The sequence below is a fragment of the Pongo abelii genome, chromosome X (genome assembly GCF_028885655.2).
Source record: "Pongo abelii isolate AG06213 chromosome X, NHGRI_mPonAbe1-v2.0_pri, whole genome shotgun sequence".
NCBI classification, from domain to species: domain Eukaryota; kingdom Metazoa; phylum Chordata; class Mammalia; order Primates; family Hominidae; genus Pongo; species Pongo abelii.
In genome coordinates this window covers 85809156-86061918 of record NC_072008.2, presented here as the reverse complement: position 1 = coordinate 86061918, position 252763 = coordinate 85809156, and the positions used below count along the sequence as shown (strand labels likewise).

General features: G+C 36.6%; 1 protein-coding gene and 1 pseudogene across 3 annotated transcripts; one reads left to right on the top strand and one right to left on the bottom strand.

The window, feature by feature from the left end:
- The first annotated feature begins 11393 nt into the window (after positions 1–11393).
- Positions 11394–143611, top strand: BRWD3 (bromodomain and WD repeat domain containing 3). 3 transcript variants are annotated; one of them, XM_054544773.1, is made up of 41 exons: positions 11394–11952; positions 12088–12146; positions 12350–12379; positions 12793–12852; positions 27495–27645; positions 29305–29403; positions 71337–71497; positions 72700–72921; positions 80846–80946; positions 81727–81797; positions 82718–82818; positions 83444–83484; positions 86897–87001; positions 88025–88178; positions 91119–91253; positions 92309–92437; positions 93399–93624; positions 96533–96700; positions 99209–99395; positions 100724–100817; positions 105476–105625; positions 107564–107640; positions 110233–110401; positions 111487–111600; positions 115026–115133; positions 118227–118351; positions 119103–119185; positions 122042–122153; positions 122942–123003; positions 123113–123268; positions 123918–124038; positions 125001–125126; positions 125247–125325; positions 126964–127020; positions 128071–128211; positions 129557–129631; positions 130941–131093; positions 132480–132643; positions 133025–133122; positions 133630–133782; positions 137766–143611. In XM_054544773.1, exons 1-41 carry the CDS (start codon positions 11922–11924, stop codon positions 138518–138520), a joined length of 5403 nt encoding a protein of 1800 aa, XP_054400748.1. In that variant the 5' UTR covers positions 11394–11921; the 3' UTR covers positions 138521–143611. The 3 variants fall into 3 exon arrangements, with proteins under 3 accessions (XP_054400748.1, XP_024096659.1, XP_054400749.1); XM_024240891.2 differs by having other exon boundaries at positions 133624–133782; XM_054544774.1 differs by lacking the exons at positions 11394–11952; positions 12088–12146; positions 27495–27645; positions 29305–29403 and having other exon boundaries at positions 133624–133782.
- LOC103889070 (proteasome subunit alpha type-1-like) lies at positions 104661–105422 on the bottom strand (annotated as a pseudogene).
- Positions 143612–252763: the final 109152 nt, after the last annotated feature.

Below are 252763 nucleotides of genomic sequence, written 5' to 3'. Positions count from 1 at the left end.
CCAGCTACTTGGGAGGCTGAGGCAGGAGAATCGCTTGAACTCAGGAGGCGGAGGTTGCAATGAGCCAAGATTATGCCACTGCACTCCAGCCTGGTGACAGAGTGAGACTCCGTCTAAAAAAAAAAAAAAAAAAACCTACAGATTTTTTTTTTCTTACAATATTTTTGTTTGCTTTTGATATCAGGGTAATACTGGCCTTATAGAATAAGTTGGGAAATGTTCACTTCTCTTTCATGTTTTTGAAGAATTTTAAAGAATTGCCATTAATTCTTATTTATTTATCTATTTATTTATTTATTTATTTTGAGACAGAATCTCACTTTTTCACCCAGGCTGGAGTGCAGTGGTGCGGTCATGGCTCACTGCAGCCTTGATCTCTTGGGCTCAAGCGTTCCTTCCACCTCAGCCTCCCTAGTAGCTGGGACTACAGGCATGCACTACCACACCTAGCTAATTTTTGTATTTTGTCTGTGGACATGAGGTTTCACCATGTTGCCCAGGCTGGCCTCGAACTCCTGGGATGAAGCAATACACCCATGTTGGCCTCTCAAAGTGCTGAGATTACAGGCATAAGCCACTATGCCCAGCCTATTAATTCTCCTTTAAATGTTTGCTATAATTCACCAGTGAAGCCATATATGTGTAGGCTTTATGTGTTGAAAGGGTTGTTTTTTTTAAAATTATTAGCTCAATATTTGTATTATAAATATATTTAGAATTTATATTTTTTCCTTGAGTCCATTTTCATAGATTATGTATTTCCAATAATTTGTCCATTTCATTTAGGTTATCTAATTGGTTGGCATACAATTCTTCTCAATATTATGTTATAACCCTCTCTCGTTTCTGTGAGTTTGGCAGTAACATCTCTTTTATTCCTGATTTCAGTAATTTGAGCCTTATCTCTTTTTTTTCCCTTGGTCAGCCTTTATTGTATTCATCTCAAAGTAATTTTCTAATTTCTTTTTTGATTTCTCTTTGACTGATTATTTAGGAATGTGCTATTTAATTTTCTTTCTTTTTTTTTTTTTGTGAGACGGAGTCTCACTCTGTTGTCCAGGCTGAAGTGCAGTGGCATGATCTCAGCTCACTGCAACCTCCGCCCCCTAGGTGCAAGTGATTCTCCTGCCTCAGCCTCCGAGTAGCTGGGATTACAGGCGCCTGCCACTGCACCAAGCTCATTGTTGTATTTTTAGTAGAGACAGTGTTTCACCATCTTGGCCAGTCTGGTCTTGAACTCCTGACCTCCTGATCCACCCGCCCCGGCCTCCCAAAGTGTTGGGATTACAGGCATGAGCCACTGTTCCTGGACTTCTGTTTTTTTTTTGGAGATGGAGTCTCACTCTGTCACCCAGGCTGGAGTGCAGTGGTGCGACCTTGGCTCACTGTAACCTCCGCCTCCCAGGTTCAAGTGATTCTCCTGCTTCAGCCTCCCGAGTAGCTGGCGCTACAGGCAGGCACCACCATGCCCAGCTAATTTTTGTATTTTTAGTAAACACAGGGTTTCACCATGTTGGCCAGGATGATCTCCATCTCTTGACCTCATGATCCGCCCATTTTGGCCTCCCAAAGTGGTAGGATTACAGGCATGAGCCACCGCACCCAGCCTCTTTTCTTTTATACATAGAGATAGGGTCTCACTCTGCCCAGCTTGAAGTGCAGTGGCATGATCACAGCTCACTGTAGCCTCAAACTCCTGAGCTTGAGCTATCCTCCCATTTCAGCCTCACAAGTAGCTAGAATTGCAGGCATGCACCACCACAAACAACTTGTATTATTTCTTTAAAAAAAAAAAAAACTGTTTTGTTTTTCTAGAGATGGAATCTTGCTATGTTGGCCAGGCTGGTCTTGAACTCCTGGGCTCAAGTGTTTCTCCCACTTCAGCCTCCTTGGCTTAATAATTTTTTGTATTACTTTTGTTTTTTTTTTAAATTATTAAGGTTTGTTTTATGGCCTCGCATATGGTATATCCTGGAGAATGTTCCATATGTACTTGAGAAGAATATATACTCTGTTCTCATTGAGTGGAGTGTCTCTTGATGTCTGTTAGGTCCAGTTGTCTCATAGTATGTTCAAGTGTTCTATTTCCTTGTTGATGTTTTGCCTAATTGTTCCATTTATTATTGAAAATAAAGTATTGAAGCCCTCAACTATTGTTGCTGATTTGTCTATTTAAATCTTCCTTTCTATCAGCTTTTGCTTTATGTATTTTAGTACTGTGCTGTTAGGTGTATGTATGTTTATAATCATTATATTGTCCTTGTGTATTGATCCTTCTATCATAATAAAATGTCCCTCTTTATTTTTAATAACTTTTTATTTTAAATTTTATTTTTTCTGATACCAGTATAGCCACTCCAGCTTTCTTGTGCTTGCTGTTTGCATGTTATTAGTTTTTCCATCATTTCAATTTTAACCTATTTGTATCTTTGAATAAAAAGTGTTTCTTCTGGGCCAGGCATGGTGGCTTACATCTGTAATCCCAGCACTTTGGGAGGCCAAGATGGGAGGATCACTTGAGGCCAGGAGTTCGAGACCTGTCTGGTCAACATAGCAAGACCCCATCTCTATTAAAAAATAAAGTGTCTCTTCTGTAGATTGCATATAGTTGAATTATGTTGTTGTTGTTTTTTTTAACCCAGACTGACAATCTGCCTTTTGATTGGATTGTTTAATTCATTTTTTTTTCTAGAGACAGAGTCTCACTCTGTTGCCCAGGCTGGAGTGGAGTACGGTGCACTATCATAGCTCACTGTAACCTCAAATTCCTGGGCTCAAGCTATTCTCCCACCTTAGCCTCCCTAAGTGCTAGGATTACAGGCATGAGCCACCACACCCAGCATAATTCATTGATACTTAATGGTATTATTAATATATTTGAATTTATATCTGCCATGTCACTTTTTGTTTTCTTTATGTGTGGTGCTCTCTTTGTTTCTCTATTCCTTCTATACCACCTTTTTTCGGATTAAGTGAATCTTTTCTAATGCAGGATTTTAATTTCTTTAATGATTTTTTACAATACATTTTTGTTATCTCCTTAGCTACTGATCTAGGACTTACCTTATACATCAGAATCAGCTTCCAACTTATACTAATTTAATTCTGTTGGAAGACATAAATGTTATTTCTGTATTGCTTTACTTCCTTTTTGTTTTGTTATTGTTATTCAGGTTACATATCTATAAATGTTACAAACCAAACAATATATTGTTATAATTATTTACATATATGTATACTTTTAAAGAAGCTAAGAAAAGCTAGTATATATTTATAGCTTTTGTTAAATTATTAATTTTCTTTTTTTTTAGACAGAGTCTCACTGTGTCACCCAGGCTGGAGTGCAGTGGCGCAATGTGATCTTGGCTCACTGCAGCCTCCGCCTCCTGGGTTCAACCCATTCTTCTGCCTGAGCCTCCCGAGTAGCTGGGACTACAGGTGCGTGCCACCATGCCTGGCTAATTTTTTTATTTTTATTTTTAGTAGAGGCAGGGTTTCACCATGTTGGCCAGGCTGTTGTCGAACTCTTGACCTCAGATGAGCTGCCCACCTTGGCCTCCCAAAGTGCTGGGATTACAGGTGTGAACCACCATATCTGGCCTTGTTATGTTAATCCTATTTATCATTTCTTGTTCTCTGCATCTGTTCCTGTGGATTTAAGGTGCCATCTGGAATTACTTCCATACCCCAATACGGCTTTGTTCCAATCCATCTTCTTTTTGCTGTTATTGGCAGATACATAATATTTCTATATGTTACAGGGTGAACCATGCATTACATACACATTGTTTCATAAAATTGTTTTCTAAATAATTTAAGAAAGGAGAATAAATATGCATTTACATTGCTTTTTATAATTACATAACTATCTTTACCATTGCTCTTTGTTTTTCGTGTGGATTTGAATTACTTTCTGGATTCAGTTGCTTTCAGCTTAAATAACTCTCTTTGGTATTTCTTGTAATGTAGGTCTGCTAGAAACAAATTTTTCTCACTTTATCTAGAAAAGTTTATTTTACCTTCAATTTTAAAGTTAGCTTTGCTGAATATATGACTTTTGTTTAATGAATGTTTTCATTGGGCACATTGAGTATGTTATCACACTGCATTCTGGCCTCCATTGTTTCTGGTGAGAAGTCAGCTTTTAATCTTCCTTTGTAGATTTGTAAGTGATGAGTCATTTTTCTCTTGCTGCTTTCAAGATTTTCTCTTTGTCTTCTAGCATTTTTATTATAATATGTCAGCTTGTGGATCTCTGCATTTATCTTACTTGCAGTTCATTGAGCTTTCTGCATGTGTTGATTAATGTTTTTCAATATATTGGGAAGTTTTTAGCCATTATTTCTTTATTTTTTTCTGCTTCCTTCTCATTCTTTCCTTCTAATAGTCCCCTTACACATATGTTGGTGCATATAATGTCCCATAATTCTCTGAGGCCATCTTCATTTTTCTTCATTCTTGTTTTCTCTGCTCTTTAGAGTTAATATGCTCTATTAATCTGTTATCAAGTTTGTTAATTCTTTATTCTCCCAGTTCAAATGGACTCTTGTGCCCTCTAGTGAGTTTTTCATTTCAATTATTGTTCTTTTGAACACCAGAATCTCTATTTCGTTTTTAAAAATATTTCCTCTCTTTTTATTTATATTCTGTTTGATTTGACATTGACATCATACCTTCTTTCATTTCTTTAATAATAGTTTCCTTTAGTCCTTCAAATATATTTATCATGGTTACTTTGAACACTTTGTCTACTAAATCTAACATCTGGTAATTTTCATAGGTAGTTTCTGTTGCCTGCTCTTTTGGTATTGCTGTATAGTGTATAGTTTATACTGTCCTGTTTATTTGCATGCCTCATAATTTTTTGTTAGAAACTAGGTTATTTTAGATAATATATTGTATCAACCTTGGGTACTTGTTCTTCCCACTCCAGGTCTTATTATTTTTGTGTGCTTGTTAACTTCATTTTGTGAAACTGCTGATGTTGTTCCTCAGGGGGTACAGCCTTGGGTAGGCACATAATCACCCTGGGATAACACTGATTTTGGCAGGGCTCCCTTTAACTGCCTCTTTCCCTGACCACAGCCAGCTCTTAAATCACGCTAATTACCTGCTGATTGCTCTTTTGTTTTCGACAACACCCTGGGGCATAAATTGCTTCACAGATTAATCCAATCAAATTTGGGCACCTTAGTAGGAATATTTTCTTAGGTTAGTGTTTAAGACTTGCTCTGACTCTTGGAGGACTTTTTTGCTGCCCTTTGCCTCTGTTTTCTCTCCAGCAAACTGGTTGGCCTACAGTTTAGCCTATAATTTTAATAAGTTTACCAATTTCCCCCAATTTTCTTTTACCATAACCTTCTTTGTTCTTGAGAGCACCCTTAGGCTTGAATTTTTCCACACTCAGTTGCAAATAAAGTCAGTTATTTTAGGGAGAGATTCAGAGCTCTCTCTTCTAAGGCCTACCTTTCCCTTAGGGCAGAATCTCTGAGCCACAATTCTGGTCCTGGAGACTGGAACAATGGCGTAATTCTCTCTGATATCTCTGATTGAGAACTTGAGTGCTTGGTGGAGGAAGGAGACAATAGCCCTTAATCTCTTTAGCTTGCCTTTCTTAGAATGCATCTACTGCTCCTCAATCCAGGGTCAGGGAGATGGATGCCCCAGTATGCTCAGTAGCACCAATGCCCAAGATTTAGCTTTGTCCTATGGTTAGGGGCTGGGTGGAAAAAAGGAGCCACCACCTCTTGGCCACACTAAACCAGAACTTAGCCTCAGCAACAGGTAATTGGGGGAAGCATGATAAATGGTTATGTCCTGCTCCTCCTAGGAAGATAGCCCTCTAACTGAGATCTAGGAGGAATAAGGAGTCTTGTATTTTTGGATGTTTCAGTCTAGAGTAGAGCTCCCCTCTTCACTGGGCTGCAAGGCAGGGTTGGAAGAGTGGGTTTTGGTTCATTTACCACAAACTTTCACTGTTCTTAAAATTTTAGTAGCTTTTTCTTGAATAAATGATTTTTCATTTGTTTTATGTCATCAGAAACATTTCCAGAGACTTTAGATGGTTGTTTATATAATTTTCACCAGTTTCACTGTGAGCTGGTTCACAAAGTTCCTCATGCTGTCATGACAGAAGTGGCATGTATCCATTTACATGTAATGTTAGTATTGATGTAGGTGGAATTATATCTATATAAATTTGGTTTTGATATCTCATGTCTTTTTTGTTCTATTCCTCCTTTCCTGCTTTCTTTTGTACTAAGTAAATATATCTTAGTAAAATTTTTGATGATTTTTTCACATTTTAAAAATTTTCTTAGTGGTTGCTCTATGGTTTGCCATATACTTCTTAGCTTATCAGAATATACTTCATTTTTAAAAATTTAATTTAATTTTTTTTAGAGACAAGGTCTTGCTCTTTTTCCCAGAGGTGGAGTGCAGTGGTGCAATCACAGCTCACTGCAACCTCAAAGTCCTGGGCACAAGTGATCTTCCCACCTCGGCCTCCTGAGTAGCTGGACCTACTGGCGTATGCCACCACACCTCACTGTTTTGTTTTTCTTTGCAGAGACAGGGTTCTCACTATGCTGCTTAGGCTGGTCTCAAACTTCTAGCCTCAAGCGATCCTCCCACCTTGGCCTCCCAAAGCACTGGGATTACAAGTATGAGGCACCATGCTCAGCCTTATACTTCATGTTTATATTATCTCTTTTGAGGTATACAAATGCTATGCTTTTATAGCTCTATCTTGTCTCTTTTTTCCCATTATTATTATTCATATTACATCCATGCAATATGTTAAAATATGTTAATATATTATGATGTATGTAATATATTAAACATAAGAATACATTATTTTAATTATTACTCTATACAATTTTTTAAAGAAGCTGAGATAATAAAAGGAAGCAACTATTTACTTAGTTTGTTATATTAATCTTATTAACACTTCTGCTCTTCCATCTCAGTATTTCCTACCATTTTTCTTTTCTTCTGCCTTCTTAGGGAGAACCATTAAGTTTTTAACATTTATATTCCATTGCAATGTGATTTTTTTCTTTTTTTTAATTTGAGACAGAGTCTCACTCTGTTGCCCAGGATGGAGTGTAGGGGTGCGATCTTGGCTCACTGCAACCTCCACTTCCTGGGTTGAAGCAATTCTTCATTCTCTTTTTTTCTTTCTTTCTTTTTTTTTTTTTTTTTTTTTTGAGACCGAGTCTGGCACTCTTGCCCAGGCTGGAGTGCAGTGGTGCCATCTAGGCTCACTGCAAGCTCCGCCTCCCGGGTTCACGCCATTCTCCTGCCTCAGCCTCCCGAGTAGCTGGGACTACAGGCACCCGCCACCACGCCCGGCTAATTTTTTGTATTTTTAGTCGAGATGGGGTTTCATCGTGTTAACCAGGATGATCTCGATCTCCTGACCTTGTGATCCGCCCGCCTCAGCCTCCCAAAGTGCTGGGATTACAGGCGTGAGCCACCGCGCCCGGCATGCCTCAGCCTCCCGAGTAGCTGGGATTACGGGAGTGCACTACCATATCCGGCTAATTTTTTTTTTTTTTTTTTTTTGAGACGGAGTCTTGCTCTGTCGCCCAGGCTGGAGTGCAGTGGCGCGATCTCACCTCACTGCAAGCTCCGCCTCCCGGGTTCATGCCATTCTCCTGCCTCAGCCTCCTGAGTAGCTGGGACTACAGGCGCCTGCCACCACGCCCGGCTAATTTTTTTGTATTTTGAGTAGAGATGGGGTTTCACCGTGTTAGCCAGGATGTTCTCGATCTCTTGACCTCGTGATCCGCCCGCCTCAGCCTCCCAAAGTGCTGGGATTACAGGCGTGAGTCACCGCGTGAGGCCCAAATTTTTGTATTTTTAGTAGAGATGGGGTTTTGCTATGTTGACCAGACTGGTCGTGAACTCCTGGCCTCAAGTGATCTGCTCGCCTTGGCCTCCCAAAGTGCTGGGATTACATGCATGAGCCACTGAACTTGGCTTAAAATATGCTTTTTAAAGACCAAAGTAAAATAAAAATGTGTTGGTGGACTGAATTGTGTCCTCCCAAAAGATGTCCATGTCCTAACCCCAGTACTCGTGAATATGATCTTACTTAGAAATAATTTGTGGATGTAATTAAGTTAGGGTTCTGGAGATGAGATCATCCCGGCTTAAGGGTGAGCCTGAACTCCAATGACTGGTGTCCTTATAAGAAAAAGGAGAGGAAGATTTGACATATCATGTGAAAGAAGGCCATATGAAGGTAGAAGCGGACATTAGAATTATGCTCTCACAAACCAAGGAATGCCAGGAGCCACCAGAAGCTGGAAGAAGCAAAGGATTCTCCTCTAGAGCATGGCTTTGGCAAACACCTTGATTTTGGACTTCTGGCCTCTAGAACTGTGAGAGAACAAATTTCTGTTGTTTTAAGCCACCCAGTTTGTAATAACTTGTTATGGCAGCCCTAGGAAACTAGTATACCTACCAAGTAAACATTCCAGATTTATTTTCTATGTAGATCAATTTTTGCTTCAGTTTATAAACATTTTCCTCCCTGTCCATTTAAGACTTTGGCCACAGGGTTAAGAGTGGTGATTCTAATTGTTATAAAATACTTCAGAACATTAGTCCTCATTTATTAGTATTGATCTTGAACAACAAATAAACACATTTCATGGAAACACATACATTTCAATAACTTTCCTATTCCCTATCTACGCATTACAATCAAGAAAGTAGCAGGGAAGTTGTGCCAGTTCATCAATTTGTTGCTTATCATCTCCAAATTCACCATTATTGACTGCTCTGTGAAAATGGATCTGATCCATTTAAGTATTTTTCCTTTTGTCAGCTGGCAATGAAGCTTTTCCAGTAGAGGAAACTGGAAAGATGTTGCAGAGAGAAAAGGTTTTGCTCCCTGCTTCTGGCCGGCTTACTGGGTAGGGTGTTCCTGCAGCTTGTGCAGCTCTCTCCAGTGGCTGGCTTCTGTGTTGCAGTTTCAATAGCACCAGGCCGCCTCCCCTGGCACCCTCCCTCTTGTGGTTTTTGTAGTAAAGTTCCTCTGCTGAAACATTTCCCTATGAACATCCTTCTCAGGCACTCTAGCAGGCCAATTCCAGAGGGTGGGTTTCCAGCAAGTTCTAGAATGCAGAGTTCCAGTAATTTCCAGAGGTTGGAGTTTCAGCAAGTTCTGCCTGTAAGGCAATACAGAATTATTTCCTGCCATAGAGTGAGTCTCCACTGGCTGTGTTCTCTCCAAGGTCTGGATCTCAGCTAAGGGCAGACAGTGCTTTACCTCAGTGCCAGGGGTAGTGGCTATCATATCTACTATTATATACCTGCTACATCTGTAGTATTTAGAGTTCTGTTTACTTCTTGCTAGCTAAGCCCTCATTATTCCAATTTCATGTTATCATTAATAATTATTTATCCTAAACTTCCTTTATTCAAATGATCATGGGCTTTTTCCCTCCTGATTGAACTGACTGATATAGAGGTGATCACGGAATAACTGCCACATAAATTTTGAAAGAGTACACAAATACATTTTTACACGAATTTTATAACAATTCCTTGAAGTAGACATGGCAAATACTATTTATTATTCACATTTTACAGGTGAGGAATGAAGTTCACAGGCTGTGAGTGGACCAAACTCATAGTCATTTTTATCATTTGTAAAATGAGAATAACAATTGAACCTATCTCCTAGGGTCATTGTAAAGATTAAATGAGGTAAGCACGTAAAAGTGCTGAGGACATGATAATGGCTTGTTAAGTGTTAACTGTTATATACAGGTCAAACATCCCTAATCTAAAAATCCAAAATTCAAAATGCTCCAAAATCCAAAATTTTTGAGTGCCAACATGATGCCACAAATGGAAAATTCCACATCTGACCTCAAGTGGAGGATCACAGTCAAAAGGCAGTCAAGACTGTTTCATGCACAAAGTTATTAAAATATTATGTAAAATTATCTTCAGCCTATGTGTATAAGGTATAAATGGAACAAATGAAATTCACATTTAGACTTGGGTCCAATAGCTGAAATATCTCATTATGTATATGCAAATATTCCAAAATCTGAAAAAGTCCAAAATCCAAAACATTTCTGGTCCCAAGCACTTTGGATAAGGAATACCCAACCTGTACATTATACTTGAACTACAAAATTATTCAGTCTGGTATTTTGCTAAACTACTTGCAATGAGTTGTCTAGGTCTCATGTATCTTTTTATATCATTTTGTTTTATCAATTATTCATATTTGTTTTGTCAAGTTCCATGGCAATAACAACAAAAGATAAGCCTATCACTTCACAATTACCTCCTGTGGTTACTGCTTTCTGAGGAAAAAAAAAATTACAAGTGAGAGCTAATCAACCTAGGCTAAGTTTATGTCAACTTAGAAATTCAAGGCCCACTGTGGTCAATGGCAGAGCTGAGTGAGGAAACCCAATTCCCAAGAATATAGCCCTAAATTTAGATGAACCTTCAAATTGGAATATTTCAATGTAAATAATACATGCAACTTAAAATGCATTTCTGGTCTCATCGGGTTTAGGTGAGGGAGTAGGGTGGGGACAGGATGTTATGGGAAAGTAGGGAAGAAAAGGAAGCGGTTTACTAATCTGTGTCAATTATCAAACCAACCCCTTTCATCACTGAAGATTTCAGCAACCAAATACTGAAGGTCAGTGCGGTACCAAGGGTTGGGGTTACATATTAAACAGTGTAGTCCCGAACCTGTAGAAAACTATTGATACCTTGCATAGAGATAGGCACTAATACATAAAGATTATTGAAAACTCTTGGTTAAAGTACTTTAGTAGTATTTGAAAACACAATAGGAAATTACCCTGTAGGAATGGGATAGATACGGCATGTTAAACTTTCAGAAGGGGGAACATGCTTCACGGCTGATTGCAAATTTCTCATGCAATATTTGTCAGAATCCGGGAGCATTTTAAGTGGTCTTCTAACAATATAAGCCCCGCACTTTGGACTGGTAAGTACAACATTTTCATTTGGTAAATAATAATAATTTTAAACAGAAACAAGTCACGACCAAATAGCGACTCTTATCCTCCACCAGGCATAAAACACTTTAGCCAGCTAGCCGCCTTTCCACGGGGTAGAGTATAAACAACAAACAAAACCGCTTTGGTGCCGGCAGGAAAAAGGGGAAAGGAGTCGAGTCAAAACACCGTCTCTTAAGTTCCTCAAGATCAACCCAGGGGGAAGGGTCCTCCACCGGAAAGGGCCGGATAGCCTTTACAGGAAGGGAAAGTCACTCCGGAGCTCGCAAACGCGAGTGCCACCACAGAGTTCCAAGGCGGCTGCCAGAGCGTCGGCCGTCAGTTAGCACCTCCCCCTCCTTCCCAGAGCTGTAGCTAAGCAACCATCGGGCTCCGGGAGAGTCCAGGCTCAGCTGCTGTATTAGTGCCTCTAGCGGGGAACTATGAGCGCTGCAAAACCCTATCACCATTTTTACCCTCCCCTCTCTCCACCCCCTTTGCCCCCGCCCACCTCTTCACCACTTCGGCTCCTCCCTCTTCTCGCTCCGTCTATTTCTCTCTCTCTCTCTCCGCCCCCCCACCCCCCGCGTCTCTCTCTCTCTCTCTCTCTCTCTCTCTCTCTCTTTTTCCTCTCTCTCTCTCTCTCTCCTCTCTCTCTCTCTCTCTCTCACTCACTCACTCTCTCCCTCTCCCTCTCCTCTCTCTCCTTCCTCCTCCGCCTCCTCAGCTCTTGGGCTAGAATATCTATGGGTCGAAACGTGATGCGATGAATTCGAGAGAGAGCGAAACTAGGACGAGGAGTGCGGCGGAAGCGGCGGGACTCCCGGGCATGGGGGCTTCACCACAATAGAGGCAGCGCCCCCACCCGCCCCCGCCAGCCCCTCCGGAGCGAAGCCCCCAAACCCCCTCGGGAAAAGGATGGCGGCAGCACCTACCCAGATCGAAGCCGGTGGGTAGCTGTGTCGGGGGGTGGGGGGTGCTAAGGGAATGGGGGCTTAGCGCGAAGGCTGTCAGTTTCTTTTGAAAAAGCTTCTATTTCTCTTCTCTACCTCCCTCTCAACCTCTTTTCCCCCCTCTTCCCCAGAGCTGTATTACCTGATCGCTAGGTTCTTGCAGTCTGGACCCTGCAACAAATCCGCTCAGGTAAGGGGAAGAAAGAGATCTGGGAGTCGTGGTGAATGGTCCCAGTGGGGAAATCGAGGCAGCGGGACGAGCAGTTCCGTTGAGGGTGAGGGAAAGGCCGGCCTTGACTAGTCAAACGGTCAGCGGCTGGGCTTTAAGTGTGGAGGGAGGAATGGGTTGATGGCCCGAGCTGCTCCTCATATCTGTGTTTCCCTTTTGCTCAGGTGCTAGTGCAGGAGCTCGAGGAGCATCAGGTACGGAGCCCCTTCGGGAAGGGTGGGGAGGGTTGAGGTGAGACTGGAGGAAGAGGAGGGCAAGTCAGGGGCGGAAGACGGGCTGGAATAGAGGCTTCGATCTGGGTACCCGTAGCTGTTGTCACCGGGGTGAATTGGCTTCTTCCCTCAAAAGGGGCAGACAACGCTGGGGTCTTAACTCGTCCCCGCTTTATGCTTGTGGGAGGCAGTTTTTCAGGATTTCCTTCTCCTCGACCCCCCTTCCCTCCCCCATATACTCGTCTAGCTCTGAGCCAATAGCTATCAGGCCGAGAGAAATAAAGACGGTAAAGTGTTGAGGACTGGGACACAGGTTGGGTCCAGTTGATGGGGAGCGGAGGCTTTTCCTTCATCATTTGCCTCTGCTTCCCCCTTTCTTTTCGTCCGGCCCCCAGCTGATTCCGCGCCGCTTAGATTGGGAGGGGAAAGAGCACCGAAGAAGCTTCGAGGATCTGGTGAGTAAAGTTTTCATTTCAACTTAACCTAACTCTTTCACCACTCCCTCCCCACCTTGTACCCCCAACCCGTCCCCCACCTCTCAGCCGACGAGGTTCTAGAGCTCGGTGCAGAGCCAAAGAACGACTGCCCCTTCCCCCATCCCTGCTAGTCGGAAAAAGGGTACCTTGCCCTCCCCTTGGCCCTGCTTGTTTCCACCCGAAAACTTTGAAGAATGTGAGTTGATTATCAGAGGTGCCGTGTTGTGGATTATGAATATGTTACAAACATTGGGGAAGGCCCATTGTAGGCGGAAAAGGGAGAGAAACCAAGGGGTTATCTTGGGGCACGTACTAAGGTCTGACGCTGGCCAATGACAGCGTTGGTAACAGCCCGGAGTTCCGGATTAGTGGAAGAAAACTGGTTTCTGGTTGGTCCTGGCCTGAAATACGGGAACTAAGGCCAGGCTTGGTCTTTTTTTGGGGGGGCGGGGGGGCAGGGGGGAGGCGTGGGAGGAAGGGGCTCTGGAGGGGAATTGACGGACCAGGGATTAGGAAAAACGACGTAATTAAAAATAATAAGGAGCGTCAAGCCAATTTCAAATTTTGCCGGTTAGGTAATGGTCTACTGAGTAAAAGCATAATCGTTACGTATCTCTGATTTTATAAGCTCATTCAATCATCAGTTAAGTCGCATTTGCATAGACCCGTTTTCACTAAATAGAAACTGAGTTATCACTTTTTGAGAATTGGTGAAACACGATTTTGGGTTTACAAGGAGACAACAATGGACATATTTAAAAATGGAATATACTTTAGTGAAGGACCAAAGGCATTGGTCTGTGTTGTTTCTCCTGCAAATATACTTCATAGTATAAATGTACCTTGTGTTCAGCATTGACACACAAAAACAGGTGATCCTTTTTATTTTGCGGGGGAGGTTCCCTTGTGTTAGCTGCTGCCACAGTGCATTGGAGGGTAGTGAAAGGAGAAAGGAATGATGTTACTAAAATCTAAATTCAGCTATCTTTCCTTCAAATAAGATCCAAGTGGAGGAAAATCGGACAAAGTTAAAGAAAGTTGGCGGTGTATGGTAGACTCTAAATATAAATGATTTAAAATTTGCTTGCAATAAGACTATATTTAAATTGCTTCAGTGTTCATTTTGTTATTTTTGTTTGTATTATCTTACAACAGTGAGGCCACATTATTATTATCAAGTCTACCGACTGTATAGTTTTCTTATATTTTGCAAATCACAGAAAATGGTATAATTGTGATAAGGGTAAACTTGACCATCTGTATTATTAATAGTAACAATTTCTCAGATGGAGAAAAATTAGTTTTGAAAAACTTCATGTACTGCCAGGTTAATTTGTAGTCAGTCTTTCTGTTGGACTTAAGTCTTTCCCTCCCCCTAAAAGAGGCAAAAACAACAGTGCCTACTAATATGTTTTAACACTTAATGACTGATACAGGTTTTTATATATAGTTTTAATACTGAGGTGTATTGAAAATGTTTTCCTTTCCATTTGTCCCTCTCACAGCCTATATGTGTTATTTTAAGCAAGTGGCAAAGGAGATTAAAAGGAAAAAGCTTTTTTGAAACTAACTTGACAGTGATAAAAAGGAAATGAAAATCAAAGTAATTAAAAAATAGTCTCCTCACCAAAAAAACCCCAACAACCCAGTTTACTAGACTTTTCCTCATATTATAAAGACATACTTTTACATAATTGTGATCAGTGTCCATTTTATGCTTCATATTTTTCTTAACATTTAAAAATGTACTTGTGTATTTGAATAGTCATCATTATTTTAATGGTAAGAAAAAATTCAGTTGTATTTAAGGTACGATATGATTTGAACCAAGCTTCCAGTTGAGCATTTGAGCTACTTCCAGATTTTTGCTAATAACTTTGCATAGTTAGGTGGTCTTTTTCTGCTTTTTACTTTCTCCCCATCCCTTCTGCCCCCAGTTATTTTCCTGGACTTTATTCCCTAAAGTGGAGTTACCAGGTCAAAGGGTCTCATGAGTTTTATAGCTCTTGTCATATATTGTTTGCTGTCCAGAAGATTGTACTAATTTATAATGTCATCATCTAGGTATTTAGAGTGAGTTTTTTAATAGCTTTAAATCATTCGGTTTCTTTAATATTTAATAGATGTCAATTGCTCCTGGTTGACTTAGGTAGCTCTTTGTTTTCATTACTAGTGAGGCTTAACCTTTAAGGAATTAAAAAAAATTGTTAATTGTTACATATACTCAATTTTATCGTATCTTTTAAATATTCTTTTCTGTTTTTATATTTTCGATTTTTTTATGTACACAGAGTCTTCTGTTGTTTGAACATTATAGTTTAGATACTGTGGTTTTCTTTTACATTTCTGTTCTCTACCTATGGACTTCTTTGTAAGAGAAGATGAGCAGGGTTGAGTGATAATTTGAACAGAAGTGTAGTGGCTGAGAAGTGAATGTGCGGTGTTGGTTTGATTGCTAGAATTGTCAGTAATATTGTTGATTGCAATTATTTCACATATGACCTGATTTTGAGTGGCTGCATTGTAGAAGAGATGGGATACTTTTTCTTGGGGTAGGTGTTTTTGTTTTTTTTGTTTTTTTTTGAGACGGAGTCTTGCTCTATTGCCAGGCTGGAGTGCAGTGGCGGGATCTTGGCTCACTGCAACCTCCGCCTCCCAGGTTCAAGCGATTCTCCTGCTTCAGCCTCCCAAGTAGCTGGGACTACAGGCACGCGCCACCACGCCCAGCTAATTTTTGTATTTTTTAGTAGAGACAGGGTTTCGCCATGTTGGCCAGGATGGTCTCGATTTCTTGACCTCGTGATCCGTAAACCTCGGCCTCCCAAAGTGCTGGGATTACAGGCGTGAGCCACCGCGCCCGGCCTGGGGTAGGTATTTTTTAAATTGTCATTGGAATGATGGATTTATAAAGTGTGGTCTTTGATTTAGCTGCATGTTTTGGATTGAAATTTAGGGCAAAGTATTAATAAATAGTATCATCTTGATTTATCTGGAATATTACATTATATAGCAGTATTACAAACTTAAGGTGTATTGGGGTATGAAAAGGAAAGAGTACAAATGTACAACGAAGTGTTAACTAGGATATCAACATAGTAAATAGGGGTTGCATGGCCACGTATACTGCATATATGAGACGAAAATCCTGCCTTTTTGTTCATATGTATACTTTCATTTGAACTGATTGTCATTAATGCTTAATTTATCAATAATATTAAGGTAATGATAAACTGAATTTCTTTAACATTACTACTGTTAGTAGTAGTAATGAAATCCTTCCCTTCTGTTTTCTGAAACGGTCATCTGATTTAGTGTTTAGTGTTTTACTTGTAATTTTGAACACAAGGGAAGGTGCTTTTTTTTTAAAGCTGCTGGCAGTTAAGTATTGACGTATCCTGATCTGAAATGTCATTTAAAAAAGAATCTGTACATGAAGCTTCTTGGTCAGTTTATGTTGAACTGTAAGGTTTTTGAATATGGCATTTAAAATATAACACTCTAAATTTTCCAGAATTTTAAGTAATGATAGAGGGAAAATTTTGAAGTGATTGTTTCTGAATTTTCATCTAGGCACTTTATTTTCTGCTTCCTAGTTGGCTGTTACTGACCACATAATAGAATTAGATTTGCTTCTTGCAATTCATCTTAAGGTAGATAATTTAAATAATACAGATGTCCTTTCATTTGTGGTGACCCTATTGAGTTGTTGGCTAATTTATTGCTTCCTCCTTGGAGCTTTATTGGGGACAACAGAGTAATCAAGGTTGTGTGTGTTTAAATGAACAGTTCTTGTTAATCTATAAGTTTTATATATTGAAATGGTGATTTGGAAACTTTTTAAAAACCACATTTTAAGATTTTTAAATCATTTTTAGGAGTCTCCTATCATAAGACTGAACCAGGGCCCAGTGTGGTGGCTCATGCCTGTAATCCCAGCACTTTGAGAGGCTGAGGCAGGCAGATCACTTGAGGTCAGGAGTTCAAGACCAGCCTGGCCAACATGGCAAAAACCCGTTTCTATTAAAAATACAAACATTAGCTGGGTGTGGTAGCTCATGCCTGTAATTCCAGCTACTCAGGAGGCTGAGGCATGAGAATTGCTTGAGCCCTGGAAGCAGAGGTTGCAGTGAGCTGGAATCGCACCACTGCACTTCAGCCTGGGTGACTGAGACTCTGTCTCAAAAAAAAAAGACTGAACCAAAGTTATAAATATGTTTAGATGTGGTATATAGTTTTACATTTATTTTGCATTTTCATCTATAAAACTGAAAGCACCAGTTAGTGCTTACATTTGGAATGACATAGATTGTATTACCCTCATTTTATATGCAAAATACTAGAAGTAATTTTATGTTTTTTATGAAAAACTTTTATAAAGATTATGTTTGTTATTGTCCTTAAAAATATACATACATCTATGATTATATGTTGTTATAAGAACTTGCATCTGCATATAACACATTCAAGTTTAAAAGTGTTTTCACATTATCTCATTTGATCCTCACCAACTACTTTAAAACACTGTATTTAAATTCCAGACATACCTGTATTCTTTTCTTAACCAGCTGTTGTTCTCCAATTACTAATAATAGCTTAAATTGTCAATTAGAACAGCAGAATGATCTTTGAGTGCTGGTAGCATAGTTATTGCATCTCTAAGTGTGGAAGCAGTTTAAGCATGTTTGATTTATTAACTGCCATGTGGACATAGCCATAGTTAGGAAGAACAGGATGCATCATGGGATATCAAAAAGCATGCTCTGCTCAACCCCAGTGCAGTGTATTGTGCATATAATGCTAACTGATAGGTATTATGACAGAGAGAGGTCAATATCTGGAAATCAGTATTCCTGACTACTCCTGACTACTGACTTGCTTGAGCCACCACGTGCTCTCTGAAATATGTTGGCTTTAGCGATTTGTCTAGATTGATCCTTGGCATTTTTTTCCCCACATATGGGCTCTAAGGAATGTACTTTCAATGATTTAAAATCCTTTTGGAGATTTATCATTAATCTTAGGATAACTGGTATCTCAGTACAAATGAGATATTGTGAAAGTGAAGAGAGCTGGTGTTAGGGACTAATACTTTGGATTCAGTGAATTTGCCTTAATGAAATTTTGTCCTGAGCATCTTTGTCACATTTGAATATTAGTTTTAGTTCCTGTGCTTTAGTTTTTGTTTTACTACTGATGTTGATTACTGATTGATTAATAAACACTTTCCTTTTGGTAGGCAGCAAAATGGTATTCTAAAAAGGTAGTTTAGTGTTTGTGTCATAATTTAGAGATGCCCTTGCTTGACATTTCTTTTTGTTTTCTTTGTTTTTTTTTGAGAGGGAGTCTTGCGCTGTCGCCCAGGCTGGAAGGCAGTGGCGCGATCTCGGCTCACTACAAGCTCCGCCTCCCGGGTTCACGCCATTCTCCTGCCTCAGCCTCCCGAGTAGCTGGGACTACAGGCGCCCGCCACGCCCAGCTAATTTTTTGTATTTTTAGTCGAGATGGGGTTTCTCCGTGTTAGCCAGGATGATCTCGATCTCCTGACCTCGTGATCCGCCTGCCTCGGCCTCTCAAAGTGCTGGGATTACAGGCGTGAGCCACCGCGCCCGGCCTGCTTGACATTTCTTACATGGGATTTTGTGAGTAGTAGAAAATACCCTAATATTTAGTATGGAATATAGCCTTTACTTGTTGAGTGACCCTAGGGAAATTACTTAAGCTCTCAGAGATTGAATTTCCTCAATTATAAAATGAAAATTTCCCATTTGTTGTGGGTAACAAGTGAGTTAAATGAGAAAGAATGCATTTTGTTAATTGTAAAATGCTGTGCAAATGAATTGTTAGCTACATTTTAAAATTAGGATAGAGAGACCGAACAGCCAGCAGGGAAATCTGGAGAACTATGACCCCAGATGTTATATTTTCTTAGTCGATGAGATATCACCCCCATATTTTTAATTTTTTAAAATTTATTTATTTATTTATTTTAAGATGGAGTCTTGCTCTGTCGCCCAGGCTGGAGTGCAGTGGCGAGATCTTGGCTCACTGCAACCTCCGCCTCCCAGGTACAAGTGATTCTCTTTCCTCAGCCTCCCAAGTAGCTGGGATTATAGGCGTGTGCCACCAGTCCTGGGTAATTTTTGTATTTTCAGTAGAGGTGGAGTTTCACTGTGTTGGCCAAGGCTAGTCTTGAACTCCTGACCTCCACTGATCCGCCCACCTCGACCTCCTAAAGTGTTGGGATTACAGGCGTGAGCCACCATTCCTGGCCCTTAATATTTTTATAAAGTAAGGGGCATATAAAACAGTACTATAAAAAAGAATATTTAAAATATTAGTGTCAGAATTGAACTCAGAATGAGTGAGCTGTGTCTGTGTTAACACAAACATGAATGTATGTCAAAAGATATTTAGTGTAATATGCATTTTTTATGAATGCCAGTATAACACTGGTGTAGTATTCACTTTTTTTTTAAACAAATGGGAAGTTTTTATTGTGAGTCTTTCATATGTCTTATTGCAGGGATTCTCAACCCTTCTGGTTGTATCTTGAATTTATTTTCTATATATTATTGAGATTTATTTACTTATTTATTTGAGACACAGTTTTGCTCTGTGGCCCAGGCTGGAGTGAAGTGGTACTCACTGCAACCTCCACTTCCTGGGCTCAAGCCATTCTCCTGCCCTAGCTTCCAGAGTAGCTGGGATTACGGGCCTGCACCACCATGCCCACGTAATTTTTTGTATTTTTAGTAGACGTGGGGTTTCACCATGTTGGTCAGGCTGGTCTTGAATTCCTGACCTCAAGTGATCAGCCCACCTACGCCTCCCAAAGTGTTGGGATTACAGGCGTGAGCCATCACACCTGGCCTAATTTCTCGTATTTTAAGTTACCCTGTTTAAAATGTTTTCTCGTCCGGGCGTGGTTGCTCACGCCTGTAATCCCAGCAGTTTGGGAGGCCTAGGTGGGTGGATCATGAGGTCAGAAGTTCAAGACCAGCCTGGCCAAGATGGTGAAACCCTGTCTCTACTAAAAATACAAAAAATTAGCCAGGCCTGGTGGCAAGTGCCTGTAATCCCAGCTACTCCAGAGGCTGAGGCAGGAGAATCCATTGAATTTGGAGGGCGGAGGTTGCAGTGAGCCAAGATCTCGCCCACTGCCCTCCAGCCTGGGTGACAGTGAGACTCCGTCTCAAAAAAAAAAAAAAAAAAAGATGTTTTCTCATGCCCTTTAGTATCCGCCATTGTGTTTTATAGTTAGCTGGGTCTCAATTATTTGTGGTTTTCTTAACTTTTGTTAGAAGCATGAGCTATATATATATATATGTTTGGTTTATTTTATCTGCTAGTTGGTACTGAGCTCTTTTGTTGGACCTTTCTCTACTGAGCACCTACTAGAATGTGGGTGGGTCCCCTGTCCTTGTCTTAATTTCATCTGCCCTTAGGTTATAGTGCTTTTTAGTGCTTTCTTGAGGCAGTGTAAGCTAGAGAATACTTGACCCTAGGAGGGTCGCTTCTGGTGTCTCTTTCTTGAGGAAATCTTAAAACTAATAAAAAGAAAAAGAAATGCTATGCATAATGATCAGCATTTTCAAAGGTGAGTGATGGAAGTTTTAACATTTTGTAAGTGCAACTAGGCAAAGGCCTGCCTGCTGTTTTTTTTTTTTTCCCCCTGCCTGGTTTTTCACTTCTCTTTCAAATTCAGCAACCATTAAAACACAGCATTTGATTTAGGTTAATGTAGACATCAAAAAGAGAAAACCCAGTTAATTTTTTATGTTTTCTTTTATGTTCAAAGAGAAAAACCAGTTAATTTATGTTTTCTTCCAGTCTTTTTTTTTTTTTTTTGTACAAGTATTTGTATTTGTATTTTTTTTTGAGACAGCATCTCACTCTGTTACCCAGGCTGGAGTGCAGTGGCTCGATCATGGCTCACTGCAGCCTCTACCTCCTGGGCTCAATCAATCCTCCCACCTCAGCCTCTTGAGTAGCTGGTACTACAGGCATGCACCATCATGTCTGGCTAATAATTTTATTTTTTATAAAGATGGGATCTCACTTTTTTTTGCCCAGGCTGGTCTTGATTTCTTGGGCTCAAGCGATCCTCATGGGATTACAGACCTGAGCCACTGTACCCTGGGGTTTTTCATTAAAAAAAAAAAAAAAGCCCTTCTTAATGAGATATTATGCGCTAGTTACCATGCAAAATTTTATTGGGTTGGGGTGCCTTTCTCTTTGCTTGGAATGCCCTCCTTTCCCTTTCTGTCTTGTGAACTTTTCATATATTTTTCAAGGGTGAAACTGGACATAAACCCTTAAACCTCTAGGCAAAATTAGGTGTACCTTACTTCTTTGCTTCCTTAGTTCTCTGTACTGACCTCTGGGTACTTGCAGCTTAATTTGTTTCTATTTACTGTTTTGTTTGCTCCTCTAAGACTATGGGTTCCCTTAGGGCAGCAATTTAATCTTCTTTCCATTGCTTTCCTATGCTTTAAATGGCTGAATGAATGCATGAGTGGATTACTGTCTTTGTCCTAACGAACTTTAGGAGATAGTTATCATTACTGTTTTACAGATGAGGAAGTTCAGGCTCAGAGAGGCTAAGAAACTTTGCCTAAGGTCATATAAGTAGTAACTGGGGATGCTGCAAAGATTCAAATCAGTCTCTCTACTGGATCATACTGCCAAAAAAGAGTAACAGCTAGTAAATTTTAGTTCCAGGCTCTCAGACTTCAAAGTACTCTGTTATCTCTGTAGTACACTTACATTGATATAAAGCTTTGCTGTATTTTTCAAAATCCATTTTGTTTTCTGTCCCTAAAGAGCAAAAGATTACATGACTAACTTTTGTATATGCCTGTTCTGTCCTCTAAATTAATCAGTCAGTCCCAGGCAAAATGTTACATTTTACTTTTTGAGCATGCAATCCCAGTTTGCTTCTTCATTTAACTTCTGTAGCCATGGTCTTGGAAAACAAATAGCGTATTGTCTGCTATATTTGTTTTTTAGAGTTACTTGTCTGATACTATTATTTTTAAAAGCCAGGGTAAACAAATATTTTTGGTGTTTGAAAATTAGTATTTCGAATGTAGCTCCTGGTGCAGTCCTGGCCTCCTGAGATTCGCTACCTTTTACATTTTATTCAGTGCCCAGCTGGATTTCTTTTAACTAATTATGATGAATAGTATCATCTCCGTGAGTTTTCTGGTTTTCTCAGTTGTCATAATGATTCTGAAGTATGGTAATTCAGTTATTAGATTTGCTCTTTAGATCAGCCAGTCTAACTATCAAGAAGGTTTATAATCTAGGGTTAATTTAATGTCTTTCAGTTTATTCAGATTTACAGTTTTCATTGCTTTGCAGCTTTGTGTTAATGATTTCTATCATTATAATTTTTCAGCTGCCTTAAGAGGACAGTAGTAGAAAGAGCAGTGGGCAGAGAAACCCAGATTCCTGTCTTGTTTCATTGTAACAATTGGACAAGGCACTTTACTTCTGGATCTGTTTTCTCTTCTGTAAGGTGTGGGGTTAGGTTGATTATACATAGGGATCCTTACATTTCAGAGATTCTATAATTTAACTTTTAGAGTTGTTTTATAGAATAATATAGAAGTTTGAATTATACTCTTAACAAAAACCTTTTTTGGTAGAGATGGAGGTCTCACTATGTTGCCCAGGATGGTCTTGAACTCCTGGCCTTAAGTGATCCTCCCGCCTCTGTCTCTCAAGTGCTGAGATTACAGACGTGAGCTACCATACCCGGCCTTGTATTATACTCTTTTTTTTTTTTCCGTATTATACACTTAAACTTTGTTTATAGAGAATGTTTTTCTTCTGCAGTCCTCAGAGCACTTAACTGTTCCGAGTCAGCCATTATATTCCAGAGAGATAAATGTAGTTAAATGACTGAAATTAGAATGTTTGAGCTTTAAACAAAAAGAGTGGTTTATAATACTTAAGACATGAATTTTATAGGCTATGATATAACAATATAGATTTATTTAAAAATGTAAAAAAAAAAAAAACTATTCAGGGTAGGTAAGAGTTCTTATTCTGAAAAGATCACCTTTAAAAAGTTCCAGCTTTAATGAAAAGCAAATAGATTCAAGTAAGCAGTTAACTACCCTTATAAGACCTAAAGTTTGATTTAGAAGAAACATTTTAAGAACTACATTGATATAGTTTGGAAGCCTGCTAATGTGGTTTGAAGGAGAAACTAGCATGTTTAAACTCAAAAGATTGTTATTGCCATTATTTTGATCGAATCTGTTTCTCTAGTGTTACAATCATATTTTGTTTATTTATTTATTTAATTTATTTTTTTGAGGTGGAGTCTCGCTCTGTCGCCCAGTCTGGAGTGCAGTAGCATGATCTCGGCTCACTGCAACCTCTGCCTCCTGGGTTCAAGTGATTCTCCTGCCTCAGCCTCCCGAGGAGCTGGGACTACAGGCGCCCACAACCATGCCCAGCTAATTTTTTGTATTTTTAATAGAGACGGGGTTTCATCGTGTTAGCCAGGATGGTCTCGATCTTCTGACCCTGTGATCCACCTGTCTCGGCCTCCCAAAGTGCTGAGATGACAGGCGTGAGCCACTGCACCTGGCCATATAATCAAATTTTTATTGATTTTAGAGCAAAGGACTTTTTCAATGTAACTGCTTAGAAATCGAGCAATTTTCTATTGTATAGAGTGAAAGTCAAACTTGTTTATTGTATAAGTCTTTAAAGGGATAGTTAGGAGTAAGTTGTATTTGCTGAATATATAGACCTCATGATTCTGTATTTTTGAATTATTACTGAGTGATTGATAAAACTTTTTATATAATTAGCTGAAAATCAAACATCATTGTTTCAATAAAATGAAATAGCCAGGGAGCTTAAGATATCAGTTTAAGATGTAACTCCAATAAATTTTCTTTCTATTGGAGGTTAACTCTAAAGATTCTAATTATAGAACTCCCATTTTCTGGATTGTATATGCTAATTATGTTGTATTTCTAGGGTAGTTAAGTGAAGTTTTTATGTAACAACTGAATATCTTGAGTTGGTCCAGAGGATTAAAAAAAATAATTACCAGTAAAGATGTCAACTACTACTCTATGTAAAAGCCCTCTTACAGCATTTACTTGATGAAAAAATAATGGCTGATAACAGAAGCCCAGTTTATCTAAGACAGTTTTGGGAAAGAAGGAATAAGCTGTTATAGTTGTTAATATGCAGCACCTTAAGACTTTTTTTTCCAGATACTTATTTTAAGGGTACTAATTATATTTGCATGTAGTCATATTTAGGAAGTGCCTTAATGTGCAGGATATGAATTATAAACTAGGATTTTAGGGTATCACTCTGTAGATGATAGGAAATGATTTATTCTTATTTTTATTTTTATTTTTTGTAGAGATGAGGGTGGTGCTATGTTTACCAGGCTAGTCTCGAACTCCTAGCTTCAATCAATCCTCCCTCCTCGGCCTCCCAAAGTACTGGGATTACAGGCGTGAGCCACCATTCCCAGCCATGAAGTATTTTTTAGATTGAATCATCAGCTGCATTGACTTTAATATTACCTCTATATTTTTCTGAAACATACCTCTGTATAGTTGTTTGCTTGGAAGAAAAACTAAAGATGTGAGAATTAATGGAAAGAATTTACTTAATCTTAACTCCGTCCTGATGCATAAACTAAACCCTGGAGATACAAATCTGAAATAATCTGATTACCATTCTTCTGGAGTATCATGACAGTTGCACAGGCTTCAATTATTTTGGTAGATTCAAATTGTTTTTTTGAGGGAACTTACCAAAGATATATAGCAGGATATAATTTAAAACAAAAATAATCACAGGTGATTCACTCATGTTACCAGAATGCTGAATACATGTTGGACTGTGGTTCTTTGACCTGTGTTTCCTAGGAAAACAAAAAAGGCAACCTGATAGGAGAATCTGAGATTTTTCCTCCAGGAATTCTTACAACAACATTGATTAGGTCAGGCGCGGTGGCTCACTCCTGTAATCCCAGCATTTTGGGAGGCGAGGCGGGTGGATCACAAGGTCAGGAGTTCGAGACCAGCCTGGCCAACATGGTGAAACCCCGTCTCTACTAAAAATACAGAAATTAGCTGGACATGGTGGCTTGCACCTGTAATCCCAGCTACTCGGGAGGCTGAGGCAGGAGAATCACTTGAACCCAGGTGGCGGAGGTTGCAGTGAGCCGAGATCACACCACTGCATTACAGCCTGGGTGACAGAGCGAGACTCCGACTCAAAAAAACAAAAACAAAAACATTGATTATAGTTAGACTTTACTTTGATTTTTATTCATTTATTCAACTTATATTTATTTAGTCCTGCTTTATGCCCAGCACTTTTTTGGGTGCTAGGAATACAGCACTTAAGAAAACACACAAAATACCTTCTCTCATTGTGATCACCAGAGATGATTTAGAAAATTATTCTTTTGTGTTTTATTGTTGTTCTTTGTTTTTGGAGACAGGGTCACCCAGGGGCTGGAGTGCAGTGACAGGAACACAGTTCACTGCAGACTTGACCTCGTGGGCTCAAGCAATCCTCCCACTGCAGTCTCCCGAGTAGCTGGGACTACAGGCGTGCCACCATGCCCGGCTAATTTTGTTGTTCTTTTTTTTTTTTCACTTATTTTCATTCAGAGCCATAATTTTTACATTTTTTGTAGGGATGAGATCTCGCTATGTTGCCCAGGCTGATCTCGAACTGCAGGGCTCAAGTGATTCTCCTACCTTTGCCTACCAAAGTGCTGGGGTTACAGGCATGAGCCACCGTTCCCAGCCTATTGTTGTTCTTGATTGACCTGGCGGTAATAGTATTGATGTGTGTCCTATTCAATGGCATGTATACACACACACATATATATGTATATGTATACATACATATACATATATACACATACATGTATAGATACACATAGGTATCTATACATATACATATACATGTATATATACATATGTGTATATATCACTGAATATATATACATATATGTGTATGTGTGTATATATACACATATGTGTGTATGTGTATATATATATATACACAATTATAGCACTTATAAAAATTGACATCGTAGCCAGAAGTAGATTTTAGGACCTATCTCAAGATGAGGATGTAGATGTTCACTTTATCTAAAGATTTTTAATATTCTGGTTTTTCTTTTTATTGTTTTAACAAGTATTTATGAAACACCTCAGGGATTTGCACATTAGCTTAGATTAAAAATGCAACACGATTTTTGTTGTTTTATAGTTTCATTCTTATCTATATATGGTATCTAATGTCCAGAATTTTACTTGTTTTTTTAAAAACAAGTTTTTGTTTCAAGGAATTTTGGCTACATAGCTGAGTTATTTAAAGCATAGTATTTATAACATTGTTAGTTTTATACCCTTTTGGAAACAAGTTAACTTTAATAGAAAAACAGTTTTGCTTTATTGGTTGTGGGTTTGGTGCAAGTAATACCTTTCACTTGTATTCTTATCATTTGTATAGAATCTAGGTCTTCTGATTTTGGATCAGTTCGTCACTACTGAATGAATCAAGTAATAGAGAGTTTACTCATCACCTGTGTGCTTTTTTGATTTTGGCATGTTAGTTGCTTTGTAACACTTATTTCATAAGATTAACAGCTAAGCAAATGACTTGATCAAGACATTTAAATGTATATTAGAGTGCCATGCCATGTAAATGTTGTCATATCATTTAAATGTGCTTATTTTGTGACTGTTTATTAAATTTGGTCAATTATTAAATATTTAAAAATTTCTCTTCCTGATTCCATATGTATATGGAATATATATATGGAAAATATATATCTATACACACAGATATATATATATATTTTATTTTTAATTTTTTAAATTTTTTTGAGTCGAAGTCTCTCTCTCTCTCTCCCAGGCTGGAGTGTGGTGGTGCAGTCTCGGCTCACTGCAACCTCTGCTTCTGGGGCTCAAGTGATCCTTTCACCTCAGCCTCCCGAACAGCTGAGACTAGAGGTGCAGCCACCATACCCAGCTAATTTTTGTATTTTTTGTAGAGATGGGGTTTTGTTTGGCCCAGGTTGATATCAAACTCCTGGGCTCAAGCCATCCGCCTGCCTCGGCCTCTAAAAGTGCTGGGATTATCTGCCTGAGCTACTGCACCCAGCTCTGATTCCATATTTTATTTATTTTTATTTTTTTTATTTCTTTTTTTGAGTCAGAGTCTCACTGTGTTGCCCAGACGGGAGTGCAGTGGCACAATCTTGGCTCACTGCAACCTCCACCTCCTGGGTTCAAGTGATTCTCCTGCCTCAGCCTCCTGAGTAACTGGGATTACAGGTGTGCAGCATCACGCCTGGCTAATTTTGTATTTTTAGTAGAGATAGGGTTTCACCATGTTGGCCAGGCTGGTCTCGAATTTCTGACCTCAAGTGATCCACCTGCCTCAGCCTCCCAAAATTTTGGGATTACAGGCGTGAGCCATCGCGCCCAGGCCTGATTCCATATTTTAAAACTGTACTTTGCTCTATAATGGAACAATTTAGTAGTGGAATAGATTTATATTTTTAAACCAAATAAATGTGTTTTTCCTGTGTTTTATTTATACTTTTTTAGGTGGCAGCAAATGCACACATTCCTCCAGACTACCTCCTTAAAATTTGTGAGAGAATTGGTCCTTTACTAGATAAAGAGATCCCTCAGAGTGTTCCTGGGGTACAGACATTATTAGGTGTTGGTCGGCAGTCTCTGCTACGGGATGCCAAAGGTGAGATTTTCAGAATTTAGGACTGTGATATCGGAGGAAGGAGTGGAGAGTTAGCTTATTTTTAGGTTGAGTAAATGTTCCCATGCTTTTCTAAATAATAGTTTTTCTTATCTTGCCAGTGTTGTTTTTGTTTTCTTAGTGTACAAGTAAATTTTTAGAGACCTAAAAAGGAGTCCTTTTGTGTAAAAGTGAATATATATAGGTAAAGAATATAAAATACCTTTGTAATCATGGAATAGAGATCTCAAAGATTGCTGCTTTGATTAATACAGTATAAATACTTACAATATTCTTTCTTTATAATGTTCTTACTCTTTATTAGTTTTGATAATGTCATCCTAATGATGTTGTGCTTTTCATAACAGGTAAATCAAAATTATATGTACAATTTTAATATTTGAACATATTTAAGCAAAAATATCAACCCAGCAGTAATTTTTTTTTTTTGAGACAGAGTCTTGCTCTGTCACCAGGCTGGAGTGCAGTGGTGCGATCTCGGCTCACTGCAACCTCCGCCTCCCAGGTTCAAGCAATTCTCCTGCCTCAGCCTCCTGAGTAGCTGGGACTACAGGCGCACGCCACCTCGCCCAGCTAATTTTTGTATTTTTAGTAGAGACAGGGTTTCACCAAGTTGGCCAGGATGGTCTCAATCCCTTGATCTCGTGATCCGCCTCAGCCTCCCAAAGTGCTGGGATTACAGGTGTAAACCACTGCGCCTGACCTCAGTAATTGTTAAATAAGCTTTTCTACTCAGCTGATTTTCAGTGTTTTACAGATTTTTCCCAAGTTTTACCTGGAACCTCAATATGTCAGACATCTAAAGTGGTATTTGATAAACATAAAAATGTAAAATTAGGCATTAAAGATGCCTATTGGAGTAATAAATACTTAAGGTCTAGCAGCCCATTTATTTCTATGTTTTGTTTAATTAGCATACTATTTTCAAAAATCCTAATTCTCCAAGATAAATAGTTGTGTAATGATACCAGATTTTAAGCATCTCATTTTATAATTTAAGGAAATTCTTAATTGAGTTTATTTGGAAGCTTTCAAGAGAGCTTTTGGCTTTTTGTTTTAAAGCCAAGTTATTAGTAATATTTAATATTTCCTTACATTTTTTGACTTAAACATGAAAGAGAAAAAAACACAGCTATTTATAATCAGTTACCATCTGATATGCAGTGCTGTTATCTGTTATGACACAACTGGCAAGTATTTCATAATATGAACATGTACCAAAGTATAAATATGCCTGAATTTTCCCTGGCATACTTGTGCTATAGTTATATCCTTGCTTATACGGTTTTATATGAATAGACGTGTAAGCCTAAAGATCAAGAAGAACTGATGTAAACTTTAAAGCTTATTAATCTGTGACATATTTATATAAGATTCAAATATGTGCATAAAAAAAGCTTTAGTTCAAGACTAGCTTAGAAATAAAATATCCAGATGATATGTTAAGGTGTTGGGTGTTTACCAGTTATAAATTTAGTTTATAACATGTTCAAATATATGCCTACTATTTTCATTTTGGTTTAATAATTAAAAATGTATTCCAACAAATGAAATTAAAATCAGACATTTGCTTCTGAGACATGGTTAAAAAAAAAAAACAAACTGCTCTATTCCTTAGCAACCTTTGTTCTTTTTATATAGACTGTAAGAGTACACTATGGAATGGGTCTGCTTTTGCGGCTCTGCATAGAGGCAGACCTCCAGAACTACCTGTAAATTATGTGAAACCTCCAAATGTGGGTGAGTAATACACCTGTGTGTTATAAACAGATTGTTGATTCTTTCCTTCCTGAACTCATTAGGAAGACAAAAATAGGTACCAAGATTAAATTTGAAGCATAAACAAACTGTTTACATTCCTGAGGAGTTTCATGGCTAGTCCAGATTTTTTAAACATTTTTACTTAAAGCAAATACAATGTTTTATAAAAGGTGATCTTTGTTTTATTTCATTTCATTTCACTTCTTTCTTAGCAGAAACTTTTTTTAATATAGTATAGACGTTTTTAACCATATGGTTGTCTATTTACATGTCTATGTGCTGAGTTTCCCAAACAAAAGTACATTATTTATATGTGTTGTTTTCCAAAATTATAATGATGTTATACATTTTTATATGTCTGTATTAAGACAAAAAGTCACCTTTCTTGGTTCCAGTTTAATGAAATTCACGTCTCATTCAAATTATTCTTGGGACATCTCTGGCCAGACCATTATGAAGAAATACTAGTAGTGGTTCCCAAAGAGATCTAGATACAAAACTATTTAAATTAAAGTTCGCCCTCACAAAGTATGTGCAAAACCAAGGTGCTGGGTGAGTAAATTGCTCCTCTGCTCCATTACTTTCTCGCTCTTCTAAAAAATTACATTATTTTATATATAGTGCCTACAGAATATGTCTAAAGTTTGAAAGGGATGAATTTCAGATAGAAAAATATGAATACTTTTTTAAAAGGAATACTTCTTATACATTAAGCTTATGTAGTTTATCCTCAGAGGTTAAGTAAATTGAAGCTAGAAATATTTCTTAAGATATATTTGGACAAAATCATTGATTAAACATACATAGGACTTATTCAGGGAAATTGGATACTCTGAAGTATATTGCTAAAAATACTCTTCCATAGCTTGGATGTTACTTGGAAAAGTTGAGTCTCATTGAACATGGTATTGCTAACTTTTTTTTTTTCCTTTCAAGAGTTGTTTGTTTATCCACCAGAATTTTCCAGTGTTCACTTTCCCTTAAAGCTTTAGTCATAATTAATATATTGAATTGAGATAACTTTTGTTATTCATGCATTTACTTATTTTCAAAATACAGTATTTTTAGCTATACTGTCAACATTATTTTGTAGTGTGTTATGCTTCATGGGTCACATGTGAAATGCTGAAGAGCAACCATTACAATATTAGGTTTACAGGCTTTCTTTATCCCTTCTTCCCTTCTCTCGCTCTTTTTTTCTTTTAACTAAGCATATACTTTCAAACTTCTGCTGGTTTTGTAAAATAAACTCTTTACACGGATTTGAATCCGTTTGTCATTCTTTTAGTAATTGCTTAGGAATTGTCATGGCCCTGGCAGTGATGCTTTTAAATTCATTTTAAATCTGGCATGTTATTTAGGGAGGAGCTTTTAGAACAGAGGCAATTCGATCATGATGTATTTTCATGTAGTACCTGGTACTCAAGATGCTTAAGTTTAAGTTATTTAGAATTCAGAGCCTGACAAAAACTCACTAAGATGGATATGAAATCTTCTTTCCAGTTTGTGATTTGAGGCAGTTTTCTCTTTGTGGGTCATAGTTCTCTATAGCTACTTTCAAACCAATCAGTTTTATAGGTTGCCAATCTAAACATAACTTAATCATGAAGGTATATCTTTTTTTTTTCTTTTTGAGACAGAGTCTCACTCTTGTCTCTTGTCACTCAGGCTAGAGTGCAGCGGCACGATCTCTGCCCACTGCAATCTCCCCCCTCCCTCGTTCAAGCGATTCTTCTGCCTCAGCCCCCTGAGTAGCTGGGATTACAGGCATGCACCACCACACCTGACTAATTTTTGTATTTTGTATTTTTAGTAGAGATGGGGCTTCATCATGATGGCCAGGCTGGTCTTGAACTCCTGGCTTCAAGTGATCCACCCGCCTTGGTCTCCCAGAGTGCTGGGATTATGGGTGTGAGCCACCATGCCTGTCTGGTATATCCTCTTGAAAGTTCTGTTGAATCTTAGAACTAAAAAGAATTGACACTGTTTTTCGGAAAAAAAAAAAAAAAAAAAAAAAAAAAGGAGTTCCATGGTCAAGTAAATGTGGCAAACAGCTTTTTAAAAATGGAGAAAAGTTGAATGAATGGCGGACTTTTCATATGTTAAAATGCATTGCTCACCTTATAGGGAGCATTTCCCAAGTAATTTAAGCATGGAAACTCTTTCCAGAATATCTGTTAAGATCCTGGAAACAGATCTAAAGATCCTGTAAGTTCCTGGGAACAGATTTGGGGAACTTGGTTGTAAACCCTTCTGTTTGCAGCAGAGAAACCCAAAGCTCAGAGAAGTTATTTGATTGGCCTAAGTTACATTGCTTGTTTTCTAAATAGACTATCTATCATATTCATGGTCAGATGTCACCGTATTTTCTTGGTGTGACAGATTTATACCTAGAGAGCTCCAAAGATAGAGTATTAGCCATGGTACTTTTTTTAAGTCAACTATATTAGGATATTATTGACATAAAAGGCTGTCTTTTTAAGTGTACCATTCAATAAGTTTTGACAAATTGTATACATTTTTGTGTAACCACCACCACAATAAAAATATGGAACATTTTTATCAGCCTCAGTATCGTTTGCTCAACCCCTGGAAACCACTAATCTTTCTGTGACTGACTATACTTCATGTAATTTAAAATGTCCTCTAAATTAAATCAGGTAGTAAGTAGCCTTTTATATCTGTCTGATTTCACTTAGACCAGTGCTTTTGAAATTCATGCATGTCTTTTCATGTGTCAGTAGTTCATTTCTTTTTATTACCAAGTAGCATTCCATTCTATGAATTTACCATAATCTGTTCAATAATTTTGCCTATTATGGATAAAGCTATTATAAATATTCATGTACAGGTGTTTGCATGAATATCTTTCTTCATTTCTTTGGGTAAATAAATAGGTAGTGCAGTTGTTGGATCATATGTTAAATACAACTTTAACTTTATAAGAAACTGCCGAACTGTTGTGAAAGTAGCTATTATATGTTGTATTCCCATCAGCAATATATGAGATTTCTAGTTGTCCCACATTCTCACCAGCTTCTGATAACTGTCAGTTGGTATCTTTTCATGTGCATATTTGCCAGTCTGTAGATCTTTAGTGAAGTATTCACCCATTTTTTAAATTGAGTTGTTTGCGTTTTTTTATTATTGAGTTTTGAGAGTTCTTTATATATTTTGGGTACAAATCCTTTGTATTTTGCAAATATTTTCTCTCAACATGCAGTTATCTCCTCCCCTCCCCGCCCCCATCTTTTTTATTTGAGATGGGGTCTAGCTTTGTTGCCCAGGCTGGTCTCAAACTCCTGGCCTGAAGCAATCACCTGCCTCGGCCTCCCCCTGGGATTACAAGCATGAGCCACTGTCCCTGGCCCTATTTTATTACCAGTGTCTTTCTTTCTTTCTTTCTCTTTCTTTCTTTCTTTCTTTCTTTCTTTCTTTTTCTTTCTTTCTTTCTTTCTTTCTGTCTTTCTTTCTTTCTTTCTGTCTGTCTTTTCTTTCTGTCTTTCTTTCTTTCTTCCTTTCTGTCTTTCTTGAGACAGAGTCTCGCTCTGTCGCCCAGGCTGGAGTGCAGTGGCGCAGTCTCGGCTCACTGCAAGCTCTGCCTTCCGGGTTCACTCCATTCTCCTGCCTCAGTCTCCTGAGTAGCTGGGACTACAAGCGCCCGCCACCACCCCCGGCTAATTTTTTGTGTTTTTAGTAGAGACGGGGTTTCACCGTGTTAGCCAGGATGATCTCAATCTCCTGACCTCGTGATCTGCCCTCCTCGGCCTCCCAAAGTGCTGGGATTACAGGCGTGAGCCACTGTGCCTGGCCTACCAGTGTCTTTCAAAGAGCAGAAATTTTTGCTGAAGTCTAATTTATCAGTTTTGTCTCTAAGATTGTACTTTTTGTGTTCAAATAAACCTTTGCCTAACTCATGCTCACAGAGATTTCTCTTATATTCTAGAAGTTCTTTAGTTTTGTTGCATATTTAGATTTTTGATCATTTTAATTTTTTTATCAGGTGTGTGGTTTAGATTGAATTCATTTTTTTGTGTGTGTGTGTTTGTATGGGTGTCTTAATTCCAGTATCATTTGTTGAAAAGGCCATCTTTTTCTCCATTGGATTATCATGGCACATTTGTCAAAAATCATTTAACCATGTATATATGAGTCTTTCTGGACTCTATGCTGTCTGAGTCTTCCAACTTTGCTCTCATTTTCAAAAAACTGTTTTGGCTTTTCTGTTCCTTAGCATTTCCACCTAAATTTTAGAATCAGCTTCTCAATTTCCCCAAAAAGAAGGTACTGGGTTTTTGCTTGGGATTGCACTGAATGTATAGAGACATTTTAGAATAACTGACATCTTGACAGCATTGAGCCTTCTAATCCAGGAACGTAGTATAGCTCTCTATTTTTGTAAATCTTTAATTTCTCATAGCAGCGTTTTGTAGTTTTCAGTGTTCAGGTCTTAACACATCTATTGTGAAAATTTTCCCTAAGGATTTTATGGTTTTTATACAGTTTTAAATTGTATTTTTAAGATTTTTGATTTTCAGTTTGTTGCTAGTAGATAGAAATGTTTTTTTCTTTTTGTTTTGTTTCGTTTTTCTGTATATTGACCTCAGTACATTTACTTACTAGATTTAATGACTTTTTTTCCTTGAGATTCTTTGGGATTCTTTACATAGATAACCCTGTTGTCTGCAAATAAAGACAGGTTTACTTTTTCCTTTCTGATTTTGTGTGCCTTCTATTTCTTTTTCCTAAATTATTGAGCTGCTAGTGCCTCTACTACAATGGTGGATTAGGCTGGGCATGGTGGATTAGGCCGGGCGCTGTGGCTTATGCCTGTAATTCCAGCACTTTGGGAGGCTGAGACGGGCACATCAGGTCAGGAGTTTGAGACCAGGTTGGCTAACATGGTGAAACCCCCTCTCTACTAAAAATATAAAAATTAGCTGGGCTTGGTGGTGCATGCCTGTAATCCTAGCTACTTGGGAGGCTGAGGCAGGAGAATCACTTGAACCTCGGAGGTGGAGGTCGCTGTGAGCCAAAATTGCACGACTGACTGCATTCCAGCCTGGGCAACAGAGCAAGACTTCATATATATATGCATATATATATGCAAATTAAAAGGGTGAGAGTATACAGGTTTGCCTTGTTCCTGATCATAGGGTGAAAACAGATCATCTTTCACCATTAAGTATAATGATAAATGCCCTTTTTTCAGTTTGAGGATGTTCCCTTCTCTTGCCACTATGCATAGAATTTGTATAATAAATGGACATGTCCCTCTTTTCATTCTGCCCATTATATTTGGAATTACATCAGTAATTTTTCAGGGCATACTTTAACTGGTATTTTATATAAAACAGTGCTACCCAGTAGAACCTTCTGTGACGATGGAGATGATTGCAACTGCAAAATTAAATATGTATTTTATTTAATTTTAAGTAATTGACATTCAGCAACCACATGTGGCTAGTGGCCACTATATTGGATAGTGTAGATCTAAAATAATATGGGAACAGGTAAGCTACTCTGGATAGGTGCATAATTTGATAATTAATTTACTTATTTTACAAATTTGATTTTCTTTTTTCTTCTTTTGAGACAGAGTCTTGCACTGTCGCCCAGGCTGGAGTGCAGTGGCTCTATCTTGGCTCACTGCAACCCCCGCTTCTGGGTTCAAGTGATTCTCCTGCCTCAACCTCTCAAGTAACTGGGATTACAGGCGCCCGCCACCATGCCTGGCTAACTTTTTTGTGTTTTTAGTAGAGACAGTTTTGCCATGTTGGCTAGGCTGGTCTCAAACTCCAGATCCCAGGTCATCTGCCTGCCTTGGCCTCCCAAAGTGCTAGGATTAGAGGTGTGAACTACTGCGCCTGGCCTGATTTTTAAGTTTCCTATTTTTATCCTTAGAAACTACTTTTAGCTGTTCATATCTTGATTTTAGCGACTCACTTTAAAGATCAAATTGTGCCAGTTCTTTCCTATGAAAGTTTTACAACAGACTTTGGCCAAAAACAATAAAATTCTGACCTTATCTGGACTTTGCACTATGTTGGAGTATTTATTCAAATGTTTCCGTCGTTCTTATAGTTAATCAACAAAGTTATTTAGTAATTTAATGAAATGAAGGTAAGGGAGCATAAGGAAGGAATTTGAGAGTTAATTGCCAGATTCTATTCTCCACACTAACTACTGTAACACTTTAAAATACATGTGTACTTACATTTACCAAGGGTGAATTTCTAGATTTCTTATGGCAAGAGCAAAAATATCTGTGATATTTACATTATTTTAGTTCTAAGTGCCAGTCATGCCATTTCATTAGCTGTATGCTTGACTAATCAAATTGGTTTTGTATTGTACCAAAATTAAATCAGAAGAAGAAAATTGAGCTAAATTCAAAATAGTATTAATACTTAATACCACTCAAGGAAATTCTGAGGCATATGTAATTAATATTTGTGGTATTGTTTGAGGTCTTACACTATCACCTATTATTATTATTTCTTCATCATTTTAAAGATTAATATTCATTTTAGGAACTTTGCCATAGTTACACTAGAATTTGAAGTTAAAATTTCACACAAACAGTTCTGCTGCTGAGGTGGCTTGTGAGTACAGAAGTAGTTTTAAAAGTATGTTTTAGTTCAACCATGGTGGAAGACTGTGTGATGATTCCTCAAGGTTCTAGAACCAGAAATACCATTTGACCCAGCAATCCCATTTCTGGGTATATACCCAAAGGAATATAAATCATTCTATTTTAAAAATACAGGCACACATATGTTTATTGCAGCACTATTCACAATAGCAAAGACATGGAACCAACCCAAATGCCCATCAATGATAGGCAGGGTAAAGAAAAGGTACATATACACCATGGAATACTATGCAGCCATATAAAAGGAATGGGATCACGTCCTTTGCAGGGACATGGATGAAGCTGGAAGCTATCATCCTCAGCAAACTAACACAGGAACAGAAAACCAAACACTGCATGTTCTCACTGATAAGTGGGAGCTGAACAATGAGAACATATGGACACGGGGCGGGGGAACAACACACACCAGGGCCTCTTGTGGGGGTGAGGGAAGGGAAAGCATCAGGAGAAATAGCTAATGCATGTGGGACTCAATACCTAGGTGATGGGTTAAGTGCAGCAAACCACCATGGTACGTATTTACCTATGTAACAAACCTGCACGTTCTGCACATGTATCCCAGAACTTAAAATAAAATTAAAAAAAAAAAGTGTGTTTAATGTTTATTTGAAGAACTAGTATTGTTGATATTATCCATCATGGTAACAATTTTAGGAATTTTCCTAATTATCATAATCTAAACAATTTTTATAAAATTACCTAGAAATGGTAGCAGGATGGCTCATTCATTTGAGACTGATAATCAATTTCTAGTTTTTATGGGTACATAGTAGATGTGTATATTTGTTGGGTATGTGAGATATTTTGTACAGGGATACAATGTGTAATAATCACCTGAAGGTAAATGAGGTGCCCATCACCTCAAGGAGTTAACCTTTCTTTGTGTTATACAGACATTCCAATTATATTTTTAGTTATTTAAAAATGTACAATAAATTATTCTTGACTCTAATCACCCTGTTGTACTATCAAATACTAGATCTTACTCATTCTATCTAACTATATTTTTTTTTTACCCATTAACCATCTGCACTTCCCCTCTCTTTCCCACTATCCTTCCCAGCCTCTGGTAACCATCATTCTGCTATTTCCGTGAGTTTAATTGTTTTAATTTTTAGCTCCTACAAATGAGTGAGAACATGTAAAGTTTGTCTTTCTGTGCTTGGCTCATTTCACTTAATATAACGTTCTCCAGTTCTATCCATGTTGTTATAAATGACAGGATCTCATTCTTTTTTATGTCTGAATAGTACTCCATTGTGTATAAATACCACATTTTCTTTGTCTAGTTGTCTGGTGATGGATACTTGGGTTACTTCAAAATCTTGGCTACTGTGAATAGTACTGCAATAGACATGGGAGTGCAGATATCTCTTCAATATACTGTTTTGCTTTCTTTTGGGTATATACCTAGCAGTAGGATCACTGAATTATATGGTAGTCCTATTTTTAGTTCTTTGAGGAGCTTCCATACTGTTAACCGTAGTGGCTATACTGATTTACATTGCCACCAAGAGTGTACAAGGGTTCCCTTTTCTCCAAAACCACACCAGCATTTATTGTTGCATATCTTTTGGATTTTTTTTTTTTTTTTTTTTTTTTAGACAGGGTCTCACTCTGTCGCCCAGGCTGGAGTGCAGTGGTGCAATCTCATCTCACTGCAACCTCTGCCTCCTGGGTTCAAGTGATTCTTTCACCTCAGCCTCCTAGTAGCTGGGACTACAGGTGTGCACTACCATGCCTAGCTAATTTTTGTATTTTTTGGTAGAGATGGGGTTTCACCATGTTGGCCAGGCTGGTCTTAGATTCCTGACCTCAGGTGATTTGCCTGCCTCTGCCTCCCAAAGTGCTGGAATTACAGGCATGAGCCACTGCACCTGGCCCTCATAGTTTTGATTTGCATTTCTCTGATGATCCATGATGTTGAGCACCTTTTCATATGCCTGTTTGCCATTTGTATATTTTCTTTTGAGAAATGTCTATTCAGATCTTTTGCCCATTTTTAAATTGGATTATTAGATTTTTTTTTTCTATTGAGTTGTTTGAGCTCCTTTTACATTCTGGTTATTTTTATTTATTTATTTTTAAATAGGGTCTTGCCTTATTCTGTCACCGAGGCTGGAGTGCACTGGTTCAACCATAGCTCACTGCAGCCACGAACTCCTAGTGAGCTTCCTGCCTCAGCTTCCTGATTAGCTGGAACTATAGGCATGTACCACCACTTCTGGATAATTAAAATATATATATTTTTGTAGAGATAGGGTCTCACTGTGTTACCCAGTCTGGTTTCAAACTCCTGGCCTCAAGTGATCCTCCCACCTCTGCCTCCCAAAAGTATTGGAATTACAGGCGTGAGTCACTGTGCCCGGCTATATTCTGGTTGTTGATCCTTTGTCAGATGGATAGTTTGTAAATATTTTTTCTCATTCTTTGGGTTGTCTTTTCATTTTGTTGATTGTTTCCTTTGTTGTGCACAAACTTTTTTTGCTGTGGTTGCCTGTGCTTTTGGGGTATTACTCAAGAAATCAGAAATCCTTACCCAGTCCAATGTCCTTGGAGAGTTTCACCGATGTTTTCTTTTAGTGGTTTCATAGGTTGAGGTCTTAAATTTAAGTCTTTAACCCATTTTGATTTGATTCTTGTATATGGCGAGAGATAGGGGATCTCGTTTCATTCTTCTGCATATGGGTATCCAATTTTCCTAGCACCATTTATTGAAGAGATTGTCCTTTTTCCAATATGTGTTCTTGGGACCTTTGTTGAAAATCAGTTCACTTAAGACGTATGGATTTATTTCTCAGTTCTCTAATCTGTCCATTGGTCTATGTTTCTGTTTTTATGCCAGTACCATACTGTTTTTGGTTACAATAGCCCTGTAGTATAATTTGAAGTCAGGTAAGTGATTTCTCCAGTTTTATTATTTTTGCTCAGGATGGTGTCATCTATTCTGGGTCTTTTGTGGTTCCATATACATTTTAGGATTATTTCTTCTATTTCTGTGAAGAATGTCATTGGTATTTTGATCAGGATTGCATTGAATCTGTAGATTTCTTTGAGTAGAATGGACATTTTAACAATATTGATTCTTATAATTCACGAATATGGAATATCTTTCCTTTTTTTGTATCTTCTTCAATTTCTTTCATCAGTGTTTTATAGTTTTAATTGTAGAGATCTTTCACTTCTTTGGTTAAGTTTATTCCTAGGTATTTTATTTTATTTATAGCTATACTAAATGGGATTACTTTCTTGATTTCCTTTTCATATTGTGCTCTGTTGGCATATAGAAATGCTACTGATTTTTGTATACATGCTTATATTTCTAAACTGAGGCAAGGGTATGATGCAATAAGACTGTATTTTTAAACATTTTTTTTCCTGAGGAAATCTCAACTGCACGACCCCTACTATGCCCCAGTTCAGCAGGAAGCAGTTAGAGCAGTCATCGGCCAACCTCCCCAACAGCACTTGGGTTTTCTTGTTGAGAGGGGGGTACTGAGAGACAGTACTAGCTGGATTTCCTAGGCCGACTAAGAATCCCTAAGCCTAACTGGGAAGGTGACCACATCCACCTTTAAACAAGGGGCTTGCAACTTAGCTCACACGCGACCAATCAGGTAGTAAAAAGAACTCACTCAAATCCTAATTAGGCAAAAACAGAAGGTAAAGAAATAGCCAATCATCTATCGCCTGAGAGCACAGGGGGAGGGACAATGATCGGGATATACTCAGGCATTCGAGCCAGCAACGGCAACCCCCTTTGGGTCCCCTCCCATTTTATGGGAGCTCTGTTTTCATTCTATTAAATCTTGCAACTGCAAAAAAAAAAAAAAAATTTTTTTTATCTTTAGTACAATTGGCATATAGCAATATCCTGTAATTTATATAGTAAGCTTGTAATTTACACTGTATATAGCTCAGGACCCTTGCATTAATTCTAAAGCCAAATTAATATTTACATGTTGCTCTAAGCTTTTATTTAGCATTGATTGACTCTTGACTTATTGGCCATTGTGTCGTTATATGTCACTCTTCATGCCAGAATTCACTTGGAGGTGAGGAATCTCTCTCTTGTTTATATGTAAATGTAAATGGAAAGAAAGTAGTCTACTCTAAACTATTTATCTGGCTGAAGTGACTGGGTTTCTGCTAGGAATATTTGTCACCCTCTCTAATTTTATGTAGTTCCTATATCTTGCCTATGTATCATACTTTTGCTAGGTTTTGCTTTTTGTGGCCTGCCTCCCTCTACTTACCACCTTCCTCCTCTTTGTACTCTCATAATTGTGCCTAAAGTGAGTTGCTTCTGAAGCCATTACTTTTATATACCTGGAGAAGATCAAGAGATTCTTGTCACACCTGCAAGTAATTAAACTGGAATATAAACTCAATCTTTTGTATTTTCCACATTGTAAGTGTTCACTAAATATTAAATAGATGGAAGTGCTATGATTGTTGCCACATGGAAACTGAAGTATCCTTTTAAGATGTGTTTATGGTTTTATATAGCCTATATGTGTTTGTAGCCCCTTATATCCATTTCTGAAATCAGTATTGTAGTAATATTAGGATTAATAATTTAGTATCTTTTTAAAAAATCAAACAGATTTTATTATATGAGGGCTTATTTTATTATATAAAGTATAATGAAAAAAGTATTTTCTCCATTTAATCCTAGTATGAACATGTTTTTTCTTTCCTCATTATTATTATTTCTTTAGATTTTTCTTTCAGTATACACCAAAGTATTAATCTTTTGATATTTGTTCTATATGTTTGACTCAGTACTTTATAGAGATAGAACTTTATGCTTCACAAAGGGAAGAGGTAAAACAGTGCCAGGTTTGTTTAGTTGGAGGAAAAGGCAGTCTGAAACTTCTGTGTATATTAACCAAATTAAGTTAAAAAGTTTAGAAGAGGATTAAAAAAAAAATAAAGATTTGGGATGTTTATCATTCCAAATTATATAAGTGAACTTTGCAGAAAGCCTGAAAGGAATTGGAAATAATGTTTCTTTGCCATATTTCACTTAATATTACCCTAGAAAAAAGATGTTCAATGGCCGTGAATATCAATAACCTGTAGAACTTATTAGTGTTATTTAAGTTTTACTGTGGATTGGTGTTATGAGATGTGATTGGCATCGACTTTAGAGACTGTATACTTTTACTTGGTTAAGGTTTTAGAGACATAATTTGATCCATAGAATCAAATCCATGAAAGAAGTAATTCTATACCTTTGTAATTTTACTAGAATTATCACATTTTATTCATATTCATTTTTGTCGCTTTTGTGGCTTCTTTCAAGATTTTAGTCTATATTAATCTGTCTAGTTGTTGGAGCTTTTTTAGGAAACCCCCAACGAAGCTTCACCAAAAACTAGCTGGGACTACAGGCATGCACCGCCATGCCTGGCTAATTTTTTTTTATTTTTTTTGTAGAGACGAGGTTGCCCAGGCTGGTCTCGAACTTCTGGCCTCAAGAGATCTGCTTTGCTTCCCAAAGTGCTGGGATTACAGGCATGAACTGCTGTACCTGGCCACTTTCCAGTGTTTTTGGCAGTATTTTCTTAGTCTATTATTGTCCTCTCTACTTAATAGAAACTAATATGCTTACTACACTTTAACCAATAAGAGGGTTGCATACATTCTATTTTCTTTCTTTTTTTTTTGAGACAGAATTTCGCCCTTGTTGCCCAGGCTGGAGTGCAGTGGCACGATCTCGACTCACTGCAACCTCCAGCTTCCGGGTTCAAGCGATTCTCCTGCCTTAGCCTCCTGAGTGGCTGGGATTACAGGCATGTGCCACCACGCCCAGCTATTTTTTTGTATTTTTAGTAGAGATGGGGTTTCACCATGTTGACCAAGCTGGTCTTGAACTCCTGACCTCAGTTGATTCATCTGCCTCAGCCTCCCAAAGTGCTGGGATTACAGGCATGAGCCACCGTGCCTGACTACGTTCTATTTTCTAATTAAATTGTTTGTTTTTGAGATGGAGTCTTGCTCTGTTGGGAAAACCCTGGCTGGAGTGCAATGGCACCATCTTGGCTGACTGCAAACTCCACCTCCCAGGTTCAAGCAATTCTCATGCCTCAGCCTCCCAAGTAGCTGGGATTACAGGTGTGCGCCACCACACTCAGCTAATTTTTGTGTTTTTAGTAGAGACAGGGTGTCACCATGTTGGCTGGGCTGGTCTCAAACTCCTGACCTCAAGTGATCCGCCTGCCTTGTCCTCCCAAAGTGCTGGAATGACAGGTGTGAGCCACCATGCCTGGCCAAATTTTTTAAAAATAAAACTAATTTTGACCAGGTTATTTTTTTGTAAAAGAGAAAATACGAATCCAAGGTTATTTTAGCTCTGCTTAATTAGGTACAGCTTGTTTTCTGAAAAACTCTTTGTATTTGAAGATGAGGATATTGATGATGATAGGTATGGTACAAGAAGCCTGATCTATGAACAGTAGTCCTTTCTGCCCTATGTCTGTACAGCTTTAAGACTATATTTGGTCAGTAGTTATTGGCTGAGCCTTGTACTATTTTTGATTCAGTCTTAATCTTTTGCTGAAGGCACTCCTCTCCTTGCTTCATCCCCCCACTGCGCCTCCATATTCTTGACTTAAAATTGAGGTAGATGTGCAGCTACTGTTTCTTAGAAGTTTAAAACTTTGTCTTGAAGTTGGTTACAGGATTTTCTTAATCTTAGAAGCATCATATTTGAACATTATTTTGGTAATAATGTTTTCGTCCTATCCCCCAAAAGTCTGGCCTACTACAGTTGGATTGAGATTATTATTCTTTAAAATAGCTAGATTTTGTATTTTCCAGAGACTTGGTAACAAGGCACTTTTCAACTCTTGAGTTTTTTAGAGCTTAAAACACAATAGGATCTTATTTCTTACCTTGTAATAGATGAAATGTGGCTTCTATGTTTATGAAGTTAGCTTGACCTATGGCCAAAATAATTTGGTTTCTCTTTCAATGCCATTTATTGAAAAATTGGAAACAATCTATTTTTATATAATTTATATTAAAATTTAAAACTTAGGCTGTGTGTGATGGCTGAAGCCTGTCATCTAGCACTTTGGGAGGCCCAGGATGGAGGACCCTTTAGCCCAGGAATTTAAGACAAGCCTGGTCAACAAAGTGGGATCCCACCTCTAACCAAAAAATAAAAACTAAAAAAATTAGAAAATTACATAAGGATTTCATATATACTAAGTATAACTTTAATGATTGCAGGTAACAGATAAAATTGCCCAAGAGTTATGTTATTCATTTGTATTAAAAAAATCAGAGGCCGGCCATGGTGGCTCGTGCCTGTAATCCCAACAGTTTGGGAGCCAGTGCTGGAGGATCACTTGAGCCCAGGAGTTCGAGACTAGCCTGGGCAGCGTGGTGAGAGCCTGTCTCTACAAAAATTAAACAATAAAAAATTAGCCAGGTGTGGTGGTGTGTGCCTATAGTCCCAGCTACTTAGGAGTCTGAGGCAGTAGGATCACTTGAGCCCAGGAGGTTGAGGCTGCAGTGAGCTGTGTTCATGCCATTGCACTCCAGTCAGGGTGACAGAGTGAGACCCTGTCTCAAAAATAATAATAATAATAATACCACCAATTTGTATACTTCTAGTTTTATCTGGAACTTGGTGCCAATTTGATGATAAACTCTCTTTCCCAGCAGATACGATAGTTACCTGGCTTTGGTTAAGTCCTATATCTCTTAGCATTATTGATCAGAATATTTCCTGTGATAATAAACATAATTCAGTGAGTTACTCATCTTTCTTGGGAGTAAAATTCTGTTGTGGTTAGTGATTTTCTGGTTTAGGCTCAGGAGGTTTTTTAGGGGAGGTCTTAAGAGTGCTTTTGTTGATAGGAAACTGCTGAATCTGTAGGATAATTCAAAATGCATTTTTTTGTTTAAGCATAATCAACTAAGGACCACTAAATCAGATGTATTTATGTATATAAAATACATAAATACTATGAGAAAATCAGATGTATTTATGTATAGTGAGCGAGTAAACTCCCAAGTAACAATGAAAGGCCTCTGGATAAGAGGGATGAGGGAAGTACTTTTTGTAAAGTTTGGTTTACATTAAAGTATTCTGAGGAGGGTCTGATGGAAGCCAGGATCAGTTCTAGGTTGGTGGCTGTTACTGAGGCAAATTGGAACAAGTGGGAGTTAACTACGGATCGGGTACCGTCATGAAGCAAGGACAGTTTAGGAACTGGGTATCTCCCTCTGGTAATAAGTGAAAATAGCAAAGCGGGTCCGGGGACATTGTTGATAAGAAAGCAGTAATCACTCGAGAGGGAGTCTTCATGATATTTTACAACTGCCACATGACCTTGGGAAAAACAATGTTTCCTGTTAATTTTGCAGCTGGTTTTATCTATGTCTGTCCTCCCAAGCCTGATTAATTGCATGGTTGCTTTTTTCTTTTTTCAGTCCTAGCTGATATTCACTCTTTCAGTCCTGGATAGATTTTGACTCTTTAACATGTAGTCTTATAAATATTTCAAAAGCAGTGGTCAATATATAACATTTTGTTATTAATTTTACTTAAGGACTTTCCTGAATGTTCTTAGTCTGTTGAGTTGAAAATCCTTTATTTTAGCCTAGAAACATTTTTCTGACATCAGTTTGAAGTTTCATGCCTGTGTGAAATAGTTGTAATACAAACATTTTTTTTCTAATGTAAATAATGACTGGACTAGTTAGTGGTCTAACAACTCTGATGTGACCATCGTGGAATACTCTTTGGATCTTGATGAGCTTTTCAGTAGAACCAAATTTAGTTGAAGCCAGAGCCTTTGCTAGTAAGATCGAGGGATATTATGTATAATTTTTGCTGTTAAATTATGTCTTATTGCAGGCTCACAGCAGATTACATTTTGTAAAATGTCATTAAATAGACAACATTGAAAAGTGGGAAGACTATTAAACTAGAATCAGGAGACCTAGATTGAGCCTCTGCTATTTTTTGACTGTGATGTTAGGCAACACACTTAGTTTCTTTGGGCCTTAATTTCCTTATTTACAAAGGGATGAAACTTGCCTTCAAATCTCACAAGACTACTGTGAACTCAAATGAGATGTCTGTGAATACTTTATAAGCTTTAAAACGTTATGAAAATATAATTTGTAATTATGATATTGGATCACAGATGCTGATAATATTGGTAATGATAATAGTGACTCAGATTAAAAATTCAATGTTTGTGTTATCTTTATGAAAAGACTATGTAGCTCATATGCAACGATACTGGGACTCTAATATCCAAACTTAAGTATTAGACCTAAGTGCTTTGACTTCAAATCTAGTGCTCTTTGCATAAAAGTATCCTGCCAAAGTAAAAGGTGTTTTTAGTTGTCATGATAGAACCTCTTGTCAGCTATTTTAAGTGTTCTGCAATCTTTATAATACACATATTTGCTGTCACTTTTCCCAAGTAGTTTCCATCCTCTGATTTGTGTTTAGAATCATAGGTTTGTATGTGTTTTAAATAAGACATGAGATAATATGGTAGGAATTGGTAAAAAGCCATCATTTTATTCAATATACTCTGGGCCCCAATTGTGTCAAGTAAAGCCTCTTGAAAAATAAGTAGTGGTTTTATTAAGAGGAGAATACCCTGTTTGACATAACAAAGGCTTAGAGTTTGTGATGGGAGTTGAGACTGGAAAGGGAGGTAGGGGCCCAATTATTCTACATCCTCTATGCCAGGAGTCTGCAAACTTTTTGTGTAAAGGGCCAGATAGTAAATGTTTTTGGCTTTCTGGAACATTTGGTCTCTGTTGCAATTACTCAACTCTGTTGCTGTAAAAACAGCCATAGATAATATGTAAATAAATGAGCATGGCTGTTTTCCAGTAAAATTGCATGTACAAAAAGATGGTGGGTTACATTTGGTCCATAATCCTTAGTTTGCCAGCCCCTGGTCTACATGAATAATGAGTTTACATTTTATCCTATTGATAATTGAGGAATCATTGGATGTTTTTGAATAGGAAAATCATATGATCAGAATTTTATTTTGAAAAGGTAACACATAAAGTAGAGTATAGGATAAACTGGAGAGGAGAGAAACTGGAGAGGCAGGTAGGGAAACCAGAGGGGAGACTGTTACTATAGATATAGACAGAAAATGAATGTGGAGATGGTAGTGATAGAAATGGAGGTAATTGGATTGATTCAAGCAAGATTTTGGAGGTGGGATTAATAATATAGTTTAGTTGGATACAGGACATAAAAGAGGAAGAATAAAAAATAATCTGTTAGTCCCAAAGTTGAGGAAAGGGAGATTATAGAAAACTTGTGATTGAAGACTAATAAACTTGATTTGGGAAATCTTCCTTTATGATATATCCAGGTAAGATGAAATGGTTGTCCATTAGGTAGTTGAAAATGTAGGCCTGGAGCTAAGGTTGAAAATAGAGGTTACAGATAAAGATTGGCAGTAATTAGTATGTGAGTAGGTAAGATCACTCAGGAACTGTGTGAGGATGGAGAAGAGAGACTTGGATAGAATCTGAAGGAACCTGGAAGAGAATTAGCTGGGCATGGTGGCACGCACCTGTAGTCCCAGCAACTCGGGAGGCTGAGGTAAGATCTCTTGAGCTCAAGAGGATGAGGCTGCGGTGAGCCGACGTGCCTGTACACTGCAGCCTGGGTGACAGAGCAAGACCCTGTCTCAAAAAAAATAAAAAATAAAAAAATAAAAAAAATAAAAAAAATCTGAAGGAACCATCAGCATTTCAATAAAGGTGGGTCAGGATAGAACAAAAATATATACGAGAAACCAAGAAGGCAAGGTATAGAGAGGCAGGGGGAATCAGAAATGATATCTTGTAAGTCATAAGAGAATTACAGAGTTGATTAACATTTTCTATAGAACTTACTCTATGGCATTTATATTTATCAATGGTGTTAGAAGGTTGAATGATAATATTACTTTCTAAAAGTAAGTTTTATTCAATTCAGCAAATACGTGAACACCAAATATATGTAAAGCATTTTCCAAAGTGTTCAGGGCAGTTGTTGCTGTGAAGGAATTTACTCTTTGGAGAAGGTTAGGCAGATGCCAGAATGTGATTGTAGTACAGGACTTAAACTAAGTGATTTAAGGGAAGTACAAAGTGTAATGGGCATTACAAGAAGGAGAGATGTAACGGATTAAGAAAAACATGGGAAGACTTCAAGGAATAAATGACTTTTGAGATAACTTGGAAGGGTTCATTGTAACTTGAGAAATGGAGCATTCCAGGTGAGAAGATACCTGCATAGGACAGAGGAGGAGACCCGTCTATTTCAAGTGGAGAATTTATGCCCTGGAAGAGTAGGAATTATGGTTGGATATTAATACCTGAGTGCCTTTCCAAGGGACTGAGCTAGCTTAGTTAGCTTAGTGCTGATAGTTACACATTAATCCTTATTCTCAAATGCTTAAAATCTTAAATCAGAAATATGTAACTAGTATAAGATATACCATAGTAAGGGCTAGAACTGAAGCAGGAGAGTTCATGTTTAGCTGACGTGATTGAGAAAGATTTCATGAAAAAGCATGCAATTTTAGCCTATGCCTCCAAGAATAAAAAGGATATTGATAGGTTGAAATGACAGAGGTGGGCATAAGGCTAAAGGAATAGCAGAAACGAAGGTGCTGGGGTGGCCCACTGGGAGATGTTTGGCTTAAGACTCAGGAAATTGCTTATGGTCATGTCAGATGTCCTCAGTTTTACTTGTACTCATTTATGTATATATCTATGTTGCATGCTAAGTTCTGTACGCTTTTAGTACTTGCGTATCCACTAACACAGTCAAGATAAAGAAGCTTTGAGTCCACAAGAATTCATCATGTTACTCTTTTATAATCACATCGGCTTCCCTCCTGCATGACTCCCCTACCCTATCTTGTCAATCACTAATCTGTATTACATTTCTATAGTTTCGTCATTTCAAGAAAAGTTCTATCAATGGAATTATACACTATGTAACTTTCTCTTGCTCAGCATAATTTCCTGACCATTCATCTTATTTGTTGCAAGTGTCAGTATTCATTCCTTTTCATTGCTGAGTGATATTCCATGGTATGGATGTCCCAGTTTGTTTGGCCATTCACCAATTGAAGGACATCTGGGATGATTCCAGTTTTTGGCTATTATAAATAAAGCTGCTATGAACATTTATGTAAGGGTTATTTGTGAACACAAACTTTCATTTTTCTGGGATAAATGCCCAAGTTTGTAATTGGGGATCATACGGTAATTGAATGTTTTGCGGCTTTTTTTGTTTCTTAGAGTTTTATTATTAATTTCTGTTCTTAATTACTTCAGGATCATTTATTTATTTTTTTTAAATTATACTTTAAGTTCTAGGGTACATGTGCACAACGTGCAGGTTTGTTACACAGGTATACATGGGCCATGTTGGTTTGCTGCACCCATAAACTCATCATTTACATTAGGTATTTCTCCTAATGTTATCCCTCCCCCTGGCCCCCACCCCACGACAGGCTCCAGGGTGTGATGTTCCCTGCCCTGTGTCCAAGTGTTCTCATTGTTCAATTCCCACCTATGAGTGAGAACATGTGGTGTTCGGTTTTCTGTCCTTATGATAGTTTGCTCAGAATGATGATTTCCAGCTGTATCCATGTCCCTGCGAAAGACATGAACTCATCCTTTTTTATGGCTGCATAGTATTCTATGGTATATATGTGCCACATTTTCTTAATCCGGTCCATCATTGATGGACATTTGGGTTGGTTCCAAGTCTTTGGGGAAGGGATCCAGTTTCAGTTTTCTACACATGGCTAGCCAGTTTTCCCAGCACCATTTATTAAATAGGGACTCGTTTCCCCATTTCTTGTTTTTGTCACGTTTGTCAAAGATCAGATGGTTGTAGATATGTGGCATTATTTCTGAGGGCTCTGTTCTGTTCCGTTGGTCTATATATCTGTTTTGGTACCAGTACTATGCTGTTCTGGTTACTGTAGCCTTGTAGTATAGTTTGAAGTCAGGTAGCGTGATGCCTCCAGCTTTGTTCTTTTTGCTTAGGATTGTCTTGGCATTGCGGGCTCTCTTTTGGTTCCATATGAACTTTAAAGTAGTTTTTTCCAGTTCTGCGAAGAAAGTCATTGGTAGGTTGATGGGGATGGCATTGAATCTATAAATTACCTTGGGCAGTATGGCCATTTTCACAATACTGATTCTTCGTATTCATGAGCTTGGAATGTTCTCATTTGTTTGTGTCCTACTTTATTTTGTTGAGCAGTGGTTTGTAGTTCTCCTGGAAGAGGTGCTTCACATCCCTTATAAATTGGATTCCTAGGTATTTTATTCTCTTTGTAGCAATTGTGAATGGGAGTTCACTCATGATTTGGCTCTGTTTGTCTGTTATTGGTGTATAGGGATGCTTGTGATTTTTGCACATTGATTTTGTATCCTGAGACTTTGCTGAAGTTGCTTATCAGCTTCAGGAGATTTTGGGCTAAGACAGTGGGATTTTCTAAATATACAGTCATGTCATCTGCAAACAGGGACAATTTGACTTCCTCTTTTCCTAATCGAATACCCTTTATTTCTTTCTCTTGCCTGATTGCCCTGGCCAGAACTTCCAACACTATGGTGAATAGGAGTGGTGAGAGAGGGCATCCCTGTCTTGTGCCAGTTTTCAAAGGGAATGCCTCCAGTTTTTGCCCATTCAGTATGATATTTGCTGTGGGTTTGTCATAAGTAGCTTGTATTGTTTTGAAATACTTTCAATCAGTACCTAGTTTATTGAGAGTTTTTAGCATGAAGGGCTGTTGAATTTTGTGGAAGGCCTTTTCTGCATCTATTGAGATAATCATGTGATTTTTGTCTTTGGTTCTGTTTATATGCTGGATTATGTTTATTGATTTGCGTATGCTGAACCAGCCTTGCATCCTAGGGATAAAGCCAACCTTATCGTGGTGTATAAGCTTTTTGAACTGCTGCTGGATTCGGTTTGCCAGTATTTTATTGAGGATTTTCACTTCGATGTTCATCAGATATTGATAAAGACCATTAGACCATTAGATATTGGTCTAAAATTCTCTTTTTTTGTTGTGTCTCTGCCAGGCTTTGGTATCAAGCAGATGTTGGCCTTATAAAATGAGTTGGGGAGGATTCCCTGTTTTTCTATTGATTGGACTAGTTTCAGAAGGAATGGTACCAGTTCCTCTTTGTACCTCTGGTAGAATTTGGCTGTGAATCTGTCTGGTCCTGGACTTTTTTTGGTTGGTAGGCTATTAATTATTGCCTCAATTTTAGAGCCTGTTATTGGTCTATTCAGGGATTCATCTTCTTCCTGGTTTAGTCTTGGGAGGGTGTATGTGTCGAGGAATTTATCCATTTCTTCTAGATTTATCCATTTCTTCTGCATCGATCATGCTGGGAGCTGCAGACCGGAGCTATTCCTATTTGGCCATCTTGGAACAGAATCCACATGTTTTGTGTTTTAAGAGTGGCTGTGGCATTTGATGTTCCCACTAGCGATGCATTAGTGATCTAGTTTCTCTGCATCCTTGCCAGCATTTGGTGTTGTCAAAATTTTTTATTTTAGCTTTTCTTGTGCGTATGTAGTGAAATATCTCATTGTGGTTTTGATTTGTATTTCCTTTCTGGCTCCTGTATAGTCAGGGTACGTCAGAGAAACAGAATCAGTAGGATTGATAGATATATTTATTATAAGGAAGTTGTTTGTGTGATTATGGAGGCTGAGAAGTCCCATGATCTTCCATCTGCAAGCTGAAGACCCAGGAAAGCTGGTGGTATAAGATCCTGTCCAAGTCCAAAAGCCTGAGAATCAGGAAAGCTGATGGTGTAAGTTCCAGTCCAGGTGCAGAAGAGAGAGATGTCTCAGCTTGAAAATAGACAGAGAGAGGTAATCCTCCCTTAACCTGCCTTTTGTTCTATTCAGACCTCCAAGGTATTGAATGAAGCCCACCTGATTCATTGGGGAGGGCAATCTGCTTTACTCTGTCTACCAATTCAAATGTTAATCACATCCAAACACCCAGAATAATGGTTAGCCAAATGTTTGGGCATTCTGTGACCCAGTCTAGTTGACACATTAAAACTATCACAAATTCACCCTTTGTCAACTTGGCATCTATACACATTTCCTTAAATTATCTGTATGTGGAGGAATAAGTATTTAATACTTAAATAAATAAATACTTAATCCTCCACATAAAGATAATTGCAAGGTCATAATTTCACTTGCCATGATATATCTGTTTGCATACAACTGAAATACATTAGACCTCTTCCCCAGGAGAGAAAAGAAAGTCCTTGAGTGGTGTTTACTTTTCTCTGTAGCTTGTAACATAAATACAATGAGGTAAAATTAACATCAATTCATATTATTACATAATATTTAATTAACATTAAATATAAGTTAGTACATCTTATATTACATGATAAAGGAAAGCAAAGAAACTGTTTACACACACAGACACATCATTACAAAATAAGGAGGAATAGTATTTCATAACACTTACAGTACTCAGTTCTATAACTGGTCACATGGTTGTGGTTGGTATGTATAACTACCCTCTTTTACTACCCAGAATAGTAAAGTAAAGTAAAGTGACCCAAACCTTCATTCCTGAAATGTCTGGGCCATTAGTAGTTCTGCCTGGATTGTATTGTTGTTAATCACCAGCCTTGTGTTGACCTTAATCACAGGGCATGGTAATACTATGAGATGCTCTAAAGGAGCTCTTGTATTTCAGACATTCTCTTTCTTACCTCTGTTGTGGAGTAGCAGTCCTGTTTCCTCTCAGTAGTCAGTGTCAATCAATATGGTAACTGCCTTGTTTGCCTGTTGACTCAGAGGCATTGGATACTTGCTTTAAGTGATTGGCTGGGCAGCAGTCTTAACTTCCAGTTTAATAGAATTATTGTTGTGTCTCCTGGTAGAAGCATTCCTCCTTTTGGAACTTAAGACCTCTAGGCCAGCAGAGCAGAAGGTAATTGGAAAAGGAAGCGAAAATTTTGCTAGTGGGTCCACTAAGTAATAGTGGGTGGTGGCACTCTGTTTTTCCACTTAATTCCTAGACCCTTGAATCCTGGCGATGGGAAAAATAGCACCATATATTGTATGCTGATGGCCCAAATTGATATATAAAATTAGCTATCACAGCTACTAATGTTGAACATCTTTTTGTATGCTTATTTACCATATGTATATCCTTTTTGGTGAAGTGTCTATGTCTTTTGCCCATTTTTAATTAGATTATTTTTAATTTCATTGTTGAGCTTTAAGAGTTTTTCATGTATTCTAGACACCAGTTTTTTGTCAGATATATTCTCTGCAAATATTTTCTCCTAGTCTGTCTTTTCATTCTTTTCACATGGGCTTTCAAAGTCTAAGATTTAAAAAATTTGATGACACCCTGTTTACCAATTTTCCCTTTTATGGATCTTGCTTTTGTTGTCAAGTTTAAGAATTCTTCTCCTAAGGCCAGGCGCGGTGGCTCACGCCTATAATCCCAGCACTTTGGGAGGCCAAGGCGGGCAGATCACGAGGTCAGGAGATCGAGACCATCCTGGGCAAACATGGTGAAACCCCATCTCTACTAAAAATACAAAAAAAAAAAAATTATCCGGGCGTGGTGGCAGGTGCCTGTAGTCCCAGCTACTGGGGAGGCAGAGGCAGGAGAATCACTTGAACCCAGGAGGCGGAGCTTGCAGTGAGCCAAGGTTGCGCCACTGCACTCTAGCCTGGGCAACAGAGCGAGACTCCGTCTCTAAAAAAAAAATTCTTTGCCTAGTCCCATATTCTGAAGATTTTCTCCCGTGTCTTTTTTTCTAAACATTTGATAGTTTAATGCCTTAATTTAATTCTATGATTAATTTTGAGTTTAATTCTGTAAGGTGTAAGGTTTAGGTCAAGGTTCATTATTCTTTCACTTCTGTATGTCAAATTGCTTCAGCACCATTTGTTGAAAAGGCTGTTCTTCCTCCACCGAAATTGAGCTGCACCTTTGTTAAAAATCAGTTAAGAAAATTTATGCAAATTTTTTTTGGCCCTTTATTCTGTTCCATTGATTTGTGTGTTTATCTACTCACCAATAGCACGCTGTTTTGATTTCTGTAGCTATGTAGTAAGCCTTAACATTGGGAAGAAGACTCCCTCTCACTTTATTTTTGTAAAGATTGTTTTCTATATTCTAGGGCCTTTCCTTGTGAATTTTAGAATAAGCTCCTTGATGTCTACAAAAGCTTTTTGATAGGAATTGTGTTAAACCTATAAATCATTTGGGGAGAATTGACATGTTACTCTGTCAAACCTTCCAATCCATGAACATAGTATAGTATGTCTCTCCATTTATTGTGGTCTTTGATTTTTTTCTTCACCATTTTGTAATTTCCAGGATAGAGATACTGTGCATATTCTGTTAAATGTATATTTAAGTATCATTTTCTTTGGCGTGATCGTAAATGATATTTTGTTTTTAATTTTGGTTTCTAAATGTTCATTTTTAGTATATAGAAATGCAATTGAGTTTTGTGTGTTGCTCTTGTTTCTTGTGACCTTGCTGGAACTAATCTCTTATTTCTAGTAGTTTTTAAACATCTTCTTAGGGCCTATTCTATCCCACTTTTGTTCCTTTGGCAGATTTATGTTCTAGGTAGGTTTGAGCTAGAATTTAAGATATGGGATAAAATCTGTTGTAGTCATTGGAACATAGTTAGCTGTTGGGGTATATGATGATTTTTTTCATTTTTCTTTCATTTTAAGAAAAACAACTATAAAAGCAGCCATAGCAAAGAGATCAGTCTTTGAAACAAGATTGCCTGGGTTTGAATCTTGACTACCACTTAATAGCTAAGGATCTTAGGAAAGTGAGTTAACCCTTCTATGCCTCAATTTCTACATATTTAAAAAGGAGATAATAGTAGTACTCACTTCATAGGGTTAAATAAGGTAAACATGTAATGTGCTTAGAATAGTGCCTGGCATATAAAAATCATTAAATATTAACTTCTGTAATTTAAAAGGGGATTTAAAAAATACAGACTCTGGGCAGCAAAGTATAGGTAAAATTTTTGCATATATTTTATTTTCTTTATAGTAGCGATCACTATTCATTAGAGTCACCAGGCTAATACCAAACTTTTGCGCGGTATTCCTAACCTACCCCATTCTGAAATGTGAGACTACTGAGACCCCAGAGAGGAAAGGAAAGGGGAAAGGAACTAAGCTTTAGTGAATAAATGCCTACTGTGCTAGACATTCTACAAAATTCAACTCATTTAATTCTTAGATAGGGAATATAACCTGTTTTGTAGATTTTATAGATAAGGAAGAAGCTTTGGCCACTTGTTCTTTTTTTAATACTGTATTGCCTTTTTAATATATCATTCTACCAAGGTAAGGAGAATTGGTAAAGCCAGAGGCGACTCTGCCAGTGCTTAATTGAGCTATTCATCTGGCCTTTTGATTTTCCCACAGGATTGCTTTGTATTATGGCCTTTATCCCTCTCCTTTCCCCACCCCGCCCCAACACATACCCTTTTGGTTTATCTCCTGCTATTAAGTAGGCACTTGGCACCCAGAAATATGAGGAGGAGTTCACTGCTTTAGATCCATTAATATCTTTTATTTGGTGGGAGATAAACATTGCTGATATATTTAAACATGAAGTACTCAGCAGCAGCTGTGGTATATGAAAAAGAACATTTGACCCAAGTTCGTGCCCCTTCTCTGTCACTTATCGCTTTTAGGACTTAGGAAACCTTGCTTCATCAACATGGTCCTTAGTTTTGTTATATGTAAAATGAGAAGTTGCATTAAGAATTTATCTTTAACGTCCATTCAAGGTTTAGCACAATTCTGTAAGAGATTCTAGTTCAAAGAGAGAAAGGCAAAACATGTTTGCTTGTAAACTACTTCCTAGAGCCTCAGAAATGGTGATTAACCCCTCAATCTTAACTATAGAGTTGGTTTGTATCTTTGAGGTTTGCATCTTTTTATTGCCAAAGTCAGCTGTATTTTTTTGTCTCTTGCATTTTTTTATCTTGAGAATTAAAGGACACAAAGCTCAGTTACATTTTAAATGTAAATCCTGATGAAAATTTCATTAGGACACAGAAAATGAGTAGAAATATTGTTTCTGATTGTACCTATGGGCAAATGTGTCTTCATGTGGTTGAGTCATATGCTGATGATTTCTACAAAAATGGGCCTTTCTAATGCGCTTTAAATTTGGATTCTGTTATTGATATCTGTGTCCCAATAAGAAATGATGTGGAGTATAGATTTCATAAAAATACTAATTTTATCTCTAGTATGGAACCGTTTTTTGACAGATTAACAAATAAAGGAAGACTCTTAATTACCTAAGAAATCTAATTCAAATTTATTCTAATTAAATATGTAAAATATTAAACCTTAAGTTTAGTATCAAATGGCACTTGCTTTACACCTGATTACCACTTTTTGACTTTCCTCAGTATTTAACAATTTTTGACTTCTTTGCCTGTTGTATAATTGCTTCAGTGTGTTTCAGCATAGGCTTCTTGTGGGTCTTTTTTTTTTTGGTCTAATAATCTATTTTTCATGCATGAAGATAATAGAAGGAAATGTGCTTTGAGGTATTTTATGCAGAAGCTATGCATTTGCAGTGATCCTTTTATTTCTTCTTATTACTGACCTAGATGACAATATGATTGACTGGATTTAGGAGAACAAACTGGTCTTGAACTGTTACAGGAAGGAATAGGTTGATGCACTAATAAAGTATCATTAGTATAACCACTCTGTAATAATTTCTTGATTTGGATTCATTGTTATTAAGCATCTTTGTTATTGAGTCTTTTTTTTCTCTGGTTTATCACCAGTTAATATTGAGGGTCTAATACTAAGCTACCCAATAGGTTTTAAGATATGGAGTCTCACTCTGTCACCCAAGCTGGAGTTCAGTGACAAGATCATAGTTCACTGCAACCTTCAACTCCTGGGCTCAAGGGATCCTCCCACCTCAGCCTCCCTAGTAGCTGAGATTATAGGTGGGAATTACCACACTCTGGTACTAAGCTTTTAAGTCAGGATAGTAAATTAGTACATCTTGTACCACACTGGCTAAAACACTTTTTTTCTAATAATAACATTTTAGCAGATTACTGGTAATTTTTTTCTAAAATAATGGGTTGCATTGCTAATGGGTAGGATGATGAAGAAAGAAAGTAAGAAAAGAATCACATCCTTATAATAGATTCAAGATGTCACAGAGTAAGGAAAGCAAATCTATTATTGAAGACTATATGAAGAAAACCACAGTCTGGTTTGAACTTTGTTAATTTGGTTTACAATATTTCATATAATAATTTTGAAACAAAGCAATTGAAATAGGTGAAATGTATTAATATTCCAGTGCACATTAGACTATCATACACTTCAAATGGCATTTTCCTGTGCCTTTTTTCAAAGTCCATTCAGTGTTCTTAATTTCTAAAGGTAATTCATTAGCATTTAAAGATATTAGTAGAAAAAATTGACCAATTTCAGGAGAACCTTTATTTGAATTGTATTGTTTTAATTAATTCTTTACTATGTTCTTGATATAATTGGAGGCTTTTATGGGATAACTTTATCCCTGTTACTGTTCATTAGCACTTATAATTGATGTTGAGAAAACACAGAAAATTAAGCCCAGATAAGTTTATTTTGCTGTTTATTAGGGTCAATGGTAAAAATACCCAGTTTAAAAAAATATGATGGATAGCAGGTGTAATAGAAAAGAAATCCACAAAGAAGGAGGTGGTCAGTAATTCACAAGAGAAAACATTAAGGGTTCAGCAGAGTGCTTACAAATATTAGGTATAAAGTAACAAAGTAAACTAGAAGCTTTAACATGAAGAAGTATAGAAACTTGATGCAGGATTAGTGTTTAATATATAGTAAGAGTGGCTATTCTTGGTCTTAAACAAATAGATTTAATTGGAAGGTGAGGAGTAGCAGTGCATGTTAAGTGTATTTAGGAATCTGTAGACCAAAATGTGGTTGTGAAATGTGAAAAGCACTGGATGGGGTTAAAAGGAGTGAGAAGTCTATATGGGATTATACTACAGACTAGACAGTACGGATGATGATTTCTTAATAGGTAAAAAAGCGGGATACCCAGATCAAACTAATGCTCGACACCGCCCTTCCCCTCCACACTCCAATTATAGCTATCATGTTGAGCCATATGAAATCACTGCTTTTGTATGTAGAAAATAATTATTAGCCATTTCATATTGTTTGACCCATATGGAAATGCCCGAAAGGACCATTAAAGTTCTAATTAGCATATGGGGAGGGAACCCATAGATTTTATTTTATGGGAATAATGATATAACATTCATAGCTAAAACGTAAGAGCTGGAGAGAATAATATTTTGCTTTAATTTTCTCTATCAAGGACACTGATATATAAACTGCAAAGGGTAGAGCAAGCATAGTTAGAGAAAAGAAAATGCAAGGTAGATTAGTACCTACCTGCTTTAAGAGGCCCAAATTAATTAAAGCCTGCTATACTGAAATAATTTTTACTGGAAGATATTCTTTGTGAAATCAGAATAGACAGGAGAAATGGAAATGGCCCAGTGGGCAAGTATATACAAAAAGGAAAAAAGAATATATCCTAGAAACTATAGATGGTGAACTCAGCTTTAACCCCAGACAAAATTTTAGACAGGTTTATTCAACAGGTGTTTATGCACTTTCAGAAGATAGTCAAATTAACTTTATTTTCTCTTTCATCTGAGCACTAGATACTATAAGGCAGCATTTTAAGAAAACTAATGTAGTCTTTGCAATCTTAACCTTCATTTGTAGAAGTGTAGTTTCCTGATGAAGGAAAATAATACATTGTACCCTGTGCTGATACAAGACCACTGGAACATTGTGCTCTTACTATTTTAAAAGGCTCAGACATTGATAAACTAGAGACCTCCCAGAAGAAAGTAACCACAATAATATTTATGGTGAAGGAGTGTTTTTCTTGAGGGGATGTTAGGAAAGAGAAGTATCTATAAATTACAGCTGTGAGTAGTGTAGAAGGACTTAACATGTCAAACGAAACCTTAAGGTACAAGTGATAGCTATCTTTATTTCATGGATTGCCATGTAACAAAGGGAATTGACTTTTTTTCTTTTTAGTTTATTTTTTAAAGATGGGATCTTGCTATATTGCCCAGGATGGAGTGCAGTGGCTATTCCCACACAGATCATAGCACATCCTTCTGCCTCAGCCTCTGAGTAGCTGAGACTACAGGCACCACCATATTATATTCTTTTATTAATGTTGCTCCCAAGGGTAGAACCTGGACAACTCTCTGGAAATTACACAGAGAGAGATAAAGTTCAATTAAAGGTAGAGTCTCCCCTAATTAGAGCAGCTGTACATATGAATTGGCCATTCCTGGAAACAAAAAACCTTATCTTTACTAGTGTTTAGGCAGAGGTCGGAATAGCCATCTGCCATTTAGGTTATAGAAAGGATAATTTTGTGAGGAGGTAGTTTGGACTAGAATTGATGGCTTCCAAACTTGGCAGAGATCACCATCACTGCAGAACTTGTTAGAAAAACATTTTAAGAGTTGTATATATTTTTCTAGATCACTTTTTCCCCAGTGAAGTATTTTACTCATTCCTGAAATTGGATAAGTGATACAAGCTTTGCAGAGTAGAATGTAAATGAGGACAGAGACCTCGTTTGACTTTTTTATTTTTTATTTTTTATTTTTATTGAGATGGAGTTTCGCTCTTGTTGCACTGACTGGAGTGCAATGGCGCGATCTCGGCTCACCACAACCTCCGCCTCCCAGGTTCAAGCGATTTTCCTGCCTCAGCCTCCAGAGTAGCTGAGATTACAGGCATGCACCATCACGCCTGGCTAACTTTGTATTTTTAGTAGAGACGGGGTTTCACCATGTTGGTCAGGCTGGTCTCGAACTCCCTACCTCAGGTGATCCACTCCCTTGGCCTCCCAAAGTGCTGGGATTACAGGCGTGAGCCACCGCGCCCGGCCTGTTTGACTTGTTTATAATCAGTAACTCCAGGATCTATCACAGTGCTTTAGCTCCTAGTAAGAGGTAAACCAATGTTATGTTTTAAAGAAAGCAGCTAAGTCCATTGATGGCTGTTTATTGATCTTATGACTTTATAAATTTGTAAAATATATACAGTAAATCTATTATCCTGTCATTATTTGAATATTTAAGAAGTATGGTCTATCATTGAATTAGTTCATTTTGTCTTTTGTTAGAGAACAATTTAGAAGCTTATAGTATGAAATTTTAAATACAAATATCTAAGAGACGTAATGGATTCTGAATAGAATATTTTGTATTCAAATACATTGTATTCAAATCTATATTTGACTAATTTATCTACTAGTGAATTATTCAACATTACTAAAGAAATGTTTTTCTCAAAAGGAAAGTTCTTCAAATATTTTAAGACAATTTACATGTTTATATTACCATTCAAGAAAAAACTATAGTTAGTTGATGGTTGGAAACTGACTGTAATCTCAGCTTTCAAAATATAAAGGAGTCATAAGTATTGTTTTTCATAAGTTTCAAATTCTTAACAACAGTGGGTGAAGAAGCACACATTATGTTTTCCTGACTAAAATTATGTTGATTGATTGCCCTGTTTTAATGAGTTTTTAGAAGTGTATTGCCATTTTACTTTTGTGACATAGTGGAGTTAAATTTTTTAGTAAATAGAGCCTGGGATAACGTTACTTAACTTTTAGGGTGCTTTTGAAATAATTAAGTTACTAATCAAAGTAACTAATTATATATACTAAAACTTATTACATAACCTTGAAGTATTATAGATTTTGAAGTTTAACAGTGGGAATGTAATGATGCCATTATAGTGAATATATCAGGCTAGGAGTATGGGGTTTTTTGATCATTTATTTGTAGTTGTTTCTTACATTTAATACTTCATTCTACTTACAGTGGAAGTTAAATTGCTCATCTCTAAACTTGCATCATGCTTATAATAAAACTAAAAAGAAACAGTTCACTCAGTGACATTTGATAGAGACATTTAGATAGATCACGGTGATAGCCTTGTGTGTGTTTGTGTATGTGTGCAAGTGTGTATGTGTGTGTTCATTTTTTAAACTGTTACTTTAGAGAAAAGGAAAAATGGTTTGGAGCATTCTCCTCCCCCCAAGGAAGTGTGTGATATTCATGCTAGAAGAATGAGATCCAGTTCTTACCAGTAAAATACTCATGAATTGGTCAGAAGTGAACACTTTTTAATTGAATCTGAATAATCAATTATCAACCATTAACATTTGGGGAACATGTTCCTAATAAAGGCTACTGTAGTAAGTAAAGCAAGAATCAGTACTAAAAAATAATGGCTAAATGGAGAATACATGCAAAAGAGAGTGTTGACATTGTTTCTTGTTTTTTTTTTTGAGATGGAGTTTCGCTCTTGTTGCCCAGGCTGGAGTACAGTGGTGCGATCTCGGCTCACCGCTACCTGCACCTCCCGGGTTCAAGCAATTCTCCTGCCTCAGCCTCCAGAGTAGCTGGGATTACAGGCATACACCACCAGGCCCAGCTAATTTTTGTATTTTTAGTAGAGACGGGGTTTCTCCATGTTGTCAGGCTGGTCTTGAACTCCTGACCTCAGGTGATCTGCCCACCTCACCCTCCCAAAGTGCTGGGATTACAGGCGTGAGCCGACGTTATTTCTTAACGTATAGACACTAAGACTTGTTTATATTAACAATCACTGAGAAAAAATATATAGATATCATTTCCAGTGACAGATGAATAAATAAATAAACTGCTGAACTGGGAGAAGGAACATTTAATGATATATGTCATACCTTATGTTAGATTTTTCTTGAATAGCTATTAGTTACTATTGGGAAGAACCTAATAGAAAATGTATGTTTAAGATAAAAATGTATTTTTTTAAGAGTATTAAGTGAAATTTTAAAAATTTCCTCATTCTTTTAACACAAAGCAGTTGGCTTCATTTCTCTTGTTTCTTTATGGTCCTTATCCATACATTAGTGCATAAATTTACATAGTTGATAGTGTACACATAATTTTGTATTTTACATTTTTGCTGTGTAACCCCTAATTTTTCACATTGTTTTTTATATTATTGATTACCATGTAATAGTCTATCAAATATTCCATAATTTAATACTTAACCATTCCCTTGATACTGGACTTGTAGGTTGTTTTTAATTCACTGGCTTTATAAATAGTACTACTTTAAATATTTTATATATGTAACTGTTTTTTGCTAATCAGTTATGTCCCCAGGATAGATGCCCAGAGGTGGAGTAATGGATGTGCATGTTTTCATGGCTCTTCAAGTATATTGCCAAGTTATTTTCCTAAGGGATCATCTCATTGTATGGTGCTTTTAGAAACAGAGGTGTATATCAGTTTCAAGTAGTAATTGCTAACATTAGGTTTTTGAATTTTTAGAAATGCTAATTTATTAGGTGTAAATTTATGCCTCATTTTCATTTAAATTTCTTTGATAACTGGCAAAATAGTTGTATCTCTTCTGTGAGTCAGCATATTATTTATATTTCCTATATTGTACCTTATCTGTTAACTTTTTTTTTTTACCAAATCATCTTTTGGGTGTTGATGGTGTTCTTATAGCTCATTAGTTTTATATGTATTTTAAAATATTAAGATTTTTCCATCTTGTAAATATTTTCACTTTTTTCTTTTCAATCTTTACTTTTTTTTTTGTAAAGGGGTTTTTAAAAGTAAACTAACAGCACAGCTAAAAGATAATATACCAGAGATGCAAAGATGGTTCAACATTTACAAATCTGTAAATGAAATACATCACATAAACAGAATCAAGGAAGAAACCATATAATCATCTCAGTAGATGGCAGAAAAAGCATTTCTTAAAATTCAGTATTCCTTTTTTTTTTTTTTTTTTTTTTTAATTTGAGACGGAGTTTCACTCTGTTGCCCAGGCTGGAGTGCAGTGGCGCCATCTCGGCTTACTGCAACCTCCGCCTTCTGGGTTCAAGCGATTCTCCGGCCTCAGCCTCCTGAGTAGCTGGGATTACAGGTGCATACCACCACATCTGGCTAATTTTTTGTATTTTTAGTAGAGATGGGGTTTCACCATGTTGGCCAGGCTGGTCTCAAACTCCTGACCTCAAGTGATCTGCCTGCCTCAGCCTCTCAAAGTGCTGGGATAATAGGCGTGAGCCACCATGCCCAGCTTCAGCATTCCTTTTTGGTAATAATCCTCAACAAATAGGGCATTGAAGGAACATATCTCAAAATAATAAAGGGCATGTATGATAAACCTACAGCTAGTGTCATATTGAATGAGGGAAAGCTGAAAACATTTCTTCTAAGAACTGGAGCAAGACAAGAGTGCCTGCTTTCACTCCTCGTATTCAACATAGTAATGGAAATCCTAGGGAGCGTGGTCAGATGAGAGAAGAAATAAAAGGCATCCAAATTGGAAAAGAGGAAGTCAAATTGTCTCTGTTTGCTGATGATATGGTCTTATACCTAGGAAATTCTAAAGACTCCTCCAAAGGACTCCTAGATTTGATAAATGAATTCAGTGAAGTTTCAGGTTACAAAATCAAAGTACAAAAATTTGTAGTATTTCTGTACACCAAAAGTGACCAAGCTAAGACAAAATCAAGAAGCCAATAATAGCTACAAAAAAACCCAAAAATCTAGGAATATATTTAACCAAGGAGGTGAAAGATCTCTACATAGAAAACTACAGAACAATTAGGAAATTGTAGATGACACAAACAAGTAGAAAAATAGCCTGTGTTCATGGATTGTAAAAAACAGTATTGTTAAAATGATCATACTGCTGAAAGCAACCTACAGATTCAGTGTAATCTCCATGAAAATACCAATATCATTTTCACAGAAATAAAAAAAATCCTAAAATTCATATGGAACCAAAAAGAGTGCAGATAGCCACAGTAGTCCTGAGCAAAAAGAACAAAGCTGGAGACATCATGTTACCTGATGTAAATTACATTGCAAGGTTCTAGTAACCAAACCAGCATTGTACAGGTATAAAAATAGACAAACAGACCAAAGGAACAGAATAGAGAACCCAGAAATAAATCTACATATTTATAGCCAACTGATCTTTGACAAAGCTGACAAGAACATGCATTGGGAAAAGGACACCCTCTTCTATAAACAGTGCTGGGATAAATGAATGTTCATATGCAGCAGAATAAAACTGGATCCCTATCTCTAACCATATAAAAAATCAACTCAAGATGAATTAAAAACTTAAATGTAATACCCACAACTATAAAAATAATAGGGGAAAACAACAAAAACTCTTTTGGACATTGGTCTAGGCAAAAAATTTATGAGTAAGACCTCAAGGCCGGGTGTGGTGGCTCATGCCTGTTATCCCAGCACTTTGGGAGGTTGAGGTGGGCAGATCACCGGAGGTTGAGGTGGGCAGATCACCTGAGGTCAGGAGTTCAAGACCAGCCTGCCCAACATGGCGAAAGCCTGTCTCTACTTAAAATACAAAAAATTAGCCAGATGTGGTGGCAGCCGCCTGTAATCCCAGCTACTCGGGAAGCTGAGGCAGGAGGATTGGTTGAACCCGGGAGGTAGAGGTTGCAGTGAGCTGAGATCACACCACTGCACTCCAGCCTGGGTGACAAGAGCGAAACTCCATCTTAAAAAAAAAAAAAAAAAAAAAAACCCGAAAAACACAGGCAACAATAACAAAAATAGACAAATGGGACTTACTGAAGTCCTAAAGTACTAAAAAGCTTATGCACAACAAAAGGAGCAACCAGCAGAGTGAAGAGACAATCTGTAGAATGTGTAGAATTGGAGAAAATAATTGCAAATTATCCATCTGATCGGGGACTAATAACCAAAATATACAAGGAACTCAACTCAACAACACAACTCAGAAACAATCCCATTAACAAGTGGTTAAAGACATAAATAGATATTTTTCAAAAGAAGACATGCAAATGGCCAACAGGTATATGAAAAAATGCTCGACCGGGCGTGGTGGTTCACGCCTATAGTCCCAGCACTTTGGGAGGCTGAGGCTGGTGGACCACCTGAGGTCAGGAGTTCGAGACCAGCCTGGCCAATATGACAAAACCCCGTCTCTACTAAAACTACAAAAATTAGCTGGGCATGGTGGCGGGCACCTGTAATCCCAGCTACTCAGGAGGCTAAGGCAGGAGCCTGAACCTGGGAGGTGGAGGTTGCAGTGAGCTGATATGGTGCCACTGCATTCCAGCTTGGGTGACAGAGCAAGACTTCATCTCAAGAAAGAAAGAAAGAAAAAATGCTCAGCGTCACTAATTATCACAGAAATTTAAATTAAAACCACAATGAAATATCATCTTACCTCCGTCAAATTGGCTATTAATAAAAATACATATTTTAAAAAAACATGTTGGTGAGGCTGTGCAGAAAAGAACTCTTAACACACTGTTAGTAGGATTATAAATAAGTACAGCCTCTGTGGTAAATAGTATGGAGACTTGTCAAAGAACTAAAAATAGAATGTCCATTCAATCCAGCAGACCCATTACTGGGTATATACCCCAGAGGAAAATAAATCATTATATCAAAAAGATACTTGCACTAGTATGTTTATAATGACACTATTCACAATAGCAAATATATGAAATCAACTTAAGTGTCCATCAGTGGATGAATGGATAAAGAAAATGCTTGGAAGGCCAACGTGAAAGGATCACTTGAGCCCAGGAATTCAAGACCAGCCTGGGCAACATAGAGAGACCCAATCTCTAAAACAACAGCAAAAAATTAGCTGGGCATGGTGGCACACACCTGTGGTCCCAGCAACTCAGGAGGCTGAGGTGGGAGGATCAGTTGAGCCCAGGAGATCTTGGCTGCAGTGAGCTGTGATAGTGCCACTGCATTCCAGCCTGGGCGACAAAGCAAGATCGTGTTTAAAATAATAATAATAATAATAAAATAAAAATGAATAAATTAAAAAAACAAAAAAAGGAAAATGTGCTATATATACATAGTCAAGTACTATTCAGCCATAAAAAAAAATGAAGTCGTGTTATTTGCAGTAATACGGATGGAACTGGAGGTCATTATCTTAAGTGAAACAAGCCAGGTACAGAAAGTCAAATATCACATGTTCTCATGAACTCATAAGTGGGTGCTACAAAATGTGTACATCTGGATGTAGAGAGTGGAATGGTAGACAGTGGAGACTCAGAAGGGTGAGGCTGTGGGAGGGGAATGGATGTTGAGAAATTACTTAATGAGTACAGTGTATCATATTTGGGTATTGTATGCCCTAAAAACCCTGCCTTGACCACTATGCAATCTTTGCATGTAACAAAATTGCACACATAGCCCATGAATTTGTATGAATAACAAAATAGTTTTAAAAAAACGTATTTTGCTTATGTACTTAGCTGTGTTTCTTTGGCCATTAAGGACCTCAAATATTTGTTAGATGAATGAGTGGATTTTCTTTCTGGTAGTTATTTACTTTTCCCCTCTCTTTCTCTGGCTCTTGCTGTCCTTCTCTTTTTGTTTCATTCATTTATTCATTTTTATTGGCAAATAATTTTGTACATTCAACTTGTACAATGTCATGTTTTGATCTACGTATACATTACAGAAAGATTAAACCAAACTAATTAGCATATCCATCACCTCACCAACATTTTATTGTGGTAAGAACATTACAAATCTATTCTTTTAGCAATTTTGAAATACACATTTTATTATTATTAACTATGGTCACCATGTAGTACAGTAGATCTCAAAACTTATTGCTCCAGTCTAACTGAAACTTTGTGCCCTTTGATCAGCATCTCCCCTTTCCTCACCCCTCTCCTTTCCTTGTATCCTCTGGTAACTACCTTTCTACTCTGTTTTTATGAAATCAACTTTTTTAGCTTCTGCATAAATGATATCAAACAGTATTTGTTTTTCTGTGCTTGGCTTATTTCACTTAGCATAATGTCTTCTAATTTCATCCAAGTTGTTGTGAATGGCATAATTTCCAATTTCTTTCCTTTATAAGACTTAATGATTTTCACGTGCGTGCGTGTGTGTGTGTGTGTATAAAACACATTGATTCATTCATCTGATGGACACTTAGATTGCAACCGTATCTTGGCTATTGTGACTAATGCTGAAACGAACATGAGAGTGCAGACATCTCTTTGACATTGATTTCAATCCCTTTGGATATATATCCAGAAGTAGGATTACTGGATCATATGGTATTTACATTTTCAATTTCTTGAGGAACCTCCATACTGTTTTCCAAAATGTTTCAATTTACATTGCTGCCAACAGTATGCAAGACTTTTCCTTTTCTCTATGTCCTTACCAACACAGATTAGTATTTGTCTTTTTTATAATACCCATTCTAACAGGTATGAAGTGATATATCATTGTTCCTTTAATTTGCATGTCCCTGATGACTGGAGATGTTGAGCATTTTCTCGTATATCCATTGGCCATTTGTATGTCTTCTTTTGAGAAATGTTTGTTCAGATCTTTTGCCCATTTTTAATTATTTTTTTTTTTTTGCTATTGAGTTTCTTATATATTTTAGATATTAACCCCTTATCAGATAGATGGTATGCAGGTATTTTCTCCCAATCTGTGAGTTGTATCATCTGTCTGCTAATCGTTGCCTTTGCTGTACAGAAGCTTTTTAGTTTGATACTATCCCATTTGTCTATTTGTGATTTTGTTGCCTGTGTTTGGAGTCCTACCCAAGAAATCATTGGCCAGAACAATGTTCTGAAGCTTTTCCCTTATGTTTTCTTCTAGTAACCTTACTGTTTGAGATCTTCTGTTTAAATCTTTGATTCATTTTGAGTTGGTTTTTGTACATGTTATGAGAATAGGGTTCAATTTCATTCTTTTGCATGTAGATATCCAGTTTCCCAGCACCACTTATTGAAGAAACTGTCCTTTCCCCATTGTGTGTTCTTGGAATCTGTGTTGAATATTGTTTTATTTTAAATGCTTGGGTTAATTTCTGGACTTTATATCCTCTTCCCTTGGTTGATGTGTCTGTTTCTATGTCAGTATCATGCTGTTTCTATTAAATAAGCTTTATCATACATTTTAAAATCAGGGAGTATGATGCCTCTAGCTTCACTGTTTTTGCACAAGAGTGTTTTAGCTGTTTGGGGTCTTTCCTGGTTTCACTTGAATTTTAGGATTTTTTTTCTATTTATGTGAAAAATGTCATTGAAATTTTCATAGAGATTGCATTAGATCTGTAAATGTCGTTGGGTAGAATGGACATTTTTGACATTGAGCTGCTGAATGGATGAAAAACCATGACCCAATAATATGCTGCCTACAGGAGACTCTCATCATCTCTAAGGACACCCATAGACTGAAAGTGGAGAGATGGAAAATATATTCCATACAAATGGAATCCAAAAGAGAACAGGAGTAGTTTTCTTTATATCAGATATAAGAGACTTTAAAAAGTGAATAGTGACAAAAAACGTCATATGTAATGATAGAGATGTTAGTTCATCAAGAAGTTTGGCAGTTATAAATATATATGCACCCAACATTGGAGCACCTAAATATACAAGGCATTTATAATAAGAACTGAAGGGAAGGAGGGAGGGAGGAAGAGAGAGAGAGACACTGCAACTGCAATACAATAACAAGAGACTTCAATACCTCACTTTCAACATTGGACAGATTATGTAGACAGAAAATCAATAAGGAAACATTGTACTTAAACCACATTTCAGACTAATTGGTCCTAATAGACATTTATAGAACATTTCAGCTCAAGTACATGTGGAATATTCTCCAGGATAGATCATATTTTAGGACACAAAGCAAGTCTTAACAAATTTAAGAAGATTGAAATCATATTAAGCATCTTTTCTAATTACAATGGCATGAGACTAAAAATAACAGGAGTAATCTTGGAAGGCTCACAGATGTATGCAAATTAAGCAACATACTTTTGAAAAACCATGAGTCAAAGAATAAATTAAAAGGGAAATTGAGGCAAATGAAAATGGAAACACAACATACCAAAACTTATGGGATGCAGCAAAAACAGTCCTGAGAGGTAAGTTTATAGCAATAAACATTAAAAAAGATAGAAAATATTAACATTGAACCTCAAGGAACTAGAAAAAGATGAACAAAGTATGCCCAACCTTAGCAGAAGGAAGGAATAAGGAAGATCGGAGCAGAAATAGACAAGATAGAGACTTGAAAAACAACAGAAAAGATTAACAAATCTTAAAGTTGGTTTGTTGAAAAGGTAAACAATATTGACAAATTTTTAGGTAGACTTAGGAAAAAGAAACAAAAGACTCAGAATCAGAGATGAAAGTGGAAACTGAACAGACAAATAACAAGTAATGAGATTGAGTTGGTAATAAAAAGTCTTCCATCAAAGAAAAGCTTAGGACCAAATGGCTTTTCTGTTGAATTCTACCAAACATTTAAAGCAGAACTTTCACTAATGTTTTTCAAACTCTTCCAAAAAATTGAAGAGGAGAGAATACTTTCTAATTCATTTTATGAGGTCAGCATTACCCTGATACCAAATTTAGGCAGTGTTACTGCAGGGAAACTAAAGGCCAATATCCCTTTTGAGAACAGATGCAAAAGGCTGGATGCAGTGGCTCATGCCTGTAATCCCAGCACTGTGGGAGGCCGAGGTGGGCAGATCACCAAACCTGCATGATCATTTCAATAGATGCAGAAATAGTATTTGACAAAATTCAACATGTATTCATGATAAAATCTCAACATAAGAGGTGTAGAAGGAATGTATCTCAGCTGGGCATGGTGGCTCATGCCTGTAATACCAGCACTTTGGGAGGCTGAGGTGGGCGAATCATCTGAGGTCAGGAGTTCGAGACCAGCGTGACTAACATATTGAAACCCCATCTCTAATAAAAAGATGCCCATTCTCGCCACTTGTATTCAGTGTAGTACAGGAAGTCTGAGCCAGTGCATTTAGGCCAGAAAATGAAAGAAACAAATGAAAATGAAAGAAACAAAATGCATCCATATAGTAAAAGAAGGAGTGAAATTTTCTGTTTTCTGATGACATGATCTTATATGTAGAAAACCCTAAAAATTCACCAAAAGAACCCTCTTATAACTGATATACAAATTGAGTAATGTTGCAGATTACAAAATGAACTTGACAATCTACATTGTTTCTATACTCTGACAATGAACTATCCAAAGAACTCTGAAACAATTCCATTTACGATAGGATCTAAGAAAGTACTTTGGAGTAAATTTAAGTATAGGTGAAAGAGCTGTATAGTGAAAACTATAAAACATTGATGAAAGAAATTGAAGATTCAAATAAATGGAAAGATATCCCATGTTCATGGATTTGCTTTCTATCTCCTGCAGCTCGCCTTCTCAAAATTTCTTTTCTGTTTTGTTTTTTTTTCCCTTCTATTGGTAATGATGTTTTTTGCTTTTATACTGCAAGCAGTGATTTTAATCTGGGGCAGTTTCTTACCCTAGACAACATCTAGAGATATTTTTGTTTGTCACAACTTAGTGTAGGGGGGGATCCTACTAGCGTCTAGTGGGGACAGGTGAGGGATGCTGCAAAACACCCTACAATGGAACGTCCCCACAGCAAAGAATCATTCAACGGAGAGTATCAATAGTTTCAAGGTTGAGAAGCCCTGCCTTAAAGTAACCTGTCTCCCCTGCATCTACCTGCAAAGTATGAAGAGACAAAAGCCAAGCAGAAGTAATGGTTGATTGTTTTAAGGAACTCAGAGCAGTAAGAAATGTTTCACTGGAGAAGGAAGATTTCTGAAGTCCCAAATTAGGGTACCAGTCCTTCCTATCTTGGAGTCATGGGATTTTCTTGTAGTTGAGATGGGAACACCTGCCAAAAAGAAATCCTCTTGCCTGATACTGATGCTTATGCAGTTCCTCCCATTATTTACTCAGCATCTTGCAGTATTACATAACTACTCAGGTCTCTTATGTGTTCTAATTGTTTATATTCAACATGTCACTGATTTTGCTATTCATTATTCATTTTTTGTCATTTTGTCAGTTAAAATGGCCAGTGGATCTGCCTTTGCCTGAAAGAAAGACTTCATTGCTCTTAAAATTGTGAGATGTTGAAAGATTTCATATTTTTGATTGTGGCATGGTTCTAATCATACTAATCTAGCTAGAACTCAGTTCTTGCTTTAATCTTGCCCTGCTTGAACATGAAGCTATTTTCATTTTGTACTATATTATTTATGCAGTGTGGTAAAATGTCACTTTGCCTTAAGGTGACCTTTGAAGTTATAGGGAGCCTATGTTTTGATTAAAATATATTGTGTGGGGTGTTAAGCACTTTTAGTGTATAAGGGAAGATGAAGGATTTCACAGGGCAAGTGGGTGGCTGTAAATTTTTACATAGAGATCAAGATTTGTTTTTTAGCTATGAGCAAAATCCATGTGGTATTTGGAGAAGAATTGTGTAGACTTATGCTATATTATGGCATTTTTTTTTTTAAGAAAATGGAGAACAAGGCAAAGCGAACAAGAAAAAAAAAATGAGATAGGACCTAAAATGACTTCATAGGAGATGAAGCCTTTAAAGTTCATTGTTAACTAGAGGGAGAGCCTCTAAATTCAGAAACCAAAAGGAAAGAACCCATAGACAAACCTAGGTTGTTTGCAACATAAAATATTTGTAACATCATAGATTCCTTATCTTTTCACTGTATAGGTTTTTTTTAACTTGTATTACTCTTGAATTTTTAGGGGCAGTCATATATATGGTGGATAGGTGTGAGGAGGTAGGACAAGAATTTATGAAATTCCTGTATAATTTTTTAGAGGAATATACTTAACCAAGTACAGTTTTATTCTAAAATTTCTTCATGTTATAGAAAGATTTACCTATATATTTAAAATGACAGTCTCTTTGACTATAGCATACCAAGAAAGGCAAAAGGAGAATGTGCTTGAGAAACCACAGTAAGCCAAGCAGAATATCAGACCCTTGGGATTTAATGGAAGAGTATTCTTGGTGCTTTCTTGTAGTAAACTGGAGTTCATAAAATCATGAACTATGTAAGGGAATTTAGACTTCTCACAGGGCAGAATTGCTATAATATATGTACTCTGTTTTGTCTCATCTTAATATTTATGACTTAATTTCATGAAATCAGTTTCACTTTTAAGTTTTAAGTTCATTTCTTATTTTTTTCAGTGAATATCACCTCTGCCAGGCAATTAACCGGATGTAGTCGCTTTGGTCATATTTTCCCTTCATCTGCTTACCAGCACATCAAGATGCATAAGAGAATTCTGGGCCACTTGTCATCTGTCTACTGTGTAGCATTTGACCGAAGCGGGCGAAGAATTTTTACAGTGAGTGTAAAATTTATAATATGGTAACATATATAGAATTACAATTGAAGCCAGACTGCATGGCATTGCGTTGTGCTTTGTAAGCAGTTCACTTTTTTTGTATATATGGGTGCAGAAAAAGATGAGTGGAAATTGAAAAACTTTTCTCATTTTATATAAGCAAACGAGTGAACAAAAATGTTTACTATCTTCTTGGAAGTTTAATTTTAAAAAGTTAAATCTTCAGAAGACCTTATATTCTAGAAGTGGTTAATTTATGTGAAACAATTGAACTCAATTTCATTTCATTCAATTTTAACAAACATTTATTAAATTTTTTATATCTTTTTTTGGTTTTAGTACTGGTTATTTTTTAAGCTGAATTTTTATTAAGCAGATAATACTGTATGCTTTTGAGTACAAAATTGTAGTGCACCAGTATTTCCAAAAGAAAGCTTAATCTCATTGCTTTAGTATTAACATAGAAGTGTGGGTAATAGCATAATTTTATTTTTATATTTGTATGGTACAACGAATGAAGTGGAAATCATTCGGGAAGTTATTACACCTTAGAGTTTATTTTGGACTCTTCCATTAATGACTTAATGGCTCTAAATGCGTCACATAAGTATTTGGATGTTAGTGATCATGATGAGGATGACGAATGCTATATTTTAATAAATAGATAATTGTTAAGTAACTTTTCTACCGTAGTAGAGTAGAATTGCTTTTTACTGTTCACTCTTCTGAAATTCTCAAAAGGAAGTTTAATATATTTTTACCAGAAATTATCATTAACGGGTAGCCTCATGTTTACTGAGAAATGCTTGTAGACTTTAGGTTAAATTCTGAATAATTTGTGGAAAAAATATTTAAATAACTTACAAAAAGGCTGTCAGTCCTAAAGAAAGAAATGATGGTAAAAATACTTAATGCCAAATCACTAAAAAGTGAGTTTAAAATATTTTGCGTTGTCAGGATTGGTGGTAATTTTGAAAAGTTCTTCACAAATGCCATTGTCACTTTGGACAATGCTTTGTTATTGCTATCATTTGGACATCATTTATACTTGCTACTGGATCCCTATTATATGTAGAGAGGAGACTAGAAAGTAAAGGCTTAGAAGTAATTTAAAAAAATCTTCTTTTTGGCTATTTTTTGGGTGGGGGTATTGTAGTGAATTTCTGCTTCATTATAAACCTATTGTCCTTCTGTTACTATAGGGTTCAGATGACTGTTTAGTAAAAATTTGGGCTACAGATGATGGACGCCTTCTTGCTACACTTCGTGGACACTCTGCTGAAATTTCTGACATGGCTGTTAACTATGAAAACACTCTTATTGCTGCAGGCAGCTGTGATAAGGTAGTAAGAGTATGGTGTCTTCGAACTTGTGCACCCGTTGCAGTCCTTCAGGGCCATTCAGCTTCTATTACTTCCATACAGGTAAGAAAAGTGATAAAATTTAGCTTGAACATATGTAATAAAGGTGAGAATTCTCTGATTTCATGTTACATTGTATAGATAATAGTCCAAAGAATAACAAGAGAAAAATGCTCCCTTCTGGACTTTGCTCCTACCCTGCAGCAAGGTATTTTTTTAAGTTCCTTTTTCTTATAATTATCTTTTTTAATAAATAAGTAAAAAGATGATTTAAAAAGTTCTATAAATAGAGTGAGATATCTTATTTGTATTTGTTAAGAAGGGAGAAAACCTGTAAATGCCTTAAGAGCACACTCTTTCCTGTTAGGATATAAACGGGTTCTACCATCAGAGAATGCTATAAACACCTCTATGCAAATAAACTAGAAAATCTAGAAGAAATGGATATATTCCTCGACACATACACCCTCCCAAGACTAAACCAGGAAGAACTTGAATCTCTGAATAGACCAATAACAGGCTCTGAAATTGAGGCAATAACTAATAGCTTACCAACTAAAAAAAGTCCAGGACCAGATGGATTCACAGCCGAATTCTACCAGAGGTGCAAGGAGGAGCTGGTACCATTCCTTCTGAAACGATTCCAATCAATAGAAAAAGAGGGAATCCTCCCTAACTCATTTTATGAGGCCAGCATCATCCTGATACCAAAGCCTGGCAGAGACATAACAAAAAAAGAGAATTTTAGACCAATATCCCTGATGAACATCAATGCAAAAATCCTCAATAAAATACTGGCAAACCGAATCCAGCAACACATCAAGAAGCTTATCCACCAAGATCAAGTGGGCTTCATCCCTGGGATGCAAAGCTGGTTCAACATATGCAAATCAATAAACATAATCCAGCATATAAACAGAACCGAAGACAAAAACCATATGATTATCTCAATAGATGCAGAAAAGGCCTTTGACAAAATTCAACAATCCTTCATGCTAAAAACTCTCAATAAATTAGGTATTGATGGGATGTATCTCAAAATAATAAGAGCTATCTATGACAAACCCACAGCCAATATCATACTGAATGGGCAAAAACTGGAAGCATTCCCTTTGAAAAGTGGCACAAGACAGGGATGCCCTCTCTCACCACTCCTGTTCAACATAGTGTTGGAAGTTCTGGCCAGGGCAATCAGGCAGGAGAAGGAAATAAAGGGTATTCAATTAGGAAAAGAGGAAGTCAAATTATCCCTGTTGGCAGATGACATGATTGTATATTTAGAAAACTCCATCGTCTCAGCCCAAAATCTCCTGAAGCTGATAAGCAACTTCAGCAAAGTCGGATACAAAATCAATGTGCAAAAATCACAAGCATTCCTATACACCAATAACAGACAGAGAGCCAAATCATGAGTGAACTCCCATTCACAATTGCTTCAAAGAGAATAAAATACCTAGGAATCCAACTTACAAGGGAGATGAAGGACCTCTTCAAGGAGAACTACAAACCACTGCTCAATGAAATAAAAGAGGATACAAACAAATGGAAGAACATTCCATGTTCATGGGTAGGAAGAATCAGTATCGTGAAAATGGCCATACTGTCCAAGGTAATGTATAGATTTAATGCCATCCCCATCAACCTACCAATAACTTTCTTCACAGCATTGGAAAAAACTACTTTAAAGTTCATATGGAACCAAAAAAGAGCCCGCATTGCCAAGTCAATCCTAAGCCAAAAGAACAAAGCTGGAGGCATCACACTACCTGACTTCAAACTATACTACAAGGCTACAGTAACCAAAACAGCATGGTACTGGTACCAAAACAGAGATATAGACCAATGGAACAGAACAGAGCCCTCAGAAATAATGCCACCATCTGATCTTTGACAAACCTGACAAAAACAAGAAATGGGGAAAGGATTCTCTATTTAATAAATGGTGCTGAGAAAACTGGCTAGCCATATGTAGAAAACTGAAACTGGATCCCTATCTTAAACCTTATAGAAAAATTAATTCAAGATGGATTAAAGACTTAAATGTTAGACCTGAAACCATAAAAACCCTAGAAGAAAACCTAGGCAATACCATTCAGGACATAGGCATGGGCAAGGACTTCATGTCTAAAACACCAAAACCAATGGCAACAAAAGCCAGAATTGACAAATGGGATCTAATTAAACTAAAGAGCTTCTGCACAGCAAAAGAAACTACCATCAGAGTGAATAGGCAACCTACATAATGGGAGAAAATTTTTGCAACCTCCTCATCTGACAAAGGGCTAATATCCAGAATGTACAATGAACTCAAACAAATTTACAAGAAAAAAACAAACAACCCCATCAACAAGTGGGTGAAGGATATGAACAGACACTTCTCAAAAGAAGACATTTATGCTGCTAAAACACACATGAAAAAATGCTCATCATCACTGGCCATCAGAGAAATGCAAATCAAAACCACAATGAGATACCATCTCACACCATTTATAATGGCGAACATTAAAAAGTCAGGAAACAACAGGTGCTGGAGAGGATGTGGAGAAATAGGAAAACTTTTACACTGTTGGTGGGACTGTAAACTATTTCAACCATTGGGGAAGTCAGTGTGGCGATTCCTCAGGCATCTGGAAGTAGAAATACCATTTGACCCAGCAATCCCATTACTGGGTATATACCCAAAGGATTATAAATCATGCTGCTCTAAAGACACATGCACACGTATGTTTATTGCGGTACTATTCACAATAGCAAAGACTTGGAACCAACCCAAATGTCTAGCAATGATAGACTGGATTAAGAAAATGTGTCACATATACACCATGGAATAGTATGCAGCCATAAAAAATGATGAGTTCACGTCCTTTGTAGGGACATGGGTGAAGCTGGAAACCATCATTCTCAGCAAACTATCGCAAGGACAAAAAAATCGAACACCGCATGTTCTCACTCATAGGTGGGAATTGAACAATGAGAACACGTGGACACAGGAAGGGGAACATCACACACCAGAGCCTGTTGTGGGGTGGGGGAGGGGGGAGGGATAGCAGTAGGAGATATACCTAATGTTAAATGACGAGTGAATGGGTGCAGCACACCAACATGGCACATGTATGCATATGTAACTAACCTGCACGTTGTGCACATGTACCCTAAAACTTAAAGTATAATTAAAGAAAAAAGAATATAAACATTTTCTAACTTGAATATTGACATACCTTGTGTTAATATTTAATGCAAGATGTTTGCCAGTCAGATTTAGTATGTGTATGTCTGTGTTTAGGTTAATGTGAAGGACATTTTTATTCTTAGTTTCAGTGATTTTTTATTTCAGTTTGATGTGTTTTGTTTTGTTCTCACCCATGCTGGAGTGCAGTGGTGGGATCTCGGCTCACTGCAGCCTCCACCTCCCAGGTTCAAGTGATTTCCCACCTCCACCTCCTGAGTAGCTGGTACTACCGGCATGCGCCACCACATCCGGCTAAATTTTGTATTTTTTTGTAGAGACAGGGATTCGACATGTTGCCCAGGCTGGTCTCAAACTCCTGGACTCAAACGCAATCCTCTGTCTTTGTCTTCCCAAATTGCTGGGATTACAGGCATGCGAGCCACTGCACTCAGCCTCAATTTGATTTTTAATGTAGAATACGTTGGCTTCTTTTAATACTTGTCCACATAGTGGTTGTAGTGAAAGTCATGGATAACTTAAAATATTTTTTATTTAACAAAACTAATGAAGCTGAACTTTTATCCTCTTCTTTCTGTTAAGAGCAAAACAGAGGAATCTTAAAATTTTTACACTTTGGAGAAAGAGACCACTTTTGGAGGAGATAATTACACCCATTTACTTTTGTTTATTCTTTAGGAAATAAAAAGTATGCCATTTTTTTGTGTTATTTAAATAATATATGATCTTTTCATGGGGAGCTAGCAACAATTAGGTTCAGTGTGTGTTGAATTTGAAAAAATTCATGTCAACATTTTGATTATTTGAAATTATTTCATGCATTTTGATTTGGGAGATTATCAGTTACTTGTGATCTCACTATCATATCTGACTGATTATTTCTGGAATTTGGACATACTGTCATATGCCATTGAAAAAAATCATTCGATTATAGTAGTCCCCCTTATCTGCGGTTTGGCTTTCCAAGGTTTCAATTACCCACCATCAGCCATGGTTTGAAAATAGGTGAATGCAGTGCAATGACATACTTTGGGAAAGACACCACATTCATATAACTTTTATTATAGTATATTGTTATAATTTTATAACATTATTATTAGGTATTATTTGTTAATTTCCTACTGTGCCTAATTTATAAATTAAGCTTATAGGTGTGCAGGCACAGGAAAAAACTTAGGGCTTGGTACTATTCAAGGTTTCCTGCGTCCACTGGAGGTCTTGATATGTGTCCTCTGCAGATAAGGAGGGACTACTAAATAATCAAAAATATTTATGATACTGTTGTTTTTTTCATAGTTTCATTTGCTAGTTTATTTTCTCATTTCTTTTACATATTGTAGTGCCTTAGAGATCTGTAGACCTCTCTATCATACTCTTTCTCTTAGTCATCTCGTGGTTTTGAATTTCATCTGTAAACTGATGATTCTCAAACTTCCATCTCCATTTAGGATCTATCTTTTAGCTCCATACTTGTTTATGCAACTATCTCCTTGGCATCATCACATGGATGTCTACTAGGCATTTCAAACTCATTATATTCATTATTGAACTATTTTTTCTTCCTTAGATCTTCTCCCCAAGCCTTTTCATCCAAACAAATGGCAATACCATGCTTTCAACTGCTCAGAATAGATCATCCCTTTTATCTTTCTCTTATACTTTGTATCTAACTTGTCAGCAAATCATGTTGGTTCTACCGTCAAACTGTATCTAGAATCTGGCAAATTCTCATGACCTCTATTATTGATATCCTGTTTGAGGGATTATCACCTGTGGTCTAGATTATTGAAATAGACTTCTAACCGATTTGCCTGCATCTTCCAGTCCCTTTCCCCTGCCCCAGTTTAGTCTCTCAGTTTAACAGACAAAGTTATTTTAAAATGGCAGTTAAATCATGTCACTGGTGCTCAGGACCGTCAATAGCTTCCAATCTCAGAGTTAAAGCTGAAGTCTTCACAGTGACCCTCAGTGCTCTGTATTCTCAGCCTCCTTGGCGCTCTCCAATCTCATCTACTGCGTGTTTGTTTGCCTTTTTCACTCTGCTTAACTGCTGGCCACTTTGCTTTTCTTGAACATTCTAGGTACATGGCTGCCTTTGCTCTTACTGTTTCCTCTCTCTGGAGTGGTCTTCCCTGGATATTCACATAGTTTGTTTTCTCAGTTTCTATGTGCTTTGTGCACATGTCACCTTCTCAGGGAGACCTTCTCTGACCACCTTATTGCTCTGATTAAAATTGTAAACCACTGCCCGCCCCCACCCCCTCCACTGTATGCACAGCAACTCTGTATCTTCCCTTCTGTTTCATTTTTTTGTCTGTAGTAATAGTCATCTTTTGGTATTCTTTACATGTTTTTTATTATTTGTGTATTGGCTGTATTTATTAACATCAGTGATATATTCTCCCACGTTTTGTATTTTTTTAACAAAATTTAGTTAAAATGGTATGATGCTAATAGTGGTTACCACTGAATGGCAGAATTACATGTTACTTTTTTTCTGTTTTTCCACATTTCCTAAGTTTTGTACAATAGGTATGTATCAAACAATCCGTAACATGATTTCTCATTTAAAACAATTCTATTAAACAATCCGTAACATGATTTTATTAAACAATCCATAACATGATTTTTTTATTAAACAATCCGTAACATGATTTCTCATTTAAAACAATTCTATTAAGGCACATTAATGGGCCAGGTCCCCCTTTGTGATAGATGAAGCAATTTAAATGCAGTGGAGATAAAGGTTTCAATATTTCTTCACTTTATAAAATTATACTATTTCATATTTAATTGTCTAATTCCTGTAGATCTGAGATCAGCAAATATACAGGCCAGATAGTAAATATTTAGGCTTAGCATGTCATACAATCTCTGTCACAACTGCTCACCTCTGTTCCCGTAGTGCAAAAGCAGCCATAGACAGTGTAAGGCGACTGTGTTCCAATAACACTATATTTACAGAAACAGACAACAAGCTGAATTTGGTGTGTTGGCCATAATTTGTGGATTACTGCTGTAGATTTTAGAGTAAGCTTTTGTTGTTGTTGTTGTTGAGACAGAGTCTTGCTGTGTAGCCCAGGCTGGAGCGCGGTGGTACGGTCTCAGCTCACTGCAACCTCTGCCTTCTGGCTTCAAGCAATTCCCATGCCTCAGCCTCCTGAGTAGCTGGGATTACAGGCATGTGCCACCATGCCCAGCTAATTTTTTTATTTTTAATAGAGACGGTGTTTTGCCATATTGGCCAGTCTGGTCTCGAACTCCCGACCTCAGGTGGTCTGCCTGCCTCGGCCTCCCAAAGTGCTGAGATTACAGGTGTGAGCCACCACGCCCAGCCAGATTAAGCTTTTTAATGCAAATTTCTCAATCTCAGAAATGAAAATATAGTTTACCCATTGTATCCGTAGATTCTGCATCTGTGGCTTCAACCAGCTGAGGAACAAAAGTCATTTGAAAAAAATTAACATTCGTTCTGAACATGTATAGATTTTTTTCTTGTCATTATCCCTTAAGTAATATAGTATAACAACAAATTACTACAGCATTTACATTGTATTAGGTATTATCAGTAATCTAGAGATGATTTAAAGTATACAGGAGGATGTACATATGTTATCTGCAAATACCATACCATTTTATATCAGGGACTTGAGCATCTGCTGATTTTAGTATCCATAGGAGGTCCTGGAAGCAATGTCTCAGTGATACCAATGGAGGACTATATAGGCATGAGTCCTGGTTTCTTTACTGCACATCAGTTATTAATGAATAATATTAATGAGTAATTTTTGTTTGAATTCATCTCTGTTGTCTTTAGAAGTTCTGTGCTTCCAAAGAAGCTAAGTAAATTACTTCATATTTCTATAATGATAATTTTCTTTTGATTTGCATTCAAAATGTATTCAAACTCTATATATCTTAATCCTTAGTCATCATCTCAATGGAAATGTTTAATTGTCTTCATTTGGGATTTTAAAAACTCATTGACATACCAGAAACTCTTGTCCAATTTTCAGCTTTTTCCTGTGTCCCAGACATCAGGAGCTCAGTTGTTCTTTTCCCTTTTCTGTGATTCTTTTCTGAGGATATGTAAAATACTGAGAGTAAGAACCTGAGAAGCCCACATGATAAAGGCCTTGATCCTTCTGACATAGTAGTAGTCCTCTATATTGACAACTTAAGTTTTTTTTTTTTAACTTGCTCTCCATTTTCCCACAATGATATGATACGAATAACGATTTGAACTATTTTACATTATTTATGGAAACAAATGGCTTACATCTAAAAAAGACAAAATTATATACTTAATTGAATGGAACTGGATTTTAAAGTGAAATAAATAATAAAACCAAATACTTGGATATTAACTTCCCAAGTGTTTTTAGATTTACTTCTAATCCTCTGCCCATCTGAACTATAAAAATTCCACAGTTGTTTCTATAAGTGTATATATAGCACACTTGTAAAGTTTTAAGTAGTAATGCGCTTGTGAGTTTATTCTCCACTGAAAGTGATTAAAAATCTTAAAGTGTAATGTTAAATAATTTAAAAGTAATTTTTTATAACTAAAACATTTTACCCTAAGTTCAGTTACTTTTCCTATAGTTTTTTTGATATTTTAAATTTTTTATAAAGTATTTATTAATCTAGGAAAGTTAAATAGTCCCTTGAAACAAAAATTTTTAGCTGAATTTATTGAAATTATATTTGTTAAATGATTACAATTTTAAAATACTCTGTGTTTGATGTTAGGCTGAACATGAAAACTTTTTATTTGAATCAGAATTTTTTTTTTTTAAGTTTTGTCCATCAACTAAAGGCACAAACAGATACCTCACTTCTACTGGTGCTGATGGAACAATCTGTTTCTGGCAATGGCATGTAAAAACAATGAAGTTTAGGTAAGTTTAGAAATTTTGTGAAAAATTAAGCATGTTAATTTTTTATCTATTGCCTTGATTCTTAATAGTCCATGTATTTAAATATATATATTTACATATGTGTATGTGTATTTGTGTATACATATCCATACCTACTTCAATAGGTTGTTAAGAGATTTTAGGATAAATTTTTTTTTGAGACAGAGTATCGCTCTGTTGCCCAGGCTGGTGTGCAGTGGCGTGATCTTGGCTCACTGCAAGCTCCGCCTTCCAGGTTCACGCCATTCTCCTGCCTCAGCCTCTTCTGCAGCTGGGACTACAGGCACCCCCCACTATTCCTGGCTAATTTTTTGTATTTTTAGTAGAGACAGGGTTTCACCGTGTTAGCCAGGATGGTCTCGATCTCCTGACCTCGTCCTCCCAAAGTGCTGGGATTACAGGCATGAGCCACTGCGCCCAGCCAAAATTTTTTTGATATTAATGTTGAAGAGACAATTTATATAGAAAATTTTGGTAGAATTTTATTTGTTTCATTTCTTACTTTGGTAAGATTTCTCATAATGGTAGTAGTAAGTAATATGGTTAATAAAACTATAGTAATAATACTGATATCATAAAGTATATTTGCAAGGTTAAATGCATTTTTAACCTAATTGATGAGAATAGTACTTATTGACCACGTTCCTTTTGTTTTTTCTGTAATATTGATGCTAAATTGATCAGTATCCCAGTCGTGTGCTAACATTCTGGCCCATTAGCTAAACATGATGAAACACAAAAACACCTTATTTTTATCTTTAGAGATCGCCCGGTGAAATTTACTGAGAGATCCAGACCTGGAGTCCAGATATCTTGTTCATCTTTCAGTTCTGGTATGTGTAAAACTGGAATGTTTTAAGCATCTAGAATATTAAATGATCCAGTTGTAAAAGTGATTTATGAAGAAAAAAGATACACATTTGAGTGTTAATTGAAGGAGATCAAAAATCTGAACCATGTGTTATGATAGATAAACTCTTTTGGACTCTAAGTAATGTGTAAGGTTGATTTTTTTTCCTTATTCATAATTTAATACATTTTTATATAATAGTGATTTTGCTTGGTAAAAAACAGACCCCCTACTCTAAATACCCACTAACAAAAAAGTTTACTGCCCCCCAATCAACACAAAAATTCTGCCCAGAGTTTACAAAAAAACATGTACTGTTGCTCCATATTGAAAACACTTTTACGGTGCTTTCTCTACTGCTAAGAATCCTACATTATTTAACCTTTTTTTTTTCCCTTTTTTTGAGTGTGGTGAAATATACAGAACTTAAAATTTTATCATTTTAGCCATTTTTAAGTGTACAGTTTGTAACTTTAAGTATATTCACATTGTTCTGCATCTGTCACACCATCCATCTCTAGAACTTTTTCATCATCCCAAAAGCAGTTGACTTTTTACACTCAACCACTGTAGCCACGGTAAAGAGAGTTGTAGATAAGTTGTCTTATAAATAATGTTGGAACATTACGTTTCTAAATAAAGAAGTGCATTCCTTAGGATGTGTTCTTTAATGTTTATGATCATAGGCCTGTATTCAGTGTATATAGTTTGTAGATTTTGTTGGATGAATGATATAGTTTTACGTTTTCTCTAAATCGCTAGTATGTCTCCAATAATTAGAAGACAACCTTGTGTTTCTTTAAGCCTTTTTACTAATGCAAGGTAGCATACAACTAAGGAAGTAATGAGAGGGTTTTTAAGGTTCCTTGGTACTATGTTTTGTTCTGTTTTTTAATCTTCTAGGTGGTATGTTCATTACAACTGGTAGTACTGACCATGTGATTAGAATATATTATTTGGGTTCTGAGGTTCCTGAGAAAATTGCTGAATTAGAGTCACATACGGTAAGAGAAAATCAGAAATGGTTGCTTTATTTTTGAACATCCTTGGAAAGCTTATTTCATTTCTTTTCTGATCTGTACCATAGTAACATATACAAATCACAAATTTTGGCTTACACTTTACTCTTGTCATCACTACTATACATACTATACTTGTAAAAATATGGGTTAATTATTCTAAAAGAAGATTACCTATAGATTGTCAGATGATTCCATTGGAAAATAATTAAATAAATGATGTGGGAAACAGGAAGTGATTGATTTATTTTCAAACATTAATAAAATTACATGTAAAATTTAATGCAACTACTATTAAATTAACTATTTTAAGGTGTTCTCTTACATTAGTGTGCTGTCTTATTATGGAGGACATAATAAACTAATATCTATTCAGAATTATTTGTCTCTTGAGATATGGTTTATGAGGTTTCCCTATGTCTGGTTTGTTTCCTGTTACTGCCAATAGGTATTCCTCAATAGTTAGTACATTGTTTTGGGCCTCATTGAAATTAAAAAAAAAAAAAAAAAACTACTTCATGATGTTTTTGCCTATGAATTTAAGAGAAAGAGCACTTAATTCATTTTACAAATAAGTCCATTTTAACCAAAAATCTGTTTCATGTCTTAGGATAAAGTTGTTGCTGTTCAGTTCTGTAACAATGGAGACAGGTAATTATGTAATACATATTTGTGTAAACAGATGTTTCATATATTTTACTGCCATTCCCTCAGATGCAGCTACTTCTATGATAGATACCTTATTTCTGTCCAGTTATTCAGGTTCAAAGCCCTTGTTTGTCTTTGATGACATCCTTAGCCATCACTTCCACAATCTCATCCAAGTAGTAACCATAGCCTATCAGGTCTTCCTTTCTGAGTGCTTTCTTCTTTGTTTATTTTGCTCTATTTCTGTTAGCACCCACGTTAGTCGAGTGTTCCATTATTTGACCTGTCCATCTCTGCCAGTGTAACATTGTTGTTGTTGTTTTTTTCTTTTTTTTTTTTTTTTTTGGAGACGGAGTCTTGCTCTGTCGCCGAGGCTGGAGTGCAGTGGTGCGATCTCGGCTCACTGCAACCTCCATCTCCTGGGTTCAAGCAATTCTCCTGCCTCAGCCTCCCGAATAGCTGAGATTACATGTGCATGTCACCACACCTGGCTAAGTTTTTATATTTTTAGTAGAGACGGGGTTTCACCAGGATGGTCTTGATCTCCTGACCTTGTCATCTGCCCGCCTTGGCCTCCCAAAGTGCTGGGATTACAGGCATGAGCCACCCTGCCTGGCCAACATTGTTCTTTATAGAAATCTTTAGTGTTTCCTCTTCTCTGTCTATGGAATAGAATTCAAATGTCTTAGCCTGGCATTCAGAGCTTTTTACCACATGACTTAGAGCTACATTCTTTGCTACTATTCTCTATATGAATCCTTAGATCCAGCCTAATTGATGTACCCTGCTTCTGTTCACATCTCATCCATTCCTTTGCTTATGCTTTTCCTCACATCATTTCTACTAAGAAATGTCACTTCCTACCTTCCCCTAACCTCTTTCTGTCTCTCTCCTGCTTTCTTTCTCCTTTCCTCTCTTCTGCCTCTCCTTTCTTTTTTTCCCCCTCTTCTTAACTAGGTCTTATCTTCCTTTTATGGTTCATGCTCTACCTGAAACCTTTCCTGAATGTTCCAGCTTTTAATTGTCTTGACTTTCTCTGAATATCTACATCACTCATTATTCCTATATCCCTAAAGTCAGAAATTATATGCAGATATCCTTGCACTCTCTAAAATGTCTAATCCCTAAAAGATGATGGCCAAAAAGGCTGTAGCCTAAAAGTTTACCTAGCATAAAAGATTTAAAATTTTAAGCACCTAGCATAAATTTGTTTCAAATACAGGTTATTTCCTATCCAAAATGCTTGGTACCGGAAGTGGATATTTTTACAGATTTTGGAATATTTGCATATGTATACTGAGATATGCTGGGAGATGGAACCCAAGTCTAAACACAATTCATTTATGTTTCATATATACCTTATACATGCAGCCTGAAAGTAATTTTATACAATATTTTAAATAATTTTGTGCATGAAACAAAGTTTTGACTATTGGTGACCCATCACAAGAGGCCAGGTGTGGAATTTTTGACTTGTGGCATCATGTTGACACTCAAACTCTTTCAGATTTTAGGATTTTGGATTCAGCTAGCTCAACTTGTATGTCTATAAGGACTTTTTTTTTTTTTTTGAGACGGAGTCTCGCTCTGTCACCCAGGCTGGAGTGCAGTGGTGTGATCTGATCTCGGCTCGCTGCAAGCTCCGCCTCCCAGGTTCACGCCATTCTCCTGCCTCAGCCTCCCGAGTAGCTGGGACTACAGGCCCCTGCCACCACGCCTGGCTAATTTTTTGTATTTTTAGTAGAGACGAGGTTTCACCGTGTTAGCCAGGATGGTCTCAATCTCCTGACCTTGTGATCTGCCCGCCTCAGCCTCCCAAAGTGCTGTGATTACAGGCATGAGCCACTGTGCCTGGCCTATAAGGACTTTATAGGATGATCATGTTTTATTTTGAAATAATTTTTTGACAGCAAATAATTACTGTGATGGAGTTGTTCATTTTTGTCCAATTCGAGAGTAAATAATGATGGTCTACAAAGAGTGATGTCTATATTAGGAATGAAAAAACCACCAAATAAATTTTAAGGTTGACTTGACTGCATTATACTGACTTAGATGCTTGAACATTAGTATAGCTACTGTTCTTTCATGCTAGAAGAACCTAAATTTTTAACTCCCTGTCTTTTTCCATTAAGGAAAAAAATACATTATTGTGGTCTTAATTATTCGTGTGGCCAATAAACACATGAGGAGATGTCCAACTTTACTAATAATCAAAGAAATATAAATTAAAATAACAGTCACTTTTTTTTCTTTCAGAATGACAAGATAATGAAAAATGATAATCCCAATATTGCCAAGGGTTTTGGGAAAATGGACACTTCTACAACTTGTGATGAGATTGTAAATTATTAAAAAAACTTTTCAGGGAAACAATTTGGCAGTATGTATCAAAAGCTTTAAAAATACACCTACTCTGACTCAGCAAAGATATGTATGAGATTGTACAAAGATTATATAGAGATGTTCATCACAGCATTATTTATAATGGTGAAGATTGGAAACAACAGTTGATCATTAAGGGATTAATTAAAAGAATTTTGGTACATTCATATAGTTGAACACCTATTAAAAGTGATAGTAGTTTTGTACTTGTAAACATAGAAATAGATCTACAAAATACAGTTAAGCTAGGGAAAAACATATGTAGTTCAATTCAATTTTTTGTAGTAGAAAATATTGAAGTGTGTATGTCTGTATTTTATAAATTCTGAAAATAGAAACTGAAGTGTTAACAGTGACAGAAGTATGGGTGAATATGTGTTCTTTTTAAATGACATCTTTATTGAGATATAATTTACATAACATAATATTCATTGGTTTTTAGTATATTCATAGGGTTGTGCAACCATCACCACAGTCAATTTTAGAACATTTTCATTGGCCCTGAAAGAAAGCTCATATCCTTTAACTGTCAACCTCCAATTCTCCTATCTCTTCACTCCCAGCTCTTGGTAACCATTAATCTACTTTTTGTCTTTATAGGTTTGCCTATTCAAGATTCATCTATGTTAACTGTGTCTGTCATTCTTTCTTTCTTTTTTTTGCTAAATAATATTTCATTGTATGAATATGCTACATTTTGTTTATCCATTTATCCCATTGATGGACATTTGGGTTGTTTCCACTTTTTGGCTTATTATGAATAATGCTGCCATGAATATTCATGTACACATTTTTATGTGGACTTATGTTTTCATTACTCTTGGATATATACCCGGGAGTAGAATTTCTGGGTCATATGATAACTCTATGTTTAACATTTTGAAGAACTGCCAAGCTGTTTTCCAAAGTGACTGTACCATTTTACATTCCCCTCAGTAGTGTGTGAGGGCTAATGTGTTGCTTATATTATCAAAAAAAAACTGATTTACATTTTTGAGGAAATTAATAAAGTTATTTTAACTCTTTCTAGTTTAAGATTTGTTAGTGGAAGTCGAGATGGAACGGCAAGAATTTGGCAGTATCAGCAACAAGAATGGAAGAGTATAGTGCTAGACATGGCTACTAAAATGACTGGGTAAGAATATATGTTAGATGTTTATGTGGTTCTCATGATATATTTTACATTGAGTTTAATAATGAATATAAAATATCTCTTTACATTAATAAATAGTTTGAAGTTAATTGTAGACATGAAGTTTGCATCTGTACAGCCTCTAAGCAAATCATCATTACTGTTGATTGACAGAGTAGATGACAGGAACATTGCTGATTCATTTCATATTCTGGTCTTTTGTGACTCAAAGATCTCTGTGTTCTACTGATGCCTACAGAGCCATTCTTTGCCTTAGTTTTTTATAGGTCATTAAAAAATATATCTATTTTACTTTTTACCTTGAGAGTTGTCCCTATTAAATGTCATCATATGTTTAACTTTTTCTCTAATTTTCTAAGGATACTTTTATAATATTTTATATTGTTAGCATTCCTACTCAGTAATAAATATCCACTTAATCAGCATTCAGTTTTGTCATCTTCACTGTTGATTGGAAGATACATAATTACCTCTTTGGGACACTACAGCTTCTTTAGGGTATGGCCCTGAAATCAACTATCTTTCCATTAGTTGCAATATAGAAATGACTTTTTCATCATAGCCACCTGTTGATAATGTCATATTTAATTACATAAAAATGGTACTAAATCTGCTTTTTTATAAGACTTATGGGTTCTTAAAAACATTCATATTTAAGATAATAAATTGGCCATTATGTTTTCATATTTTCTGGCAACCAATATAAGTATGAATTTTATTTTTCAAAGTATTTATAGATTTCTTAGTAGTTTTTGGTTCTCAAGGAACTATTTACCAAATTTTTGTCATTTTAGGGTCTTTTTTTCTCCCTGAAATAAGCTAATGGGTATTGCCCTATGCAGATACATTTATTTTTTTCTTTCATGAATACTTAACGGTATAGTTTAGGATTTTTAAATCTAAACAGTTGTATACTCCTGGAGAAATTTTGTCATAATTTGCTATTTAACATGCACTTTTGTCAAAAATTTATAAGATATGAATACTGCAAATTGTTTTGTTTAGCAATAATTTGCCATCTGGAGAAGACAAGATCACTAAACTTAAGGTGACTATGGTTGCCTGGGATCGCTATGATACCACAGTTATTACTGCAGTGAACAATTTTCTTTTGAAAGTGTGGAATTCTATCACAGGACAGCTTCTTCATACATTATCTGTAAGTATTTTATTTTTAGAGTAATTAAAATGGTCAAAAAGCACATTATTTTAAGACACAGGAAATTTAAGTTCCAGGTTCCTTTCTATGATATACTATACTAGTCCTTGGAAAAATGATTTTCTGAGAGGGCTCTGTTGACATATCTGTAAAATAGGGATGACACGCGCTATACCTGCTAAAAGCAAGTATGAAATCTTTTCAAGATCTTTTCTAAGTCTGGTAGTTACTCATCTACTATGTTATTGTATACAATGAGGACATATAAGTTACTTTGTTTTTAGCAGGGGTTGGCATTTTTTCATTGTTACCATTATAGGGGTAGAGTGTACCTTATTTCGACAAGGGTATCCTACATAGTCTACCTTTAGTGATTAGTTTATGCAAGGAATAGGGGTAAGAGGAAGAAGTAGGAAAAGAAAGGTCTTTTTTCCTCTTTCAGAAAGTGTATTTGTCATTGCAAGAGGCTGTAGTATTTGTTATGTAAAAAGTTGAAAGGATTAATAGCAGAAATCACATGGGTAATGTTGATGTTTTTCAGTTTATCATAATACTGATTGACTTCAGATTAAGCTTAATTTAAAAACCTTATTTTTTGTCTGTTTCAACTATCAATTCATAAGCATTTTAAAGAGAGAATGCCAAATGGTTGCCATGTGATTACACGGTAGTAAGTGATAAGAATAGAAACCAATTCTTCTGGCTCAACTCAGTTGTCTTTATGCTATATCATGGTGTTTATGTATCAGAGGGAAAGTTCTTCTATTTTGCAAATGCTGTTTGAGTATCAGCTGTGTGCCAAAAGTGGCTTAGGTGTTAGATATAAATGGTAAATTAGACAGAGTCCTGTCATGCCAGAGTTTAGAAACACTTTTAATCAGATAAGCACTAAGAAAGAAAAATGCAAGATAGAATGCAAACTTCTAACAGGGTAACCAAATTTGATATGGGAGGCTCAGAGAAAACTTCCTTAGGAAGTGTAGTTTGGGTTAAGTTTTGAAAGATAAGTAGGAATTACCCAAATCTCAACTTAAGTGTCAACTCCTTGATTAGGCCTTCCCTGATCAAACAATCCAAGGTAGCCTCCTAGTCTTTGTCTTATTATGTCACCTTGCTTTACTTTTATTAGGTTTATCACTATCTGATATTTTATTGTTATGTTTTCTTGTTTATTCCCTGCCTCTACATGGTAGAGAATCAATAAATATTTGGTAAATCAAATATGTGAGGAGGCTGGGGCATGTTTCTAGAAAGAGGGGATGGCATGTGCAAAGGTCCTGAGGTAGATGAGAGCTGAAAGAAAGCCAATTTAGCTATATCACAGAGAGCAGAAACAGAGTCTCCCCAGATACAATTGGAAAAGTGGACAGGGGCCAGACTAGGATTTTGTAGGATCTATTGTAACACCAATAGGAAATCATTAAAGGGTTTAAAGCAAAGGAATGACATGAGAGTTTTGCTTTTGAAAAATACCTTTTAATTCTGGTCACAGAAGAGGGAATAGATTGGAATGGGCTAAGAGTGACTGCAGATAGATTATAGGAGTCTGATAGTAGCCAGGATGAGCCAGGATGATAATTTAGATTTGTGTGGTGGTGGTGGAAATAAAAGTGTGCTTACTAAATACAAATATGGCATATGATAAATTTTAAGACATTACTGATTCTGACTAGATCTTGTTCCCCATGATCTAGTAACTGTGTACTCTCCTAAGGCATGTGACCCAAAAACAATGAAAATCCCCAGCTTCAAAGTTTTTTTTTTTTTTTTTTCCCTAATGTACATTGACGTAGTCATGTCATTATCATTAGAGTTTAACAAACTAACTTTAGTTTTGCTGGTTAGGAACCTGAGAAAATATTGGCTATATCAAATTGATTCTTTTAGCAAGGGATTTTGTTATAACAAAGAAATAACTTTTTCTGTAGTCACTAGGAAGAATTTTGGTAAACTTTTGAGTTGTGATGGTACTTATCATAAAGGGATTTTTCCTACTAATCTTAACACTACATTTTGAGCCAGTCTAAAGTTATATTTTCTTTCAGTAAGGTGTATTTTTGTCCATAATCATAATATGGTAGGATACTCTATTTTTTTTAATAGCATGATTTGGGATAAAATGCACTTTTGAGATTTGCAGGATATGATCATTTTTTTAGATGCTCCTGATGTATAATGTGATGGTGTGTTCCTAAGATAAGTGCAGCTTCAGGATGTTCTCTATGCTTTTCTAAGGCTTGGAGCCTGTTCTTAATCATATACTCTCTAGTCAGGAGTTAAGTCCAAAGAAAATCAACAGTGATCTTAAAGCAGATGTTTGTAAAATTTTCCTTTATGAGGCATATAAACATATAACATGTAAACATGTTATATAAACATATAACATAAAGCATTGGTTTTCAAGCTTAATTTCTTTTTAGCAGGAAATGTATTTTCCAGATAACATCTTAAATGGAACTCCCAAATGTAAAGTAGATATAGAGCAGAGCCACTGTGCTTTATCCTGTGAATGTATCATGGGACCTACTAAAATACAATTTGAATACCAGTAATAGAGAATAGAGTGCTGGATTGTATTTATCACTGTGTCAGAATTGGGTGTTATTGAAAGATTCTGTTTGTCATACATTCTGTGGCCTTTTAAATAGCCCAGTCCTAAATTCCACTTCAGAGGCCTGGTTAATGAGCTGTAATTGTTTAGACTATCTTTATTTTAAAAACATTTCTGGGTCTTCTGTTTATTGAATACTTGATAAAATCAGCAGTTTATAAGGAACTCTCACTGAGCTATATTGTTCATGTAGTATCCATGTCATAAATGCTGTTAAATTATTCTGCATAAATTCATTTGAACCAGACAGATAGCACACTGAAGACCTTTTTAAAATGAACCAAACATTTTGTGTTGCTTTTCATTGTTAATACTGATTTTTATTATAGGGACATGATGATGAAGTATTCGTTCTGGAAGCCCATCCATTTGATCAAAGGATCATACTTTCAGCAGGTCATGATGGGAACATTTTTATTTGGGACCTTGACCGGGGGACCAAAATTCGGAATTACTTTAACATGGTAAGAGACACCTACCTGTATCTAGTTCACATTAAAACCAACTTCTCTTACATAATAACTTGGTTAATTAAAGTATACCTAGTGCAGAGGAACCTCTTGTCATTTGTGTTTAAATTGGTTAAATATTTCAGAGAATAACTCAAGAATTGAGAATAAGGCCAGTTGAGCCTTTCAAGATGACTATTCTTAGGTGTTAGCATTTTCCAAATTCTGTTCCCCAGTCCTAAATTACAGATCTCAAATGTATTAAGCTTTGGAGTTAACACCTAACCAAAATCACAAAAAGATTGATGTTTAAAATGTAATTCTGATTTATGAATTATAACAGTGACTGTAATACTTGTATCTGCCTCTGGTAAACTTCATATGATTTAGTAATCAGAAAGTTGTTTGGCAAACATGGACTTGGAGATATGGATGTTCTTTAAGATATGTCTCATACAAGCCATGGAAAAATCTGGTGAGCTATCTCTTCTCTCAGAACAACCTTCTGTGGTGATGGGACTACTCATATCCAGCATTCTATGGTGACGGGAATACTAATATCCTCTTAAGAATAATTCTGATTAAACATTTCTAAATTGTTGGTTGCTCTTTGAGTTTACTTTTATATGCTTTATATAGACCCAAAGCAAAGACAGATCCTCTGTCTTTTATTGGTAAAATTGATTGTGTGCTTTAATTTTAGGATGGTTATTTTAAGGCTTCATTGCATTACAACTTAAGATGTGAAGATAGTATCTTGACTTTGCTGAGGTAGTACCTTTGTCATTTTGGTTGCATTTAGTTCTTTTTTAATCTTCACAGTCACTTATTTAGTATTTCATGAGGTATGTCCTTGCTAGCAATGATTGATTTCATCCATTGCAATTTGCCTCTCCCTAATTTCTTTCAGGGATTTACTGTATCAGTAGGGTTCTGGCTGCAGAAGCCAGAGAGAGTACTTTGGAATGTTTGTGCATCACAGAGTCCATGGTATTAGCAAGGAGAAGTTACCGCCTATGTATTATTTGAAAATTACTCTTAAGATGACTTGAGACTCCTCTGAATTTCAGATTGAAGGCCAAGGCCATGGTGCGGTGTTCGATTGTAAATTTTCACCAGATGGAAACCATTTTGCCTGCACAGATTCTCATGGGCATTTGCTGCTTTTTGGTTTTGGATGCAGTAAATACTATGAAAAGGTTAGCATATTTAAATTTTGCTGTAGAGTATAATTTAGGATTGTGTCATTCACAAATTTTGTTTAAAGCCCTCCAGTTAATAAGGGCTGTTATGTGTCAATAGATACAAAATAAAAGAAAGTTGTCTTTCTTAGTAAAGGTTCTTAATTGTGATCTGCACTGCCAGAAACTTAGGTTTGGCTGTGCAGATCACAATTGAGATAAGTTATAGGGTGATGAAGATATAAAAATTCCTTAGGAATTCCTTTTGCTTATATTATACCTGCCTTTCAGGTATAATAGGAGAGTAATTCTAACACATCACATCTTCTACTTCTCATGAATTGGGAATAAACCGCTGGTGACTGAATATGTTTATTTTCTTAGGTGGCTGTTTTACTATTTTACTTATTATTGATCCTGTTAAAATACTTTGGGAGCTAACTTAATTGGTTCTTTATGTTTTATTAGCTGTGAATTTGAGAAAGATTATAGAATCTTAGAGTTGAAAGAGAACTCAAGCATTGAGGTCAGCTCAGTAATTGCATTAATATCAGGTTTGAGTGCCTTTGATGTGATTGATATTTACCCATTTTACCATATGTATTACACTTCATCTATCTTCATTTGAATAAAAATAAGCAAGAAAAACGTAATTATATAGGTTTGTGTAATTTTTACAACTTAAATACAAATGCCCATCTATATCTACTGGGTTGTTGCTTTAGTTCTTCTTATCATAATAGAAGAAATATGATATGTCTAAAAATTAATACAGATTATAGGATTTTGTGGAGAAAAGAGAATTACCATTTAGGTAATTCAATTCTCTTCTACCTAAAGGGAATATAGGGCAACAAAGGACTATAAGAGTATGCAAAAGATTCTCTGATTTAAAAAATGAGTGTGCTCTAGGAATGAAAACAAGTATTTACTTATAAATTCCCTGTGTATGTTAACCCACTAAAAATCTGTCATAAAGATTCCAGATCAGATGTTCTTCCACACGGATTATCGTCCTCTTATTCGTGATGCCAATAACTATGTATTGGATGAACAAACCCAACAAGCTCCTCACCTCATGCCTCCTCCATTTTTGGTGGATGTTGATGGAAATCCTCATCCCACAAAATTCCAACGGTTGGTACCAGGACGGGAAAATTGTAAAGATGAACAGCTTATACCACAGCTGGGATATGTGGCTAATGGTATGTTTTCTCTAAAAGTAAATTTAAAACATTTTGCACAATGTTATACATTACTGCTGTTCTCTCTATGATGTATGCCTCCTGCTAAACTCTGGAGTAGGTTATAATATGTTTCATCTTCTGTTACTGTTAATTTTCAGTTGTTTTTACCTTAGCATAGTACTTTTTCATCGTTTATCTCACCTGGACACAGATAAGTGGGTTAGGACAAACATAAGCATCAAGCAGATAATGTATTGACCTATTTCTTTAGAAAACCTTATATATGTATGAAGCTGTTGTTTTCTGTAGTATTGAGTTGTAGTAAAAGCTTTTATAACTGGTGGAATTCCACTGCTTATCGAATTGGTATTTTAGTTTGAGAGTTCATAGTTAATTAAACTAAGAAGAGGAAACTTTGAAAAACCACAGACTGGCCAGGCGCGGTGGCTCACGCCTGTAATCCCAGCACTTTTGGAGGCCGAGGCGGGTGGATTACTTGAGGTTAGGCATTCAAGACCAGCCTGGCCAACATGGTGAAACCCCGTCTCTACTAAAAAATGCAAAAATTAGCTGGGAGTGTTGGTGCACGGCTGTAATCCCAACTACTCGGGTGGCTGATACACAAGAACCACTTGAACCCAGGAGGCGGAGGTTGCGGTGAGCCAAGATTGCGCCACTGCACTCCAGACTGGGCGACCGAGTGAGACTCTTGTCTCAATAAAAAGAAAACAACCCCTACCCCGCAGCTGGAGGTAGCTATTTACCTATCCTCATGTTTGAAATGCAAAGAGTTATTGGATGTAGGGTAAGAGGATGTGACTATTTAAATAACAGTCTTGGGAGATACTGGAAAAGCAGAGATGAATGTGATATATGATAGGAAGATAGTAGAATAAAACATTGGAATAAGCTATTTTCTATCAAAGCAATTTATTCTCTTCTGGTTAGCATATTTCCATTATTTATACTGCCCTGTACCCCCACTTAAAATGCCTTCATATCTTACTTTGGTACTTGTAGGTTGTCTTCAGGTATGAGCTAGTAAGTTACTGATTTGCAAGTAGAATTTCATATCACTGCTAGGGAATTAAGGCTTAAATGGAATGAAATGCTGCATGTCCTTTTATGTTCTTGCTCATAAAGGTTGTAGAGCAGGGAAATGGTATTACACATGTGCTTGTAGTTACTGTGATGATGTCATATTTATTAGCCAAGGAGAAAAGGTGTGAATATTAATTAAATGGGAGATAAACTTGAAAACAAATAAGAAAGTCTAATTTATCAGACTTTATTTCTTGTATATTTCTTGTAAGATCTGATCACTTGGTTACTCTGTCAAATCTGACTAGGGGACAAGATGAAAACCAGGGCTATGATATACTTAAGAAAGAAAAATATTTAACATTTTCATTCAGAAATAATCATTAAGTTTCAGTGTACTTAAAAAATAATTTTGTACTCATTAAAACACTAAAATGTTATCAAAAGACAATAATAGTTGAAAGATCATCATTTTGACTTCTTTCAAAAAGGAAATTTTCACAAAAGAAGGAAGCAAAGCATTTTAGGTATCTGTGGTTAAACTTGTTTAAACCTTACTCAAAACTCTTATATGGCATAGCTAGTTGTTCTTAGGCAGCAAACCTGTACAGCATGTAACTGCACTGAATACCATAGACAGTTATAAATACAATGGTACATATTTGTATATCTAAGCATATCTAGACAGAAAAGGTACAGAAAAATAATGGTATAAAAGATTAAGAATGGTATACCTGTATAAAGCACTTACCATGGAATGGAGCTTAAAGGACTGGAAATTGCCGTGGGTGATTCAGTGAGTGAGTGAGTGGTTGAATGTGAAGGCCTAGAACATTGCTATACAATACTGTACACTTTATCAACACTGTACACTTAGGCTACACTAAATGTATATAAATAATATTTTTCTTTCTTCAGTAACAAATTAACCTTAGCTAACTGGAAACACTTTTTAGGTTTTTTTGTTTTGTTTTGTTTGTTTGTTTGTTTTTTAACTTTTCGGCTCTTTTGTAATAATACTTAGCTTAAAACACAAATACATTGTACAGCTGTATAAAATATTTTTATATCCTTATGCTATAAGGTTTTTCTATTTTTAAAATTTTTATTGTTTTACTTTTTAAACTTTAAGTTAAGACACAAACATACATTAGCCTAGGTCTACACAGAGTCAAGATTATCAATATCTCTGTCTTCTACCTCCACATCTTGCTTGTCCCACTGGAAGGTCTTCCGGGGCAATATGGAGCTGTCATCTCTTAGGATAACAATGCCTTTTTCTGGAATACCTCCTGGAGGACCTTCTTGAGGCCATTTTACAGTGCAATGTTTTTTTAATAATTAAAAGGAGTACATTTCAAAATGATACGAAGTATGGTATAGTGCATACATAAAACAGTAATATAGTCATTTATTACCAAATATTATGTACTGTGCATAATTATATGTGCTATGCTTTTATATAACTGGCAGTGCAGTAGGTTTGTTTATGCCAACATCACCACAAACATGTGAGTACTGCATTGCACTATGAAGGCTATGATGTCACTAAACAATAAGAGTTTTTCAGCTTCATTATGATCTTATGAGACTACCATTGTATATGTGGTTTATCTTTGACTGAAATGTCGTTATGCAGCACTTGATCGTATTTTTAAAGATGAGAAGGCCCTCATAATAATGTCTAATTTGGGAGCATTGGTTAAGTCAGACACATAAGCTAGTACATCAAAAATATTTACAAATGTTTCCTTTGATATATACTTTATTTTACGTTTAATCCTGTTTTTAATCATTTGTGTAGAAATTTATAGGTTGTTTTTACTATGTTTAAGGTATACTAAAATGTAAGTAATTTTGTGGCTTTGTATCTGGTCTTATTAAGGTGATGGTGAGGTAGTAGAACAGGTAATTGGGCAGCAAACCAATGACCAAGATGAGAGCATTCTTGATGGAATAATCAGGGAGCTGCAGAGAGAACAAGACCTGAGACTAATTAATGAAGGAGATGTTCCACATTTTCCAGTTAATAGAGCATACTCTGTTAATGGTGGTAAGTATTTTTATACTTGTAAAGGGTGTAGTGTATTTACTGTAATTATTTTACTTTTACCAAATAATTACATGGAAAATATTTTACGTTTATAAATAAAAATTTTTTTATTAATTTACAATTTTGATATCAGATACATCGAAGTCTCATAATCTCATCATTTGTGGATAAAATGACTTAAAGTCTCCTGAGAAATACAGATGATGCATTTTAATACACTGTCTTCTTTTTACTCAGTAATTTATCTGTAATCTTTACATTTGTTTTAAGAAGTGAAGTGCTACAGTAAGTCTAGCCCTTTTGTAGGGGAACCAACCTATATAGTTTTCAAAATTAAAACTACCTTAAGTTTAGAAATTACTACCAATTCCTCTTTTGTGGAAAGGAAAGCAGAATACCATGCTCCTCTCTTGAATTAAAAAAAAAAAAAATACACTGAAGACAAGAAGCCCTCTTAGGGAATACAGATGCAGCTTCTGAATTAACTTATATAATAGTTTGATCTTAATACCAGTAGAAGTTATTGTATAATTAATTATCTTAAAATGAATATTCTATCCTTAAATGATATTAAAATGATATTTTATCCTATCTTTTACATTAAACGTGCCAGGGCATCTGAGTTTTATATAAGTTTTAGCTTGTATCAAGAGCTATCAGTTTTATTTTCAAATGTAGTCATCTTATGATTTTTTTTTCAGTTTTATTTCTTTTCATATATTTGTAACTAGAGTCATTTATCTGTGTAACATTGCATTTTAGATTCCATGGAAATGAATAAGGTGATTTAAATTTGTGGTGATTCACAGGGTAGTTTACTCGTTTCCTGATTTCTTCAATATCTCATAAAATTAAAATAGTTCATTTAGGTTACTTGAACACCTAACTCAGATAAGCTTTTCCGAACCTAGAACAAGATGACAAGTGGGCTGATAATCCTATATATCCAGGCCCTTTATTCCTGAGACATAAAACATTCTCAGAGCCCTGATTTAAATATCCATTAATGAAATCAGTATTCTGTTGTACCGTCAATACTAGGTTTCTGTGGACAGATTAGAAATGGCGTTAGTCAGGAGACCCCACTGACTTCTATTTGTAATATTCATTTGTTTTGAAATTTTTCTGACATTTAACAGTTGGATGTTTCAGTTTCCATTTGTGTTTTATTTGTAAATATAAGAAAAATAACATGAACCTTTCTGGAGTATTAAAAAGTAAAACTTCTGTTACTTTGTTTTCTTTCTTTCGTTGCTCATCAATCTTGAAAATCACTGGCCATCAGAGAAATGCAAATCAAAACCACAATGAGATACCATCTCACACCAGTTAGAATGGCAATCATTAAAAAGTCAGGAAACAACAGGTGCTGGAGAGGATGTGGAGAAATAGGAACACTTTTACACTGTTGGTGGGACTGTAAACTAGTTCAACCCTTGTGGAAGTCAGTGTGGCGATTCCTCAGGGATCTAGAACTAGAAATTCCATTTGACCCAGCCATCCCATTACTGGGTATATACCCAAAGGACTATAAATCATGCTGCTATAAAGACACATGTACACGTATGTTTATTGCAGCATTATTCACAATAGCAAAGACTTGGAACCAACCCAAATGTCCAACAATGATAGACTGGATTAAGAAAATGTGGCACATATACACCATGGAATACTATGCAGCCATAAAAAATGATGAGTTCACGTCCTTTGTAGGGACATGGATGAAATTGGAAATCATCATTCTCAGTAAACTATCGCAAGAACAAAAAACCAAACACCGCATATTCTCACTCATAGGTGGGAATTGAACAATGAGAACACATGGACACAGGAAGGGGAACATCACACTTCGGGGACTGTTGTGGGGTGGGGGGAGGGGGGAGGGATAGCATTGGGAGATATACCTAATGCTAGATGGCGAGTTGGTGGGTGCAGCGCACCAGCATGGCACATGTATACATATGTAACTTACCTGCACACATGTACCATAGAGCCTAAAGTATAATAATAATAATAATAATAATAATAATAATAAAGAAAAAAAAGAAAATGAAATTTTGATTTAAAAAAATATTTATTTACACTTTGAATCTTAACATTTTTGAAAGTTTTATTGATGCTTTATCTAGAAACACTGTAATGGAGAGAACAAAGATAGAATTTAGATCAAAACGCTGCTTCCTGAACTAGTACTAATAAACATTTGTAAATCTCCAAATCATGTTGAATACATTTTTTTATATTCAGTGAGCATTTAGTAGATGTCAGATGTGAAACTACTTTGAAAAAAATTAATTATAGAAATTTTAAACATTTCTCAATAAGAGTGCCCGCTTCATTTATAACAATATGAAAAACACAAAGGAGGGTACAGAAAATATAGAACAAAGGGATAGCAATTCTTACAGCAGTACTGTATTTGAATCTACTGTTTTGTTTAGAGCTGTGTTCTGGAAAACGATGGTGCCTTTGCTCAGAAAGTGATAATTTTCCTTGTTTTTGTTTTAGCTCTGAGAAGTCCAAACATGGACATATCTTCTTCCCCAAACATGAGGCTTCGAAGACATAGTAGTCAAATCGAAGGTGTTAGACAAATGCATAACAATGCTCCTCGGAGCCAGATGGCCACTGAAAGAGATCTCATGGCATGGAGCAGAAGAGTGGTGGTCAATGAACTAAATAATGGGGTTAGTAGGTGAGTCAATAAGGTAACATTTAGAAAAAAATTTAAAGCTTTATTCTTAGGAAGTGAATTGAAATGTACTATGTTAGCCTAGTAAATGAGATATTTTAAAATATAGTTTAGTCATGCATTAGTTTTTCCATATTATTCCAATGAGTTCACTCCATAACAAATAATGATTATCTTCAGCTTTGTGCTGAATGCTTTGGGGAATATTGAAAATGCAAAACATTATCTCTGTTCTGAGTTTATAGCCTAGATTAGAAGAAAAGAATACAAATAGTGTTAAGAACTCATGAGGTCTTACGTAATTAATTATGTGAGTGATATATGGACCCTAACATTGGAGCAGCCTGGGAGTACAATTATTTGTTAGATGCTAGTGCTTAGAGTATCTTTAGAAATGTCATTTAGGTAGACTTCATTGGGTGAAAGAATTTCATTAGGATTAATTTCAAACTTATAATCCCTATTCATATTTGTAAACCCTGACATTTGCTGTAATAACAACTTTCAGATACTCCACAGCAACTGGAAATAGATTTAGAAAAGAGAAAGGACATTTACAGAGAATATGTACAATTCCTTTTAATCAAGTATCTTCCTAATCAAGCCTTTTACCAGATCAACCAACAAATAGCAAAATTAATTTGGTTTCTCCTTTTCTTCTGCTTTCTGCTATAAGAAGGCAGCAGTAATAAGAAAAAAAAAAAAAAGACATAATTAATGTCTTTGGAGTAAATGATTATTTACTCAAAACATAGAAAGCAGAATTGAAAGCAGGGACTCAAAGATATTTGTATACCAGTGTTAAATGTGGCATTATTCACAATAACCAAATGGTGGAAACAACTCAATTGTCCACCAACAGATGAATATGTAAACAAATTGTGGTATATGTACAAAATGGCATATCATTCAGCTACAGAAAAGAATGATGTTCTGATACCTGCTACAACGTGGATAAACATGCTAAGCAAAAGAAGCCAGAGACAAAAGGACAAATATCATATGATTCCACTTACATGAAATATCTGGACTAGGCAAATTCATAGAGACATACAATAGATTAGAGGTTTTCAGGGGCTAGGAAGAAGGAGAAAATGGGGAGTTATTGCTTAATGGTCACAGAGTTTATCTTTGAAGTGATGAAAAAGTTTTGGAATTGCTGGTAATGGTTGCACAACTTTCCGAATGTAATTGATGCCACTGAATTATACACTTAAAAATAGTTCAAGTGGCAAATTATATATTTAAAAGTATTTTTGTTATCTGATTCTTAGATGACTGGTTTTCTTTTTGATGATTTTTTGTTACTTTGACCTTTGACTTGTTATTAGGGTACAGGAAGAATGTCGAACTGCAAAAGGTGACATAGAAATCAGTCTTTATACAGTTGAAAAGAAGAAAAAGCCATCTTACACTACTCAAAGGGTAAGTATAGTTTTACAATACTTTGGGATACACTATTTGCAGATATTTGTAGATAATAGGCTTTTGAGAGGCAGCAGTTGTGTATTAAGAGACTATTTTAATAGGTATCTGCATATAGGGAACCTACTTTTTGAGCCACAAATTGAGATATATGATTATTATTAATAAGAACAAAGTTACAAGTCGAGTGTCCCCCCAAATCTAGGACATGTGGTCATTGTAGGTATAAGATATTTGTATTAAAATAACCATTTTTATATGATCAAAGTAGAACCTTAAATACATTACCACATCACTAATTAGAATGTAAAACAAATGATCCAGATATCCTAGGCCAGAGATTGGCAAACTATAGTCCATGGGCCAAATCAGTTCTGCTGTCTATTTCTGTTAATTTTTATTGGAACACAGCCACGTTCACTTATTTATGTCTTGTATATGGTTGCTTTCAGGCTGTAAGACGGAATTGAATAGTTGTAACAGAGATTGTATGCCTTGCAAAGCCAAAAAATGTTTACACTTTGGTCCTTTGCAGAAAAAGTTTGCTGATCCCTACCCTAGACCCATTCCTGGCTTACCAAATCATTTAGGAGCAAAATATGATCTGTATATTGTGATGTACTATAGAAAGAAACTGCTAAGCAGAATACTCTCAGGTACACCAAATGTATAGTTTTGTTCCCAAATTTAACCATAATTTCTGTAGAGTGTGGTAATTTGAAGAGTCTAGGATGATTTTGATGTTGTTAAACAAATCTAGGTAATGGACCCTGAATTTGCATTTTTTTCCATAATTGATAAACAGAAATTTAGGTAAATATCAAATGGATATCTGCAAATATTAGATCATTTTGATGTTTGCTTTCTTAACTTTTATTGTTAAGAAATTAACTTTATTGTTTTGTTAGTTTATTTGCTGTTCTCTGGTAAGTTTTTTTTTTTTTAAGAGATTTTGAATGACTCAGAACAATGATTTTTATTCATGTTTCTTACTAAGCTGATTTTATCAAACATCAGACTTGGCTGAGACTAATGGACAGGGTACTTAGGTCTGTAGATATTTTTACTTAGGTTGAAAATGTGAAACATTTACATACACTTTCAAACTTGTTGGCTCCTAATTACATTCTAGGATTGCAGCTTAGCTAAATGGAATATCAATAGTAATGTTTTATATTTGTAAAGGTTAGAATAAAATAGTTGTCACTTCAAATTTTAATCGTTAAAAATTAATATTTTGACCTGTTTACTAAATGAACATACTGCCAATTCTTGTTATAACTACAAGTAAGTTATCCATAGTTACTCAAATTCTTTTCTTCTATATTGTCCACAAACAGTAGAAATAATCCTCAATGGGATATAAGGGATTAAACATGGCATCAATTTGTGTGTGTCTGTGTGCCTTTGACGAAGAATCAAATTCTAAAATATTTGAAGAGATTTATTCTGAGCCAAAAATGAGTGACCAATGGTCTGTGGCACAGCCCTCAGGAGATCCTGAGACTCTGTGCCTGAGATGGTCAGGCTACAACTTGGTTTTATACATTTTAGGGAGACATAAGACATCAATCGATAGATGTAAAACGTACACTGGTTTGGTGCAGAAAAGCAGGACAACTGGAAGGTGGGTGGTGGGCTTTCAGGTCAATTTCCAATCCAAGATTTTCTGACTGGAAATTGGTCGAAAGAGTTTTTATCTAAAGACCTGGAATGAAGAGAAAGGAATGTCTGGATTAAGATAAGGGTTTGGGTAGCCAGGTGTGGTGGTGCATGTCTGTAATCCCAGCTACTCGGGAGGCTGAGGCAGGAGAATCGCTTGAACCTGGGAGGCCGAGGTTGCAGTGAGCCCATATCACGCCATTGCACTCTAGCCTGCGCAACTAGAGTGAAACTCCGTCTCAAAAAAAAAAAAAAAAAAAAAAGATGAGGGTTTGTGAAGACCAAGATTCTTATTATGCAGATGAAGCCTCCAGGTAGCAAACTTCAGAGAAAATAGGCTGTAAATGTTTGTTATTGGACTTAAAAAGATGCCAGACTCTTAGTTGATTCTACCCTGAAAGGGGGTCCTCTGCACAATGTAGGTTTTCCCCCACAAGAGACAACTTTGCAGGGCTATTTCAAGATATGGCAAAGAAACATTTGGGGTGAAAATATTCTGATTCCCCTCTTTATCTGTCATGTGATGTTATGCCAAAGTCAGGTTGGAAAAGTAAAGCCATGTTACATAGAGTTAAATAAAACCGCTCTGATGGGACTCTATGGTTTGTAAGGCATGACTCCCCAGACCCTTGAGATAGGAATTTGAGCAAGAGAATAACAAAAGAGCAGAGTTTAGATTTCAGTTCCAAAACTTAAATTGTTACTTTTTGTATGTAGATTGTTTTGAGTCCTTTCCCTTCTGTTGTTAGAAGTAATCTAAGACTTATTATTTCATTTTTATTTTAAACAACTCTCTCCTGGACCTAGTTTTGTATTTCAGAGGTGGGGGGTTGGAGATTGGACTAAATTTATTCTAAAGATACTTTTTAGCTCTTAAGAATCTTAAGAATGCTGTTGATGAAAGAGTCAAACTCTATAAAATATTTGAAGAGATTTATTCTGAGCCATACATGAGTGACCAGTGACTGGATGCACAGTCTCAAGAAGTAGTCCTGAGAACATATGCCTAAGATGGCCAGGCTACTGGTTGGATTTATACAATTTAGGGAGACAAGACATCAGTCAGTACATGTAAGACAGTACATTGGTTTGGTACAGAAAGGCAGGACAACTCACGGGGGTGTGACGGAGGAGATTCCAGGTCATAGGTGGATTCAAAAATTTTCTAATTAGCAATTAGTTGAAAGAGTTAAGTTATTGTCTAAAGACCTAGAATCAGTGGAAGGAAATGTCTGGGTTTAGATAAGGCGTTTTAGAGACCGAGATTCTCATTACGCAGAAGAAGCCTCTAGGTAGCTTTTTTCACAAAGAGTAGGTTGCAAATGTTTCTTTTCAGACTTAAATAAAAGTGCCAGACTCTTGGTTGATTCTCTCCTGGATCAGGAAAAAGGCCTGGAAAGAGAAAGGGATTCTCTACAGAATGTTGATTTTAAGACAGCTTTACAGGGCTATTTCAAGATATGACAAAGAAACATATTTGCGGTTAAAATATTTTGATTTCCTTCTTTCTCTGTTGTATGATGTTATGCCAGAGTCATATTGGAAAGTTAAAACACGTTATATAGGGTTAAGTAAAACCCCTCTGATGAGACTTTGTGGTTTGTGAGGCATGGAACCTCCTCTCCCATGCCCACCCCTGCAGAAGGCCTCTTAGATAGAAATTTGGGCAAGAGAAATAAAAGATCAGTGTTTAGCCCTCAGTGTTAATCTAGAATGAACAAAAGTTTAAGATTATTAAATCCACTTATATATCTTAGCACTTTAAAAAAGTTTTCTAGATTTTTGAGCAGAACTAAATAAATACACATTATATATACACAAATATGACTGAAATGTCTTGCTTCATCCTATAATAATTCTGAATAATGTGGCATATGTAAATTATGAATGGACAAATTCTTGCAACCCAGACATTTTTTTTTTTTTCAGGATGCGAAACAATTTTATTTTACAGTTGGCTTTAAAATCACAAAGACGCTTACTTTTTTCATATAAAAACATTAGTACAGATACCTGTACTTTCTAGAAAGTGATTATATAGACATCTCAAAGACAAATGTACCCCATTATATGGTTTTAGCGAGGTTGCTTAGAAAAAACTCACATCTGGACTGATGCCTAAAACATACCATTCCACCACCATTCTACTGGTGATTAGTATCATCAGTATGTCTTCCAGCATTATTACATATTTGATAATACATACATAGGCTGGCTTATCACTTAATGTTCCATTGGTTCATCAGCCTTTTCTGCTGGTTAATCAGCAGGTTGAGCAGGCTGTGCCTTTCTCTCTGTGGCCTTTCTTCAAGACCTTCCAGGATTGGAGATACATCATCATCATCGTTATAGATTGTAAACTCCAAATTTTTACCAGCAATTCCAATGGAAACATTTTTGTAGTTATGTCCTGTTCTGCAGGAATTGTCTCTCTTAAGGCATGCAGACCATGTTTAACCAGTTCATTTAAATTGTATTCCATAAATTTGGACATATGTCTCTCCAAGTAAGTACGAGCTGACTGAGAACGGGCCCCAGTGGACATAGCTCTGTAGTCAAAATAGTCAGCAGATGACCAGGTTTGGAAAATGTGAGGCCCATATCATTATAACCAGCAATAAGTAGCCTAACACCATATGGTTTCCAGCCATATTGTTGTGTTGATATTTGGGTCTTGCTTCCAATTAGAGATACAAGAGAAGACACAGGAAGTGGTCTATCAGAAACAAATCTGGAATCGAAACACTCCTGGTACATAAAATTACATACCAGTCTACCATCATCAGTAAGCCCTGCGATTGAGATACCAATATGGTTGTCAACATGGAGAATTTTTTTCTGATGAGCCGCAAGCTCCGATGGTGCCCTTTTCAATGCAACCAATACTGCATGGGTTTTTGATTTCAGACCAACTGTGGCTGAACCTTGTTTAACAGCTTCCATTGTGTTTACTGAGCTTTTCCTTTTTTAAAATTTATTCTTCTTCTGTTTTACAGAATGATTATGAGCCTAGCTGTGGGCGTTCTTTACGCAGGACACAGCGCAAACGTCAGCATACTTACCAAACACGGTCCAACATAGAGCATAATTCACAAGCATCATGTCAAAACTCAGGTGTACAGGAAGACTCAGACAGCTCCTCAGAGGTTATATATATACTATTATTTATTTGATGTAGTTTTTTGTTTCCCAGTTTGTATCATCCATTTGGGTTTAAGGGTCACTTCTTTAATAGAAAATTATTTTAATTATATTCTTATAAGAGATTTGTTCATTAATAATACATTTAGTAGATATATTTGGGCATATTTAATTCATTTATATGTCTTGGATTTGTAGCTCAGATGCTGTCTTGGTGAGGGTATCAAATATGCCAGCAAGAGTTTGACATTGAGACAGTGACAAAGAGTAAGAGGAAATCAGCCTAGAAATGGAAAGGAGGGAAATATAAAGAGCATTAATAAGTTACACAGTTTCAGAACTGGTTGGCTATCTAATCAACATAATGCACACATTTTTTGTTATTATTGACTTCACCCCTAATAGAGATCATTGAGTGTTGATTTTTCTTAGACCTACCTTTTTCATGGTAATGAATAAAGAGCATAGCTTCTTTTCATCTTGTTCTTCTGTTCTCCAGTCTTTTTGTTCTCTTAACAGCATTCATTGTTAAATGCATAATGAAGGTTTAATCATGCATTGACAATATATGGTACTCATTCTTGTGCCATTCCCAATTCTTTCTTTTTTTTGTTTTGAGATGGAGTCTCACTCTGTCCCCAGGCTGGAGTGCAGTGACACGTACTTGGCTCACTGCAACCTCTGCCTCCCGGGTTCAAGAGATTCTCCTGCCTCGGCCTCCCCAGGAGCTGGGATTACAGGCATGCGCCACCATGCATGGCTAATTTTTGTATTTTTAGTAGAGCCAGGGTTTCACCCTGTTGGCCAGGCCGATCTTGAACTCTTGACCTCAGGTGATCTGCCTGCCTTGGCCTCCCAAAGTGCTAGGATTACAGGAGTGAGCCACTGCACCTGGCCCCATTCACAGTTCTTAAGCTATTATCAAAGATGTCCTACATTCATGCCCCACCCCCACCCATATGAAATCTTGATCTTAAAAGAATGATCACTATTCAGGAACTGATGCTTCCCCCACCCTTTAAAAAAAAAAAAAAAAAAAAAAAAAAAAGACAAGAATCTTGTTCTGTTGCCCAGGCTGGAGTACAGTGGCTCAATCTCAGCTGATTATAGCCTCCACCTCCCAAGTTCAAGCAATTCTCCTGTCTCATCCTCCCAAGTAGCTAGGACTACAGGTGCATGCCACCATGCCTTGCTAATTTTTGTGTTTTTAGTGGAGACAGGGTTTCACCATATTGGTCAGGCTGGTCTCGAACTCCTGACCTCAGGTGATCTGCCTGCCTTGGCCTTCCAAAGTGCTGGGATTACAGGGATGAGCCACTGCGCCTGACCTGATGCTCCCTTTTAAATGTAATGTGATAACAGCATTGCAGTTGTACTTTTAAAACAAATCCTAATCTTAGTAAATATTTATGGTTAAAATGGTTTTTTTGGTCATGATGTGTGCATCAAACTAATGCTAGAGTATAAGGCAGTGGGTGAGGGTATAGATAAAATAGGAAGTGAATTATTACCTAAACTGGAGATTATGTACACGGGTTATCTATTCTCTACTGTATTTAAAATTTTACATAAAAAAGATAATTAAAATTTTAATGGAGAGTAATTATATTAACTTGATAGAGACATATAGGCATTTTGAAAACAATGTTTCTAATATTGTATTTAAGAGGGTTATATTTGGACTTAAGAAATCTATTGAGTCTTTGAAATCACAAAAAGATGTTTTATATCAATAAGATAATGATGCTAGAAATTTAGAAATACCTAGTAGACTTAGTTGTGAGTTACAGATATACTTAGAACAATAATTATGTGCATTTTAAGGAGAATATTTTTTGAGGGCAGAATTCAAAAAAATGCTATAAAACAGGTAGTGGTTTTTTAATTAGAAATACATTAGCTGGTAATATCCATATATCTTAATTGCTGGCTCTTTGTTGTAGGAAGATGAAACTGTTGGCACAAGTGATGCTTCAGTAGAGGATCCTGTTGTTGAATGGCAAAGTGAAAGTTCTTCCAGGTAGTTTTAATGGTTTTAATTTGGTCAAAATTATTGAACAGTTTTATTATGAAATTATGTTCTTGTAGGAAATTGGTAAAACCAGAATTAAAATAGTGTTTTATAGTAGAAAAGGTACTGGCTGGAAGCCGAGAGACCTGATGTGATCCTGGCTCTCCCAATATCTTTCTGATGTCACTTTGGGCCTTTTAGTTTCTTCATCTATAAAATAAGATTCTTTTTAAATCCAAGATTCTACATCTTGGCAATTATGTTCACCCTCTACATAATGATGTTTCAGTCAATGATGGAGTGCATGTGACTATGGTCCCATAATGAAGCTGAAAAATTCCTGTCACCTAGTGACATCATAGCCATTGTAACACTGTAGCACAAAGTGTTATTCATGTGTTTGTGAGGATGCTGGTGTAAATTAACTTGCTGAACTGTCATACAAAAGCTTAGCATATACAATTATCTACAGTATATAGTACTTAATAAACAACTATGTTACTGGTTTATTTACTGTGCTATACTTTTGTACTATTATGTTTTCTTCATTTCATTTTCTATTCTTTTAGAGATGGTGTCTTGCTATGTTGCCCAGGCATGCCTTGAACTCCTGGGCTCAAGCAGTCCTCCCACCTCAGCCTCCTGAGTAGCAGGGTGTACAGGTGCACACCAGTTTGCTCAGTTTATGCTATACTTTTTATTGTTATTTTAGAGTGTACTTCTCCTACTTGTAATAAATTATTAACTGTAAAATAGCCTCTGTCAGGTCCTCAAAGAGATATTCCAGAAGAAGGCATTATTATCATTGGAGATAAAAGCTCCATGTGTTTTTGTCTCTGAATACCTTCCAGTGGAACAGGAAAAGATGTGGAGATAGAAGACGGTGATATTGATGATCCTGACCCTCTGTAGGCTTAGGCTAATGTTTGTGTCTTAGTTTTTAAACAAAGTTTAAAAATAAAAAAAAAATTTAAACCTTAAAAATAGAAAAAACCTTATAGAGTAAGGATATAAAGAAAAAATTTGCTGAGCATGGTGGCTCACTTCTGTAATCTCAGCACTTTTGGAGGCCGAGGTGGAAGGATCCCCTGAGGTCAGGAGTTCGAGACCAGCCTGGCCAACATGGTAAAACCCTGTCTCTACTAAAAATACAAAAATTACCCAGATGTGGTGGCGGAGGCCCGTAACCCCAGCTACTTGGGAGGCTGAGACAGAAGAATTTCTTGAACCCGGAAGGCAGAGATTGCAGTGAGCCAAGATTGCGCCATTGCACTCCAGCCTGTGCGACAAGAGTGAAACTCTGTCTCAAGGAAAAAAAAAATAAAAATACGGCTGTACAATGTGTTTGTGTTTTAAGCTAAGTGTTATTACAAAAAAGTCAAAAAGTTAAAAAAAGCTAAAAAGTATAAAGTAAAAATGTTACAGTAAGCTGATTAATTTCTTGTTGAAGAAAGAAAAATATTTTTTATAAATTTAGTGTAACCTAAGTGTAGTGTTTGTAAAGTCTTCAGTAGTGTACAGTAATGTTCTAGGTCTTCACATTCACTGACCATCACTCACTGACTCACCCACGGCAACTTTCAGTTCTATAAACTCCATTCATGTTAAGTGCCCTATGTAGGTATACATTTTTAAAAATCTTTTACACCATATTTTTACTGTACCTTTTCTATGTGTAGATATACACTTAGCATTGTGTAGATATATACTTAGCATTGTGTTAAAATTGCTAACAGTATTCAGTACAGTCACATGCTGTACAAATTTGTAGCCTTGGAGCATTAGGTTCTACTATATAGAATAGCTGTGTAGTAGGCTATACTGTCTAGGTTTGTGTAAGTATACTCTGTTATGATATTCACACAATGACAAAATCACCTAATGATGCATTTCTCTGAAAGTATCCCCTTTGTTAAGTGACTCATGACTGTATATGACTGTATATGTATTTATTTCAGTTTTAAAACAATCCCATTTCAGCATTTCCAAGAATAAGATGCTTTTTTATTTTAAAGAAGCTTTTTTGATTTTGGACAGGGATTTTAATTCCTGTTATAGGAAACTAAGCATTATAATTATAATCCTTGGATAAAGTATACTTCATCCAAGAAGCATTTCATTAAAATTACTTAGATAATGGTCGAAATTCTATATTGATTTTTCTTTTTTTTTTTTTTTTTTTGAGATGGAGTCTCACTGTGTCACCCAGGCTGGAGAACAATGGTACAGTCTCCGCTCACTGCAACCTCTGCCTCTTGGATTCAAGTGATTTTTCCCTCTCAGCTTCCCGAGTAGCTGGGACTACAGGCGTGTGCCATCACACCCAGCTAATTTTTGTATTTTTAGTAGAGACGGGGTTTTGCCATGTTGGCCAGGCTGGTCTCGAACTCCTGATCTCGTGATCCGCCCATCTTGGCCTCCCAAGGTGCTGGGATTACAGGTGTGAGCCACTGCGCCTGGCCGATATTTTTTCTCTTAAGTTAGAAAAAAATCCAGCCATGTCATTTATAATGCTGTTTGCTTACAGGATGATCTTTCAATTATTAAGTAAAACTACTCCTTTTCTATACTTAGGTATCCATAATTTTGATTTATTTACAGTGATTCATCAAGTGAATATTCTGATTGGACAGCAGATGCTGGAATAAATTTACAGCCCCCAAAAAGACAAACCAGACAGACAACACGTAAAATATGCAGCAGCTCTGATGAGGAAAATTTGAAGTCCCTAGAAGAAAGGCAGAAGAAACCTAAGCAGACTAGAAAGAAGGTTTGTAACTTTAGAAGTTATTTTGTTTTTGTTATTTTTTGTTTTTTGCCTTTGATACTTAAATATTTAATTGTAACATTGACTTTTCTCTGAAAATAACATTTCATCTGAGAAAGTAAGTAAAAGTAGTTTGACTTCAAAATGTAAAGAATTTTTGAAATTTTTCTGTTATCAAAGGTAGAGGCTAGAATGTTTCATTATAATTTGTTATTCAAACATGTTCACAATCATTTGTTAAAATGTAGCAATGTCCTAAAATAAACTACTGTCTTAACGAAATTACCATTCTTGTCACTTTTATCTGACAACATTATTATTCTTGTCATGTGGTATTTTGAGTCCTCATTTTTAACATTTTTAACTTGTAACATGGAAGAGTATGATAAATTGTATAGGACTCTCCCTCCATTCCACTATGTTTTTTGGTCTTTTTTTAAAGAGATGGGGTCTTGTTATGTTGCCCAGTGGAGTGCAGTGGCTATTCACAGGCGTGATCATAACACAATGCAGACTCGAACTGCTAGGCTCAAGCAATATTCCCGCCTCAGCCTCCTGGTTGGCCGGGACTACTGGTGTGTACCATTGTGCCTGACTTACCTTTATGTTTTTATTTCATCCCAATGACAGTTTCTTTTCCCCACTATGAATTCATTTAAATGATTTAAAGACTTGGTTTATGTAGTTATTTTAATTTTAACTTCAAAATTGATTATAGACACATTCTGTAGTCTTTTGCTTTAGTAGACATAATTATTTTCTTGATTATCACTATTTTATTGGCAAAAACTTATGCTTACATTTGAATTCATGTGGTAGTCAAGGGACATATGTAAAAGTTATGGTTTTCAGGTAGTCTATAGTGTCAAGTTATTACCTGTCAGTTAAAATTTAGTAAAGTGATTTTTTATTGGCAGGAAAGTTGTATATAATAAAGCAAAATCGTTCAAATTTATATACTTTAGGTTTCATTGTAACCTGAAATTTTTAATCTTCTCTACCTACTATTTTTCATACTATTGTTCATGTGTTTTATGTATTGGAGAACTGTGGTTTATACATATACTTTTCATGTATTTATGTTTTAGAAAGGAGGACTGGTTTCTATGGCAGGTGAGCCTAATGAAGAATGGTTTGCCCCTCAGTGGATCTTGGATACTATACCCCGACGTTCCCCATTTGTCCCACAAATGGGAGATGAGGTAATTATTACCTGTTATAACCTTTTTCTGTGGAGCCTCAAGAGCACTAACTTTAATCAGTCTTAATATATTTATATTCCTAATTCCATTATAATAATATATACAGTGTCTTATCTGCTCTGCTCAATTACATATTTCTTGTGGAAGGTGACTGAACAGTATTAATCTTTGTATCCTTTGTAGGGCCTGGCACAGTAGCTTCAGTCTGTTAGATGCTCATTGAATATTGAGATAAATTAATCAGCTTGTGAAGTCATGAAAATAATTGGCTTTATTTTCATCCGAATTGCCACTTAGTAGAATTGATTGGTATTTTGAGTCCTCATTCATGTTCCAATATTAAAAAAAAGAAAAAAAAAAACACACATTCAACCTGATAGAAAGTATACAAGAAGGTATTTACTCCTTTAAATGAGTAGGAGAATGTAATTTTGCAAACAGGTCTTTCTGAGTCTATGATTGACGAGTATAACTATATTTATTATTGGCCAGTCAAAAATTAATCAAAATTCTACCTGGTAAAAAATTTTCATTTTATTATGAAAATTATCATAACATTGGAACATTAGAACGCTTTTTGGCTTGATATTACCTGATATACTAATTTTTTTTTATCGATTAAATGTTTTTACACAGTTTTTAATTTAAGAGTGATAGTAGAAATGTAATATTGTCATTGCAGCAGAAGAAGGAGCAAAACCTTGCAAGTAGGCTCTAAACATTTTGGGAACAATAAAAATTTTACCAGACTTTTCTGTAATTGCCTGTTACAGAGATCTTATATCAGAGTAGCTATCAAATAGCCTTACAAATAAATTATTACCTGCTGATTATCTTTAGATATTTTAAAATGTTTCTTTTGATATTTTCTTATAGGTGTTCGACTTCTGAGTAATGCTTGTTTTGCATAGTTATGTTAATAAATATTTTCTGATGAATGCTATACTTAAAAACAGAGAACTTGTAAAATTTTATTGGCATATCTCAAATCACTATTTGTTATAGTTGTTGCCTGTTTTTATTTTCTGGAGGCAGAAGAGGAGTAATGTTTAATTATCTTAGAAAACTTTATAGAACAATATGAGGATCTATACACTCTAAGACCTGATGAGACTCCTGTCTAAGGACCATTTTTCTCCATTCTTTGGTGGAATTCCTTTTCCTCTATGTTGTTAAACTTACTACATCCTTATATGCTTCAAGACTAATGTGTATGAGGTGAAGATAGTTCTTCAGGTAATGAGGAAGATGTATGTAAACCAGACAGTGCATATGTAGCAAATGTTTTTAAAGAAATTATAAAGGCAAACATACACTTTTTATATAATTGATTTCTTAATGGCAACATTACTTTTTACTTCATCTTAATATTAAGCCTTCATTGTCTTGCCTAGATATCACTACATACAGATCATTGCTTCTTAAAATTATCATTTTCAAGGTCTAATTCAAATACTAACTTTTCCAGGATGTTATCCTTGTTTTTCATTGGCCAGTCCCTCTGTCCTCATAAGCTTTTCTACCTAAATTATTTTTCTCTTCTGATATATAATATATTCTACCTTGCATTATAGTTATATATCTACATGAGTTTCCATATCCTAGAGGAAATGTTTTTATGCCTTATCACAGCATCTAGTGCCTATACATAGATGTTCAATGATCAGTATTTGTGAAGTTCACGAATGAATATATAATAAAGGATATCTTAATGACATGTGTATTATTGGTTTTTAACCCTTACAATTATTTTATTTACTAATTTAAAACCTTTTTTATTTTCTGCTCAAATTTTTAGCTATTAGAAATTCTGACTTAGTATTGATTGGTAGAGTATGTTAATGTATTTTAGAAATCTCATAATATGGTATTTTTTGTTACTTTCTTCTATTTACTTATCTCTATCACTACTTTTTTTTTTTTTTTTTTTTTTTTTTTTTTGATTTTTTGATGAGTCTCGCTCTGTTGCCCAGGCTGGAGTGCAGTGGAGCTATCTCGGCTCACTGCAACCTCTACCTCCTGGGTTCAAAGCGATCCTCCTGCCTCAGCCTCTGGAGTAGCTGGGATTACAGGAATGCACCATCATGCCCGGCGAATGTTTGTATTTTTAGTAGAGACGGGGTTTCACCATGTTGGCCAGGCTGGTCTCGAACTCCTGACCTCAGGTGATCCACCCATCTCGGCCTCCCAAAGTGCTAGGATTACAGGTGTGAGCCACTGTGCCTAGCCTCTATCACTGCTTTTAAACTTGAGGAAAAGAAACTTTTTGTAATAAATATAGAAAATGATAGTAAATGGTGACTTAAAGAGCTGAAGAATTAAGTAATTGAATTCATTTTCCTTCCATAATATGCCAGTTCTGACATGAACTCTTGTAACAGGCAACTTTTAATTTGTCTTGAAATTACTCCATTTAGTAACCTGTGATTTATACTGTTTATATGAAATATGTAGACTGAATATTAAAATTTTGATCGTTAGAGTGTCAGTTATAATTTGAAGTATAGTACAGTTGTCCTTCAGTATCCACACAGAATTGGCACTAGGACCCCTTGCAAATAACAGAATCTACAAGGACATTATATAAAAGGCATAGTATTTGCATATAACCTATGTACATCCTCCTATATACTTTAAATTATCTCTGTATTACTTATGATGCCTAATACAATGTAAATGCTAGATTAATTGTTATATGATATTGGTTTTTTATCTGTATTATCATTTATTTATTTATTTATTTATTTTTTGAGAGGGAGTTTTGCTCTTATTCCCCAGGCTGGAGTGCAATGTTGAGATCTCGGCTCACTGCAATCTACGCTTCCCGGGTTCAAGTGATTCTCCTGCGTCAGCCTCCCTAGTAGCTGGGATTACAGGCATGTGTCACCATGCCCAGCTAATTTTTGTATTTTTATTAGAGATGGGATTTTGCCACATTGGTCAGGCTGGTCTCGAACTCCTGACCTCAGGTGATCCACTTGCCTCAACCTTCCAAAGTGCTGGGATTAAAGGCGTGAGCCACCATGCCCGGCCTAATTGTATTGTTAAATATATATATCTCAAATATTTTCAATCTGCAGTTGATTGGATTTGCTGATGCAGAAGCTGTGGATATGGAGGGGCACATATACTTTAAAATATGACCAGTTTTGTGTACATTTTCCATGAATCTGCTTCTTCAGCACACTTATGAAGCTGATTGAAGGGAAAGGACTGTGTTTACTGTGTTTATTGTGGTACTGAGCACAGGGCTACATAGGCATGAATACTGAATTAACATCATTTGAAACCTTTATTGTATAAAGTCTTTCAATATTATAATTATTTCTTTCTGCAAACAGAAGAGGATGTTTGTAGGAATGTATATTGGACATACAGAGTTACATAGGATGCTGCTGTTTAATACCTTATGTTTTCTGTTTTAGCTTATCTATTTTAGGCAAGGACATGAAGCTTATGTTCGGGCTGTAAGGAAATCAAAAATATACAGTGTTAATTTACAAAAACAGCCATGGAACAAAATGGATCTCAGGGTAAGTTTGCCAAATTCATAAGCTATGCAATGGAAGTAGCTTTGGAATTAAATTGCTTACCCATGGTTTTTTTCCTCAGTTTTATGCATATTTCACTGTTGATTGTGTATCCAAGATAAGATGATGTTCTATACTCTTGTAGAACTGAATATTATGGATCACATTTTATATGTTTCTCAAAATTTGTATGCTATTTTCTATTGTCTAGTCTATACTAGTCCTTTATTAGAGCAAAGCAGGAGTTCCCCTTTGTGGATATTTTCCCTAATCAGCAACTTTTTACCTTCTGGAGCCTCCATAAGCTGAGTGTGTAGACTATAAACACTCTCAACGTTCTGACAGCTTTGGTATATTTTAAATATGATAAATCACAAGAAGCCCAGAAACTTTTGGTGTTTTGTAAAATAGCTGTTTTGATATATTACCCTTATAGCTACATATATAATACCCATGTGGCTCCATATTTTATGGAGAATGATTTTGTCAACAAATATTTCATTCATTTGTACCTATATGTGTGTATATATATATGCACACATGCACATACAGACAGACATAGGTATACATACACCACCATTTCTACCTAGGTTTATGTGTGTTTCATTTTGGTTTTCTGAATAAGAGACTAAAGGGCCATTTTATGATAGTTTTCCAGGTAAATGAAGAGTTGTGTGATGATTCTTGACAGGAAGGGATATAAGAGAGAATATGTATATTTATTTATTTATTTTTCATTTATTTTGAGACAGGGTCTCGCTCTGTTGCCCAGGCTGGAGTGCAGTGGCCCTGTCTCAGCTCACTGCAACCTCTGCCTCCTGGGTTCAAGCGATTTTTCTGCCCCAGCCTCCTGAGTAGCTGGGATCACAGGTACACGCCACCATGCCTGGCTAATTTTTCGTATTTTTATTGGAGACAGGGTTTTGCCACATTGACCAGGCTAGTCTTGAAGTCCTGACCTCAGGGTGATCCACCTGCCTTGGCCTCCCAAAGTACTGGGATACAGGCATGAGCCACCATGCCCATGCCCAGCTGAGAATGTGTATATTTATTAAGATAAAGATTTGATTTAGATATTTGTAAAACTTTTTATTAATGTCATCAGGTGTTAAAGTAGCTTATCAAGTGAGCTTTACATAATTATCTTCTGGAAGATAGGGACAGCTGCCATCTATTCTTCATCAAGTAAAAGTTGAATCTTTTTTAGAATCAGAGGATTGAATAAAACATGTGATTTCTTACTCTTTTTTTTTTTTTTTTTTTTTTTTTAAGACAGAGTCTCACTCTGTCACCCGGGCTGGAGTGCAGTAGAGCGATCTCGGCTCACTGCAACCTCCGCCTCCCAGGTTCAAGAAATTCTCCTGCCTCAGCCTCTCGAGTAGCTGGGATTACAGGCACCCACCACCACGCCTGGCTAATTTTTGCCTTTTTAGTAGAGATGGGGTTTCACCATGTTGGCCAGACTGGTCTCGAACTCCTGACCTCAGGTGATCCACCCGACTTGGCCTCCAAAAGTGCTGGGATTACCTCACCCGGCCAAGTTCTTACTTTTTATCCTAACCTTGTTGTCCTAAGAAATTGTAGGAGCAGCTTATATGTGGTAAAAGAGCTTGGGCTTTGGAATAAGACCTGGATTTCAATTCTAGCTTTGCTATATGCTAATATATAACTTTAAGCAGGACCCTATACCTATGAAGATCAATTTTGCCATCTGTTAAATGTCATTAATAATCAGTAAATGTGTATAATTGTTGTAAGATCATATCCAGAATCTATAAGGAACTTCAATCAACAAGCAAAAAAAACAATCTCATTAAAAAATGGCAAAGGACATGAACAGACACTTCTTAAAAGAAAATGTATAAGCGGCCAACAAACATATGAAAAAATGCTAAAACATCACTAATCATTAGAGAAATGCAAATCAAAGCCACAAGATACCATCTCACACCAGTCAGAATGGGTATTATTAAAAAGTCAAAACAAACAGATGCTTGTGAGGTTGTGGAGAAAGGAGAATGTTTATAGACTACTGGTGGGAATGTGAATTAGTTCAGCCACTGCAGAAAGCAATCTGGAGATTTTTCAGGAGACTTAAAGTAGAACTACCCAAATTCCATTACTGGGTATATACCCAAAGGAATATAAATTGTTCTACCATGAAGACACATGCACACGCATGTTCGTCACATCACTGTTCACAATAGCAAAGACATGGAATCAATCTAGATGCCCGTCAGTGGTGGACTGGATAAAGAAAATGTACATGTACATCATGGAATACTGTGTAGCTATAAAAATGGAGATCATGGCCTTTACAACAGCATAGATGGAGCTGGAGGCCATTATCATAAGTAAAACAGCTGAAAAACAGAAAGTCAAATACCACATGCCCTCACTTACAAATGGGTACTAAACAGTTGGTACAATTGGACATGTAGATGGAAATGATAGACATTGGGGACTCCAAAGGAAGGGAGACTAGGAAGGGGACAGAGGTTAAAAACGTAGCTATTTGGTACAGTGGTTACTATTTGGAGGATGGGTACACTAGAAACTCAAACCCCACCATTATGCAATATATCTATGTAACAAACCTGCACGTGTACCCCATGAATCTGAAGTAAAACAAAAACAAAAAAAGATAATGTTGTAGACATTAAAAAATGTAAGTCTTCACCCCAAACATGTACATGTACATATATACCTGTATGCTTACATACTGTATTTTTGCTAGGGGAGTGATTTTTAACCAGAGCATCATACTGCACTCTAGGGAGTTTTTCCAAAATAGATATATTACTGAGCTATACCCCAAATGTAGAATTTGATTCTATAGGTGTAGGATTTCGGAACATTAAATTTGAAGCATTTCCCCAGGTGATGTGGCTGCTCATCCTTGATTTAGAGCCTTGCACTAAACTACAATGTGCTATTAGGAGTTATGAGTCATGTCTTATTACCTTTAACACTTAGTGTAGTGCCTGGCATTTAGAAAATTTTCAGATAATAAATTGTTCAAGTAATAATGAAATATTATGCAAATGTTAAGTAATTATATTGAAAGTAATAATTTGTTGGTATTCTCATGAATAGGAGCAAGAGTTTGTTAAGATTGTAGGAATCAAATATGAGGTTGGCCCACCCACACTGTGCTGCTTGAAGCTTGCATTTCTGGACCCAATTTCAGGCAAAATGACTGGAGAATCTTTTTCCATTAAGTGAGTAGTTATCTCTGGGTCTCTGTTTGAGTGTGTGTATTTTAATACCTATTGTATATTTTACAGAGTACAGTGCTCAATGGGAGAGAAAACACTACAGCATTCTTTACTACAGGGTTTAGAATTACAAAGACCAGAGTTTAATTCCTAGTTTATTTCTCCGTTTTATTTATATTTGTGTGTGTGTGTGTGTGTGTGTGTGTGTGTGTGTGTGTGTATGTATTTTATGTTATGGATAGTTACATAGATAGGTTCATAAGCAAGTTACTTAACCTCTCTGAATTTATGTCTTCATTTGTAAAATGGAAATGCTAATCTCTTCCTAAAGATTGTTGTGAGGAATCAAAGACAAACCTTTATAATTCCCTAATGGAATGTTTGAAACATGGTGGTTGCTTTTATTTCTGTTAATAATAATAGGAATAATAAGTCAGAGGCTCTTTATGTGAAGTTGAGTTTAAAATGTAAGGAGATTAAAGAACATTAATTCATACTCCTTAATATAAAATACCTCATATTAAGGTTTATAAACTTGTATTGGCATCTTTATATTTTTAAATTAATATGACAGTAGGCGGGGCACTCCCAAACAGGTCAGAGAAGGTGATGTTTAAGTAAGGGCATTTCTAGGGACTGTGAGGTTTGCAAAATTTTCTTAATGGGTCTACAATAAACATATATCCTTGGACATTTAGTAACATATATTGTTATATCTCTATATTGATTCATATGTGCTTTATTTTCTGTATAGGTATCATGACATGCCGGATGTCATTGACTTCCTTGTGCTACATCAGTTTTATAATGAAGCCAAAGAAAGGAACTGGCAGATTGGTAAGTATAGAATTGTTGTTTAATAACTATTAAGCTTATGTACAGTAAGTAACTTTTTAATTGTGATTTAACAGAAAGAAACTAGCTTATCACTTAGCTGAAAAAAGCTATCAGAGAAACTAGAAAAGTTAAAATTTCCTTTTAGTTATTTCTTATGCACATTGTATGTGGCATATAATCTCTAAACCTTCTGCAAATACCTACTCTATTAGTATACAAACAGGAATATAAAGAAAATTCTCAAATGTCTGTTGCCCTAAAATAGAGCACTTTACACTTAGGTTCTAAAACAGATGATTACTGATTGTGATTTGTTTCCTTTTTTCCTTCCTCCATCCTTGTTTCCCTCTCTGTCACCTTCCCACCCTCTTTTGCTCTTTTACCCTTCTGTCTTTTCTTTTTTGATTATAAAAATCAGTATAGCAATAATGTAAAGGAAAATATTTTAAAATTTAAATAAATTTGCTTATAGCTCTATTGTATAACAATACAATACAGAACATGAGGATTTTTAAACTATCGACTTTTTTGCACACTTAATTACTTAGGCCTGAATTTTAAAAATCTGATTGTAGCCATATGTATTAGTTCATTTTCACACTGCTATAAAGATAATACCTGAGACTGGGTAATTTATAAATAAAAAATCATTTAATTTATTTCACAGTTCCACATGGCTCGGGAGGCCTTAGGACATTTACAATCATGGCAGAAGGGAAAAGGGAAGCAAGACCTTTTTCGTATGGCTGCAGGAGACAGAGAGTTAGAAGGGGAAGTGCCACACTTTTAAACCATCAGATCTTGTGAAAACTCACCATCACGAGAACAGCATGAGGGAAACTGCCCCCATAATCCAATCAGCTCCCACCAGGTTCCTGCCTGGATGCGAAGGGATTAGAATTCAAGATGAGATTATGGTGGGGACACAGAGCCTAGCCATATCATTCAGCCCCTGGCCCCTCCCAAATCTCATGTTCTCATTTCAAAACCAATCAACAGTCCCCCAAAGTCTTAACTCATTCCAGCATTAACTCAAAAGTCCATGTCCAAAGTATCATCTGAGACAAGGCAAGTCACTTCTGCCTATGAACCTGTAAAATCAAAAGCAAATTCGTTACTTGATAGATACAGTGGGGGTACAGGTATTGGATAAATACTCACATTCCAAATGGGAGAAATTGGCCAAAACAAAGGGACTGAAGGCTCCATGCAAGTCTAAAATCCAGTGGGGCAGTCAAATTTTAAAGCTCCCAAATGATCTCCTTTGACTCCATGTCTCATATCCAGGTCACGCTGATGCAAGAGGTGGGTTCCCATGCTCTTGGGCAGCTCCATCCCTGTGGCTTTGCCGGGTATATCCCCTTTCCCAGCTGCTTTCACAGGCTGGCGTTGAGTGTCTGCAGCTTTTCCAGGCACACGGTGCATGTTGTCGGTGGATCTGCCATTCTGGGGTCTGGAGGACGGTGACTCTCTTCTCACAACTCTACTAGGCAGTGCCCCAGTGGGGGCTCTGTATGGGGGCTTCAACCCCAAATTTCCCTTCTGCACTGCCCTAGCAGAGATTCTCCATGAGGGCTCTGCCCTGGCAGCAGACTTTTGCCTGGATATCCAGGCGTTTCCATACATCCTCTGAAATCTAGGTGGAGGTTCCCAAACCTCAATTCTTGATTTCTATGCATCTGTAGGCCCAACACCACGTGGAAGCCATCAAGGTTTGGGGCTTACACGCTTTGAAAGAATAGCCTGAGCAGTACCTTGGCCCCTTTTAGTCATGGCTGGAGCTGAAGCAGCTGGCAAACAACACCAAGTTCCAAGTGTGCACAGAGCAGGGGGGCAGCCCCAAAAAACCGTTTTTAACTTCTAGGCCCTGGGGCTTGTGATGGGAGGGGCTGCTTTGAAGAGCTCTGACATGCCCTGGAAGACATTTTCCCCATTTTCTTGGTGATTAACATTTGGCTCCTAGTTACTTATGCAAATTTCTGCAGCTGGCTTGAATTTCTCCTCAGAAAATGGGTTTTTCTTTTTTATTGTATCAGTTATCAGGCTGCAAAATTTCTGAACTTTAATGCTCTGCTTCACTTTTAAAGATAAGTTCCAATTCCAGACCACATCTTTCTGAATACATAAAACTGAATGCTTTTAACAGCAGCCAAGTCACACCTTGAATCCTTTGTTGCTTAAAAATGTCTTCTGCCAGATACCCTAAATCATCTCTCTCAAGTTCAAGGTTCCACAGATCTTAGGGCATGGGCAAAATGCTGCCAGTGTCTTTACTATAGCATAGCATAGCATGAGTGACCTTTACTCTAGTTCCCAATAAGTTCCTGATCTCTATCTGAGACCACCTCAGCCTAGACTTCATTGTTCATATGACTATTAGCATTTTGGTCAAAACCATTAAACAAGTCTCTAGGAAGTTCCAAACTTTCCTACATCTTCCTTGATTTACAGCCTGCCTTGAAGATCTGTAATATAAAAACTAGTATGAAGAGATTTTTAAAGAAAGCTAAAAGCAAGATAGAAGAATCAACTGCATTTATGTACATATGTAATACAATAAGAAGTGTGCCTAGTGCTGATGCTAAGTAATTGAAAAAAGTTAAATTATGCTTGGTAGTATTTTTTAAAGATGTGGTCATATGTAATTTATTTCAGAAAGATTTCTACCACTTGGAAATCAAAATACATGAAGAGGTTAAAATGTAAAATAATCACTTATCTCGAAAACCTAGATGGAAGCTTCTGATAATGCTAGATACAATGTTACTTCTGTTGTCAACAAAAAGTAGTAATTTAGAGTGGGAACAGAGCTAATATTCTCGAGAGCATCCTTTTAAGAATTTTAAAACATTATAGGTGATAGATTCCGCAGTATAATAGATGACGCCTGGTGGTTTGGGACTGTGGAGAGTCAGCAGCCTTTTCAACCAGAGTATCCTGATAGTTCTTTCCAGTGTTACAGTGTTCAGTAAGTATGTTTATGATATTTTATGCCTAATATGACATTGTAGTAGTATGTGGACTTTTAATAACCTCCACCAGGAGTAATGCCCTTTTATCTGACTTATCTAGTCTCACAGTACCTGTACCTGTAAAGAAGAAATTTGATGGTAAAATGCTCAGTTCTTCTCTTGTTTTAGTCAAAGCAAAGTTCTTTGTTTTCTTTGACTAAAACAAAGGAATAACTAAACACTTCATTGCTACCTCTTTTGTTGTCTGCATTTTCTATTAACTATTTCTACTTTAGATAAGAATTGCAACTATTTTTTAATGGGAAATATGGAAACTAATTTACTACTTAAAGTAATTGTTATTGCTAGAATATAGCAATGAATATTAGTACTTAGTCTTTTGTTTAGTCATATGAATTCTAGGCAAAGGTGGTTGCATCATGTTTGGAAGTACTATTTGTTTGCGACATTTACTTTAATTCTTCTTGAAAATCCAGAGTTGTAAGATTGCTAATGAATGAATCCTCTCAAGAATGATAGAAGAAATGTTTACTCTCTGAGGACTGACTTTTAGTCTCCATATTGACAAAAAGTAGGCTTTCTGCCCTCTAAGTTTCATAGCAATGGACCATGTTTTCTCTATTAGAAGTTTATTGTTATCTGTATGTGACCAGAGTTGTACTTTCAAGACAACTGTATTGCCCTTTTTCAAATTTCACCCCAAGAAGTCATGTAAAATTGTGGTAGTATATGAAAGGAAGTACTATATGATTAATTTGATTTGCATCTTATTATTTTTTAATAGCTGGGACAATAATGAGAGAGAAAAGATGAGCCCATGGGATATGGAGCCAATTCCAGAAGGAAGTAAATATGCTTTTAAAAATGAATTATAATTCTTTTAAAAGTAAAATGGTAATCACATGATATTGGAAAATAATTTTTTCTAATTTTTTTTTTTTTATCTTATACCTAGCTGCCTTTCCAGATGAAGTTGGTGCTGGTGTTCCTGTCTCCCAGGAAGAATTGACTGCTTTGCTATACAAACCCCAGGAAGGAGAGTGGGGGGCTCATTCCAGAGATGAAGAATGTGAACGGGTTATTCAGGGCATCAACCACCTTCTTTCCCTGGGTATGATGAATGTGAAAAAAATTTAGGAGCATGCAGGAGAGCTAGGAAAATCAGCAGAAGTTTTAAGTTCTACAGAAGGATATGCAGTTTCTCACTGTACACTTCAGTTTTAACTCAAGAAGCACAGTGATTCTAGTTTTAATATTAGCAGTTTTATATGCTTGGCCAAAGTAATAACTGTTAATTTTTTGTTTAGCAATCTGGGGGATAATAGTGAAGGTAACTACATAAGTGTCTTTTTCCTTTTTGAATCACTTTGATTCTCTAGCTATTCCTGAGCCTTACTTTGGATGGGTTTCTTGGTAAGGACAGTGGATGAGTAATGTATTTTACCCACATGAATAGTTAAATTTTCTAAAACATGTCACTTGAGAAGTTTGGCATTTATCTAGGAAAGACAGAAATCCGAAGTTAAACCCAGTGCTCCTCTAATTTTGTTTTACCTGATTTGAACCAGTGTATCATGCATGATTCATAGATGTGATGTCCAAATATAAAGAATAATGTTCTGTTTGTATAATGGAATCCTCGTGGTTTTAGAAATGTAGTATATCACCCTCCCTTCTTGTTTATATATGAATAAATGTTTGTTACCATGAGATGTTAATGTCCTTTATAGCTACCTTATTTGATTTTCATAATTTTGTAGATTTTGCCAGCCCTTTTGCTGTTCCAGTGGATCTCAGTGCCTACCCCTTGTATTGTACTGTAGTTGCTTATCCAACTGACCTCAATACCATCAGGCGGAGACTTGAAAATCGCTTTTACAGGTTTGTTTTTTTTAATCACTTATTATAAAATTTATAGCTTTATGGCTTTTGCTTTCCTTTTTGAGATCTGCATTTCCATAGTATAACATGATCATCCAAAAGACCCACACCAAAATTTCCTTTAAAAATTTAGAACATTAATTTCCCTTTATTTAGTAGATTCTCACTCTTGGGGATAGAGAAGAAAGGCTGAGAGGAAAATATGGGTAGTACAAATGGTGTGTAAAACAAAAACTACATTTAACTTTAGTTTATTAAAGGCAATTTAAGCGGTTTGTGGATTCATCATTATTAAGGTGCTACACATTTGGAGCATGTTTAAATCCTCTGTTGGAGAATTTGGTCAGAGTTAATTAGATTTAGTTACCAGCCCTGAAATATATACAGGAAAGGAGCCAAGTAATTTTTTTCTTTGTTTTGGTTGGGATGGGAGATGATTATGGGAAGGCTGTAGAGGGCATATCTTGGTCCCTCTGTCATCCAAGTCTCCTACTGACAACAGTATTCCATGACTGGTTAATCTGCCTTTGCAATTGAGAACTGGTTGTATTTTTATAATATATTATTTTGATTTAATATTTATATCATAAAAGTAATTAGATAAAAATCTGTCATTTTTGTAATCTGTTTTTTTTTCTTGCTCTTCTTGGCTCTTTCCCTGAAAACTAAACTAAACATTCTTTTGACCTTGTCAAATGACTCTTTACCCATAATGTCCTAGGTCAGTTCTATTTGAAGTTTTGTATATACATTCCAGTGGTTCAGAATCCCTGCTTGTGCTTTAAATACTGTAACTATATCATCTCTTTTTAGTGCTCATCAGTCAAATATATTGAGTTATATGCATATTGGAACACCTTTGACACACTATGTTTAAGTACATATTTGTTCCATATTGTATATTCCTAAAATATACTTTAAATATATCAGCCAAGGCTAACAGAGTATTTTTTCTTTCACAGGAGAATATCAGCATTAATGTGGGAGGTACGCTATATTGAGCATAATGCCAGGACTTTCAATGAGCCAGACAGTCCTATAGTTAAAGCAGCTAAAATTGTAACTGATGTCTTACTTCGATTTATTGGGTAAGAAGCAGTTTTAGCTTCCAGAGAGTCTAACTTAAGGTTTTTAAAAAATTAATTTTAAAAAAATTAATTGAAAAATTGTAAAAATTACTGAAGCTATTGAAATGACTTGTTTCTTAGGGATCAGAGCTGTACTGATATACTGGATACTTATAATAAAATTAAAGCAGAAGAACGAAACAGCACTGATGCAGAGGAGGTAAGAATCACAGCATGATTAGTAGGAATGAGTAACTTTTCTCTTATTTGAAGTACAGTATTATGTGTAAATGTTGTAATTGGCCATGAACAGCAAAACAGATTTTTGAAATCTGGCTGAATACCGGCGTCTTAAAGTGTACTTAGATGGCATATACCAAAAATAAAATAGAGCTACAGGGTTTATTCAGAGACAGGTGGCCAGTCATCATATTTGACACAGTGGGTGTAAGTGACGAGAAATCAACACTTTATTTTCCAACATTTAGAAACAAGACAAGTGCTCAATATTTTAAAAGAATGCTTAGTTGATGGAAATTTCAGTAAGGATTTTATTTTCTATATGCTGTATAGAAAATATTAAAGTATTTTAAAGTTTCAGGTTTGAAAGTCTAAATTTTTGGTAGTTTCATGAAATTGCTACTCGATTTCCTTTCTGAAAATTTATAGAGATAAACCAGTCTCTGCTGAATGAAATGGAAGTAGTACTCAGCAGACCCTCGTATTCCTGATTTCCCCACTCATCTATGTTTCTAATTTACACAAAGCCGTATTTGACTGGAGGTTATGATAGAAACAAAAACCAAAATAGAGGTTGGAACAATATTGGAAAGTGATAATTCACAAATCTTTACTGGAAAACAATTCATCCCAGGGATGAGTGATTCACATATGCTAGACTGTGTTGCAGTGGCATGAGATATTTTGCATGTTTATATTATTTATACTGTTAATATCCAGAATGGTAAATCTCCAATGCTGTTTTTTTAATTTTTTTTCATGAAAATGTGTCTGACTATGAAATATATTATTGCAGTTTAATGTTACTTACATAATAAGGAAAACATGATATACCAATTAGATATTATTATAGTTTCTTAAAACCTAAGAAAAATGTATCACTAATATTTTTTATATTTTCTTATATATTCCTTATATTTTCTCTGACCTTTCACATAAATATATTTTAGCTCGAAATTTGATGTAGCAGGAATTTCATCTCAGAGTAGCACTATTTGGGTTAAAATAGAAAACTTAAGTAAAAATGTAACTCAACAGCTTTATTTTATTAGAAAGGAGTACCAATATCTCATGAGCTACTTTTTATTTTCTACTACATATTACCCAGTGTTTCATCAGCACTAGTGGTGCTTGGGTCTTGACTCTTCATATTAAAAAATTATCCCTTAGAGAGATACTTAACTGAAATAGATCTCTTTCCTATAGGAAAATATAAATGCATATTATATGAGACGTATTTCTTGAAATATCAATGGAGTAATCATGAATAATTAATAATTGTATATTAAATAAGTATGCCATATAGAATAAGGTTTTTAAAAAATACTAACACTTAGATACAATTTTAGCAAATACCAACCACTACACTGTTCCCCTGCTTTCTGATTCTTATTTAAAGAGAAACCTTGTTTAATTCTTCTTCCAGTATATTTTCCAGCTTGTACACTGCATATTGGGAAAGTTTGGCATGAGTCTCCCTCTATCTTTTGTTCTACTTGCTGCTCCAGTGGGGAAAGTTAACTGTGATTTTATTTCCCATTTATTTGTAAATGTCCATCTAATTATATGACTTTGAATGTAACTTAACGTCTTTTCCCACTCTTCCTTTTTAATTTAGGATACAGAAATGGTTGATTTAGATTCAGACGGTCCTGGTACTTCATCTGGAAGAAGGGTGAGTAAATAAGTGAACTGCTGAGGAGATATGTTTTCAGGTTTCCTGTGTCAGTGATCCCTAGGACCAACCCCATATTTGGAGAATTGCTAGAAGGATTCTTGCAACTAAGTATATTAGGTATGCTCATTGATAAGATTTATTAGAGTGATGCAGTAAGGGTACCCAGTTGAGTCATGGGGGAAAAGACACAGGCAGAGTCTGGAGAAATTTATGTACAGGCTTCCTTCCTTATGCTATTATTATCTTTCCCCTGTGAGGGGTCACATATTACACTCTTTTTCCAGCATGTGTGTGATTACAGACTCAGTCCCCAAAGATTTTACTAGGGGCTGGTTATGTAGGTACCCTCTGACTAGCACGTACTAAGATTCCAGATTCCCAGAAGGAAATCAGGTATTCAGCACAAATCACATTGTTTATACTGTCTAGGTGCAGTAAACTGTCTTAATAATTTAGGAAGCCATTCAAATGCCAAGTTCCCAAATGCCAGCCAAGGGCCAACCTTGCAAGCAAGCCCTGGCCTGCTATGTTAACTCTTTTGTGCAGACTTCTGCTCTATAATAATTAGACATGTAGTTATTTTATATAAGGGACAATATATTTTGAAATACTGAAAGAGATTGTAACAAAATCAAATGGTACAGAACAGAGTTTATCATGATCACAAAGGATTTCTGGGAAAAAAAAATCATTCAAGTGTTCTTTTGAGAAAAATATGATGCCATTGTCAAGTATACTTAACTACTAGCAAATATTAAGGCTCTATAACTTGATCTTGTAGAGGAAAGAAGCATTTGTTCCTCTCTACATTATTTGAAGTTCAGATTTGAGTACTAGAATTCTTGCCATTTCCATGAATATAATGTCTAGGTTTTTTTGCTCATTAATTATTTTTGCCAGGGAAAATACTGTCTAATTTAAACTAAGAAACTAAAATAGCAGCTGCCCTATATATATACAGATAGGTATATTAACATTAGGGACTCATGAGAAAATCAATTGAGTTAAGGAAAGATCTTTTAGATATAACTCTATTAAAATCTGTAGGTCAAATGCCGAGGCAGAAGACAGTCTTTAAAGTGTAATCCTGATGCTTGGAAAAAACAATGCAAGGAACTATTGAGCCTCATTTATGAACGTGAAGACTCAGAGCCATTTCGACAGCCAGCCGATCTTCTTTCTTACCCAGTAAGCATACAGTTGTTTAAATAATTGTCAGTATGATAATTTCCCATAAATGTCCATGCTAAAATCTAGATAAGAGCAATTTTCTCACCTCTCCTTTCTTTTTTTCCAGTCTTTTGATTGTGAAAGTAGTAGTGTGATTAGTGTGATTTTTTAAAAAATGCCATTGTGTCTTCAGTGTGTAAATTATACAGTTGTAAAACAAGAATTTGAATCAGAATTCATTTGCTGTTCTTTCCGACTTTTATTTCAGATGTTTATTTAATACATTTTACTAACCTTGAATACACCTCTGTACACTGTAGATGTTTGGTGACATGTCAATCCTATGTAATTTATGCTGAATGTGTTATCAATATGGCCACTTAGAGTAACCAGTATACCAGTATGACTTTTCTTTACTTTTCTTTTTTTTATTTCATATATATATTTTTTATTATACTTTAAGTTATAGGGTACATGTGCACAATGTGCAGGTTTGTTACATATGTATACATATGCCATGTTGGTGTGTTGGTGTGCTGCACCCATTAACTCATCATTTACATTAGGTATATCTCCTAATGCTATCCCTCCCCTCTCCCCCAACCCGCAACAGGCACCGGTGTGTGATGTTCCCCTTCCTGTGTTCAAGTGTTCTCATTGTTTAATTCCCACCTATGAGTGAGAACATGCGGTGTTTGGTTTTTTGTGGGAACATGCGGTGTTTGGTTTTTTGTCCTTGCGATAGTTTGCTGAGAATGATGGTTTCCAGCTTCATCCATGTCCCAACCCAAATGTCCAACAATGATAGACTGGATTAAGAAAATGTGGCACATATACACCATGGAATACTATGCAGCCATAAAAAATGATGAGTTCATGTCCTTTGTAGGGACTTTTCTTTTCAATAAAGGTAAAAGGATGAGAACTTTGATTGTAGGATTTCTTTTCTGGGGGTGTATCTATTCATTGAAGTAGTATAGATAGCAAATCTATTTTAACTTTCTCAGATAAGAGGTACAGCACTATTTTAGAAATACATCGGACCATCCTATGAGCTTACTACACATTGGTCTTCTCTGTATACTGTAGATCTCAGTTGGGAAAAAATGTCATTCAAGTAAGGAACGAGATTGTGTTCAACAGAACTTGTTTGCTTGTAGGGAGTTTGGGTAAAATAAATTAGTCTTGTGTTTTTCATAGCAAAGGAGAATGATGAATGTACAATTCCTTCACCTTAAAGTACAGCCGATAAAAATATGATTACAGTGTATGGATCTTTGAGACTTAAGTCATAATTGTATTACCCGTCTTGATATTTTGTTATAGTTGTCTGGAAACCAGTATATGTTCTTTACCCTAATAGGGTCATCAGGAGCAAGAGGGAGAATCCTCAGAGTCTGTTGTTCCAGAAAGACAACAAGATTCATCTCTTTCTGAGGTAGGCCTGGTAGTCTCTTAAAAGACATACTGATTGTTTTTACTTTCTAAACTCTCCATACTGTACATGAATCTTTTATAGTTTGTAAAGACTGCCTTCTAACTCTGCTCCCTTTTTACCTTTGTTTGATTTTTTGTTCATTTATTTTTTTGTTCCTCTTTCTGAATCAACATGTGTTCTCAAGATTGTTCTTTGTATCCTCCTTGTAAATGTTTACTTTTTTATGTAGATCTGAAGCTACTGCAGCAGAATAGAAAACATCAATTACACAATATAATTGTGTCTGTATTGCAGCTGATTATTCCCACTGGGACTTCATTCAGCGAGCAGGCTGAGTCTTTTAAATTTTGGTCATCATACTACACAAGTTCTAACATAAGCCATACTGTGTTAGAATACACTTCTGTTTTTTTATGATTTAAGAAAACAAGATATGTTTAGAATGTTTGTCATTTCTTCTCATACTTTGAAAAATATTTTCTCTCTTTTTATAATACCATTTATCTGCCCCTTCTGGCTTTTTGGCTTTTTCCTAGGAGGGAAATGTGGAGATTTTACTTCTTGATGATTCTAAATACAATAAGGGATCTAATACTGAGTATGGTTTTCACTCTGAAACTTGTTTTTGAGGCTTGTAGCATATATAGGAATTAAATTTCAGATGTAACTCCATCTGATAACCCTTGGAAAATCTTTACTGGATTTAGGTTAAAATGAAATCTTTCCTCTTCCCTAATCAAAATCAAATGAATTATGGACCTATAAGATGGAAGACCTTCGATGAAGCCAAAGGTATCACCTTGATTTAAAATCAAGAAGGAGAAAGGCACAAACATGACCAATTTGACCTTGACCCCTTAACTAATGACACTTAAGTAGAATGTTCTCATAGCAAGGAATCGTGGAAATAATGTGCCTAATTTGTAGAGTGGAACAATTTAATGATATGTGAATAATCCCATCTTTTATCATTAAACAGTGTGCTGGGGTTTTGGAGGTTGTATCAGCCTTTAAGCAAGACATGGACGCTGTAGAGATGAAGCCAACGGCTATGGATTTTCTATTCTTTACCTTCAGAGTTATTTACGGTTATTACTGTGGTGTGAGGGCTAAGGCTTTCCCACAGACTTCTGCTGTTTTTATGAGCCACCAAAAGATGTTTTGGGGTTGTGGGGAGGTAGTTGGCACATTGAAAAGCAATGTGTTTATTTCATGGTGGATCGTAGTAGGTGATACCAATTTTAGTCCCATTGTATTCCTTAATATTGCTATGCAGTTTGAGTATTTAATAACACATTCTTCTTTGTAGGATTATCAAGATGTTATAGATACTCCTGTGGACTTCAGCACTGTGAAAGAAACTTTGGAAGCAGGAAACTATGGTAGTCCTCTGGAATTTTATAAGGATGTTCGCCAAATATTCAACAACTCCAAAGCTTATACCTCTAATAAAAAGTCAAGGGTATGATTATTAGTTGGGTTAATTATCAGGCAGTTTTCTTTAACCAGTTACTGAAAATTGATCCTCAGTATCTTTTTTGAAACATGGATTGCTTGTTAGGCATGCATAAAGATACATTTAGCAGTCTTTCTGAAATTAACCACCTTTTCCTTTCTCTTACTTGTCTCTTTACTCTTTAGTAATAAATATTTATAGGTACCAGAGAAAAAACAAGGAGAGGAGAAGTAGTAATTTAAGTACATTTTAATATGTCTAATAAGTGACTTAATAAATAGAAAGGTGATTGACAGTGTTGATTTATGTGAAATATTTTTATTAGCTCTGAACATGTATGTTCCATTTATTCTAACAAATAATGAACCATCTTGCAAGTTGTAACTGCTTATTTATACTCACATTTAATATTTTCCCTATATTTTGTCAGAACTTGAAATATATTGAGAATAGAAAAATAGTAATTAAGTTTTTCTTTTGAAATCACTGGTATCTGATTAGCTTTTAATCAATTGCACAGTAAACATATACTTGCCTACTTCCACTTTATGGAAAATGCATTTCCACTAATTTATGCAAACATAATTTGTTTGCACTTGCTTCCCCCCGCCCCCCCATCCTGATTCCTAGAGTAACATTTTCTATAGAAAGTTTGGGAAACATAGAGAAGTATAAAGAAGAAAACAAAAATCACCTGTGAAACCTATCACCTATTTTTACTTACAGTTACTGTTTACGTCCAGGATTTTCTATATTAACACATATATCTACGTATGCTTATAAATTCTTTAAAATAGTAGATTTCATATTTTGAAGCATTTTTTGTTATTTAAGTATTATGAATGTTTTCCTGTATCATCATGACTCTGAAAACAAGGTTTTTAATGGTATTCTGTTGTGTGGTTGTTTTATGTTATACTAACCAGTGTTCTTTGGCTAGGGATATAGGTTGTTTCCAGTTATTCATTTTACATGAATAATGCTATGGGTAATATCTTTAACATTATTGAATATATTTTTATGTATATAATTCTGTGATATTTCCTTAGGACAAATTCCCAGAAGTAAAATTACTAGCCAAAGGGTGTGTGTATCTTTAAGGTTTTTTTGTACAGACTGCATATTGTCCTTTAGAATGCTGTTTCAATTTACATTCTCTTTTGCATTGTATCAGAGTCTTTTTTTCCCTACCCTTTAGAACATTGAATACTATATTTGAAAAACATTTATTTTTAGGTGAAAATGGTATCTTACTTTAGTTATTTGAGAAGAGTTTTTCAAGTGAACAAATATTTTATCTGTAATGATGATGCTTAATATTGGTCTAGGCATGTTTATACCTTTTTTTAAAATATAAAACTAGTTAAGACTATATAATTTCTGCTTTCTCAGATCTATAGCATGATGCTGCGATTATCTGCCTTATTTGAAAGTCATATCAAAAATATCATCTCTGAATATAAGTCAGCAATCCAGAGTCAGAAGAGGAGAAGGCCACGGTACAGAAAACGTCTAAGAAGCAGCAGCAGTTCATTATCTAGTAGTGGAGCACCTAGGTATCATTACATTGATGCAGCAATTTTTGTTCTCAAAGCATTTTGTATGTATTACCTAATTTGTGAAAGTTTATGAATAGTTTGAGGAGATCCCAAGAGGTCTTTTTTGTTTGTTTGTTTCCTAAACTCTTATGCCTATGTAGAGTTAGTAATCAAAAGCACTATTTATGTGGGTTTTACTATCCCAGAAACTTTTTTTAAATTTTAATGATTGAAGTTTCACTGTCAAATTATCTATTTCATGAATTTTAGGGCATTTCCTTTTTGGTCAGCTAATACCTGACCTTGATACCTCTTGATACCTCTTTGTATCATACTGTCTATCATAATATGTTGCTAACAGAAAAAAAAATGCTCGTTGTTACATATTTTTACTTCTAGCCCAAAAGGGAAGCAGAAACAAATGAAGTTGCAGCCTAAAAATGACCAGAATACCTCAGTATCTTATGCCAGGACTAGCTCTCCTTTCTCATCTCCTGGTAAATATGTCTTTTGTTTTTGGTGTTCTGTATCTCGGTTTAATTCTGATATTAAGGATATAGAAGAGGCAGCATGGTTTATAGTGCAAAGAACAATGGATTTAGATTTTTAAAGGTTGTGTTTTATTCCCAGTTCTACTTGCTAGTTTTGTGTCCCCGAGTATGACATTAGGCCATATGATTCATTTTCTTTATTAGACTACATGAAAAGTCTCTTAGTTTTAAAATTTTATGATTAAATGATTAATGTCTATAATGTCTCAGAGCACTTACCTACAATATATTTACCAACATAATATTTGAAAATTTATGATGTGCAATTGGACAAGTTTTTCTGACATTCAACCCTTTGTTCTCAAAATATTCATATTGTTTTCTTAGAGAAACTTATAATTTTGGTGTTAGAATAAAATAACAGAGATATGGTTTCAAAAAGTAGCCTGTTTAACTTTCCTGAAAACATGATAATTATGTTAGTATTAAAATCTTTTAAAATGCAAGTTTCAGATGCTGCTGAAGGGCTTTCACTATATCTACTTGATGATGAGCCAGATGGGCCATTTTCTTCATCGACCTTCGGTGGATATAGCCGAAGTGGAAATAGCCATGACCCAGGGAAAGCCAAATCATTTCGGAATAGAGTTTTGCCAGTTAAACAAGGTAGGAAATAAATATAGGACAAGACATTTATTATTTATTTCTTTATGATAGCAGATAAATCATTTAAAAGCTGACATGTTGACATACTAAAAACTAGTATATCCTTATAGTTAATGAGAATTTTGTCACGTATGAGTCAGCATTTCATATTCATAACTGAGAACAGGCCATTAGCAGATTTCCAATAGCTATTTTCAAATGTATTTTAGTCTTAAAATGTAAAATGGGGCCAGGCATGGTGGCTCACACCTGTAATTCCAGCACTTTAGGAAGCTGAGGTGGGAGGATCACTTGAGGCCAGGAGATGGAGATCAGCCTGGACAACAAAGCAAGACCTAATCTCTACAAAAAAAAAAAAAAAAAAAAAAGGAGCCACATGTGGTGGCACACAACTCGCACCTACTCAGGAAGCTGAGGTGGGAGGAGCGCTTGAGCCAGGAGTAGGAGACTACAGTGAGCTGTGATTGTGCCATTGCACTCCAGCCTGTGTGACAGAGTGAGACTCTGTCTCAAAAATAAATAAATAAAATAAAAGGAATTGGGAGAAAAAAAAGCTAAATGAAGAGTTCTTTCCCCAAGCACATGAAGACACATTTAGGATTTTTCATATTTTTCATATTAATAAGAAAGGAGAGTTTCCAAAGTCATCTTTAAATAGGTCTCATATTTTTGTGGCCCACTACAGTAAAAATATGAGTCTGGGCTGAGAAATGGGCCTTCTTTCAGTCAATAATCGCTTCTACCACCTTCCTTAAGGTTTTCCAGTTATATAAGTCAGATGTCCTCTTCCTTAGGGGCCTGCTATATCACAAAGTAAGTGGTTTTCAGACTGTGCCCTGCCCATTTCTGGGGCATCCACAAAAGTACTTCAGGCATTCTCAGAAGAACCTTCTGCATTTAACCAGACAGTCCTGTTTGTTATTTCATATAAGGAGATGCTATTTTACTTTTTATTAGGAGAAAAATGTTCACTGCTTAAAAAGAAACACTGACCTAATTCATTATGTGCATCTATCTTGGACCATACAAGGGACATCAATTATCATAAATATTTGAAGTTTATTGTTACTCAAACTTTCTTCTTAGACTTAGTCCTATATTAGGGACCTTGAATGTATTCAGAGAAAGTTCTAACATGTTCAGCTATTTGAAGTTTGTGAAGAATGGTTAATACGCTTTTACAAATAATTTTATTGGAATATAGATTTTATTTTATATACATTTTAATGCAGGATTAAGTAGCTTATCCTTTGTTATTTAACCATCAAATAACTTAAAAATAGGCTTTTCTGAAGATATTTTATAGTGGCTATGTAAGAAATATTGAAACATATTTGATTACTTGAAAATAATTAGTGCCTTTGTTTTTCCCAATTTATATCTTTAGTGTCTCCTCTGATCTTGTATACTTATGCCATTGCCTTTTTTCATTTTACCCTTCCTTCCACTGCCAAGATTAACTCATGCTTCCTTCATCTATTTTGTTTTTCCCATCCACAGAGTCGTTTGTCCTTTATAGTACGGTGTCTGTCCCGACCACCCTTCAATAGCTGTTCTCACACTCATTAGTACTCTTCAGTAGCCAACTAGTGTCTTTTTTTAGTTTTTAACTTCTCAATCTCTGTATCATTGCATGTCGTTGACTACCTTCTCTATGAACTCTACTTGTAAGCTTCTATACTCTATTGATTAGCTTATATCTCTTATTTCTGTTTCTTCTTTGACTCTACTGCTCTGTATTTACAGTTTACCACTGTTTTTTGTTTGTTTTTGTCTTCCACAAATAAAGGAATCTAATGACTGCATCTGTCATCTTGATGTGATGACTCTCCAAATGCATATTCAGAGCTTAAATATCTCTTTATTCTATTAGAATAATTTCCAAGTGCTTCCTTAAAAAATAAAAAAATAAAAATCTTCGGTTGCTTATGTTTGCATCTCAAACTTGGTTCTTTTTCGGTGCTCACTATTTTAGTTAATGGCATAACCATCTTTCTTGCCACCCAGCTTAAAATCTCACAGTGTTTTTCGACTCTTCATTTATCGCTCATACCTAGTCAGTTGCCAAGTTTTGTGAATTCCACAACTCTTTAATACCACTTAAATCTTCTATATAGTTTCTACTGCTATCACCTTAGTCTCCAGCCTAAAGTATTAGTCAGCTTGGGTTTCCATAACAAGATACCACAGACTGGGTGGCTTAAACAGCAGACATTCATCTTCTCACAGAGCTGGAGGCTCAGTCCAATGTCAAAGTGCCATATGGGTGGGTACCTGATAAGGGCTTTTTCCCTGGCTTCTATATGTCCACCTTCTTGCTTTGTCCTCACGTGGCCTTGCCTCTACAGAGAGACAGAGGGAAATACCTCTAGTATCTCTTCCTCTTCCTGTAAGAGCATCAGTCCTGTTGAGTTATAGTCCCACCCATATAACCTCATTTAACCTTAATTACCTCCCTAAATGCCCTAATCTCCAACTGCAGTCACTTCGGGGGTTAAGGCTTCCACATATTAATTTTGAAGGGACACAATTCAGTCCATAACACCCAGACTTATTAGATTAATCTCGTAATTATCTACAGCCCTAGTCTTACTTCTTTTCAATTCTTCCAGTCAGTTCTCATTTCCTTCCTACCCCACTGGCTGGTCCTCCATTTTCTTTGTTGGTTCTTCTTTATCTTTAAATGTTTGAACATCTCAGGTCTCTGTCTTCAGCCACCTTGTCTCTCTTTACTTACTCACTCAGTGAGCTCTCCTAGTTCTCATTACCCTAAATATTATCTCTTTACTAAAAATTTCCGCAATTATTCTCCAGCTCCACCCTCTCCCATGAGCTCCAGACTGGTATATCTACCTGCTCTTTATTTCTTTTTATTAAAAAAAAAGTCTTTTCTTGGATCTCTGTCAACATCTAAAATGGAATCTTGAGCCCTGCTCAAACCTGTTGCTCCTTCAGTGTTCTCTACTTTGGCAAAATATCTCTACCATTCACCCAGTTGCTTTGGCCATAAAACCTAGGAGTCAGTCTTCATTCTGTGCTTGACACTTGACATATAGTCTGTCAGCAAGTCCTATCAGTTCAACCTTTGAAATGAAAGGTTTCTCTAGAAGGAAATATTCCAAATATAATCACTTATAATCACATCTATTGACATATCCTTTATCATGTCTTACCTAGAATACTGCAGTGAATGCCCAACTGGTCTCTCCTTCCACTTTCAGTGTTGCCTCCCCTGTGATCTTTTTTATATACAGCAACCGTACTATTTTAAAAGTGTAAATCAGATTCTTTCTCCAGCTTAACTCTCCACTGGCACTCATCTCCTACTACTCACTGTTTTTCTATTCCACTCTGGTTATACTGGCTTGCTTTCTGTTCCCTCCTCTGGAATGTTCTTTCCCTACATCTGACTTCATTCAGTTATTTCTTCTAATACTACCTGTGTAGAGAAGTCTTCCCTATCTAAAATACACTCCCTTCTACACATATACACTCTTTTTTTAATCCTCTTTATAACATGTCTGTGTGAAATTTTATTATTAGTTTATTCACTTTATTATCTTTCAAGGTATTCCCACTAAAATATAAATTCCAAGAGCGAGGACTGTCCCTTTCATTGCCATATTCAAAGCTTCTAGCAATGCCTTGCTAATAGTAGATAATGAATAAAAATTTATTGACCGAATGAATGAAACTATACTAATTAGTGTTCTCAGGTAATTCTTCCTGAAGTAGGCCCTTAAAACTTCTGCCTAAACCTCATTGCCATCATTCCACCCCCATATTCTCCTCCCCCTCCCAAAAAAGCAGACAAAAATAAATACTTTAATATCTTCTATTTTGAAGAAATTTAAGTTCTTACTCTGACACCCTCCATGATTGTATTCCACATATTTTTGGGAACTGTAGACTGTTTTTGAACCTAAATAACCATTTTGTCAATGTCAAAGCTTAACTATTAAAAATCATTCATTTTAATTTAGATCACTCCCTTGATGGACCCATTACAAATGGTGATGGCAGAGAGCCCCGGACAGGAATCAAGAGAAAACTACTTAGTGCATCAGAAGAAGATGAAAACATGGGAGGAGAAGATAAAGAGAAAAAAGAAACAAAAGAGAAATCTCATTTATCCACCTCAGAGAGTGGAGAGTTAGGATCCAGTTTAAGTTCTGAAAGTACCTGTGGTTCTGACTCTGACTCTGAATCAACTTCCAGAACAGATCAAGATTACGTAGATGGAGACCATGATTATAGCAAATTCATACAAACCAGACCTAAAAGAAAACTCAGAAAGCAACATGGCAATGGAAAAAGAAATTGGAAGACCAGAGGCACAGGAGGAAGAGGCAGATGGGGAAGATGGGGTAGATGGAGTAGAGGAGGCAGAGGAAGAGGAGGCAGGGGACGAGGGAGTCGAGGAAGAGGTGGAGGTGGCACTAGGGGGAGGGGAAGAGGGAGAGGAGGAAGAGGTGCTTCTAGAGGAGCTACCAGAGCCAAACGAGCACGTATGGCAGATGATGAATTTGATACCATGTTTTCAGGACGTTTCAGTAGACTGCCTCGAATTAAAACAAGAAACCAAGGCAGGAGGACTGTTTTATATAATGATGATTCTGATAATGACAATTTTGTGTCCACTGAGGATCCTCTGAATCTTGGTACATCCAGATCAGGCAGAGTGCGTAAAATGACAGAAAAAGCCAGGGTTAGCCATCTCATGGGATGGAATTATTAACAGTTAATAAATTTAGAATAACTTAAAAAATTCAATGGCCTTCTACTGCAGGGAATTTACCAGGAAATCTACAAAGCAAGTTGTGTGGGGACTTCTGCTTCCTTTCACATTGGTGCTTTTCCATTTATGCCAGTATACATTTGTTTCAAGACTTTTGATCTCCACACTTCATTTGTTCAAATAAGCCTTACTCATTAGGCCTTAAATTAAAAGAAATTCTGCCCACACACACACACACACACACACACACACACACACACACACACACACACACACACACACACACACGAAACACAACACAGACACTACAGATTTACTACATTAAAGGAGCATTCAGCTTCTTAAGAGTAGCATGACATTTTTATCTCAATAGAATAGCCCTCTTTTGCTTTTGTATCACAGAAGTATAGCACCTTCTTACAGAGTTTTATATAGTTTGTTTTTGCCATTTTGATTCCTATACCCAGTAATAATAACTTTTGCACAATACACCAATCCTAAAGGCAGCTATTAAATGTTTACAGTTTCTATATTGTAAGAGCGATCTGGATTATTTTACTCTTCCCAGGCCAAACTTTCATGACTTGTACTGAACTGAAGTATATATTTATACTACAGTTTTTTTGGGGGTGGGGGGATCTTGATATGCTTTTCATTGATTTGCATAATTCACGTTAAAGGTGAGAAAGGGTTGGTGCCTTGTAAATATGTAGCAGATCTTCGTGGTGTGTTCTGATGTGTGCATTAACTTTATTAAAAAAGAATACTTGAGGTATCAATCTAGACAAGGTGCCAAATGCAAAAGTTTCCCGCATCATTTTTTTTCCTATCACATTTTATTGCATTAATAGAATTTGTGTAGCTTAAATAACTTAAACATTTGAAAAATCCTCATCCACAAAGAACAACTTCTTTGAACAGTAGCTCAGCTACCTCTTAACTACAACTACTGGAAACATTAAGGAAAATAGATGCTGTTATTCCTTACTGACTAAGGAGAAATAGAACAAGCGTAGTAGGAATGAGTACCCATAAGTTATAAGCTGAGAGGTTGTTAATAATTGTATTGGTTCTCAAATTAATAATTGTAATTAACAAAGTTTCATAAGTATAGTATGCTCTACCACCTTAGGCTTTCTTAGAACACATTTGTGTAAGTAGACTTGGGCTACTGCTTATATATTTCTGCTCCACTTACCATTTAACAGCTGTGAGTTTCTGATTTTCATTTGAATCTTAAAATTTAACAAAGCACCTGGTTTGATTTGGAATGTTTTGGCTAGCTAGTATTATGAATCAACTTATAGATTCTGCTCATATCATTCCAAAGGGTTCTTCCGTTCTAGTCTTTCAGGAAAGAACCTTATTGCACTGCACACTCATGTTGTGAATCATTATTTTATAGATAAAAAACATCTTTAAAAACCCTTATTATCTTGTTTACAGCAGTAGAGTGCACATGGTTCCGTAAGTGAGCTTGAATTCTAAGGTCAGTTTTACTCCCCAGATTTAATATTACAGATTTGTTCATTTATTAGATACTTACATTTCTGAGGTAAGAGGGATAATAGCAATTTCTGTTTCTGTAACAGCAAATTTGTTGCACTTAGATCAGACTCATGGGATAAAACAGACTTCTTAGTGTATACCTAGCTATCCCAGGATATTTCTTAAGCTAATGTGTTTGTCTCATGCTTTCAATCATTTCATGCATCTGAAAACCCTTAAGCGCAGAGGAAGGCGTACACACATAAAACTTTGCTTTTTTGGTAGGGTCGGCAGTAGGGTTATTCTTGGACTAACATCTTTAAGCAGTTTTCACTTGCAGTAGAAATGATGTTCAGGCTTTAAGAGAAAGTATTGTTGTGAATTGTTAATGGCACTAACTTCTGTTACTAGACAGCAGACCAAGCTATTTTTTTGTTGTAGTCTGTTTTTCACTAAACCAAAACTACTTCTGGTTGTAACTCAGCTGCCACTTTAAACCATAGTAGAGATTCAAAACGTTCCTATTTGAAACTACATTTGATTTTTGTTAAAATGTGCTGTTTCGGTTATTTATCTCTTGGGCATTTAGACTAAATTGTGCCTGTATTCCTGAAATCAATAATACTTTGGCTTATCCTGATCTAAGTAACATAGTTACTTAAATTCCTGGATATACCCAAATATAGATCACATGTATCGTTTTAGTGTGAAATTTTTTGTTGACATTCTTCTATGAAGAGCTGACCTCTTGAAATGTAGAAGAATTGACATTTGTGTGATTTTGGCTATCTGGAGCTTTATTTATAATTTATTTTGAAAAATAAAAATGCCACATTTATTTCCCAAATGTCAAGATTTTCTAGAATTAGATAATTAGAATAATAAGGCTGAAGACATTTTAAAGCATATTTTATATGTAGTGAAATACTGTGAAAATATTAGTGAACAGCATTTTGCTGTAATGTTTATTTCAGTTATTAAGATTTAAAGTTAGTCATCAGGGTATGTTAGATAAACATAGTTATCATTTATTAAACAAACAGATAATTTTCTGTTTGCATGCAAATTATTTTAATAAGTGTGAAAATAAAAGTTTGGAAGATAGTATTTTTACTTTTATATCTGGACTTTTTTTTCCCCCCAATTTACACTTTGCTTTCTTGTAATACCACCTCCTGTGAATGTGTTGTAATTAGTATCACATTGATTACTTTATCATTTTAATTTCTTTGAGGCCCTTTAATCCTATGTAAAATCTGGGTCCAGCCATAGCAAAGCAAGTACAAAATGAACAAAGAATTTTGAAGAAAAGCCTAAATCTTAAATTGCTAAGAAAAACCACTGTTATATTTAGGCCCATGAGAGCATATACATGTATAAACCTAATCCTATGCTAGATATGAATAGTCAGTGAGCTGTAATATTTCTCATAAATGCTAATAATGTTTAAATTCCCAGCTTTAAGATCTTAGTGTGTGTATATATTTATAAAATCTGAATTGTGTGTTTCTTCTATGGCTTACTGTGTGTTTCTCTTTCAGCAATAGGATGCTCTCTAAAACATTCACTAGCCTACTAGCCTAATTACTAAATTTTTGTATATGTGTGTTTGTGCACTTGTATGTGTGTAAAGTTTTTTCCCCAACTTGACACACCTTATCTCAGACATTCAAAAAAAGAGAACATTTTGTATGGAGGACAGTCTGCCAACTTTTTGCCTCTCTACAGCTCTTAGCCTGTATATTTACTGCTTGATCATCCATTTCATTATACCTTCTAGATAACCAATCCAGGTTTTGTCATATACCTGTGTCCCTCTATTCTTTTTATTTCCCTTTTTAATTTTTTTTCTTCTTTTTTTTCCCTCCCCAGAAATCAGGCTTGTGTTGGAATTCTTCTCTATAATACTTTGTTTCACCCAGATGCAAAGTAACAAAGTAACTGAGTAAAATTATAAATCTCATTCTGCACAACTGTGTGCTCAGATATTTAACTCAGCCTTCTAATACTTTTAAGTACCTTTCTGTTATTTATCTTTTTGTTGTTTTTGTTTTAATCCCATAGATTGTCATCAGACAATAATAGAGTGATTGAAAGAGAAAGATATAAATGCCACTTCTGACTTCTTGATAAAACTTTTTTGAGCATTTTTCAAAAATTTGTATGTTTGTGGTAATGGGGAATTAAACACCTTTTACTAGCTGATGTATGTTGGAAATCATTTTATGTACATTTACCAACTGGTACTTATCTTCAAGTTGGAATTTTCACATCCATAAAAGGGAGACTTGCATCATATATAATTTTCAGTATACTTTGCTGTCCAGCCTTTTAAACAATTACAGTAACATTTTGAGTTCTGAGATGAATAGTTCTAGGGGAAGGGATGGAACTTTTGACATGTAAAGTCCATTGTTTTAAATGCTAACCCCATCCCCAATATTTTTGTGGAACGTGAGGCTTTATGAAAGGTTTATCAGAAATAGAATATTCTAAAGTCACTTTTATGGCTTATTTCAAAAATTAGTGTGAAAGTATTTTCATGCTTTTTTGTTTCTCATCTTTTAGCAAAGCTTCTTTTCCAAGTTTCAATTAAATTGCAATATAAAATTAAGTTTTTTTCACGGTGCTACATTTTGTGGAATATGGGTAGCACTCAGGTTTCTTTCTTTTCTCTTTTCTTTTCTCCTTCCTTCCTTCCTTCTTCCTTCCTTCCTTCATTCCTCCCTCCCTCTCTTCCTTCCCTCCTTCCTTCCTTCCTCACCTCAGCCTCCCAAAGTGCTGGGATTACAGGCGTGAGCCACCGTGCCCGGCCTGTATACCCTTATTCTTGATTATTTCTTTTTTTCATCTTTTCAATCCTGCTTACTTTTATCCTCACTTTTCTTTCTGCCATGAAAACCGCACCTAATTTACCACACTTAAGATTGGCAGTTTTTGATTCATTGATGGGAGAAGTATAGTAGAAAGGCCCTGCAGTTTAGAATTAAGTTGTGTTTGTTTGTTTACATGTGTGTCCATTTCTTCTAAGTTAAATCTAGAATGTGAGACTTTGACATATAAAAGCATGATAAGTATTTTCTTAAAAAATAAAACTATTGATGCATAATGAAACCACCATTGGTAATTGAATTTTAAAATGATATGCAAAAATATTTAGAAATCCAGTTGGGAAATGTGTTTTTGCGTATGTCACCAGATAGATACACATTAGGCAGTACTACAAATGTTAATTCTTAAACAATACTGTGGTGATGGCAATCAGTAATTTATTTCTTTGTCCTGTAACTTATCATTCTTGTCTTTTGTAATCTCTTACACAGTATTAACATAACTGTACCTTTTTTTTTGTTCTTGGTATCCATACATTTTAAGATGGAAAATCAGTTCATAGTTGATATGATATTGTATATGGGCAAAATGTCCGTTAAACTAAAATTCAGTAAAAAAGGTAATCTAAACTGGCTTGATTTATAAAAGATGTTTTGTTTGGCAGTTATCAGTCATTATAAGCAATTATCTTCAAAGACAAAAAAACTGGACTAATTTGTTGCCATTCTTTATGGGATGTTTACAATAAAATTCCAAGTTGTTTGGAATCAATTGCACTCTTGCTGCTTTATGCCTTAATTTATGTACCAGAGAAAAATAATTAACCAGAAGAAAGAAATATGGAGTTACTTATTCAGCTTTAGAGATTGTAACATGTAACTCTTAGGTCTTTCTTGTTTCTTTGTCATAGACTATTTTATCACTATTATTTTTTAATCTGAGAAACTAGGATGCTTCTTCCTATCAAAGAAAAGGTTTTGTTTTTTGTTTTCATCTTAGACATTGCAAATATTCTTTGGGTCACTTTTAGGATAATAAATATGATGTTTACACTTTAAATGTGGGCTGCTTGGTGCATTCAATAACAGCCTGCAAAGCATTTGTCAACATTTTGTTTTGCAGAGCTTTTCAAAATGAATAGATCTCTAATATATTTATGACATAACTTTTAACAGCTGAGTTATATATCCCTGACATTTTAAAATATATAGTCAGATTTACCTACACTGTAAATGGTGCTTTAATTCAGTGTAAGTGTAGGAGAGAGAGAAGTGAGGTGAGATGATCTGAATGTTCTAACAGGAACATTCATAACCTATATAGTTACCCAGAATTTGTCTCCCAGTGGCAAACATTCCACTAGGTTGAAGATAAATAAGCTGGCCAAAGACTGGACTGTATCTTTGATATATATACTGTGTATTTTGTGTATTTAGAATAAAAAAAATGCATTTAGGAAAAAAGTAGCCTGATTTTTTACAATATTCAGAGATTGAAGTGGAGATAAGTTGTTTGGTATTTTTATTTAGTTGCTTAATTGGTTAGAGATAGCCCTCTTTAAGGATATAAAAATCTTACATTAAAAATGTTTGGTTAAGGCTAGGCACAGTGACTCACGTTTATAATCTCAGCATTTTGGGAGGCCATGGTGGGAGGATTATTTGAGCCCAGGAGTTCAAGACCAGCCTGGGCAGCATAGTGAGACACCGTATCCACAAAACAATTTTTTTTTTTAATTAGCTGGGCATGGTTGTGTATGCCTGTAAGTCCCAGGTACTTGGAAGACAGGTGGGAGGATCACTTGAGCCTGGGAGGAGGTCAAGGCTGCAGTGAGCTGTGATCATGCCACTGCACTCCAGCCTGGGGATCCATTTTTTTCCAAGTTGAGAAGGTCAAGAAAAAGGTGCTCTCTATCCTCTCTCAATTATATGTTCTTGACAATTTAAAGCTACTTTACAAAAATGTGCAAAATAAAACCAATATATTGAGCCTGTGAGTTGATCTTTTGAATGGGATTTTTGGTGGGATAGTTAAGCCTATACGCTTACAGTTGCTTTCTCAGGTCATTTATATAGATACTTAAGGGCTTTTTAATGCTACAAGACACAGGTAGACCAAACAATAATATTAAATGAAGTAAACTTTTTGTGGTATCGATTTTTTCCCCAAAGTTCTAGGGAAACATTTTCCTTTCCTTTCTATGTAACTTTAATAGATTTTTCTTTGCCATCTGTGACAATTGCCTTAATGAAGTTCTTATTTACAGATTATAAACATCTAATTATAATTATAAAATCTCATAATTTTAATTATTCTAGATATCTAATTTTAACAGTTATTAATTAACAAATTAATATTTAATTTGATGTTGGAGACTTAAAAGTCTTTCTGATTCTAGTATTAATTTTGAATTAAATTTTGAATTGCCGCCTTGCCTGGTCAGCATCTTTGCAGTTCTCTTCAATTTTATAAGTTTTGTAAGTAAATATATGAAGAAATAAAAACATTTTAAATTCTTTAATTTAGGTGACTAATATTAATTGATGGAGCTTATTCATTTTTAAGGATTTTTGTGGTTGATTTTTGTCATGTTGCAAGTCTAGTTAGAATTTGTATAACAACATGTTAATTTGTATTGGCAATTTTGTATAGTCGGTTAAGTAATTTAAGTCAAGGAAACTGCTAACATGTTCCCTCCTCCCTTGGCTTTTAAAAAAAGCTTACAATATGTTTAAATGAAATTTGCATAACAAATTGTGTAATAGATCATTTGAAAAGTACTGTTTTGTTACCCTTGAGTATTATTCATCTAAAATATTAATAATGAAGTGCTGGTAGTTCTGAATTATTTCCGTATATTAAATTTTAATTTATAAATTAGATTCAATATTGTTTATAAAACAAGTGTTTTTGTCTAGTCTGACCCTATAGAGCAAAAAATATGCCCATGATATCTCATAGTCATGAAATTACCAAGTAATCCTTTTACTTTTGTAGATTTGTGTTCACTTTTATTCTAAATGTGGTTAGTCTTTTTCATAAGAAAAAGAAGTTACTAAAACAAAACAGTAGTTGAAGGTTGTGGTACATACATTTTTGCTTTCCAGTTTTCTCAAAAATTTAAGACTGCTGAATACAACGACAATTTTTTAACACTAAAAATACCTTTTATAACTTTGCTTATAAGTATTCAAGCAGAAATTCTCAGAGAATTATCTGAGATAATGAGCCACATTCTTTCTCTAAACATGTGTTGGTATCTCCTTCAAAAAAGATGTTCACCAGTGGGCAGTTGTAGCCTGTTCTCTTCATATTAGTGATAAGAAATGGCTTAAAAAAAAAAAAAGACTAGACTGTTGCTATCTAGATTTGTTCACTTTTTTATTCATTCATTCAGCATTTACTGAGTGTCTTCTATGTGCCAAGCACTATAATTTTATAAAGAGCTTTACAGTTCACAAAGTCCATAATCTCAATAATCAGAATGACATCAGTTAATTTCATTTTTCAGATAAGAAAGATGAGTTTTGGTGAAATCAAGTAATTTGCCTAAGCCTACATGGCTAGTAACTAGAAAAGCCTTGATTCGTCCAGCATATCTGCTTCCAGGTTTCTAGTCTTAACTTTTATATCTTACTAATAAGATGTTTTGTTCTTTCTTCCCAATCTCTATGAAATGGAGACTTCTAAGTCATGCCTGTGTATCTTGAAAATAACATTTCTTTTTGCTTCTGGCTCAGATCTTTAATAAAGAGGACCTTGAGATATGGATCTTCAAACATCTTAGTGCTTTGGAATTTTTAAAACTACCAGGTTTGGAAGTAGAAAAATGATTGAAGCTCAAATGATTGAATTGTATATCTTACACACTCTTACAAAAAGGTAAATGCCCAAGAAAAGTGTAGAGAATTTACTCCTATCTTATTTTGAAGATTAATTGTGCTAATGTACACAAATGTGCTTTGCAATGTGTGACTTTGAAGAATGATCTGTTTTTCAGTCTTCCCTACTCTATGCTTCCTTGCCAGTGCAAAACCTTGAACTTTGAGTTCAAACGGGTTTCAGGTACAGTTCTGAGAGAATGCAACAGGGTTCCTGACTTAATCCCTAAGTTTAATTTAGGGCTTTTGTTTTGGGGTGTTCTTACTTTACATCCTTTGAACTGTCTCTCAGTTTTACTCGTTATTTAATGTGTCACTCCTCTTCTCTTCTCTTTTTGAGACGGAGTTTCGCTCTTGTCACCCAGGCTGGAGTGCAATGACGTGATCTCGGCTCACTGCAACCTCCGCCTCCTGTGTTCAAGCGATTCTTCTGCCTTCAGCCTCCCAAGTAGCTGGGATTACAAGTGTGTGCCACCACACCCAGCTAATTTTTGTATTTTTAGTAGAGATGGGGTTTCACCACATTGGCCAGGCTGGTCTCAAACTCCTGACCTCAGGTGATCTGCCCTCCTCGGCCTCCCAAAGTGTGAAATTACAGGCATGAGCCACCGCGACAGTCCAGTGTCACTCTTTCTTTACACCAATACATATACCAGTCCTTTGGAAACATTTTAATTATTTGTGGGTTTTTTTTTTTCTAATTAATATTTTGGGACAGGAGTGTTGGTCGGCAGAGGTTGAGTGGCCCTATAAATACAGTAAAGTGAACTTGAACCACTGCTGATTTAAATTTTTTTATAACTATTCTGTCACAGTATATGTGGTTATTAGGGGTTTTTAGGGGGAAACGTTTCAAGTAGCTTACAGACTCGTGCATTTGCTCTCTTTATTCTCAAGAAATGGGGTTTTGCAGTGGTCCTTGAGAAGACATTAGGCCTGCTCAAGTTGCCTTTGGTTCATAGCATTTATGTTAGTGTCATTCATATTTCACAATGCCATCTTTTCTCCTCTCCTAAACAACTTCCGCTTGGTCTGATCGTCATCCAAGGAAAAGTGTTGGCTTTCAGCAGATAGACTATTGAATTACGTCAACAAAGATCTCTGTAAAAATCAAACAGGGAATAGAAAATCAAGTATATTAATTGGATTTGTTTTTCTAGCTAGATAAAGCACAGCAGGTTTGACTAGCTGATTATACCTACACTAATCTTTGCTTGTATTAGGAGAACATAAGCTAGAAATCTAGGTCAGAGCTTTGTTCTGTGGTTAGGTACTGTCATGCAGCCTTGCTTATATTCCTCACAATGTGTATTTCAATGGAAGTAGCCTGACCTGGAGTCAGGTACTGTGGTTATTATGAGAGTGAAGGGGATAAGGGAAGCCTTTGAGATCTTTCTAGGAACCATGTTAACTAGAGGAGAGAAGAGAATAGGGTTTGAAGGATTAATGAGGAATGAAATTCCGTAGTGTTCAGGGTTTGGATGTCAGTGCCTTCAATGAGCACGGCAGCCTCAGATCACTGGAAACAGGTTTGAGGAAGGCCTCACATAAGTTTTGGGGTTTTTTATTGTTGTGTTGTTTTTTGTTTGTTTGTTTTGTTTTGTTTTTTGGTAGAGGTGCAGGTGCGTGAAGGGAGAATTTGCAGAAGGATTCTTGGTGGGGATAGGGACATGTTAATGTTATAATTATTGCATTAATAATAATAGTTATGTTTCTTGAGGTCTCAAACCTATTAGGTATTATTGTTAACGCTTTTTTACAGACGAGGAAACTGGGGTTTAGAAAGGCAATGGAATTGACCAGAGATCACATTGCTGTTATAATGGCAGGATTTATACTCAGATATGTTTCCAAAACCTGTTTGCTTAACTGTTATATATGCCACTTCTCATCGGGCTAGTTTTAGTACTAGCTGTTGGAGACTTGCTGAGTGGCTTTAGCCAAGTTCCTTGTTCTCCTTGGTTTCAGTTATCTTTAGTTGTATAAGGCTGAAGTTGATCACTAAATGATTTCCAAAGTCTTTATTTCTATTCTTTAAAATTTCTAGCTTATCCTTTCTTTATGCACCTTCCTAGTCTAACATACTTCCATTGGAGGTTCGATTTTCTTATAATCTTTATAAGCTCTGTATCCTACTTGTTAAAGTTATTTATTTGAAGGCAAATATCCCATATGAACTGCTTTAGATTTCTGTTTTCATAAGAAAGGCTTATTAAATTCAATTTAGGAAGTGTAAAAGTCATTGGAAAGATTGACTTCTGTCATGACCGTGAAGAACTCCAATGACTCACTCCTCAGTGAAACTTGTGGAAACTATGTTTTAAGAAACACAAGCCTCTGGAGATGGTCCACAGGGCAAGCAACAAGAGAATCTGTGAAAATTTAGTAAGAAAGGTGAGAATCTGTGGCATTTGAACCAAGACTACTCTCTTTATTTTCATCGCATCTCAGACTTCACTCTAAACTGCTTCAGCCAAGAACACAAGGTATACTCTGTCCCCGGAAGCTTGCCATTGCCCCCATAACCAGCTCCAGAACCCTGGCTCAGACATTTTGTCTGGGGGGAGAAGCAGACCATAAAACATACAGCTTCTAATCTCTTTCCAAAGGAATTGACTTTAGTCACAACAGGACTTAAGAGCGCTCTTTAAGAGCAATGGAGATTGTGGAGAAAGGCAAGTGAAGAGATTCAACCCACAGACTATGTATGTAGACAAGCTAGTTTGCCGGAAAGAACCAAGGAATAAGACAGTTGGGAGGAGTCCTCCTAGGGTCAGAACAATATCAAACACTGACCAAAAACTATTCCTTCAAAAGAACAAGCATTTAATTGGATTTGTTTAGAGCATTTTATGCCACAGGGCATTATTGAAAACAATTAAGTAATCAGTTTGTAACTAGTGGATTCTAACATCTGGGTGTGGGCATGGAAAGAGAGGAAGAGACCCCTACCCAAGCCACTGTCATCCCAGTTGGGCATACCGGAAGATGAGCCTCCCTGAGGAGCAACGTTACACTCTTAACACCTGGGAAGATAAAGAGACTTCAATAAAATAATCCAGCCTTTTACTAAACACATAAGCAAATAAAAATACCAAGCATGGAGGGTTAGGGGTGTCAGTACCAAGAGTCACTAAAATACATTATCTAAAAATCCAATTTCCCACAAAATAGTCATAAGATGTAGAAAATGAAAAGTGAAAATGGCAGAAGTAAATCCAGCTATATAAATAATGAAATGTGAATGGATTAAATGATCTAATCAAAAGGCAGATTTTAATGAAACATTTTTTTAAAAAAAAAACTCATTTACAGGAGACATTTTAGATTTAAATATACAAATAAGTGAAAAGTAAAAGAATGGCAAAGAAACATACAATGCAAGCAGCAATCACAAGAAAGGTAGAATATGGTAAATACAAGCAGTAGACTTTAAAACAAAAACTTAGAAAGAATTCCATTTATAATAAAAGGTTCAGTCACTCAGGGAGAAAAAAACAACTATGAATATATGTACCTAACAGCAGAGCTCCCAAAAAGTGGACAGAATTGAAGGAGAAATAGATAGTTCAGCAATAATATTTGGGAACTCAATACCCCACTTTTAATAATGTATAGAATAGGAAGAAAATTAACAAGGATATAAAAGGCTTTAACGACACTATAATCCAACTATACCTAACAGGCATGGAACACTCCACCCAAGAACAGCAGAATACACATTCTGAAGTGCATGTGGTATATTCTTTGGAATATACTGTACGCAAGACCATAAAACAAGCTTTGATAGATTTAAAAGGATCAGAATTATACGAAGTATATTCTACCACAGTGCAATAAAATTAGAAACTAATAACAGGAGGAACTTGGGAAATTTAAAAATAATGTGGAAGTTAAACAACACACTCCAACAGATCAAAGAAAAACCGTAAGGGAAATCAGAAAATACCATAGTCCACCAATATCTGTGATTTTGCTTTCCTCAGTTACCCATAGTCAACTGTGATCTGAAAATATTAAATGGAAGATTCCAGAAATAAATAACTCATAAGTTTTACATTGCATGCCCTTCTGAGTAGTGTGACAAAATCTTACACATCCCACTCTGTCCTGCCCAGGATGCGAATCATTTATTTGTTCAGCATATCCATGTTGTATATGATACCCACCCATAGTCACTTCGTAGCTGTTATCAGATACTATGTATCTATCTATCTATCTATCTATCTATCTATCTATCTATCTATCTATCTATCTATATGGTTTGGTACTCTCTGGTTTCAGGCATCCACTTGGGGTTCTGGAATGTATCCCCTGTGAATAAGAGAGGATTACTGTACATTGAGAGAAACAAAAATACATATACCAAGACTTAGGGGATCAGCAAAAACAGGGCTGAGAGGGAAATTTATAGTAGCAAGTACCTATATATAAAAGGAAGAAAGTTGTGAAATCAATAACCTACCTTTCCAGCTTAGAAAATTAGAAAAAAATGGAGAAAACTAAACCTAAAGCAAGCAGAAAGAAGGAAATAAGAGCAGAAATAAAAGAATGAAATAGAGAACAGAAAGCAGTAAGGAATGTTACACAAAGAGACTCAAATTATTAAAATCGGAAATGTAGGACAGAACATCACTACTTACCTCACAGAAAGTAAAAGGCTTATTAGAGAATACTGAGAACAATGGTATATTAGTCTGGTAGGGCTGACATAACAAGATACTGTAGACTGGGTGGCTTAAACAGCAGGCATTTATTTTGTCACATTCTGGAGGCTTGAAGTCCAAAGTGCTGACAGGGTTGGTTTCTCCTGAGGCCTCTCCCTATGACATGCAGATAGCCACTTTCTTACTGTATTCTTACATGACATTTTCTCTGTGTGCATGTGCACACACACACACAAGTCTGGTGTCTCTTCCTCCTCTTATAAAGACACTAGTCATTGGGGTAGGGCCACAGCCTTATGACCTCATTTAACCTTAATTACCTCATAAAAGTTTTTATCTTCAAACACAGTCATATTGGGGGTTAGGACTTCAACATGTGAATTTATGTAGAACACAATTCAGTCTATAACAGCATGCCAACAAATTCGATAACGGAAAAAAAATAGATAAATTCCTAGAAAGAAACAAACTGTTAAAACTGACTAAAAATAAAATAGAAAGTCTGAATAGACCTATACCAAGTAAAGACACTGAATTAATCATTTTAAAACTCCAAAAAAAAAAAAACCCCAGTCCTAGATGGCTTTGCTGGCGAATTCTACCAAGTGTTTTTTTTTTTTTCTTTTTTAAACACCAATTCTTCACAACTATCGCAGAAAATATAAGAGAAAGGAATGTTTTCCAACTAATTACATGACACCAGTATTGTGCTGATACCAAATCTAACAAAGACATTACAAGAAAATTACAGGCCAATAGTCTTTTGACTATAGACACAAAAGTCATCAAAAATACTAGCAAACAAAATCCAGTAACATATAAAAAGTATGTATACTATGACCAAGTGGGATTATACTAGAAAGACAGATTGGTTTAAAATATGAAAATCAATCAATGTAATATACCATACTAAAATAAAATCAAAATCACATAATCATATCATTAGAATCAAAAAAAGCACTTGATAAAGTTCAACAGTGTTCATGATAAACACTTGCAGCAAACTAGGAATAGAAGGAAACTTCCTCAAAAGATAAAGAGCACCTATGAAAAATTCATAGCAAGTAACATACTTAATAGTGAAATACTGAATACTTTCCTTTTAAGATCAAGGGATCTCCTTAAGACAGGATTTCTGGTCTCACTACTTATATTCAATAGTGTCTGAGGTTCTAACATCAGCAATTAAAAAAAGAAATAGTAGGCAGAATGGAAAGGAAGTAAAACTATTTGCAGGTGACGTGATCTTATATAGTGGAAAATCTTAAAGAATGCATGAAAAATGTTTTAGAACAAATGAACAAGTATGCCAAGCTTGCATGATACATGAGCAAGATGCAAAAATCAGTTATTTATTTGCTTCAGCAGTGAAGAATCCAAAAATGAAATCAAGAAAGCCATTCCCTTTACAATAGCATGAAAAAGGGTACAATACTTAGAAATAAGCTTAGCAAAATAAGTGCAAGACCTGTAGACTGAGAATTACAAAACATTGTTGAATGAAATTAAAGAATACCTAAATAAATGGAAAGTCATTCCATGTTTATGGTTTGGAAGACATGATATTGTTAAGATGGTGATGCCCCACATTGACCTATAGATTCAACACAATCTCTAGCCAAATTCTAGCTGGCTGTTTTTGCAAAACCTGCAGAAATTGATATGGAAATGCAAGGAACTCAGAATAGCCAAAACAATCCTGAAAAGAAAAACAGAGTTGGAAGACTCACACTCCCCAAGTTCAATCCTTACTAAAATCTACTATAAGGAACACTATGTGGTACTGATATAAAGATGGACATATAGATCAATGGGACAAAACTGAGAATCAGAAAATAGCCCACACATCTATGATTAATTGATTTTTGATAGTGGCACTGACAATTCAATGGGGGAAATGAATAGTCCTTTCAACAAATTTTGTTGTGACAACTGGATAACCAGATGCAAAATAAAAGAAAATAAAATAAGTTGGACCACTACATCACACCACATATAAAAATTAACTGAAAATAGATCAAAGACCTAAAGGTAAGAGCTAAAACTGTAAAACGCTTTGAAGAAAACCCTGGTATAAATACTTGTTATCTTAGATTAGGCAATGGTTTCTTAGGTGTGACACCTAAGACACAACCAAAGGAAAAAAATATAAATTGGACTCCATCAAAATTAATGACTTTTGTGCATCAAAGAACGCTATCAGGAAAGTGAAAACCCAAAAATGGGAGAAGATGCAAATCATATATCTGATAAGGGTCTAGTTTCCAGAATATATGTGAAGAACTTAAATCTCAACCACAAAAAGATAACCCAATTTACAAATGGGCAAATAATTTGAATAAACATTTTTCCAAAGAACATAAACAAATGGCCAATAGTTACATGAAAAGTTGCTTAGTATTATTAATCATTAGGGAAATGCAAATCAAAACCACAATGAGATACCACTTTTCATCCAGTAGGATGGCTACAATAAAAAAGACAATGACAAATATTGATGAGGATATGGAGTAGTTGGGACCCTCATACCTTGCTGATGAGAAGGTAAAATCGTGCAGCCACTTTGGAAAACAGTTTGGCAGCTCCTGAAAAAGTTAAACTGAGTTACCATATACCCAAGAGAACTATAAACATAAGTCCGCACAAAAAGTTGTACACAAGATGGGCATTGTGGCACATGCCTGTAGTCCCAGTTACTTGGGAGGCTGAGGTGGAAGGATTGCTTAAGCCCGGGAGATTGAGGCTGCAGTGAGCCATAATCGCGCCACTGCACTCCAGCCTGAGCAACAGAGCAGGACCCTGTCACACACACATACACACACACACACACAGCTGTACACAAAAGTTCACAGCAATATTATTCATAATAACCAAAAAATACAAACAACTCAATGTCCATGAACTGGTGAGTAAACAAAATGTGGTATACTCATACAAGGGAATATTATTTATCCTAAAAAAGATTGAAGTACTGATACATGCTACAACATGGATGAACCTTGAAAATATTATGCTAAGTGAAATAAGCCAGTCACAAAAGGCCACATATTGTATGATTTCACTTACAGTTGTCCCTTGGTGTACATGGGGGATTGGTTCCAGGACTGCCTGAGTAGAGCCAAATCCGCACATAATCAAGTCCTAGAGTTGGCCCTCAGGAAGCTGCATATATGAAAAGTTGACCCTCTATATATGTGGGTTTTGCATTCTGTGAATACTGCATTTTTGATCCATGTTTGGTTGAAAAAAAAATCCGCATATAAGTGGACCGGAGCAGTTCAAACCCGTGTTATTCAAGGGTCAACTGTATAGTAAATGTACAGAATAGACAAAGGTATATATAGAGAAAGTAGATTAGTGGTTGCCAAGAGCTGGGGTGGAGGGGATGGGGATGTGCTAATAGGCTTTGTGTTTCTTTTGGGGGTCATTAAAATGTTCTATAATTAGATTATGGTAATGGTTGTACAACTGTAAATATAATGAAAATCATTGAATTGTACATATTAGAGCAATTAACTTTATGTTATATAAGTTATATCTCAATAAAGATGTTAAAAATGTAAAGAGCCTCGAATAATGACAGACTAATCAGATTTCCTTTAAAATTAAATAAAAAGATTTTTGATTAAGTTTGAATCATGGTTCTGGCATCTTTTAAAATATTTTTCCTCTCCCACATGTAATTGAAATACTCAAAATAAAAGTGACAGCTTAGAGGGATGCCCTTTTCTGCTGATAATTTGTCACCATCACCCCTCTTCTACACCTTCCACCTGATGTGAGTCAACCACCAACATAGTGTGAAAGAAATAGGAATGATATTCTGAAATAGGTGTGTGGAAAAGAGTAATAGGTATTTGGCTACTGCAAATAATTTAGTGAAAGATACTTGCCGCCGCGTATTCCAATTATTTGGTTGCAAGATGGAGGCTATCCTAGTCTGTTTTCTGTTGCTCATAACAGAATACCTGAAGCTAAGTAATTTATAAAGAAAAGGAATTTATTTTTCACAGTCACAGGCTAAGAAATCTAATGTCGAGGAGTTACATCTGATGAAAGCCTTCTTGCTGATTGATAGGGGCTCTGAAGAGTCCCAAGATGGCATAGAACATCACTTGGTGAGGGGGCTGCTAATGTGCTACCTAAAGTTTCTCTTCCTCTTCTTAAAAAGCCACCAGTTCGCCTCCCATGATAACCCATTAATCCATTAACCGATTAATCCATGAATGGAACCCTCATGACCCAATCACCTCTTAAAGGCCCTACCTCTCAATACTGCCATATCGAGGATTCACTTTCAACTTGAGTTTTGGAGCCGACAATAAAACCGTAGATAACAGAGATCTAGTCCCATGACTGGAAGGTTACCCAGAGCTGTGGCAAGAGCTGAGTGATTTTCATCTCTAGCTTCCTGGGGAGTACAGCAGGGTAGTCACCAGCAGTAATACCAAGGCTCTTTTAGATGAGTTACTCCCACAGCCCAGACTTCAAAAATATTGGGGAAAAGGGTGTTCCTTATTCATTATGTAATATGGTGATGTGAGATTGTTAATGAGCCTTATCAAAGAGATGAAATGGCAGTTTTTCAAGTTCTGCCCACCTCCATTATTCCTCTATTAGATATTAGAAACTAACCCTTTTTTTAAAATTATACTTTAAGTTCTAGGGTACATGTGCACAATGTGCAGGTTTGTTACATATGTATACATATGCCATGTTGGTGTGCGGCACCCATTAACTCGTCATTTACATTAGGTGTATCTCTTAATGCTATCCCCCCCTCCCCCCACCCCACAACAGGCCCCGGTGTGTGATGTTCCCCACCCTGTGTCCAAGTGTTGTCATTGTTCAATTTCCACCTATGAGTGAGAACATGCGGTGTTTGGTTTTCTGTCCTTGCGATAGTTTGCTGAGAATGATGGTTTCCAGCTTCATCCATGTCCCTACAAAGGACGTGAACTCATCCTTTTTTATGGCTGCATAGTATTCCATGGTGTATATGTGCCACATTTTCTTAATCCAGTCTATGATTGTTGGACATTTGGGTTGGTTCCAAGTCTTTGCTATTGTGAATAATGCTGCAATAAACATACGTGTACATGTGTCTTTATAGCAGCATGATTTATAGTCCTTTGGGTATATACCCAGTGATGGGATGGCTGGGTCGAATGGAATTTCTAGTTCTAAATCCCTGAGGAATTGCCACACTGACTTCCACAAGGGTTGAACTAGTTTACAGTCCCACCAACAGTGTAAAAGTGTTCCTATTTCTCCACATCCTCTCCAGCACCTGTTGTTTCCTGACTTTTTAATGATTGCCATTCTAACTGGTGTGAGATGGTATCTCATTGTGGTTTTGATTTGCATTTCTCTGATGGCCAGTGATGATGAGCATTTTTTCATGTGTTTTTTGGCTGCATAAATGTCTTCTTTTGAGAAGTGTCTGTTCATGTCCTTCGCCCACTTTTTGATGGGGTTGTTTGTTTTTTTCTTGTAAATTTGTTGGAGTTCATTGTAGATTCTGGATATTAGCCCTTTGTCAGATGAGTAGGTTGCGAAAATTTTCTCCCATTTTGTAGGTTGCCTGTTCACTCTGATGGTAGTTTCCTTTGCTGTGCAGAAGCTCTTTAGTTTAATTAGATCCCATTTGTCAATTTTGGCTTTTGTTGCCATTGCTTTTGGTGTTTTAGACATGAAGTCCTTGCCCATGCCTATGTCCTGAATGGTAATGCCTAGGTTTTCTTCTAGGGTTTTTATGGTTTTAGGTCTAACATTTAAGTCTTTAATCCATCTTGAATTGATTTTTGTATAAGGTGTAAGGAAGGGATCCAGTTTCAGCTTTCTACATATGGCAAGCCAGTTTTGCCAGCACCATTTATTAAATAGGGAATCGTTTTTCCATTTCTTGTTTTTGTCAGGTTTGTCAAAGATCAGATAGTTGTAGATGTGTGGCATTATTTCTCATGGCTCTGTTCTGTTCCATTGATCTATATCTCTGTTTTGGTACCAGTACCATGCTGTTTTGGTTACTGTAGCCTTGTAGTATAGTTTGAAGTCAGGTAGTGTGATGCCTCCAGCTTTGTTCCTTTGGCTTAGGATTGACTTGGCGATGTGGGCTATTTTTTGGTTCCATATGAACTTTAAAGTAGTTTTTTCCAATTCTGTGAAGAAAGTCATTGGTAACTTGATGGGGATGGCATTGAATCTGTAAATTACCTTGGGAAGGATGGCCATTTTCATGATATTGATTCTTCCTACCCATGAGCATGGAATGTTCTTCCATTTGTTTGTATCCTCTTTTATTTCCTTGAGCAGTGGTTTGTAGTTCTCCTTGAAGAGGTCCTTCACATCCCTTGTAAGTTGGATTCCTAGGTGTTTTATTCTCTTTGAAGCAATTGTGAATGGGAGTTCACTCATGATTTGGCTCTCTGTTTGTCTGTTATTGATGTATAAGAATGCTTGTGATTTTTGTACATTGATTTTGTATCCTGAGACTTTGCTGAAGTTGCTTATCAGCTTAAGGAGATTTTGGGCTGAGACAATGGGGTTTTCTAGATATACTATCATGTCATCTGCAAACAGGGACAATTTGACTTCCTCTTTTCCTAATTGAATACCCTTGATTTCCTTCTCCTGCCTAATTGCCTTGACCAGAACTTCCAACACTGTGTTGAATAGAAGTGGTGAGAGAGGGCATCCCTGTCTTGTGCCAGTTTTCAAAGGGAATGCTTCCAGTTTTTGCCCATTCAGTATGATATTGGCTGTGGGTTTGTCATAAATAGCTCTTATTATTTTGAGATACGTCACATCAATACCTAATTTATTGAGAGTTTTTAGCATGAAGTGTTGTTGAATTTTGTCAAAGGCCTTTTCTGCATCTATTGAGATAACCATGTGGTTTTTGTCTTTGGTTCTGTTTATATGCTGGATTACATTTATTGATTTGCGTATATTGAACCAGCCTTGCATCCCAGGGATGAAGCCCACTTGATCATGGTGGATAAGCTTTTTGATGTGCTGCTGGACTCTGTTTGCCAGTATTTTATTGAGGACTTTTGCATCAATGTTCGTCAAGGATATTGGTCTAAAATTCTCTTTTTTGGTTGTGTCTCTGCCAGGCTTTGGTATCAGGATGATGCTGGCCTCATAAAATGAGTTAGGGAGGATTCCCTCTTTTTCTATTGATTGGAATAGTTTCAGAAGGAATGGTACCAGCTCCTCCTTGTAACTCTGGTAGAATTCGGCTGTGAACCCATCTGGTCCTGGACTTTTTTTGGTTGGTAAGCTATTGATTATTGCCATAATTTCAGCTCCTGTTATTGGTCTATTCAGAGATTCAACTTCTTCCTGGTTTAGTCTTGGGAGGGTGTATGTGTTGAGGAATTTATCCATTTCTTCTAGATTTTCTAGTTTATTTGCGTAGAGGTGTTTGTAATATTCTCTGATGGTAGTTTGTATTTCTGTGGGATCGGTGGTGATATCCCCTTTATCATTTTTTATTGCATCTATTGGATTCTTCTCTCTTTTTTTCTTTATTAATCTTGCTAGCGGTCTATCAATTTTGTTGATCCTTTCAAAAAACCAGCTCCTGGATTCATTGATTTTTTGAAGGGTTTTCTGTGTCTCTATTTCCTTCAGTTCTTCTCTGATTTTAGTTATTTCTTGCCTTCTGCTAGCTTTTGAATGTGTTTGCTCTTGCTTTTCTAGTTCTTTTAATTGTGATGTTAGGATGTCAATTTTGGATCTTTCCTGCTTTCTCTTGTGGGCATTTAGTGAGGGAAGTTTAGAGAAAAAAGAATAAAAAGAAATGAGCAAAGACTCCAAGAAATGTGGGACTATGTGAAAAGACCAAATCTACGTCTGATTGGTGTACCTGAAAGTGACGGGGAGAATGGAAACAAGTTGGAAAACACTCTGCAGGATATTATCCAGGAGAACTTCCCCAATCTAGCAAGGCAGGCCAACATTCAGATTCAGGAAATACAGAGAACGCCACAAATATACTCCTCGAGAAGAGCAACTGCAAGACACATAATTGTCAGATTCACCAAAGTTGAAATGAGGGAAAAAATGTTAAGGGCAGCCAGAGAGAAAGGTCGGGTTACCATCAAAGGGAAGCCCATCAGACTAACAGCGGATCTCTCGGCAGAAACCCTACAAGCCAGAAGAGAGTGGGGGCCAATATTCAACATTCTTAAAGAAAAGAATTTTCAACCCAGAATTTCATATCCTGCCAAACTAAGCTTCATAAGTGAAGGAGAAATAAAATACTTTACAGACAAGCAAATGCTGAGAGATTTTGTCACCACCAGGCCTGCCCTAAAAGAGCTCCTGAAGGAAGCGCTAAACATGGAAAGGCACAACCAGTACCAGCCACTGCAAAATCATGCTGAAATGTAAAGACCATCGAGACTAGGAAGAGACTGCATCAACGAACGAGCAAAATAACCAGCTAATATCTTAATGACAGGATCAAATTCACACATAACAATATTAACTTTAAATGTAAATGGGCTAAATGCTCCAATTAAAAGACACAGACTGGCAAATTGGATAAAGACTCAAGACCCATCAGTGTGCTGTATTCAGGAAACCCATCTCACGTGCAGAGACACACATAGGCTCAAAATAAAAGGATGGAGGAAGATCTACCAAGCAAATGGAAAACAAAAAAAGGCAGGGGTTGCAATCCTAGTCTCTGATAAAACAGACTTTAAACCAACAAAGATCAAAAGAGACAAAGAAGGCCATTACATAATGGTAAAGGGATTAATTCAACAAGAAGAGCTAACTATCCTAAATATATATGCACCCAATACAGGAGCACCCAGATTCATAAAGCAAGTCCTGAGTGACCTACAAAGAGACTTAGACTCCCACACATTAATATTGGGAGACTTTAACACCCCACTGTCAACATTAGACAGATCAACGAGACAGAAAGTCGACAAGGATACCCAGGATTTGAACTCAGCTCTGCACCAAGCAGACCTAATAGACATCTACAGAACTCTCCACCCCAAATCAACAGAATATACATTTTTTTCAGCACCACACCACACCTATTCCAAAATTGACCATATACTTGGAAGTAAAGCTCTCCTCAATAAATGTAAAAGAACAGAAATTATAACAAACTATCTCTCAGATCACAGTGCAATCAAGCTAGAACTCAGGATTAAGAATCTCACTCAAAACCGCTCAACTACATGGAAACTGAACAACCTGCTCCTGAATGACTACTGGGTACATAACGAAATGAAGGCAGAAATAAAGATGTTCTTTGAAACCAACGAGAACCAAGACACAACATACCAGAATCTCTGGGATGCATTCAAAGCAGTGTGTAGAGGGAACTTGAGAACTTAACACTGAGGTGGGGCAGTTAATTTTTCAAAAGTAACTCCAAGAAAATAGTGTGATAAACAAATTTTATTCTTTCACCTTTTGGAGGCAAATTTGCTTAAATAAATGCCAGGAGTGCTATTAGATTAAAGTCTTGTCAAAATAAATTGTAGAATGTAGACAAAAAGGAAAAGATTCCCAAGAACTGTGCCTTCATAGTCAAAATGGGACTTCTAGATCTTAGCATCAACTGTCGCCAAAAACTTCAATGCCTTGTAACTTTATATGTAGAGCAAAATAATCTTCAGTATAAGCAGGGTAAAACATCATAAGGTGTTCTTGATTAAAGACAACAAAGTTCTGTGAAAAAAACTTTTTAAAGTAGATGGGAAATATTTTTGGTAGTGGCAAATGCATTATATGCAAATATATTGTACAAATTTATAATGCAATCCTTTTAAAAAGACATATTTTTTTTTACTATAAGTTCTAGGGTACATGTGCACAACGTGCAGGTTTGTTACATATGTATACATGTGCCATGTTGGTGTGCTGCACCCAGTAACTCGTCATTTAACATTAGGTATATCTCCAAATGCTATGCCTCACCCATCCCCCCACCCCACAACGGGCCCCAGGGTGTGATGTTCCCCTTCCTGTGTCCAAGTGTTCTCATTGTTCAATTCCCACCTATGAGTGAGAACATGCAGTGTTTGGTTTTTTGTCCTTGCGATAGTTTGCTGAGAATGATGGTTTCCAGCTTCATCCATGTCCCTACAAAGGACATGAACTCATCATTTTTTATGACTGCATAGTATTCCATGGTGTATATGTGCCACATTTTCTTAATCCAGTCTATCATTGTTGGACACTTGGGTTAGTTCCAAGTCTTTGAGTAGTGCCACAATAAACATATGTGTGCATGTGTCTTTATAGCAGCATGATTTATAGTCCTTTGTGTACATACCCAGTAATGAGATGGCTGGGTCAAATGGTATTTCTAGTTCTAGATCCCAGAGGAATCACCACACTGTCTTCCACAATGGTTGAACTAGTTTACAGTCCCACCAACAGTGTAAAAGTGTTCCTATTTCTCCACATCCTCTCCAGCACCTGTTGTTTCCTGACTTTTTAATGTTCGCCATTCTAACTGGTGTGAGATGATATCTCATTGTGGTTTTGATTTGCATTTCTCTGATGGCCAGTGATGATGAGCATTTTTTCATGTGTTTTTTGGCTGCATAAATGTCTTCTTTTGAGAAGTGTCTGCTCATATCCTTCGCCCACTTGTTGGTGGGGTTGTTTTTTTTTTTTTTCTTGTTAATTTGTTTGAGTTCTTTGTAGATTCTGGATATTAGCCCTTTGTCAGATGAGTAGATTGCAGACATTTTCTCCCATTCTCTAGGTTGCCTGTTCACTCTGATGGTGGTTTCTTTTGCTGTGCAGAAGCTCTTGAGTTTAATTAGATCCCATTTGTCAATTTTGGCTTTTGCTGCCATTGCTTTTGGTGTTTTAGACATGAAGTCCTTGCCCATGCCTATGTCCTGAATGGTATTGCCTAGGTTTTCTTCTAGGGTTTTTATGGTTTTAGGTCTAACGTTTAAGTCTTTAATCCATCTTGAATGAATTTTTGTATAAGGTGTAAGGAAGGGATCCAGTTTCAGCTTTCAACATATAGCTAGCCAGTTTGCCTGGCACCATTTATTAAATAGGGAATCCTTTCCCCATTTCTACTTTTTGTCAGGTTTGTCAAAGATCAGATAGTTGTAGATGTGTGGTATTATTTCTGAGGGCTCTGTTCTGTTCCATTGGTCTATATCTCTGTTTTGGTACCAGTACCATGCTGTTTTGGTTACTGTAGCCTTGTAGTATAGTTTGAAGTCAGGTAGCGTGATGACTCCAGCTTTGTTCCTTTGGCTTAGGATTGACTTGGCAATGCGGGCTCTTTTTTGGTTCCATATGAACTTTAAAGTAGTTTTTTCCAATTCTGTGAAGAAAGTCATTGGTAGCTTGATGGGGATGGCATTGAATCTATAAATTACCTTGGGCAGTATGGCCATTTTCACGATATTGATTCTTCCTACCCATGAACATGGAATGTTCTTCCATTTGTGTCCTCTTTTATTTCTTTGAGCAGTGTTTTGTAGTTCTCCTTGAAGATATCCTTCACATCCCTTGTAAGTTGGATTCCTAGGTATTTTATTCTCTTTGTAGCAATGGTGAATGGGAGTTCACTCATGATTTGGCTCTCTGTTTGTCTGTTATTGGTGTATAAGAATGCTTGTGATTTTTGCACATTGATTTTGTATCCTGAGACTTTGCCAAAGTTGCTTATCAGCTTAAGGATATTTTGGGCTGAGATGATGGAGTTTTCTAAATATACAATCATGTCATCTGCAAACAGGGACAATTTGACTTCCTCTTTTCTTAATTGAATACCCTTTATTTCTTTCTGCTGCCTGATTGCCCTGGCCAGAACTTCCAACACTATGTTGAGTAGGAGTGGTGACAGAGGACATCCCTGTCTTTTGCCAGTTTTCAAAGGGAATGCTTCCATTTTTTGCCCATTCAGTATGATATTGCCTGTGGATTTGTCATAAATAGCTCTTATTATTTTGAGGTACGTCCCAGCAATACCTAATTTATTGAGAGTTTTTAGCATGAAGGGCTGTTGAATTTTGTGGAAGGCCTTTTCTGCATATATTGAGATAATCATGTGGTTTTTGTCTTTGGTTCTGTTTATATGCTGGATTACGTTTATTGATTTGCGTATGTTGAACCAGCCTGGCATCCCAGGGATGAAGCCCACTTGATCATGGTGGATAAGCTTTTTGATGTGCTGCTGGATTCAGTTTGCCAGTATTTTATTGAGGATTTTTGCATCGATGTTCATCAGGGATATTGGTCTAAAATTCTTTTTGTTGTGTCTCTGTCAGGCTTTGGTATCAGGATGATGCTGGCCTCATAAAATGAATTAGGGAGGATTCCTTCTTTTTCTATTGATTGGAGTAGTTTCAGTAGGAATGGTACCAGCTCCTACTTATACCTCTGGTAGAATTTGTCTGTAAATCCATCTGTTCCTGGACTTTTTTTGGTTGATAAGCTATTAATTATTGCCTCAATTTCAGAGCCTGTTATTGGTCTATTCAGAGATTCAAGTTCTTCCTGGTTTAGTCTTCGGCGGGTGTATGTGTCGAGGAATTTATCCATTTCTTCTAGATTTTCTAGTTTATTTGTGTAGAGATGTTCATAGTATTCTCTGATGGTAGCTTGTATTTCTGTGGGATCGGTGGCGATATCCCCTTTGTCATTTTTTATTGCGTCTATTTGATTTTTCTCTCTTTTCTTCTTTATTAGTGTTGCTAGTGGTCTATCAATTTTGTTGATCTTTTCAAAAAACCAGCTCCTGGATTCATTGATTTTTTGGAGTGTTTTTTGTGTCTCTATCTCCTTCAGTTCTGCTCTGATCTTAGTTATTTCTTGCCTTCTGCTAGCTTTTGAATGTGTTTGCTCTTGCTTCTCTAGTTCTTTTAATTGTGATGTTAGGGAGTCAATTTGAGATCTTTCCTGCTTTCTCTTGTGGGGATTTAGTGCTATAAATTTCCCTCCACACACTGCTTTAAATGTGTCCCAGAGATTCTGGTATGTTGTATCTGTTCTTGTTGGTTTCAAAGAACATCTTTATTTCTGCCTTCATTTCGTTATGTACCCAGTAGTCATTCAGGAGCAGGTTGTTCAGTTTCCATGTAGTTGAGCAGTTTTGAGTGAGTTTCTTACTCCTGAGTTCTAATTTGATTGCACTGTGGTCTGAGAGACAGTTTGTTATAATTTCTGTTCATTTGGATTTGCTGAGGAGTGCTTTACTTCCAACTATGTGATCAATTTTGGAATAGTTGTGGTGTGGTGCTGAAAAAAATGTATATTTTGTTGATTTGTGGTGGAGAGTTCTGTAGATGTCTATTAGATCCGCTTGGTGCAGAGCTGAGTTCAATTCCTGGATATCCTTGTTAACTTTCTGTCTCGTTGATCTGTCTAATGTTGACAGTGGGGTGTTAAAGTCTCCCATTATTATTGTGTGGAAGTCTAAGTCTCTTTGTAGGTCACTCAGGACTTGCTTTATGAATCTGGGTGCTCCTGTATTGGGTGCATATATATTTTGGATAGTTAGCTCTTCTTGTTGAATTGATCCCTTTACCATTATGTAATGGCCTTCTTTGTCTCTTTTGATCTTTGTTGGTTTAAAGTCTGTTTTATCAGAGACTAGGATTGCAACCCCTGCCTTTTTTTGTTTTCCATTTGCTTGGTAGATCTTCCTCCATCCTTTTATTTTGAGCCTATGTGTATCTGTGCCCGTGAGATGGGTTTCCTGAATACAGCACACTGATGGGTCTTGAGTCTTTATCCAATTTGCTAGTCTGTGTCTTTTAATTGGAGCATTTAGCCCATTTACATTTAAAGTTAATATTGTTATGTGTGAATTTGATCCTGTCATTATGATGTTAGCTAGTTAGTTTGCTCGTTAGTTGATGCAGTTTCTTCCTAGTCTCGGTGGTCTTTACATTTTGGCATGATTTTGCAGTGGCTGGTACCGGTTGTGCCTTTCCATGTTTAGCGCTTCCTTCAGGAGCTCTTTTAGGGCAGGCCTGGTGGTGACAAAATCTCTCAGCATTTGCTTGTCTGTAAAGTATTTTATTTCTCCTTCACTTATGAAGCTTAGTTTGGCCGGATATGAAATTCTGGGTTGAAAATTCATTTCTTTAAGAATGTTGAATATTGGCCCCCACTCTCTTCTGGCTTGTAGAGTTTCTGCCAAGACATCAGCTGTTAGTCTGATGGGCTTCCCTTTGATGGTAACCCGACCTTTCTCTCTGGCTGCCCTTAACATTTTTTCCTTCATTTCATCTTTGGTGAATCTGATAATTATGTGTCTTGGAGTTGCTCTTTTCGAGGAATATCTTTGTGGTGTTCTCTGTATTTCCTGAATTTGAATGTTGGCCTGCCTTGCTAGGTTGGGGAAGTTCTCCTGGATAATATCCTGCAGAGTGTTTTCCAACTTTGTTCCATTCTGCCTCTCACTTTCAGGTACACCAATCAGAGGTAGATTTGGTCTTTTCACATAGTCCCATATTTCTTGGAGGCTTTGTTCATTTCTTTTTATTCTTTTTTCTGTAAACTTCTCTTCTTGCTTCATTTGATTTATTTGATCTTCAATCACTGATACCCTTTCTTCCAGTTGATCAAATCAGCTACTGAAGCTTGTGCATTCATCACGTATTTCTTGTGCCATGGTTTTCAGCTCCATCAGGTCCTTTAAGGACTTCTCTGCATTGGTTATTCTAGTTAGCCATTAGTCTAATCTTTTTTCAAGGTTTTTAACTTCTTTTCCATGGGTTCAAAGTTCCTCCTTTAGCTCGGAGTAATTTGATCATCTGAAGCCTTCTTCTCTCAACTTGTGGAAGTCATTCTCCATCCAGCTTTGTTCCATTGCTGGTGAGGAGCTGCGTTCTTTTGGAGGAGGAGAGGTGCTCTGATTTTTAGAGTTTTCAGTTTTTCTGTTCTGTTTTTTCCCCATCTTTGTGGTTTTATCTACCTTTGGTCTTTGATGATGGTGATGTACAGATGGGGTTTTGGTGTGGATGTCCTTTCTGTTTGTTAGTTTTCCTTCTAACAGTCAGGACCCTCAGCTGCAGGTCTGTTGGAGTTTGCTGGACGTCCACTCCAGACCTTGTTTGCCTGGGTATCAGCAGTGGAGGCTTCAGAACAGTGAATATTGCTTAACAGCAAAAGTTGCTGTCTGTTCATTCCTCTGGAGGTTTCGTCTCAGATGGGTACCTGGCCATGTGAGGTGTCAGTCTGCCTCTACTGGGGGGTGCCTCTCAGTTAGGCTATGTGGGGATCAGGGACTCACTTGAGGAGGCACTCTGTCTGTTCTCAGATCTCAAACTCCGTGCTGGGAGAACCACTGCTCCCTTCAAAGCTGTCAGATAGGGACATTTAAGTCCTCAGAGGCTTCTGCTGCCTTTTGCTTGGCTATGCCCTGCCCCCAGAGTTGAAGTCTACAGAGGCAGGCAAGCCTCCTTGGGGTGCGGTGGGTTCCACCCAGTTCGAGCTTCCTGGCCGCTTTGCTTACCTACTCAAGCCTCAGCAATGACGGGCACCCCTCCCCCAGCCTCGCTGCCACTTTGCAGTTTGATCTCAGACTGCTGTGTTAGCAGTGAGCGAGGCTCCATGGGCATGGGTCCCTCTGAGCCAGGCACAAGATATAATCTCCTGGTGTGCCATTTGCTAAGACCATCAGAAAAGTGCAATATTAGGGTGGGAGTGACTCAATTTTCCAGGTGCCATCTGTCACAGCTTTGCTTGGCTAGCAAAGGGAATTTCCTGACCCCTTGCGCTTCCTGGGTGAGGTGATGCCTCGCCCTGCTTCAGCTCACACTCAGTGTGCTGCACCCACTGTCCTGCACCCACTGTCCCACAAGCCCCAGTGAGATGAACCCGGTACCTCAGTTGGAAATCACCCGTCTTCTGTGTTGCTCATGCTGGGAGCTGTAGACTGGAGCTGTTCCTATTCGGCCACTTTGGAACTGGACTCCTTTGTCTTAAAAAGCCTTCTTCATTATAGAAAGCAGTTTGATAGTTTCTCAAAAAGTTAAGTATAAAAATATCATATGATCCATCAATTCGATTCTGAGGTATAAAAGAATTGAAAGCAGGGACTCAAATGAATATTTGTTTGCCAACTTTTGCAGCAGAATTATTCGTGATAAGCAAAAGGTGTAACAACCTATATGTCCATGAATGGATAAACAATACATGATATATGTTCCATACAATGGAATATTATTCAGCCTTAAAAGGGAAGGAAATTCTGATGCATGTTACAACATGGATGAACCTCAAAAAGACATTATTTTAGTGAAATAAACCAGTCACAAAAGGCCAAATATTTTATGATTCCCCTTATATGAGGTAACTAGAGAATTCAAATTCATAGAGAGTATTTGGTGTTTGTCCGGGTTTAGTAGAGGGGAGAATTGGCAATTATTTTTAATTATTATTTTTCAACAGTTTTTGGGGGTACAGGTTGTTTTTGGTTACATGGATTAGTTAAGTGGTAAATTCTGAATGTTTAGTGTGCCCATCAGCTGAGCAGTGTGCATTGTACCCAATACATAGTCTTTTATCCGTCACTTACTTCCCATCCTTTCCCCTACATGAGTTCCCAAAGTCCATTATATCACTGTATACTTCTTTGTGTCCTCATAGTTTAGCTCCCACTTATAAGTGAGAACATACAGTATTTGGTTTTCCATTCCTGAGTTACTTCAATTAGAATAATGGCCTCCAACTCCATCCAAGTTGCTGCAAAAGACTTTATTTGGTTTCTTTTTATGGCTGGGTAGTATTCCCTGGTATATATATACCACATTTTGTTTATCCACTCATTGGCCGATGGACACTTAGGTTTGTTTCATATCTTTGCAATTGCAAATTGTGCTGCTATAAACATGTGTGTGCATGTGTCTTTTTCATATAATGACTTCTTTTCCTCTGAGTGTAGTTGCTGGATCGAAGAGTAAATTTACTTTTAGTTCTTTAAGGAATCTCCATATTGTTTTCCATAGTGGTTATACTAATTTACATTCCCTCTAGCAATGTAGAAGTGGTTCCTTTTAACCACATTCTCACCAACATCTATTGTTTTTTGACTTGTATTATGGCTAAAAAAATTATTGTTTAATGGGTATGTAGTTTCTGTTTAAGATAATGAAAAAGTTCTGGAAATAGATAGTGGTGATGGTTACACAACATTGTAAATGTACTTAATGACACTAAGTTGTATACTTTGAATGGTTAAAATGGTAAAATTAATATTATGTATATTTTACCACAATTTTTAAAAATACCTTGTTTTCTTGCCTATTTATTTGTTTTAACTATCTGGATTTAATTTCTTTCATTATAACCAACTCCATTGTCTGAGAAGCCAGCTTGAGCCTCGGAATCAGGCAGACCTGGGTTCCAGTCCTTACTCTGCTACTTGATAACTGTGTGACCTTTTACTCATGACATAACCTTTCTGAACTTCGATTTTCTCAGCTATAAAATGGATTTTCAACTTTTAAGGAGTGAAATCTTGGCTCTGGACAAAACTATATGCAGGAAAAAAATTATATAGAACCCTAAAAGATAGAACATATAAAAGTAGTAAAACAATGCTCTTAGATATAGGAGGTGTGTGTCTATTGTGAGGTGGGGACAGGGGATGCTGATGAAGTATCATTAGCATTATCCCTCCCTACAAGTCACCTCCCTGGAATCCTCCAGGACAGAAAGTAGCATGGTTTAAAGATGAATTCCCATCTAAGTCTATTTGCTAGGAAGGGCAATTAACATTTCTGAAATACTGATACATTTACTTAAATATTTTCAAAGATTGTTAACATGTATACTTGAGACGAAGATTGAACAAAAACTTATTGACAAAGCAGAGTATTTATTGAAGGGAAATGTTTTTACTGACTTAAGGTTTTAATTCATGCTTTAATTCATGTTTTTAATTCATGACTTAAGGTTTAAATTTCATGGGATTAATTTACCCGAAAACTTTAATAGGTATTAGCTATATATATACACACACACACTAAATAAAAAAATAAAAACCACTTGGCTAGCTGTGCTCTAATAGCTTTTCCACATCTGACATGCTATGATTATTTTCTTTAGAAAATTTGTAGTTGTTGGATCATTGAAAAGCCACTGTTAGAAACAATCTTCTGAGATTATAAGAGTGTAAAAGCACTTTGTAAACTGCAAAGACCTTCACAGCTGGGAGCTACAGTTGTTATTACTATGGCATATTTGATCCTAAGTGTCATGAAATAGAAAGAACATTGAACAGAAAAATCAGAATATCCAGATCCCTTCCTGAAGTGGCATTTAGGAATACAGAGAGATACCAGTTAATGCTAAAAAGCAAATGCAGACAGCACAGCCACTAGATGGCAGCAGCAGAAATAGGTTAAAAAGTAGAAACAAGAACATTAGATGCTTCGGTCCACCCTTCCTCTCCTTCCTTAAGATACAAATTCTCATCTTGTTTTCATTAAAAACAAAAACAAACAAACAAAAAAACTCATTGTCAAAAATTCATTATGTTAACTTTTAGATCTAAAAATGTTAATATTTAAGTAACACTAATCTAACAATCCATCTTCATTTTGTAATCAGAAGAAACAAATAAAAGTAGAAACTTAAAGATAGGTCCAGAACTCCTTAAGTAAATAGTTGCCAAGATTCTCCTACTTCCATTGCTGATAAAGGCTTAATAAGGTATGGTCCATATCTGATAGAGTATGAAGTTAATTGAACACTCTGTAACTAATTGAAGAGCAGCAATGGGCTGAGATTAGCATATACTACACTCATACATGCATTAAGGTTAGATGTGGAATTGATAGTTGGCCAAAGGGCTTAAAGCACTTGTACATTCATTTTGCTCTTTCTCAATACAGTTTGCAACAGTATGTTACAAATAAAGCTAAGGTAGCAGGCTAGTTTTCTTCCATTTTCTTTTGCAAACGTTTGTTGAATGCCTCATATGTTTAGGTGCTGTGATAAATGAGGCATAGACCATCCTTAAGACACAGTCTAATGAAGAAGACAGAAGGTATTTACAGTGCAATAAGCCAAACACAAACTAAAGGTAAATTCAGGATATTAAGAGAACACCTCACACAACTACTAAAGACAACAAGTAAGGGGATTAGAGAGAGAGGGAAGAGTAAGTACAGAGGCACTTCTGTTTGATAAAGCATATTTGGAAAACTGGAAGTAACTCAGTATTCCTTCAAGTATTGTGACAGCCATGGAAGGGGAATGTAGTATGACAGAGATGTGAAGCTGGATGATAGACAGAGGCCAGATCTCAAAGGATCTTGGGAAAAGCATCTGAATTTTATCCTGTAATCAATCACTAGTTGTTATTTTAAGCAAAATAGTAACATGATTATATTTTAGAAAACTTATTCACTATAGTATGGAGGCAGTATTGGGTGGTGGGAAGGAGAGGGTTCAAGAGGACAGGCAGAGAAAACAGTTAAGAGGCTGTCACTATACTCCAACAAGAGATGAAAGTGACTTTACTAGGGCAATGGCATTGAAGCTGGAGAAAAGTAGATGGCTCCAGAGATATAGAATAGTCAGACTTGGTGGTTTACTGAATGTGAAAACTTTAAGAGAAGAAAACATTATGAATGATGGACTGTTTTCTGGCTTGTGCAGTATGAATAGAGAACACAGGAGAAGGAAGGAGTTGGTAGTATGATAGCAAGATGATAAATTTTGTATTGAACATGTTGAATATAAAGGAACTATGGAACATTCAAGTACTGAAGGCAGTTGAATAGATTGGTTTGTTTGGGATGAAGACAGTGTTGGGATTTATCAATATATAGATGGTAGCCAGAACCAGAAGAATAAATCAGATTGATTATAGAAAGTGTGTGGGTTTAAAAGGAAAGGGTTAAGATTAAAATCCCAAAGAACATAAACATTTAAGGGATGGATGATATTACAATTTACAAAGGAAACTGAGATAGTCAAGGGTAGATAGAAGGTCAAGTGCTGACAAGGACAGAAACTTCTCTTAGATTTAGTACTGTGAAGCTCTTAGGTGATCTTTGTAATGGCAGTTTCTGATAAAAGGTGAGAGAAAAAAATCCAGATGCCAGTTAATTGAAGCAAGAGTGGGAAGAGAATGTCTGGTTGTATAGTGGACTAGATATGTTGAGGAACTTTCTCACAATGCATCAAATACATTCTCAATAAAACAGATGTTTAATGTATTGCTGGGCTCAAAAAGTAAGAGAAAGTTTCTAGGCACATTCTCTGCTAGCCAAAAAGTGGGTAAGCTGAAACAGTGCAGCTAGCAACAAGTAAGCAGAAAGATGGCTTAGATATGAGGGTAAATATTATTATTAGCGCTGACATGGATAAGGACACAAATATTGAACTGGCAGAAATCAAGGGAGCTGAATTTGAGCCTGTGGGCATTAGGCCAAGATCCACCCCTGCAAAAGAGCTACAGTGATCTCAGGTTTGTAATGTACCCTGGCACACGCAGAGGCAAAAGCAGATCTTCTCTGGAGGAAAACATCTTGAATCTAAATCCCTTGCAGTCTCACAGATAAATATTAATTAACTGTGATCTCAGTATAAAATATTACCAAACACACAAGGACATTAGATGCTTCAGTCATTATGAGTGAATGCAAACAAATAAAAAACAAACAATAGGCTTAGATTCCAACAGACTTCCTTTAGTTATTTGAATAATCACCTACAGATTATAAAACAACTGTGCATGAACTGCGCTATAGTTTGGATATGGTTTGTTTGTCCCCATGAAAACTCATGTTGAAATTTGATTCCCAAAGGTACAGAGCTGAGAGGTAGAACCTAGAGAGAAGTGTTTGAGTCATGGGAGCAGATCCCTCATGAATGGCTTCATGCTGTTCTTGAGTAGTGAGTGTGTTTTAACTCTTGGAAGACTATATTGGCTCTCATGGGAATGAATTAGTTCTTGCAAGCGTCGGTTGTTATAAACTCAGGATGCCCCTCAGGTTTTTCCCTTATTGGATGGTTCTGGTTTTCCTTTGATCTTCTCCACCATGTTGTGACATGGCATGAATGTCATTGCCAGAAGCCAGAGCCATGTCCTTCATTTTCCAGCCTATAGGAATATGAATTAAAATAATCCTATTTTCTTTGTAAATAACCAAGTTTCAGTTATTCATTTATAGCAACACAAAACAGACTAGGACAAACTATTTTGTGAAATGCATGCCAACATCTAAAAATAAGTAGGCAACAAAACATATATATATATTACATATATATCCAAATGAAACTTAAAACACTGAAAACAGTCATTAAAAAATCAACATATGTGCTAAACAGCATATTAGACAGTGTTAAGAAAATATTAGCAAACTGGAAGATACATCTGAGGAAACTATACATAATGCAACAGAGAAGGAAAAATGGAAACTATGAAGGAGGAGTTTATGAGGCAGAGGATGAGAAATTTTAATATATGTCACATAAAACAATAAGGAGAATGGAAAAAAATGTAATATTTGAAAAGATAATGACTAAGAATTTTCCAAACCTCATAAAAGACATGTATCCACAGATATTGGAAGCAAAAAATATACAAAGCAGGATAAATAAAAAGAAATTCTTGTCCAGACATTTGGTGACATACCCCAAACAAAGAGAAACTTTTAAAAGAAGCTAGAGGGAAAAATAGATGATGCATAATGGAAAGCAATTAAACTAACAGCCAACATCTTAAAGCAAAAATGAAAGACAGAAGAAAAATTATGTATTCAAGGTGCTGAAAGAATGTAAATTTCAATGTAGAATTATGTAGTCAACAAATTATCTTTTAAGAACAAGTGTGAAAGGGAGGAGGTAGAGCGAGATGGCAGAATGGAAGCCTCCCGATAATGTCCCATCCCACAGGAACACCAACTTGAGCAACTATCCACACAAAAATGCACCTTCATAAGAGCCAAAAATCAGATGAGTGTTCATAGTACCTGCTTTTAACTTCATATTACTGAAAGAGGGCCTGAAGAGAGTAGGAAATAAAGTCTTTAATTTTTGACCCCACCCCACCCGCATACCCCTAGCAGGGGCTGCATGGCGTAGAAAGAGAATCTATGCACTTGGGGGAGGGAGAGCTCAGTGATTGTGAGACTTTGCATTGGAACGCAGTGCTGCCCTGTCAGAAGGCAACACTGGACAGAACTCAGATGGTGTCCATGGAGGGAGCATCTAGATCAGTCCTAGCCAGAGGGGAATCACCCATCCCAGTGGTCAGAACCTGAGTTCCAACAAGCCTTGCCACTATGGACTAAAGGGCTCTGGGGTACTAAATAAACTTGAAAGGCTCTCAAAGCCACAAGTACTGCAATTCTTGGGAAAGTCCTGCTGCCATGCTGGGCTCAGAGCCAGTGGACTTGGGATAACATGACTCAGTGAGACATCAGCTGGGTCATCGAAAAGAGTGCTTGTGCCACCCCTTCCCCAACCCTAGGTAGCACCGCCCCAAGAGAGATTCTTTCTTTCTACTTGAGAAGAGGAGAGGAAAGATTAAAGAGGACTTTGTTTTTTTGTTTTTGTTTTAATTTTTAATTTTTTTATTTCAATAGATTTTTGGGGAACAGGTGGTGTTTGGTTACATGAATAAGTTCTTTAGAGGTGATTTCTGAGATTTTGGTGCACCCATCATCCAAGCAGTGTACACTGTACCTAATGAGTGGTCTTTTATCCCTCACCACCACCCTCCATTTCCCCTGAGTCCCCATAGTCCAATGTATCATTCTTATGCCTTTCCGTCCTCTTAGCTTAGCTCCCACATATGCATGAGAAATTATGATCTTTGTTTTTTCCATTCGTGAGTTACTTCACTTAGAATGATTGTCTCTAATTCCATCCAGGTTACTGCAAATGCCATTATTTCATTCCTTTTTATGGCTGAGTAGTATTCATATATATATATATATATACACACATATATATACACACATATATATATACACACATATATATGTATATATACATGTACACACACACACACACACACACATATATATATATATATGGCACATTTTCTTTATCCACTTGTTGACTAATGGGCATTTGAGCTGGTTCCATATGTTTGCAATTGCAAATCGTGTTGCTATAAACATGTGTGTGCAAGTATCTTTTTCATATAATGACTTCTTTTCCTTTGGGTAGATACCTAGTAATGGGATTGCTGGATTAAATGGTGTATCTACTTTTAGTTCTTTAAGGAATTTCCACACTGTTTTCCACAGTGGTTGTATTAGTTTACATTCCCACCAACAGTGTAAGTGTTCCCTTTTCACTGCATCCATGCCAACATCGATTATTTTTTGATTTTCTGATTATGGCTATACTTGCAGGAGTGAGGTGGTATTGCATTTTAGTTTTGATTTTCATTTCCCTGATATTTAGTGATGTTTGGCATTTTTACATATGCTTGTTGGCCATTTGTATATCTTATTTTGAGAATTGTCTATTCATATCCTTAGCCCAGTTTTTGATGGGATTGTTTGTTCCTTTCTTGCTGATTTGTTTGGGTTCTTTGTAGATTCTGGATATTAGGCCTTTGTTGGATGTATAGATTATGAAGATTTTCTCCCACTCTGTGGGTTTTCTATTAATTCTGCCAATTATCTCTTTTGCTGTGTAGAAGCTTTTTAGTTTAATTAAGTCTCATTTATTTATCTTTGTTTTTTTTTGTTTGTTTGTTTGTTTTTGCATTTGCTTTTGGGTCCCTGGTAATGACATCTTAGCCTAAGCCAATGACCAGAAGTATTTTTCCAATGTTATCTTCTAGAATCTTTATGGTTTCATGTCTTAGATTTAAGTCTGATTCATCTTGAGATGACTTTTATATAAGGTGAGAGATGACGATCCAGTTTCATTCTCCTACATGTGGCTTGCCAATTATTGCAGCACCATTTGTTGAATAGGGTGTCCTTTCCCCACTTTATGTTTTTATTTGCATTGTCGAAGATCATTGGCTGTAACTATTTGGCTTTATTTCTGGGTTGTCTATTCTGTTCCATTGGTCTACATGCCTGTTTTTATACCAGTACCATGCTGTTTTCGTGACTATGGCCTTATAGTATAATTTGAAGTCAGGTAATGAAATATCACCAGATTTATTTTTATTGCTTAGACTTGCTTTGGCTATGCAGGCTCTTTTTTGGTTCCATATAAATTTTAGGATAATTTTTTCTAGTTCTGTGAAGAATGATGGTGGCATTTTGATGGGAATTGCATTGAATTTATAGATTGCTTTTGGCAGTATGGTCATTTTCACAATATTGATTCTACCCATCCATGAGCATTGGATTTGTTTCCCTTTGTTTGTGTTATCTATTCCTTCTTTCAGCAGTGTTTTGTCATTTTCCTTGTAGAGGCCTTTCATATCCTTGGTTAGGTATATTCCTAAGTATTTTATGTTTTTTGCAGCTATTGTGAAAGAAGTTGAGTTCTTGATTTGATTCTCAGCTTGGTTGCTGTTTGTGGATAGCAGAGCTACTGATTTGTGTACATTAATTTTGTATCCTAAGTTTGCTGAATTTATCTATCAGTTCTAGGAGCTTTTTGAATGAGTCTTGGGGTTTTCTAGGTATACAATCATATCATCAGTGAATGTGACAGTTTGACTTCCTCTTTATCTATTAGGATGCCCTTTATTTCTTTCTCTTGTTTGATTGCTCTGTCTGGGACTTCCAGCACAATGTTGAATAGAAGTGGTAAAAGTGGACATCCTTGTCTTGTTCCAGTTCTCAGTGGGAATGATTCCAACTTTTCCCCTTTTATTAGAATGTTGGCTGTGAGTTTGTAATGGATGGCTTTTACTACCTTAAAGTATGTCCCTTCCATGCCAATTTTGCTGAAGGTTTTAACCATAAAGAGATGTTGGATTTTGCCAAATGCTTTTTCTGAGTCTATTGAGATGATCACATGATTTTTGTTTTAAATTTTGTTGAAGATTTTTGCATCTATGTTAATCAGGGATATTGGTCTGTAGTTTTTTGTTGTTGTTATGTCATTCCACAGTTTTGATATTAGCATGATACTGGCTTCACAGAATGATTTAAGAAGGACTCCCTTTTTCTCTATCTTTGGAATAGTGTCAACAGAATTGGTACCAATTTTTCTTTGAATATCTGATAGAATTGATCTGTGACTTGGTCTGGTCCTGAACGATTTTTTTTTGTTGGCAATTTTTACTATTTCAGTCTCACTGCTTGTTATTGGTCTGTTCAGAGATTCTATATCTTCCTGGTTTAGTCTAGAAGGGTTATATATTTCCGGGAATTTATCTGTCTCCTCTAGGTTTTCTAGTGTTTATAGTAGCCTTGAAAAATGTTTTGTATTTCTGTGGTATCAGTTGTAATATCTCTCGTTTCATTTCTAATTGAGCTTATTTGAATCTTCTTTTCTTGGTTAATCTTGCTAATGGTCTATCAATTTTATTTATTTTTTCAAAGAACCAGCTTTTTGATTCATTTGTCTTTTGTATTGTTTTTGTTTGTATGTTTCAATTTCATTTAGTTCTTCTCTGATCTTTGTTACTTATTTTTTTCTGCTAGATTTGGGTTTGGATTGTTCTTGCTTTATTCAGTTCTGTGAGGTGTGACCTTAAATTGTCTATTTGTGCTCTTTCAGACTTTTTGATATGGACATTTAATGCTATGAACTTTCTTCTTAGCACCACTTTGCTGTATCCCAGAGGTTTTGATAGCTTGTGTCACTATTATTGTTGAGTTCAAATAATTTTTAAATTTCCACCTTGATTTCATTGTTGACCCAATGATCATTCAGGAACAGGTTATTTAATTTTCATGTATTTGCATGGTTTTGAGGGTTCCTTTTGGAGTTTGTTTTCCAATTTTATTCCACTGTAGTCTGAGAGAGTACTTGATACAATTTTGGTTTTGTTAAATTTACTAAGACTTTTTTAGTGGCCTACTATATGGTCTACCTTGGAGAATGTTTCATATGCTGATGAATAGAATGTATATTCTGCAATTGTTGGGTAGAATGTTCTGTAAATATATGTTAAGTCCATTTGTTGTAGGGTATAGTTAAATTCCATTGTTTTTTCTTTGACTTCTTGTCTTGATGAACTGTCTAGTGCTTTAAGTGGAGTATTGAAGTCCCCCACTATTATTGTGTTGCCATCTATCTCATTTCTTAGGTCTAGTAGTAATTGTTTTATAAATTTGTGAGTGCCAGTATTAGGTGCATATATATTTATAACTCTGATAATTATCTGTTTGACTAGTCCTCTTATCATTATATAACGTCCCTCTTTGTCTTTTTTAACTGCTGTTGCTTTAGTTTGTTCTGTCTAAGAATAGCTACTCCTGCTTGCTTTTGGTGTCCATTTGCATGGAATGTCTTCTTCCACCACTTTACCTTAAGTTTGTGTGAGTCCTTACACATTAGGTGAGACTCTTGAAGACAGCAGAAACTTGGTTGGAGAATACTTATCCATTCTGCCATTCTGTATCTTTTAAGTGGAACATTTGGGCCATTTACATTCAATGTTAATATTGAGATGTGAGGTACTATTATACTCATCATGCTATTTGTTGCCTGAACACCTTGTTTTTTTTTCATTGTGTTATTGTTATATAGGTTCTGTGAGATTTATGCTTTAAAGAGGTTCTATTTTGGTGTATTTTGAGGATTTGTTTCAAGACTTAGAGCTCCTTTTAACAGTTATTGTAGTGCTAGCTTGGTAGTGATAAATTCTCTCTGCATTTGTTTGTCTGGAAAAGAATGTATCATCTTTCCTTCATTCATGAAGCTTAGTTTGGCTGGACACACAATTCTTGGATGATAATTGCTTTGTTTAAGGAGGCTAAAAATAGGACCCCAATCCTTTCTAGCTTGTAGGGTTTCTGCTGAGAAATCTGCTGTTAATCTTATAGGTTTTCCTTTATAGGTCACATGATCCTTTTGCCTCACAGCTCTTAAGATTCTTTTCATCTGGACATGATGGATTATGCCTGTGCATGATGGATTATGCCTGGGCATGATGGATGCCAGCACTTTGGGAGGCCAAGGCAGGTGGATCACTTTAGATAACAAATTCAAGATCAGCCCAGCCAACATGGCGAAACCCTGTCTCTACTAAAAACACAAAAATTAGCCAGACATGGTGGTGTGCACCTGTAATTTCAGCTACTTGAGAGGCTGAAGCATAAGAATCACTTGAACTTGGGAGGTGAAGATTGCAGTGAGCTGAAATTGTGTCATTGCACTCCAGTCTGGTTGGTTGATGGAGTAAGACTCTGTCAAAAAAAAAAAAAAAAAAAAAAAGCAAAGATATTTTCTTTCCTTCATCTTGACTGTAGATAACCTGATGACTATGTAGCTAGGCAATGACGTTTTTGTGATGAACTTCCTTTCAAAGGTGTTCTTTGAACTTCTTGTATTTGGATGTCTAAATCTCTAGCAAGGCCAGGGAAGTTTTCCTTGATTATCCCCTCAAAAATGTTTTCACAACTTTTGGATTGCTCTTTTTCTCTGGGAACAGCAACTATTCTTAAGTTTGGGCATTTAACATAGTCCCAAACTTCTTGGAGGCTTTATTCATTTTTAAAAAATTCTTTGTCTTTGACAAATAGGGTTAATTTGAAAGCCTTGCCTTTCAGCTCTGAATTTCTTTCTTCTGCTTGTTCTCTTCTATTACTGAAAGTTTCCAGTGGATTTTGCATTTCTCTAAATGTGTCCTTGATTTCCAGAAGTGATTGTTTTGTATTTCTATTATCTGTTTCACTGAAGAATTTTCCTTTCATATCCTGTATCATGTTTTTATTCCTTTAAGTTGGACTTCACCTTTCTCTGGTAGCTCCTTGATTAGCTTAGTTGACTTTCTGAATTCTTTTTCTGGCATTTCAGAGATTTTGTCTTGGTTTGGATCTACTGCTCATGAGCTAGTATGATCTTTTGGGGGTGTTAAAGAACCTAGTTTTGTCATGTTACCAGAATTGTTTCTCTGGTTCCTTCTCATTTGGGTAGACTATGTCAGAGTGAAGATCTGGGACTCAAGTGCTGCTGTTCAGATTCTTTTGTCCCACAGCATGCTCCCTCAATGTGTTGTTCTCCCCCTTCCCCTAGGAATGGGGCTCCCTGAGAGCCAAACTGTAGTGATTGTTATTTCTCTTCTGGGTCTAGCCACCCAGCAGAGCTATTGGGCTCTGGGCTGGTACTGGGGAGTGTCTGAAAGAGTCTTGTGATGTGATCCATCTTCAGGTCTTGCAGCCATGGATACCAGCACCTGCTCTAGTGGAGGTAGCAGGAGAGTGAAGTGGATTTTTTGAGGGTCTTTCGTTGCGTTTTTATTTAGTGCACTGGTTTTGTGTTGGTTGGCCTCCAGCCAGGAGGTGGCACTTTCAAGAGTGTATCAGCTGTGGTCAGTTTTTCAGCATCTCAGGGAGCCTGTAGCAGTGATCCAGTTCCCTCAAAGGGTCTGTGGATTCTCTTGGCTTTCCTGGTATTTTCCTGCAGTAGTTCTTGAAGCAAAAGTTCATGATGTGAATCTCCACATGCTGCTCTGTGCATTCGAGTGGGAGCTGCAAGCTAGTCCAGACTCCTATTCGTCATCTTCCACTGTAAAGAGGACTTTGTCTTGCAACTTGGATACCAGCTCAGCCACAGTAGGATAAGGTACCAGGCAGAGCCCTGAGACTCACATTCTAGGCTCTAGCTCCCAGATGACATTTACAGACACACCCTGGGCCAGAAGAGAACCTGCTGCCTTGAAAGAATTACTCAGTCCTGGCACAATTCATCACCTGCTGACTAAAGAGGCCTTGGGCCCTAAATAATTAGCAGTGGTACCCAGGCAGTACTTACTGTGGGCTTTGAGTGAGACTCAGAGACATGCTGGCTCCAGATGTGACCTAGCACATTCCCAGCTCTAGTGGCTACAGCAGCAGGGATGATTTCTGCTTGAGAAAAGGACAAGGATGAGTAAAAAGGGACTTTGTCTCGTAGCTTAGGTACCAGTTCAGCCACAGTGGGGTAGAATATCAAGCAGCCATTTGGAGTCCCCAGTTCCAGGTGTTGGCTCTTGGACAGCATTTCTGGAGCTTCCCTGGGCCAGAAGGGAGCCCAGGCCTGGCAGCATTCACCATAAGCTGACTGAAGAGACCTTAGTCCTTGAATGAACATCAGTGGTACCCAGGCAGTATTTGCCATGGGCCTGGGTTGGTGGTGGCCATGGGGAGAGACACTTCTGCTTGTGGAAAGGACCAGAAAGAGAGCAAAGGTCCTTGTCTTGTGGCTTGGGTGCCAGCTCAGCCACAGTAGAATGCAACACCAGGTAGATTCCAAAGGTTTTAAACTCTAGGCCCTGGGTCCTGGACAGCCTCTCTGGACTCACCCTAGACCAGGGGGACTCACCACCCTGTAGGGAAGGACACAAGCCTGGTTGGCTTTGCCACTTGCTGACTGTAGAGCCATAGGGCCTTGAGCAAACATTTGCTGTAGCCAAGCAGGGGTTATGATAGAATTTGTGCAAGACACAGTGCTCTGCTAGATTCATGTCTGACTCAGCACAGTCTCAGTGGTGCACACAAGAGTGCTTGTGTCACTTCTACCCCAGCTCCAGACAGCGTAGCACAGAAAGAGGGACTCTGATTATTTGAGAGAAAGTAAAGTAAAAGAACAAGAGACTCTTCCTGGTAATGCAGAAAATTCTTTTGGATGTTATTCAAGACCACCAAGGTTGTACCTCTATGAGTCTATAAGAGCCACAGTGTTACTGAGCCTGGGATTCCTCTTAATGGAGATATGGCTGCAGTGACCAAAAATTTAGATAACCACATTCAACCTTCAACCCCTATTTTGAGACAGGGTCTCCTCTGTCACCCAGGCTGGAGTGCAGTGGTGTGATCCCAGCTCACTGTAACCTCCACCTCCTGAGCTCAAGTGATCCTCCCAACTCAGTCTCCCAAGTAGCTGGGGCTACAGGCATGCACCACTATGCCTGGCTACTTTTTTTGTATTTTGTAGAGACAGGGTTTTACCATGTTGTCTATGCTAGTCTCAATCTACTGGATTCAAGCAATCCACCCACTTCTGCCTCCTAAAGTGCTGGGATTACAGGTGTGAGCCACCACTCATGGCCTCAAGGCCCTTAGAATATCTGGAAAGCCTTCCCAAAAAGATAGGTACAAACAAGCCTAAACTGTGAAAACTAGAATAAATACCTAATTATTTAATGTCTAGACACCAGTGAACATTAACAAGCATCAAGACCATTCAGGAAAACATGCCCTCACTAAATGAACTAAATATGGCACCAGGGACAAATCTTGGGGAGACAAAGATGTGTGACATTTCAGACAGATAATTCAAAATAGCTGTATTGAGGTAATTCAAATAAATTCAAGATAACACAAAGGAGGAATTCAGAATTCTATCTGATACATTTAACAAAAATATTATAATAATTAAAAAGAATCAAGAATAAATTATGGAGCTGAAAATGCAATTGGCATACTGAAGAATGCATCAGAGTCTTTTAATAGCAGACTTGATCAAGCAGAAGAAAGAATTAGTGAGCTTAAAGACAGACTATTTGAAAATACACAGAGGAGACAAGAGAAAAAGAATAAAAAGCAATGAAGCATGCCTACTGGATCTAAAAAATAGCCTCAAAAAGGCAAATCTAAGAATTATTGGCCTTTAAGTGGAGGTAGAGAAAGAGGTAGGTGTGGCAAGTTTATTCAAAGGGATAGTAATAGAGAACTTTTCAAATCTAGAGAAAGCTATCAAGATCCAAGTACAAGAAGTCTATGAAACACCAAGCGGACTTAACACAAAAAACACTACCTCAAGGCATTTAATATTCAAACTTCCAAAGGTCAAAGATAAAGAAAGAATCCTAAAAGCAGCAAGAGAAAAGAAACAACATGCAAATAAACTCCAGTTAAGCCTGGCATCAGACTTCTCAATGCAAACTTTATAGGACAGAAAGAGGGGCATGACATTATTTAAGTGCTGAAAGAAAAAAACTTTTAGTCTAGAATAGTAAATCCAACAAAATTATTCTTCAAACATAAAGGAGAAATATTTTCCCAGACAAAAGCTGAGGAATTTCATCAACACCAGACCTGTGCCACAAGCAATGCTAAAGAAAGTTCTTTAATCTGAAAGAAAATAATGTTAATGAGCAAAAAGAAATCAGCTGAAATTACAAAACTCACTGTTAATAGTAAATACACAGAAAAACACAGAATATTATAACACTGTAATTGTGTTGTATAAACTATTCATATGTTGAGTAGAAAGACTAAAAAATGAACTTACTAAATATAAAAACTACAATATCATTTAAAGTCAGAGTACAATAAGATAGAAACAACAAAAAGTTAAAAGTGTGAGTACTAAGATAAAGTGTAGAGTTTTTATTAGTTTTCTCTTTGCTTGTTTGTTTATGCAAACAAGCATAACAAAACTGTGTTTTTATCAGTTGAAAATAATCAGTTATATTTGCAAGATTCACGGTAACCTCAAATCAAAAAACATACAACAGATACACAAAAAATAAAAAGTAAGAAATTAAAGGATACCATCAAAGAAAATTACCTCCACTAAAAGTAAGTCAAGAAGGAAAAGAAGAAAGAGAAGACCACAAAACAACCACTAAACAAATAACAAAATGGCAGGAATAAGTACTTACTATTAATAATAACATTGAATGTAAATGGGCTAAATTATCCAATCAAAAGATACAGCATGGCCCAATACATTTTTTAAAAAAGACCTAATGATCTTTTGCCTACAAGAAACATATGTCACCTATAAAGACACATGCTGAAAAACAAGGGATGGAAAAAGACATTCTATGCAAATGGAAACCAAAAAAGAGCAGGTGTCAGTATACTTATATCAGACAAAAGAGATTTTAAAACTAAAACTATAAAAAGAGACAAAGGAGGTCATTATATAATAATAAGGTGATCAATCCAGCAAGAAGATATCATAATTGTAAATATATATGCACCCAATATTGGAGCACCCAAATACATAAAGCAAATATTATTTGACCTATAGAGACAGATCCTAATACAATAATAGCTGGAGACTTCAACACCCCACTTCCAGCATTAGACAGATCAACCAGACAGAAAGTCAATAAAGAATTATCAGACTTAACCTGCACTATAGACCAAAGAGACCTAATAGATATTTAAGTAATATTTCATCCAATGGCTGCAAAATACACATTATTCTCCTCAGCACATGGATTATTCCCAAGGATAAACCACCTTTTAGGCCAGAAAACAAGTCTTAAAATATTCAAGAGAATTGAAATTATATCAATCATCTTTTCTGACCACAATGAAATACAACTAAAAATCAGTAATAAGAGGAATATTGGAAACTATACAAATACATGCAAATTAAACAATGCTTTGAATGGCTAGTGAGTCAATGAAGTAATTAAGAATGAAATTAAAACATTTCTTAAAACAAATGATAATAGAAATACAACATACCAAAGGCTATGGAATACACCAAAAGCAGTACTAAGAGGAAAGTGTATAGCTGTAAGTGCCTACATAAAATATAGGAAAACATAAAATAAAAATAATGATGCATCTTAAAGAACTAGAAAAGCAAGAGCAAAACAAGCCTAGTATTAGAAGGAAAGAAAGAATACAGATCAGAGCAGAAATGAATGAAATTGAAATGAAGAATACAATATTAAATATCAACAAAATGAAAAGTTGGCTTTTTCAAAAGATAAACAAAATTGATGAACATTTATCCAGACTAAGATAAAAAGAGAAGACCCACATAAAGAAAATCAGAGACGAAAAAGGAGACATTACAACTGATATTACAGAAAGTCAAAGGATAATTAAAGGCTTCGGTGAGCAACTATATGCCAATAAACTGGAAATCCTAGAAAAACTGATAGATCCCTAGACACATACAAGCTACCAATATTTAACCATAAAGAAATCCAAAAGCTGAGTAGACAAATAACAACAAATGATTTCAAAGACATAATACAAAGTCTTGAAGAAAACAAAATGTGGGGATCTGATGGCTTCACTGCTGAAGTTTTTCAAACATTTTAAGAAAAAAAAAGATGCCAATCCTACTCAAATTATTCTAAAAAGCAGAGGAAGAGGTAATACTTCCAAACTCATTCTATGAGGCCAGCATTACCCTGATACCAAAACAAGACAAAAACACATCAAAAAAAGAGAAAAACTACAGACCAACATCTTCGATGAACATCGATGCAAAAATCCTCAACAAAATACTAGCCAACTGAATTCCACAATATATTAAAAATATGATTAAATATGACCAAGTGGGATTTATCCCAGAGATAAATGGATGGTTCAAGATGTGCAAGTCAAGCAGTGTGATACATCATATCAACAGAATGAAGGACAAAAACCATATTACCATTTCAATTAATGCTGAAAAAGCATGTGATAAAATTCAGCATCCTTTCATAATAAAATACCTCAAAAAACTTGGTATAGAAGGAACAGCCTCAACATAATAAAAGTACGACAAACCACAGCTAGTATTATAATGAATGGGGAAAACTGAAAGCCTTTCTTCTAAGGTATGCAACAAGAAAAGTATATCCACTTTCACCAGTTATTCAATATAGTACTGAAAGTTATAGATAGAGCAATCAAATGAGAGAAAGAAATAAAGGGCATCCAAGTTCAAAAAGAAGCAGCCAAATCATCCTTGTTTGCAGATATAATGTTTTATTTGGAAAAACCTAAAGACTCAAACAAAAAACTATTTAGAACAGGTAAACAAGTTTAGTAAATTTGCGGGGTACAATATGAACATATAAAATCAGTAGCATTTCTGTATGCTGACAGCGAACAACCTAAAAAAGAAAATCAAGATATTAATCCCATATACAATAGCTACAAATAAAATATCTAAGAATTAACCACAGATGTGAAAGATTTCTACAATAAAAACTATAAAATACTGTTGCAAGAAATTGAAGAGGGTCCAACAAAATGAAAATATATTTCATATTCATGTATTGGAAGAATCAACACTGTTAAAATGTCTTAATACCCAAAGCAATGTACATATTCAATGTAAGCCCTATCAAAATGCCAATTAAATTCTTTACAGAAATACAAAAAATACTCCGAAAAGTATATGGAACCACAAAAGACCCACAATAGCCAAAGCTATCCTGAGCAAAAAGAACAAAACTAGAGAAATCACATTACCTGACTTCAAATTATACTACAGAGCTATAGTAACCAAAACAGCATGGTACTCGCATAAAAACAGGCACATAGTGAATGAAATAGAATAGAGAACCCAGAAACAAATTTATATATTTACAGTGAACTCATTTTTGACAAAAGTGCCAAGAATACATTGGGGAAAGGACAGTCTTTTCAATAAAGAGTGCTGGGAAAACTGGTTATTTATATGTAGAAAAGTGAAACTAGACCTCTATATTTTTCCATATACTGGAATCAAATAAAAGTGAATTAAATACTTAAATCTAAGACCTCTAAGTATGAAACCACTTAAAGAAAACACTGGGGAAACTTTCCAGGACATTGGACTTGGTTTTTTGAGTAATACTCTACAAGCACAGCCAACCAAAGCAAAAATGGACAAATTGGATCACATCAAGTTAAAAAGCTTCTGCAAAATAGAAGAAACAATCAACAAAGTGATCAGACAACCCACAGAATGGGAGAAAATATTTGCAAACTATCAATCTGACAACCCTATAGGAAAAAATATTTAATCAGATCAAAAAATGGACAAAATATTTGAATAGGCATTTCTCAACAGAAGATATACAAATTTTAAACAGGCATATGAAAAGGTGCTCAGTATCATTGATCATCAGAAATGCAAATAAAAACTACAATAAAATATTATCTCCCCCTGGTAAAAATGGCTTTTTTCGATAAGACAGGCAATAACAAATGCTGGCAAGGATATAGGAAAAAGGTGGGAATGTAAATTATTACAACCACTATGGAGAACAGTTTGGAGGCTCTGCAAAAAACTAAAAATAGGACTACCACATGATCCAGAAATCCCACTGCTAGGTATATGCCCAAAAGGAAGGAAATTAGTATATTGAAGACATATCTGCACTCACTTGTTTATTGCAGCACTATTCACAATAGCCAAGATTTGGAAGCAACCTAAATGTTCATCAACAGAAGTATTAAGAAAGAAAATTTGGTAATATACACAATGGAGTACTATTCGGCCATAAAAAGAATGAGATCTTGTCATTTGTAACAACATAGATTGAATTGGCAGTCGTTATGTTAAGTGAAATATGCCAGACAGAGAAAGACGAACTTCACATGTTCTCACTTATTTGTAGAAACTAAAAATTCAAACCATTGAACTCGTAGAGATAGAGAGTAGAATGATGGCTACCAGAGGCTGGGAAGTGTAGTGGGGTGGGAGGGAGTGAGGATGGTTAATTGGTACAAAATATTATATAGTTAGATAGACTAAATGAGATATAGTAGTTGATAGTACAACAGTTACTACAGTCAACAATAATTTATTGTACATTAAAAATAACAAAAAGAGTATAATTGCATTATTTGTAACACAAAGAAAAGATAAGTTCTTGAGGTGATTGACACCCCATTTACCCTGATATGATTATTACACATTATATGACTATGAAAATATCTCATGTACCCCATAAACATATACACATACTATATACCTACAAAAATAAAAATTAAAAAATGGGAAAAACAAGTGTGAAATAAACACCTCTGAATAATTTACCCCTGATAGACCTTTATTAAAGGAACTTCTAAAGAATATAGTCCGGTATATCCTTTAGAATGAAAGTAATCCAAGAAGGAAAGTCAGTGATGCAAGAAGGAATGATGATCAAGAAATTTGGTAAATAATTAGATAAGTATAAATAAGCAGTTTGAAAAATTAAAAATAATGTCTAATTTGTGGCATTTTAAAATGACAGAAAATCAATAATTTAGAAAGCATGCAATTAGAGTAAACATATTTTAAAGTTTATTTCTTATTCAAGTAGGCGGTTAAAATTTTTTTTTACTATATTTTCTTTATCTAATTCACCAATAACTGCAATTTTTAGAACGTAATGACTACTTTGGAACATCTGGGTAGCCATTTATGGCTTGATTTCGCTTCCCTACAAACAGCTGAGTAAATAGAATGTTTGGACCACTGCGTCCTCCTACACAGTTAAGCTGCAGGTGGAATAAGATTGCAGAGTTCTGCCGACCACCTTCGCGTCAATGCACTAAGTCCCCTAACTGGAGAGGGATATGCTTACATTCTAAGCATTCTCTGAGATTCACCTAGCTTCCTTTGTGGTCCCATTTGAAGCAATGATTCTCAAATCTGACCGTACTTTAATCACCTGAAAAATGTTGAAAACTACAGGTGACTGGGCCCTTCTCCAGATCAATTAAATCAGAATCTGATGGTGGAACAGGAAGGAGTTGTTATCCTCAGACTTAACCTTTGAAAAGATAGTGAAATTGTCTATCTCCCCTTTCCATCTCCTTCTTGAGGAGTCAAGGCTCCATTATCCACCTGGGACTGCCTTTCTTCCATAGCTGCTACTATCTGAACCTGTCACTGTCCCATCAAAGCCTACCTATCTGTCATCCTATTCCCTCAATTCTAACAAATAACGAATTTTTTTTTTTTTTGACAGAGTCTCACTCTGTGGCCCAGGCCGGAGTACAGTGGTGCCATCTCGATCTTGGCTCACTGTAACAAGCGATTCTCGATTCTCGTGCCTCAGCCACCCGAGTAGCTGGGATTACAGGTAGGCGCCACCATGCCAGCCTAATTTTTGTATTTTTAGTAGAGAAAGGGTTTTGTCTTGATGGCCAGGCTGGTCTCTAACTCCTGGCCTCAAGTGATCTGTCCGCCTCGGCCTCCCAAAGTGCTGGGATTACAGGCATGAGCCACCGCGCTGGGCCCATAACTGACTAATCTGAAGTACTGTGTCACAACAAGGTATTAGTGGCTGGAAATGGTTTAGCAGTTACTTTGAAGAGAGAAGAGGAAGTTGTAGTTTAACAGGGGATATTCAATAACAGAAAATTTAAACTCAACGGAGTGAATCTGTAAGAGAGAAATTTTAGGCATTTTGTCAAGAGATGCATGAGAGATAACTGAGTTAGGCACACTAGCTAGAACATCTTCACTAGTATGGGGCCCATTAGCAACCATTCATTATCTTTCACTTTTTTTCATCTTTCCTCTCTCACTCATTCCATTCCATTAAATAACGGCTTTTCTATATTTTCAAGTGAAGAAGGTCATAGTCACAGCTTAAATTATACACAAGCAGAAAAGGTAATTTCCTCCAGGTAAGTGAGGGGCTTTGGTCAATAACAGAAAATTTAAACTCAAAGGAGTGAATCTTTAAGGGAGTAATTTCAGGCATTTTGTCAAGAGATGTATAAGAGATAACTGAGTACAAAATTAATACCAAAACCCCTCAACATATGATTTTTTTTTCTTATTAAGTAGAGAACTTTCATTTTTTCACTTAAAGGAAATACTTTGAAGCTTCTCTTTGTCATATTCAAATAGCCAGCATCACTACTCTTGCAACTTGTGGCCATTATTTAGTAAAACTTGGGTTACTTGAACATAAGCACTGTGATATTTAGACAGTTAATCCAATAACTGACAGGGCTACTAAGTAACTAATAGGTGGGTAGGATATAAAGTGTGGATTTTTATCATGCTAACTGGATACCGACCTATGACTACAGACAAAAATAAACTCAAAGTGGATTATAGGCTTAAATGTAAGATTCAAAACTGTGAAGCTACTAGCAGAAAACATAGGGAAAGTACTTCATGACATTGGACTGGACAATGATATTTTGGGTAAGACCTCAAAAGCACAGGCAACAGAGGCAAAAATAGACAAATGTGATTATATAAAACTTAAAAGCTTCTACACCACAGAGGAAACAATCAGCAAGGTGAAAACAACCTACCACATGGGGGAAAATATTTGCAAACTATACATCTGAAAAAAAGGTTAATATCCAGAATATATGAGGAACTCAAACAACTCAATAGCAAACAAACAAAAAATCCCCAAATAATTGGATTTAAAAACAGGCAAAAGGCCTTAATAAACATTTTTCAAATTAAGACATAAAAATGGCCAAGAGGTATGCCTTAGTCTATTTTGTGTTGCTGTAACACAATGCCTGAGACTGGGTAAATATATATAGGAAAAGAGGTTTATTCAGCTCACAGTTCTGCATGCTGGGAAGTTCAAGGTCATGGTCCCGGCTTTTGGTGAGAGCCTTCATGCTGTGTCATAACATGGCAAAGAAGGTCTAAGGAAAAGTGGACACATGCAAAGAAGCAAAATTCAAGGAGTGTCCTGGCTTTAAAGCAACCCACTCTTGTGGGAACATTCCTGTAAAAACCAATCCAGTCTCAAGAGAGCAAGAACTCATTAGTATGAAAACAGCAGCAAGACATTCATGAGAAATCTACCCTCATGACCCAAACAATTCCTATTAGGCACTGCCTCCAAACACTGCCACACTGGGGATCAAATTTTAATGTGAGTTTTGGTGGCGACAAACTCAAACCATAGTAAAGTATATAAAAAATTCTCAACATCACTAATCATCAGAGAATTACAAATTAAAACCACAATGTCATATCACCTCATTCCAATTAGAACTGCTAATATAAAAAAGACAACAGATAACAAGTGTTGGCAAGAATATGAAGAAATGGGAACTATTACACACTTCTTTGGAAATGTAAATTAGTACAGCCATTTGAGGAACACTATGGAAGTTCCTCAAAAAACTAAAAATAGAACTATCGTATGGTCCAATAATCTCACTACTGGGTATATATCCAAAGGAAATGCAATCAGTATGTTGAAGAGATATCTGCCCTGCCATATTTACTGCAGTACTATTCACAATAGCCACGATATGGAATCAAGCTAAGTGCTCAACAATGAATGAATGGACAAGAAAATGTGGTATATATAAACAATGGAATACTATTTAGCCATAAAGAAGAATAAAATTCTGTCATTTGTGGCAACATGGATGAGCTTGGAGGACATTACATTAAATAAAAGAAACCAGACACAGAAAGACAAATATCACATATTTTCAATCATAGGAATAATGTTTAAAAGTTGATTTCATAGAAGTAGTAAATAGAATAGTAGCTACTAGAAACTGGGGAGGAGAAGGGAGATGAGGAGAGTAAGTCCTTTTGGTACAAAGTTGCAATTAGAAAGGAAAAAGAATTTCTGGTGTCTTATTGCATAGTGGGGTGACTATGGTCAATAATATGGTATTGCATACCTCCAAATAGATAGATGAGAGGAATTTTTATGTTCCCACCACAAAGAAATGATAAATGTTTGAGGTGATGGATATAGTAATTACTCAATTTAATAATTACACAATGTATACATATATTGAAACATCACATTGTACCTCATAAATATGTAAAATTATTATGTGTCAATTAAAAACATTAAATAAAAATAAAATTATAACTTAAAAACTTATGGATTGCTTATTTCTGAAATATTCCATTTAATATTTTCAGACAGTGGTTGGTCTTGGGTAACTGAAACCATGAAAAGTGTAACCACGGATGAAGGGGGACTACTGTACTTGCAAACCACAGTTGATTCACAATTTTTCTCCAATTGAACCTTTGTTTCAGAGTGGTTAAGATTAAAAGGTATCTTTTCCTGGTGTTTTGCTTACTCTTACTGACCTGCCAGGTTTTGATAGAGGCTTATCAGGCAGCTGCCCAAAGTTAGGTAACAACAGGCTGAAGAATGACTGGAAGGCTCAAGTCCTTCTGAGATGGACTTCATAATGAAAACCTTAACTAAAACATCTTTGCTAAAGTTTGAAACCAAAAGAAAGAATAAAGGGCAAATCTATTCCTAAACAATCAAAGTGATTGTTGTCATGCACTGTTTAAGAAGTGTGGAATATCACACCTCTAATTTACTGAAAGAGCTTTTGAGTTGAGTCATGGCTAGTGTCAGCTTGGAAGTTAAGCAAGGGCTGATTGTGAATATGACATACTCTTTATTTTTTTCCCGCTGACATGAAGAGAACTCCAAAATTGTTTTTGTGTCATTAACACTTTTGGACACCTCTGTTATGGGTTCATGAACAAATGCAACCTAGGGCTTCCACTACGCTAGTTTATTTGTCTTATTTCTGAAAGATCTGACTGATTCAACTCATACCTTAGGTGAAAGATTAATGGCTTAGTTTGATAAAATAAGAAGAGTAGTTCTTTGGAATTCCTAGGTTAGAGTGAATCTTATTTATATATTGTTTTGATTCAATTACATTGCAAGGGTAGGGGGAAGGTGGAGTTTGAAGGAATTTTCTGGATTCATAGATAAGAAAAAATGTGCATAACTTGGTTGAAACACAAATTTTAAAGATAACAAGAACTATTAATCTGAGCAGCTTTTTGGAATATCTGGGTCTATAACTTGGTTATGTTTTGTTTTACTTTAATCATGTGGCAGAATTTTTTCTTTTTTTGCAGGAGTTGTGAACACAAATTAGCAACAACGTGAACATATGTATGTATTATTAAGACTGTGAAAGGATACATAATAATAAAAGTCAAAAATTGTTTCAAAAAATATATATTTCAGTCAAATAATAAACATAAACATTAAAAAACATTATAAAAAAGAAGGAAAGACAATGTGAAGAATAAAAAAGGAAGAAATGAGCAGAATGTAATTTATTTCATTCCAGTGGGACTGCAGAATATAAAATAATGATAGCTATCATTTATTGACTTTTTAAAAATGTTATGGCTACAGTTCTAAGTAATTTAAATATGCTAGCTCACATAATCTTCAAAGAGGTAAGTATGCTTATTATCCCCACTATATAGGTGAGGAGTAAGCAAAATGAGACACAGCAATGTTAGGTAAATTTGCCAAGATCACGCAACCAGGACATTGAAAAGTTTAGAATCTAACGTAAGCAATCTGACTCCAGAGCTCAAGTTCTTAATGACTGCAATATAATGTGAGAAACCAACTTCCTACTCATACTACTAAGAGCCTCTTTTAGTACCTACTTTTAAAGTTATGCTAGTGACACTTGAGGAAAAAAAAAGATGAATATTTTTGGTAAACCAATTTTTAAAAACTCTGACCAAGTAACTATTTGGCTCAAATAATAGGCAAGTGATCGTACTTGTACCCTTGCATAGAGACATAAATATGAAACGCAAGATAGTAAGGTGCAATGGTTATTTACTAATGTTATATGTCCAGATGTAGACATTTTCATTTAGCCACTATCACAGTCACTTCTTGGACTTTGTTATCATCTGGATAGTTAAATGTAACATATATAGAGGAAAATTTGAATTAAACTAGCAGAAGAAAAAATCAGTAGAAGCCAAGGACCTCCACCTCTGGCTATAATGATGCAATTTGTATCATATTAACTTTCTCACTGAAAACACTTGTAAACACTGGATGAAAACCAACCAGTCCAAACCAAACCAAAATTCTTACTTGCTTGAAGGCATCAGAGAGCGATCAGGCATCTAGGACGTGGGAGACTGAAATCACAGAGAGAGGGGAAACACTGAGGTGAGCCAAACCATACCTGATGCTTTTGTTATTTGGGGGTATTTGCTCATACTTATGTGGGACATGTAAGTTAAAAATAAATTCATAATACAAAGTGTTCAGCAGTCTTAACAAAAACCAGACTTAATATCTTAACATATTAAGAGAGACAAAAACCAGAATTAATATATTAAGAATAAAAGTGAACTACAGAGAAGGAAGCAGAACTAATAGTACTGTCAAAAAACAAAATAAATAACAATTAAAATTTAGGGCTTGCCAAGGAAGAGGAGCCCAGGAAAATCCTCAGGATTTTAGTTGAGATAATTAAAGGGCAAACCAGAAATAGACCAGCTGTCAAAATGCCTGATGACAAGCCTAAAACCGTCTCAGTTCCTGATTGAATCAAGGTGTTTTGTCCTTATAACTACAGGAGGGGCAAATTCTACCTAGAATAAGATAGCATCCAGATTATCACCAAGTTTTTATATACACTATCCAGCATGCAATCTAAAATTAGTCATCTTTGAACAATGTAGGACCAAATGAGATAAAACCAAGAGATAAAAATACACAATAGAAGCACACCAAGTGATTTATATATTGGAATTTCCAGACACTTTAAATTAACTTTGATTATGCCTGCCCCATGAGCCTATGTATTTACTCAAAATAAATCAGTGTATATATAGCAAAATACATAAATAACAAAGTTCATTGCAGCTTTATTCATAACTAAAAGTAGAAACAAACCATATATCCATAAGCAGTTGGGATTAGTTTACTTTGTATATTTAATGTATGAATGTTACATTTTAATAAAAAAGCAGGGCTAATAAAATAATTATGATTAATGTATTCAAAATATGAAAACAAAAAAAGCAGTAGAAAACTGGAATCTATATTACAAATTAAGATTAAAGAACCAAACAATAAAATATTTGAAAGGGGGTGGGGCCAAGATGGCCAACTAGAAGCAGCAGCAGTTGGAGGCTCCCACTGAGAAGAACCAAAACGCATGTGAATCCTGCACCGGCAACTGAAGTACGCAGGTTCTATCATCAGGACTGACTAGATAGTTGGTGTGACTCTCAAAGAGCAAGGAAAACAGTGTGGTGTGTTGGCCCACCTGAGAGCCACAGGAGGCAGGGGAGCCCCCACTCCCCAGCCAAAACAGGGAGTGAGTGAGCATGCTACTCAGCTTGGGGAACCATGCTTTTTCTATGGAACTGTGCAACCCAAAGATCTGAAGATCCTACTTGTGAGCCCCTGCCACCAGAGCCTTGGGCCCCAACCACAGGGCCATGAAAATTCTCAACAGCCACTCAGCTGAAATCTGCCTAAGATCACTGAGATCCAGGGGTAGAAGCAGCTGCTACCTGCTGCTTAAGATGTCTGAGCTCCCTGGGCAGGTGGGTGACAGTCATCACTGTGGCTGCTCCTTAAAATGCTGAACTCCTTGTGGGGGAAGAGTGGCAGCCAGCACTGAATTTTTCCCCTGCTGGAGCTGGGGAGACTGGATGGCTTGGTTTCAAGAGGTATTCCCCACAATGCAGCAAACTGGCTGTGGCAGAGAGTGGCAAGATTGCCTCTTTAGGCCAGACTCTGACCCATCCCTTCTCACTTGGTTGGGCCTCCATGCAGGAACTCCAGCAACTCCAGCCAGGGTCCCAGGGACAGAACTCTGACCTCCCTTGGCCTGAGACCCTAAGGAGAGGGTTGGCCATAGTCTCCACAGACCAGCAGATTTAGTCTTTCCCCCGCTAGTTCTGAGGAATCCAGGCAGCTGAGACAAGTGGGTTTCCCCTCAGCACAGCACAAACCCTCCACAAAAAAACAGTCAAAGTGCTTTGTTAAATGGGTTCTGGTTCCCCTGCTCCCCAACTAGGTGAGGCTTCCCCACAAGAGGGGTCACCAGAAACCTTATACAGGAGCATTCTTATTGGCATTAGGTCAGTGCCCCTCAAGGTCAGCGATCCCAGGGGAAGTAGCAGGTACAAATCTTTGCTGTTCTCCAGCCTCCTCAGGTGACATCCCTAGGTACAGGAGCACCCCAGATGAATAGGGCCTGAAGTGAACTCCCAGCAAACTGCAGCAGCCCTGTAGAACAGGGACCTGACTATTGAAAGAAAAACAAACAGCAACAACAACAGAATCAACAAAAAAGTCCCCACAAAAGCCTCCTCCGAGGGTCAGCAGCCTCAAAGATCAAAACTAGATGAACTCATGAAGATGATGAAGAATCAATAAAAAAAATCTGAAAACTCAAAAGGCCAGAATGTCTTTTCTCCTCCAAATGATCACAACATATCTCCAGCAAAGGCACAGAACTGGAAGGAGGATGAGATGGACAAACTGAAAGAAGTAGGCTTTAGAAGGTGGCTAATAACAAACTTCACTAAAGTAAAGAAGCATGTTCTTACCCAATGCAAAGAATCTAAGAACCATGATAAAAAGTTACAGGAGCTGCTAACTAGAATAACTGTTTAAAGAGGAATATAAATGACCCGATAGAGCTGAAAAACAGCACGAGAACTTATGATACATATACAAGTATCAATAGCTGAATCGATCAAACAGAAGAAAGAATATCAGAGGTTGAAGACTATCTCACTGAAATAAGGCAGGCAGACAAGATTAGAGAACATAAAAATAAAAAGGAATGAACAAAACATCCGACAACTATGGGACTATGTAAAAAGACCAAAACTATGACTGTTTGGAGTACCTGAAAGAGACAAAGAGAATGGAACCAAGTTGGAAAACACACTTCAGGATATCATCCAGGAGAACTTCCCCAGCCTAGCAAGACAGGCCAACATTGAAATTCAGGAAATACAGAGAACCCCAGTAAGATACACAACGAGAAGATCAACTACAACACACATAATTATCAGATTCTCCAAGGTTGAAATGAAGGAAAAAAATGTTGAGGGCAGCCAGCGAGAAAGGCCAGGTCACCTACAAAGGGAAGCCCATCAGACTGATAACAGACATCTTGGCAGAAACCCTACAAGCCACAAGAGAGTAGGGTTCAATATTCAACATTTTTTAAAAACAAGAATTTTCAACCCAGAATTTCATACCTGGCCAAAATAAGCTTCATAAGCAAAGCAGAAATAAAATCTTTTTTAGGCAAGCAAATGCTGAGAGAATTTGTCATCACCAGGCCTGCCTTGCAAAAGCTCCTGAAGGAAGCACTAAATATGGAAACAAAAAACCAGTACCAGCCTTTGCGGAAGTGCACTGAAATGCAAAGACCAATGACACAATGAAGAAACTGCATCAACTGGCGTGAAAAATAACCAGCTGGCATCATGATGACAGGATCAAATTCACACACAACAATATTAACCTTAAATGTAACTGGGCTAAATGCCCCAATTAAAAGACAAAATTGGTTAGAGTCAAGACCCATCAGTGTGCTGTATTCAAGATACCCATCTCATGTGCAAAGACACACATATCCATAAAATAAAAGGATGGAAGAAAATTTACCAAGCAAATGGAAAGCAGAAAAAAAGCAGGGATTGCAATTCTAGTTTCTGACAAAATAGACTTTAAACCAACAAGAATAAAAAAGACAAAGAAGGGCATTACATAATGCCCAAAATTCAACAAAAACAGCTGACTATCCTATATGTATATGCACCCAATACAGGAGCACCCAGATTCATAAAACAAGTTCTTAGAGACCTACAAAAAGAGACTTAGACTCCCAAACAATAATAGTGGGAGACTTTAACACCCCACTGTCAATATTAGACAGATCATCAAGGCAGAAATTTAATAAGGATATTCAGGACTTTAACTGAGCTCTGGATCAAGTGGACCTGATATGTATCTACAGAACTCTGCACCCCAAAGCAACAGGATATATATTCTTCTCAGTGCCACAGGGCACTTACTTTAGAATCGATCAAATAATTTGAAGTAAAACACTCCTCAGCAAATGCAAAACATTGAAATAATAACAAACAGTCTCTCAGACCACAGTGCAATTAAATTAGAACTGAGGATTAAGAAACTCCCTCAAAACCACACAACTACATGGAAATTGAACAACCTGCTCCTGAATGACTTCTGGGTAAACAATGAAATTAAGGAAGAAATTAAAAAGTTATTTGAAACCAATGAGAACAAAGAGACAACATACGAGAATCTCTGGGATGCAGCTAAAGCAGTGTTAAGAGGGAAATTTTAGCCCTAAATGACCACATCAGAAAGCTAAAAAGATCTCAGATCAATACCTTAACATCACAACTAAAAGAACTAGAGAAGCAAGAACAAACAACCCAAAAGCTAGCAGAAGACAAGAACTATCTAAGATCAGAGTGGAACTGAAAGAGATAGAGACACAAAAAATAATTCAAATAATCAATGGCTTCTGGAGCTGGCTTTTTGAAAAAAAAAATAAATAAATAAAATAAACTGGCCAAGGAGGGTGGATCACTTGAGGTTAGGAGTTCGTGACCAGCCTGGCCAACATGGTGAAACCCCATCTCTACTAAAAATATAAAAGTTAGCCAGGTCTGGCAATGTGTGGCTGTAATCCCAGCTACTCGTGAAGCTGAGGCAGGAGAGTTGCTTGAATCTGGGAGGTGGAGGTCACAGTGAGCTGAGATTGTGCCACTGCATTCCAGCCTGGGCAACAGAGGGAGAGCCCATCTCAAAAAAAACAAAAACAAAAACAAAAAAAACAACAAACAAACAAAAAAAACTGCTAGCTAGATGAATAAAGAAGAAAAGAGAGAAGAATCAAATAGACACAATAAAAAATGATAAAGGCTGTTATCACCACTGACCCAAAAGAAATACAAACTACCATCAGAGAATACTATAAACATCTCTATGTGAATAAACTAGAAAATCTAGAAGAAATGGATAAATTCCTGGACACATATACCCTCCCAGGACGAAATCAGGAAAAAGTCAAATCCTTGAATAGACCAATAAAAAGTTCTGAAATTGAGGCACCAATTAATAACCTACCAACCAAAGAATCTCAGGACAAGACTAATTCACGGCTAAATTATACCAGAGGTGCAAAGAGGAGCTGGTACCATTCCTTTTGAAACTATTCCAAACAAATGAAAAGGAGGAACTTCTCCCTAACTCATTTTATGAGGCCAGCATCATCCTGATACCAAAACCTGGCAGAGACACAACCAAAAAAGAAAACTTCAGGCCAATATCCCTGATGAACATCGATGCAAAAATCCTCAATTAAATATTGGCAAACCAAATCCAGCATTACATCAAAAAGCTTATACACCACAACCAAGTCAGCTTCATCCCTGGGATGCAAGGCTGGTTCAACACACCAAATCAATAAACATAATCACATAAACAGAACCAATGACAAAAACAACTTGAGTATCTTGATAGGTGCAGAAAAGGTCTTCAATAAAAATTCACATCCCTTTATGTTAAAAACTCTCAGTAAACTAGGTATTGATGGAACATATGTCAAAATAATAAGAGCCATTTATGACAAACCCACAGCCAATATCATATTGAATTGGCAAAAGCTGGAAGCATTCCCTTTGAAAACCAGTACAAGACAAGGATGCCCCTGTCACCATTCCTATTCAACATAGTATTGGAAGTTTTGGCCAGGACAATCAGGCAAGAGAAAGAAATAAAGCGTATTCAAATAGAAAGAGAGGAAGTCAAATTGTCTTTGTTTGCAGGTGACTTGATTCTATATCTATTAAATCCCATTGTCTAAGCCCAAAAGCTTCTTAAGCTAATAAGCAACTTTAGCAAAGTCTTGGGATACAAAATCAATGTGCAAAAATCACAAGCATTCCTATACACCAACAATAGACAAGCAGAGAGCCAAATCATGAATAAACTTCCATTCACAATTGCTACAAGGAGAATAAAATACCTAGGAATACATCTAACAAGGGATGTGAATGATCTTTTCAAGGAAAACTAAAAATCACTGCTCAAGGAAATCAGAGAGGACAAAAACAAATAGAAAAACATTCCATCCTCGTGGATAGAAAGAAAATGGCCATACTGCCCAAAGTAATTTATAGATTTGATGCTCTTCTCATCAAACTGCCATTGACATTCATTGCAGAATTAGAAAAATACTACTTTAAAATATATATGGAACCAAAAAAGAGCCCGTATAGCCAAGACAATCTTAAGCAAAAAGAACAAAGCTGGAGGCATTATGTTACCTGACTTCAAACTATACTACAAGGCTACAGTAACCAAAACAGCATGGTAGTGGTACAAGAACAGAAACATAGACCAATGGAACAGAATAAAGATCTCAGAAATAACACCTCACATCTACAACCATCTGATCTTCGACAAACCTGACAAAACAAGCAATGGAGAAAGGATTCTCTTTTTAATAAATGGTGCTGGAAAAACTGCCTAGCCATATGAAGAAAACTGAAACTGGACCATTTCCTTACACCTTATACAAAAATTAACTCAAGATGGATTAAAGACTTAAATGTAAAATCTCAAAATACAAAAACCCTAGAAAAAAATGTAGGCAATATGATTCAGGAAATATGCATGGGCAAAGATTTTATGATAAAATCCCCAAAAGCAATTGCAAAAAAAGCTAAAATTGACAAATGGCATTTAATTAAACTAAAGAGCTTCTGCGCAGCAAAAGAAACTATCTTCAGAGTGAACAGACAACCTACAGAATGAGAGAAAATTTTTGCAATCTACCCATCTGACAAAAGTCTAATACCCAGACTTTACAAAGAACTTAAACAAATGTACAAGAAAAAAACAAATAACCCCATTAAAAAGTGGGCAAAGGACACGAACAGACACTTTTCAAAAGAAGACATTTATGTAGCCAACAAACATGAAAAAATGCTAAACGTCACTGATTATTAGTGAAATGCAAATCAAAACCACAATAAGATACCATTTCAAGTCAGTCAGAATGGCGATTATTAAAAAGTCAAGAAACAACAGATGCTGGCGAGGCCGCAGATAAATAGAAATGCTTTTACACTGTTGGTGGTAATGTAAATTAGTTCAACCACTGTGGAAGACAGTGTGGTGATTCCTCAAGGATCTAGAACCAGAAATACCATTTGACCCAGCAATCCTATTACTGGGTATATACCCAAAGGAATACAAATCATTTTATTATAAAGATACATGCACATATATGTTTATTGCTATTATTCACAATAGCAAAGACTTGGAACTAACCCAAATGCCCATCAATGATAGACTGGATAAAGAAAATGTGGTACATATACACCATAGAATACTATGCATCAATAAAAGGGAATGAGATTATGTCCTTTGCAGGAACAGGGATAAAGCTAGAAGCCATTATCCTCAGCGAACTAACACAAGAACAGAATACCAAACACAGTATGTTCTCACTCATAAGTGAGAGCTGAACAATGAAAACACATGGACACAGGGAGGTAAACAACACATACTATGGCCTGTCAGGGGGACAGAGGGAGGGAGAACATCAGGACAAATAGCTAATGCATGCAGGGCTTAATACCTAGGTGATGGGTTGACAGGCACAGCAAACCACCATGGCACACATTTACTTATGTAACAAATCTGCATGTTCTGCATATGTATCCTGTAACCTAAAATAAAATAAAATTAACAAAAAATATTTGAAATCAGTATCTCAATCAGATGGTTTCAAAAGCACATTAGACACAACAGAAGAGAAGATTAGTAAAGCAGAAGACAGGCCCGTTAAATGAGAAAATGGAGGGAAAATAGGATGAATATATATATAAAAGAGCATGGAACTTGTGATATAGTAAAAAGATCTAGCATGTGTGTAATTGGAATCTGACAAGGAGGAGAAAGAGAACAGGACAGAAAAAAAATGTTTTAAGAGATCTGGCTACCTTTTTCCAGAACTGATGAAAGTCAGGAAGTTACAGAATCATGAAACTCTATGAATGCCAAGCAGGGCAAATTCTAAGAATGCCACCTAGGGATATTCTAGTAAAACAAATAAAAATGAAAGACAAAGAGATACATTTTTAAAGCAGCAAGAAAGAAGACACATTAGCAATTAACCTACAAAATAGCAACAACATGCCTCACAATTTAATGACATATTTTAAGTGTTAAAACAAGTACCAAACTAGAATTTATTCCCCCAAAAATGAAGGTTACTCTTACTTCTGCTTCTATTCATGAGTGTAATTTCTTCTATCAATGAGGGAGTAAGTCCAGAATAACATTTTTTCGCTGTAAAAAACTAGAAAACTGGAGAAAATATAGAAAATAACTATTTTCAACCCAAATAGAGCACAAACAAGTAATCACTTAGAAAACAGAAACATATGATGTGAACCCTAAAGTCACCTAAGCTTGCTACTGGGAAGTAACCCCAAGATTACTACATAAGGAGGGACAACGAAAACAAAACTTTGGGATCTCTTTGAGTTGAGGAGACAAAAAAAAAAAAAAAAAAAAAAAAAAAAAAAAAAGACAGTTCAGGGAGGCAATAAATTTCAGGGTAGAGTGCTTGAGAGAAGGGAACTACACAGAGAAAAAGTTCCATAAATCAGGATAGGCATTTCCTTGAGTCTTTGGCTGAATACCAATCTCTGTATGCATATGAAAAAAACCAACATGCCTGGAAAAATCAATTTCTAAAGAAAATCAATTTTCAAGGAACTGTCAGACAAAAAAAACTTACAGCTCTCAGAAGGCCGAGAATTATTCAACTTACCTCCTGACAAAGGGCAAAGACCTAAAGGGCTAAACCTAAAAAATGAAAAAAAATATTGGCCCCAGAATAAAGACAACTCTATGGCTGATGTAAATAATTTACAAATAAACACTAAAATTATCAAGTTAATTTCCAAATTACTTAACTGCCTGCCAAAAAAGTACAACAGGCTTAGAAAGAAGACAACAAAATCCAGAATTCAACAACATAAAATTTACAATGACTAGCATCCAATCAAGATTTTCTAGCTATATAAGGAAACAAGAAAAATATGGCCCATAACCAGGGATAAACCCATCAATAGAAACAGACTCAGACATGACAGAGAAGATGAAATAACAATAAGAATACTAAAACAGCTATTGTAAATATGCTCTGATGAAATGTGAAATACACTGAATGAGATTCACAGCAGATTAGACATTTTAGAAAAAATTGTGAACTTGAAGAAGTAGCAGAAGTAATGCAAAATGAGGCATAGAAGTAAGAAAGACCGAAACACACAGGGAGGAGAACAACACATACCGGGGCCTGTCAGGGGGACGAGGGAGGGAGAACAACAGAACAAATAGCTAATGCATGCAGGGCTTAATACGTACGTAATGGGTTGATAGGTACAGCAAACCACCATGGCACACGTTTACCTATTTAAAAAACCTGCACATTCTGCATTTGTATCCTGGAACCTAAAATAAAATAAACATAAAAATATTTGAAATCATTATCTCAATCAGATAGTTTTAAAAGCACATTAGATATAACAGAAGAGAAGATTAGTAAAGCAGAAGATAGGTCAGTTGAATAAGAAAATGGAGGGAAAATAGGATGGATATATAATATATATATATGAGCATGAGACATGTGTTATAGTAAAAAGATCTAGCATGTGCGTAATTGTTATCTGAAAGGGGAGAGAAAGAGAACAGGAGAGAAAAAATGTCCTGAAAAAAGATTGAGAAAGCAAACAGAACATTAGTGAACTGTGGGACAATATCAAACTATTCAATATATATGTAATTGGAGTCCCAGAAGGAGTATTTGATGAAAAATTAACATGAATAAATAATGACCAATCTTTTTCCCCAAATTTGGAGAAAACTATAAACCCAAAAATGAAAAAAACTAAACAAAGCTTTAGCTTTAGACAAAAGAAACATTAAGAAAACCATAAAAAAGCACGATAAATGAAACAAAAGCAATAAAGGACTTCTTAAATGTATTCCAATGTTTTTATTTTAAAATAGTTTCAAATTTACAGAAAAGTAGCAAGAAAAATTCAGAGAGTTCTTATGTACCTTTCACAAAGATTTGTCATTTTTTAACAGTTTACCATATTGCTTTATTGTTCTCTCCCTCTCTCAGATATATATTATGATTTGTTTTTTTCCGAAGCCTTTGAAAATAGGTTGCACGCATCATACCAACATATCTTTGAATACTTCCATATATATTTTCTAAGAACAAAAATATTCACCTAACACAACCATAATACAGTTATCAAGTTCAGAACTTTAACATTAAAAGAATAGTTTTATAAAATATATGGACTACATTATAATATAGATATATATATTTTCTCATAATATCTCATATAACATTTTCCCTTCCTGTACAAGGTAATCAAGGATCATGTGTTGCAGGAACTTGTCATGTTTCTGTATTCTCCTATCATCTGGAGCAGTTTCTTGGCCAATGACACATATATATATATATAATTTGCTTTCCAATTTTTATTGTCCCCCAGGTAAGGAGCATGATGCCTAATAGGTAAATTTTTATTCTACATCTTCCTCCCAACCTCACCCTCAAGTAGACCCTGGTGTCTCTAGTTATCTCTTTGTGTCCTTGTGTAGTCAATATTTAGCTCCCACTTATAAGTGAGAACATGCAATATTTGGTTTGCTGTTCATGCATTAATTCACTTAGGATAATGGCCTCCAGCTCCAAAATATTGCTGCAAAGGACATAATTTTATTTTTTTATGACTGCATATTATTTCATGTTGTATATGTACCACATTGTATTTATCCAGCTCACCATTGATGGGTACCTGGGTTGATCTCATGTCTTTGCTATTGTGAATAGCACAGCAATGAATATGCCTATGCATGTGTCTTTATGGCAGAATAATTTCTATTCCTTTGGGTATATATCCAGTAATGGGATTGCTGGGTTGAGTGGCGTAAGTTCTTTGAGAAACCTCCAAACTGCATTCCACAGTGTTTGTTCATGTCCTTTGTTCATTTTTTAATGGGGTTGTTTGTTTTTGCTTGTTGATTTAAGTTTTTTAAAGATTCAGAATATTAGACCTTTATTGGATGCACAGTTTGCAAATATTTCCTCTCATTCTGGAGGTTGTCTGTTTACTCTGTTGATAGTTTCTTTTGCTGTTCAGAAGCTCCTTAGTTTAATTAGGTCCCACCTTTTTATTTTTGTTTTTGTTGCAATTGCTTTTGGGGTCTTTGTCATAAAATGTTTGCCAGGGCTGATGTTCAGAATGGTATTTCTTAGGTCTTTGCCTAAGGTAATTATTATAGTTTTCAGTTTTATATTTATACTACGTTTAGTTAATTGTTGTACATAGTAAAAGGAAGAGTCCAGTTTCAATCTTCTGCATATAGCTAGCCAGTTACCCTAGCACCATTTATTGAATGGGGAGTCATTTCCCCATTGCTTGTCATTATTAACTTTGTTGAAGATCAGATGGTTGTAGGTGTGTGAATTTATTTCTGGGCTGGTAACATGTTCCGTTGGTATATATTTCTGTTTTTATACTGAAATTATGCTGTTTTGGTTACTGTAGCCTTGTAGTATAGCTTGAAGTAGGTAGTGTAATGCCTCCAGCCTCATTGTTTTTGCTTAGGATCGTTTTGGCTATTCAGACTTTTTTGTTCTACATAAATTTTAGAATAATTCCTTCTAATTCTGTGAACAATGTCATTGATAGTTTGATAAGAATAGCACTAATCTATGCTTTGAGCAGTATGGCCATTTTAACAATATTGATTTTTTTTTCTATCCATGAGCGTGGAATGTTTTTCCATTTGTGTGTGTTGTCTCTGATTTCTTTCTTCAATGTTTTGCAATTCTCATTGTAGGGGTCTTTCACCTCCCTGGTTAGCTGTATTCCTAGGTATTTTACTCTTTCTGTGGCTATTGTGAATTGGATTGTGTTCTTGACTTGGCTTTAAAAGCTTGGACATCATTGGTATGCAGAAATGCTACTGATTTTTGTACATTAATTTTGTATCCTGAAACTTTACTAAAGTTGTTTATCAAGATCTAGGAGTCTTTGGACAGAGACTATAGAGTTTTCTAGGTATAAAATTATATAATCTGTAAAGAGAGAGTGTTTGACTTTATCTCATCCTGTTTAGATGCGTTTTCTTTCTTTCTATTGCCTGATTGCTCTGTCTAGGACTTCCAGTACTATTGACTGAGGGTAGTGAGTTTGAGCCCTGTTGTCTTGTTTTGGTTCTCAAGAGGAATGCTTCCAGCATTTGCCCATTTGGTATAATGTTGGCTGTGGGTTTGTCATAGAATCCTCTTATTATTTTGTGGTATGTTCCTTCGATGCCTAGTTTCCTGAGGGTTTTTAACATAAAGCAATGTTAAATTTTATTGAAAGCCTTTTGGGCATCTATTGAGATGATCACGTGGTTTTGTTTTGAGTTCTTTTTATGTAATGAATGACATGTATTGATTTGTGTGCATTGAACCAACTTTGCATCCCAAGAATAAAGCCTATTTGATTTTGTTGTATTAGCTTTTTAATGTGCTGCTAGATTGGTTTGCTAGTAGTTTGTTAATAACTTTTGCATCTATTTTTATTAAGTACATTGGCCTAGAGTTTTCTTTTTTGTTATGTCTCTGGCAGGTTTTGATGTCAGAATGAGTTAAAGACGAGTCCCTCCTTTTCAAATTTTTGGAGTAGTTTCAGTAAGATTGGCACCTACTGTTTTTTATTTTTTACTTTTTGAGGCAGGGTCTTGCTTTGTTTCCCAGGCCAAAGTGTGGTGGCACAAACACAGCTCATTGCAGCCTCGACCTCCTGGGCTGGAGCAATCCTTCTGCCTCAGCCCCACGAGTAGCTTGGACTACAGGCACTTGCCATCACACCTGGGTAATTTTTGTATTTTTTGTAGAGATGGGGTTTCGCCATGTTGTTTGGGCTGGTCTCAAACAACTGAACTCAAGTGATCTACCTGCCTTGGTCTCCCAAAGTCCAACTTTTCTTTATACATCTTGGCTGTCAATCTATGTTGTCCAGGGTTTGTTTTGGGGGTTTTTTTTTGAAGGTTTTTATTATTGATTCAATTTCAGAACTTGTTCTGTTGAGGATTTCAATTTCTTTCTGGTTCAGTCTTGAGAGGTTGTATGTTTCTAGAAATTTATCCACTTCTTGTATATTTTACCATTTGTATGAATAGAGGTGTTTATAATTGTCTCTGGCATTATTTTGTGTTTCTGTTGGGTTGGCAGTAATGTCCCCTTTGTCATTTATGATTGTATTTATTTTGATCTTCTCTCTTTTTTTCTTTATTACTTTAGCTAGTGGTATATCAGCCTTATTTATTCTTTCAAAGAACAAGCTTTTGGTTTTGTTAATCTTCTGTATGGTTTTTCTCATCTCCACATTAATTATTTTAGCTCAGATTTTTGTTATTTTCATCTTCTAGATTTTGGGTTGGTTTGTTCTTGTTTTTCCAGTTCCTCTAAGTATGATGTTAGTTTGTTAATTTGAGATCATTATTACTTTTCTTGATGTGGGAATTTAGTGCTATTAACTTTCATCTTAACACTGCTGTAGCTGTGCCCCAGAGATTCTGGTACATTGTATCTTTGCTTTTATTAGTTTCAAATAATTTCTTGATTTCTGCCTTAATTTCATTTTTTTTTTACCCAAAAGTCATTCAGGAGCAGGTTGTTTAATTTCCATGTAATTGTATGGTTTTGAGAGATCTTCTTGGTATTAATTTCTATTTTTATTGCACTGTGATTGAGAGTGTAGTTTGTATAATTTTGTTTTTTTAAAAAAATATGTTGAAAATTGAGTTGTGGTAGAGTGTGTTGTTGATTTTAGACTATGTATTATGTGCAGATAAGAAGAACGTATATTTTGTTTTTGCTGCGTGGAGTATTCTGTGGGTGTCTCTTAGGTCCATTTAGTCAAGTATAGAGTTTAGTTCTCACATATTTTTGTTAGTTTTCTGCCTCAGTGATCTGTCTAATGCTGTTAGTGAAGTCAATACTTCACTAACACTTATTATTAGTCACTCTTATTGTGTGGTTATTTAAGCCTCTCAATGATCTCTAGGAACTTGTTCTGTGAATCTGGATGCTCCAGTGTTGGGTGCATATATATTTAGGATAGTTAAGTCTTCTTGTTGCATTGAACCTCTTATTATAATGTAATGCCCTTTTTCCTATTCAATCACTGTTGATATAAAGTCTGTTTTGTCTAAAATAAGAATAGCAGTCCCTGCTTTTTTTGTTGTTGTTTTCCATTTGCTTGATATCAAATTCCTATACTTTGAGTCCATGGGTGTCCTTGGTCTCTTGAAGACAGCATATAGGTGAATCTTAATTATTTATCCAACTACCCATTGTGTGCCTTTTATGTGGGGCATTTAACCTATTTATGTTCAATATTATAATGATGTGTGCAGATTTGATCCTGTTATTGTGTTGTTAATTGGTTGTTATGTAGGTTTGATTGTGTAGTTTTTTTTTTTTAAGTAGTGTCTATGTACTTAAGTGTGTGTTTTTTTTTTTTTTGGTGGCCAGTAATAATTTTTGGTTTTCATGTTTAGCACTCCCTGAAAAACCTCTTATAAGGATAAGGAAGGTGGGTGGTAACACATTCCCTTAACATTTGGTTGTCTGGAAAGAATTTTATTTCATCTTTGCTTATGAAGCTTAGTTTGCCTGGATATAAAATTCTTGGTTGGAATTTCTTTTATTTAAGAATGCTGAATATAGTCCCTAAATATTTTCCGACTTGTAAGGTTTCTGCTGTTAGCATGATGGGGGTCCTTTGTCTGTGACCTTCCCCTTCTCTATAGCTGTCTTGAATTTTTTTTCATTTTGACTTTGGAGAATCTGATGAATATGTGTCATCTTATATAGTATCTTGCAAGGGTTCTCTGAATTTCCTGAATTTGCATGTGAACCTTTCTATTGAGGTTGCAGAAATTTTCATTGACAATATCCTCAAACATGTTTTGCAAGTTGCTTGCTTTCTCTCCTTCTCGTTTAGGAACACAGATGAGTCATGGGATTGGTCTCTTTACACAATCTCATATTTCTTGAAGGTTTTGTTTATTTAAAATTTTTATTTTTTATTTTTGTCTGATTGAGTTTATTTGAAGAACTGGTCTTCAAGCACTGAGATTCTTTCCTCAACCTGGTCTATTCTGTTGTAAATAATTGCAATTCTATTATGAAATTCTTGTAGTGAGTTTTTCAGCTCTATCAGGTCAGTGTGTTTCTTTCTTAAAATGGCTATTTTATCTTTCATCTCTTCAATTATTTTACTGGATTCCTTATATTCCTTGAATTGGGTTTCAACTTTTCCCTGAATTGCAATAATCTTTGTTGCCATCCAGATTCTGAGTTCTATATCTGTAATTTCAGCCATCGTATTCTGGTTAAAAACCATTGATGGGGAACTAGTGTGATTCTTTAGAGATAATAAGACACCCTAGCTTTGAGAGTTGCTAGAGTGCTTGCACTGCTTCTTTCTCATCTGTGTGGGTTGATTTTTTTTAACTCTGGTGTAATTTCAATATAGTCAGTTGGCTTCATTTTTGGATGTTTTCAGAGGGCTTGGTCTATGTTCAGGTTCTTTGTGGATAAATTCTTGCCCTTGGTTTCACAGTAGGGTATATTAGCAAAGTATACTTGGTGTTTCAGTTTGGGCTGTAATCCAGTAGATGGCGCTTAAATGTAATGGCTGATAGATAAGCCCTTACTCAGCTGCTCAGCATCTCTCTATTTTCTTGAGTTTGCCGTCATGCTCCCTCTCACTGCTCTGAAAGTGCAGACTCCTTTCCCACTCAAATGCTGTCTACAGATTTTGGCTTGGCATTCCCTGGTGAGTTCAGATTTTTTGTTTTCTCCCCAGCTTTGGAGGAGCATGGGTGGAAACCTTGGCAGTAGCAATGGCAGAGAGACCATCACCTTTCTCTGGGAGCTCCATCCTTTCTCTTCTTCTCTGTAGGGCACCTGTGGTGTGGTAGATATGCAAGTAACACACTCAGGCTGTTTTTTAATTCCCTAGCTTGATGTCAGCAAGGCCAGGTACCCGTGAAGTGGCAGTGGCAGAGAGGCTGTCAGTTGTCTCTAAGAACTTCATGTCAGAGAAACACAAAACTGCTGCCAATGGGAATGTTTAGCTGGAGGCAGGGTGTCTGTACCACAGGCCCAAGCTGGCAGCCTTGCCTGGTGAAAAGCAGGGGGTCAGGAGCTCACAGGGAAGAGAGACTTGTATCTTTGCACGGTGGCTGTGGTGTGCTGGAGTTGTGAGCAAAGTAATCAGGGTCTTTGTTCATTCCCCAGCTCAAAGGCAGCAAGGGCAAGTACCACTTCAAGTACCACTTAACAGAGAGCCTGTTGGTTGTCTCTGAGAATTTCACCCCATATAAATACAAAGATGCCACTGACTGAAGTGTTCAGGCATGGGTAGTGTGGCTCTGCTGGGAGTTCAGGCCAGGAGGCCTTGCCCAGTGAGAAGTAGAAGGGGCAGGGACCCACATGGAAAACAGCCTAGTTGCTTTTCTTTATGGAAGCTTCAGTGTGCTGGAGGCCCATGACAGTTCTTGGGCTCTTTGCTCTCTCCCCAACAAGGGGAGTAGGAGTGGAGAGTGCAGCAGTGGCAAAGGCTGTGGGCCTATCAAGTACCTCTGGGGGCCCTATCCCAGAGAAATGCAGAGCTGTGACTGGCCCAAGTGCTCAAACAGAGGTAGGGTGGCTGCACTGGAGTCCTTGGCCAGGGCTCTTTGCCTGGTGAGGTGCAATGGAGGTGAGACCTGCAGTCCATCCATTCCTTAGCATCATGGATGTATCCCCTATTCTGGTAGTGTATAAGAGAACCTGGTTTCTTTTCTTGGCAGAGCTACAGCAGCTGACACCATGGGGCTCAGGGATCCAAGGCACTTGGGGCTTCACATGGACCCAAGCAGCAGCTCTGTCCACACTTCATGCAGTTTTCTGTTTCAGTCTGGTGATCTCAGAGTGGAGGCATCAAAGAGTATCTCCTGTCCCCCGGATTGCAAAGGTCCATGGCAGAAGTGGGTCCCTGGAAGCTTTTGCTCACTCACCCTTTCCCCATGGTGGGGAGCCTCTCTTAGCTCCATGCCAATCCCAAGTGGGTGGCTGTACTTCCTCCCTCTACTCTGCTCTCTGTGGGTCAAAATTTCTTCCTTGTTGAATTTCAACATGGCCTCTGGGATGATCCAGTTGAGAAGCTAATGTTTATTTACCATTCTGTCTCCTCTCTGTGAGAGCAGTGCACACTAGTTGCTTCTAGTCAGCCATCTTGGCACCTCCCCACCAATATAAAAATCTTAAAAGCAGCCAGAACAAAAGAAATATGAAGGGAACAAAACAAAAATGGCAGCTGTCTTTCATCAGAAACTATGCAAGCCAGAAGACAGTGGAGTTACATCTTTAAAACACTGAAAATAAAAATCAATCTGGAGTATTAGATCCAGTAAAAAAATCTTTTTTTGTTTGTTTTCAATCAGAGAATGAAACAGCAAAATTTATTTTAAAAATGAAAGTGAAATAAAGATATTTTTGACAAACAAAGGCTAAAAGAATTAATTATCATCAGACATGCATTATGAAAAATATAAAACAAGTTACTCAGGGAGAAGAAAAAGGATTTCAGGTGGCAATTTGGATCTATACAAAGAAATAAGAAAAGCCAAAAATGGTAAATATGTTAATGAATAATATATTTGTCAGGTGATGAATATGTTAATTAACTTGATTTAATCATTCAACAATGTATACATTTATTAAAACATCATGTTGAACACCAAAAACATAGAGGGTTTGTCATTTAAAAAATAAAATTAAATAAATAAAACATTATGAATCATCTGAAAATCTTTTAAAAAGATGTTTGAATGGCTAAATGTTTATTCACTGAATAAGCTATGAAAGTATAATTTTCAAAAACATAAAATCATTACTTTTATAAAAAATATAATATGAACACATGTGAAAGGTTTTATTCAACTCACCAATTAATGAGGGAACCAGAAATATGGTAAAAACATGTTTGAGAAGCTAATTATGTATAGACCACTTTATAAAAAACTGTTAGAATTGTCAGATTAGATAGAAAGCTGGTTAATTATTACAAGACATAAACTGTAAACTTTGGGATTAACTGTTCTAACCGGCAGAAATTATTTGTATCTCCTCTACACGAATAATCTATAAATTAGCATGTACCTTCGGTAAGTCTGTGGCTTTTAATCAATAACAAGGAGTTAAACTAGGTTAATTATTCTAAATAATCCTTGAATGGTCCTTGCCCCTGTATGACATTAAAAGACATGCTGCATACATTTACCTTATTTTCAAGTTTTGGATACTATTTCATAGTAGAATAAATGGATAAATAAAATTCCCTTCTTAGTACAAAAGTTGATTTTTAAATATCACAGTGGAACTTGGATTGGTGGACTAAAAAAGGGGGAAAAAGGAAAACCACTAGACCACTGAGCAAAGAACATTAGCTTTACAGGCAACATTCAGCTTCAAATTCTAGTTCTCCTACTTTCTAACCATATGGCCCCAAAAATAATTTGCCCTATTTGAGCTGAGTGACCCAATTTGTGAAATGGGAATGATAATGATAATAATAACAGTCTCTTCACATGTCTCATAATGTTGTATTAAATTACACGACATGAAGTTTGTGAAAATATACTCACAATACAAATGGCTCTACAAATTAACAGAATTGTTAATAATAAGAATAACATGGCCAATTGAAGCTGTAGGTAAATTTAATTACAACCTTAGTTTCCATGTGAATAAATGCTTCTTAAGAAATCTTCAGCTTTAAAAATGTAAAGTAGAAAAGTCTTAGATTCAGTTTCCTCTCATAAACTCTCAATATTCTTTCTTAGCATAGCCACCTCCCTCAGGCCATACCAATCTCTCCATTATCTGAACACTTATTACACAAAGAATCCAAAGACTACAGTTACTTCATGTAGTTTTTTGCATAATCATATACAGTATCATCCTGTGTGTTTTTTGATCTAGGTGTGTTCTCCTGATTTCTGCAGCTAGATTGTAACCTCCAATAATCTAACAGAAATATCAAACACTTGGATTTTTAAATGCCTCCTGGTGCCTCATGCACAGATCTGGGCACAGAGTTGTTAATTAATATTTTGAACAGATAGTAAAATAACTAAGATATGGCCAATCAGTATTAAAAAGTAAAACTTCTACCCAGGCTACATGGTATATGAAGACATACTGAGACAGTATTGTGCAGTGGTTAAAGATACAGCTTGAGTATTCCTTATCTGAAACGTTTGGGACCAGTAGTGTTTTGGATTTCAGAATATTTGCATATACATAATATAATATTTTAGGAATGGGACCCAAGTCTAAACATGAATTCATTTATGTTTCATATGTACCTTATACACCATGCTGAGGTAATTTTATACAATATTTTAAACAATTTTGTGCATGAAAAATGTTTGTGTACACTGAACCATCAGGAAACTAAGATGCACAGCCAGCCATATGCACAATCTGTGGTTGTTGGCATTACCATTATTCCTGACTCTGAATATATATGCTGCCAATATATAGTCATTTTCTTACACTTATTCACACGTAAGTACTTAACAATAAAAAATATGACTGTGGCCTCTCACATGAGGTCAGGTGTGGAATTTTCCACTTGTGGCCTTATACTCAAAAAGTTTCACATTTTGGAACATTTTAAATTTTGGATTTTTTGATTAGGGCTGTTGAGCTTGTACATGCTTTAGACTCAGAGTGCCAAGATTTAAATCCTAGATTTTTTACTTTTTAGCTGTGCGCTGTTTGGCAAGTGACTCTTTGTGTTTTGATTTCTTCATCAATAGAATAGATAATATAATAAACCTACTTCAAAGGTGTATATTAAAATTAAATAAAATAATATCTGTAAGTTAATTTTAGAATTATGTGTCTGGCATATAGTAAATGCTTAAACATGTAAACTATTATGTTATTCATATCTACTTCCTACCCAATACTTTCAGATATGGAATCAAGTTTATGCTCTAAAGATGGTTTTAAAATAAATAAAATAAATGGATAACATTTGTGACTTAAACTCTTTAGAGTATTCTAAATACATTATTTTGACCTAGGGAGCATGGAAGACGAGGGAATGGAAGTCAGAGGGAATTTGAGAGAAGTTTCAGTATTAGTGAGGTTGGCGATTGTCAGTGAAAGTTGAAGAATGGAAGTTTCTAGGATCAGACAACCTTCATAAAAATTTGGTTTTAGGTTAAAATTCTAAATATGACAAGCAATTGTTTCTCACTCCTCTTCTTCTGTCTTTATATTTCCAAACCGTTGTTTCTAAAGTGTTGGCTTTTTCTGTCAACACACACCCATTAAACTCTGGTTAAATTGTTTACATTGTAGCTGATATTTGACATTTTATCGGCATTTCAAGTTTGGTCTCTGTGAACAACAGGTACACAGTGGAACTGAGCTGAATTTAATTTTCAGTAATTTAGAATATACTGGAAAAACCGGTGCCACTTTGTAGCTAGGAATTTACTCATTTGGCACCCTTAGAAGTTGGGAAAGGACATGCTCTTGCTTGCAGGGCAGAAAGTAGTTGAATGGTGGGTGCTCTTGTTCAATCAGCCAAAGACTATTGGGGACAACCTTGTAGTCTGACAAAATCAGGTTTATTGACCTGTTGTAATGAAGGAGAGCCTTACACCGGAAGAATCATGGGGTATTTCACAAAACCAAGGGAAAAAATAAAATTACTCTAGGATTTGAGAGAAGGGTGGAGTTTATGTGAAATTTAAATGAAGCAATGTTTTCATAGACAAAACAGGGCTGTTTGTAAAGGGATCAACATCTGGTCTGAACTTCAAAGTGGACTCATAATCCTGTTTTTTTTTTTTTGGAAAAAATAATTGTAACGTATGTGTGGAATATTATATCCAGAAATGCCTTATCTGAATCTCTTGTACCTTGGTTGGAACTCAAGACTGCTTCTCTGGGTCAAAGTGATTTAATTCTCCGAGCAGACAAGGGATATTTTATTCTTTCTGATAGAGTTTCAGACAACAATGTCTTTGATAGTGTATGATTTCAGAGAAAGCAGTAGTCACTCAAAAAAAGGGATTGTTATGACATTTTACAGCTGCAATGTATCTTTGGGAAATACATTGTTTCCTGTTAACATTTAAATGGCTTTATCTTTGTCTATTATTTTAGTCAAATGAATAGCAACCGAAGGCTTTTATAGTCCAAACTAATTTTTACTTTCTCAAAAACCATTTGGAGAGTTTCATTCCACAAGTTGGGTTCTTAATGTTCAAAGAGTGCTTGATTTTCTAAGGTTCTTTTAGTCGACTGAATTTTCCAATTTTTACCATAGTCTCTATCCCTTTCCCCTCTACCCAGAATAATAAACTCCTGTAATTTTGTCTGGATTGGTATCTAGAGTATAGGGTCATCAAACAAATATACACATGCATGACTTTTAAGAGGAGATCAATATGCTGAGGAATAGCAAGAGTGAGTCAGACTTGTTTATGAGTTAAGTGGGGCCCCAAGTAGTAACTAGTAATAGCCGTAGTAAGTAAGTGGAAGGGAGAGGTTGTGCTTACCTATCTGCCCTGAGGTTTGCAATAGATAAGGTTGTTCACTTGGAAACTGCTTTTGGGGGCCATGGGTGTGTACATTCTGAGAGACCGTGCAAATTTATAGCAGAAAAAAATATTTACAACAGTAATTAGGAGAGTACTTGTGCATCAGAATCACCTGGAGAACTTTTTTTTACCTACCTGTCACTGCCCATTTCTCTTCTTTTTTTTTTTTTTTATTTTTTTTCTTTTATTATTATTATTATTATTATTATTATACTTTAGGTTTTATGGTACATGTGCGCAATGTGCAGGTAAGTTACATATGTATACATGTGCCATGCTGGTGCGCTGCACCCACCAACTCGTCATCTCGCATTAGGTATATCTCCCAATGCTATCCCTCCCCCCTCCCCCCACCCCACAACAGTCCCCAGAGTGTGATGTTCCCCTTCCTGTGTCCATGTGTTCTCATTGTTCAATTCCCACCTATGAGTGAGAATATGCGGTGTTTGGTTTTTTGTTCTTGCGATAGTTTACTGAGAATGATGATTTCCAATTTCATCCATGTCCCTACAAAGGACATGAACTCATCATTTTTTATGGCTGCATAGTATTCCATGGTGTATATGTGCCACATTTTCTTAATCCAGTCTATCATTGTTGGACATTTGGGTTGGTTCCAAGTCTTTGCTATTGTGAATAATGCCACAATAAACATACGTGTGCATGTGTCTTTATAGCAGCATGATTTATAGTCCTTTGGGTATATACCCAGTAATGGGATTGCTGGGTCGAATGGAATTTCTAGTTCTACATCCCTGAGGAATTGCCACACTGACTTCCACAAGGGTTGAACTAGTTTACAGTCCCACCAACAGTGTAAAAGTGTTCCCATTTCTCCACATCCTCTCCAGCACCTGTTGTTTCCTGACTTTTTAATGATTGCCATTCTAACTGGTGTGAGATGGTATCTCATTGTGGTTTTGATTTGCATTTCTCTGATGGCCAGTGATGGTGAGCATTTTTTCATGTGTTTTTTGGCTGCATAAATGTCTTCTTTTGAGAAGTGTCTGTTCATGTCCTTCGCCCACTTTTTGATGGGGTTTTTTGTTTTTTTCTTGTAAATTTGTTGGAGTTCATTGTAGATTCTGGATATTAGCCCTTTGTCAGATGAGGAGGTTGCAAAAATTTTCTCCCATTTTGTAGGCTGCCTGTTCACTCTGATGGTAGTTTCTTTTGCTGTGCAGAAGCTCTTGAGTTTAATTAGATCCCATTTGTCAATTTTGGCTTTTGTTGCCATTGCTTTTGGTGTTTTAGACATGAAGTCCTTGCCCATGCCTATGTCCTGAATGGTAATGCCTAGGTTTTCTTCTAGGGTTTTTATGGTTTTAGGTCTAACATTTAAGTCTTTAATCCATCTTGAATTGATTTTTGTATAAGGTGTAAGGAAGGGATCCAGTTTCAGCTTTCTACATATGGCTAGCCAGTTTTCCCAGCACCATTTATTAAATAGGGAATCCTTTCCCCATTGCTTGTTTTTGTCAAGTTTGTCAAAGATCAGATACTTGTAGATATGTGGCATTATTTCTGACGGCTCTGTTCTGTTCCATTGATCTATATCTCTGTTTTGGTACCAGTACCATGCTGTTTTGGTTACTGTAGCCTTGTAGTATAGTTTGAAGTCAGGTAGTGTGATGCCTCCAGCTTTGTTCTTTTGGCTTAGGATTGACTTGGCGATGCGGGCTCTTTTTTGGTTCCATATGAACTTTAGAGTAGTTTTTTCCAATTCTGTGAAGAAAGTCATTGGTAGCTTGATGGGGATGGCATTGAATCTGTAAATTACCTTGGGAAGGATGGCCATTTTCATGATATTGATTCTTCCTACCCATGAGCATGGAATGTTCTTCCATTTGTTTGTATCCTCTTTTATTTCCTTGAGCAGTGGTTTGTAGTTCTCCTTGAAGAGGTCTTTGACATCCCTTGTAAGTTGGATTCCTAGGTATTTTATTCTCTTTGAAGCAATTGTGAATGGGAGTTCACTCATGATTTGGCTCTCTGTTTGTCTGTTATTGATGTATAAGAATGCTTGTGATTTTTGCACATTGATTTTGTATCCTGAGACTTTGCTGAAGTTGCTTATCAGCTTAAGGAGATTTTGGGCTGAGACAATGGGGTTTTCTAGATATACTATCATGTCATCTGCAAACAGGGACAATTTGACTTCCTCTTTTCCTAATTGAATACCCTTTATTTCCTTCTCCTGCCTAATTGCCCTGGCCAGAACTTCCAACACTATGTTGAATAGAAGTGGTGAGAGAGGGCATCCCTGTCTTGTGCCAGTTTTCAAAGGGAATGCTTCCAGTTTTTGCCCATTCAGTATGATATTGGCTGTGGGTTTGTCATAAATAGCTCTTATTATTTTGAGATATGTCCCATCAATTCCTAATTTATTGAGAGTTTTTAGCATGAAGGGTTGTTGAATTTTGTCAAAGGCCTTTTCTGCATCTATTGAGATAATCATGTGGTTTTTGTCTTTGGTTCTGTTTATATGCTGGATTACATTTATTGATTTGCGTATATTGAACCAGCCTTGCATCCCAGGGATGAAGCCTACTTGATCATGGTGGATAAGCTTTTTGATGTGCTGCTGGATTCTGTTTGCCAGTATTTTATTGAGGATTTTTGCATCAATGTTCATCAAGGATATTGGTCTAAAATTCTCTTTTTTTGTTGTGTCTCTGCCAGGCTTTGGTATCAGGATGATGCTGGCCTCATAAAATGAGTTAGGGAGGATTCCCTCTTTTTCTATTGATTGGAATAGTTTCAGAAGGAATGGTACCAGCTCCTCCTTGTACCTCTGGTAGAATTCGGCTGTGAACCCATCTGGTCCTGGACTTTTTTGGTTGGTAAGCTATTGATTATTGCCACAATTTCAGCTACGTGGAAACTGAACAACCTGCTCCTGAATGACTACTGGGTACATAACGAAATGAAGGCAGAAATAAAGATGTTCTTTGAAGCCAACAAGAACCAAGACACAACATACCAGAATCTCTGGGATGCATTCAAAGCAGTGTGTAGAGGGAAATTTATAGCACTAAATGCCCACAAGAGAAAGCAGGAAAGATCCAAAATTGACACCCTAACATCATAATTAAAAGACTAGAAAAGCAAGAGCAAACACATTCAAAAGCTAGCAGAAGGCAAGAAATAACTAAAATCAGAGAAGAACTGAAGGAAATAGAGACACAAAAAACCCTTCAAAAAATAAATGAATCCAGGAGCTGGTTTTTTGAAAGGATCAACAAAATTGACCGCTAGCAAGATTAATAAAGAAAAAAAGAGAGAAGAATCAAATAGATGCAATAAAAAATGATAAAGGGGATATCACCACCGATCCCACAGAAATACAAACTACCATCAGAGAATATTACAAACACCTCTATGCAAATAAACTAGAAAATCTGGAAGAAATGGATAAATTCCTCAACACATACACCCTCCCAAGACTAAACCAGGAAGAAGTCGAATCTCTGAATAGCCCATTTCTCTTCTATCTTGTCCTGGGGGCATGCCTCTGATTGAGGAAAACAGATTGAGAGAAAATGATGAATAATTTCAGAATTGCAAATGTGACTAAAATAGTGTAATTTTCTGTGTGCTTGATTTTAAATTTTAGAATACTGCAATATTGAATTTATAAACCGATTGTATTTTCCAAAAAGTTTAGTTTCAAGTAGCATTCTAAAAATGTTTGGAATGCATTTTTTAATAGCAATAGTTTTCTAAGTGATGATGAGTTCTTTTTTCTTCTGTTAGCCCATGAAACTGGTTTATCACATTAAGTACCTGAAATAATGTGTATTTACAATGAAAAGTAGTATAAATCAAAATTCCAAAAATGTACACAAGAAATAAAGGACACCCCCACACCCAGAAAAATGCAAGTTCTTTATTTTGAGCTTTGATGCCTGAGGAAATGCAGATTTAATTAGATCATAAATGAGGCCTGAAATAGTATTGTAAAGATTTTGTAGGGGTCCCTTTGTTATCTGCGGAGGGCATTCAGGTTCTTGGCATCTTGAACAAAGAATTAGACAAAATGTACAAACAAAGCAAGGAAAAAATAAAGCAACAAAAGCAGAGATTTATTGAAAACAAAAGTAGACTCCACAGTGTGGGAGGGGGATCAAGCACAGGGGCTCAAGATCCCCATTACAGAATTTGTTTTGGGTTTAAATACCCTCTAAATGTTTCCACTGGTTACTTGGTATATGCCCTATGTAAATGAGGAGGATGAAATAAAGTTACAAAGTCATTTACTTGGGGTATGCTCTATGTAAATGGGGAGGATATTTTCTGTCATAGCTAAAGTGTCTCCATTTGGTTTAGTTCTAGGAAGTCCTTAGGTTCCCTGCCTCCAGGTCTTATTCTTCTGCCTCATTTTCCCCCTGAGAGATGTGATCCCCATAAATCTTTATGGGAGGTGGAGGGACTGATGATCTTTCTTCTGTAACTACTTCATCACTGGCTTGGGGTGTAGTTCCTACCTATTGGGGATCACAGAACTCTCACCCCGCTCTGTCTAGTGGAGGCAGGGTAGCTCCTTGGTGGCCAGGGGTGGTGTCTTTACCTGTAAATTGCTGGAACATTTGTTGCATAATCATCTGAAGCTTGATGGTCTCTAGGTGAGAGGAAATAAATTTGGTTAAAAGATTTAATGGGAACTTTATGGGGTGGATACCTAAGCTGTCAGGAATGTTTGTTATGGGATTTTTAGGAGAAAAGTGAAACCTGGTCTGTGGTCTGTTCTAGGACCTATGTGTTTCTTTAAAGTGTTCTAGGACCTATGTGTTTCTTCTTAGCATGAGCGACTCCATTTTGGTTTGATTTGGTCTGTTGGGGCCTAGCACATGAGCTCAGTCCAAAACAATGGCCTCCCATAATTTTGTTTAAAAACATTCCCATTTTTGGTCAGGTTCTCATTTAGATGAGAGTTTACCAAAACTTAGCACCTTAGTGCCACTCTCAGTTACCATCATTTTGGGTTTCTGGTCTCAGCAGATCATTCATAGGTTACAGTGCCCTCATGGTTGCACATTTCTTTTGACTCTTGTCATTCCAGTTGAAGAGAGACCATCTGTCATTCTAAAGATGGCTGCATGCAAACATTTAAAACCTTTGAGACAATGTTCTTTACCCAGGATCCTCATAAACTAAACTTTCTAAAATCAAATAGATCAAATAATGAGCTAAAGAGTCTACTAATTTAACTAAGCAGTCTCTTTGTTAATCCACCACAACTGAATATAATACTTGATGTTTTTTTCCATAGGCCACGAGGGCCATCAGCTGCACAGATACTTCTCTGTTCAGCCAATACTTTTTTTTTTTTTTTTGACAGAGTCTTGCTCTGTCATCTAGGCTGGAGTGCAGTAGCATGATCTAGGCTCACTGCAACCTCCACCTCCTGGGTTCAAGCAATTCTCCTGCCTTTGCCTCCCGAATAACTAGAATTACAGGCAAGTGCCACTATGCCCGGCTAATTTTATATTTTCAGTAGAGACAGAATTTCACCATGTTGACCAGGCTGGTCTCGAACTCCCGACCTCAAGTGATCCACCTGCCTTAGCCTCCCAAAGTGCTGGGATTACGGGCATGAGCCACCACACCTGGCCTGTTCAGCCAATTATATTATGACCTTCACAAGAGAATTTAAAGTCTGTTGTGTAACTGTAGCCTTCACAGCAGAATTTGCTATAGAACCTATCAGGAGGCATACATTTCTAATTATTGCTTCTTTTACTCCAAACCATGGAACAAGGACCTAACAAATGATGCCCTTCTAGAAGAATAAAGGCCTCCTGGCAATGTTCTCTTTAACACATGATGTGGGTTAAGAGAAGTGAACCAATGTTCTGTCTCTGACTGATAATGGGGCAACATATGTATCAATAAAGTTTTTCACCTACATTGTACCTTAATCTTTTCTCTATCAAAGTATAAGATTATCTATGTATAAGACTGGCTGCAAACTCTTTTACAAATAAAAGTATACCCCATAAGTGCACATAACAGACCCCCTTTTCACTTCTATTGTTCATAGAGGACTAACCAAGAAAAAATATTCAAAGATAAGAGTCTCATGATAGCAGAAGTCTTAATCTGTGATCTTGGGAAAAGCTATTCACATCAAGGATGCCATCTTCTTCTGGGAAGAAATTTCCCTGGTTAGCTTTACCTTAAGGGTTCTAACAGGTGAACAGTCCCAAGAGTGTGAAGGGATCTTTCTCAGTTGAGAGATTATGAACCCAAAGTTCAAGGTCCCGAAGTTTTGCTGCAGTGTGGATGGTAAGAACAGTCTTTCTCTGATGTTCTCAGAAGATCCAAATTGTAAAAAGTTTTTTTACCTGGTGAAAATACACTTTACCATAATAATATACTGTTATAACTTCAGTCTTCTTGCATGGAAAAGCTTTTATACAACCAGAAAACATGCATTGAAAATAACAATTTGATGAAATCCCTTTATAAGATGTTTAAATGGCCCATCAAGTGCAGATGTAGTTGAAGTTTTGATTGTTTCCTAAGGAATATGAGACCAAACATTGGTTATAAACTATTTTTTGCAGTTTATAAGTCACCACACCAATATATTAAATTTGGATCATTTTATCTTTTCCATGATGAGACATGGAATGCAGGAGTTTTAACAATGAAAGCTTTAAGGACACAGGAAACACAAGGCGAACATCCTGGTTCTCCATGAGTTCATACTTAATTAACATTAGGTTTATATCCTCTTGAATACCCAGTTGTTTCTCCAAATTAGAGGCATAGCACTGATAACTGATGAGTTATAAGTAATTTGACTTAGACCATGGGGTTCATTGAAATTGTACCTCTAAACAATTTCAGTATCAGCTGGTTTAACACGAAAATTTGACAAAGTATTTTCTTGGTATTCAATTAATTTTTGTTCTACTTGGGTTCCTTTATACAAGGATATTTGGTTATTTCTTTGGTTTACAATAACTTAACATAGTAACCATAATTATGATTGATAGCATATACTCAGACATATTAGGATTTTAGAAATCCCATACAATTTTGAAACATATCTTAATATTTCACACACAGAATTTATTACAAGATTAATTTTTGGCTGGGTGTGGTGGCTCATGTCTGTTATCCCAGCACTTTGAGAGGCCAAGGCTGGTGGATTACCTGAGGTCAGGAGTTCAAGGTCAGCCTGGCCAACATGGTGAAACCCTGTCTCTACTAAAAATAAAAAAAGTTAGCTGGGCGTGGTGGTGGGCACCTGTAATCTCAGCTATTCAGGAGGCTGAGGCAGGAGAATCGCTTGAACCCAGGAGGTGAAGGTTGCAGTGAGTGGAGATTGGCCATCGCTCTCCAGCCTGGGCAACAAGAGTGAAACTCCATCTCAAAAAAAAATTAATATTTTACAAACCTTCTACAACTTACTCAAACCTTTAGCTTCATCCTAACTTAAAACAATCCTTTAATCCTTTAGGAAAAAAAAAAAATTCACAATCCCATGCCTTCTTATGATCTTTTACTAAAAACACATTTCCTTTTTTTTACATACCTTGCATGTGAAACTGTTTCCTTAGCAGTCTCAATTACATGTTACAATGTTAATTCTTAGCAACTTTTAATTTTGGTGAAAACCTTGCTAAGTTCAGAATTTTAATTACGTACTAGGTGTGGAGCCTAGGACCCAGACAAAAGTGCAGATATGTTTTGACTCTTTCCAGGATCTAACTCCATGTGGCCCAGGCCTTACCTATCTGTAAAGCAGGCAAGTTGTACAGTTAAGAGTCATAGTGGCATCTTATGAAGCATTTAGGAGGCTTAATTACCTTTAAATTGTACAACGTTTCTTGCATAAATTCTCTTTCACAAATTATTTCATGACTTGCACAGACTATATATAACATGTTTGGATATTCTGACTTTTCCGAAACATCCCTCTTTTAAACAACCAGTTGTTTTACTTCAGGACAAAAATTTACCGTACAAGATCCTTTCTTATATAAAATATATTTTCTTTATAACTTTCTTTGCATAGCTAGAGGGCATGGCTAATTTCACATGTCCCCAGGCCTTATTTAGAATCTAATGCTCCAAAATAAATTGACCAATTTTTAAAAGCCAAAGAAGCAGTTTATGACCTAAAGCATTTAGCAGACCTAATATCTCACCTGCCTAATTTAAACCAAATGTTTACATTTTGAAGATATTTTTAAGTCACATGAACTAAATAAAAGACATTATACTTTTTAATTTTCTGACAAAATATTTGATAAGCTATTATTATTAAAATAAGCTCTTATTAAACCAACTAAATAAAGCTTTTAAAAATATTATATGTGCAATACATATAAATACACAGACAGACAGAAGATAAAGGACTCATTCCTTAAGCCAGGAATTGAACCCTAAACCTGGGCTGCCATTGTGAAAAGAGAAAGCACAGGCACATGGTTACAAAGTCAAGCTCTCAAGGACATGACTGACCAGTTTGCTGGGCCATCTTAAATAGAGGACATATGGGGGTCCTAGGCATGCATTTTATCCTAAGGTACCCCTCTTTGTGACCAAACAATACAGATAGACACACAAGGCACACTAGATTCACTACAGCTTAAGACCAGCCTCAGAATTCTTTTTTTGTATTAATCAAAACTTCACAGAGGAGATAAACAGTGACTTTTACCATTCATTTAACCAGTTTGCAAAGAGAAAGAGAGGTCAAAGTGTGACTGGTAAGAAATTGTTACCCTTTTCCTGGTGTTCCAGGTTTCTTGTTTGTATTTCCCTGAGTGACCCCAGCAATCCTGCTCAACTGTATGTGAATTTACAATATTTACAAATAGTTCACAGATTTTTGAAAAATTAGGCAGAGAGAGAAATATGACTCAAATTCTGTTTATGAAACTATACTCAACACACTTAAAGTATCAGGAAGCCTAAAATCCGAAAAGTTAAAGTTTAAAAAGCTGCTGTGCTCCATTAATTCCTGCAGGTCTGATAAAGGTAGCCCAGGAATTCCAGATAAATGGAACAAATGATTACTTACTAAAAATGCATAGGGAACAAAATAACTATTCACATAACCAAATAAAATCCTTCCCCTAAAAACTAAAAAAAATCACGGTTTTATTTATATGCATACACAAGCAAGGCCTAGAGGAGGATACACAGCAAATGAATAAAAATTAGAAGCCAAAACAAACAAACAAACAGAAAACCAACCATAAATTTTGAGGCTACAGTGCTACCCAGAGCCTCCCAAAACCCACATAATTAATATTTTATTCCTGATACATAGTTCAATATCCTTAGGTCCACCAATATCACTATACATTCTATGCGATCAAGAAATTCACTCTAGGCACATGACCAATAAGTACTCTAGGGCCAGCACTGCCCAAGCAAAACAGTAAACATAGTGTCAAGCATGCAAGCATGTACGTGAAATTTAGCTCCACACTAAATCTGGCTTCATGCCTAACTATATTAAAAAATAATAATTGCCAAACTGCCAATGCATTTTTTTACAATATTTTTTATTCAACTTTAATCAAGACTAAGAGCTTTAACTATGAAAATGTTAATTAGTCAAATGTCTCCGATTCTCTATCAGGTTATAAAGAGCATTTTATTATGTAAACTTTTATCACTTCTTTCTCCCCTACTTACTGGTCCTTACTACATTGTTTCATAAATAACCTTTTCAAATCTGTAATTTGAACTAACTTTTAGATAACTTACAAATTAGATGAGATTATCGTTTTTCTCACTAATAGCAGAACCATTTCTGGTACATTTTTTATACAGAATTATGTGTTAACTAGAACTCTTATCCTTAGTAACCTAAAACTTAAGCGAAATCTTAAAAAGCAAGAAATCCTGAACCATCAGATATAGGCATTTATAGATAAGTATAATTCTACAATTTTTAGAAACACATTTCCCCATATCACAAACTTTTTAAATTGGAAATGACTCAGATATTCAATGAGCATCAAAAATAATTTTAATATTTTAATTTACACAAAAAGTTTACCTAAAACATTTATCCCATTCACTGTACTCAATTCTTTCACTTTTTTTTTTTTGTTTCTTTTCTTGAGATGAAGTCTCACTTTGTCACTCAGGCTGGAATGCAGTGGTGTGATCTTGGCTCACTGCAACCTCCACCTCCTGGGTTTGAGCAATTCTCTTTCCTCAGCCACCTGAGTAGCTGGGATTACAGGCACACACCACCATGCCTGGCTAATTTTTGTCTTTTTAGTAGAGACGAGGATTCACCATGTTGTCCAGGCAGGTCAACAACTCCTGACCTCAAGTAATCTTCCCACCTCAGCCTCCCATAGCGCTGGGATTACAGGCGTCAGCCACCATGATAGACCAATTATTTCACTTTTAACAGCGTATCTAGACTACTTCTGTTTAAAGTTAGTTATTTCCTTGTTAACCATGTTTTTAAAGTTAGTTATTTCATTTAAAGTTAGTTATTTCATTGTTAATCATGTTTCTTTTTATTATTATTATTATTATTATTATTATTACACTTTAGGTTTTATGGTACATGTGCGCAAAGTGCAGGTAAGTTACATATGTATACATGTGCCATGCTGGTGCGCTGCACCCACCAACTCGTCATCTAGCATTAGGTATATCTCCCAATGCTATCCCTCCCCCCTCCCCCCACCCCACAACAGTCCCCGAAGTGTGATGTTCCCCTTCCCGTGTCCATGTGTTCTCATTGTTCAATTCCCACCTATGAGTGAGAATATGCGGTGTTTGGTTTTTTGTTCTTGCGATAGTTTACTGAGAATAATGATTTCCAATTTCATCCATGTCCCTACAAAGGACATGGACTCATCCTTTTTTATGGCTGCATAGTATTCCATGGTGTATATGTGCCATATTTTCTTAATCCAGTCTATGATTGTTGGACATTTGGGTTGGTTCCAAGTCTTTGCTATTGTGAATAATCCGCAATAAACATATGTGTGCATGTGTCTTTATAGCAGCATGATTTATAGTCCTTTGGGTATATACCCAGTAATGGGATGGCTGGGTCGAATGGAATTTCTAGTTCTAGATCCTTGAGGAATCGCCACACTGACTTCCACAATGGTTGAACTAGTTTACAGTCCCACCAACAGTGTAAAAGTGTTCCCATTTCTCCACATCCTCTCCAGCACCTGTTGTTTCCTGACTTTTTAATGATTGCCATTCTAACTGGTGTGAGATGGTATCTCATTGTGGTTTTGATTTGCATTTCTCTGATGGCCAGTGATGGTGAGCATTTTTTCATGTGTTTTTTGGTTGCATATATGTCTTCTTTTGAGAAGTGTCTGTTCATGTCCTTCGCCCACTTTTTGATGGGGTTGTTTGTTTTTTTCTTGTAAATTTGTTGGAGTTCATTGTAGATTCTGGATATTAGCCCTTTGTCAGATGAGTAGGTTGCAAAAATTTTCTCCCATTTTGTAGGTTACCTGTTCACTCTGATGGTAGTTTCCTTTGCTGTACAGAAGCTCTTCAGTTTAATTAGATCCCATTTGTCAATTTTGGCTTTTGTTGCCATTGCTTTTGGTGTTTTAGACATGAAGTCCTTGCCCATGCCTATGTCCTGAATGGTAAATGCCTAGGTTTTCTTCTAGAGTTTTTATGGTTTTAGGTCTAACATTTAAGTCTTTAATCCATCTTGAATTGATTTTTGTATAAGGTGTAAGGAAGGGATCCAGTTTCAGCTTTCTACATATGGCTAGCCAGTTTTCCCAGCACCATTTATTAAATAGGGAATCCTTTCCCCATTGCTTGTTTTTGTCAGGTTTGTCAAAGATCAGATAGTTGTAGATATGTGGCATTACTTATGATGGCTCTGTTCTGTTCCATTGATCTATATCTCTGTTTTGGTACCAGTACCATGCTGTTTTGGTTACTGTAACCTTGTAGTATAGTTTGAAGTCAGGTAGTGTGATGCCTCCAGCTTTGTTCTTTTGGCTTAGGATTGACTTGGCGATGTGGGCTCTTTTTTGGTTCCATATGAACTTTAAGTACTTTTTTCCAATTCTGTGAAGAAAGTCATTGGTAGCTTGATGGGGATGGCATTGAATCTGTAAATTACCTTGGGAAGGATGGCCATTTTCACTATATTGATTCTTCCTACCCATGAGCATGGAATGTTCTTCCATTTGTTTGTATCCTCTTTTATTTCCTTGAGCAGTGGTTTGTAGTTCTCCTTGAAGAGGTCCTTCACATCCCTTGTAAGTTGGATTCCCAGGTATTTTATTCTCTTTGTAGCAATTGTGAATGGGAGTTCACTCATGATTTGGCTCTTTGTTTGTCTGTTATTGATGTATAAGAATGCTTGTGATTTTTGTACATTGATTTTGTATCCTGAGACTTTGCTGAAGTTGCTTATCAGCTTAAGGAGATTTTGGGCTGAGACAATGGGGTTTTCTAGATATACAATCATGTCATCTGCAAACAGGGACAATTTGACTTCCTCTTTTCCTAATTGAATACCCTTTATTTCCTTCTCCTGCCTAATTGCCCTGGTCAGAACTTCCAACACTATGTTGAATAGAAGTGGTGAGAGAGGGCATCCTTGTCTTCTGCCAGTTTTCAGAGGGAATGCTTCCAGTTTTTGCCCATTCAGTATGATATTGGCTGTGGGTTTGTCATAGATAGCTCTTATTATTTTGAGATACATCCCGACAATACCTAATTTATTGAGAGTTTTTAGCATGAAGGGTTGTTGAATTTTGTCAAAGGCCTTTTCTGCATCTATTGAGATAATCATGTGATTTTTGTCTTTGGTTCTGTTTATATGCTGGATTATGTTTATTGATTTTCATAGGTTGAACCAGCCTTGCATCCCAGGGATGAAGCCCACTTGATCATGGTGGATACGCTTTTTGATGTGCTGCTGGATTCTGTTTACCAGTATTTTATTGAGGATTTTTGCATCAATGTTCATCAAGGATATTGGCCTAAAATTCTCTTTTTTTGTTGTGTCTCTGCCAGGCTTTGGTATCAGGATGATGCTGGCCTCATAAAATGAGTTAGGGAGGATTCCCTCTTTTTCTATTGATTGGAATAGTTTCAGAAGGAATGGCACCAGTTCCTCCTTGTACCTCTGGTAGAATTCAGCTGTGAACCCATCTGGTCCTGGACTTTTTTTGGTTGGTAAGCTATTGATTATTGCCACAATTTCAGCTCCCGTTATTGGTCTATTCAGAGATTCAATTTCTTCCTGGTTTAGTCTTGGGAGGGTGTATGTGTTGAGGAATTTATCCATTTCTTCTAGATTTTCTAGTTTATTTGCGTAGAGGTGTTTGTAATATTCTCTGATGGTAGTTTGTATTTCTTTGGGATTGGTGGTGATATCCCCTTTATCTTTTTTTATTGCATCTATTTGATTCTTCTCTCTTTTTTTCTTTATTAATCTTGCTAGCAGTCTATCAATTTTGTTGATCCTTTCGAAAAACCAGCTCCTGGATTCATTAATTTTTTGAAGGGTTTTTTGTGTCTCTATTTCCTTCAGTTCTGCTCTGATTTTAGTTATTTCTTGCCTTCTGCTAGCTTTTGAATGTGTTTGCTCTTGCTTTTCTAGTTCTTTTAATTGTGATGTTAGGGTGTCAATTTTGGATCTTTCCTGCTTTCTCTTGTGGGCATTTAGTGCTATAAATTTCCCTCTACACACTGCATTGAATGCATCCCAGAGATTCTGGTATGTTGTGTCTTTGTTCTCATTGGTTTCAAAGAACATCTTTATTTCTGCCTTCATTTCGTTATGTACCCAGTAGTCATTCAGGAACAGGTTGTTCAGTTTCCATGTAGTTGAGCGGTTTTGAGTGAGATTCTTAATCCTGAGTTCTAGCTTGATTGCACTGTGATCTGAGAGATAGTTTGTTATAATTTCTGTTCTTTTACATTTATTGAGGAGAGCTTTACTTCCAAGTATGTTTTCAATTTTGGAATACGTGTGGTGTGGTGCTGAAAAAAATGTATATTCTGTTGATTTGGGGTGGAGAGTTCTGTAGATGTCTATTAGGTCCGCTTGGTGCAGAGCTGAGTTCAATTCCTGGGTATTCTTGTTGACTTTCTGTCTCGTTGATCTGTCTAATGTTGACAGTGGGGTGTTAAAGTCTCCCATTATTAATGTGTGGGAGTCTAAGTCTCTTTGTAGGTCACTCAGGGCTTGCTTTATGAATCTGGGTGCTCCTGTATTGGGTGCATATATATTTAGGATAGTTAGCTCTTCTTGTTGAATTAATCCCTTTACCATTATGTAATGGCCTTCTTTGTCTCTTTTGATCTTTGTTGGTTTAAAGTCTGTTTTATCAGAGACTAGGATGGCAACCCCTGCCTTTTTTTGTTTTCCATTTGCTTGGTAGATCTTCCTCCATCCTTTTATTTTGAGCCTATGTGTGTCTGTGCACATGAGATGGGTTTCCTGAATACAGCACACTGATGGGTCTTGAGTCTTCATCCAATTTGCCAGTGTGTGTCTTTTAATTGGAGCATTTAGTCCATTTACATTTAAAGTTAATATTGTTATGTGTGAATTTGATCCTGTCATTATGATGTTAGCTGGTTATTTTGCTCGTTAGTTGATGCAGTCTCTTCCTAGTCTCGATGGTCTTTACATTTTGGCATGATTTTTCAGTGGCTGGTACTGGTTGTGCCTTTCCATGTTTAGCGCTTCCTTCCTTCAGGTTGTGCCTTTCCATGTTTTAGCTCTTTTAGGCCTGGTGGTGACAAAATCTCTCAGCATTTGCTTGTCTGTAAAGTATTTTATTTCTCCTTCACTTAGGAAGCTTAGTTTGGCTGGATATGAAATTCTGGGTTGAAAATTCTTTTCTTTAAGAATGTTGAATATTGGCCCCCACTCTCTTCTGGCTTGTAGAGATTCTGCTGAGAGATCCGCTGTTAGTCTGATGGGCTTCCCTTTGATGGTAACCCCACCTTTCTCTCTGGCTGCCCTTAACATTTTTTCCTTCATTTCAACTTTGGTGAATCTGACAATTATGTGTCTTGGAGTTGCTCTTCTCGAGGAGTATCTTTGTGGCATTCTCTGTATTTCCTGAATCTGAATGTTGGCCTGCCTTGCTAGATTGGGGAAGTTCTCCTGGATAATATCCTGCAGAGTGTTTTCCAACTTGTTTCCATTCTCCCCGTCAATTTCAGGTACACCAATCAGACATAGATTTGGTCTTTTCACATAGTCCCACATTTCTTGGAGGCTTTGCTCGTTTCTTTTTATTCTTTTTTCTCTAAACTTCCCTTCTCGCTTCATTTTATTCATTTCATCTTCCAGGGCTGACACCCTTTCTTCCATTTGATCGCATCAGCTCCTGAGGCTTCTGCATTCTTCACGTAGTTCTTGAGCCTTGGTTTTCAGCTCCATCAGCTCCTTTAAGCATTTCTCTGTATTGGTTATTCTAGTTACACATCCTTCTAAATTTTTTTCAAAGTTTTCAACTTCTTTGCCTTTGGTTTGAATATCCTCCCATAGCTCAGAGTAATTTGATTGTCTAAAGCCTTCTTCTCTCAGCTTGTCAAAGTCATTCTCCATCCAGCTTTGTTCCGTTGCTGGTGAGGAACTGCGTTCCTTTGGAGGAGGAGAGGTACTCTGCTTTTTAGAGTTTCCAGTTTTTCTGCTCTGTTTTTTCCCCATCTTTGTGGTTTTATCTACTTTTGGTCTTTGATGATGGTGATGTACAGATGGGTTTTTGGTGTGGATGTCCTTTCTGTTAGTTTTCCTTCTAACAGACAGGACCCTCAGCTGCAGGTCTGCTGGAGTACCTGGCCGGCCGTATGAGGTGTCAGTCTGCCCCTGCTGGGGGGTGCCTCCCAGTTAGGCTGCTCGGGGGTCAGGGGTCAGGGACCCACTTGAGGAGGCAGTCTGCCCATTCTCAGATCTCCAGCTGCGTGCTGGGAGAACCACTGCTCTCCTCAAAGCTGTCAGACAGGGACATTTAAGTCTGCAGAGGTTACTGCTGTCTTTTTGTTTGTCTGTGCCCTGCCCCCAGAGGTGGAGCCTACAGAGGCAGGCAGGCCTCCTTGAGCTGTGGTGGGCTCCACCCAGTTCAAGCTTCCAGGCTGCTTTGTTTACCTAAGCAAGCCTGGGCAATGGCGGGCCCCCCTCCCCCAGCCTCGCTGCTGCCTTGCTGTTTGATCTCAGACTGCTGTGCTAGCAATCAGCGAGACTCCGTGGGCGTAGGACCCTCTGAGGCAGGTATGGGCTATAATCTCCTGGGGCACCGTTTTCTAAGCCCATCGGAATAGCACAGTATTCGGGTGGGAGTGGCCCGATTTTCCAGGTGCCGTCTGTCACCCCGGAAAGGGAACTCCCTGACCCCTTGCGCTTCCCGAGTGAGGCAATGCCTCGCCCCTGCTTTGGCTGGCGCACGGTGCACTCACCCACTGACCTGCGCCCACTGTCTGGCACTCCCTTGTGAGATGAACACAGTACCTCAGATGGAAATGCAGAAATCACCCGTCTTCTGCGTCGCTCACGCTGGGATCTGTAGACCGGAGCTGTTCCTATTCAGCCATCTTGGCTCCTCCATCTGTTAATCATGTTTCTAATAGCCACTGAACATCAGGTGTTCACCTAAACCTAAGTAAGAGCCACAAATTTAATTACATAGGTATTTTTGCCAATAACTCAGAAAATTAAGCTAACATTAAATTATTCTCATTTGTCAAGAAAAAAAGGCAGACAAACCGAGATCATTTTGTTTTGTCTGGGTTCATCATTTCTATGCCAAGCACTGACATCTCAAAATATCTAGCAAAGACAAACATAAAATCCAGACAAATATATGCTGACAATTCTGAAGGCATTTCTATTTTTATTTTACCAATAATTTTAAAGCCAGCTTGTTTAGTAAAGTTATACTTAAGTCACATGAACTTGAAAATTGTCTCAACTTATTTACTTAATTTATGAGCTCTCTTTTACTTATGAAAATGTGCATAGAGCTTGGAGGTATGACTGACAATTTACCAAGTGAAAATGTCTTCACTTTTCTTGGGGGTGAATCACATTTTTAAGGTGTTATTATCACACGCATCCGTGTGACGACAGTCCACCAAACAGGCTTTGCGTGAGCAACAAGGCTGTTTATTTCACCTGGGTGCAGGTGGGCTGAGTCCAAAAAAGGAGCCAGCAAAGGGTGGCGGGATTATCATTAGTTCTTATACGTTTGGGATAGGAGTACAAAATACATTCGTTAGGGCGGGGGAGAATATTACACAGTATCTTCTTACGGGCAGGGGAGAATATATCATATCAATTAGGGTGGGGCAGGAACAAATCACAGTGGTGGAATGTCATCAGTTAAGGCTATTTTCACTTCCTTTGTGGATCTTCAGTTGCTTCAGGCCATCTGGATGTATAAATGCAGGTCACGGGGGATATGATGGCTTAGCTTGGGCTCAGAGGCCTGACAGTTATGAGGTATTGGCCGTTTCACAGAACATAGTTTAATAGTTTTAATTGAGAGAAATATAATGATAGATTTCATGTGCTTGCTTGGAGGACATAGAGTTACTAGTAGATTCCCTAGAAAATGAGGAAGTGCTAGTGAGTAAATAACTGTCAAGTTTCATTTTTGATTATGTTTACTTCTACTCCAAGTTATTAGGTAATTCTGGAAGTTTGTGGATAAAGAAATATTAATAACAAATTTTGAACAATTGCACTAGCTCTATTTCTTTCTCTGACATTGCTGGGTGTCTAAGAAGTTTGTCTTTACAACTCTCTTTTTTAATGCACTGTTAGACTGAGCTTTCCTTCACCTGCCACTACCAACCTGAAAAGGAGAAAGATGGTGTGTCATGTGACAATTTTGAACTTTATTTGAGCCTTGTGCTCCTGGAAAGCAGGGACAGTTGAAAATCCCTCACCCCCAAATACCCTTTTGTGTTCTGAACAGCTAACCACAAAGGACCACCTTGCCATGGCGTATTCTGAGAACTAACTGCTCCTGTCCTTCAGATAAGACTCACTGTGCACATTTTCTCATGGCAGATAAATGGATAAACAAAATGTGGCATATATGCAATGGACTATTATTCAGAATTAAGAAGGAATAAAATTCTGATACATGCTACAACAGGGATAAGCCTTGAAAACATTATGCTAAGTGAAGTCTTACACAAAAGGACGAATATTATATGATTCCACTTGTATAAAGTACCAAGGATAAGCTACTTCTTAGAGATGAAAAGAAGAATAGAGGTTACCAGCAGCTGAAGGGGATAGAATGGGGAGTTCTTGTTTAACAGGTATGGAGATTCTATTTGGGATGATGAAAATGGATAGTGGCAATGATTGCACAATGTTGTGAATGTCACTTAATTGTAGGCTTAATATTATTAAAATGGTAGATTTCATGTTATGTATATTTTATCACAATAAAAAATTAAAAGTTTAATACGAGATTCTTTATAAACATTTCCAGCAAAGCAAACTTTTAAAAAGCCTATATGGTAAATTACCATTCTTTTTGCATCTATCTAAATAGTCAAATTATTGATACCAGCCTTATTTCATGGTCAAAAATAATTTTTCTTTGAGATTCACATTGATCAAAAACGGGGCCACTACAGAGATAAATTTTGTGTTTCAATAGAAAACTGAGCATAATCTATAGCACACCATTTGGAGTTATCAATTCTAGCATTGTTATTTTATCTTTGAGTTATTTGCACATTTTTATAATTGAGGGTTACTAATGGTTATGCAAACTCTGACTTGCCTGGTAAAGATTTAATTGAATTGCTTAAAGGCTCCCTTTTAGCCACCCCCCGCCCAAATATAGTTTTGGTACCTAACAGTAAATTGGACTAGATTTTAGGTATCCCTTTTTTAAAGATGCCTATGCGTTAGGACCCTAAAAAACTGACCTTTGCCACATCCTTTCAATAGATGATTCAACCAGTTTTCCAGGAAGAATGCCAACAAAAGTCATTGAGAGACTATTTCATGGAACCTGGTAAAGCAGGCTTTAAATTACTTCTGAGTTGTTCAGTGACAAACTTAATTTGTCTCCAACAAAAGGGGAAATGACAATGTTAAACTTTATCTGAGACCTGTGCTCTGGGAAATCAACTCAAAACTTTTCTCAAACTGTTTTTTTCCTTTGCTTGTGTATTTTGAGAACTGACTGAGGCAGAAGAATGTGGAGAATGAGGCAGGAGAATAGCAAGGGAATTAAAAGTTGGATAAAGGGTGGAATGAGTAAAAGTATTGAGCAGAAGCCAGGTGAAGGGGTGGGTAATCAAGAACCAAGATAGGAAGTAGAAATTAAGTAGCCAAAACAAAAAATAAGATAAAGAAGCAAGCAAGGACCCCAAAGCCAGCAGAATCCGGACCAAACTAGTAAGGGGCAATGCTTCAGGGATAGGCATGCGCATTAAAGAGAAGAAGTATCCTTAAAATGAATCTGTATGATAATCAGCTCATTTAAGCTCATGCATATGGACTGCATATCTTTCATGTAGTTAAAATTATGGGATAGAGGCACGTGAAAGCACACACCGGCCAAAGTAACTAAGCAACACACCTATCAGTCAAAAGGCAGACACTGGCTAGAGATTAAGCAGCCTTGGGAAGAGAAGGAAAAAAAACACATAAAAGACACAAAGTACACCAAAGTAATGCTGATCACATCTTGAAGAGGTCAGTTCATTCTCCTTCTCTGAGAGTGTAATGCCATGCTTAATAAACTTTTGCTGCTTGCTTTGCTATCTGTGTGTGTCTCATTCAATTCTTTGTTCGGGACATCAAGTGCCTAGAAATGCATGGGGGCATCCAGTAACAACCACCTCCACCCTTTAAATAAGACTTATCTACCCTTCCTCAAGACTTCTCTGTCTAACCATCTTTATAAAACTTCAGGCCCCTTTCATTTTCTTAATTAATAAGTTGATTCTTTGTTGATAAACTTCGTATGTATGACAATAGCCTGAATAAAATAATCTCCTTCAATTGTCTGCTGCATTTTTGACTTTTATACAAGAGAATAAGAATAACCCCTGGGAAAATGTGCAGGTTGTGAAGTTTGTTTTTGGGTCTCACACCTTCCCTTTCAGAACTCAATTAAAGTGGACTCAATAATGCTTACTGAAAATGTACTAGTATGTGTACTGATGAATGTATGAATTTTTCTTCCTCTCCTAAATTTGCTCTTCTTTTTCTAATCCTTAGCATCCACTTTTTAACTTCAATTTTTGGTAATTTTTGCTACAAATAGACTGACAAGGAATTTGTTCTGCTCTGAGTCACACTTTCATTTTGATAGATTTGGCAAAAGATAAATCTGAGATCCAAAGAATGAAATAGAAGGCCTTTGGCCATAGTAATGGTGAAGAGAAAGGTTTGGGAGCTGGGTATTCTGTTCCTTAAAGTCTCAAAGTCCTCCACAGTGGAGGCTTTTTATTCCACTTATCCTTGAAAATATATCCATATGTAGAAATAATGGCTAGAGAAAGAAAGGGAGTTTGAGTGGAAATGTATGATTCCTATTCATCGGGATGACTCCAGGACAATTGCCTCTCCAGCCCCAGGACATGTATCTTCATTAGGTGCTCTCCATGATAAAACAGTAAAATTATTCAAAGCCTTAGGATGGCCGTTTTTAAGCATTTCTGTGTGACAATCTTTTTATTTTATTTTATTTTACTTTAAGTTCTGGGAGACATGTGGAGAACGTGCAGGTTTGTCACATAGGTATACATGTGCCATGGTGGTTTGCTGCAAATATCAACCAGTCATCTAGGTTTTAAGCCCTGCATGCATTAGGTATTTGTCCCAATGCTCTCCCTCCCCTTGCCTCACACCCCCTGAAGGATCCTAGTGTGTCATGTTCCCCTCCCTGTGTCCATGTGTTCTTAGTGTTTAACTCCCACTTATGAGTGAGAACATGCAGTGTTTGGTTTTCTGACAATCTTATAAAATAATTTTGATAAACTTTTCTCTCCATTACATATTTTTAGTTTGATATCAAACATTCATTATAAGTTTAAATAGTTGTAGGGGATGCAATTTCTAGTGTATTGCAAATATTGAGATTTTTAATAAAAGTTTTACATCATAAATGTAACAAGTGATATCTAACTACCATAGTAATTTGATACGCACCATCATCAACTTAGAAAATAAATAAATGAGCTCCTCCTTAACAGTCAGAAAGTTTTTATTGTTCATTTTTCTCTTCGAATTGTATATTTGTTCTATTTTCCGCACATAACTTTAGGCTAATTTAATACATTTATATGCTTGAAGGTCTGTTATTTATAATAGTTATTGATATGCAATAAATTAAAATATAACTGTGTTATAAAACTTTTAACACTTATATTTTAATTTCAGGTGTACATATACAGGTTGGTTATATAGGTAAACTCTTGCTATAGGAGTTCATTGTACAGATTATTTCATTGCCCATGTATTAATCCTAGTACCCATCGGTTATTTTTCCTGATCCTCTCCTTCCTCCCACACTCCTCCCTCTGATAGGACCAAGTGTGTGTTGTTCCTCTCTATGTATCTATGTGTTCTCATTTAGATTCCACTCTCACTTACAAGTGAGAAAATGCTGTATTTGTTTCACTGTTTCTGCATAAGTTTGCTAAGAATAATGGTCTCCAGCTTCATCCATCTTCCAGCAAAGGACATGATATCTTTCTTTTTGTGGCTTTGTAGTATTCTATGGTGTATATACACCGTATTTAATGTATCCAGTCTACCACTGATGGGTATTTAGGTTGATTCCATGTCTTTACAATTGTGAATACTGCTGCAATGTACATATATGTGCATGTGTCTTTATGATAGAATAATTTATATTCTTTTGAGATAGGACTTGAAAAAAAATGGCGGGAGGATTCTAGCCAAGATGGCCAAATAGGAACAGCTCCAGTCTACAGCTCCCAGCGTGAGCGACGAAGAAGACAAATGATTTCTGCATTTCCAACTGAGGTACTGGGTTCATCTCACCAGGGATTGTAAGAGAGTGGGTGCAGTGCACCGAGAGTGAGCTGAAGCAGGGTGAGGCGTTGCCTCACCTGGGAAGTGCAAAGGGTCAGGGAATTCCCTTTCATAGCCAAGGAAAGGGGTTACAGACAGTACCAGGAAAATTGGGTCACTCCCACCCTAATACTGCTCTTTTCTGATGGTCTTAGCAAACGGCACACCAGGAGATTATATCCCGTGCCTGGCTCAGAGGATTCTACACCCATGGTGCCTCACTCATTGCTAGCACAGCAGCCTGAGATCAAACTGCAAGGTGGCAGCGAGGCTGGGGGAGGTATACCCACCATTGCTGAGGCTTGAGTAGGTAAACAAAGAGGCTAGGAAGCTCGAACTGGGTGGAGCCCACTGCAGCTCAAGGAGGCCTGCCTGCCTCTTGTAGACTCCACCTCTGGGGGCAGGGCATAGCCAAGCAAAAGGCAGCAGAAGCCTCTGAAGACTCAAATGTCCCTGTCTGACAGCTTTGAAGAGAGTAGTAGTTCTCCCAGCACATAGCTTGAGATCTGAGAATGGACAGACTGCCTCCTCAAGTGGGTCCCTGATCCCCGAGTAGCCTAACTGGTAGGCACCCCCAGTAGGGAAAGACTGACACTTCACACGGCCAGGTACTCCTCTGAGACAAAACTTCCAGAGGAACGATCAGGCAGCTACATTTGCTGTTCACCAATATTTGTTGTTCTGCAGCCTCCACTGCTGATACCTAGGCAAACAGGATCAGGAGTGGACCTCCAGCAAACTCCAACAGACCTGCAGCTGAGGGTCCTGACTGTTAGAAGGAAAACTAACAAACGGAAAGGACATCCACACCAAAACCCCATCTGTTCATCACCATCATCAAAGACCAAAGGTAGATAAAACCACACAGATAGGGAAAAAACAGAGCAGAAAAACTGAAAATTCTAAAAATCAGAGTGCCTTTCCTCCTCCAAAGGAATGCAGCTCCTCACCAGCAATGGAACAAAGATGGATGGACAATGACTTTGACGAGTTGAGAGAAGAAGGCTTCAGATGGTCATACTACTCCGAGCTAAAGGAGGAAGTTTGAACCCATGGCAAAGAAGTTAAAAACCTTGAAAAAAGATTAGACGAATGGCTAACTGGAATAACCAATGCAGAGAAGTCCTTAAAGGACCTGTTGGAGCTGAAAACCACAGCATAAGAACTACATGACGAATGCGCAAGCCTCAGTAGCCGATTCTATGAACTGGAAGAAAGGGTAACAGTGATGGAAGATCAAATGAATCAAATGAAATGAGAAGAGAAGTTTAGAGAAAAGAGAATGAAAAGAAATGAACAAACCCTCCAAGAAATATGGGACTACGTGAAAAGACCAAATCTACGTCTGATTGGTGTACCTGAAAGTGACGGAGAGAATGGAACCAACTTGGAAAGCACTCTGCAGGATATTATCCAGGAGAACTTCCCCAATCTAGCAAGGCAGGCCAACATTCAAATTCAGGAAATACAGAGAATGCCACAAAGATATTCCTCAAGAAGAGCAACTCCAAGACACATAATTGTTAGATTCACGAAAGTTGAAATAGAGGAAAAAATGTTAAGGGCAGCCAGAGAGAAAGGTTGGGGGAAGCCCATCAGACTAACAGCTGATGTCTCGGCAGAAACTCTACAAGCCAGAACAGGGTGGGGGCCAATATTCAACATTCTTAAAGAAAAGAATTTTCAACCCAGAATTTCATATCCAGCCAAACTAAGCTTCATAAGTGAAGGAGAAATAAAATCCTTTACAGACAAGAAAATGCTGAGAGATTTTGTCACCACCAGGCCTGCTCTACAAGAGCTCCTGAAGGAAGCACTAAACATGGACAGCTACAACCAGTACCAGCCACTGCAAAAGCATGTGTAATTGTAAAGACCATCGAGGCTAGGAAGAAACTGCATCAACTAATGAGCAAAATAATCAGCTAACATCATAATGACAGGATCAAATTCAAATGACAACAGTATTAACCTTAAATGTAAATGAGCTAACTGCTCCAATTAAAAGACACAGACTGGCAAATAGGATTAAGAGTCCAGACCCATCAGTGTGCTGTATTCAGGAAACCCATCTCACATGCACAGACACACATAGGCTCAAAATAAAGGGATGGAGGAAGATATAATAAGCAAATGGAAAGCAAAACATGGCAGGGGTTGCAATCCTAGTATCTGATAAAGCAGACTTTAAGCCAACAAAGATCAAAAGAGACAAAGAAGGCCATTACATAATGGTAAAGGGATCAATTCAACAAGAAGAGCTAACTACCCTAAATATATATGCACCCAATACAGGAGAACCCACATTCATAAAGCAAGTCCTTACACACCTAGAAAGAGACTTAGACTCCCACATAATAATAATGGGAGATTTTAACACCCCACTGTCAACATTAGACAGATCCATGAGACAGAAAGTTAACAAGGATATCCAGGAATTGAATTCAGCTCTGCACCAAGCGGACCTAATAGACATCTACAGAACCCTCCACCCCAAATCAACAGAATATACATTCTTTTCAGCACCACACCATACCTATTTCAAAATTGACCACATAGTTGGAAGTAAAGCACTCCTCAGCAAATGTAAAAGAGCAGAAATTATAACAAATGTCCCTCAGACCACAGTGCAATCAAACTACAACTCAAGATTAAGAAACTCACTCAAAAATGCTCGAATACATGGAAACTGAACAACCTGCTACTGAATGACTACTGGGTACATAACAAAATGAAGGTACAAATAAAGATGTTCTTTGAAACCAACGAGAACAAACACAACATACCAGAATCTCTGGGACACATTTAAAGCAGTGTGTAGAGGGAACTTTATAGCAATAAATGCCCACAAGAGAAAGCAGGAAAGATCTCAAATTGACACCCTAACATCACAATTAAAAGGACTAGAGAAGCAAGAGCAAACACCTTCAAAAGCTAGCAGAAAGCAAGAAATAACTAAGATCAGAGCAGACCTGAAGGAGATAGAGACACAAAAAACCCTTCAAAAAATTAACGAATCCAGGAGCTGGTTTTTTGAAAAGATCAACAAAATTGATAGACTGCTAGTAAGACTAATAAAGAAGAAAAGAGAGAAGAATCAAATAGACGCAATAAAAAATGAAAGGGGAATCACCATCGATCCCACAGAAATACAAACTACCATCAGAGAATACTATAAACACCTTTATGCAAATAAACTAGAAAATCTAGAAGAAATGGATCAATTCCTGGAGACATACACCTTCCCAAGACTAAACAAGGAAGAAGTTGAATCTCTGAATATACCAATAACAGGCTCTGAAATTGAGGCAATAATTAATAGCTTACCAACCAAAAAAAAGTCCAGGACCAGACGGATTCACAGCTGAATTCTACCAGGGGTACAAGGCGGAGCTGGTACCATTCCTTCTGAAACTATTCCAATCAATAGAAAAAGAGGGAATCCTCCCTAACTCATTTTATGAGGCCAACATCATCCTGATCCCAAAGCCTCACAGAGACACAACAAAAAAAGAGAATTTTAGACCAATATCCCTGATGAACATCAGTGCAAAAATTCTCAATAAAATACTGGCAAAACGAATCCAGCAGCACATCAAAAAGCTTACCCATCATGATCAAGTGGGCTTCATCCCTGGGATGCAAGGCTGGTTCAACAAACGAAAATCAATAAACGAAATCGAGCATATAAACAGAACCAAAGAAAAAACGACATGATTATCTCAATAGATGCAGAAAAGGCTTTGAAAAAATTCAACAAACATTCATGCTAAAAACTCTCAATAAATTAGGTATTGGTGGGACATATTTCAAAACAATAAGAGCTATCTATGATAAACCCACAGCCAATATCATGCTGAATGGACAAAACCTGGAAACATTCCCTTTGAAAACTGGCACAAGACAGGGATGCCCTCTCTCACTATTCCTATTCAACATAGTGGTGGAAGTTCTGGCCAGGGCAATCAGGCAGGAGAAGGAAATAAAGGGCATTCAATTAGGAAAAGAGGAAGTCAAATTGTCCCTGCTTGCAGATGACATGATTGTATATTTAGAAAACCCCATCGTCTCAGCACAAAATCTCCTTAAGCTGATAAGCAACTTCAGCAAAGTCTCAGGATACAAAATCAATGTACCAAAATCACAAGCATTCTTATACTGCAATAACAGAGAAACAGAAAGCCAAATCATGAGTGAACTCCCATTCACAATTGCTTCAAAGAGAATAAAATACCTAGGAATCCAACTTACAAGGGATGTGAAGGACCTCTTCAAGGAGAACTACAAATGACTGCTCAATGAAATAAAAGAGGATACAAACAAATGGAAGAACATTCCATGCTCATGGGTCGGAAGAATCAATATTGTGAAAATGGCCACACTGCCCAAGGTAATTTATAGATTCAATGCCATCCCCATCAAGCTACCAATGACTTTCTTCACAGAATAGGAAAAAACTACTTTAAAATTCATACGGAACCAAAAAAGAGCCCGCATTGCCAAGTCAATCCTAAGCCAAAAGAACAAAGCTGGAGGCATCATGCTACCTGACTTCAAACTATACTACAAGGCTACAGTAACCAAAACAGCATGGTACTGGTACCAAAACAGAGACACAGACCAATGGAACAGAACAGAGCCGTCAGAAATAATGCCAGATATCTACAAATATCTGATCTTTGACAAACCTGACAAAATCAAGAAATGGGGAAAGGATTCCTTATTTAATATTTAAATTAAACAGTGCTGGGAAAACTGGCTAGCCATATGTACAAAGCTGAAACAGGGTCTCTTCCTTAGACCTTATACAAAAATTAATTCAAGATGCATTAAGGACTTACATGTTAGACCTAAAACCATAAAAACACTAGAAGAAAACCTAGGCAATACCATTCAGGACATAGGCATGGGCAAGGACTTTATGTCTAAAACACCAAAAGCAATGGCAACAAAAGCCAAAATTGACAAATGGGATCTAATTAAACTAAAGAGTTTCTGCACAACAAAAGAAACTACTATCAGAGTGATCAGGAAACCTACAGAATGGGAGAAAATTTTTGCAACCTACTCATCTGACAAAGGGCTAATATCCAGAATCTACAAAGCACTCAAACAAATTTACAAGAAAAAAAAAAAAAACCCCATCAACAAGTGGGCAAAGGATATGAGCAGACACTTCTCAAAAGAAGACATTTATGCAGACAACAGACACATGAACAAATGCTCATCATCACTGGCCATCAGAGAAATGCAAACCAAAACCACAATGAGATACCATCTCACACCAGTTAGAATGGCAATCATTAAAAAGTGAGGAAACAAGAGGTGCTGGAGAGTATGTGGAGAAATAGGAACACTTTTACACTGTTGGTGGGACTGTAAACTAGTTCTTTTTAAAAAAAATTTATTTTATTATTATTATACTTTAAGTTTTAGGGTTCATGTGCACAACGTGCAGGATTGTTACATATGTATACATGTGCCATGTTGGTGTGCTACACCCATGAACTCGTCATTTAGCATTAGGCATATCTCCTAATGCTATCCCTCCCGCCTCCCTCCACCCCACAACCATCCCCAGTGTGTTATGTTCCACTTCCTGTGTCCATGTGTTCTCATTTTTCAATTCCCCCCAATGAGTGAGAACATGCGGTGTTTGGTTTATTGTCCTTGCAATAGTTTCCTGAGAATGATGGTTTCCAGCTTCATCCATGTCCCTACAAGTGACATGAACTCATCATTTTTTATGGCTGCATTGTATTCCATGGTGTATATGTGCCACATTTTCTTAATCCAGTCTATCATTGTTGGACATTTGGGTTGGTTCCAAGTCTTTGCTATTGTGAACAGTGCTGCAATAAATATACGTGTGCATGTGTCTTTATAGCAGCATGATTTATAATCCTTTGGGTATATACCCAGTAATGGGGTGGCTGGGTCAAATGGTATTTCTAGTTCTAGATCCCTGAGGAATCACCACACTGACTTACACAATGGTTGAACGAGTTTACACTCCCACCAACAGTGTATAAGTATTCCTATTTCTCCACATTCTCTCCAGCACCTGTTGTTTCCAGACTTTTTAATGATCACCACTTTAACTGGTGTGAGATGGTATCTCATTGTGGTTTTGATTTGCATTTCTCTGATGGCCAGTGATGATGAACATTTTTTCATGTGGTTTTTGGCTGCATAAATGTCTTCTTTTGAGAAGTGTCTGCTCATGTCATTCACCCATTTGTTGGTGGGGTTGTTTGTTTTTTTCTTGTAAATTTGTTTGAGTTCATTGTAGATTCTGGATATTAGCCCTTTGTCAGATGAGTATGTTGCAAAAATGTTCTCCCATTCTGTAGGTTGCCTGTTGGCTCTGATGGTAGTTTCTTTTGCTGTTCAGAAGCTCTTTAGTTTAATTAGATCCCATTTGTCAATTTTGGCTTTTGTTGCCATTGCTTTTCGTGTTTTAAACATGAAGTCCTTGCTCATGCCTATGTCCTGAATGGTAATGCCTAGGATTTCTTCTAGGGTTTTTATGGTTTTAGGTCTAACATGTAAGTCTTTAATCCATCTTGGATTAATTTTTGTATAATGTGTAGGGAAGGGATCCAGTTTCAGCTTTCTACATATAGCTAGCCAGTTTTCCCAGCACCATTTATTTTTTATTTATTTATTATTATTATTATTATTATACTTTAAGTTTTAGGGTACATGTGCACAATGTGCAGGTTAGTTACATAAGTATACATGTGCCATGCTGGTGTGCTGCACCCATTAACTCGCCATTTAGCATTAGGTATATCTCCTAAAGTTATCCCTCCCCCCTCCCCCCCACCCCACAAGAGTCCCCGAAGTGTGATGTTCCCCTTCCTATGTCCATGTGTTCTCATTGTTCAATTCCCACCTATGACGGAGAACATGTGGTGTTTGGTTTTTTGTCCTTGCGATAGTTTACTGAGAATGATGATTTCCAATTTCCTCCATGTCCCTACAAATGCCATGAACTCATCATTTTTTATGGCTGCATAGTATTCCATGGTGTATATGTGTCACATTTTCTTAATCCAGTCTATCATTGTTGGACATTTGGGTTGGTTCCAAGTCTTTGCTATTGTGAATAATGCCACAATAAACATATGTGTGCATGTGTCTTTATAGCAGCATGGTTTATAATCCTTTGGGTATATACCCAGTAATGGGATGGCTGGGTCAAATGGAATTTCTAGTTCTAGATCCCTGAGGAATCGCCACACTGACTTCCACAAGGGTTGAACTAGTTTACAGTCCCACCAACAGTGTAAAAGTGTTCCTATTTCTCCACATCCTCTCCAGCACCTCTTGTTTCCTGATTTTTTAATGATTGCCATTCTAACTGGTGTGAGATGGTATCTCATTGTGGTTTTGATTTGCATTTCTCTGATGGCCAGTGATGGTGAGCATTTTTTCATGTGTATTTTGGCTGCATAAATGTCTTCTTTTGAGAAGTGTCTCTTCATATCCTTTGCCCACTTGTTGATGGGGTTGTTTGTTTTTTGCTTGTAAATTTGTTGGAATTCATTGTAGATTCTGATGTCATCCCCATCAAGCTACCAATGACTTTCTTCACAGAATTGGAAAAAACTACTTTAAAGTTCATATGGAACCGAAAAAGAGCCCGCATCACCAAGTCAATCCTAAGCCAAAAGAACAAGGCTGGAGGCATCGTTCTACCTGACTTCAAACTATACTACAAGGCTACAGTAACCAAAACAACATCATACTGGTACTAAAACAGAGATATAGTTCAATGGAACAGAACAGAGCCCTCAGAAATAATGCCACATATCTACAACTATCAGATCTTTGACAAACCTGAGAAAAGCAAGCAATGGGGAAAGGATTCCCTATTTAATAAATGGTGCCTGGAAAGCTGGCTAGCCATATATAGAAAGCTGAAACTGGATCCCTTCCTTACACCTTATACAAAAATTAATTCAAGATGGATTAAAGACTTAAACGTTAGACCAAAAACCATAAAAACCCTTGAAGAAAACCTAGGCATTACCATTCAGGACATAGGCATGGGCAAGGACTTCATGTCTAAAACACCAAAAATAATGGCAACAAAAGCCAAAATTGACAAATGGGATCTAATTAAACTAAAGAGCTTCTGTGCAGCAAAGGAAACTACCATGAGAGTGAATAGGCAACCTACAAAATGGGAGAAAATTTTTGCACCATTTATTAAATAGGGAATCCTTTCCCCATTTCTTGTTTTTGACAGGTTTGTCAAAGACCAGATGGTTGTAGATATGTGGCATTATTTCTGATGGCTGTGTTCTGTTCCATTGGTCTATATCTCTGTTTTGGTACCAGTACCATGCTGTTTTGGTTACTGTAGCCTTGTAGTATAGTTTGAAGTCAGGTAGTGTGATGCCTCCAGCTTTGTTCTTTTGGCTTAGGATTGACTTGGCGATGCAGGCTCTTTTTTGGTTCCATATGAACTTTCAAGTAGTTTTTTCCAATTCTGTGAAGAAAGTCATTGGTAGCTTGATGCGGATGGCATTGAATCTATAAATTACCTTGGGCAGTATGGCCATTTTCATTATATTGATTCTTCCTACCCATGAGCATGGAATGTTCCTCCATTTGTTTGTATCCTGATTTATTTCATTGAGCAGTGGTTTGTAGTTCTCCTTGAAGAGGTCCTTCACATCCCTTGTAAGTTGGATTCCCAGGTATTTTATTCTCTTTGAAGCCATTGTGAATGGGAGTTCACTCATGATTTGGCTCTCTGTTTGTCTGTTATTGGTGTATAAGAATGCTTGTGATTTTTGCACATTGACTTTGTATCCTGAGACTTTGCTGAAGTTCCTTATCAGCTTAAGGAGATTTTGTGCTGAGATGATGGGGTTTTCTAGATATACAATCGTGTCATCTGCAAACAGGGACAATTTGACCTCCTCTTTTCCTAATTGAATGCCCTTTATTTCCTTCTCCTGCCTGATTGCCCTGGCCAGAACTTCCACCACTATGTTGAATAGGAGTGGTGAGAGAGGGCATCCCTGTCTTGTGCCAGTTTTCAAGGGAATGCTTCCAGGTTTTGTCCATTCAGCATGATATTGGCTGTGGGTTTGTCATAGATAGCTCTTATTATTTTGAGCTACGTCCCATCAATACCTAATTTATTGAGAGTTTTTACCATGGAGGGCTGTTGAATTTTGTCAAAGGCCTTTTCTGCATCTATTGAGATAATCATGTGTTTTTTGTCTTTGGTTCTGTTTATATGCTGGATTATGTTTATTGATTTTCGTATGTGGAACCAGCCTTTCATCCCAGGGATGAAGCCCACTTGATCATGGTAGATAAGCTTTTTGATGTGCTGCTGGATTTGGTTTTCCAGTATTTTATTGAGGATTTTTGCATCAATGTTCATCAAGGATATTGGTCTAAAATTCTCTTTTTCTGTTGTGTCTCTGTGAGGCTTTGGTATCAGGATGATGCTGGCCTCATAAAATGAGTTAGGGAGGATTCCTTCTTTTTCTATTGATTGGAATAGTTTCAGAAGGAATGGTACCAGGTCCTCCTTGTACCTCTGGTAGAATTTGGCTGTGAATCCATCTGGTCCTGGACTTTTTTTGGTTGGTAAGATATTCATTATTGCCTCAATTTCAGAGCCTGTTATTTTTCTATTAAGAGATTCAACTTCTTCCTGGCTTAGTCTTGGGAGGGTGTATGTGTCGAGGAATTGATTCATTTCTTCTAGATTTTCTAGTTTATTTGCATAAAGGTGTTTATAGTATTCTCTGATGGTAGTTTGTATTTCTGTGGGATCGGTGGTGATATCCCCTTTGTCCTTTTTTATTGCATCTATTTCATTCTTCTTTCTTCTCTTCTTTATTAGTCTTACTAGTGGTCTATCAATTTTGTTGATCCTTTCAAAAAACAAGCTCCTGGATTCATCGATTTTTTGAAGTGTTTTTTGTGTCTCTATCTCCTTCAGGTCTGCTCTAATCTTAGTTATTTCTTGCCTTCTTCTAACTTTTGAATGTGTTTGCTGTTGCTTCTCTATTTCTTTTAATTGTGATGTTAGTGTGTCAATTTGAAATCTTTCCTGCTTTCTCTTGTGGGCATTTAGTGCTATAAATTTCCCTCTACACACTGCTTTAAATGTGTCCCAGTGATTCTGGTATGTTGTGTTTGTTCTCGTTGGTTTCAAAGAACATCTTTATTTCTGCCTTAATTGTGGAAGTCATTGTGGTGATTCCTCAGGAATCTAGAACTGGAAATACCATTTGACCCAGCCATCCCGTTACTGGGTATATACCCAAAGGATGATAAATCATGCTGCTTGAAAGACACATGCACACGTATGTTTATTGTGGCACTACTCACAATAGCAAAGACTTGGAACCAACCCAAATGTCCAACAATGATAGACTGGATTAAGAAAATGTGGCATACATACATCATGGAATACTATGCAGCCATAAAAAATGATGAGTTCATGTCCTGTTTAGGGACATGGATGAAGCTAGAAACCATCATTCTCAGCAAACCATCACAAGGACAATAAACCAAACACCACATATTTTCACTCATAGGTGGGAATTGAACAATGAGAAGACATGGACACAGAAAGGGAACATCACACACCAGGGCCTGTTGTGGGGTGGGGGGAGGTGGGAGGGATAGCATTAGGAGATATACCTAATGTTAAATGACAAGTTAATGGGTGCAGCACAGCAATATGACACATGTATACATATGTAACAAACCTGCATGTTGTGCACATGTTCCCTAAAACTTAAAGGATAATTAAAAAAAAGGAAAGAAAGAAAAGAAAAAAATGGCAAACAGGAGGCATGAGTCGATTGCATCCCCCACTCAGACAGACAAAGCAGTGTGTGGAGACTTGCATTGTGAGCTTTTGTTTCAGAACTACTGCAGGAATAAACCAGGAAAGCCAAGAAAACCCACACAGACTCTCTGAAGGAAGCAGATTGCTCTTGCAGGACCTGCAAGATAGCCCAAATATTTTCCTGGTATTCATGGCTGACAGACCTGAAGAAAATTCACATCTCAGGGCTCTGTGCAGACAACTCCCAATACCATCCTGGAGCCTCTTAGACCTGCTGCATGGCTGGATCCAGAAGAGAGATAACAATTACTACACCTTGACTCTCAGGAATCCATATGCCTAGGAAAAGGGGGAGAGAACTAAGTCAAAGGAGCACACCGTGGTACAAAATAATATAAAAAGCAGCCATGAGCCCTAGTTCTTCCCTCTGACTTAGGCTACCCAAATGAGAAGGAACCTGAAAAGTGATTCTGGAAATATGATATAAGAAGGTTCTTTAACATCCCCCCCAAAAATCACACTAGCTCACCAGCAATAGGTCAAAATCAAGAAGAAATCCCTGATTTACCCAAAAGAGAATTCAGAAGGTCAGTTATTAAGCTAATCAAGGAGGGAACAGAGAAAGGTGAAGTTCAATTTAAAGAAATCAAATAAATCATACAAGAAATGAGGGGAGAAATCTTCAGTGAAATAGATAGCATAAATAATAAAACAGTCACAATTTCAGGAAGTAAAGGACACACTTAGAGTAATACAAAATGTTCTGAAATGTCTCAGCAATAGAATCAAACAAGCAGAAAAAATAACTTCGGAACTCAAAGACAAGGTTACCGAATTAACCCAATTCAACAAAGACAAAGAAAAAAATAAGAAAAATGAATAAATCCTCCAATAAGTTTCAAATTATTTTAAGTCATGAAACCTAAGAATAGTTGGCATTTCTGACAAAGAAGAAAAATCTAAAAGTCTGGAAAACATATTTGGGGAAATAATTGAGAAAAACTTTTCCAGCCTTGCTGGAGAGTTAGACATTCAAATACAAGAAGCTCAAAGAACACCTGGGAAATTCATCCCCAAAAAGATTATTACCTAGGCCCATTATCATCAGGTTATCTAAAGTCAAGATGAAGAAAGGAATATTAAGAGCTGTGAGGCAAAAGTACCAGGTAACCTATAAAGGAAATCCTATGAGATTAACAGCAGATTTCTCAGCAGAAACCCCACAAGCTAGAGGGAATTGAAACCCTATCTTCAGCCTCCTTAAACAAAACAATTATCAGCCAAGAATTTTGTGTTCAGCAAAACTAAGGTTCATAAATGAAGGAAAGATACAGTATTTTTCAGACAAACAATTGCAGAGAGAATTTACAACTACCAAACCAGCACTACAAGAGCTACTAAAAGGAGCTCTGAATCTTGAAACAAATCTTGGAAGCACATCAAAACAGAATGTCTTTAAAGCATAAATCTCACAGGACCTATAAAATAAAAGTACAATAAAAAAAAAGCCAAGGTACACAGGCAAAAAACAGCATGACGAATGAAATAGTACCTCACATCTCAATACTAGCATTAAATGAAAATAGCCTAAATGTTCTACTTGAAAAATACAGAATTACAGAATGGATAAGAATTCACCAACCAACTATCTGCTGCCTTTAAGAGACTAGCCTAACACATAAGGACTCACATAAACTTATGGTAAAGGGGTGGAAAAAGATATTCCATACAAATGGACACCAAAAGCAAGCAGGATTCTTATTTCAGACAAAACACACTTTAAAGCAACAGCAGTTAAAAAAGACAGAGAGGGACATTATATAATTATAATAGGACTAGTCCAACAGGAAAATATCACAATGATAAATATATATGCACCTAACATTGGAGCTCCCAAATTTATAAAACAGTTACTACTAGACCTAAAAAAATGAGAAAGACAACAACACAATAATCATGAAGGACTTCAATATTCCACTAACAGGACTAGACAGGTTGTCAAGACAGAAAGAAAAGTCATCAAAGAAACAATGGATTTAAACTATACCCTGGGACAAATGGACTTAAAAGATACTTACATAATGTTCTACCCTACAACTGCTCAAAATACATTCTGTTCATCAGCACATGGAACTTTCTCCAAAATAGACCATATGATAGGCCACAAAACAAGTTTCAATCTATTTAAAGGAATTAAAATTATATCAAGTACTCTCTCAGACCACAGTGGAATAAAACTAAAAATCAACTCCAAAAGGAACCTTCAAAACTAAGCAAACACACAGAAAGTAAATAACCTGCTGCTGAATAATCATTGGGTCAACAATGAAATCAAGATGGAAATTAAAATATTATTTAAACTGAACAATAATAGTGACACAGCCTATCAAAACCTCTGAGATAAAGCGAAGGTGGTACCAGGAGGAAAGTTCACAGCCCTAAATGCCTACATCAAAAAGTCTAAAAGAGCACAAATACACAATCTAAGGTCACACCTCAAAGAACTGGAGAAACAAGAACTAACCAAACTCAGCAGAAGAAAGGAATTAGCCAAGATCAGAGCAGAACTAAATGAAATTGAAACAAAAAAAATGCAAATGATAATTGAAAGTAAAAGCTGGTTCTTTGAAAAGATAAATAAAATGGATAGACCATTAGCAAGATTAACCAGGAATAAAAGAGAAAATACGAATAAGCTCAATTAGAAATGAAACAGGAAATATTACGATTGACACCACAGAAATACAAAGATCATTCAATGCTACTATGAACATCTTTACATTCATAATCTAGAAAACCTAGAAGAGATGGATAGATTCCTAGAAAGATACAACCCTCCTAGCTTAAATCAGAAAGAATTAGATACCATGAATAGACCAATAACAACCAGTGAGATTGAAATGGCAATAAAAAATTACCAACAAATAAAGTTCAGGATCAGACAGATTCACAGCTGAATTCTACCAGACATTCAAAAATGAATTTGTACCAATCCTATTGACACTATTCCACAAGATAGAGAAAGGGGGAATTCTCCCTGTATTATTCTATGAAGCCGGTATCACCCTAATACCAAAACCAGGAAAGGGCATAACAAAAAAGAAAACTGCAGACCAACATCCCTGATAAGCATGTATGCAAAAATTCTTAACAAAATACTAGCTAACCAAATCCATCAACATATCAAAAAGATAATCCAGCATGATCAAGTGGGTTTTATATCAAAGATACACGGATGGTTTAATATATGCAAGTCAATAAATGTAATACACCACATAAACAGAATTAAAAACAAAAATCACATGATCTCAATAGACACAGAATAAGCACTTGACAAAATCCAGCATCCCTTTATGATCAAAACCCTCAGCAAAATCGGCATACAAGGGACATGCCTCAAGGTAACAGAAGCCATCTATGACAAAACAAAAGCCAGCATAATACTGAATGGGGAAATGTTGAAATCATTTCCTCTGGTAACTGGAACAAGACAAGGATACCCACTCTCACAACTTCTATTCAACATGGTGCTGGAAGTCCTAGCCAAAGCAATCATAAGAGAAAGAAATAAAGGGCATCCAAGTCAGTAAAGAGGAAGTCAAACTGTTGCTGTTTGCTGATGATAAGATTGTATACCTAGAAAATCCTAAAGACTTATCCAAAAAGCTCCTAGAACTGGTAATAAATTCAGCAAATTTCAGGATACAAAATTAATGTATACAAATTAGTAGCTCTGCTATAAACCAACAGAAACCAAACTGAGAATCATATCAAGAGCTCAACCCCTTTTAGAGTAGCTGCAGAAAAGTAAAATACATAGGAATATACCTAACCAAGCTGATGTAACACCTCTACAAGGAAAAGTAGAAAACACCGATGAAAGGAATCATGGATGACACAAAGAAATGGAAACATATACAGTGCTCATGGATGAGTAGAATCAATATTGTAAAAATGACCATACCGCCAAAAGTAATCTACAAAATTAATGCAATACGCTTCAAAATACCACCATCATTCTTCACAGAACTAGAAAAAAACAATCCTAACATTCATGTGGAACACAACAACAAAAAAGTGTGCATAGCCAAAGCAAGACTGAGCAAAAATAACAAATCTGGAGACAGCACATTACCCAACTTCAAAGTGTACTACAAGGCTATAGTCACTGAAACAGCACAGTACTGTTATAAAAATAGAGACATAGACCAATGGAACAGAATAGAGAACCCAGAAATAAACCCAAATACGTACAGCCAACTGATCTTTGGCAAAGCAAACAAAAACATTAAGTGGGAAAAGGACACCCTATTTAATAAATTGGTTTGAGATAACTGGCCAGCCATATGTAGGAGAATGAAACTGGATCATCATCTCTCAACATATACAAAAATCAACTTAAGACTGACTAAGGACTTACATCTAAGACCTGAAGCTATACAAATTCTAAAAGATAACATCAAAAAACCCTTCTACACATTGGCTTAGGCAAGGATTTTATGACCAAGAACCTAAAAGCAAATGCAATAAAAAGAAAGATAAGTCCCTCTCCCTCTCCCTCTCCCTCTCCCTCTCCCTCTCCCTTTTTTCGGTCTCCCTCTCCTTCTTTTTTCGGTCTCCCTCTGTTGCCGAAGCTGGACTGTACTGCCGGGATCTCGGCTCGCTGCAACCTCCCTGCCTCGGGCTCCTGTGACTCTCCTGCCTTGGCCTGCCGAGTGCCTGGGATTGCAGGCGCGCGCCGCCATGCCTGAATGGTTTTTGTATTTTTGGTGGAGACAGGGTTTCGCCGTGTTGACCGGGCTGGTCTCCAGCTCCTGGCCTCGAGTGATCTGCCTGCCTCGGCCTCCCGAGGTGCTGGGATTGCAGACGGAGTCTCGCTAACTCAATGCTCAATGGTGCTCAGGCTGGAGTGCAGTGGTGTGATCTCGGCTCTCTGCAACCTCCACCTACCAGCCTCCTGCCTTGGCCTCTTAAAGTGCTAAGATTACAGCCTCTGCCCCACCGCCACCCCATCTAGGAAGTGAGGAGCATCTCTGCCTGGCCGCCCATCGTCTGGGATGTGAGGAGCCCCTCTGCCTGGCCGCCCTATCTGGGAAGTGAGGAGCGCCTCTGCCCAGCCGCCCATCATCTGGGATGTGAGGAGCGCCTCTGCCCGGCTGCCACCCCGTCTGGGAGGAAGTGAGGAGCGCCTCTGCCCGGCTGCCCCGTCTGGGAGATGAGGAGCACCTCTGCCCGGCCGCCCCGTCTGGGAGGAAGTG

Bases quoted from the DNA above. Each gene is read 5' to 3' on its own strand.
- BRWD3 (XM_024240891.2), top strand. From the start codon at position 11,922: ATGGCGGCAGCACCTACCCAGATCGAAGCCG. The intron at 11,953-12,087 runs GTGGGTAGCTGT...CCTCTTCCCCAG, and splicing joins ACCTACCCAGATCGAAGCCG to AGCTGTATTACCTGATCGCT. The intron at 111,601-115,025 runs GTAATTATTACC...TTTCTGTTTTAG, and splicing joins TCCCACAAATGGGAGATGAG to CTTATCTATTTTAGGCAAGG.